The 288,358-nt window shown below is 40.2% G+C and overlaps 1 protein-coding gene and 1 long non-coding RNA gene across 11 annotated transcripts; one reads left to right on the top strand and one right to left on the bottom strand.

Annotated features, from left to right (window-relative positions):
- Positions 1-76,267: 76,267 nt before the first annotated feature.
- FAM110B (family with sequence similarity 110 member B) lies at positions 76,268-205,032 on the bottom strand. 10 transcript variants are annotated; one of them, XM_065053599.1, is made up of 5 exons: positions 190,207-190,353; positions 170,207-170,371; positions 159,002-159,128; positions 94,384-94,451; positions 76,268-80,036 (listed from the first exon to the last, which is right to left on the bottom strand). In XM_065053599.1, the coding sequence occupies exon 5, from the start codon at positions 79,732-79,734 to the stop codon at positions 78,622-78,624; it is 1,113 nt and encodes a 370-aa protein (XP_064909671.1). In that variant the 5' UTR covers positions 79,735-80,036; positions 94,384-94,451; positions 159,002-159,128; positions 170,207-170,371; positions 190,207-190,353; the 3' UTR covers positions 76,268-78,621. The 10 variants fall into 10 exon arrangements, with proteins under 10 accessions (XP_064909671.1, XP_064909672.1, XP_064909670.1 ...); XM_065053600.1 differs by lacking the exons at positions 170,207-170,371; positions 190,207-190,353 and adding an exon at positions 204,790-205,032; XM_065053598.1 differs by lacking the exons at positions 170,207-170,371; positions 190,207-190,353 and adding an exon at positions 197,692-198,113.
- A 35,417-nt stretch (positions 205,033-240,449) lies between these two features.
- On the top strand, positions 240,450-244,544 carry LOC135578637 (uncharacterized). Its single transcript, XR_010470573.1, has 2 exons — positions 240,450-240,586; positions 242,128-244,544. It is a non-coding gene; the product is annotated as an uncharacterized LOC135578637 (long non-coding RNA).
- Positions 244,545-288,358: the final 43,814 nt, after the last annotated feature.

The raw sequence follows: 288,358 nt of genomic DNA, 5'->3' as shown, positions 1-288,358 counted from the left end.
GGCTGGCTGCCTCCCATAAGAGTGAACAGGCTTAATTATCCCTACGTTGCCCTATTCTGATGCATTAATACGTTCTCTCTCCTTCACTTGGGCATCTATTCACTAGATTTGGACACCTAGCAAAAAAAAAGCAGACTTCAACTTCAATTTAGTAGAAACTAAATCTAAAACTATTGTATCATCTAATGATAGAAGTGGAACATCTAATGATAGAAGTGGAGTGGATTTGATGACCTTTGAAATGTCTCCCGATTTTGAGTTTCTGTATTCCTAATGTTTCTAACAGTAGTACAGTCTCATGAGTCTCCCTTGGCAGTCCCTTCAGGAAAATAACATGCAGCTATCAGTAATTTAGATATATAGGCCTTCTGTAGATAAAGCTGTTCTGTAGATACAGTTCATGCATCAGTCCCAAATGAACTTTGGCTTGCATCTGCACTCTCAGTTTGGCAGAGCATCTATTGCAATCAGAGAGCCCTCAGAAGAGTTGTTGATTCCTCTTTCACTGTATAATGGGATGGATGCCCTACGATACTTACTGATTTCATGCTGGGGGGAGCTGAGGTGCCTCAATCTCAGCATGACACATACTGTACTGTTGCAAGAATAGCAAGGGGCAGTTTCTGGGACAAGCTGTGGCAGTTGCATTTGCTCAGACCAACTCAGCTGATGGGGGACATACTCCTGGATGTGACTGTGGTAGGTGAAATCAATCTCCCCTTTGAAATGCCGATACTATTCACAGCCACAAACAGGTGAAACAAATTGTATTTACAAACCTTTTCAGAATCATTTGCTGTCCTGGTGAATCCAAAATTATTTCAGTTGCAAAAATATGGTGAACTAGATTACAAGTGAAAAAACTATGAAAATCAGAAGTCAACTCTCCAGATAATCTCCACTGTTTTCAGTGCAAGGTTTGCCTAACTCAGGATTTAAGAGATTTGGATAACCCTCTTATTCTATTCTCCATACAGCAAACAACATCAGCACAAGTTGTTCTGTATGGTCTCAAAAGAGTTTACGAAACTACAAACTTTCTTTCTAATGCCCCCCAAGTGTTTTTAGAGCTCAAATAAAATGTAAAAGGAGAAAACTTCCTGATGGAGTCATAAAGAAGACGGGTGTGAGGTACCAGTAGGTGGTGCTGGTACAACAGTGCGCTGGGGCTGCAGACCCGGTTTTAAGGCCAGCACTTCAAAACTTTTCCTCCCAGCCGATACCATTACTACATCACTTTCTAATTTTAAATATTATTGTCTTATTGCTGTGAGGCTAAGAGTTGTGGCTATGTACCAAGGTGACACAGTACTAAGTTCTATATAAATAGAGAACAAAAAGACAATATATGGCATTTTGTTCCTCCGCTGGTTCAAGCAAACAGGTTAGCAGCATGTTACACAGCAGTCATGGGAACTCTCAGAAGTTTTGGCAAAATGCTACCGATGAGCTAAAGGTCAAGTTGAGGTGATTTCTTGACTTTCAATATAGTTCACACCTGCGGGAATACCTGTGTACTACTGCAAACACAAAGACATGCTTGAAACTTCCAGTTGCATTTTATGGCAGGCACTTGAGAAAGAATCTGTAAAGAAATAATCTTTGCATAGAATAAGATCCCTACCACTTTGAATTGTTATCTGAAATGAAATACTGCACCCTGTAAATTATTCAAGGAAAAACATATTTCAGACAAAATGCTCTTAATATGAGGGTCTCTTGGTTACCTAGTTCTGGAAAGCATGTATTGTCCTGGAGTCTTTTTTTTCCTCCTGTTCATCAGTGCACAGTCCTACTATAAGTTAAGGTGAAGTGTTTGTTAGGGAATATCAGTTGAAGTACAGGCAACAGCTCATAAATAAATTAATCATAGGAAATACCAGTTTGTTGTTTCATTTGTTAATGGTAATTGCAATGAATGGGTTTGTTAAATTTCTGTATCTTATAAGTAGAATTATACACAGTTTTCATGCTTACTTTCACATTATTTGCACGGAGCATTGTAAAATTGTATTACATCTCCAGTTCTTTTGGAAACAACTAAAATTTTGTCTTTTAAAAATAAAGATTCTAGTTGTAGAGTAATGCTCAGAAAGATGCAACTAGGAAAAAAAAATAATATATTTCAGCTGTGTTCTGGACCCCAAGGGATGTTTATTCTTTTTTGTCTTTGTTTCTTTTATAATGTTATTAGTTCTTCCTTCTTGGAACACAGTCTGACCTGTGTGTTGTTTTTTTTTCTTAATTTTGGAGGGTGAAATTAGAGTATACCAGGGAACACAGGCAATAATTCATCCCCGTGCACTTAAACTTCTAACCTTTAACTCAGCACAAGCTCTAGAAAGTCATCTGCGGGCATCCTGTCCATGCAACCTTTCCTTTCATTTCTTCATTTTGCATTTCTCATCTTTGGCAGTTCTTTAATCTTCCCTCATTACTGAAACAGTGAATGAATGCAACAAGGAGGGAAAGAAGAATTAAAGGAGGTGAATAACAAGAGACAGCTGTCGACTGCTACTCAGCAGCCACAACAGTATCTTCTAGGCACTTACAGACAAACGATAGAAATCTGGATGCACAAATCACCCTCCCATTAATCTGCATTAGCAGGAACAGCCCTTGGTGGGGAGTCATAGAACCTGCCACACCTTGCAAGCTGAGAGATGACAAACATCACCTGTGCTATTGCAGTATATGTGAACTTTGGAAAAAGTCATCAGCTGAAAAGTGTCTATAAATAAAGAACGCTGGAAAAAGACTCCAGTGAGTCTTTGCAGTATGCTGTACAAGGCAAAAGCATAGAAATGCCAAGCAAAGTCACCTGGTATGACATAAGTTTGTAGACTGATGCTTGCAGGTTTCTGCAAACTAGAGCAGCTGAGAGTCAATTGCAACTTAATTTTGGAAGTAAAATGTTTTCTTCCACTCATTTCCTTTTTAATATCAGTTTTGGCCGTTGCTCAAATCAGGATGAAAAAATAAAATATTGAAAAATATTCATGAGCAAAATTAAATAGGTCATTTATTTTTAATGATTTTTTGGTTGTTCAGTTTAGATAGCTTGAAGTAGTTTGAATTTCAAAGTAAGTAACTTAGGAGAGTTAAAATCTCCCAATTAATAATGATGCTAATAGATATTTTGACAGATTTGAAATGTGTTGTTTTTTCCCCAAAATATTTTCAGGAACAAATATTTGTTGAAACTAAAGCCCTTTCCTAGCTAACATGTCAGTTCTGACAGTCTGGCATTTTGCAGTTGAAAAATCTCTTGAGTGAGAAATTTCTGCCCATCTGTATTTATGACAGGGGAGGGTTAGGCAGTTCCGCAGTTCTGCTTCATTGTTCTTCTTCCCAGCAGACGAATACGAAAATACTCCTGACGTTCTCCAAATTCACCTATTGATCTAGTAACTCACCTCTGAGTGAAGGCACACTCTTGTTACCTGCCTTGCTGTGGCACATCTCGAGTTGTCCAATGTGAAATCATATTCTTGTCAAATACGGCTGCTAACAAGCTGTAGTCTAGCTGGGGAAAGGGTCTAGTAAGAAGTCTCAGGATGGACAGTGAGGGAGATTTGTACATATCCTGATGATGGGTGAAGCTGGATGTCCTCTCATTCACTGCTTCTTAGTGAAGAGCTGCTGGTTGCCACAGCACTGCCAAGCAACATTAGCAGGAGTTGTGTCATCAAAAGAGTTGCTGAAGAGTTAACTCATGCTTTCGGACTGATTTGCCATTTAGGAGCTACAAGCTGTTCACAGGTAAGCCTGTCTTCAGAAAACAAGTTGTGAGTTTCCTTCAATGTGTACATGCAAACATCGATTCCTCTCTCTACCTTTTTCTGCATTTAAGTAAGAAGCCCTTTAAAAAAAAAGAGTCTTGAACACTCATAATTTTCCAGTGTACTATGTAATGCTATGCGATGAGACATTAGTATGGGCCAAATCTTTCCAAGATGGATATTCAGAGACAGTGCAGTTATAGTGGAGCCAAGCTCCTGGAAAGACTGTTCCTCCTGGAATATTTTGCATGGTCTAAATCTCACATGTGGCTGTACAAGTAGTCAGCGGCAACAGGGCATTTTTGGCCTTGTTTGAAATTACTTGGTATTACATGGTATCTGCTTCTTATTCTATTGGATTTTTATTCAATTTCCTGTCAATAGTTTGCAAGTTTGGACACTATCAGAAACTGTTGATTTGTTAAGGGCTGATTTTGTGTATCTCTACCCCCATGACTGTGAAATGACATTCGGTATTGCTAGCTTCACCAAGCAGCTGGCATTGGCCCAGGAATGAAAGGTATTAGCAAGCCAGAACACCTTCAGATTCTACCAGAGCCAGAGAAATGCTGTGGGTGATCTCTATCAGAATACCACTTCCAGGAGAGAAACAATAACAAGATAGGGATCTTTGATCAGCAGAGAGATTTCTTTTGTAGTGACACCACTGGCACAGTGTGCCTGTGAAGCGATTAGATGCTACATGTGTATTAGGAAACAAATGGACTGATTTTTATTGTGGAAGAAAAGGGAAAAACATGCTGAATTACCCAACAGAATATTGCTGCATTAAGTAATTCAAAATGAGCACATTTTTGGCCATTGAGGAACCTTTCTGCATTTCTCTTCTCAGTAATGACATTAAGCTCAATTTGCTTGTCTAAATACACCCTGAATTTTCAAAACTACTCTGCTTCTGTCCAAATGTGAGTGGAATACTGCCTTGCACAGTTGAATTTCTGGATCATTTCATTCATGAGAAGCTGCTTTCAATATTATACTCACCAAGGAGGCCACTAGGTGGAATTCATATTGGAGTGCATAGGCTTGATTGTGTGAAAAGTGTATGCTGGTTTGAGTTGAAGTATGGATTACAGGATTCAGGATTCTGATGTGTGACTTGATGAGCTGCTGCTCGTCAACCACACGTTGATAAATGTTCATGTGCTTTCTTAGTGTGTGACAAAAATAAAGTGTTATGACTTAGATTACCCATTTTTAAGTGAATATTGTAACCTTACTAAAAGTTCAAGTAAGAAAGTTGGGGATCTGGTTTGGGTTACGATGCCCTTGAAGAGGTTAAAAGTAGGAGTGTTGAAAGAGGCATAATGTAACAGGAGCAGTTCAGTCATCAGAATAGTTATGCTGGTAGCATAGTCCAAAACTTCTTCACTTGTAGACAAACTCTGAGAGCCTCCAGGCTGTAATGTGATCTGTAGAGGTTAGCTATTCTGACATAGTTAATTATTGTACCTTTTCTCACGACCAAAGGGGTGGTTTGCTAGAAATCAACAATCAAAGACTGTATAAAGCAAATTCAAAGTCTGAGCTCCGTGAATGTTGGAAAGTTGAGATTTACAAGCAAACTTTCTTTGTTTTTATTTTAATTTAGAAAAGTTATCAGTTACTCCAGTGTTTAACATGCTTTCCACCACATCTCTGAGCAAAGTTAACATGTCTATCCTCCCTGCAATGGAAATTAACTTTATGACAGGCTGAGTTATTAAAAGGCCCAGAAAGGAGTCTAATGGGATTTAGTGTCTAAATATTTCAAAAAATCTGGTCATAAGTGATTACAGTGCAAACCTGTGATGGAGATGTGAACTAAGGTTTTAATTATGTCCCTCTGAAAAAGTTCAGCTCCAGAAGTATACACTAATTTTACCAATTTTTGCAATGAATTTATTTCCATCAACTTCTGACATAGTATAGATTCTCTTTTGGTTTGCTTTTAACCTTGCTAAAACTGAAGATGAAACAGCTTCCTTCCTGTTACAACAAACTATCATCTCATTATATCCTGGAAACTTACTTCTAATAGAGTATTTCTAACTGTGTTCATTTTCTGAAGAAACATTTAACTCATTTGTTCTTTGACTTTGAGAAACCATGGCATGAGGTCAATACCAAGAAGTGGTCAGAATTTTAAGTATAGACTAGGGACTGGGTCCCTGTTGACATTTGAAAAATCTGAACTCTTCCATTAACTGTATGCAGTACAGGTCAATCAAAAATTAAGGCAGGATGGAAGTAAATTACTTCCTTCTTTATGGTTTGAGAAAAGGAAAATGAATCTGAAATTGAAGGGTTTTTTAACAAACCAGTCTAATAGGGCTGAATAAATTAAACTGTCAGGCTTTAGTCATTACACATCTTCCTGTGTGAAGCATGGAAATTGGAAGCACAGACTGTGCATATTATGTTAATACTGTTTACTCTGCTTGGTATCCATGACGTATCCTGGTGAGTCTAAGATACAACAGAATTATGCCTTACAGAAAAGAAAGAGAAATAAGGTTAATGAAACAGCATCTTGGCACTATAGCTAAGTAAAACACATCTCTGACTAGAGTGCTGAACAGTATTTGGGGTATTCATGAGCTATTCTGCAGATGCTATGGCTCACATTAGCATGTATAACACCGAATCATCCTGTCAAAGAACCCTTTTTCTGTTCAACAGCGTAACAAGGCATTGATTGTGATTGTTGGATTATAGAGTCTGTCTGCTGAGATTCGTGCAAGATGCTAAAATGACACAAAGGGCCATATTCTTCACTAGAATACAGAAGTGCAACTTTCACAAAATATGTTATCCTCAAAATATAAAGAAAGACTGTACATTTAGAACTGAATTTCTGTTTCTTTATGATTTAGTACTCTGGAGGGTCTTATTTGGTGTTTTGATTTCGCAGTAAACAAGTTTTCAGTTCCGCCAAAAGGATATTTTTCTTAAAATAATTTACAGAAAATTTATTGATTTTTCCCAGGATAGAGTCTCATTTTGCCTTATTAAGTGACATCCTATCCTATGTAATCTTAGGTAATCACCTATGTGATTATTTGAGAGTAAGCAACTTCTCTTTGGGTAAAGATGAGACAAAGTTAATGAGTATTTTTGTGTGCTGTATGTCACATTGACTTCAACAGAACAAACACTGAAGCCATATTGGATATTGAATCATTCTTTTATGCTATATAGTATAGAACTGACATAATACAGAGCTGATATTGCAGGAGTTAATGACTATCTCTGGGGCTATGTCTTGCCTCCCAACAAATGACTATCTCTGCTGTTATCAACTAGTTTTACCTTGGAAAAGCTTAACATTTATTAGAGTCACTAGAAGACTGATTTAGCATTAGGTCACTAATACAACACAAATGTAAGCTGTGGTATGGATTTACAAGTGATCACAGATGCATAGAATTGTTTTGGTTGGAAAAGACCTTTAAGAACATTGAGTCCAACTGTTAATCTAGCACTGCCAAGTCCACCACTAAACCATGTCCCTAAGAACTTCATCTACGCGTCTTTTAAACACCTCCAGGGATAGTGACTCAACCCCTTCCTTGTGAAGAAATTTTTCCTAATATCCAATCTAAACCTCGCCTGGTGCAGCCTGAGGCCATTTCCTCTCCTCCTGTCACTTGTTACTTGGGAAAAGAGACCAACACTCTCCATGCTACAGCCTCCTTTCAGGTAGTTGCAGAGAGTGATAAGGTCTCCCCGCAGCCTCCTTTTCTCCAGGCTAAACAGCCCCAGTTCCCTCAGCCGCTCCTCGTAATTCTTGTGTTGCTCATGCTCAGGTCTTAGCGCTGCAGTGCCCTGTGCGGTTATGTGATGACTCTGCTGCTGAAACAAGAATGACTTCTTTACATTTGCTTCAGGGTTAACTCCATGGGTCACAACCTTGCAGAGACAGCTGAGCCCATGGCACTGGGAACCACCAACTCTGCAATGCAGCTGTCAAGGTTGATTGCAGCTTTATGGGAGAATAACAGGCTGAAAAGGCTTTGATGTGCTTTAACACTAACCAATATGGAATCATTGAATAGTTTGGATTGACCATGCATTCACCTCATTGTGTAGAGTGTAGGTAGACCACCACAACTGCTTGTCCCTGACACCAGAACGGGGTGTTCATCAGAACGGACAAGACAGGATTGCTCCTTCCCACCAGCCACTAGCACTTGCTCCCGTCTTCCCAGGCCAGTGCTCACAGCTTCCAGAGCAAGACTGTGGCAGAGCTGCTCTGCAGGACAACTGGAAAGGGGCAGCAATGCCTTTTTCTGGCCATAGGAAGAGTCTTCTGACTCTCTGAAAATATGGACACTTACAGAGAAAGTTTGTTTTCTGACTCTGAACAAAATAGAGGAGTGTTCTGGCAAGAGTGGTGAAAAAATGGCATTTCAGAAAAATTGAACGCTTTTCATTGTATTTTTTTTGTCTCCAAAATAAAGCACAACAACAATTTTCCCCTCTTTTGGTCCCCAGATGCCTGGGCAGATGAGGTTGTTACCTATTAAACAGGAGAATCCTAAGCTGGTGTTGCAGATTGTGTTCCAGATAGGTCAATGGATTGGCCCACAACTGTGCAAAAATACAGAGAAAATATGTCTAGTAACAGTAAGTATGGTGAACAGAAGATAGGGAGAGGTAGGGAGATATTCTTGTGACTTTAAATAGGCCAATATGTCCCTAAGAGAGCCTTGAAACTCGATAATTTGATTTGAGAACAACTGAAGTCATGCTCATTTCTGCAAATAGCGTATTTGATGCTGAAGAAATTTCTGAAAGAAGTTATGAAGTTGAGTACATTAACAATTTTCTTGCCCTTGGTGTGTATCTTGAAGGTTGTATTATGATACAATTTGGAGGCAGATATTTCTGCTGAAAGAAAGTAGAATTTTCTAAACCATTGGTCACAGACACAAAATGACTAAAAATGAAAGTGGAATGATGGCTGTGTTGCAATGTAATACATAAGAAATTGATTTAAAGGGATATAGAACACTACTTTGAGAAAATTCTAAAATATATTTGTTTTAATTAGACACAAACTGGTTAATGAAATTATTTGCATTTAGCACTGTGGAATTCAGTGAATTGATTTATACAAGATACATTAATATTTCTGTTTAACCCGTCATACCCGTTCTTAATTTGCTTTGCTGATCAAAATATACAGCTGTAATAGATTTAGGGATGAGAGGAAATTACCAAATTCCAGAAGGCTATTTCAAAGCATGTTTTACCAAGTGAAAATTTGGGTAGAACATCTAGAGAATCTAAAATATAAATTATCTTTATTAGCAATAAAGCTAAGTGGGTTACTTCATTGGCTTTAGATTCCACTACAAGTAAGACAAACTTATAGCCGCATAAATGTAACATATGGAAGAAAGAAAAAACCAACTGTAATTAAAAATAATATAGTCCCCAGGAGACTACATTTCTTAAAAGACAGGGAACAATAAAGGAATTTAGGTGACTACCTCATGGGAAACGAGGAAGAGAGAGAGAGAGCACTAGAGACACCTCCGATACTTCTGTAGCACTATGACTTAGTGATGAATAAGCTTAATATACACTGTTGATTTTGGCATTTCATTTTACAATTTCATTTGAATGGGTAGCAGGGAGTCCCAAAATTCACTTGATAAGAAACATATTGCTGCAGAAGAAAAAAACTGAGAAAGAAATAAGATTATGCAATGTATGTGTCACTTAGGAGGCTATACTCTAATTAAAAGAATTAATCCTAGGCAAATTTACAAAAACAAGGAAGAAGTAATGGAAGCTCAGCATGGTTTTGTGCAATGCTAATTTTATTGAACTTTATGCTTTCCTCTGGACAACATACATGGGCTGCAGAATACAGAAGAAGTTTGGAAAAGTGCTGTGCTTTGTTCTGAGGAAGTGACAAATACGGTTTCCACCAGACTTCTAAAGACCAATCTAAGTGGTTTAAAGATATGAAACCCTGAAACTGTATAAATATACATGAAGTGTTAAAATAAAATATTTAAATCCAAATAACAGGACCTTTCTATAATCTACAAGTATTCTACTACATAAACAGACCTCCTGAAAGAGGCAGGGAATGTAAACTGAACAAGTCTCCCCTGAAGGAAGGATTTTGTAGAAAGCATTTGTGTTAAAATTCTCTTTAATTCAGACTGCACCAACCTGACAAGCCCCACGCCACTGTGTAAGATAAAGCAACTACTTATCAAGTGGGGAAAATGTCAAAACCCAACACAATTATTTGCCAGGAATACAGGAAAGGTACTCAACACTACAATGGACTTGACCTAAGGCCATTTAAATTTGACAAGAGAATTTTATAAGTCCAGGGCAACTACACCTTTAGGAAATCATGAGGAAGAACAAGCCATTTCATCAGCCTCTCCTGACTAGACTAGCGCATTGGTGTTGTTCTGCTCATTGTTTTCTCTCCAACCTCCATCTGCCGCTGGTAGTAGCCAAATGCTGATATTCTCATTTGCTTTTCTGATTGAACAAAATGGACAGTTTTACAGCCCCATATCCTCCTCTGCAACAGCACTAGCGGCAGCCGGGTTCTCTGGAAGTGTCAGGCAAAACCCTGCATCCACACACCACTGCAGTCAAAACGGGCCATCTGAAGCCATGGCACCCAGCTGTGCTCCAAAGATGAAGCTTTGGACAGAAGCTCCTTGGGAGGGGAAGGACTCAGCACATTGTCTAGGTATGTGGGGATTTTCTTTTGATAAAGTACCCATGCATTGAAAAGAAATACAGGAGCATTTTTTTTTTCTCCTTCATTAAATAAAAGGCACTGGCCTGTGACCCTAAGGCAGTGGGGTCTAGTGGAGCTGAAGCAAATAAGTGGATGACAGGGGAAATAAAAACTATTCCAAGTCTGTGGGTTTGGCCATGTTGTTGTCTGGGCTACACTCAATAAAAAGATATATCTGGAAGATGCACAATGGCTGGCATTTTCTAAGCATCTAGAGATTTTTGATCTAATGTCCTGCAAATCCTCAGCAGCAGTCCTGATTTCCCCAGCCGTGGAAATCCCAGCCACTGGAGATATATGTTATTTTTGGAGAAGAATGGAAATATCCTACCAACATTGATCCTATTTAAATGTAAATATTACAATTTTGAAGACAACACAATGAAACCTTTCAGGTGGCCCAGTCTTGTCTGCTATGGTGGTTGGATTGAGGTGGGGGGTCTACAGTTTGAGGCTCCCCACAATGTTTTGTGTTGATGTAGCAGTAAGTGTTGGGCCGTGCAAATGCCTACGAAGAAGAAATGCCTGTGGTCTCACTTTTCCCTAGGTACATATGGTACATAAATATTTCAGCTCTAAGTGCTTCATCTAGCGGTCTTCCCTGGGTTTCCTTTATGAAAAGTGGTAGGCCAGAGGGATTTGTCCCGTGAAGCACCAAACAAACGCTGCTGCTGTAAGTTGTCTTTTGTACATGTATTACTTGGATTTATTTTTTAAGCACTATGATTATTTATTCTATGAGGCAAATTTATCTTCCATTATGTCTGAGGCTGGAGTCAAAATAAGACTGAACCTTGTCATGCTAGCAGTATTTTATTTTATAAATTTAAGGCTAAGTTGGGTGATTTTTATTACATTAAAAAATATTACAAGGAAAATGGGTAACTTTTTTTGCCTCTTCTTCCCATAGATATTTATATTGATATTCACCAAAGGTGGAATAGCCTTAAAAGCCCATACAACAGCCTATTCTACTCTCTTCCAAGAATATGTCATGTGGTTACATACTGAACAGGGCTGTGTGCAATAGAGCAGACTTAGCTGAGATGAATGGAGAAAATGTTATCATTAGCTCTGTAGGCAAACAACATTAGGAGACAGAAAACCCTTGTGGAAGCCAATATGATTAAATCACTACTTGCTAGTCACGACCATGTTGCATGTCATGTCCAAAAATATCAATGTAGTTATTGATGATAGGAATAACATAGAATGAAAGAAGCACATCTTTGAGGGGGTAGAAAGTATCAGGCTTATCCCCTCCTTTTTTTCTGGACTAAGAATAAAAAGGTTTTGATTAAAGGAAAACGATATCATAGCAGTTTTCTAAGCGATATTCAATGCACAGGATAGAATGTTCAGCAGCAGAAATGAGTCAAAACGTAGATATTGTAGATATTGTTAGGAAGTCTGGCTTTTCCAAAAGGTTCCTCATGATTTCCATACTAATTAACTGATAGAAGATGTTCCTTATTCTCTGGCAAATTACAGCACTTTAAAAACAATCACTGTGGCCTACAAAGTACCAGGCAGGGACTTGTAATGTGTCACTTTAGGTCCAGATTCAGTCTCACTGTGCAGCGGCTCTGCCACCAAACACATCTGGGCTGCATCTGGCTGCAGCCAGAGTCTACACTGACCCATGGAGGGACTTGGGTTCTCACGACTCTTGCTATGCAAGAACCTCTATTTTGTGATGAAGAGTTGTGTGTGGACTGGTATATTAATGAGGTCAAGTGACACTGACCTGCCTCTATCCACAGTACTCAATGCTTGGCTCCTCTAGAGCAGATTTTTCCTGGAGAGACCTCATTGAAACAGCCCAAAACAGAGCAAGTTAACGATTAAGTAATGTGGGCACCTAGGGCTCTAGTGTCTAAATTCACTTCTATTCCCTCTTTTGTTTAACATTATAGTCCTGACTATATAGTACAGAGCAATTCAGTTGCTTTTTTCCAGTCCATATAAGCTGCTACTTTTAGCCCACTGTAGTGTCCTACTTGTCATGTTACACGCTGATATGTGTGGTGTTTCTTGAAAGAAAAAAAAAAAAAAAGGATACATTCCTCACTGCACTGAATGTATTATTTAAAAAATTTGTAAATGTTCCCAGGTACTGAACAGTATGTAAACAGATGTGTTAAAGATATCAACCTATGAACATTATCATCTGTCAGAAAAAAATATATACAGGTTATATAATGAAATTCAGACAAACTGAATCAGTTACCAGGCAGTGCTTTTAAATCTATCCATTACCAGTGATGAGACTTTCAATTGTTTCTACTACCACGCAATGAAATGAACTGTGCTGGAGCAAAGGTAATAGGCATTCAGAAATATAATAGGTGTTGTAACCTGTTGCAAAAGGAGGTGGTTTCCTTAGCAATAAGAATGATGCCTGAAGTGTACCTTTTATCTTCTGTTGCTTTCTTTTCAGTAAATTCTCATGTTTACTGGCTTGCTTGAGGAATCAAATATCTACTATCAAGCCTCAAGTGATGTGAACAGATGCAAAGTGAATAGATTTCATACTGATTAGTCAGTAGTAAATTTTATGAGCTCAGGCTCTGTTTGAAATTAGAAATAATGATTTTAATGTCAGTGTGCATTTCCTGATTAATGCTATGGGAAAACATTTACTTTATGTAACTGGCACAACATTTGGAATGGTGAACATTGGCATAACATTGACACTGATTTCAGTTCCCATAGTATTAGGTCTTATGAATGCATTTAGTGCTTAAACCAAATTCTTAGATTTTGTGCTTGGGAGAAATGGGTAAGAAATAATTCATGCTATCTCTATATCCTAGCAGATATTAGGAAATCAATACCTTTCAAGTACTAATTAATTTCTTTTTTCTTATGTGGAAGCTTTTTATGAACAACCATGCAGGATTTCTAAACAGGTGATTTTCATAGGACTTCATTCTCATTTACAGTGATACACAAACACATGAAAGAGTTTTAAACAGTATGCATTTTATTCTCAAGATATGAGAAAAACTTATTTGGTATTCCTCAACACAAATGAAGCATGTATGTTCTTCATAGACATAACATATAAATCTATAATATAGATTTTGAAAATAAATGAAATTCTGTGCTAACACAACAACATACAATTTTAAACATTCTGTATTTCTCTCCTTGAGAGAAGTAGACAAAACCAATCCTCTCCTTGCATGTCCCTTAGCTATAACTTGTTTGATTTAGTTATGAACCTTAGAGCATTGTGTTGCAGGATGTGCAGTGTTGTTTTTTTAATAATGATCACAAAACATTCCAAGCAAAGCTGAGGTGTGCACAGCATACATCCCTGCTGTAATGAAAATACATTCAAAATTGTATAGGTAACATGTTCTGAAAGAATATGTACCTTGTGAGGTGAATAGGGGAAGGGACTAAAAAGACGTAGGTAGCAGAGGACACTGCACAAAGCAGTAGGAAAGTCACACTGAATTGTAATGCCACAAGTGACCTGCAATGTTGATGGTCAGAAGTATTTTGCTTTCCCACTGAACAAATGACATGGAGGTCTGATGTATTAAAAGCACAGTGTGTGACTTAAGTATGACTTAAGAATATATGCAATGCTGCCCAGTGTTTTAACACCTCCAGTAAACACTTCACTATGAAACTGAAGATCCCCTAATTCCATAAACAAGAGAAAACATGATTCCAGATTTTCTGAATTGCTTGCTATGGCTGAAAATATACTGAATATTTAAGAGCTCTATATTATTATGTTCTCATTTCTGCCATAACATGTCTGTGTGTGGCTGAAAGACAGATCTTTAACACCTTGCTGGGCAATGGAATGAGTGGCAAACATGTAAAGTACATGGCCCCTCAGCCTTTGGGACACTTAGGAAACAGTCCTGTTTTTGTGGTATGAAGTATAGACAAGTTAACTTGAAAAGAAAGCTTTCCCATGAAAATCTGAGCCATGAAAATCCTAAGGGAAATGATCAGATGGATATTATCTCCATCAGTTTCCTCTTTTCTCATGTGCTCCGTCTTCCAAACCAGCTTGGAGCAGACTCCAAAATTTGATAAATTCACATGAAATCACCAGTCTCTCAGAGCCTCTCAGAAGAGCTTGATACAAGACAACAGGCTGTTGTTAGTACTGTGTTGCGTTTGAAAGGGTGAAGCTGACAACAGCTCAGGCATGTTTCAGGGCTTGTGAATGTCTCTCACACTCCATGGAGGTCATAGAAGGAAAGGATTTCCAATACAGACTTTTCACCAGGAGTCTCTGGCTGATAGATACTTTTTCCTGAAAGCGGACTTCAGCTTAGACTTCTCTGCCACCACATTTAAAAATCATAGCCCTTGACCCTTCCAGATTTCACCTTCTTTTTGCAGGCTCTTATTCCATATGTTGAAGGCAGCTCTCATTGCTTTTGAGTCACTTCATCAATCAGAGAGATATCCCAGGTTCCATCCACATGTGGTTATATCCTCCTTCATAGGGGGAAGAAATTGTTTCATTTTAATGGTTTCATTAGGTAGAAGACCAAAGCATTCTCCAGTTCTTTGCTCTCCACAGAACTTCATGTTCTCTTTAGCCATCTAAAATAACATTTTAACTCATTATTTGATCTGTGATGGGAAGTGTCTTGATGGAGGAGGTAGCTAAAACTGTATGTATGCTCTTAGTAATGATTTTCCTCCATTTATGGTATCTTTTTACTTCCTAGTACTCCCATGCTGTCAATTGTATTGTTGATAGTTGTTGATACTGTGATACATATTTTTGAGTCAATTAAATAATAAGCTTTTTTTTTTTTTTTTTTTTTCCTGAAGAACACAAACAATTCTACAGCTAGTGATTTTTCCTGTTCTAAACCATTTAACACCAGCTTTTGGTGCATTTCTTTTTCTTCTGTCCCTGTGTTGGAGTTGGCCAAGGATTGCAACGTCTTTGCTATATCTGCCAAATGTGAAAAGTGAATCACAAAAATTATTTCAGACCCTAAAAAGGAAGTCCCATTTTTTTTTTCACCTTTTCGTCCCCAATAATGAATTGTGGCATATTCTATGTGACCAGAGGGTGCCCTAAAAGCACCTTGGAAGCACCTGTCACACCGAGCAACAAGGTAGGTTCACACAGTGACACATTTTTGCCAGACAGTGTTACAGGAGCAAGGAGCCTATGCCTGGTGTGTCACCTCACAGTGGACCTAGAGACAGATAACCCAGCTTATCCCACAGGAAAGCTCCAAGCACAGCTCCCCAGACCTTCACATCGCCTCCTCCTCTGGACTGATGGTCGCCTGCTCTGCTTGGTCTGTAGGCAATTCTGAGAGGTAACTATCTCTTTCTGTCATTTCTCTCAATTTATTGCAGGCCTCACTGACTTAGTTATTCTCCTACCTTCATCTCCTGAGTTGAGCGCCCTGTCCCAGAGGGTGAGGAAGGAGGCCACCAGCCCCACCGTGGAGGATAGCGGCTTGGTGGAAGTGCTATGGCTCCAATGATCAGGGAAAGATTCAGTGGCCCATAGGGTGACTATACACAAAACATCGAGCCCAGGCATGTCTTCAAAAGCCTAGCAGCTTTCAAAGATTATGGGTAGACCAGTCCCCTGTCTTGAAGTTCCGTATCGAGGTCTTTGGAGTGGAAGGAAGTTGAGGAGAGATGATAGTGTGTCAAGGTACTGTTGAGGTTACTCTGGTGGCTGAGAAAGCACAGCATTGGTGAAATGTCATAACCTACAAATGGTGATGCATAAAATCCCCTTTTTGCCTTCCCAAACAGCTCATAACATGATGGGAGAGTGCTCAAAGGGAGTGTTAGGTATCACTTGCAGTGTTGATAGTGCTTAGATTGGGCAGTGGCATTTCCAGGTTTTCAGATTAAACTTTAAATATCACAGCTGGTAGCATTTCTAGCATCGGTTGCTAAAACTGCTGTGGTAAACTGAGTTTTCCCTTCTCCTTTCTGCACTGGATAAATTGAATTCCCTTCAGCTTTCTGCATGCTGAATATTCAAGACCAGACTTCAAAAGCTGTGTTTCTGTCTGAGCAGCACAGACATTAAAATCTCTTGATGTATATATGAAGTAGCTTCACCTTTATGTCCTTGGCCACAATTTCCCTGCCTCCAAATACTGCAGCTGGTACCACATTAGCTACCTGTCTTCTTTCACCATCAAAGTAGCTATATGTCAGTGCTGGAGGTTATATACCATTAAAATACACTTTGGCATTCTTTGGTTTGTGGGGACCTATGGATATGCATTATTCAAAAAAGAAAAAGTTCTTGCAAAACCTAGCTAGATTTAGTTAGCTAGGTCTAGCTAGCTGCTTGCCTGACCCTTCTGGAAAGCAGAGGGATCTCACACAACCACTGTGACTCAAAGAGAGTGTTCTCAGTGATGTTATCTGATGCATTGCAGTCAACAGCCAAAACTAATGCAAAACTCTGACTAGCACAAAGTCACTGAGCATTCCTGTCACACAGCTTCTGCAGTTTCTTTGTTGCCAACATCTGCAATACTTTTTCCATTGTGTAAATATTGTTTTTTTTGTATAAACTCTACTTTCTCCACTTTGGTTGTGTTTAAATCCACTGAAAGTGGATACTGCTGCAGCCAGGGCAATGGGAATGCATTTTGATATTATGTGAGGAATTTCAGTTTCAGGCCACACCAGTCTGATTGATCACAGTGCTGACTGTAATCTGTAATATTGCCTGCAGAGTTATTCCTGCTTGGCAGAAGGACTCCATTAGGATGTGATGCCATTACAAGCTTCTTTTTACCTTCACCATGATCTAAGAGGGACAGTCTTTTCTACTCTCTGAGACTTCCTTAGGAACTAATTTATCTTGTCCTGCTCTTTGGAAGGCAGATGCTCTCTTAATTATAAGTCTGGCTAGGACTTGTTCTGGGGAAAGATATATCCCTTCAGAAAGAGATATTTTTTAAAAGTATGAAGAATATGTTTTTTCTCCCTCTCTTTTTAAAAGCACTTATCCTGACAATTCATTAATACAACCTGGGAGCACAAGGCAGCTTTTTCTGAAGTCTCCTATTCCAGGCTGAGGTATGTGTTCTAATGAAGGAAGAAGGAACAAAACACCAAGAAGCTTCATTGGAGACAGATAAAGCTGTGCAGGTCGTCACAACCACGTGGCATAAAAACAGTCTGGGGGAAGGAAGCAGATGCTGGAAACAATGAAGAAGGTCCCTTCTGAGCAACTATGACAAGGGAGAAAAAAATTGCAAGGAAAGTGCTGAGTGGGGTTAGAGCAGTACTCAACTTCAGGACCTAAAAGTTCAGAGCTATATGTCACTGTAGGTACAAAACATTTATCTATCAGCACAGCACAGCTAGCTGTCTGTACATAAGCTGGGTACTTCATGTGGAGCTAGACATCCTGGAAGTGCCTGTGATTATTTCTTTCCACATGCAGGAACATTATTTTGACAATGGAACCTAGAAATTGAACCGTAAAATGTATTTGTTGAAATGCAGAAATGAGCTTTTCCCAAATCATATAAATTGCAAATGGGCATCAAGGGGAGCTGATTTTCTACATTACTGAATATCCAGTTTCAGGAAACGAAAGACAATGAGGCTTTTGCTGGGTAACAGGATCCTGACAGAAGCTGCTAGTCCATGAACACCGCAGTGAACCTTATGGTTCGTGTGGCCTTGTTTTCCATGAATCAGGATGCCACAATCTGCTAGGTGTTTGTTGGTTTTTGTTGGTTTATTTGTTTTCTTTTTTAAAACTCAGGGTAACAGTGACACATCAAGTTAACTTCTATATCTATCACAGTTTCCTAATGATAAGAGTGAAAAACTCTCCTCTACCAGGAGTTTGCACAGAGATGAGACATGCCGACAATGCAGATAAGCAGACGCTTTCATTGAAGTCACAAGGCTACAGAAGGACTATTTCTCTCTACGTAAGTCAAACACACTGCAGTGAAATAGGGGTCCTTTGTATAAATGCTGAAGTGTAAGCTAAAGGCTGCTCTCACCTTCAAAGCAGCCACTTAGCTCCATTCACTGTGGGCTGAGGTTCCTCCAGAGTGTATTACACTACTAAATTAAAGTTGCCTGAACTCATTCCATGGCAGCAGTGACAACCGGAACCAAATATCCCCTGTTATGCTCTATTACCTGGCAAAACAGGTGTGCTGCCTGTTGGGAATGGTCCTTGGCTTATACTGTTTCCCAAACTGTGCCTGAGAACTGTGAGAGAAAGCTCAAATCAGACAATGCCAAAAACATGTCAGACACCCTTCTGATGTTTAAGAGTATAGATTATTTCAGTTCCTGTGCCTGGGAACACTCCTCAGTGTTGCTTCACTTACTAGAAGAGAGGTCTGTGTATGAGTTTATTTTTTATGACCTATAAATGTATGTTTTTAAGAGAGACTGGGGTTACACACATCTACAGTGAAATGTGGAACAGCTTTTTCATTCCTGGGTGACTATTTAAATGGTTTACTACTGTCTCTGTTGCCTAGCTCTTAGGCTAAATTCTTCTGAAAGTGCAAACAGATGTAGGGGCTTTTGTTAGCAAAGAAACTATCACATCTTACTAATGCCATGCAGTTTTTGAAGGGAAGTTTATAGTGCTCATTACTGGGTGGATGGACATATATACTGGCATAGCTTGTTCTTTTTCCTAACAAAACTACTCTATGGAGCAGTTTCAGATGACTGCTGTTTGGGTTTTCGTTGTTGTTGTTGTTTGTTTGTTTTGTGTTTTATTTGTTTGTTTTTTCCCACACTGTGTTGGCTTCCATTACTTGTAAAATAGCTTGGATTAATATCTGCTTTAGAAAAGAGGCGAGATTAAGTACAATTAAGGAGTAACCTTAATTGTAAAACAAATAGACACATTATCCGTTAGATTCACAGCCTTTCTCCAGGAATATATATATGTTAAAGTACTCTCAGGAGGGCTGTGATATTATTCCTAGCTAGCATCAACATCATGCTGTGAATTACAAGTAAAAACATAATTAAAATGGAATATGAAACTATATGGTTCACATAGGGCTTTTGTACACATAATATTAAGCTTTTTCTGGACATGTGTAGAAAATGCCATGAAAGATAGAACTAAAAAAAGACACACTTTTATATCTAGAAGTTATTTCATAAGGATCACCTGCTTATGTATACAAATATATTTTGTGTTTACTTGTATGTCCTTAGCGTGTGCAGTTGTGGCTTATTCATTTTCTATCAGCTTCAATGCTCTGGACAAAAAAGGCACTCTCTAAAGTCACTACTGGAGGCAATAAACTATGCCAGTGCATTTCAAAGACAGATCAAAGTTATCTTTGCTATTACTCAGGACATGACATGGAGATGAAAAGCTTCTGTGTTGGTGTTTATAACCTGATCTTAGCTAAATCCATGGCAAAATTCCCATTAATTTCACTAAGGCAAATAAACCAACCAGGGTACGGTTTGGAAACAGTTACAAGACCAGAACTGAAATTACTAAATCTGCTTTGATTTACCTCAGCTGCTACCCAGCACCTTATCTTATGGTAGAACTTGATAGAGAAGATCAGAACTGTTCATTTTAATGAAAATAAATAGATCCATGTAGCTAGAGGAACTGTATAATTCATTATTCTGAATAGCCACCATTTCTGCTACACTGGATTCATAACTGTAGTGATCAGAAGTCCAAATAACATTAGGTGATCATGACACTAAAAAAACTTGGTTTGGGGATCCTGTATTGAAATCACACCAATATGGATTAGTTCAGTGAAGTCCAAATGCTCCAAGTCCAACATACACAGTCGGGTTCCAGTCTGGTAACAAAAGAATCACTTCAGCATGGTGCACACATGTACCCTGCCCATTTTACCATGAGATCCAACAAAAGAGTGATGCACAGATCCCTGAGGCCTGTGGCAAACCTCTAAATCATGCATGCAAGGACAAGTCTTCTGTTAGATGGCTTGAATTCATCAAGTGAGTCTGCTAGTTGAAAAACCTGAGTTAGCATTTCTGAGCAGTAATTGGGAGCTCCCTGTTCCTTCCACATTTCATTGGGTCCAGCAAGGGGCAACTATTGCGGTGGTGGAGTGTTTGATAGCCGTGCCTGTAGGTGTGTGTCACACAGCGATAGCTTCGGCCATAGAGAGTTAACAGGCGAGATCCAAATGCTTAAGTAGAATAAATCTCCATGGTAAATTGTGAACATGTGTGTAATTGTGGGCAGGACTGAAGCCAAAGTTAGGAAAAAGGCATGATTTCAGTGATCTCACTGTGGCTGCATACAGTGTAATGACAAAAGCAATTTAAACCACGGAAGTTAAGGGTTTTTATTGACTAGATAGATCATGTTGTACTGTTCCCACACCGACAGCCAGCTAACCCCGCTAGCAGCGAGTGTAACTCGGACTGGATTTAATGAAATATATTTAAAGTACATTCACAAGCAGCTCCAACACACAGGACTTTTTTGTTTTCCCCAGGCTTCTGACAAAGTCTGTGACCAGCTGTGAAAGTTAATTGTATGTTATGTCGTAACTGGCTGGGGCTGGCAGAGAACCTTTAGCCTATGGTATATTTTTGTCCCTTGGCAGCAACACAGAAGAAGGGAAGGCTGAATTTCATTTCCCCCCTGGTTTGATAAATCACTTGTATGGTAATGTGTTGGGACATGTTTTTATGTTGCAGAGAGTTGCAGATGTGCTCTTCAACATTTGGTGTTTTTGCTTCCATAAAGAAGAATACAGATTCTCACTGGCTCATTTTCATATGTATTTAGCCCAGGTAAATCCTGCAATTCTGCTTTCTGAGATTGTCACTGTTGTGAACACTGAAGATACTTTTTTGAAGGTACATTATTACTATTATTATCATTATTGAAGTGTCACATTAGCTATTCCTTAAAAATGGCTTGTTTTTCTCATCTAAGACATCACTTGTATCTTTTTCTGCTTTGGTGATTTCACTTGTAATTCCAGGTAATTTGCCTTTGGACACCTTATCATCTCTTTATTAATACCACTGTGATAATCATCTACTCCAGTTAAGCAGTTGGTGGTATTTGCATTCTAAACCATCCTATTTGGGGTTTATTGGCCGAGCTATTTGAAATCATCATGGACACTTTGAGTGATTCGTTTCAATAGCAATTATTGCAATAAAATTATTTATTACAATCAGATGATTTAGAGTGTAGTTTCTACTGCAGCTTCCTGGAGACTACTCAATCACATCAAATCCAGAAAAGCAGTTAACTTTTTTTTATGGAGTTTATGTTTAGATTGTCTTTAGACATTCCTTATCTCATGGTGGGTTCGGGGTTTGTTTCTTTGTTCCTACAAGCCCATAGATTGGTGTGTCTCCCTAGAACGGGTGAGAATAAATGGATCAGGTGAAAAGGGCACATTGCAGGCATTCATTTCCTTGTGTTTCAGAGGCATCTATTTTTTGTTTTGTTTCTTCTTTTTCTTTCTTTTGTCACATTGATTTTATTATCAAATGGCAGAAAGACATAGTCTTCTTTTTCCTTTTCCCAACACCCGTAATAGATCAAATTTTTGTGAATGGAAGTTAAATGTTTACAAAATAGTAATTATAATAGTGTGATATGAAAGCTACAAGCTAATTGAATTGAATGTCCTTAAGTGAAGAATTTTAAGGTATTTCACTGTGAGGGTTTCAATTTTAAACAAATTTAAACCTGTCCCTGACAGATTAGTAAGATATCAGCTGAGTGGCTTTACAAAGGGTATGTTCAAAGTTATTAAAGGCAGAATAAAATTAGGCTCCCAGAAACCTGATTTAAGTCTTAAAAAAAACCCAACAGTCTTTCTGGTTGCATTTTGAACCTAAGGTGTATAGTCATCAGCTGGATCTAAAGCGGATCCTGTTAGATTGACTTGGGGTTCATCTGTCTGACTTTGTCTACTTGGCCTCTGCAAACCTGCTTAGGCATCTCTCTCACAGGCCTGGGCTGAGTTGTTCTGGGCAGCGTTAGAGCTGAGCTCAGGGATTCCACACAGGGAACAGCACTCGTTGGTAGAATTTGGTTTCCAAAGCACATAATCTAATTAAATGTTTTAAAAAAGAAAAATAAAAAAGAATTAAAATAAAGAAGGCTAGGAGCAGCAAGAGTTCTGCCTGGAGGTGAAAGAAGATGATAGGGTGTGGGGACTTCAAGTCAAATTGGCCCCTTCAGCATGGAAATATGTGCCTTGGGCTGAGCTCACCAGCACTGCAGGTGCCTCCGTACTTCTCTGTAGTCCACGTCCTGCAGGTAGCTCTGCCCAAATACCAAACATAAACCCTCTGTGGCTGGTCAGTAGCCAGGGGATGATGTCTTTTGGGGATTTCAAAGGTACTTAAAAATTTGTCTTTGGTGGGACAAATCTAAAGCTCCTGAAGCACAATATATATTTGAGCAGATAAGTATGCAAACCTGCCAGACTGTCTGGAAGTCCTTTTCGTACACCCTGACATCTCCTAAGAATTCCTATAGCCTTTCAGCTGGTGGCACTGGCACTACATCTGTCTCAGACTGAAGTAGTCCCAAGAAGTATGGATCCCTTCTGCCATGAGAGCTGCTTGTTGAGCGAATGGCTGGCTGCTGATAAGGGGATGCTACGTGACCACCAGACCCTAGATTGGGAAGGCAATTTGTCTTCAGTTGCAGATGAGGTTAATAAAAATCAGGGCTCGTAAGGTGATAAATTACTCATTAAAAAGTTACACTAATAGTCTGGTCCTAATACAACTTTAGCAATTCTCATCCACCGTGATGCTGCTACTTTCCTATAGGAGTCTGATAGAATGATAACACTGTTCCTGGGGAACTATTCTCTTACAGTAATTCAAATGCAACACTTCACCACAGATACCCCTTACTGTTTTAGTATGAGAAATATTATTGAATTATGTATTTGCTGTGACTGATTTGACTTTTGGCAATCAGCAGACCCTTGTTTTTCCCTGAGCACATCCCCAGTTGCATCCTGACTTGTAGGCTACTTTGGGTATTTTCTCTTTGTCTGTTTATTTTTTGTTTTTTCCCCCTGTTCTAAAGATTTGCAGTTGATAATTTCCTAGATTCCCTCCCTCTTTGTGCCTGAGGTCTCTTTACCATTAGCTCCTCCTATTTAATCATGGCAATGGCTGATTCAGTCCACGTTCTGCCTCCTTCACGCCTGCTTCATGGAGGTGCAAATTCTTCTTTTCCATTGGTGAAGAAACATTCAAAGTGGCATTATATCCACTGGATAGGAAGGAAGCACTCTACAGAGCTGCCTATCCTTGATGTCCACCTAGAAGCGTTGATGAATATGGGACATGCTCAAATTCTTGTAGGTAAAGCGAGCTTTTGCACAATCGCATCTGCGCTGGCTGTGGACATGACCTCAATCTGGCTGTAATCTGCACATTCAATTGCCTTGGTTTCTTAGTTGTAAAGTAGAAATCCAACACTTACAGGTAGATTGGGGTAAATTTGTTTAAAAGTGTGAGCTGCCATAAAATGTTAAGTAATTTATTTGGTCATGGAGAATTAAATCTCTAAGGTAGTTTTAGAAACAACTCTGAGCTAAGTGAAAAACTGAAAATAAAGCAGCATATTGGGGGTTTATGCTGCTTAAAGCCTATGAAATATAAAAGCAAGTATAATATCAAGAAATATCAGCATTATTGTTTAGTAAAATAGCACTATGAGTATAGTTAACAATCATAGCATAGACTACAAATTATTGATAAAAACTGAATCATCAAGGAGAAAAAAATTCTGGATTATTTCCTAATGAGGTCTTCCAATAGAACGCTACATAACCTTTGCTCAGTAGGTACCTAACCTGCAAAAAGTATTCACACATTCAGTGATCACAATATTGTATAAATATTATATATGAGCAAAGGATATAGTATATGCCATAGAAAAATGCATTTCCTTTGATATCATTCCTATTCCTAGATCTTCACACAAAATTTCAAGTTCCAGAATGAAAAGTCAAATAATTTAAAATAAACATGTCATTAAATATTCCAAAAGATCTCTCTCTTGAGTTACAGCTTCAGAGTGGGTTTTTTGTAAATTCCATAAATGGAATGATTTTTATTTTAGTGCTCTGCTTCCTGTATTAAATGAGGGAAGAAGAGGAGTCACCATAACAACTGTTCTACCACCAAGAAAAGCAGCATTTTCTCAAAGCAATACGTCTGTTGGGCATGATAAGTATATATTTGGGACTTGTTGTCAAAGATTGGTGGCAATTACATCAGTGTTGCCGCAATAAAAGCAAATGAAGAAGCAGGCCAACGTCTTATGTCCCAGCACCCCCAGGCCTAAAATTTTTCCTTCTTTCTTTTTTTTCCTCACCTGATATGCACTTAGCCAGGTATTTTCAGCAATATTTCTACACAGCATCTCACAGTCCTTATGTTTCTATTTTTTCCTAGTGCAATACCTAAAAATATTACATGACACTGACAAAGTTTAGCAGAGAGTTAGAGCAGTATTTTTTGTTTCAGGTGGACCTGGATTTCTCGGGTTATTTGCCTGTGTGGAAGAACTCTTCTACATCCCCAGGCATTTTAGGCAGGTGAGAACTCATAGAGGATGTCAAGGCCTGGAGCTTTGATGTAATGTTAATGTTTAATGCTGAGTTTCCTGTGTTAAGGTCTACACAAACACCTCATTATCAACACCAGTTCCTTCTTCCTATTATGAGGAAACAACATTTGATATAAATAAGAAAGCAATCATCTCACAGTTGGAGTATTCCCTGGTTTATTCCTAAATTTAAGTGTAGCTGTATAAAATAATTACAACATGGCAGTGTTGGTAAACAAAACTAATTTACATATAATGTCTCACTCCATACATCCAGAGAGCTGTCTTAATCCCTTGGGGTATTTTCAGGCACAAGATTATGCATGTAATAACAATAGAAGTTTTTGTCCCTCAAGTCTTCCATTTAGCCTCCCGAGGCAGATAATATCTTGTAGCTTGTCAGCGTGACAAGGAAAATATTCTAATCAAACACTCCTGTGGGCCGTTATAGCACATAATAACAGGAGCTTTTGATGGCTTTATCAGATGTGCATCAGAAGGTTCACTTTCAAAATAGGAACAAATTATTTCGGTTTAATGCAAAGCTTTGGGATATACATATGTTAAGAAGTCTAGAATCTGGGAGGGATAAAACTGTTATGTCTCCAGTGACACATAATAATGTGGTTTATAATATATGCTGTTTAAATTGAAATGCTCTCATCACATATTAACAGGGTTTTCAGCATGATTTCAAGGGTCTGAGCTGGGAGCTTATAGTGTACAAGCATCTGCAAATTGTATTATAACCCTTGAAGTTTAAAAACTGCCCAGAGTTGCACCACTCCAGGGTGTGATTTTGTCAGGACTTGCAAGAGAAAACAAAGACTGGGTGGAGGAAGCCAGTGTGCCAGCTGTCTCCAAGGAAAGCCAAGAGACCACACAGTGCAGTGTAGGCTGCTCTTGAGCCATCCTATAGAAGAAATAGCTGTGCAGGGTGTTAGGCAGATCATCCAACTGTGCTACCACTAGCTGGAGGGGTGGTCTGGTGATTTCCTGAAAATCTGTCACACACACGAGTATGAGAAAACATATACTCATCATTCACATGTGTACATTTTTGTGTGCTCTAATTTTGCTTACAGATGAAAGAAAGAGAAGGCAGAGTATGCAGTACACACCGCAGCTATGTGAAAGAGCACAAATAATTTCACAAAGTAGTGAAATGATGTCAGGTTGAAGCATGAGCTAACAAACACAGTGCTGTTAAGCTTTTGGAAGAGTCTGTCATTACTATTGTAAAGGATTTCTTAAAATGTAGTTATCTTTTAAATCTCTCTACTCTTTCTTGGACAGTTTATATTTTCCTATACAAGGTAATAACACAATAGTTCTTTCACCTTGTGATACAATATATATTAGGAAGATCAATACACTCTTGTATTTTTAGTACCTGTTTGTTTTGTCACAGAATAGTTGAGGTTGGATTGGACCCCTGGAGACTGTCTAGTCCAAAATCCTTTGCTCAAAGCACAATAAGCTAGAGCAGGTGCACAATGCATTATTGATTTCAGGTTTGGATATTTTGGAGACTTCACAGCCTCTCCCTGGAAGAGATTGGTTATATAAATGAAATTAATTACAGCTTGTCTTCCTGCACAGAAGAGTAGTTTTTCCTATGTGTTAACACTCCCAAAAGTTAATTTTTTTAAATCCACACATAAAATTATTACAGGTAACAATTGTTTCTAGTTCAACAGTACACTGCTGGTTTATGAAGACTCTTGCCAGAGACACTGGGTAGTGGTATTCTTATTACAGCCCAGACTGCTAGGACATTTGCCAGCTGTATTCCCAGAGCATAACCACTAAACAAGCGTTTCTCTGAAGAAGCTAAGGACCAATACTGGGAAACTCTGGCATGTGTTACAATGTCTTATACTGGCCTGATATTTCAGCTTCAAAATACATCACAGGAGACAAGGTTGATGCTGCAGAAGGTGTGCACCTGCTTTGAATCTTACAGGCGAGGTGCAAATGGCACTTCATTTAAATGTTGCAAGCTTAACATGCAGATGGTTTTAATAAAGCCCTTGAAGGCAGCACGCATAACTTCCATGAAATTCATTTAACGGAGGTTCTCATAAATAATTTCCACACATTATACAGTATCTACACATGCTGTGTGCCATCTGAGCACATATCAAAATCCAGGGACTGAGCCAACCAGCTGGTGCAGCTGTGGGGGCGATGACAAGGTTGGTGTCACAGCAAAGATGCCAGCCACTATGTTTAGTTAGCATTCTCAGCAGGTGGATTAATTCACAATTAGGTGACCATCTTTTAATAATTTATCTTTTCCTCTGAGCTGAGGTGCAGCCATGATAACCCAGGAAAGAAAAGTGATGGCTTCAACAAGTACAAATGCAATCTTGAACAGCTTAATTAAATAGGGAAGGTGTTATTCATTCCAGTTATGAGGCAACATTCACACTGTAATGAAAACAGTAATAATAAGCCATTGTATTTGATAGGATGAGCTACTCAAGAAAATACTCTCTCTATATAACATTTTGACACTTTTGGAAACATAAATTGGTTATGATTAACTCTAGAAATGTTGTCTTTACTTTTGCAATACAGATGAGTGAATTTAGGAATTCATCCAGCAGCCAGACAGCCAAGGGTTTTGCTACTGCCAACAAATACTCCGCAAGATCCTCCACATCACTCTTACACATGACCTCACCTCTGACCTGAAACAAGGTCTTGTGCTTTTCTTCCTAGTAGCTGGTATAGTGCTGTGTTTTGGATTTAGTATGAGAATAATGTTGATAACACACTGTGTTAGTCATTGTTAAGCAGTGCTTACAGTAAGTCAAAGACTTTTCAGCTTCCCGCGCTCTGCCAGTGCGGAGATGCACAAGAAGCTGGGAGAGGACACAACCGGGACAGCTGACGCAAACTGGCCAAAGGAATATTCCATACCATATGACGTCCTGCTCAGTATATAAACTGGGAAGAACTGGCCAGGGGTCTGGGATTGTTGCTCAGAGACATTGGTCAGGGCATTGGTCAGTGGATGGAGAGCTATTGTGTATCACTCATGTTGCATATTCTGTTATTATTGTTATTATTATTATGTTCATTTGCTGTCCTATTAAACTGTCTATATCTCAAACCACAAGTTGCACTTTTTTCAATCCTCCTCCGCATCCCACTAGGCTGGGGGAAGCGTAATCGAGAGGCTGTGTGATGTTCAGTTGCCAGCTGGGGTTAAACGACAACACTTGCCAGGTACTCTCTAGGTTTGTTAGACTTTGGTTGCTTGTTTCTGGAATATTAATAAGAGTCAACCAGGGATGACATTAAAATGAGCAGATAGATCTTGGTTGTAGTGCAAAGCGGAGATGTGCCTCTCAGCACAGGAGGCAGGAGTGGGCTTGCAGAGGCAGACTGCGGTAAGACCTGAACACAGCCTCAGCCTGCAGCTCGGTGTTGTTGCCAGGATAAAACACACTGGCTGGGACTCCTGAAACCAAACAATGCCTCAAAGAAGCCCAGGGAACTGACTAACCAGTTGTTTTTTGTTTTTTGGGTTTTTTTTTGTGATGAAGTGTGAGTGGCTAATAACACAACTGAACCACCGAAACATAATACTCTGACTTCTTTAATCATGACTCTGGAAGAACACAAAGAAAAAAACCCTCAAGTTGGCTCACTGTCACATATTTATTTCCTAAAATCAAGTATCTTTTCTAAATCCTGTACCAGCTTTCAGAATACTTAGAGCTACTTTAGAAGGATCCCATCTCCAAGAAGACAGCATCTTGTTGCTGAGATATTTTACCACCTATGGTCTCCATCTTCACATTTTTCCTGTTCTTTTATTTGCCACTAGCACAACTAAATAAGCTTCAGCTTGGTTTTGTACCCTGATCATGAATTATTCTCATATAAAAAAAAACAGTTCCAAAGCTTAGTGTTTCCTGTCCTACATACTGCGTAAGAAGTGCAAGTTACCTTCACTTCTGATAATGTGACCTTTGCTGCGGGAATAAAGGCTCCAAATATTTGTGATTGCTACTCCCTCATTTTTTCCCCAGCTGTAATTGCACTGTTTCAGTCCTGTCAATAACATTTTCTTTTCCAAGCCAGTGCCTTTGATTTTTTTCCTGGCAACTTGTGATTTGTCATCTTTCTGCTCACGACAACATGGTCTCCAGGGCATTTTCATTATGAGTTTCTAACATCTTCTCAAGATGAGGGCTATTTTTAAAATAACAAAGTAATCGTTTAAATATTGCTGAGTTGTAGAAAAAAACTAAAATAATACATCTGACTGAAATGAACTTGTATTAGGCTGAAAAGAAAAATGGTATTGGTACTGTTTGCTTTTGCAGATTTTGTCAGCTTTCATATTTCCCAGGGAAGCACTACTGGTTTAAGTGCAGGAATTCATAATTTTCTGAAATCTCTGTGATAAATGACAACTGACGATTAAGGAATATCTATTACCCAACCCAAAGGAGCTATTTTTTTCCTGAAAGAGACCATACAACCAGTAAAGCTTTATGGCTTCTAATCATTAATTTCTTTTACACCTTGTCCTTGAGGGACAACAAATATGCCCATATTACCAAGAGGAGCAGCCTTTCCTTGGTGTGACAGATAAAGAATTTAATCATTTGCCTTGAGGCTCTCTCAAACATTCTTTATTGCCGTGTTGACAATGAAATGTCAAAAAGGTCCTCAGAGCACTAATTTTATTTTACTTATTTGTTTGGATTGGTAAGGAATGACAATAGAAATAGCTAGCTTTTAAACATAAACATCAAACAAGGAAATAAATTACCCGTATATCATTGGAAGAGGAACTATTTCCAGAAAACTTGTGTTTCAACAGAGAAGGGGATAGATCCGAAGGTAAGAGAGCCCACTAACTTTCCAATAGAAAGAGTCCCATTCTAGTGTCTTCACCCCAGAGTTTGTTTACAACAGAGAAACACTCTTACCCCTCAAAGTTGTAACAGGCACCCAGCTCTTTTTGTTGGTTCTTCATGCACAGCAGCGTGTACACTACATACACAGGGACTATGGTCTGTGAGGCTGGAATGTGCCGCAGCTCTCTCTCTCCATGTTTGCTATCCATTACTCATCTCAATTGTACTCCCCATCATCAATAAAAATAGATTAAAAGTTTGTAAAACACTTCTGGATTAATAACCTGCAAGTGACGCGTTTTGGTTCCCATGAGATGTGAGTGAACCGCCCCACTGACTTGCTGAGGTTTGCACCGAATCAGTGGTAGCCTCCAAGACCCTGTGTGGCCACGCATGCTCCTCCTAGCATTTTCCTCCTTTCCCTCTCCTCTTCCCATGCGTGGAGGTAAGGTGGAGTTTGCCAGCTTCTTGGGTGTTTGAATGTTTTACACCTATGTATTCTAAACTTTTGCAAAAAGCAGCTGAAATTCACAAATATTGAGCCCTGTGTTCAGTCTGAGTCGAGTTTCATGCTAGAAGGAACTGTTGCACATGACTGTTTCTGAGGGCATTTGGGATAAAAGCCTTCATTAGGAAGGAGAGCTGCTTCAAAAAGCACAAAGCTACTCCTTTGGGAGGACTGCTGTCTGAGGTAGTCTCAAAAGAGAAGAATAGATCCTATTCAAGCAGGCTCTAGGCTCAGGTTCAGACGCAAACCACAGCTTTAGACCAAACCAGAGCACTAAGTCGGAACATAGCCAGGTTCCTTCTGTATGGCCAGTCTTAAGTGCTGAAATGTGAAGATGTTATTTAAAGTAAAAATGCTTTGCAAAAAAGCATCACTGGTATAATGAAGGTGTACCAGGGCCAACTGTACAGACTCTGCAACACGCATTTGCACTATTTCTATGGGAATCTGGAGGATTCCGAGCCTTGAAGTTGTCCCTCTGCCAGTCATTCTCAGTGGCCTCCTTCCCATGAGAAGGGAGAGTGAGGTGCACTCTGGTTATCTGTAACTGCACCAGGGCCTGGTGGGAGCCCTGGCCAACCAGTCTAAGTCAGAAAAGGCTTGGCAGGCTCACCTCAGTACTGGCTCCTGCCCCCAGAATGATCTCACAGGGGAGCTGGGGAATACTGCTCCCAAAAAAAGACGGGATGCATTTTCACACATTCTGATTTTCCCAAGCAACCACAATCACAGCCTACTTGGCAGGGTGAATTATTGCTGGAAGAGGGCTTGTGCAGGTGGACGAACACTTCTGTCATTTAAAGTGCACTTGACATTCTGCAAAAGACAGTAATGGCTCTTTCTTTTTCATTTTAGAATGACAAGACACTATTTAGTAGCTGGTACGTCTTGGAACAGCAAACTGGATGGTGTATTCTTAACCACCTCACTTCAACCCCTTTGTAAGGGAAGAGACAGCTCTTCCATAGTCTCCCCAGCCCACACCCCAGTGCTACATATGCCACAAACAAAAGAAATTCTTGATGTACAAGAGCCATGAAAATAATAAATGTGATTACTATATCCATCCGGTCATTTGTAACTAACCTCTTAAGGCAGAAAAAGATTTTACGGAAAAAACAGGCATAGCTGAACAGTCATTATATGGCCACTGTCTGCACTGTAAATGCAATATAAACTATGGGACAAATACTGAACAATTTTATTTTCCTAATGAACTTTTTTTTTTTTTAATTTTAATAATATGGACTTAGAGATTGTGGCACATTTGAGCATAGTGACAGAAATATTTTTTTCAATGAAGATGGAAATGGAAATAGGAGATTAGCAGTCTTGAAGTTATCCTCTTTGTTCTTCCTGCTTGGTCAACCTGATCCAAATGAGGTGCCTGCTGACACCTGTGTCTTTAAGCTAAGCTAGTACTTATTTACCCCTGGTGGAAGATTTTAACTGAGGTGGAGGCCTCAATGTTAACCTCAACAGCCAGATCTAATCTGTGAAACAGTGACGTCTCCTTCCAAAGGCAGTTTGAGATCTACAGATGAATGGCGTTGGGAAAGAGGATGGTGCCACACAGTCACCATACTAATTACTACATACTCAAAGCTATCACTACCATTATGTGGAAGTCCCGGGAGCTGCCTCTGGGAATGAAGAATGAGACATCGCCTGTAGCACAGGAAAACTGAAAAACAAAGTTCCAGGAGAGTCATCCCTTACAAACCCTTTTCTGAGGTTACAGCTGAAATACCAACAACAATTGGTAAACAGGCATTAATCAAGCTAGCAGCTTTCTCTTAGTGAGGGTAATTAGCTACTCTGCCAGCTTCCAGTCTGCTCACGAGTGGTGATTGGCTGGTCGAAATTTTTCATGGCAGCCATAAGAATGTACACACCCGTACACAGATCCTGACCAGATTATAAATTAGCTTCACCATGAAAAGGCTGCTTTTGGAAACATAAGTGCTCTGTACAAAGCCACTCAGTGTGATGTCTTAGCTCCATAGATGGAAATGGGACATTTTCCATTTATTTTTATGAAGCTAGGGTTTTACCTTTAGTTTTACTCACATGTATTCTATCTCCACAAGCCTAATCTTCATGGGGTTTTGAACATCTGTCAGACATAAATGGCAGAAGGAGATGGGCTGCTTTTTTTTGTGCAAATAACATATTTTTAATGGATCCTGCTAAAGCCTGAATTAACCTGACAACAGATACATTTGGGTATCCACTGTTGAAACAAGGGGTAGCTCTGATTTTTGAGTCAGTCTGCAGCCCATCCATAATGTGGCAGAAAACTCATGGGATTATGCTTTCTCCATACATGAAGTTACTCACAGATACCTTTACTGGACTAATCTCTCTGTTACATCCTAAAATATACACTTATGCTAAATCACAACAGCAGAACCCATTTGATGCATTTGATTGGCAGCCTGGGACAAAACAGATATAGAATCATAAAAAGGAAGGGAAAACGGAATGAGAAGACAAATGTTTATCTTCTGTGGGGTACATTCACAAAGCCTACTACTTCTAAAAAGCAAGTAATAATTCTGAATGCCCACTTTAATGTTGATGAAAGAGACCAGATTTCCAGAGGTCTGATGCTGAGCACTGTCAGACTGCTTGGGAATTCTGCAGTTGGGACTGGAAAAGTGAGGAACTCAAAATCACTAGTCACCCAACAGAAATGTTGGCTGATATTCATGAATTTGGTCTCATCCTTAATTTTGAAACTTCCAGCTGTGTTTATTTTTAAAACTATTTCATTTCACTTCAGGTGTTCCTCTCCTAATTTCTTGATCCCCTGCTCTCTTGGCTTCCTTTCATTAAAGGAAAAGATGGATAAATAGCAAAGATGAGGGAATTTATTTTGCATGTAAGAAAAGGCTGTTGACAGTGTCTTCAGTGAATTCTATACGTTCCACTGTCACTTTTGCTACAGCTGTTGTTATAGTACTGGTGTGAGCAATCCATGTAGCTGGAGGAGGAGGTATCTAAAATGCAATCCACATCTGCAATAATTGTGTGAGATTACAGAGAACGCACATAACTGTGCGGAGGTACATCCTATTGTGGAATGTCTGTAATGTGCAAAATGCTGTCTCCCAACTGCACTTCTGATGTATCAAAGAGTTCACAATTAAATTACTCAAATCCAAGGCTGTATAGGTCTACCTCACTTGAAGCCAGCGGCTCATATGTGTACATAAATCAGACAGCAGAGCTAAAGTTGAAGGTGTGAGTCTTGCAAACCAAAGCTATTAAAGGATGTTAAATCTTCACAAGACTGAAGCCTGACTGGAAAACTCAATGCATAATGGAGACAGCGTCAACCAGTAATTTCTGCTGGAAGGATTTGCAACTCCTCAAAGCAGAGGAAATCATCTGTGTTAGGGCTTTATACGGACTATTTTGTGTGTCTGAGCTTTCAGTTAAGTAGACTAAAGGAAGAGTCAAGTTAAGTGCCAATTTCATTAAATTATTTCATTTTTTGTTTACCTTAAGTGTACACATAATTTATATAGAAACTAAAATAATAAAAGACCTTTGGCTATTTCCTTGTGAAAAGCAAATATTGTCTAGTGAGCCCTTCCTTCTTCAATGTTTGGAAAGTTTGGTAAGGCAGGGACTCATGTATGTGCCTAATGCTGCAGATATAATAAACTGTGAATGGAATTGAAATAAACCGAAATGAAACAACGTATGTATACCCTACGAACGCATGAAAATAAGAGAGGCTTTCTGGGGTAGATCAGGATCACTAGGAGGACCAATTGATCCAGAATTTTAGTGTTTGTAGCACAATGTTGTTCTGTGAGAGATACCTGATCTAGTCCTCCAGGAGCCTGTTGATGTACCAGCCTTGACTAGCTGTGTTAAAGGACATTGTACCAAATGCAAAGAAGCAACTATTCTGGTTCTCCAGGATGAACTTAATGGGATATTTGCTCATTTTTTAACCCTCCCTTTCCAGCTACATGAGTATTGTTCACTTTCTGTATAATAACACAACTTAAACAGAGGGACAGCAAGCATCTTGCTTTTTCTGTATCTCACCTCTCCTACAGCACCAAGATGGGGACATCTAGTGGGACTTTGTCAGTGTGAGCATGAACTGTCCCAGCCAAGGAAGAACCCCAAATTCTGGTTTCCTACTCCCCTTAGCTATTAGACTACTATCTAAAAGTACGAATCGCCATTATTGTCCTGTCTGACATATTTGCAAAAGAGTGACTTTGCCATAGAACAATGGTCAGCACCGCATTTGGAGATGGATGGTAATTTCAGATGTGTGATTTAGTAGTGCTGAGGCAACATTCATTTGGAGAGTCAATATCTTTTGTTTGATCAGCTGATGGAGTTGGAAAAAAACCTGATATAGTTGAAAATAAAAAGGTTACAAGCCTTTCTGCTCATCCTAGGCAGCATTTATATTACTCTGGGACCCTAGCTGATAAATAGTCTGTATGCTAACTGTAGGCTTTGGGTTCCTTTCTGGCTGCATCAGATAAGAGCTTAACTTGCTTGTGCATAAACTTGTCCGTATGGAATAAGACAATATTAAAATCAGAGAGGAAAAATCATGGGAACAGTGAATATGCTATCCTCTGAATTTCTTGTGTGAAAACAGATAGTACTTTATTTTATATTACTTTATTAGGAAGTAATAAAGGCAGGCTAAAACTCTAGGGCTTCACTAGTCACGCTAGTTGATATAACACTGCTGCTAACAAGCCACAGCTGCTGATTATGTTATTTTGAGTGCTCCCTCCCTTCACCTCTTGCTCCCCCCCACACTCCTATATTGGCATCTGTAATTAGCTGTGACCTTTGGCACTAACCACTGTCTCCCAAACCTACCTTCTTCCCAGGGTTTTCAGTAGCAGTACCCACTTAAGGGCCTCAGATGAAGTAATGAAGGAAATTTGTCCTGTCCATACAATAAGTAATAGATAATTACTAGGCACAGAGAAGGGAAGAGAGAAATCGGAGAAAATTAAAAGGCAAATACTCAACAATGAAAGAATAGTCAGATCCAGCATCTCCCTGAGAAGGGCTGGGAGCACAGAAAGGGGTTGTTGAGTCAATGAAATCCACATAGTACCAACACGGTTCCATCCAATAAGCCACAGCCTGTGCCTAATGCCTCATCTATCATTATGTAAGAAGTGCTGTTAATTTCCAAGGAGTGAGTAATAAGAACAACTTCTACATGTGCACACACCCCCACACAGGCACACTTGAGAGGCAGGAGCATCCCTTCCCCATAACTGCCCCGGAGGTGCTTCGTTTTAAAGAACCGTGCTGTGGGACACGTGGCAGTCTGAGCTGCTGCTGCTCATGCCCAGTGGCTTTATAGGATACAGCTCTTAAAAATATGGCTCATGGCCACATTAATTATTATGAATCCATAGAGAGAAAAGGAAATGAAAAGCAAGTGATAAAGCACAAAAAGTAACCTAAATGCATACATGGAGCTATGGTCTCTTGCTGCATTAGGATACCTCTGTGCAAATCCCACCTGACCCAAACTTTAGGAAGCCCAACAGAGGCTGAGGGAGCTGCTTTACTTCCACAAATCATCCCATGCTAAATGAGTGGGCAAGGGCCTTTGGTAGTTAACACTGAGCCCCATTGGCCAGCATGGCTGGCACAGGTTGTGCTGGGATGAGAGGCAGAACAGTAGGGCAGAAGAGACAGGGGCAGAGCTTTGACAAAGCCACCTGGCATGACATGCTGGCACATGGGATATCTGTGGCATCAAGGGACCTTCCAGCCCTACAGGGAAGTTAAACTCATCTGGCTTCTGGGAATGCACTAGTCTCAGAGCTTCCGGAAATGAAAAATTTGTGGGGTTTAGTGCAATAAACTTGACTGCTGCCAAACACTGATGGGAAAAATAATGAACTTCTGGTATTTAATGATGAACAGCCTTCATTCATTTTGATCAGGCAATGATCCCTTAGTAATTGTGGCAGGTAGGCAGAGACCTCAATTGAAGCTCTGGGCAGATGACTACAAGTGCAATGGGAAACACACTCTGCCCCACTTCTGCAGCAAAATCGGTCAGGTTGGGATGTAATCCTAAGACTAACTTCACTGTTTTGATCCAAAATCCCCAAATCAGTGCCATGCAGAGGAAAGTGATGACAGTCACAGGGAAGTGGGACCGTATTTCCTTTGAGGACTCAGTCTTCCCCCTATGACACATGTAAATTTGATGTTACCTTTAAGTCCTGTGACCATTACCTGTCAAAATGTTAGTGCTTACTGTGATCATCTTTCTATGTCTCTGCAGAAGGCTGCTTATAGAAGCAAGAGTGATTCCAGCTCCTCGTATGTGAGACAACCGTTTCTGTCTTACTAGAGGGGTTTGCATTTTCAAAAAGAAAAAAAAGAAATAAAGCAGACTGTGTATTAGAAGGGCATTAGTAGTGCTTTCCCAGTCAAGAATGGCAGAAAAGCTCTGAGAACACAAAAGACAACACCCGGCAAACATCTGTTCAAATAAAGGGAGTTAGAGAATTGCTTTTTGTTGCACTGAAGTAATATTCCACCTATAAAAATTAACCACTATGTTTCTCCCCACACTTTGTATCCTATTCAGTTCTCCTTAGGATTATGTTTACTGGAAAGTTTGCTTGTGTCATTTCTTTTCATAGCAAGCTAATTTGTGCTTCCATGTAGCTTAATCACATTTTCTTCAGCCTTCTATTGACAATACTAGCCTGGGACAAATAAAAAGCCATCATTCAAAGGAATAACATACCTTCTTAACACGAGCTGACATAGGAAAGCAGGCTAGTGCTCAGACAATCCTGAACCTGCTCCATTAAGAAATGACATTTTTAACAATACATCTGTCGGACCCCACTGGAAATAATGGGCCCTCATCACATTGGGAATTAGCGAGCGACAGGTGATTATGTTCTGGAAATGTTCCAGTGCCAGCTGTGTTGCTGCACGTTATTTGTAACCTCTGTAATTGTGGCTTTTCAAAACCATTTTTATTTGGAAAGCCAGTATAGAGTACAAAAAAAAAACCTACCATGATTTGTTCAAGGAAGAAAAAAATCAGCATATCAAAGCCTGAACAGTAGTGCCCTGTTTTCTGAATTGCTGGCTTAGACTGCCTTATTCTAATAAAACCACAAGCCCTAATGTAATCACTGTTATATGTTTTCCCCTTTCCTCATGGTCCAGTTACAGTTCCTGCTTACAAATGCATGGGCCAGCAAGCATCTGCTTAATGCCTGTGAAGGCAATTCCTCCTGAAACATCAAAAACGGTTGAAAAGCTGAGTCTGCTTCTGAGCTTCGCTTGAGCAGTAAGCAAGGAGACTTCTGGGGGGTAAACCAAGCAGGAGACAGAGAAATGAGACATCTAAAGTTGCTCCCAAATTGGCTTCATGTGTGTTTTCAATTGCTCACACTTTTAAATACAGTGGCACCATCAGGCTGTGCTTGGAGTGAGCTTGAGTAACTCCATGAGCCCATTGCTGCCAGCTCCTATCCCTGCTGCTCCTCTGGTTAGGTCATGGCTTTTGTCACACCTCATCACCACTCGATCAAAATCACCCATGGAGAGAGGACATTAATTTCTTTTGCTCCGTACAGAACAAAGAAAACTTTTGGTGGCTACCTGAATAATAATCCTTTCACACTACTCGTCTTGCTTGCCTTGGCATGTTAGGAAAATTCTAGTCTTTGAATTATTTTCCTTAGATCACATCCGAGTACAGATTTAGAAATTGGTGGGAGAGGGTTAATCTGCCCCCCAAAATGATAAAAATTGCCTGCCTGTTATGCAAGTGATGGATTACTAAGGCAGCAATGTGGGTAGTTATATTCCTGGTGAAATAGATAATCTAGGTGTGAATCACGTTTTCTCCATTGCTATATAAGAAGAACAAGTACTTTAATATCTGACATCCATGATTTCTGAAACTACCAGAGGGAATAAATAAATTTAAAAATATATCTATAAAAAGAAGTCACATGAGAAAGGAAGGAAGTTTTAAGAGCTTTTCTAGGATTTTTAGTTGCCAGGGTAACCATTTTACTCAGTAATCAATATGTTTGGCATGTTTCTATTGCTTTGTGACTGCTCCCACAGACAACATTGAAACGTGTTTGGGGAAAACACTGGAAGTGAAGACAACTACAGACTTTGAAAAAAATTGTTTCAGATATGAGGAAAGGAAATAACTTATCCCCCAAATAGTCTAACGCTGTATCAGATTTTCTTCAGAAGTAAAGGTCTAATTTTCTTTAATAGGCTTGCAGGATTTGAGAGGATCCTTTGGAGTATATGAGTTTCAGTACAATGCCTGCCAAGCTGAATAAAAACTACAATTTAGTTGTTTCCTGTGTTAAATATATTGCATTATGCTCATTGTTTTGTGGCAATCAGTGAAGCACTACGTTTAAGTGAGCAACTCATAAGGTTTAAAAAAAACACATAGTAAGTGCACCACCAAGCTATTTTAGCAAAATATCTGAGCAAAGTTACCTATTTTAATTGCTTTATAATAAGCCATTGCAAATATTAGACACTGATCCAATGTACGTTACTAAGAAATTTTGGAATACCCTAATGTTTTTTACCTGAGCCTTTCAGAGTGCTTTTGTAAATATAATACAGGTGAGCGTTATTCTTATTCCAAAGGCAGACATACACTGGCAAAAAGTCGTAAAACTACTTCCTCAAAGCTTCCACAGCAAAGGAGGACCTGACTTGTTACAGTTATGACTTATCCCTTTGTTGACATTTCCATTGCTTGTATGTCTGCTGTTACATGGAGCAGAAGCTTATGACCTGATCCCTCTTATTCATCTCCTCCTGCACCATTTCCTTTCTATCCCAGGCTGCTGCATCACAAGGACCACATCAGACTTGGGAGATGAAGCTGACCTAGGTTAAGGAGGTTCCGTGACCTAAAATCCTGAGTTTCAGCAGGAAAACCACAAGGGAGCTTTAATATGCTCATCATTTTTCAGAGCCTCATCCTACCTCTGCATTCTCAATAGCTCTTATACCCATGACACATCAAAATGTTAGAAGAACTATTTATTCAATTCAGCCTATTTTTTTTTGCAGCCTTTTTCAAACAGAGAATCTTTAAAAACTTCACAGCCCACGGTAAAATTAGAAACTGCTTGAAAGAGCTCGTTGCAGAGATGATGAGATTGCAAGAGAAAAGACATAAGGAGATATGTCAGAACAGAAGAAGAAGGCCTTTATATTAAAATGAAGGCCTGTACAAATGGCCATTTCCCATAGCTACAAGGCAAAGAGAAAGGGGGAAAATGCAAAAATACTGGCTGTTAATAAATGATACTTGTCTTCCTGCATCTTACATTATCTATAAGTAATAACTACTATTGTTTTTGTTTTCTTTTATAATTAATGACTCCTTTCATGGCCATGCTTGTAGGACCAAGAGCTCAGGTACCATTGTCTGAACAAGAAGCCTATGGAGCACAAGGCAGTCATGCCAGTATCTGTTATTTCCGATAAAGAAAAAGGAAACATTGTGTTTGCAAATCAAACTGCAAAGGTTTCCCACCTCTGCTCAGGAAAAAGGATGGACAACACATTCTCTGTGAAGCCACAGATGGTGGTCTCACTCAACTCCATCCAGTCAGGTCCACACTGCAGCTCCTGGAGCTGTCCTGCACCCAATGTGCATCCAGCTATGTTAGGTGATGGGTGATAGTGGGGCTTTTAGACAGTCTGCTGCAAAATAACCCACTCAGGACTGCACTGAGACACTTGGCAACTCATCTGTGTGACCCCTCTGCTGTGAGAACCAAAGCACCAGCAGTACAGCGCTGTTTCAGAGCTCATTGTGCTTACAGACACGAGCAGCGTTAGTGTTTGAGCCTTTACCAAAGTATTTCTTTTTTGTTCCTTAGAGCTGAAACTTATAAGGACATAAGATTTGAGAGAAGCTTGTCTTGCATAAAGAAAGGAAGGGAAACCCACTTTCTTATCTCACACTTTCAAACAGAAAAAACCCCAGCACTTTCCCACATAATGTTTTTGGGTTTGTTTTTTTTTCAGCCACATGATCAAACTCTTGATTTGGAAGCCTCATCTCATATTTTTTTACTTCTTTGGGTTGACAACACTGTGTTAAAATTTGTTCTGCCAGCAGGAAGGAGATGACAACTTGGCAGGGCCAGTTTTTTCAGGTTTAACCTCTCTTGGACACTCTTGAAGGGAGGATGGAAATGTAACAGGGGACATCTCTGCCTCTGAGACCATTCTGATGTCTGATTTCTCTGCCGCACCATACACTTGTCTATACTACATATTAATTATTTAAAAAAACGTATTAAACTAGAGTTAGGGTTGAGAATATATACCGGTACATTAAGGTAATAAAACCTTATGGGGATATTATAATTATCCCATAAAGAAACATGACAATCCCAGCGACTAGAAATGAAGCATAAATGAAATGAAATTAGGTTTGAGATAGGGAAAATGTCTCCATATAACCTTTATGAGCTTCTCTGCTGGGATGTTGAGAATTAAAAAGAGAAAAAAAATATCAGTTTAAACAAAAATATCTTCTTCATAACTGAGCAATCATTGCTTTATGTTCCTATATCACTGAAGTGTGGTATACTTAAGCCAGGCTAGCTGGTGGTGAGCTAAATTTAATTAGCATTGCTGATTGCAGAGGCTGGGTCAGCTCTGTCTTGGTTTACAGTGCTTTTCAGAGCCAGGTTGCAACACATTGGAAGCTCTAGTGAAGACATAAACATGGCTTTGTTTGGACAAAGCTTTCCCAGACTTGGTGAGAGTGTGCTCTGCTCGCTCTCTTCTCTTAGAAGAAATTTCATTGTTCACGCTTGACGGCGTTCTCTTGTCCACAGATGTTTCTTAATTGGTTTCAGTTTCAACGACACCCATATGAGACCTACAAAATGAAAAATAAAATGAAATTTGATTAAATATTGTGGGAAAAGAGGTAAGCAGGAAACTGAAAGATTTCATGAGTAAAGCAAGGAAAAAATAAATAAATCACAGCGGGATGTAAGATAACTTGATTATTATTTTGCACTTTCATTTCCATATTGCACTTAAATTCAGCAGTATTGTAATGCGCTGACTGTACAGCTGAGATAATAACAATATCAAACTCAGTCAGACTACGAGTTCTGACCTTTCCAAAGGCAGCTTGCAACTGTGACATCATCTAGTTATCCATGCAACTGCAAAGCAACCCGGATGTATGCAAAAGGTACATAAATGTCACCAAACACCTGTGGTGATTGCCATTAAGCTGGAATTACAGCCCAGGTGGGCTGCTAGCATCATGCAGAAGAACCACATGCAGGAAAATGAAAAAAAGTGTAGGTGACTAAATCAAAATAACTTGCTTCTGGGTGTGTGTTTATGTACCCATTTATATGTGCTTGTCATTTATATTGTGTTTGTCTGGAGAAGGAAGAATGGGCCAATGGCAACCTTGGTGCTGGTGAGGCCCTACCTTGAATACTGTGTTCAGTTTTGGGCCTCTTATTGAAAGAAGGACATTGAGGCACTAGAAGGAGTGCAGAGAAGGGCCACAAAGCTGGTGAAGGGCCTGGAGCACAAGTCTGATCAGGAGCAGCTGAGGGAATTGGGGATGTTTAGCCTGGAGAAAAGAAGGCCAAGGGGAGACCTTATCGCTGTCTACAGCTACCTGAAAGGAGGTTGTAGCATGGAGGGTTTTGGTCTCTTCTCCCAGGTAGTAAGTGATAGGACAAGAGGAAATGGCCTCAAGTTGTGCCTTGTTGAACCTCATGCAGTTGTACTTAGCCCAGTGATCGAGCTGGTCCAGATCCCTCTGTAGAGCCTTCCTACCCTCCAGCAGATCAACACTCTTATCCAACTTGGTGGCATCTGCAGACTTACTGAGGGTACACTCAGCCTTCTTGTCCCGATCATTGATAAAGAGATTAAACAGAGCTGGCCCCAACACTGAGCCCTGGGGAACATCACTTGTGATGGGCTGCCAACTGGATTTGATTCCATTCACCACAACACTTTTGGGCCTGGCCATCCAGCCAGTTTTATAACCAGCAAAGAGTACGTCCATCCAAGACATGAGAAGCCAGAATCTCCAGTAGGATTCTCTGGGAATGTGTATTAGTCTTTATTGTATTACAACATATGATGTAGTGCCTTAGAGCAGAAGGGGACTGATTACCCTTCTGATACTGAGTTTCTGTGTTGGTTTAAAATCATAAATCAATTGAAACGTGGCAAGGATTTTACTTGTGTGTTCCCCATTTATGCTGTAGGTACTACATATTTTGCTGTGAGACAACTTTGGACTGCTGCACTTGAGACAGGCAGAGCCCTGGTAGGGAGGAGAAGGTACCAGGGAAGGATGTTTGTGGAGCCTGAGCTGGGCTGCTCAGGGACAGATGCTACAGCAGCGACCCTGCTATGGCAGTGGGGCTGGAGGCTCCTCAGCAGGTCGGGGAGGGCAGAGATGCAGCCAGACCTCAGAGGTGATGTAAAGAAAGAGGTTCTCCCAGGGAGAGATACTGTGTAAAGTTTCTTGCAATTAGGAAGCCACTAAAAGTTGCTGGTCTGCAAGCAAGACTGAAGGAAAGGACCTACCCTGAAGAAGAGGGGGGTTGGGGATGTGAGGAGGAAAAGATTTGTTTACAAGACTTTTTGTTTTAATCTGTTTCAGATGCAGCTGATTTGGGTTTGCTTGGCCGCAACAGTGACTTTAATCTAGCTTGTCTTTTAGTGAAATGGATCTGCAGAGACTGAAACAGTTTTCACATACTCACCAGAAGGAAAAGGTGTAAGCAGATCTACCTCAAAGCTCTGCCTCAAGTCAGGTCCTGCAACATTAGTTTAGAAGAAGTCCTTTATCTCCTTTTCGCATCTAATTCAAAGCCCTCTCTATTATGCTCTGCTTGAAAAAAGCAGGTGAAATCCAGCCAGGTTTTCAGCACTAAAGCAGCCCACTGCTCCAGAAAACATCATCAGTCCTGGCACTGGTTTTCTCCTTTCTTGATGGTGTGTGTATGCATCTAAGTACTTAAATCACTCTCAGCTCCCTGCTGAGGACCTTCAAATAGAGAGAAAGTCACTGCAAAAAATCAGTCTCCCTTTGGTTATGTTATTTATTCTGATGTAGACACAGATGAAGATTCTCTGCATATCCAGACTTCCTAGTGCAATTAAGTGCTCTGTAGTGCTAGGGATGTCATGCATGCAGTTCACTTCAGTCTTAGTTCAAGCTAATTACTGGTAGGTAAATTTCATTTTCCTTAGCCTATAAGTAGCTGGTAGCTCATACACTACAGCTAGCTTCTAATTTTTCTTCTTTATCTTCACATCGAATCTCTGAACTTGTTTCTTTTCTGTAACTCATATAGTTAAAATGTTTCTTTCTCCCTTCTTGCCCCTGTCTGAGATCAGCTTCAGTCTGGCTAGCAAAATCCATACTGATCCTTTATGATTTTCGGTCACAAGTGCTAGTATTATAGATGTGGTATATTCTCTTGGACATTTAAATTATTATTATATATAGTAGTAGCCACATTTTTTATAGTACCTCTCCCACCTTCTCATCACATGTAAATGTCAGTGCTGCTTCAGGAATTTGGCTGTCTTCTTTTTTCTGCTCTTCCCTTGATTTGATTTTTTTACCTGTCTGAGCCTAATTCAGAATCTGTTTGCACTTACAACCGTGGCCTTTAGTCAGCTGTGGGCTGGTCCTCAGAGCTCTGATGAAAGCTACATTTTAGGTCATGACTGTTCTTTGTAAGCCTTCAAATGTGAGGTCATTAGAGCCATCAATCAAAATACATGGTAAATAAAACGTATGACTCTCCCTGGTGCTATATATAGCATTATTGTTTGCCACCATCTACTCTGTTCTCAGCCAGTCCCACGTACCTTTTAATCTCTGGCCTGCAAACTTCATTCTGTTCAGGTGGCAGGTCACAGCGACGTGCTCATGAGCTTGAGGCTCAAACAATGCAACATATGTCGCTAATATAAATGCTAAGCACACGCGTTTGCATGCAAAGTATGTTTTGAAAAATGGGCAGATTATCGTGAAGAGAATCAGGAATGGGCAGATGGTCTCTCCATCCCCATCCCGCCCTTGGCGAGGTGACCCCTGCTCTGTTTTGCCACGAGGGCCCATTATCCTGGCTAAGAAAATACAGCCAAAGTCCTTTCACACATATGCAGCATCACAGATTTTTTTTTTTGTATCAATATCCCTGGATCCTTGATTTCAGAGGTCACTGTGGCCCAGATAACAGGATTTTTATTTACAGAATATGAATGAAACTGGGCCAATGCTTACACAGCATTATAATTTAGTTGGATTTAATGTATTTCTTTGTGTGTTGTTTCACAGATTGACAAGATACTGGGCTTGGAATAAAGCTCTTGCATGTTCATAGGACATGGCACACTTGACATCAAATAGACTTTTCTCATTAATGTCATTATGCATTTCCAAGACATGCCAGCATATAATTCCTTCTCCAGTATAGCTGAAAAGCACAAGGGCTTGGAGCATCTAATCAAAATCTCAAGTAAGAAATGTGGGTTTCTTTTAACATCCCAGTTTTCCATCCCATTCTTCTGAAGGTATTTCACCTGCAGTACCCTTGCCTTTCTGGCTCATGTGCTGCCCTTCTGCCATAAGTGGGTAATATCACTGAAACACAAGCTCTCTCAGTCCCTCTGACTTAAGTATTGTGCTACCTATCACCAGTTGGATGTTTTTTCTCAAGCTTTTATGTTATTTAAGCCTTCTTTCCCATCACATTCCAGTTTTTCCATACGATTCTCACCTCTTGTGTCTGTGAGGATGGTGACTCTGCCTTCTTTCCCTCGCTACATATCATCTGCTTGAGATAGTACCTCAGCTTCCTCTGCCAAAACCCATTTTTCTTCTCATCTTGACAAATTTACGCTCTCAGGCTCTGAGCCCTCATTTTCTCCAAAGTCCAGCAGCTCAAGTCAGAGTTGGAAACAAGAGAAATGCACCTTCTGCCTCTGGTGTTGCCATCTCTCTCCAATCAATTGTAGGACTCAGAAAAGTGCCTCCATCACACACGAGCTGCACTGCCCTCCTTTAGCCTTCTGGTATCATCTTCACTTCTTGTAAAATTTGTTATTCACACTCTTTACTTCCTTTCATTATAACTATTTCCACTCCTTCTGTCTTCAGCATGAACAGAAAATTTTCTGCATTTCCTTCACCACTTAGTACCTGAGCACCTACGCATCTCCATATACTCCCTCTGCATATTCCCGTTGCACAGACGAGGCTGGGTCTGGCCATAGCTTGGGAGAGGTCTTGACACCAGCACAGCTTCTCCTGTCATGTGGAGTGGGGCAGATACTATGTAAGGGGACATTAACACTTCATACTGCTGGTGAACCTGTGATGGTGCAGACCCACCTCTCTGCTCACACGCATGTTGGATACACCTTTCTCTGCACTGCCTGTGCTGCTGGGCATGGCGAAAGAACCAGGAAAGCATGTCTATTTTCATTTAAATTTTGTGCATACTACCTATAATAATGAGATTGCAGGTACAGGCACTCTAACCATTATCTTATATGAAAATTCTATTTCCATATTTTCCCACATGAGATATCATTCAGATTCCATCTTTTTTTTTTCCCCTGGAAAGGTCTGGAGGAGAATCATTTTTATAATCTACTTTCAATTACTACAATTGCACAGCCATAAAAACCCCACTAAGATAAAAAAACACTGGAAACTACTATAGAGCTTCAGAAATGAACTCTTAAATTGCTGTGTTACATTCATTACCTAGCTCAGTAGGCTCTCAATGGTTTATTATCATTTTAAACTCAATAAAGAGTGTTTTCCTCAAAGGGCAGAAGAATCCTTGTACCATTTTTTTATTGTTTATCAAGTTAATGCAAAATCATTTAATAGTGAATACATCTTCAGTTTTCGGATTTTTTCTATTTTGAAAACAATAGTGTGAGAAAATAAATGATGGTGAAACTGAAAATCTCTAGTCTGGGACAGTTTAGTTTTATGCCTGTTGGTTGTTTTCTTCCATTTTGAGGTCCTGGTCTGTAGAAATACTACAGTCTTAAGCACAATTAATTTACATGTTCCTATTAGCATTTCTGTATACTCTGTTTTTAAGTCACTATTGGAAAGATGATGTGTGGTTTGCTGAATACTACATGCACTAAAAAAAAAAAAAAAGAACAGTTTAAATTGTTCCTCCACAATGAAATATTTTATTTAAAATAGAATGTTTCATTTGATCTGATATGAAAATTTATTTTGCTGAGCAACAAAGAAATAACTTATTCTGGTTTTACTTATATTGACTTGTCCCAACCCAGTTTCAGTTCAATTCTGTACCAGTGAATCAATCCTGTACAGTTTTACTCACAAGTGATACTCCAATATTGTTAGAGAAAACTTGTGGAGGCACAGTGGTCACATTCTCAAGTCAATAGCACAGATGCATTTCAGGGAGCCTAATGTACGTAGTTAATTTCCATGCATTGGACAGACATATAAACAAAATACAAATACCAAAACACCTCAGTAATGATCCCACTGATTAGAGTACAAGACAGTTTAGAGTCTGGTAACTGCAAAATTTCCTACCAAGTTCTTGAATCAAATTAATTTTATACTAACTGAGGTCATTGGTTTTTGAGAAGTATTGCTCAGTCTGTGGAAAACAGGTTGGTCTGGTTGTTAGTGGAAGACACACATGTCTAGATGGGTAGGTTTCACATTATGGATGGGTTCAGCAGAAGAGTCCTGGACTGACTGTATGGATGGAGTCAAATCCTCTTCCACCAGTAGAACATCCAGCTTTCCACCAGGACCCATCCTGACTTGGGAGGAAGGGCACGACAGAGAACCTTTCCACCAAAAGCATAGATTCACTGTAGAAAAAGAATCAGTACTCTATAAAAAAAATTGTGTGGGATGATAGCTAGAAATGTCATTTGAAAAAAGAAATAGCAACGACAAATGTCCAAATAACATACTCACTCTACTTTTGCCCACAACCAGTGCTGCGAGACTGGCAATCCCTCTCTTCAGGGAAATCTCCACTGTTCAGTCAGGAGCTTTTAATCCTTTGACGTTCATCACAGTGCAAATGACTGCAGTCTGATCTTTGAATGTAAAGCCAGTGAAAACCATCATCCCAAAACCTAAGATGTTCTGCAAGCCTGTGTGCTTATGTCTATATGATTTTTGTGGACACCTACAGGAGGCTGGCAGCATGGACATAGGGATGAGTTTACAGAAGCCTTGCTCCACAAACAGGATTGCTGGTGAGAACAGAATTGGCACTTGCAAAATAATCATGGCTGTTTCACTGTTGTCCTGCGCTTTGTGCTGTGTTTTATCCACTTGCTGTATCTTTTAAGTCTGCAGTCAGTCTTGGTACCGTATGTCCTGAGTGACTGTTGACAGGGGCCTGGAGCCTCATCACAGCCATGTGGTGCTGCTGTAGGGGTAACAAATAGCACTGAACCTCTGAGAGGTGTACGCTATGCATTTGGAGGTCTACAGTATAGAGACTCAGAGGGAGAGTGCAGAACGCTCCTGGAGGGAGGTCTTCAAAGAGAAATGAAAAGAAGAAACTTTGTTCAGTCAATCAGCATAAATGGGGATTAGCAAAAACTCACAGTACCTGCTACCTGTGAGTAGCTCTGAAAGCCTACATCACATGCCTTGCCTATACACTGAAAGGTTTGCCATTTAAAAAAACAAACAAAACCAACGAAACAACAACAAAACCAGCAAACCTCTTTTGTAGTGGAAGCTTGCTTTTCTTGTCTGTAAAAAGGAGACTGAGAGCATGTAGTGAGCAGGGGGAGAAGAAGCTGACAGTGCTTTCAAAGCAAAAATGGAGAAATAGCTAGGAAAATTGCAGAGAAGAATAAGACCTCCTCTCTTCCCTCTTCAGGATAGAAAAGTGTTAGGAGAAAATACACAGTGAAGGATGTTTACCCCAGAACAACTGACTTTACAAAGTAAATTGTTAAAGACTCACTACCCCATCGTACTAACGCTATGAGAACATCAGCCATTAAAGTTTCATAATTTAAACATATTTAATGATGGGGGAACCACACCCTGCTGTCTTTTTATCCCCAGGTAGGGTAAATCACTGGATTAATATTACATCTCAGACACCCTCTTTTGGCTCAGGAAGAGGGCACTAGCTTGATACCTTGAATCATAACTTCACTGCATTGTTCACTGTACACTAAGCAGCTTTCCCCATGGTTTCCTGCAGGGCAGTAGAAGAAGTGCTCAGGAGGTTGGTCTGGCTACCTGTAAGACTGACCAGGCTGGGTTCTGGTGCGGACGCTAAAGCTTTTTCCAATAGCTTAGCATAAAGGAATTGGATGAAGTGCATCCTATGATGGGCTGTCATCCTACGGCAAACATGTTGGTCTCATGGGAGTTTCTTAGCTGGGTCTCACAGCAAGCTGTGCGCTCCCTGATGGTGCTGCTGGAGGTGAGGCACCACCCTTATGCAGCAACGAGTCAGGCAGCAGGAGAAGTAAAATCTCCCCACCTGGTGCTGGGAAGTAGCTTCCCTAGTTGTGGGAAGCAAGTTTAAAATCTTAAAAAAGTTTTCGTGCTTTGGAATGAATTTCAGATCTCGGGCCTCAAAACTGGAGGTGACATGCTTGGTGTCCCACTCAGGTTAGGGGCATACTGGAGGTGAGAAGCAGGAGATCTTCTTGGGTGCATCTGTGTTTCCTGCCTGGGGAGGGTTTTTAATTTGTTTCTTTGTAGATAAATAATTTAAATGGAAGAGAATGTGATGAGTAACTGCAGGTGTGTTTTCGATTTACATATTTGCTATGTTAGCTGCACCAAAGAAAGATGATAAAGATAAAATAAACCTTTTCCTCAAAGGAAGATTTATTTATAAGGTGGGATGCCTGCACTCTTCCTGTCTTGCTGCATACATCTTTGCCTTATCCCAACTCTTTGACTTCTGCAGTTATCAGAGAGGAAATAAAGTTATTGTTGATTGACAGTAAGGAAAGCTGTACATATCCAGACACCTGAGAAGGGTTTGGGGATGTTTCTGCTTTAGTCTACCCCTTTTTATTCCATCAGGCTATTCTTTACCATTTACAGCTTCATTCTCAACAGCTGAGAAGTGTTGTATTTTGCAGACCACAGATTCAGCATTACCAAACAGGAAGCTGAACGGTTCTAGGGTATCTACATGTCATATAAGGCAAACAGCATGGTTTTTGTTCAAACCAAAAATGTTAAATGCAAAACGTCAGCTCAAGCCTAGTAAAACCAAAACTATTATGGCCTGCATCTGCATTTAGGATGAATTGCATATATTCCTCAGATCTTAGTAGCTAAACTGAGAAGTGAAAAGTGAAGAAAGACAGAGCAGTGGCCCCTGGACTGCTGTGATATCATTCCAGTGGCCTCTTGGAAGGAGCTTGAAGTTTAAGCTCACCATGGGGACAGCTATAATTCGTTACACTTCTTTAGACTGGGTATATCTAGCTTTCCTGCACGTGTGCGATTTCCTTCTGCAACACCAAAAGTTTTCAAAGGGGAGGTCATGACTGCTGCTGCAGCAATCACAGAGTTTAAAATGTCAGATAGCTCAAATGCCCTGTGGAATGCAACCAAGTTTCCATGGACCAGGTGCATGACTGAATAAAGAAGACATTGTCATAATTAGAAGAATTTTGTTATTACAATCACAAGACATTAGCAGATAAGAGATGAGTGTGTGCTGGAATGTGATGTCAAATGAAGAACATCTGCTTACTCGCAATGGAAAGTCTTATACTCCTGGATGGACCCTCTGCTTGTTCACAGATTAAAGTTAAAAAAGGGAAGAGGGGAAAACTCAGATGAGTGGGTGCTTTGATGCAAGATGGAAAAGAGAGGAATTGTGTATAGAAAGAGAGAGTTGGCTATGTTAATACAAATTTGTCTCTGGAATGAAGAAATTCAGAATGGCCAGCTAGTGTTATGCTTTAATATGTTAACCCTGGTGAAAAGTTCAGTGTATCTTACAAATGTTAGAGCTGCTAAGACAACAAATCACGGTGATATGCAAAGAGTTTCACAACACTGTCAAAGGAGGAGTAGCATGCCTGGCCAGGATTTATAGAATTTATAGAATCACAGAATCATGGAATGCTTTGGATCAAAAGGGACCTTCAGATGTCATCTAGTCCAACCCCCCTGCAATGAGCAGGGACATGTTCAACTAGATCAGGTTGCTCAGAGACCCATCCAGCCTGGCCTTGAATGTCTCCAGGGATGGGGCATCTACCACCTCTCTGGGCAACCTGGGCCAGTGTTTCACCACCCTCATTGTAAAAAATTTCTTCCTCATGTCTAGCCTGAATCTCCCCTCTTTAGTTTAAAACCATTACAAACCATTTTCAGGCAAGTGTCTTAGAAGAGACTTGTAGGATGGAGAACACATGCAAGCTTATATGTGTATGTGTGTAGGTATAAGACTGGGACAGGCTGTTTTCCCGAGTCTTGACTCCAGCTGCTGGCAATGCCGCAGTCTCTGCGTAGATGGGGAGAGTGCCCTACTTGCATGGGATCTGGCATTTTTTTATCCTTTCTCTAGAAGATAATAGAACCAAAATCTCCCAGAAATATCAGTATTTACAGAGTGACTTGCAAGGGGAAAGGGCATTAAGCTACCCTGTAGTACTCCTGCCTTCAGACCGCTTAGTGTTACAATTTAAGAAGAGCTCCTCTTTCACCTCTGTGGAGGATCTGTGTATTTATGCAGGCTGTTTTCAGAATCGAGGTGCAATACTGAGTGCAATAAACAGTTTTCGAAGGCTAAGTGATAGAGCTGAAAGCTAATATTTTACCCCTCTCGTTGTATCACCAATTTCACTTCCTTCCTACATTTCTTCACCTGTCACTTTCCCTCATAATGGAGGTTGCACCTCCATGTGTCTGGCAAATTAAACTCAAAGGCTTTTTTCAAGCGTTAATGAGGTGAGCTGCTTTTCCCGCTATGAACACTTGGTGTGTTTCTGTTTAAGAACCTTGAACAGCTTCAGCACTTTTACTAAGCTGCACAGTGTTATTGATTTCTCCAGCTTCTGCTGTGAGGGGTTTGTGGTAAAAAGCAGTGACTCAGCTGGTGTGCTCAGTGGAGCTGTTTTACATGCTCAGGCTGTGCTGGTGTTGCTGCTGAGTGGTTAAAAAAAAATCAAAGGCAAGCCTTTTAATTTGTTTGAAGTAAAGTGCAGGTAGTAGCAAGGTTTTCTGGTAACTTTGCAGAGATTATTGCAAATGCTCTTAATGGCAAGGCTGGTTCTAGGGTATAAACCTGTGTGCTTCTGCAGCAAGAAAAGGGGAAAGACAGGGCTCCAGCTTCCCTCTGGGTCAGGACACAGTACGCTGAGGGTAAAAACAGTCCTACCTGCAGTGTTTGGATGGGGAGACGACTGGAAATCGTAGAACAGTTTGGGTTAGAAAGGACCTACAAAGATCACCTAGTCCAACCTCCCTGCAATGACCAGGGACATCTTCAACTGGATCAGGTTGCTCAGAGCCCCGTCCAGCCTGACCTTGAATGTTTCTAGGGTTGAGGCATCCATCACCTCTCTGGGCAACCTGTGCCAGTGTTTTACCAACCTCAGTAATGCGGCCCTTCTGCTGAAACAGTGAACAAATTGTAGGGCAGGCTTGTGCTGGTGATCTCAGTTCTCTGCCTGTCTCTCTGTCCTGCCTGCCTATGACAGTGATTTAGAGACTAACCACTATTTTTAATGCTGTCCCACAAGAAATCTGCATATGTGAAATGCCTGCCATCACATGTCAGAACAAAGCTCAGACCTCACTGAAGTTCTCACACAGAGGAAATTCAGTAAGTGTGCAACTTGAGGAAAGGAGAAGAAAAATACAGCTGTCCTGAGAGGAGAAGAGGGGATGGTTTATCTTTTTTCTGAAGGACAAACAAGCTGTTCCTTCCTGTGATTCCATTTATCTGTAGAGCAGGTCTTCTAGCTTTCAGATCACCATGGATTCATAGAACTGCAGGTCAGAAGACACCATTTGGAGGTCTCTAGTTCAATCTCCTTCTAAAAGCATGTTTATCACCAACACTGCATGAAGCTATTCATGGCTTTGTCCAATATTTTTAAATATGGAAAAGCTCCAAGGGTGGGGATTCTCCAGCCTTGCTGCATAATGTGCTTTGGTGCTGCATAAAAACCTCAGTAAATATGTTGGGTTTTTTGTTTGTTAGTTTGTTTTTTTCTAATGTCCATCCTGAACCTGCCAGAGTTTGTGGAAATTGCTCCTTGTAATATGGTCTGCCATTACCAAGAATTTGATCCTGTCACCTTAATAACAGCCTTCTATGTGGTTGTTAGCTGCTACTGGATTCCCCTTAGCCTCCTCTTCACCTGACTAAACAAGCACAACCTTTTGTTACAAGACTCGTCCATCGTCCTCTAGGCCGCTGACTCTCCTGATAGACTTCCACTGGATCACTTTCAGCCGCTCCATGAACAAGCGACTTCAAAAGCCTGAGAGCCCCACCAGCAGAGCAAGACCAGGACTTCTGAGTGTCCCTGGATATGGAGCTGAAGCACTCAGGGTACTCAGGCTCCCCACCACAACGTTAGAAGGCTGTGCCATGAGACCACAGCGCTCATGTCCAAACGTCTGCCTGGGATTTAGGTGTCTGTAGCAGGTAGCGAGATGTGCCAACGGGCTCTGAGGCACTTACATGTAGGAGACAAGCTGGGTGCACTTAGACATAACTATTTTTTTCACCGAGGTTATATTTTTTAACATCTTCATGTTCTTCTATCCTAGTAAAACTCTTGAAATCATATGGGTTACTTCATAGGAAGGGTACTGGCTGCAGAAAGGACGGCTTTTGCAGTGCTTAACCCATGCATGCACCCTGAACTGCTCAATAGCACTGCCTTGCAAAGCAGAAATGGAAAACAAACAAACAAACAAACAAACAAACAACAAAAAAAACCCCAAATAGAACAGACTGACCTGAATTCAAAAAGCCTGACAACAAGCTCAGTTGTTGAAAGACTGCAGCACAGAAAGCTCACAGCGGGATTTCTGATGCAAGGAGACCCAGGATCTTGGGAAAGGAGCATGGACATACTGACTCATTCTCTGCAGCAATCTCAGGGGTATTGCTAGGCCCTTTATATGTTGGTAAGACCTCAAACTGCCAAATGTTAAGAAAAACATTTTCAGTTGTATTTAACAGTTTTGTAATGGCAAGAAAACTCTCTCACCCTTCTGTGTCCTATGAGAGCTACTGTGAGGACACAGCAGAGTTGCTCTCTTTCAAGGTCTGTACTCTCCCTGAGTTTATGCATTCAATGACCTTGGCAGCGGTACAGAAGAAACCCTTTACCATAGCAATGGATTGTTTTTCATTTCTTTCAAGACTGGGCACAAACATACTTTCTTTCATCAAACACACAGATTTTGAAATTCCATTTTTTCCTCCTCCTTCAGTAGAAAGATTTTCAAGTGCAGAGAAAAACCACATACCCCAGCTATTTGGTTTCTGCTGCCCTCCTACAGCATCCCAAGACAGTAGATAAAAAGCTGCTGTTTGAAATCCTCTTTTCTGAGGCTAGTATTCAGATCGCAATTGAAGTTACTATCTACACTGGCAATTTTAGCCCTCTGGTGATTGAAACCAATTATTCTTAGCTAGACATGTAAAGATGCAGTAAGTTTTCCTTCATCTGAGAATACGTAGGAATAGTATTGAGACACAGATGATGGGAATTTGGAGGATTCCCATCTTAAACAGGGGATTTGCTATCCTGGATCAAACAGGTTTCCTATCCTATTAGTCTGCCCTCCAATGAGGACTGCTGCATTTGGTAATGACTGTAATTCACGCGTCTGAGGGAAATGACAAAACTTACCCACAGCACTGGTCCACGCCAACAGTGCAATACTGTAGGTGGAGAGAAGGCAATTTTCTTCTGACCTTGGAAAAGAACAGCTTAAGAAATGAAATTGCCATTATGCAAGCCAACAGATGCTGTAGTTAATTTTGAAAATCCATCCCTTCTTATGGAACAAATACGCTAATATTGCATGGGAAGGCTATAGTACTCTCAAGAAACATTGAAAAGTACTAATATTGATAATCAGCCAGATTTTGCTTAATTAAATATCTGGAAAATTACATCTTGTAGAAGCTTGTGCTACAAAATGCAGATCTTTTTCAAAGTTGCTTGACCGTCATTCTCGCCCAATGCCTCTGCACATCTCTGACTAGAATTATTCCTGCTGGAAAGCTGCCTGTGGGATGTAGCATAATAAGAGACATATCTGGCTACAATATCCTTTCCTTAGTGACTTCTACCCCAGAGTTACTCTAAAAATCCTTGCAGGATCAGTCTGCAGTTATCCAGAAAGACAGACAACTGCACACATTTTCAAAGGAACAGTCACCTATCTCTTATCATGATATTAGTGAAAGCAAGCAGATTACAAAACCTCTCTTAATCTTGCACAGGCTATTATGGCGAATGGCCATATAAATGTATTCTAGATAACAGTGTTCATTCAACCCTTCAGCCCCATCACTTTTCTTTTTAGCTGGTGGAACAATTACAGTTACAATGTTCATGATGGAAATACCTGATGAAGCCTTTGGATTAGAAATTAGGTGGTTTTGCCAAGTTGTCTGGTCTGTATTCATTGCTCTAAAAAATGACTTCATTCTTTCTAGATAATCCTGAAAGTATAATTAGTACACTATACTGCATAAGCAGGTTCATCAGTTGTAAAACAAAATATTGACATTATCCATTTTATCAACATCAGTTTTCACTTCTCACTTGCATGCACAGCTTTTAATAAACAGTGGCATCAGCAACCACTCTAAGAAGGTTTGTTCACAGAAACACATGACTGAAGCCAAATATTTGCCCATTTCCAAAAGATTTCCTTATTTACCTTTTTGTTAAACTGTGTTAATGTGATTTTCATTAGTCCCTCTTGAAGGGCTAATCAGCACAATTTACCTGTGCACACACCACACTGAGGGACATATCAGCAGGTTGTTGACATAGAAGAGTCTGGGGAGAGAGGTTCCTGCTCATCCAGGCTGTCAGCAGAGCAGGGAGCTGTGGGCATTGGGTCTTGGAGCCATCTATAGAAAGAGGGAAGACTGACAATTATAAAGATTGCTAGCCTTAATGAGAGGAGCGGGACTCTTGGCTTCCACTGGCTTTCCCTGGGAAAGCAGCTCACAGACACTTGTGTATTTATTGTTTCCTCTCTTGATTTGGCCATAAAACAGGATACCAGATAGACAGACAGATAGAGGAACATATACTTTGTCTGGCAGGCTTTTACTTTGCAAGCCATGTATTAGTCTAAGGTAGCCACTATTAAATTTCAAGTCAAAATTCAATCATGACTGGTAAGAATGACAATAACTGACCTTTTAAAATGTTATCTTCTGCAGAGGCTTTTTTTCTTTTTTTGGGGGAAAAGTATTCTGTAATGCCTTTAAGCCATCCAGAGGCAGACAACAAGAAAGCCAGGGGAAGGTTTTCCTCCTGAGCTGACTGACAGTCCTACTTCAACCTTCCAGTGTGACACCTTTTCTTTTGATCTCAGAGAGACACACCATGGTCCATCTCCTTTGAAAACCCCAGTGCAACGTCTACCCAATGAATATCTCTAAGAAATTATACAGATGTGGATGGGACTCTGTAAGCACTGATCCTGTCCTGTCATCCTCTAAACATCTCAGCAAATTAATGCTACCATAGTCTCTCACAAGTGAAACATGGTTCTCCATGTTTCAAATGTAAAGCACAGAGATAATAAATGGCTTTATACACATTAAAAAAAAAAAAAAAGTCTGACACGCATGTAGACTTTGAACCCAAATTGATGATGTCCCAGATGAAAGCATCTCCCTGGGCCAACACACTGGCTGAGTGACAAAATGCCCAAGAGTTGCATCCCACACCTGCCACTGGGCAATGTGCCTTTAAGTACAGTACAGTAGCCGAGGCTCCTGATGGGGATGGCAAGAATTGCTTCAGCAAGTAAAAATAATTCTTTCCTGGAGCTCAGAACAGCTGGAGTAATACCTATTATTTGGTACACTGGAGTTGTTAAAGAGTAAAGGGCCCAGAGGCCAAACCCATTAAAAACTTGGAAAAAGGACAACAAAGACCAGCGACGTGCCATTTACATTCATACTAAATATCATCAAGGAGTCTTAAGTTGTCGGGGTTTACGCAAGCTGAAGAAACTGCAGATCTTGCTCTTCCTCTCCCTTAGCAGAAGCACAATTTAAAATATAATTGAGAGATTAAACAGATCTCACCTTGCATTTTTTTGTATATCTGTGTTAGTTGCTGAGTAACTTAAGCTCCCTCTTAACAAGTATCCTGTTTCTTCCAGCTGATCAGAGGCTTTCTGTGAGCACATTCGACTGGCAGAGCAATGATATTTCTTAAGAACTGAAGCTTTTCACAGCAGGGTGCTGGGTTTTGTGTGAAGCAGGTTCAGAGCTCTGCCATGGCACTTCTGCTTTGAGAGGTTTATCCTGCATAGCCTGGTCTTGTTTTACAGCAAGTTGGTAGGTTTGGTACCCATGCTCAAGGCTGACCTTTTTGGGTTTAAGCTGTGACCCATGACTGTTTCATCTGGCACTGTTGAGGGTCCATGGCCACTTGAGTATAGTTTGTCTGGGAAAAAGCCACTGTCTTCTGTGTCTGCCTCTCTCAAATAACCTTTTGGGAAAGAATGGCCCACCTACCCTGAGGTTCTTTGGGAATGCCGGGGAGCCACAGTGCTGATGCTGCTGTATTTCAGCAGCTGCGCTGTGTGAGCTGCAGTGACCTGAACGTACGCAGTTCCTAGGGTCAGACGGCAGAGTTTGTCACTGTATTTCTTTCTCTTCTAGCTTTTGTCCTTCCCAAGAGAGCGCAGAAATTTAGTTAGGGCCTGGTTAGGAACAAGAAGCAGGTAAGAGAATTGGAAGAAGACAGAGCTGTGTTGATCAGAGCTCAGCAGGGGCAGAAGAGCAGAACACCACAGTGTCTCAGTCCATCTCCTACCATCCTGTCTTCTCAACAGATTTGCAAAACTTCCCTGGAGGAGGTCAGAACATTTCTGCAGGAGAAAGAAATGAAAATATTTAGAAATTTTGCTTCAGACAGATGTACTTTCTCTTTCTCTCCCTCTCTTTTCTTAACCGAATTGGTTGCCTAAACATTCCCATGCTTTTGTCTCCAGTTCTATTCTGCTCGTACTTCAAGGCAGCAATTTTGCTCAAGAGATTTATAGCAATAGAAAATAGAAGACAAAAGTCTCATTGACGATTTCAGACAAGAAAGGAAAAAGTGAACAAGAAGGTAATTAAAGTAAAATCCTGAAAGCACTTCATTTTACAAGGTAAAAGAAGTGTCTCTAAATCCCAGTTTAATTTTTCTTGTCATGTTGACTATCCAGCTCCAATGAATAGACAAAATGTTCTAGTGTATCTCCCTTTGTGTACATATTTTAATTCTTTTTCTCGCACTTACATTACAAAAGGTTGAGAAGCTGGAAGCGGTTTTGTGCACAAAAGAAGGGTATTTTTTCTGCAGTCTGATGCTTATTAGATTTTAAACCTGTTTGAAATAACGACATACAATATATTTTAATTAAATATAAAACATTAATTGAGTATTATTAACAAAGCAAACCAAGAATAGTTTGTAAATTTTATATTCCCTTTTACAGAAATTTCCATACATATGAGAACAGTCTTCTAACCCTTAGTTAAAGACTCCAAAGCCAATCACAAAAGGCATTTTTCAGTTTCAGATATGAGAATTCCATTCCTATATGCAGTGCAATATTATGTTATTTGAAGTGTAGAATTATTGCATGAGGAGCTTATGCAACAAATCTACCGGTAAAAAACACATTTATCTCATCACAGATATTTTTCTACACATCAGCTCCAGCAGAAAGATGCATATGAGGAGGATAATTGAATTACCAGAATACACAGAATATACACCACTCGATAATCTGAGTCTCAAAAGCCACACCAGAGACTACCATCTCAAGCACTCTGGCATGATGAAGATTCTTTCTTACAGCATAATTTCCAGCCAGGAGGGAGTAAATTAATTTTTTAAATGTTTCTCAGATTTTACTTCTCAAGAATTACTTGATTCTATCCCACATGACACTTTAAAGGTCGGTTGATGAAATGTACTTTGGTGCTGAAGACACGTGTCTCTGGGAGATCTTAGTGCACCTAAAGGCTTCTTCAGCTTCGAGAGGCAAGCATTGGCTCGGATAGTTATGGTAGCAGATAATTACCAAGGCGACACAACATTTTTGGCTGCATGCTCTTTTACTACACCCCAGTTGTGTGGAACCTGCTGACCACAACACATCACTGAGCTACAGGAGGTGCCTGCCAGGATGCAGCACCCAGGGTTATAAACTCAGGTACAACCGCTCTTTTCTCTTGCATTTACACTAAGGGCAGCAGATCTCTAAGTGCCCCAAAGCAACTGCAATAATCCCCTAAAACTCAGTAACTGTTGGGCTTTTGAAAGGAAAGTTTTGTGAAGGAAAAGTGTTTGCTTCTAGGCTCTGAGGGGAGAGAAAACATACCGTGGCTCCGCTGTACAATGAGGATTTGCCTTGCAGCAGCATCCAAATGCCAGTATTTCTTTCACCAGCAATGCAAATATTTTCTGCACCTCGTGTCAAGCCAGAGATTGACTGTTAAAGTAGATATTTGTATTAGGACACATGAGAGCACACCCTGTAAATGTATGTAGATATCGTAGCCTCCACCTTGCTCAGAGAGCAGCATCAGTTGTAAGCTGTACTAAGCTGTACCCAGAATTATGTCATTTACTCCCTCCTAAGGAGAGTTTTTACACTTTCCACCCTATCTTAGTGCTAATTCTGCAACATGGATCAGGAATAAAGCTGAAGCTCACCACTCCCTTCGGCTCATTGCTTTCTAACTCCTCAAGACCAAGACCTACCATCAGTAAGAGATAAGTTCAGGTTTATGTCTTTAGTTCCCTCTCCTCCTAAGTGCAGGAGAGTGTTTGCAGGGGTTTTGCTTAGCAATCCTAAAGCAAACCTCAGTGTTCAACCAAGTTAATCCTCATAACTTCTCTGCGCACACATAATCCAAACAACCATCTTTCCCAATATTTTACTGTCATCTTTTCTGTTTGCATAACCCCTGTGAGGTTTGCAGGGTGCATCTAGTTCCCTCAAGGAGGTGGCAAAAGCACAGCAAATCAAGCTTTTTGCTCTATAATTTCCCAAAGATCAAAGTTTAGTTATCATTAGAATGCAAATGTCACAATATTATGAAACTGGTGCATCAGGACAGAACATATCTTACTCTTTGAAAATATTTCTATGTGATGTGACATTTCGGTAACATTTAAGGAAAGCCTTTTTTTTTCTCTTCAATGATCTTTCTCAGCTTTTTTGATGTAGTATAAGTATGCTACTCCCACCTGTAAAATATCATTTAAAATCAAGTATTTTACAAAGTATTTTTCAAACTGGGTCCAACATCCACTTCGTTATTTTTTTTAATCTGTTTTGCAAGGCAACAAAAAGAGGGGTTGAGATCATGAATATTAAGAAAGTATGGGTCCTAATCTGTAAGTATTCTCACATTGCCAATATACTATAGCAAGAATTGTGTTTCTAGAGTGTACGGAAACAGGTGGTCCACCTGAGAGAAACAAGAATATAAAATCCAATAAAATGATGTATCTTAACCTTACCCCTCTGAATCCATTATAACTACAGAAATGACAGTCCGTAATGTATCTCAGCTTGTCCAAGGAGAGAAACAGCCAGTCATCCTGAAACAGTAAAATTTATTGAGCTTTGCTCCTGAACTCAGCCCTAGATTGCATCAGAAGTTACCATTTTCTAAAGTCACTCTATAAACAAATTGCCACATACTGATACAAAATGCAGTGTCAGAGAGGAGCTCACAATTTGAACTATCATCAAGGAATTTTTACCACAGCTACAATCCCAAGCAAACATTCTCAATGTCAGATTTATTCTTATTTCTCCAAGCCCATCAGGACAACAGAGTTCAGCTGAGATGTTTCAGGAGACAACATAAGGTAGTTTTCACTAATGAAAATGTGGTTTAGTAAGAATTCTTTTGCAGAAATTGCCAGAGCAGAAATGGAGAAGTTTTGAAGTTATCTTCACTAGTCTGCTTCCCTCATGTTGGTATAATACATTGAGTGTTTCAAACTCTCTGCTAACTAAAATCCCATCTGAAGTACAGAATGAGGCACATGTGCAAATGTCGGTTGTCTTCAAAGTCCCACATGAGGGAAAAAGCTGAAGGAAATGAAATGGGACAATAGTAAACAGCCAAAAAGACAAAAAAAACAACCAACCAACCAAAAACAAACAAACAAACAAACAAACAAAAACCCACAACCAAATCCAAACCCCCAAAAAGAAAAACACAAAGCAGAGTACTCTGAAAAATGTCACAGACTATAAAGAGATGGAGGTGAGGGGAAAGAAAACTACTCTTTATATTTATTCTTTCTCCTTTTGAAAGAAAGAGCACTATTTTTGTGAGATGCTTGAATCCTGACCTGCATAGACCATGCCCAGTGTGAGACGTAACATGTTATCATCTCAGGTTTGTCTGTTTCTTCTCCAATAAGTCAGTTAAACCAACAAGACCAAGGTTTCCAAAGATGAGTTACATAAAGCACTGATGGCAGGATCCATGTAGTGATTATATCAGGTGACGCTGGTACATTTGACTTAAACCCAGTAGCCTAGAAACATTCATCTCCATACCAGCCCAGTTTAATAAATGATTAATGGAGCTACTCAGGTCAGCCTGAGGTTAAGCATTGATTCGGGGCCCCAAAGAGGTTGGGTAGCCAGTGCTGGGCAGAGGATGGCCTGTCGATCAGCATCCCACCTGCCAGCCCCTTCATGGTGTCATGGGTGAGCCCCCAAAGCACAACTACCTACCTCTCATTTCGGATGGCCTTCATGTGTCCAGGGGGAGGCAGGAGCAGCTCCCACTGCTTCCTACCATCCCCAGACAGACATGGCCCTCTGATATTTTAAAATGTATAGGTATACATTTAAGTAAGTGTGTGTGTGTGTGTGTGTAGCACTGGCAGTTTATACTTAAGTGGAGCACCTCATCCCAAGAGGACTGTAAAGGAAACATGTTAATAGTTCTGAAATTAAGTATTTAAAACTGTAAATGTTTCCTGTAATTGGGTCATGATCTTTGTTATCAGCCAGTAAAATGGCAACATGCAAAGTACTCATCTTATGACAATTGGGAAAAAAAAAAAAAATAAGAAAAAAAGAAATAGAAAAAAAACCAACACGAGCAAAAATTCCCCTCATCAGCAAGATTCACTAAATCCTTCCATGCTCACCAATTCCTCTTTTCCCAAGAAAGCAGAATCATTCTTGGAATTGAACACTATTCTGAATACCTTTGAAATTCATTACATTCACGTTGATCATTTTAAGCTAGGGCACTTCTCCAGCCATAATAAATATGAAGGTAACAATGGAGTGGGTCAGTGCAAGAAACATGTTTAGGTGGCAAAACCAGTCTTTTTCTATAACCATTTAAAAACACCTGTATTTTAAATGTTACTTTTTTGAAGATGGAAATCCACAAGATCCTTGAATCTTGACCTGGAGGTTTTGGTGAGGATATCCCTGCAGGGTCCTGATTCAGGACAAAACCCCTGAAGAGCAGCAGCATTTCTATTTAACATTACCACTTGGAGACTCCATCAATATTCTGTAGCTGTGAAAACAAAGCATCTGGAAGCTGGTAAAAATTAGCAGGGAATGAGGTACTAACTATGGGCCATCATCTTCACACATAGTGTCTGGCACTGCTTGCACAACGATCAGAGTATTGCTATAGCCATGTTAGTCTGGGCAGGCAGGAGAGACCGGGTTTGTAGACATTGGTAGTAACTTTTATTAGATCAACCTCAACATTTTAGCATCTTGTCAGACATCATATGGGGATAGTATGTTTTCAGGTTTTGTCCTGTCATGCCAACTGGCCTAGCACCTACATGCTAGAGAGAAGGTAAATAACATAATAAGTGTTATGATGTTGTGTGTCCACAAAGGGCAGAGTCTAAGGACAGTTGAGACAGACAGCCTAGGGCATGGACATAACTTACACAGCCTGCTACAAAAATCAACAAGATTAGCACAAAAGGCAATGAGCTGGCTGTAAGATTATTGAAAATTTAAAATTGACAGGGAAATCCCAGCTCCACTGAAACGAGCAGCAGAACTCCATTGACTTCAGAAAGACCAATATGTTCCTTGGGTTGAGTAGAAGGCACCTCACTGAACTCAGGCTGGTCAAACTGTATTTGAAAGACCCTGCATTACATTATATTTACTACCACTTAGAAAGAGGCAAGATATTGCTCTGTAGTGCAGGCTCCCTATAGCAAATGCAACAGGGTGTGAATTAGAGGGTCACTGAGGTAAATTTCAAGGCATTGCATGTTGGTAAGTTCTACCCTGTTTTAATACTCTGTTACTGGCCATTAAACAGAAACGTATTACAGAGCGGTTCTTGTAAGAAAGAAAGCAAGTCCAGACTTTATTTTTTTTCACATTTTAGCTTGGGCATCTTCAGGAATACTTGCAGCCTTAACTAGACAAGGGTTGTTTTTGTTTTGTTTTGCTTTGGGTTTTTTTGATTCATTATAATGCAGCCAGAGTTATACCCTGTAACAATTCTGATAAGATTTGGAAAGGAAACAAAGATTTAAACAGGGTTTTAGCTTGGCTTGCTTTTTTAAATATTGGGGTTTTTTTAATTTGAAAAAAAAAAAAATTACAGATTCTGCACACATTTCTGATTTTTTTGCTATGCAGATAAACACCATCAGCCTGCACCATCACATCACTGTTACTGTGCAGCAGGCAACTTAAATAAAGTCTGTTTTTCAGCCTCTGTTACTATAAACCAAATTCTGCTTTAACATGACTAAATCGGTATGGAAAGGTAGGAATATTGCCTGTTATTGCAACGCTGTAATACATTGCATATGGAAAATCTAAGTGACAAAGTGTTTGATTAACTATGATTTATATTGATCAATATAATAATAAAATCACCAGAGTCTGGAACAACTAAATTTGTTTTTAGTAAGTGTTGCCTGAAAGACTAGTAATTAGTCATAAACCAGTTACTGAATTAAAGCATAGTAATTTAACAACAAAAGCAGTCACAGCATATTTCACTAGGAAGCCCACTAAGTTCAAACAAAGCTTAATTTAAGTTTATTCAGCACTGAAACTGCAGTAGCACCTATGCCAGGTGAATTTTCAAGTCTTTTCCCACTCTAAACTAACATTCTTGAGGTTTCCAGAGACGTTTATGTTTTGGCTTAACAGTTGCAAGCATGGTCCCAAAGCTGGTTTGTTGATTTAAGTGGCCGATGTTAACAGTATTTCTGTGCTGTGTGAGGGTGAGAAATCCTGCGCTGGCCCAGAAGTTGGTAGGTTGTGGTGGGTGAGTCCACAGTTGGGGAACCCTGGAGAGCACATTTGTGGGTTAACAGAGCTTCTCTTGGCAAAGCCGAACGTTGTTAACTGATATACAAGCTAGACAGGTAAGAGGGCAAAAAAAAAAAAAAAATCACTCTTTTGACTCAAAATTCAACAGGAAAACACTAATATGCAGATGTCAGGCTGTCTGAGAGATGATGGGAGCCCCATCCACAGTAACTGGACACTTGTACATATATAGCAGTACATTTCATCTACCTTATGCTGAATATATATATATATATATATATATATATATAATTTTTTTCCTTAACATATTCCTAATTAACCTTGGAGGGAGTTAAAAACAGGATAATGGGATGCCAAAAAAGATAGCAAAGACATAACTGTGTTAACGTTTCCACTACAACACTTTCTGGTGTACTAGAGAAGACCTAACATCTCCTGAAAGCTTGTGCTCTGGGCACCATGACATCAGGGCTCCATTTCTGAGGGAAATGAAGAGAAAAGGGAGCTGTAAGAAGAAAGTATTCCACTTGGTGAAAGGAGACTCAACAACATGTAGCTTTCCTTATGAGATCTCTGAAGACTATGCTAAGGATTACAGATGTGACAGTTTCCACAGATGTACCGTGAGGGTTCCCTGCAAAAATTTGACAAGGATTTATAAAATAACTCATTGAAAGAAAAACTTGTAACAGGTTATTAGTAATAGATGGTCAAGTTTAAGGATGGTGATTGCTTAAGAGCTTAGAAGAACTATTCGCCTTTTTTAACAGATAAAAGAATTAACAAAAGCTGAAGGTGGAACAAAGTCATTTTTGCTCCTCCAAGGCAAGCAAAGAGTCTGATGAATGCTGCAGGTTCTAATGCAGCAAGGTGTGTGGGCAGGATGATGCCCAGTGAGGTTCACACTCAACTAATCCAAGACCACGTGTATCAGAGAGAGGCCATGAGTATCATGAAGTTGGGTACTAACTCAGGTGTATATAATTCAGGAAAAAGGAGTTCCTGCTAAGGACAGTTCAATGGTAAAATGCACTCAATGCTCAGACAAAGGAGAAAGAAGTTTCGGCTGATCTGGAACACTATGTCCTGACTGCAGCTGACCCAGTGGCGCTGCTCCCATCACTGCTCTCTAACCTGATTCTGTCACCATGATCTAGGTTGGCCTCACCCCTCCCAACAATGTGTTGCTGTTTTTCTGTTCTTTGTGGGTTGTTGCATTTTAACGTGGATCATTATGACTGAAGTCAGTTATGGAGAGATGGCACGTGGTGGTGTGCCGCCAGACCTGGTGACACTCTGCCTCGTGAATGGCAGGAAGGGGCAAGAAGCCGTGCTGGGGATGACTTGTTTCAGAGATGTCCTGCAAAGCTCAACCATTGCTCCAGCATGTGCAAAGGCTGCACAAGACAAGAAAATATCATTAGTGCTACATCAACAGTCTATGCATGGCTAATGGGACTGAGTCAGTTCTGCTAGGACTCCTTGGAGCAGGTAGGATGAAAAACTGTTCATCTGGGGGCTGTTTGCCCAAGAAAAAGTTAAGGGCAGACACAATCACGGTCTCTGCAACTACGCAGAGAGCAAAACTGTGGTAGTGGGCTCTTCAGCCTAGCAAACAAATTTACAGCAGTATCTTGGGGCTGCTGTTTGAAGGTGGACAAATTCAGACTGGAAAGGAGATTACAATTCATCCAAGCAACGGGTTATTAACCACTGAAATAATTTAGTAAACGTTGTTTTGGGTTCTCCATCACTGCCTTTGTTAAATCAAAATAGGATTTCTCAAGTGAAATATGGTCTGTAATTCAAAGAGGAATTAATTCATGCCTGCTTATAATTGGTGTTATAGAAAAAGTCAGACAAAACAATTACAGTGATCTCATCTGGCCTAAAAAATGATGAGCCTATTTAAAAGGAAAAAAAAAATACAAAACTGAAAAACAACATCACAAAACTCACTGAGGAGGAATTAATTTCTAGAGATTGCATTTCATAATGGCATATCACTTTCCACTAATGGAAATTTGTACCTGGGGTGATAGTGCTACATTCTTCAAAAGCACTGTTTAAGGAAGCAAACTACTTTTTAAAGACAGTACTTATTGTAATTCTTGGGTGAAATCAGAGCCTTGGTGGCAGAAATGACAGGAACTTCACTTCTACAGGGGGTCAGAACTTTGTCTGCTTTTTCCTCCTTTCACAGGTGTGTGTCTCATTCTGCAGGATTTTACAGAAGGATACAAGGGATTTTCTGCTCTGCAAGTTCTGGCATTTCTTTTGCAAATGGAAAAAACCCAGTCCGTACTGGCTGAGTGCTTGGCTTCGATCTGATGATATCTCGAAGTCAGGAATCAGCTGAACAGAGAATTATCACTGATACTTTTCAGCTACAGAGGGTTGCAGTTACATCAGTGTGGCCTTCTCAGTAATAAAGATTTGGTGGTTTTTATAGCCTATCACTGAGAAGAACTCAAAATCAAATTGAAAGTGCAGAGTAAATGCAAAGAATCACTGCTACCAGCCCAGAAATTTAGCTACAGCTGGAAAGGAATATGATCAGTTTTCAATATAATGAAAGAAAACAGATTAAGTGAAAGATACAATGGATCAGGTTTCTAAATCAAAAGAAAGATAACAATCTTCTTTATACCAAGGTTACATCATGCTTACTGTGCAGAAGTGGTCAGAAAAGTATCAGAACCTCAGCAACACAAACCCTGCTGCATTTTGGTACACTGATATTAATATGATATCTCAGTGCACATACTGAATTGTCAAAGACATTTCACTCAGTATTCTAGTATCCCAAAGAAGTTTTCTGTTCAAATCCCAGCCAGGGCTCACTGCCAAGCTGAAAAGCAGCATTTCAATGCTCATGTTCATGTTTCAAGGTGGCACTTTGTTTGAGAAGGCGGTCAGTTCAATCCCGTCCCTCAGTGGCTGCCAAGATGCAGGGAGCTGTTCTGCAATCCAAAACCTCACCTGTAAAATGAAAAATCAGTAGTCTCCCTTTATTTAGAGTTTTCAGGTGTTTACATGTGACAAACATGTACATATTTAACAATATATGGTATGAGCATGGATCCATTTTTGTAGTGTGAGCACTCCCACAGAGTCTAAGAAAAGAAGAGGGCAAATAGTTACCTTTCTTGATTATTTTACAGAGTATCTATTCCTACATCTCCACGCATTTCCAGCTTTCGCAGATTTTTTTGGAAAGAACTGAAAAAAATGAGGGATTGTAACTGCTGTAAATGCCTGCTCGAGTTTATAGCTTAGCCTGAAACAACAGCTGGCAGCTGTGCTGACAAAAGCAACCCTATCTCAGGAAAGAGTCCTCTCCAGAAAAGACTGAGACCTCAAAATCCAATTTCCAAAGCATTTTGAAAGCTCTCACAGAGTAGAAAACACTGGTGTTTGTGGCGCAGAAGAGCAGGGCTTCAGAGCACACCATTTCCCACCAAGGGGACTTGACCATGCGACAGGTTGATTTAGATTACTGTGAACTCTCCAGGCTCCAAAGATCCACCCAGTTTAGACACAGGACACTTTCTTCATGCCGGATGCAAACTGGTACATGAGAGAATAGCAGCTGCTTCACTGTTCATCACCGACTGTGACCATATAGTGAAAACACCTTCACGCTGTGCAAAGTGTATGTTCCTACAGACCACGTAAGCAATTTGTCACTAGTCGTTTGTCAATCAAATTCTTTGCTAGGAATAAGGTGCAAGTGTTTCAACTGAATTATTTGATTTGAAATTCCTCTAACTTGAAGATGGCTTTTTCTTAATTTCCCCTGTTCCACAGGAAATTTTCTCAACGTCAATTCTATCACAGACTTTTGAAAAATAAACAAGTTTCAAAATTAGTTATTTCTTACGGGAAAATGGTCTGTTGGGAACACATTACACATTCCATTTACTAATCAGAATATTCTGATAATTTTTACTGTGCATTGCAAATGCAGGCAACCCGTGTTGCATCTGCAGTGCTCAGATAGACTGAAACTGCTCCAAACTGCTTCTCCAAAATTTACTTCTGAAATTTCCCATACATTAACCATTCCTTCATCCTGGTCACTAATGCATATTTATCCAATGGACTAACTACATGCATATCAATAGTTTAGCAGAGTTACATGTGCCATAGTATTAATAAATCATAGCCTGTCTTTCAAAACGTGTAGAAACCATTGCCTAAAGAAATAAATGCTTCAACCTGAGGAAAATCAAAGACACAAAATGTTAAGGAAGAAAGGTAAATGGCCTCAGATTACAGTTCAAAAAGCAACAAGAAAACTCAGATTTTAGTGATATGCTTCATGAAACACTTTCATACACTTGGTTATAAAGTGGAGACCCAGGCTTTTGTCAGAAAAATTTAAAGTATGAGCCAAACTGTCAAACAGCTGCAGCTCTGATTTCTGGTTTCACCACTCAGTATCAGAATGACGACATCTAGGAGAAAGGATCTTCAGCTCCCGAGTAGCTGACATGAAAATATGGGTCTGGGAAAAAATAACAGTGGTGAAACACAGAGGAAACATGGAGGCAAACCACATTGCTCTGCAGAAGTGTACCGTCCTACAGCGCAGTGGGAAGGGACACATAAGGACATGGCCCAGCCAAGGAGCTCCTCAATGTGCCATTTGCCCCCACATCTACTATTAATGAATCACTGTAGAAACGCTGCCTATTTGCAGCTGCAAAAATGTTTGAGATGCCATGCAGGGCAGAACTGGAAAAGGCGTCAATGTGTTTTCAGCAGAAGCTCAGAGGGAGCCTGGGATTAGCATTTTGTTCAAAGAGGCCAGTAATTCCTTTCCAAAACATTTAAAGGAGGCAACTCCCATCTCCACTATTGCACATCAGTGCCATCCCCCCTAAAGGGGGTGGTTTCTGAAGGGAACCAACTGAGGGTAATTTCCTTGACTTCTGGACCTTTCATATCGCTCTCATCTCTGCTGTGTTTCTCTGCTGAGAGTACAAAGACCTCCAGTATTCTTATCTTGGCATTCCCCACTTAGGGAAATGAGAGAAACATTACAAATTAGGCTGTAGGGCTGCATTGTGAGAGAGGCAATAAAAAGCCGACACTGGGGGCCACAGCCACGCAGATCTTCTGGGAGAACTAAGCAGTGAAACCGTTCCACATCCCTGCTCTGAAAAGCTTGTTCACTTAAATATGGTGACTAGCTCCGCTCCTACAGACTGTTCCTCAGGAAGAACACACTGTCAAGCTGCCACAGATAATGTTATTTTCAGATCACATTCCCGCTCCCTCTCCTGTTCTCCTGCAGACCATGTGCTAAAGCAGCAATTGCTCACCTTGCTGTCCCCCTGCTCCAGACAGGACAGGAGCAGGACATGATAACATGAAGGCCACCCTAAAAAATTACATTCTCTCTCCTGCTTCCTTGTTTCATGGTTTTATAGATAACAAGTCTATCACATATTCTTGGATCCTAACAACTTACTTGTATAATAGGTGTTGGGAAAGACACACGAAATAGCATCAGAAAAGCTTCTGTATGCTTTGTTTTTAATAATTTCTTTTTCTGAAGAGCTGCTGCTACTTCTTCATAACCCAGCTAACAATCACACGTTATTATCTACGTGACCTGCTATTATCTGGCACAGAGAAAACAGTGAAGTGTGTCAATAGCTGTCAGGAGTCAATATTGAACTATTTCTGTAACTTAAATCAATATTAAAAAATTAAAACAAACCACCACTACTCACAGAGACATTAAGCCAGGCTTTCCTGTGTATAAATATGAGGCTATAAATTAATTGCCTAGGCCTGGCTGGTGGCGTGGCTTTATAGAGTTAGCCCCTCCTTCCAGGGCACAGCCCCACGCCTGGTACGTCAGGCTGTATCCCAACAGAGGCTGATGCAGCTGCAGGACTTTAATGCTTTTAAGTCACACGGACTCTCTGCTTCAGTCAGCCAGCCGGCTGCTGACTTTTGCCCAGTATTTATGCTGAGTGCTCTGTGCTGTGATTTCAACTACGTGAAATGTAATTATTTTTTTTTATTCAGCAAAACACATGGTCAGGAAATCCCTTTCCATACACTTTCAACACATTCTGCAATTTCATGACATCACACATCTGTTCACTCAGCAGCTCCCTGAAAACCCAGTGGTTCCCTGAGCACCAGCTCTGTGGGGCACTTGCATGGGAATAAGCCCACTAGAAAAATCTAATTCCACACCACAACTGCAATTGTGTATTAAATCCCACACATCCCCAGGTCCCAACAGTGCAGGACTGCCCTGCCCATGGTGGCAGATTTGTTAGGACAGGGCCCTGAAGTTGTCCCCTGGCTCCCTCTTCCATAGCAGAGCTGGGAGCCGGGCAACCACAGGAGAAGCGTACGTCTTTCAATGATGACCTCCAAGGAGCAGGGTCTGCCCTGAACATTTCAGAGCTCATGCCTTGAATAAATAACCTCCTACAAAGATTTTTGGTATCACAGTTGACTACTTTGCAGTTTATTACTTATATGAGGTTTGTGGTAGGGAAAGTTTGTTTTAAATTAGTGCCAGCTGTTCATTGCGTCTGAAAACACACCCCATTGGTGTGCAGAGATGAGCAAAAGGGACACCCATGAGGCTTGATATGAATTCTCACGATGGCTCCTTAGTTCCCAGTTTTTCCATAAACTGGTCCTTAGCAGTCCAGTAAAAATTCAGAGAACTTATTATAACACGTGTTACCTATGTCTAAATACCCCATGCCGGGCAGGTAGGTCCTGACCTCCTGATACTAGTATTTTGTGCTTCACGAAATGCCATCTTTGCCTCGTCTCACAGACCTGCATCCTGTAGAAAAAGTATTTTTCATTAAGATACGTCAGTGCAGAACATTATATGGATCATCTGGGATTAAACACAGCACAAGTAATTGAAAAATTAGTGATGGCCTAGGTGCAAGAGATGCAGTTGCATGTGTGGGCAGCATCTTCTAGGAGACTTGTCTGGAGGCCCAGATGGTCCTCATCAGGGGCCTGAACAGTGCCACTGCAGAGAAATACAGCACAGAGACTAATTTCTTGGCCCAGTTAGCAGAAGGAACTGTTGATGGGGAATTTCAACATACCTAGCTAGACCCAGGGTGGTTTCTCCTTCCGTGCCACAGGATGAGATGGTGATCTTGCAGTTGCATGCTTCTGTTTAGATCAGGGCTGTGTCCTCTAGCACCCATATCAGGTAGGTATAGGGTCCCTTAGTATAGGGTCCAAAACAGCCTCTTTGGGTGACTAAGTTTACCACACACCATTTTGGTAAGATCCACACACATCTCAAAATGTCAGGCTACCGTGGGACATATCTGCAAGCCAGGAAGACAAATAAGATCAGAGAATACGTTGGCTTTTACCCTCTGAAGCAAGCCAGGCTGACAGCCCAGGAAGATACTGCTGCAGGTACTCCAGCCATGCTGCTGTGGGTCTGAATGAAAGCAAGGAGGGGGGGGTCTCTGGACACCTGTGGGAGGTTTCACTGCTCCCAGGGCTCCTACCTGCAGCACCTGGAGGAATTTCCAACTTGTGCTGCTTGGGGAGACAGAAGAATAGGAGAGGAAACAGCAGAAAACTGATGCACAAGTTTTAAAATAGGGAGAAGAAATCTACTTGCAAATAAGGCAAAATACGAAGCCTAACAGTGGGTCAAATCCTGCTCACCCCACTTAAAAACAGTGGTAAAATGACCGCTGACTTCAAGGGGGCCAAAATTCAGGTATCACAGCCTTCCCAGATGAAGCACACAGCCATGTTTTGAACTTTCCTCATGCCACTGCAAGGCTTCATCAGGTTCTTTGGCTCTGTTTCACTGTATGGCATTTTTGGGGAAAAAAGCCTCAATGCTGCAATTTAATTAGGAAACAACAGCAAAAAAAAAAAAAAAAAAACAAACCCAAAACATTTTACAATATGATTTCCTGAATTCAATATGGGAGAGTATTCTGATATAAAGATCCTATTTTCACTTGGCCTGTAGGAGAGGATTTGAAAGGCCTTGTTTGTCGAATATGCTGGAAACAAAATCACGAGAAATTGCAAGCATTGAGACAGCTATTTGTTCAGCGTCCTTCAACACAAAAGAAAATTCAGCAGATGGACTCAAACCCTAAGTTCGTAGAAAGCGTTTTCAGATGGGATGAGTCAGTTTTGTGCCAGATACGTGTAAGTCGATATGCTCCAAGATACGCAAAACACAGATAAAGAAAATCGAGCCTTTGCCAAAATCTAATACTATAATTTTCATGCAGTCAGACACACTAACTGAACCTGCGCTTTGCAGCCTTACTTACAGGCCAACATTAATAAGTAAGACCAAGTTAATTTTCTGCTGCCTTCCATTTAAAATAAAGAACAAAACGACCATCCCTCAAAAAGTTAGTAAAATAAAGTTCACATTCAGCTAAGTGGCCTTTTATCTTATTCCTTAAGCCACTCCAGATCAGTCAGTATATTTCTAAATCCTCTGTGCTGAGAGTAGCAAAGCTTTTACAGTTCAGAAGCACAAGACTGACTTCACAAAAGATTAATATATTTGAAAAAACAGGTCATTTATTAAAAGATCTTTTAAAAGCTTCCGTTCTTAAAAAGCAAAAAACATTGACCCACCTCCTCATCTTGTCTGAAAGTATTTGCATACACAGCCGTTCTACACATTACAACCCTGTTATTTATTCCGCCCTTCCTCATTTTTTAGGATATGAATAGCAGGTATTCACTGAAATAGCGGCATGCTTCACTTAGTGCCTTCTGCTCCCATATGAAACATGGATACACTTTTCCTATACGCAGAGCTGGGGTGCCAGATCCTCAACCCACGGGCTGCACAGGATGGCAGCCTGGGGATTGCAGCTTCCAAACCTGCTCTTCTTTTAACCACAGCTGGAAGTCTCCTGCAATGGCCAGGTGAGAACAGATGTTGTCTCTCCTGGATCTTCCTCTTGTTTTACCATAGTGTTTTTAGGCAGCACTCTTTGGCCTGCAGTTGCAGGCCCTGCAAGTGGTCTGGGTGCCACAGGTTTAGGACACACAGGTACCATGATACCAAATGGCAGAAGACAAAATGGTAACTATTGCTTGGATAGCAGGTCTGTATCACTCTTTTTACTGCAAATTGTACCACCTTCGCACACCACGGTCCTCAAGCCAGCATTTTGTATAGAGCTACAGAAGTAGCAATGGTATGCACTACTTCTTCCTGAAGAACCACCTCTTGCTGTTTTGTCTTACCTGCTAATAGCATGGCACACTGGAAAATTAAAAAATAAACCATGAAACAGGCTCATCTGCAGCCAGGGACTTACTCTCTTGGAAACAGGCTGCTGTGAATACAGGGGTCGTAAAAGATGGGGCAATTTGTGGATACTTTGGGATTCAGGGGGGTTAACATAAATAAGGGATGAAGCTGCTTAAGAAAGGAGGCTGAGGAGAATTTGACAGTCTTGGTCATACATTTCAGAGAAAATGAAAAAGCCAGACAAAACAAGGAATGCACAGAAAGGAGGAATGGAAGCTGGTAAAACTCAGAAAAGGCAAGACACCAAGAAAGTGGAGAAGACTTGCAGTACCAAAAGCAGGAAACAATAATAGCACAGACACTAGCACTCTCTTACTCTTGTCATAAGACCATCACGAAGATTACTTCAAATTTAGAAGAATGACATTTAAGAGACTACAGTTTTTGTTACATAAATGATTGTTTTTCATGAAAACTTTTTTTTTTTTTAAAAAGCCATCACTTATTATTACTGAATTTTGATGGGCAAATTCTTAAGTGATCAAATACAAACTGTGCTTGAAGGCTGTTCATACCTACCAGGGCAAGACAGATGGCATGGTGTAGGTGTCTCCACTTCAGATTGCACCGCACCCCAAATGGACAACATCTGAGTATTTTAACAGCAACGTACTAACTGTAACAAGTGCCAGGACAAAGCTCTTGATCATCACTTGGGCTTCCAGGGAGAAAAATAAAAGTTGTTTATGGGTTAATACTTCTGACCAAAATTTGCTTATTTAGAGGTTCACCTAACAGATGCCACCATCAGGAGATAAAAGTCTTTACACTGAACAGACAATTTTAATGGCCTTTCCTATTAAGCTAGGGTGATACATTTCCAAGGGCAGATTATTGGAACCTTTCTGCTGACAGCAAAGAATGTCAGATGAATTCAGAGTATCAGTGAACATCTAAGCCTTGGTAACAAAGATTTTAATATCGAGTTAAGTTAGAATTCAGGACAAAACACCTTGACCAATTTATTCTCTTGTATAGCACAATGGGACCTTACACTATAACCGCATTTATATTCATTGCCAAAATATGCAATAGACCCTTACTGTTCATGGGAACAAAGCTCCAGATGCTCTTACATTCTAAGCCTAACGTGCTCAGCTACTGGCGTAGCACCATTAATCAGGCAAAACCTGAGTTTTATAGCCATGGAAAACTGGCACTTCCCAGATTCATTGGTTTGACTAATCTGCTGAATAAAGTTTTTAATGAACAAGTGAGCTCTGAATATAATGTACTAAACATTACCATCCCATAATCAATAGGTATCAAGAAGACTGTTTTAAAGGTTTAGCTCCTTTCCTGTTTCCCCGCAGACTGAAATTATTCAGCTCTGTTCTGCAGAGCTCCATTAAGCACTTTGTTTTTCATTGAATGACTGGAATCATATGCGTATGGCCTCCGTGGATGGATAAACTGCTGCAAAAAGAGATAAGTCAGCAATACCGATTGGCTCTGTTGTCTGAGCACATCTTTTGATTTTTGAATTTCTGCCAAAAGCATCATAATTCTGTGTTTACCCTCCAAAAGCCCTTGGTCACTCGCTGCAGATGCTCACAGTGCAGCGCTCTCCCCTGCAGAAAGAGAATTTCTAAAAAAGAAAATTTCAGTACTTGGAGTTGTTGAATGTAAATTTGTGGCACAGATCCTGTAGCTCTCATCTTCCACGGCATTGTTACTATATAATATGAAGCGATTAAAACACTAGTTTTACTTTGCTGCCCAGCTCTTTCGCTCAGAGAAATGGTTTATCCCTGCATGAAGCTGTACATACATTTCAATGTCTACCTTGTCACATCATTTTCATCTTCCCCTCCCTGGCAAATCAAAATAACAGAACCACTGTAAAATTCTGTGACAGCTCGTTTTGTGTGAGCGTGAGTTCACACTGACTACTGTGTTTTCCTTCACTTCTGGGGCCAGGACTGGCAGCGCTGGGCTCCATACTGGCTTTCACAGGGTGCCACAGACTTACATCTCCCTCCGGAGCTGTTGTTTCACCATGGACGATTGCTGCATGCTTTGCACCTGAGAAAATGGCTGTGGGAGGCAGCAGGAACAAGACCAGAACAGGTCCCTGATGGGGGACTGGTCTGAATTGGTTACAACTCTCTCCAAATTCAGCGTTTGGCACTCCGAAATCTCTTACAGCAGAGATGAACAATGGACCCTCTCAACGGGTCTGCAAAGGCAAAATGGTCATTCTCATTTGAAAACAGATCTGACAGCAACGATGTGGCTTTTATGCAAACATACAGACTATAGCAAGACTATAAATAATTAAACAAATCATATCTGCATAAACCGTAATAAAGTGACAAATGAAGGCAATTGTTATCTGCTTGTTCAAAGCCTTGTGGACATATTGTGATTTCTATTACTGCAACCTCACCAAAGCTGCAAGTTCAGTTGCCTGTGAAGGTCCAGGTCCTGCAAAATCATATTCTCATGCACATTGTGAGCAGCAGGGACAGTGGAGTCAGAGCTTGTGCCGTGTCAAAGGTGCTGCCTAAGACCTCGGGTGAGGAAATGCTCTCTTACAGATAGGTCGCCAGCCTAAACCCCTTGTGGCACTGAAAGGAAATGAATTTGATTTCTCAAGAGCCTCTGGCTTCCTAACAAACCTTGGGAAACAAATTCAGAATACTAGCATATGCTCTAATCAATTTTCTAGTCATAAAGGCTTCTTTATTACTGTTTTTGGCTGACAACATTTGAGATAGCACGTTTATCACCATTTTGAAAACATTTGAGAGAGAACAATGTGAGTGCATTTTTATTTCGGTTTTAACTTCTTTATTTCATTGCTGTACAGCTGCATTACACTTGGCTTTAATCCCTTAAGCATTATTTTCCTTGGCAAAATAGTCACTGAACTGAGTAGAACTTACTATTGGAAAAATATGCTTGAAAAACCAGCATGATGTCAATGCCAACTGAAACCCATGGAGCTTAAAATGTCACAAATGTGCCTGTAGCTGAAATACATAGCTCCTCATTTTTTTGACCGAACTAGGAATGCTGTAGTCTTAGGTTGTGAAGCCAACTGTAAAAACCAAAGAGTAGATTTCCTGAAACTGAATGTGTGCCTTTTTTTTCCCCCCATGAACAATCATTTGGAAAAGAATTGTATAAAACTTGATGTAGGATAAATCCATAGGCAACAAATGACTGCATGGCTTCGCTTCTAGTCTCGTCTGCATTAAATCTGGCTATCGGTAAGAAGTTGGGCTACAAGCTTCTTAGAGAAAAGATAGAACCCGACTCTGTAAAAAAATCTTTAATATTCAAATATATAAATAAGCACTACTGAAGAATAATTCAGAAGACTGCAGTGATTCATTATGAACAGATGCTATAAATGGGGACAGTAACATTGCTAGGTAAGGAAGAAGCAAGCTATTTTAGGAGTCTTGAAAATCTCTTCTAGTTCTTCAGACAGATCATGCTGCTATAGTTACTTTATAAAAAATTATATTCTGAAAAGCACTTTAGTAAAAGAAACCTTTTTACTGGAACTATTATTTAACCAAGACCTTCTACAGCACTAAAACACACTGCAATTGAGTTCCCAATATAGTTTTTGGAATGGGAGGAGTTAAAAAAATAATAATAATGATAATAAAAAAAAAAAGAACAAAAAACCTACCATACCTGCACCAGGAGCTATTTATTAGCATAACACTCTTCCTTTTAAAGATTTCATAACAACTGAAGTATATACAAAGTCTTACAGCATTTACACAATAAAAAAGTTTCCTATTAGCTGATGAAGTATAAGGTAGTGCTGCAATTTACTTCAAAGCATGTATACAATAATCATGAAGCAGACCACTGTACTTTCAACTTTTCTGTTATCACGCCACCGCTGTCAGTTGAAATGACAATTAATTAAATCACTGGGAAGACACAGATTGTCAAAAGATTTGTAACAGGTTGACCTGCAGCACTAACCATCATAAGGAGGGGTAGGGGGAAATGAAAAGAAAAAGAAAAGCTACATACTGTCATGTTTCTACAGTTTCCTAGAGCTGTATGTAACAAACTTTCACAGCCTTAGATATAACATATGCAAGACAACATAATCACAATTTTTCAGATATAGTTCAGCTATTGAGTGTATTTACTTCTGAATAGGAGGCATTATATTGATATGGCTGTGTGTTTCCATTTTTGTTCATTAAATGTTCAAATAGGTCTGCAAAAAACTTAAAAGACAGCATGGAGTTTGTAGTCATGACATGTTTGACTAATAAAGGCATTCAATATCAGCTATAGGATCTAATCATTCCTGTCAAAAGTTTAAGACCAGGAACCTTTGAATAAAAACAAACCCCACAAAATCCAGCACCTACGCCACTTTCATCTGTTGACTCCAACCTTCTTCAAACTTTTTCAACAGGGATAATACAAAATCATTAAAACGCCTACACAAACCCAAATGCAAGACTCAGTTTATAAGAGGTCAAGCAGATTCACTAGACTACTTCTGCTGTAAAACCGAGGGAGCTTACCTAGAAAAAAGAAACCTTTACTGAACAGTCCCTTACTGCAAGTAAGGATATATAGTTTAACAACAATATATAATTTAAGAACGTAGCATTCTTTGCCTTTTGGAAACAATTTTACATGTGCCAATAATGCACTTTCTACAAGATATAAGGCTGCTTTGCCTATCATCACATGCCTAAACCTCTTATTTTGGCCAATTTTGCTTTTCTTCCCCCCAAAGGGATTCTGTTTCAGCTAGCAATGTCAGTTGACAACATCTATATTAAGACAAAAAGTGACATATAAAATCCACAAGGAACCACATAAATACCAAAGAAGTCATAAAACCTTTCCATGTAAACACTTTGATTATACTGAAGCCCTAATTAGATTCTTGTCTTAAACTTTTGGCAGATTATGTGTATGCTCAGCCAGGCTCTGTAGTTGGTTATTGTTCAAGTGGAAGCCAGGTCAGCTCACATGTTGACAGGCATGCAACTTGGAAACATTGCACAACAAGCAACACAAAGAGATTTGAGAAGTGTACAAGACTTCAAGTAGACTTCACAACCCTTCACAACTGAATATTCACAGACAAAGATACAGTCCTTGCTTTTTCTGCGGTGGATTTTTCTCTCACACATGGGAAACTTTCTGTGACTCTCTAGCTTGCTTGATGCTATATAACCACTTGATGATTCTGGCATTCCTCTCAATGGCAGAAATGCCGTATGGCACGCGGTCATTGGCACTGTCATCATTTCTAAGGTCACTGTTGCTGTCCTGAGACTGTTCACAGTCTGAGCTAATCATGCTTGCACTGCGAAAGTTGAGGGATATAATATCAGAGTTAGCCCTTGCAAAGTTTTCCATGCCAAGGTTTTCAAGCTCTTCAGGATCAAGTCCACAGTAGTTAAAGAATCGTTCAACATCTGCGTCGACACGAAAGTATCTGTCGCTTAAGTCTGATTTTGATCGCTGGAGGGAGGGTCTTCTACTAACTCCGCATCCAGACTCGACTGCCTCAATCTCTGGGGATTTCAGGGTGGCGATGGCAGCAATTTTGGGCTTTGGAGGCAGAGGTGGGGCTGAACTACTGCAGGGTATTGCTTTTAAGGGCTTTGCACTAGTTACTTTCCTAATGTCTGAGGAGCTGTGAGAGACGTGCAAGAAAGTCTCTGCTGACTGATCCAAGAGCCTTCTGCTGACGTTGGAGCTGCTCTCCTGTGGGCTGCTACGGCCCTGCGTGGGGTAAACCTTCAAAGATTCGGCAAATGAGTGTCGGTTCAGCTCTGTCGAATCAGCTCTGTGGGGCGGCCAGTTTCGGGGACCGTGCTTATGCCCTGAACCCGAGCTGGAGCCTTCAGAGCTGTTGATGATGTTCTTCAAAATCTCGAGTTTCAGGTTTTCTCGCTGGACGCCGCTCTCGGTCTTGGCGTTGTTACTGAAGACCTTCAAGGTGGGGCTCCCCAGCGCTCGCTTGGCCGCAGGACAGACCGGTGGCTTTGCCAGCACTGCTGGCTTCACAGGCTCCTGCTTGGCATTGATGACCTCCTGGCTTTTGACATATTTTGCCTTGTCGGCTTCCAGCCTCTCCACCGCGCTCAGTCTTTTGGGATTCGGCTCCGCCTGCCTGCGAAAATAGTCGGGTCCTTTGTTCAGGATGCGGAGAGGGACAGCGGACGTGAAAGTGACGGCAGGGCTGACCGGCTTCACCATGCTACCTGTCGGTAGTGTTTCTGTAGGCATGTTTGGTGGTCTTTCCCCCGCAGCCGTTTTGGATTCTTCTCTGGGATCTCCTAAATGCACGGTGCAGAAACATGTACATTAAGCACAATGAATAGCCGATGAATCCTGGGATCTGAGCGTTAGCAGCAGCGCCTCATCTCACAGCTCATTAAATAATGCCGCGTTTCTCTTTCAAAGGCAGCCTTTGTAGGGCAAGGCCACCCGACACAAGTCCGGATTAGTCTGCTCCGCCGACTCCTTTCTTCTCGCTGAGAGATGCGGGAGTCTCGCCGTTCCCTTTGTGCTCCGCTACCGGCAGCGATCTGAAACGCAGAGAATAACCAACCACACGTTAGCGAGAGCTCCTGACATCAGAGCGATAGCAACAGCCGCCTCCCGGCCCTCCTCTCCCACCACCGGGCCCAGGGACGCAGCCGCCGGAGCTGCCGGTGCGGGGGAGGTGGCATTTGGGGCGCCCATGTCCCCCCGTTTTGCTCTGCACATCTGGGTGTCTTACGAGAAACGTGTTGCTCGTTGCTTACAGTCTAAGTTTGCATTTAACATAATTACACTGGAAAGGAGAAAAAAAAAAAATATCAAACCCCACCATGATACGGCCAGAGGAAGAAAAGGGAGCAAAATGGAACAAAATGTGTCAATTCATAGGATTAGATCTATCCATCTCCTGAAGATCAATGAAAGAGCACTTTCAAGCTAATATCTTTGGCTTTGCTTAGCTGATTTGCATACATATTTTATCTCTAAACCCCAAATCTTTTTCTCTTTATAGACAACACACACTGTAAATCTAAAAAATTAAGTGTATTTTCCTTTATTCTTAAATGCTCCAGAAAACTCTCTGGTCTAAAAAGCAGAGAACAAACGGAGACATGTAGTGTTTTAAGTGCAATGCACACATTTCATCATTAACCTAATATAAAATCAACAATTAAAAAGTAGGAGATCTTGCTAAAGCCACTGATTCCACTTTAAAGCCTGTTTGAACATTAGTCCCCAAAGCGCAGGTGCTCCAGCATTAAAATAAGGTTTTCCATGGTCTTGTGATCACCTTACTGGCTTAACAGAACAACAAAAAAAGGCTCTGTTTTTTGACGAAAGATTTTGAGAGCACACAAGAACATTCTGACTGGGTTTGAAAGAAAATAACTTGTCTTCACATTTGGACACAATAATGCAAGTTTTCTACCAAGCACTAAGTGCAGATGAAGTCTACCTTCATCTAAATTATTTTAAGAACCTATTGATTCAGATTGCCACAACAGGCTAAAATCCAACACCATGGATGATGTTACAAGTGCTGTAACAATTTTTCCCACACATGGAACTGAAGGGCACTTATCACAGAATCTACTTTTCAAGCACTGATTTAGCTAATGGGTCCAATTTGTTTTATTACTGCCCCATTAATCTATGCTGTCCTTTTTAATATCCTATTTCTGTTATCGTTGTGCTCTTCAGGGAAGGAAAGAAAAGCAGCTGCTACTTCTTCACCCATCCTAAGGAATGCCGAGCAGCATCCTTCCCAGGGATGATGAGCTTTCGTGTGTGCTGCCACGCTGTGTGTGCTCATCCATCGATACCCAAGTTACTGATACAGGTCACACCATCAAGATATTGTTTGGACCAAAAAAAACCCCACAAACCCCTTTAAATTTCAGCTACAGGTACATTAACAGTAAAAAGAAAATGACCTCAAGTACTGATTCCCAGAAATACATGATATTTACATTGAATATTCCCTCTAAATCATTCAAGGTCAAAGCAAGCAAATAAAATATATCCTTGCTATAGTAAGATTATAGGAAAAAGCTGAGCTTTCTCCTGAAGGCTCACTGTCACAAGCATTCTTCCAATATAAACTAACATATTTAGGAGGGCGATAAACCAGACATGCATTCAGTGCAATTGAAAGGGTAGTGAAATGTTAATTAAGCTTCCCTTTCAATGTTGTTTTATAAATCCTAGTGCTAACTCCTCAGCAGTTTGACTTCCTGAATTTTAACTAAGTCTTTCTGAAAGAGAAAAAGCTCACTTTCCTCATTTGAATCAACATATTTATTGGTACTGTTTTGAAATTAAGTATCACATTTCCAAGTGTGCTGAAGGCAATTCCATCACGTATCTGCACACACACATTTCTCTTCTGTACACACAAATCAAATCTTTCTACATCATCAGCTCAGAGCTTGATGGCTAAGTGCTTGTAAAAATATTCCCTTGGTGTGTATACTTGACACTTGTGTGCAGAAATCAAACCTATGCGAGAGCAGGGGTCATGTCAGGAGGAAGAAAAACCCCCAACCAACCAAAACCTCAATTCTTTGTACTAAACATTGTCAACCAACTGAGCTAACACCAATGGAATAAGCGAGACCACAACTTTCCATTTCCTTCTGGGCCCTTGTCACTAAAGGCCACCACAGTCCTGCCCTAGAGGACAGCTGCCAACTCCATTCTCCTCCCAGCAAGCGGCTCCACAGAACAGCACAGATCAGGGCTGTGGGAACCAAGGCACGGGACTCGAAGCTGGTTTTGGAAGTCTTTCCCCAGCACCTACCAACTTCCTCACTCAGGACTGCCCTGGTCAATGCCAACAAGCATCGCACAGGAGGCTGAGCATCCACGTTGGCTTCAACACAACACTCAAAAGGAAAATAAGAAGAAAAAAAATTCACTGTGGATGCATGTTCACCCAAGAGAACAAGACTGCTTGTTTGCAAGCACCTGTGGGGCCTGAGTGCCCTGAAGTCAAGCGAAATATGCTGTGGCTGGCAATGAGCTTGAAGCATGCCTAGAAAGAAAAGCAAAGACCTGGTGAGGAACCAGGCAGATATGTCCTGAACCAGGGTAGACACAGAGAGCTGGGGGAGTAACAGACACGTGGTTACGTGGCCCAACATGGAGACTTTGTACCTGTGGGGCTGCTGGTATAAATTAAGGTAAATGCAGCTATGAAAAGGGATTAACTATATTTTTGTGTGTTGTTAAAATTGCTCCATTTCACCGAGGTGCAGCATTTAAATATCACTGGAAAGTTTAGTCAGTACTCCTACCTGAGAGAGCTAAAATTCATTAACCAGATATTGTTAGGAAAAAACAGTGGCATGAAAGAGAGGCGGATGAATGTAAAGTGCTAATGAAACAACTTCTCCTGCCTGTGCTGGTGATGGCTGCAGCCTAATTCTGCTGCTAGCTGGGAAAGTGAACGCAATTCCTATCAGCCTCTGCTGTCCACGGGCACCTGAAACACAACAGCAGCACTGGAGAGCCCTGCAACTTATGAATTTCAATGGTAAAGAAAAAGGCTGAGCAGCAGCAGTACAGTCTAGTCTTGGGAAGACAAAACTGTGCCACTTAGTTTCCAGTTGTGAAAATCGTCATTGTAGCAACAGGGGTATAGAAATGGCTTTCTTCTGGCTTAAACTCCAGAGAAACTCACTGCTTAGGCATCTGAATTTCCTGTTGCAGAAAGCTCTGGTACCAATTTTGCACTGCAGAAATTCAGAGGCAAAGAGGTTTTCTTCATCCACTCCCAGAAGATGTAAGAAATATACTTAAGGACCTAAAAAGTGGTCCTTTTACTCTATTTACATCATTGTCTACTCTGTAGATGTAATTCTTCCATGGACTGAATTGGGTTTTTCAGGATTCACTCTGGATTTCTGGTATTGCTCTTCCTTATAACAACTACTAGATGAAAGAGATTATTTGAAGAAAACCAAAGATAAAAACTTACGCACACATTCAAATATACTATGCATACATTAATGAAACCTTTCTTAAAGATCTCACTAACCAAGCCCCTCTAACACGCAGCAACTGCAGCAGTATCCTACTGAGTAGGATACAAAATGGACAAAGGGGCAACGGGTTTTAGCTTTTTTAAAGCTGTATTTTCAGCCAGAAACTTTGATTCAAGATTCCTTTGCAACAGAGGCCGAGATTCAAAGCATTTATTCATTCAAGGCATCATGCTCTAATCACTCTTAGGCCTGCAACACGTTTGTCAGGTATTCACTTTTAAATAATGCACTATCTGCATGATTTAGGGGAACACAATATAGTCTACAGCAGCAATAGCTATACAACTAACATTAACTACAAATAAATTATCTATAAAATGTTCTTTCATTGATTTAAAGCCAAGACAGTAGGAGGAGATGAACTATGCAGAAACTTTGGAACGACAGTTTCATATATTATAAATATGCAGTTGTTTGATATTTTTTAAAAACATTATGAACTGGCCCCATTCTAACAAGTATTTATTTCTACCGCTATTAATACAATGCTATTGTTCAATACTCAAGTTCATTTCTTCTCTTGTACCTAAAGCATTATTCCAAACGCAGACTGAATGATGCCAACTGACAGCAAACAACATGCTTCCCTCCCCTGTTCTGTGTTGCCCTGTAGCTCCTATACCTTGGCCAAGTTTCAGCCAAGTATCCACAGAAGACTACTACATATTTTAACAGTATCCAAGCTGAAACAAAGCAGTAAAAATGGACAGTAAAAATCTGGCCCAAATGAGTGGAATTTCTGCTCTTGACTTGGGCAAGGACGCAGCTTCAGCTGACAAAGCTACGATAAAGCTCGTGCCCTCAATCCATCCCTCTGGGACAAGAGATGAAGGGATTGTACAGGAGGTAGGATGAAGCACAGTGCATAAATATAATGAAGGCCGACAGCCTTTACTCTGCTTCCCTTGATATTTGAAGTCCCATGTCAATATTACTTTCCAGATGGTAAAATATAACTACCACTACCTCCAGATGAACCATAAACATCACATAAATTCCACCCTACGTAATGTAATCAACAGGTGATCTCAATAGGCCTCAAAGATATCACAAAACAAAACCTGCACAGGAACATAGGATAAAGACGGAAAATGTCAGGTTCTGCTAACTGGGTGCACTTTAGAGCTGCTGGTCCCATTATGAAGATGCTGCTTTGTTAATAGTCCCTGCAAAGCCTATAAATGAAAGCTTCACTGAGAATAAATTGCCACGGGTCTATGCACTAACATATACTAATGTGCATGTCTAAACCTGATACATGTTCTTTTGTGGATAATTGTAATTGTAAACTTCACACTTTTATGTTCCTAGGTTTAAAAATATAGGCCAAGCCTAACTAAATTAGGCTTAAATTGACAAAAGATAATCCACATCCAGAATGGCAGCAATATTTCATTTTTGAAACCAATTTTAGATAAACGTGTATGGATGTAGACTTGGTCTCACATAATATTAGCTGTCAAGATAAAGCATAAGGATACGGAACAATCTTTCAGATCTGCCATGACTCAAAATACTAATGAAAGTGCTGATTTTCAGCTCTGCTCCCCCCCAAAATGTGAAACAGCAAACAGTAAGCGAAGAGCAACATCTGTTCAAGTAGACATCTAAGACTTCAAAAGGTCATAAAAGACGTGAACTACAGTGACCTAAAACCAAGAGCGACAGAATTACGTAGATGTGGGAAATTCTCCACCATGTGGGAAGGCAATGACTTTGGCAAAGGTGGCCACTTTTCACTGCTGATGTGTTACTTCAACCAAAAAAATAAAGCCAAAAAAACAAACCCAAAATCCTACAACTAGCATTAACTTTGTAATAATTTGCACAGACGAATATGCGATGGGCTGATATATTTAGGCTAATTCTGCTTTGCTCTTTCATCATGCTCAAAGACTTTTGAAGATAAAACTCTCCACAAACAAAACTGCCATCACTTGGCTCTCTTTGTATTTCACTATGCAGTTAAAACGATGAGGTTTAAAGCAGGATGATGCTGTAAGCAGAAATGTTAACACTGTTGGGAGGAAACAGCTTCTGGAAAATCCACAGAGGTACAAATGCCTAGAAAGCAGGAAAGTAATTTAGCCGCTCTGCTTACTTACATACTTCCCCTACAATGTATGCTTAGCTCTCACTGGGAGCTGGATAGATACCTCTTTGAAAAAAAGAAAAAAATCTTCAGAAAGTATTTTCCTTCTTTTTAGTTCTGAAATCCAGCACTGTTACACTTCCCATCCAGTAGCAAGAATCCGTTCTCAGCAACACTTGCTTCTGGGTAAGTACTGCCCTATAGATGGCTCCCAAACATGAAAACTGATTTCTTTCAAAATGCACAGACAGCTGCACAAAGAACAAGAAAGCTCAGATATGAGATTTCTCTCTCTTCCAACTAGATAATAAAAAAAACATAAGTTGTCTCACTATTTAGAGTAATATTGCATGCTGTGTTTGTAAAAGCTGTAATGGAAATCAGTTGTTTTCTTTGGACCCCTGTGTTGCCTACAACATACTGCACTCTTTGGAATAATTTCAGCCTCTCATTTAAACAAAAAAAATCAGGAAAGGGCCTAAAAAAGTACAGTAAGGAATGTAACTTGTTATTACCTTCGTAGCTCTAGCTTTATATTAAATCTTCTATTTCAGTGTGCATTTTATGAGAATGATTCTCTAAACACTTTGCAAAGCTTTAGAAAACACCTTCACTGCTCATGCATCAGCCAGTGGCAACGATCCCAAGTTCAAAACACTTCTATCCTTCTAATTCTGCAACTCTCCATAACCATCACATTTAAACTTATAGCCTCTTCCCTAAAAGATCTAATTCCCAATTTACCCTGGGGTCTCCTGGGCCCATGTAATTTCCCCGTGACCCCGTCTGCACTTTTAGACATCAATGCAATCCCCTTCTTCAAATGCAGGATACTTGGTCCTGGTGCTCTGTCACTTTATCAGAGGTTCATCAGACCCCATGACAGGCTCCTGCTGGAGCAGGTCCCAGCTGTTTGGTCCCTCTTCTCTGGGAAAAGGGAGATTTTTATTTCTCTGCTCCTCTGCCACCTCATCTTCAAACCATTTCCCCATCGCACCATCCCATTTTTGCAAGATGCAGTAACTCCTGCTCTGCTCTGGTTGAAAGAGCAGTGCTATCTGGACTACGCTTTTCCTTTCTTCTCCTCTACTGATAGGAAAAGCCAGCACATTGCCTCCTTGCTCCTGGCAGATGTCCTTCACAGACATGCTTGAATTCAGCATCCTGAAAATGACTTTTTTTCCTAGTGTTAATATTTTCAACATGTAAAAAAATATTACTTGGGGGGTTATTGCTGAGCACTGGCAAAAAACAGAGGGAGACAGAAAAACAAAACCGTTTTAATTGCGAATCTCAGCAAAAATGTTTTAAATGTAACACCATCCATTTTAGTTCACTTCTCAAATCTGTGGTAATTCTTAACAAGTCAATTTTAAGAGTGGGATGTATTTTAAGCCACTGAAACCTTTGCAGTGATAAGTTCAGCAGAAATCATATGCATTAGTGAAGAAGGAAATCAGAATTTTCTATCTGCGACAATGTGAAGTTATACCTGCAAAGCACTCTCCTTCTAGTATTACCCCATGGATACACCACCTCACTAGCAGGATTTGCAGACTCCACACATCAGTCACCCCTGTGGCCCCTGACCGCACAGCAAAGTCTGATCCCCTGCCCTGCACAGAACAACAGAAGCACAAGTGTAATCAGTAGGCAGCTGGGAAACAGTTCAGGAACAGTTCAGCATCGCTCACCAAAAAACTTACTATAATTAACTCAGCTATGGAAAATACATTTTGATAGCAGTATTTTCAAAATGCCAGTTCTGGGCCATTTGGCACACTGAGATAAATTAAACACAGTCCTAAATCCTTCAACAGTTTGGAAATTTGTACGAATGTTAAAGCATTCTACTGCAGCACACTTGTCATCGCCATTGCAACTATGGGATCAGACTTGGTTTAAACTTATGCTACTGAGTGACACCTAAAACATAAATCACCTTGGCTTGGAAGAACAACTGCATGTGAACTTGGAAATACTAAGAAATCAAGTCAGATTTAACTGATAAAGTGAAAATAAACATTTATATTACACATGCAGCGTGTCTCCCAATGTGGCCCTTGCAGTCAAAGATTTGAGGACCCACAATGAGGTGACTTCAGTATGTTCCTTCATAGCTACTGCAACAAGGCAATGTGGCTTCCCTTTGGGATTTGGCCCCTTTCTTCATGGAAACCTGTTAAAGCAACCTCAGGCTGAGCACTCAAAACTAATGAACGCTGAAACATACACATCTAGGGTGGCAGATTCTGTAGGGAAACGGAGTCTCGGTGTTCACCACTTAAGTGACAGCAGTGTTCATAAAAATCTTGGGTAGCTGATATTTAGGCTTATATCTCGCCTCAAAGCGCTAGTGCTTCTGCCAGTACTTTTTTTGCTTAAACTAATGAATTGAGAACCACTTCTGAGCTCGTCTGTCTGGATACTATACCCCAGCTATGTTCTGAACGCCAAACCAGATCAAAATCTGGACACTTTCCCCATCTCCCATATTTGACTTCCATGGTTCCCCATCTCCCACATTAAACCTCCATGGAGAGGAACTGTTAGACATCTAGAAGAAACATGAGAACATAAGACAGGAGGGATGTTCAGGGGAAGAGGCCCATGGGCATAGGTGCAGCCCTGATGTTTCTACCAACAGGCATGCACACAACTAAGCCTGATGGCTAATTCCCAAGCTGTACAGGAACCAGAGATTTCCGTACCCATCTTGCTCATTCACAATGTCTCATCAACAAGAGGGCCAACCATGTCCTGGGGTGCATCAAGCAGAGCATTGCCAGCCAGGCGAGGGAGGTGATTGTCCCGCTCTGCTCTGCACTGCTGCGGCATCACCTGGAGCACTGCGTACAGTTCTGGGTGCCATGGGATAAAAAAAGATATTAAACTGCTGAAGAGTGTCCAGAAGAGGGCTACAAAGTTGGTGAAGGGTTTGGAGAGGAAGCTGTATGAGGAGTGGCTAAAGTCACTTCAGTTTGGAGAAGAGGACACTAAGAGGAGACCTCATCGTGGTCTACAGCTTCCTCACAAGGGGAAGAGAAGAGGCAGGCGTTGAACTCTTTGGCAACCAATGACAGAACCCAAGGGAATGGCAGGAAGATGTGCCAGGGGAGGTTTAGGTTGGACATTAGGAAAAGGTTCTTCCCCCAGAGGGTGGTGGACACTGGAACAGGCTCCCCAGGGAAGTGACACGGCCCTAAGCCTGACAGCGTTGAAGAAGAGACTGGACAACACCCTCAGACACATGGTGTGAACTGTGGGATTGTCATATGCAGGGACAGGAGTTGTACTCAAACCTTGTGTGTCCCTTCTAACTCAGGACCTTCTATGATTCTATGATTATCCAGCAGGTACCCATTGGCCCTAAAAGTGCAGTCAGGGATGATGAGGATGACATCCTCTGCTTGACTTGGAGTGCAGACTGGAAGCAGGCCTTCCGGGTAGACACACAAAGTACAACACTATACTTTTCAAAGGTTTCCATTTTTGAAAAATAAATACTTGCAAGCTTTCCTTAAACTAAGGGAGAGTAAAAAAGCTCACATAGGGTACCTGGCAAGGAAAATGCGTTACGAACCCTGTTCTATCTAGTACAATTAAGTAATTTCTAGCAAGTAGGACATTCCAGCTGAAATCAGAAGATCCACTCAATATTCTGCCAGCTGGGTTCTTCCTCAGGAAACTTGTCCCAGTTTGTGGACTGGGGATTTGATCCATTTCCCATTTCTCAGAGTGCAGCACTCTCTGATCTCACGGACATAAATGGATACCTGCTGCTGCTGCCAGCTTGTTTTTGTGGGAAAAGAATTACCAGACTCTATCATAAGATGCCAAAAGCCCTGAAATCTCAAGTTGCCATGTTTAGACACTTAATTATTGAGAAAAGTTTTCTGAAACTGTTTACAATGAGAAATATGCTAAAGGAACATAGTATCATGGCTATAAACAGATTTTTTTTGAGAAATAACAAACCCACAAGGAAAATAGCTGCAGTTAGACATTCCCTTGCAATTACTGCAAAACTCCAGAAACTCCAGACTGAAAGTAAACAAATACAGAATCATAGAAAAGAGAAATAATCCCAACAGTTTATGCTATGAAAAAGCCAAAAACCATAAAGAGCTGTTAGAAGTGGAAAAAAAAACCCCATACTTAAAATTTCCTTTGCTTTAGTCAGAGATTTAATTACTAAGAGAGACTTTAAAAAAAATGTATTTTCAAAGTTTCAAAACAAAGCTTAATAGCATATTTCTCAAGTTTCTTACCCTTCGTGAAAATATATTTGAAAGAAATAGTGCACAAGTATATGGAATATTACTTATAATGCTTAGCAAATTTGTACAAGCAAGAAAACAAAGTCATATAGATTATACATATTTAACTGCTTTTTCTGTCAGGTTAACAGCTTACTCTTGTTATATGGAAAATTATTTTTAATAAACTCTATACACAAACACATCCCTTTCACCTCTCGAAATAAATATTAAAATATAGCCAAAGAATGCCTTTTACTGATATTAAGAACCTACAACACGACCTTTAACAGCCAGTACAGAAGACACAATTAAAAACCGAATATGCTAAAACTAATACCATTAGAAAAACGATAACGTTCAGCCAGTGAGGTACAATAGAGTGGCCTAATTCTGACAATTGAGGACTTTGAGCCACTCCTCTGATCAGCTGTGGTGCCCTGTTTGTCAGAACTCTTTGAATTAAACAGCCTTTTCTGTAACATGAGATCTTACTGCAGTAAGGTCAGCATGGCTACTTAAAAGTAATTTCTATACCGTGACTGTTCTGAGTTAACACCATTTCTAAGCATTGAAACTTTATATATGTAAAATATTGGCCAGTTATTTTTTCTTAATTAAACACACCATAAAGGTTTGGACTATGTAAAACCAAATCTGTTCTTTTTAAAATAATAACATCAACAAAAACAAACCACATGTGATTTGCAGCAATGTTCCAGGGCACTGCAGCCTTCAGAGCAACTCCATGAATGCTATCTTTTATTTTTGACTGGTACAGCTGTGTTTTTCTCTAGATAAGAGGACATTTTCCCATACCACAGGATAGTTCATTCCCCTTTTCTATGACCTTAAGTCTAAATGTAAGCGGTGTTAGAAGTCAAGAAAGAAAACGAAAGGAGTGCTTTAGGTGTTAGCTGTTAGAATACACTGAGTATATTTTCCTCTTAATTGCTGTATTGGAAATACACGCACACATAATCCATATGATAGAACTACAGATCTTCACAAACTGTCCACAACTTGTTTGGCTGAAGATGAATATCCAGTTAGCTACCTGTTAATCAGGATCCAAACTTTTATTTAATATCCAACTTGGATGCTCAAAGTGTGTTTTCATATTACTGACATTTAATTTAAAGGTTCTTCACTAAACAATGTTCTTAGGAAGACACTTTTAAGAAGTCAGACTGTCCAGACTCTGCACACTGAATGGTTTTCACACACCTGAGGGCCCTGATGAAGGTATGATGATGGTGAAAATTCTTCCTGGACTCAACTTTTAAGAAACTGTAAAAACCTCACTGTCTTAAAGAAAAAAAAAAGCTGAGCTTTATCGAGTCACAACCGATGCATTTAATCAAGTGGAGATGGCTGCAGTGCAGAGAGGGTTGAGGCATCCCAGCTCCAGGAAAAACAAAACAAAGCAATGCAAATCAAATCCAAACAAACACAAAATCAAACCAAACCAACCAACCAAAAAACCACACCAACCAACCAACAAAAACCTGGAATTTGGATTGTGGGGACAGACACAAGTGAGAAACGGCAAGACACAGGGAGGTAGAGGAGAAAGGAAATTACTAGGAAAAGAGAAGAGAGGAAAAGGTGTTCGGAATGGGGAAGGGGCACCGAACAGTGGGTTGTGAAGCTGAAATAGATGACAAGGGCAGAGAAGGATTAGAGGTAAAAGGAAGAGACACATCAAGTGCTCTTCCTCACCACCTCCCTCGCAGCTCCTACATCCTGCAGAGGAAACAAAACCAGCGTAAGGGTGCAGTGGAGAAGGGTATCACCCAGTGAAACTTCTCATGAAACAAAGCTCCCCTCAACCCAGGCCACTTTTGGGTTGCAGTCGAGAGATATGTCCTCTCTTCTCTCCTGCAGCCTCCCTGCCCAAGGCAGACTGTACACTGAGCCCCTAGCAGGCCAGCAGTGGAGGAGCTGGCACTGGGATGGTTGGCAGGAGGACATCGCAGAGAGATACCACCCTTTGAGTCCCACACATTTTCAAGAGGAAAACAAACAGTGAAGGGAATCCAGTCAACCAGGAACACCAGCCAGTCAATCGAACAAGCACTGAGGTTTGCTGTAGCCTCCTCAGTAGATACAGTTCTTCCTTTTGGCATCGCTTCAGCTCGCTTTCATGCGCTGTTTGTGTGCCGAGACATGCAATAGGTTTGCACCTGGGGATTCCTGAACTAGGGATGCTCCCGACCCTGTGTCCTGGCTTTGCTCCCTCCTGGCTTCTTGTGCACCTGGTGAAGCTGGAAAAGTCCTTGACTACCCAGCAACAATGAAAATATCAGTGTACTATTAACATTCTTCCCATACTAAATCCAAACCATAGCACTATGCCAGCTACTAGAAAGAAAATTAACTCTATCCCAGCTGAAACCAGGGCACCGTGTCCTCAAAAGTGCCTTAGACCATTGCTTAAAAGTTTGCTAAAATAATTTCTCTATTCCTATTCACCCTTATAGTATCACACTACCTCACCACCGTTATGTATCTGCTCTCCTCTCAGACCTGTGAGATGCAGCCACATTAATTGGTCCTCCATCTCCTCTAAACAAAGCAAAATCTCCAAAGAGGGCATTAAATAAAGGATTGAGTATGATCGACCAAAGTAACAAGCGAAATTTCTTCCAAATTCAGAACTTGGATACAAGTATCCCAAGCTTGTAGCTACTGCTTTGCCCCAATAAATCGTTACTTTAGAGATTATTATCAGCAAACTTTTAAAGTAGGTAGATCTAGAGAAACTGAACTTGAATGTCACAGTGCCAAGCTGCCTAAATCAGATAAAAAATGAGATACAGCAAACAAGGTGCGAAGCCTCAAGTGAGGACACATGGTGCCCGTTTATTCATCTCCCCGTGTCTGCTGCGTTCAGGTAACCTCTCCTCAGGGTCAGCTGCCTTGCCAGCCCTCTGTCCCCATCACTGCTGGGGAATCGAGTCCCTCCGGTGAAGATGTCCCTCACTCATCAGCACCAGCTCATCACTGATCTGGAGTGGTTTCAAGATACCCTCTAAAAGCTAATAAGAAGGGAGGGCTGGCTGTGTCACTGCAGCCAGGACCAAATGCTGCTTTCATCATAAATCAAGGATCCAGTCTTTGCGGTTTGTGAAATGAGCAATATATTTACCACAAAACTACAGACCTCCTGGAGCATCTGTACAAACACCAAACATTGAATTACCTTTTTAAGAAGGCAGAAATGAATCCCATATGGAGTGACATCAGGAAGGTAAAAATATGAAACATGAAGGTGAAATCAGTGTCAGTCAACTTGTGACCACAAAAACTAACACAGATCACTTGCACGGCTTTGAAAGCTCCTGGTGTTAGTCCTCGGCAAGGCCAACACAGTTTTGCTGCCTTTAATTTCATACTACAGCATATCTGGAATTTCAAGTTCCCAGTTTCCTCAGCTGACAGAAACGGCTTCTGAAACAATTCCTACATTCTGGGAATGGATTTTTACCCTTAAATTAGCCATGCATAGTCTCAGACTTAATATTTTTGTCCTGAAACAAAACAGCACCAGTAATTGTTAATTTAAGACCCCACACGATGCAAATGTACATTCTGGAGCCAAATACAGTGATTGGAAACAGAGGAACATTAAACACCTTCTGCTGAGCAGAATTAAACCCAAATATTAGTAAAGCATGTTGCTGATTTGATACATGACACATCAGACATTGATTACTGTGTTTTTTCTTCGCTACAGTGAAATACTAGAAGTACCCTACTAGTCTTTCATGAATTGCACAACCACTGGTACACACGTACAACTCCTGTCCCTTCCTGCCCTCTTGGGTTTTAGCTGTTTGCCTCGTACTCACCACAGACAAGACTACTTGATAGATGACATTCTTTCTATTCCTGGTACTAGATTTCCCCATTTTGTTTAGAAGTTTTAACAATGAATAAAAGACACTTAACTTTAATGCTCATTTCCTGCTCAGACCTTGACATCGGGCTCAGAGCATTGTTGATGGACTCAGAGATGTTTAATCTTTCTTCTGTTTTTGAGTGCATTAGTAATAACCAGATAAATAACAGAAAGCTCTGGAAGACTAAGGCTAGAAGCGCTCACTTGCACTGAAAGTCTCCGTTATAAAAAGTTGAATCAATCTACTGAATGAAAAGACTGTAACCGAAGCACAGGTTAGGAATAAAGTATGGGAAATATCCTGGAACTACAGGGCTGTTTGCAAACAGGACTTTACCATGTTGACACATACACCGTTGCGCAACTGAGGCCAGCAGAAGCAAGCCTTAATCTTTCTTAAACAGTACTGAAGTATTTATCTGCAACTAATGAAGCTACCAACCCAATTGACTAGTCAAGGAATAGAAATTCCTTACCAGAAAGTACATCCCAGGACAGCAGAAAAGGACATATTAAAGTCCTTCTAAAATTGCCCTGCTTTTATCAAACCCAGGAAAAAAAAAAGGAGGGCATTTTAATTCAAAAAGCTACCTGTAAAAAGCGCGATGCCAAACTGTTATCCACGCTCTGAACAGAGGAATGTAATGCTCCAGGGGATTCTGGAAAAAAAAAGAAGAAAACAAAACATGAAAGAATGCATTAAAAATCCCAACAGAGCAGTTGCAAGGCAGGTGCACACACACCAGTGCTGCTGTGATGCTGGAGGTCATGGAAACTGGACGTCCAAGGCTGGTCCACACCATGAGAAGGGAGGGAAAGAGCCACAAGGCAGCCACAAGAGCAACCAGGGCTATTTCACACGAAAGAGGAGATTAGTCAGGAAATCAGTGTGGCTGAGCACCGGAAAGGTATGGCCTGTGTAATAATAACAACTAATTAAAAAGTCATTTGGGAAGCCTCAGAACACAAGCTCACATATGCCGCAGTATCCAAGGTGTGAGACGAGACGCAGCCATGCTGTGGTGATCAACATAAAAATGCAAACAGGGCCAAATTTCAAAATGACATTTTTAATTCACTGAGGAAGCATAACATAAAATTGTGCATTTTAAGTTCTTGCTACAGATAAACAATCCTTTTTGTTCTGGTTTTGGATATTTCCAGAAGAAGAAGAGAGAAAATACTGTAAAAACAAACAGACAAAATCCACCCCAACACTCTATTTCCATGATACAGCTTTAACAGGGTGTGGAATCAGTGTCAGCTACTTTGCAAGTAACTGAGGAAAAATATCAACATGTAAATGTTAGTGTTACTTCAGAGCAGCTGCTATTAATAGTTGATTTTGACATGAAAACACAGAATTTACAGTGATGAGCTTTTTAACTGACCTCCCATACTCAGAGTTAAGGTCAAAGAGCAAAAAGTTCATTCACTTAAAAACCTCCCACACCTCCCTGCTGGGACCTAGAGAGAGCTGACAAGGTATTTTCCAAACTTACAACAACTGTGTCAAAAAACTAATAATGAATTTTTATACCTCTATCAGGAATTAGCTATTTACTTTTCAAGACCTATTTGAAGTGATTATTCATGGAAGAACCATAATGTTTAACTGGTGGCACAAGATTAGTAAAAAAATATGAATTTTGCTATTTTTTTTATTAGTCCCCTTGTCCCCTTTTCTAAAGGACTTATTTTAAACATCACTTTCTTAATCAATGGCAGTAGCGTATTTACAAAGCACTACTCCTGCCTAGCCAATTGATACATCTTTTGTTTCATACGCGTTATCTTCTCCTTGTTATTTTCAAAATAATTAGGAACGTTTTTTGAGTTTAAAGTAGTTACTAAAATCCATGCAGAAAAAAAATCCAATCCTCTGTATTTTATGTCACTTGCTAAACATATTTGTATATATCTTCACAACACAATAAGCTGACAGAAAACACATTATTTTAAAATTTTGAGATTACGTTCCTGTTATTAAGTACTTGTAAACACAATAGTTAAATGAAAAATAAATCATTGTATTAGTTTGGGAGGAAAATGTCTCTGCTGCAGGATGCAGCCTTCCTCAGCACATTTTTACGTGCAGGGGGGCACGGATGCAGTGGGAGAAGCAGTTTTTCTAACCCTGCGATGAGGCTGGTGACACCCAGCTGAAGGGTAGAAATACCAGGCTGAGGAAGACTTTCCAGCACAATGTTTTTTAGGAGAGCTCTAAAATACAGAAAGCATGTAAAGGCACACACCAAAAAGTTTCCTTCTTCCCGTATCAACATGCATAGACTTTTTTTTTTTAATTGATACAAGCCTCACATATATATATGGTTAATTCCAATACTAGCAACTCAAATGAACGTGAAAACTACTCATGAGGTACTAGCTAGACACAAAAATAAATACCTTCAAAATTTTAGCATGACTAGAAAAGATTCTATCATATCCTCAAGATATGTAACACTTATTTTAGATCATCATTCAACATCAATAGGGACCAACACATTTATGGTGTGACTGTTAGTGCGAACTATATAGTTGAATATGTTCTTGTTTAGTGAACAGCAGTGTATACTATTTAAAAAATGTGTCTATTGCATCTTTTAAGTGCTAGAAAGAGGTCATGGTAATAGAAAGTGCAAGTATTATTCCTGGAGTAGCTCTCATATTATAGGTTGCCATAATCCTCTGGCTCCACAATAAACACAGTGCTCCAAGTCACAAGGGTTTCTTGAGAGGGTTTACATTGAACTGTGAAATCACCAGGAAGGGACACACCACGTGGGCTTCACTGAGCTTGGACCTGGACCCACGACAGCAACATCTGAGGAAGATACACAAACAATTCTCAAGCAGATTAATGCTCTGTAGAGTTTTTAAGCGCCAGTGGTTTCAGCATTCATGCTACAAAACAAAACACCAACAACTCAAATTAGCATCCACAAAACGAGCACACAGTGACAAAACTGTTAATGAATGAGTCTGACAGAGTAATATGGGAGTCAGACCAAGTACTGTGTCAGGTCTTCAACATGATAGCACGATATTCTCCAGTCCACACATGTCATCCATAGGTGGGATCAACCAGGAAGCATCACTGCAGACAACCACCTGTGAGGGCTTGGGTGCCTCCACTAGAAAGAGAGCAAATTTTCAGGCAGGCAGCACTGGATTTTGTAGGTGCAGGAAGAAGAGCCCAAGGCAGAGCCATACATGAATTGCGCTGTTTTAAATGGGTGAACTGTTCTGGTAACTGACCTCCACCAGCACTTTATCAGTCTAAGATAGTGCCCTTCAGTGACACATTTCAAACTTCTTGATCAGCACAACACCCTTAACACAGCCGAGAGGGACCAGGTACACTACACTGAATATTTTTAAACATAAACATGCAACTGCAAGAAGAAGTGGAGAAAACATAGAATATAGCATAAATCTCAGAAAACACCTGAGTGAGGGCTTGTTGGGACAGCTAAAAGCATCAAATCCTCCTTTCCCGATTCATTATACTGTTTTAGTGTAAGAGGTGTCATAGGAATATTTCTCAAGTTCTAATTGCTCATGTGTGTTTGGAAAACCTCATTCCTTCTGCATTCACTATGCCAGATCTCTGTCACAAACTTTTGGTTCCCCCATCTATTATATCTACTTGTATGGCCCAGCCCCAATACAGAGCAACCCAGAAAGGTCACCACCAAATAACATGTGCTTGTCTTCTCCATGAGGCAGAAGGAAGGTGATAAGGGAACAGCTGCACTTGTCTCCCTGGAGAATTTGTAGTACAAGATGTCACCAGCCTTGGCTTGGAAGAGCCCACGTATTTGCAACTAAACCACTACCAAATGCCTGGCCTCCAAGGAGGCAACATAACTTATGGTTGGCAAGGAATATAGTTGATTCGCTGGTACTTTTAAATTATTTCTTGGATTTCTTCCTGGACCTGGAGGCTGAGGATTTAATTTCTCTTGCAGATGTATGGTTCAGATGAAAATACAGCTAGGCATGTTGCCATGAAGTGGTACACTGGACACTAGTAGAGTCTGAAAATGTTTGCTGGCGTGTGCAGCTGTCAAGAGCTCAGTGCTTCTTTCTGGTGATGTGCAGACCTGCTCCCTGCAGACAGGGTACAGCAGGGGATCCCCATCGGCAGGGCTGCCCCAGCCTGCACCATCAGCTGTGCAGTTACCACTCCATTTATTTTCCACTGCCACTCTTTCTTACATTATTTTTATCCCATTAAGGAACTTAACGAGGCAAGTGCTAACAGATTCGTATCACCTCAACAGGAAAGACTGGTCTCCGCAATCCTTTGATTCAGGAACAATAAGTGGTCCCACAGAACTCCTCCTAAAAAACAATAATAGATGTGCTGATGCAGTGTCAAAGACATGGCAGCTGAAATCTGTGCACAGAACTGATCAGTCACCGGCTCTTCAACTAGAAGGGTACGTGGGATGTAGTTCAACTCTGGCCTCAATGTGAATCCTTAAAGCAACTGTCCTTATTTTCCAACTATCTTGAAAAAACTCCCAAAATTAAAATAATAATAATAATTGTAAAAAAATTTAAAGAGAGCAAAGAAAGAGATACAAATAAGAAAAAAGACTTTAAAACATCTCAGGTCTTAAACAGCACAAGGAAAGCTTCTCTCAGACTTCTCAAAATCACAAAAATCCATGAAACAGAGCCATGTATACAAGGCAGCTTATGTCCTGAGCTTCAGCTGAAAGATTTAACCTACTCTGTAAGGGCAGAAGATGTCTAACATCTAGACAGGAAGCACCCAAACCAAGATAAGAAAATATGGACTAGAGTCTGACTATAAAAAATATTAATTTCTTCAATGTTTTTCAAATGAACCGATTATATGGGCGTGAACTATGACATTCTTCTCTGAACTGAGGTTTCTCTATAGCTTTTTTCGCTATAAAATCCCACAGCCTAATTCAAATTTCTCCCCAAAAAATCCTTCTGAAATGCCTTGAAAAAAACACTCCACAATGGCCGGGCAGCTGGCACGCTGCAATTGCTCATCACCCTAATTCCAACAGTCTCTCTCATCTGCTGGTGAAATCAAGGTCAAGTGAAAAACATTAACCACCACTATAAGGAGATCTGGGGCTCTCAGTTTTGTAGGTAAATAAATTCTACACATTTCTACCATTTTTCAGATTTTTTTTTAATTATTTGGCAAGCAAAAGGATATGCAAACTGTTCAGGAGGAGCAATGCTCCTTTTCAAGGATGACTGACTTAAGGAAATCCAAACCCAGGCTGGGTGCTGGCAGGACTGAAGCTCTCCTTCTATCTTTACCAGGACATTCTAGTAATGAGCCATGCTTAGAAGACATTAAATAATATTTATCTCCATAACAGGCTAGAGACCTTTACGACTAAGACTTACTGAAATGCAAAAGTAACTTACGAAAATAAAGATTTCCTTTTCTTTCTGGCTAGTATCCTTCTTTCTGTGGATCAGCCTCATCTCTAAAGGCACCTGATCCTTCTGAGGTTGCATACACTTCCAGTCAATGGGGCCATAAAACTCCACTTTGTCCCACCAGTGGTCCCTTCAGTTGGCTGCTTGTCAGTTCAGCATCCTTAAAATAGAAAGCACTATGCTATGAGCAAAATCACTGTGAGTCCCAGATCACCGAGTATGGTGATCAATATTGCATATTCAGAATTTCAGAATCTCCAAGGAAGGAATGACCAACATGTCTGCCATGCAAGCAAGATACTGCTGAGGATTTTAAAAGGGAGAAAGAGGCCAGCCCAACATCCAGATTTCTTATTTGAGATACATCTGAAGAATGAAAGAGACACCTGGCCCTGGATACTATCAGCAGAGGGACATAACTCATAATGAATTCTCAAATGCATTGCCAAGGACACATCTTCAGCATCTCTAAACTGAAAAGCACGGTGAGCCTCACGCCTGGGGTGAGCAGACAGGCACCATGGGGAGGATTCAGGGAGTGTATCCAATTCTCCACACTTTTACTTGCTGGAAACTGGGGAGTTTGCTTCTTGAGCCAGAATCCAGCTTTTCCTTAGATATCCACAATCTGAGAATTGCCAAAGCTTATCTCAGTTGAGACTCAGATATATAAATCTGAATGAATAACAATTAAAACAAAAACTGTTTCCCTGGCCTGATGGAAACTGAAATGAAAGAAAAATGAAACTAAATAATTATAAAACAAATTCCAAGTAGGCAACATCATGCCAACTGAAAGCATCTTGACTCTGCCCTCCTTATGAAAAGCTAAAATATTTATACCTAAATATACTCTCCATAGCTGTTCTGCTTTTTGCTTTCATGAGGTTCATTGAAGTCTTGACCCTGAACATTAAACCCATAGAAACACCACAATAAGAAAAGTGAAAACCACACACTCAACTTTATTTGAACTATCTGGATGACAACAAATCTTAATCAGGATACCACACACTAACAGGTGCAGACACAGGGAGAGGACCACAGCCCCTGCTCCACTGAGGAGCACACAGAGCATGTAATACAGCCCATGCCTGGAATGCACTTGCCTTTTCAAAAAAGAAATATCAACAAAACACACATAATAGGGAGAAGCAAAACACATACACACAAAACCCCCCAGAACAAACCCCAAACAAATAAACAAAAAGCCCAAACCAAACCAAAACCAAACAAATAAACCATGAGATAGTTCCAGAGCCACAAAAGCTAAACTTTTTAAGAGGATAAAATTCATCTTATCACTGGCCTTTGCCTGCAAGAATCATGGGGAACCTCTGCTGGCTTTGCTATTGCCACCAAAAAGTGACTTCAAAGGTTTGATGGTTTATGTGAAAATATATCTGGATGTGCCACATTCTTATCTCACCCAAAAAGCGTACACAGTGTTTTCCACAACGGAATTCTCCATTTCCCCACTTCCACAGCTGTGTTGGTTTTGTTTCTGTGTGTGTGTGTGTGTGTGTCTTTTTCTTTTAAAGCCTCACAATATTTATGATTGACAAAAGCCTGCAGGCAGCCTCTCACTCTGAGAGTTAATCTTGAATAGATGTTTCTGCACATCTAATTGTACTCAGTTTTGCCCAATCTACCACAAAAGAAAACCAATTTTTGAAATGAATAACTGTAGCTGGAGCACTGTAACTGGAGCACGTCTGAAGCATATTACCTTTCCCAACAGTTACTGTATATAATATAGATATAAACCTATTTTTATAAACAGACACATTTTTGCATAAATTTTACAAAAATGCAAATTCAGGTACTGAAAAGGTTAGGCCCAGGTTTTAATGGAAATGGTTAGTTAAGCCTAAATTCACAGACTTTGTTCATCCTTTCAAGAGGTACTTAGCATCATCAAGTCAAACTGTGATAATGAAGAAGTAGGTGCTTGGAATCTCTGAAAACCAAATGTAGCAATTCAAACGAGAATGTACAAAGGTTAAGGGCTACCTTTTGAAAAACTGGACCTCGCAGTCCTTTGCTGCATGAAGAAGATACCATGGAAGATGTAAGGAATATAGTCCATTCCTCCTAGTATCTGCGGTCCATCACCCTTGGCAGCAGATCATACATATCTGTTACTAACACCTCCTGGTGGAGAGGTGGAGATGAAAATAAGACTCAGATACATATGCGCTTTAGTACTGAAAGGGGATTCTTGCTTCCTCTCTACAAAAAACCCCCACCTTTGATTTTTATGCAGTTACCTAGTTAAATTTCACTGTGCATATTAAGTTTTCTGATGTCTAGCTGTTTTATGTTCAGTCCAAAATCAAAAGAAAACACACACACAAATAAATGCCCCTTTCATTAAAAGAAATCAAACTAAAAAATAAGACGAGGTTTGTCATATGTAAAGATATCCCCTGCTCTACTTTGCTTGTTTCCTAAGTTCAACCAAGGAAAAGAGATCATGCACATAACTCCTAACTAGGTCACAAAGTCTACCTTCTTAATGTTTTATTCATGCACCTTGTAAATGAATGCACATTATGTCAAGTTCCAAAAGGACAATCATGCTATGAGCACCAGCTCTTCAAGAATAGGTCAATATTGTGTTGGTTTTACTCTATTTCAAGGAGGGAGAGACAGATCTCATTTCTGCAGTCAGTGAGAAATAACTACAAAAAATAAAGTTGTCAATCTCTTGACATACTATTAGTTTTAACCTATAGTCAATAAATAGTCCCTCAATGAGTATGTGGATTATTCCAGAGTAACTGTCAAAAATATTTACAAGATGAAAATGTTTTGTCCAAAGTCTAAATTCGCCCTATAGAATTTACACATACATTACGTGACAATTAACAGCCTGCACATCAAAAAAAGTTGAAATCTACTGCTTCATATTACGTATTCTGAAAATCATAATGCTTTAACAATATACATAAAAAAGAACTACGTGCAAATTTTCAGCTGGAAGAGAATGGATATCTCTAAAAATTCCATTAGAATTCATAAAGTGCCTTAGCTCACAGGTCATTAACCTGGATGTTTACCATATGCTTGATCCAACTCCTTAGGATCTTTCCAAGCTGATACCTTATTTCAGGCTGGTACTCATAATACGCGATTCACTAAAGATTCTGAAATTCTATCTTGAATTTTATTTTTTCCCCCCTCTCCTGGCCAGAAAATGTTGGATATCGACACCACACTCAGCACTGCTGAGAAAGAGCCTTTACAGAGGTTAAAAGCAGACTCTGGGCACTGAGCCAGGCTCCAACTGTGCTTTGCCCCGCTAAACCATGTTTGGATTTGCTGTGAGAGTATACAGTATCTGTATAAAGGCTCTTGAAATGCCAGCGGCAACCTAATCTAGGGGGGAAAAAAAAAAAAGGAAGCAGCAAAAGACACTGTTTAAGAGACACTTTTCCACTTCAGTTACTAACAATGTGATTTACACCTGGATCCTGGATCTGGAGTAGCATCCACCTTTTTGCGTTGGATGTTTGCATTTGACTGCAGAATATTTAGTTTTATGCTAGGTAATGCATTTTAAGCTCTTCGAGAAAAAAAGTCAGGATCAAGGATTGTTGGATGAGGGTAGTTGTAAGAATGGACATTGCAATATACAAAAATAACTGTGCTAAGAAATAACAGTTACTTTTTCCTATTACCATACATAGAATTTGGTGTGACATCATAGTATATGAAGCCATCTGAAAATGTTACTTTTTTTGGAGATGTTACACAAAAAGATAGAAAAAAAGGGAGAGCTTAAGGTCAGTTGATATGAAAAAAACAAACAAACAAACCAAAAAATACCCATTCTCTGGATCAACATCTGGAATGTAGCACAGGAAAAAGCAGCCTCGTCCCCTAGACACGCTGCCGGATGCCAGACCCATACGGACCCACCAGTGTGAGGTATGGGACTGGGGCATTGGAAGTCTGCAACTGCCTGGTGGAAGGGGACACAGACACAAATGTGCTCAGAGAGGGAGGGGAGGCATCAGACAGAGCTGCAACATGTGAAATTCTGGCTTTATACAAGAAAAATTCTTTTTATTGTCAGGGAGGTGAAACACTGGAGCAGAAGACCAGAGGATCTGCTGGACCTCCATCTTTGGAGATACTAAAGACTGTCCCATGCATGGTCTTGAGCAACCTAGTCCAATGGGACTCGATTTGGGCAGCAGGATGGACCAGGTGATCTCCAGGGGCTCCCTCTGACCTACATGATTCTCTGATCTCACCTTGTTACCTCTGTTTCAGTAGTACCAAAAAATCGGTGCCTCTTTGCCTCACCCTGTCCACAGGAGAGACAGTAATAAATATCACAATATACGTATTAAAACTCATCACCATATATATCCATTCCTATCACTCCTTTTTTTCCATTCTTGAAAGACAGACATTTGCTTCTCAGTATGCACCAGGAATTTCATCTGCTCTTCTGCTTTTTGCAACTCTTGGTAATTTAGTTGTCAACAGCACACAGAATAGAATGACTTGAGGAAATCAAGAAAACACGAGGAGGCAGAACAAGGACCACCTAGGGAAAAAAAAAAGCATTCTCTCTCTCCTTTTTAGCTGCACATACCTGTAACATATTCAACAATGTAGTCAGTTAACAGATAGTGCTGTGCAGGACCTCTTTGTGTACAGCATTTAGGAATCAGTTCAGCAAAGGGCTGAGAAGGACGAGAAGCTGCTGATGCCAGTGTTTAACTGTCAGTAGAGGCTAAACAGGGGGGGTTAAGAGGCTGTGCCATTCTGTGCAAGTCTGGCTGGCATGTTGTAATATTCAATATGCTACCAGAACCCCAAATACACTGTACTGGTGATAACAGATATGCAGGAACATGCAGTGACACATAGAATTTGTTGGGACAGAACCAAGTGACGGGTATAACAAAAACTGCTATTCAGAAATGGTCTAATCAAATAATATTTGCTGATGCCACAAAACAGGTACTAGGCAGGGAAATCACTAAAAGCCCCATGCAAAGTTCTGTGGTACGTATCACCTCAACTGAACTAGCCAGTCTGATAATCATGATGTGATCTGCCCCCTGCAGCTCATGGAAGACCATGTTTAGGCAGAACCGTGCCACGATTTTGTCAAAAGAAAAAATGCAAAAAAATCTTTGCTCTCTCCAATGTTTCTACCAGCAGTACAGGCAAGAACATACAAATATTTCTAGTGATAGAACTCCGAAGCCCTATTCCTATCAAAGAGTGACAGAGATCATCAAACACATTTTTTTCTGTTTAGTGGAAATAAATAACAGTATAATTAGAAACTGGCAGAGAATAAACAAACCAAAGCACCTCAGCAAACCCACGCAGAAACTGGCTAATTAAATAAACTCCCATTTTTCACAGCAAGGATGCCTGGAATCTCAAGACTGTAAAACATGTGCCAGTCTTCCCCCATTTCATTTTGCTTAAAGCAGCTCTTTTTCTTCAGTATCCCAATCAAACACAAACTACATTTTACAAACATCCATCTTAACAGATGAGCAAAACTCCATAATGAAGCTACTGAAATCAAAGTACAACCCGCTGATGCTTTGTGACACGGCTCCTGGGAAACACTGTTGGGAGATGGGAGTCAGTAAAGAAGCAAGCAGCTGCGCAGCTTGAAGGTGTTCTGTGCAAGATCTCAGGGTCTGGATTCACATCTATCTTATCTACTAATTACTAATGCACATGAAGCAAACTTTGCAATGGTAATACCGATGTTCTCACTAATGAGCCTCCAGATGTTTTTATGCTGCAGATGTTGTCCATGATGTCTATAAGCCATGGCGCTACAGATGTGGTTTAAGGTGGGTAAGGTTTCCAACTAGTGTCTCTGCACTGCCAACAACCTCTTTTTCAGTTCATTTTCTCATCATGTTGTCTATGCTGTCCTTACTCAATGTGATTATTACAACAGTATAACAAGAACCCACTGAAAAGTAGTACTTATGCAGATGGATGTTTTACTTTTAACATTTCCTACAAAAGAACAAATGTATATGACTCCTGCCACTGCATCTTAGTCTTCAGGTTCCAGACATTATTTCCAGGTCTTAACAAGGAAGTTATTACTATGTTTACACAATAAGAGGTGATGTTAAGGATTAATAACATATATGTAACGTTTATTAATTTCATACTGACAACTTATTTGCATTTATAAGCTATATCTCAGTTACAAACACAACACAGCTGTCCTCCACTAGTCACTGCAACCATGCTGCTTTCATCCTACAATCCCTCCATCAAAGCTCATGGCAAAGAAAAGCATGACTAATGTAAAACGCTTCACTTCTGAATCGCTGTTTTATAAGTTATGGCAATACTACAGCATCCACAAGGTATTAATTGCAGAGCACTGACCTAACAACTGAGTTCTCCTTCAGCAAACTGCATACCTGGTAGGGCCAAGCACCACCAGAAGAGGGATGACCAGACGTGGCATGTGCCCTCCCAGCTATTTCGGCTGTCCGGGATGGGGAGGTAGATGTGTGACGCTGGTGGATGGCTCACCTGTTAGACAAAACCAGCTTAGGGTAGGACAGCTCTGGGAGGGGGCTTTGCTACCACAGCTCTTGGCACAGCCAAACGCTGGAGCACTTGTCAGGCAAAGCTGCTCACGGCTGTGACAAACCCTGGGTGCAGCTCCCGGAAAGAGGGAGCAGAGAAAGGCAGCTCAGCCCAGCCTAGCCCAGCTCATCCCAAGTGGAGGGTGCTGCCTGCACTGAAGGTCAGCTCCTGTTCCCTTGCCTGACAACAGCAAATCTCTTCATCGCTTTGCAGTTCTGGGAACAGAAAATTGTCTTGTGAAATGACGATGTCGTTTACCATTATTAGCATTGTCTTCAGACAACAAAACATTATGTCGCAGTTGCTGTGGGATGACAGCAGTGAATACACATTGAGTCACCCCACATCAATTTAAATAGCACAACTGTGTGAACACACATTCTTTAGGTAAATCCACACACACACTCAAAAGTAAAAATAAGCAGACCTCCAAGGAAGAACTCACTTTCTACAAAATGCAAAAGCAACCTTTGCTGCTGTGCTTTTACAGCTTCAACAAACATGTGGCAAAGGGCCCAGTAAGACCACTCCTATTTTCTGATGTGGTAGTAGACAAAGCCACAAAGTACACAAAGCCACCCCCAAAGGGTTATGTCATTAAAAACGTATGTGCCTAAGCCTGGCTTTATTTAGTGACCTCCACAGCCCAAGTGGAGACAGTACCTGCAAGCAGGCACTCAGCATCACAATATTGGCAAAGAAATTTTGGGTTCTCCTCCCCACTTCAAATCTGAACAGCACCTCCCAAGATGAAAAATCACTCCAATATTTTTTCATTATGTGTAATAATGTACCTCAGTTATGTTCAATCCCATTCAGAGCAAGAGATATCCAGAAGATTTCAAGTTAGAGCACAGGGAAGCTCTCACAGTTGCCCAGCTATTCACTCTTATCACAGGACTTGTTGTGCTGCCAATACACCACACACCGCTGATACCAATGCACATTCAAAACAAAGCAAACAACTGCTCTGTGTTCAAAACTGTCCCTGTTCCTGCCCCTTTACTGAACACTAGGATTAGAAACTGGAAAAAGTTCAGTTTCTATACTTTAAAATGAAACTACAGAGGGCATAGAAGCTTAAAATGAGGCATACATTTTTTCATATTACACCTCTGAAACCACCTCCGCAGTCTTCTTCACACCAAAGCTGCACAGCTGCCTGAGGGCACATTATTTTTACACTTCCTAAAACAAAACCTCCCACATCTAATGCTTCTGACATGCAACGAGATATACTCCAACCAGGCATCGTCATTATGAAAGGATTTTGCTATCATGCACACTCTCGATGTCGGGCACTTGAACAACTGCCCTGCCTGATGAAAGAATGACTTCAGTACAACATGGATGCAAGGCATGTAAACTGAAGTCAGCAGAGTATTCATACCACCAAGCTTCAGATACCTTAATTCTCTCTCTTTAGAAGGAGCCCTGGTATGCCCAACCTGAGCTCCTGTCCCTGCCGTGCTTGTTGGGGGAACTTTGCTTCCTCTCCAGTAATTCCTCATGGACAAGAGCAAGGGAAAGAAGTCCACAGCTGCCTGGCAGTTCTAAGGTCAAGTTAGACAACATGACTAAACAACACAGGATATAAAAGCATTCCTTTCAAGTGTAGATCTGGCTAGAGTAAAAATAACACTAATAAAAAGCCTTGTTTTTTTTTCCACTAAGTATATCTGAAGGGGACTAGATATCACAGGCAAGTCCCTCCCTCCCTTGAAACAACAGCACCTACTGGAAAGACAAGTGATTTTCTTGCCTAACTGGAAGGAAGACTGGGTGTCAAACTCATTTTCCCCGGAGGCCACGTCAGCCTCGCAGTCGCCTTCAAAGGGCCGAATGTCCTAAAATTACATTCGGCCCTTTGAAGGCGACTGTGAGGCTGACGTGGCCTCCGGGGAAAATTAGTTTGACACCTCTGCTGTAGATCACAGCTTCTTACAGATACAGAATGCAGGCAATAACTAGAAATCTGAAGGATCACATTCCCTGCCCGCCGCATTTGAATCCTTACCCAAGTTTCTGCAATTGCCTAAACATTAACATTAGACAAACAGTTAGTGCATCTTAAACCACACTTGAGGCCCTGTGGGAGCTGGTGAGAGGAGTGGGCAGTTGGCCACCTCACCAGGGACCAAGGTGACAGAACATGCTATTGTTACAAGTTGCTTTTATCCTATGCTAATTTCCCCTTCTTCCCCTAGCAAGACTCTTGTGCATCTGTGCAACACAAGCCCCGTTATCTCTGCTGGTCCAAACAAGCACAGCACAGTGTCCCTTCCAGTCTCTGTGTTATATACAAACTCAAAATAACAGTGTGTCACAGGTATCGTGACTGCTGGGGCTCCCTCGGGTCTGTGTCATGTGGGATGTGTGGTGGACAAAGACAAAAGCTTCTGCAGTTCTCCCTTCTTCACTCAACAGCAATCGAATGCCAGGCAACATCCTCTGGGCATGGGAATACCTGGGAACAGCGACACTGGATATGCTCAGGAAACCATGACCTGGTAAAGAAGGACAGCATGCTACCACCACCAACTCCTGGCCCTCTGAGAGCTTATTATATCTCACTAAGGAAATTAATGCAACTTCAAGCTCACTGAAACAGGGGAAGGACTATGGCAGAAAGAAATTTGTAGGTCTTTCCTGCAGAGTCGCTCCCACCCTTATGTTGATCATTCTCCAACCTGGTTCCTCCCGCTGGAGACCACTGCAAGCCCCACGGGCAGGTCACAGGCAGGCTGGCTGTCACCCTTGCAAGTGGCATCCCGCTCTTTTCAGATTAGACAATCGAGACAGAAATCACTAGCAGTGAAGAAAACTAGTCTAAGTTACAAAGTAGCACAGGGATCACAGGCAATTTTAATACGGTATTCCTGAGCCAAACTATTAACTGGTCTCACATCACTACCACAAAGTGAAGGGAGCAAAGTTTCTGCACAGGTTGTTCCAGCAGTCCAGCACAAACTTGCACCAAGATCACTTAAACAACACGGCAGTTCTATTTTACGTCGCTAAGCAGGTGAATCCTTCAAATGATACCATGGAAAATCTAAATAAAACCTAAAAATTTCAGTTCAGACTATTCCCTCTCCTGCTTGACCCCAGGCTCTTTAAACAAGGAGAGGTGCAGAGCTCTTCCAGAAAAGCCAGCTTTCTGCGACTTACAACTTATCCTTTGGAGCTCATGAGGAGGCTTGTGCTCTAACCATGTGAAAGCATTATCAGTTGTTATTACACTGTTTCATGCAGATGCAAATCTTCTATTTCTGGATTGTCTTCCCTCTGCCCCCATCTTTTATTTCCTTCCCCCCCCCCCCCAGATATGAACATAAACGTTCAGATTTATTCCACAGTTCAAGAACAATGAAATTTTGGTGAAAAAAACATCTAAGATGACAAAATGCCCGGTGCATTAAAAAATATTAAAAACACCAATTGTTTTATTTCACACATTAAAACCTAGAGTGAGTGTTAGTAGCCTACAGAAAATTAAAGCTTTGTAAAGCCATATTTGCAACAGAACTTGAAACAGCCCCATCTATAGCCTACGAAGTGCTGTTATAATACAAATCTTAAAAGCGTTGAACTTCAGTGAATTACGAAACTCAGCACTTCCCCTCTTTTTTAGCTGTAATCTCATATGGAAAGTGGTTACCAACAAAGCTGCCTGCCCTTATGTTGTAAAGATGTTATTAGTTTATTTATTTATCTTACAGCTGTTATGAAATTTAAAGTGACAAACCATGCACTAAATCACTCATTTAGTGAACTTTTTTAAAGCTTGAATATCATTATGAGTTCTGGATTAAAATATGTGGCTGAAAGCAAAAGGAATAAGAAAAACAGGAGCTAGTAGGTACATGAAAAAAAAAACAGGTTTATAAGTTTCATATTTTAAAATGTATGGGAGGCAAAAGACAACAAGAAACAAAAAATCTGTTTAAGCCACAAATTTGGGCAGTAATGATATGAAACTTAAACTGAACAACTGTCTATGGTTTATTATTGCTTTTTTTTTCTAGTTTCTCTTAGATTTCTGTATTTCCTGCAGGACTTCAGTAAAAACACATAGTATGCTGTTCTTAGGACAAATCTGGTCATGTTCTTATCAGTAGATCAAAATAAAATTTAACAAGTATTAATTTATACCTATTTTTCACAATGCACAAAGGTGAACAACTACTGGTATTTCTGAAGAAATCCATGTTAGTATACGTTCAAGACCTAACTACATACGTGCATTTCTCTTAAGCATATGGAAGTACAATTCCTTGGGAAAGGGGAAGAACCCACAAAACTGCTAAATAAATTGATATGTGCTACATTTTTACAGTGAAGCATCAAATCATATCTATGTGACAGACTCCACCTTTTTCAAGTGATATCATGCATGCACTGGAGGATTAATATCCACCAGCCTATTATTGAAAATTTCTGTAATAATTTGTGATTTTTTTTAATAGTATGTTACTAATCCGTGTAAAACAGGTTTGTCTGGTTTTTGTGTGTGTTTTTTTTATATTCATTTATCTTCTTTCTTTCATCATCAGTAGCTAGAGTAGAAAATGAATAACTGAAAAGCCATATGTGGCCATTAATTTCAGTATTACATGAAAAAACTTAGAACTTGAAAAGAGATCATTAGAAATACCACCTTTTTTCATTACATATACGTATATGTGTCAAATGCGTGCTTATCATTTTCTGTTTGGTTTTTTTTCTAATATTTTACCCTGAACTCCATAAAAATCACTGCTTTTCTCCCCAGCATACTGTCCAATTCCTACATGGAAAGATGAAGATCTTAAGTACTATGTCATTGTTTATAATACAAAATATTTGATAAAGAGTAAACGGAATTTACCTCATAGCAGGGGGAGATAAATGACAAATATCAGAAATACTGCCAGAGATAGAGAGCAAAGACATTCATCAAATAAGGTATTTAGTTCCTAGATTAAGATATGAAAGAATGAAAATAACAGAGGATCAGCACTTCCACAGATGATTTGGAGAGAGCAGAACAAAACATTTCTATACCAATTAAAACTAAAGTATATTAAAACATTTCTAAACCAATTAAAACACACCTAGCCATCAAATTATGTGCAACTTGTCAGTTTTTCCTCTGTGATGCAAATTGAATCTCCTTTCCCCCAAAAAACTCTTCTTTTTTAAGACCTTTTCTGGATCAGTTCCAGGGGAACAGTGAAGCGCAGATGAGCTAAAACAAGTAACCCAACTTATTAAACACACTGCAAGACTAGATGCATATGGAAATGAAATCTCCTACTCCCAAGCAGATAGACTAGATATGTCAGTATGTTTTTGCCATCTCTGATATAAAAATAAGTGTCAGCAAAACCCCGTTTAAATTCCTGCAAGCCCCTGCAGGAATGCTGCTGTTTTCCTTTGGACTGTTCAACCAGCACAACCACCCAGAAACTTCTCACAGTTGAGGGAAAAAAGTGTGTGTGGGGGACCCATCCCAAACACTTCTATTGTGTTCAAAACCCCCACCAAAACAACCAAAACAATTTTTCTTATTGTTTAGATGGACCTTGCAAAAAATATTCCTGGGTCATCGCCACTAAGCCACGGTTTGTCCCTTGTCCAAGAAGGGATGACAGGATCCCTTCCCTGGGGTGCTGGTGCCATCACTGGCAGAAAGGAAACAAGTCAGGAGCACTCTGCGGCCTGGAATTAAATCAAAACATATCTGCTTTTAACACAGCAAAGGCAAAACGAGGCGTGCTTCTACAAGCTGCATCTTACTATTCCTGAAGAAAACCTCCTTGGCTTTTTCTGCTCTGTATTTTTCTGTGAGCAGGCATCAGGATCGGCATGTGCGGGGGCTGTTGCCAAGTGCTCCTAAAACTCGCACTCCTACACCTCGTACGTGTGTGCCTGTGCTCACGCACGCAGAAAAAAACAGCGGCAAACTGTGGCAGCCGTGACCCAGAGGAAGCACCAAGCATAGTCGGCCACCCGCTGAATCCATTTGTGCAGACTGCAAAGATGCTCTCCAGCAATCACTGTGGGCAACAGCAAAAAACACAATAAAAAAAAGGAGCTTTTTCAAAAATAATGAAAAAAAAAAATAATTGGAAATGTTTTGCCTTCAGGCAGCTCTCTATTTCTCCTCCCACCCAAAAAAGCTAATGTTTTGCTTCTGTAACTGACTATTATCTTTCATATACACAAATATAATGATCCCATGCCTGTTCTAGAAAGTGAATAAATTGAACTGCTGAAACACATCCCAGTCTAGGACCAAAATGCAAGCTCTTGTGCATCAATCAAGCTCCTCAAGTAAAACTCCTCTGTTGTTTTTTTTTTTATTTCTTTGTCTTGCTTTCTCTAGTTGCCTCCATTTCATTCCACATTTCTGATATCCAATTTTCAGCAGATTAAACTGGCAGAGACCTTGCTCCTCAATAAAAGCACTTGTCGGCCTGCAACTGCAGCAGACAGACAGGCCGCAGCCCGAGGACGCTGGATCAGCCACAGAGTACGGAGCATTTCAAATTTAGGTCACTCGTGCTGCTCCAATCCCAGGGAATAGTGACGGTGTTTTTCCACTTGTGGCTGTTTTCCTGCTGACCTATCCCTCAAATGAGGCAACAATCCCAATGCAATTTAAAGAACAAAGTGAGCACATAAGATATTTAATGCTGAAGATATCGGGAAAGGGTCAAAGTGATAGTGGAAAAAGAATTAACTTTCCCAAAGTCTGCCCCTGGAGGCTGAAGGTGCAAACACTAGCACTGCATGAATGTTCATCCTACAGCCGGGTTCATTGCCTGCATGACCAGGACACATCGGGGGGACCGACGGCAGGCAGAAATTGTCGCCACGTGAGGAAAAGCAGAGCTGAGCCAGCAGCACACGCGATAAGAGTTATCTGTGCTGGAGGCTTCCCGCTGTGGCGCCGGCACCTCGGCTCAGCGCTGACAAACGCCAGGGGGGAACCAATGCAGAGGCCGCATCTCAGGAATGATAAATGTGACGCTTCGGGCACTGGGGCTGTCAAACTGGCAGCATTTCTGCAAATGAGTCACAGTATCACAGTATGTTTGGGATTGGAAGGGACCTCAAAAGATCATCTAGTCCAATCCCCCTGCTGGAGCAGGAACGCCTAAGTGAGGTTGCACAGGAACATGTACAGGTGGGTTTTGAATGTCTCCAAAGAAGGAGACCCCACAACCTCCCTGGGCAGCCTGTTTCAGTGCTCTGTCACCCTTACTGAGAAGAAGTTTTTTTCTCAAGTTTAAGTGGAACCTCTTGTGTTCCAGCTTGATCCCATTACCCCTTGTCCTATCATTGTTTGACACCGAGAAGAGCCTGGCTCCATCCTCATGGCACTCACCCTTTATATATTTATAAACATTAATAAGATCACCTCTTAGTCTCCTCTTCTCCAAACTAAAGAGACCCAGCTCCCTCAGCCTTTCTTCATAAGGGAGGTGCTCCACTCCCTTCATCATCTTGGTTGCCCTACGCTGGATCCTCTCTAGCAGTTCCCTGTCCTTCTTGAACTGAGGGGCCCCGAAATGGACACAATATTCCAGATGGGGTCTCACCAGGAGGGGAAGGAGGACCTCTCTCGATCTACTAACCACCCCCCTTGTAATACACCCCAGGATGCCATTGGCATTCCTGGCCACAAGGGCACAGTGCTGGCTCATGGTCATCCTGTTGTCCACCAGGACCCCCAGGTCCCTTTCCCCTACACTGCTCTCTAATGTGTAATTTCCCAAACCATACTGGAACCCGGGGTTGTTCCTGCCCAGATGCAGGACTCTACACTTTCCCTTGTTAAATTTCATTAGGTTATTCCCCGCCCAACTCTCCAGCCTGTCCAGGTCCCACTGGATGGCAGCACAGCCTTCTGGCGTGTCAGCCACTCCTCCCAGCTTAGTGTCATCAGCAAACTTGCTGATAGTACACTCTATTCCCTCGTCCAAATTGTTAATGAATATATTGAATAATATTGGCCCCAGTACTGACCCCTGAGGCACTCCACTAGATACTGGCCTCCCAGAGGTATTCAAGAGAGTAAAACTCCTTGAGTTTTACCGCTTGATCTGCAAGAAGGTGAGAAATGGCACCAGGTCCTGTACTAGTGGAAGGTGAAATGGGGGAAAACCCCGACCCTCTGCCACTGGGGCTCTGGTGTTCCCCAGAGGGCCTGGGAGGGAGGGAGCGGGGGGGCAATCTCCAGCACCATGTCTCCCGAGGTGACTGAAGCCATCCCAGAGCAGCAGGACAAGGCAAGCTCTGATGGCGCCTCCGCACTGTGCCTTCTCAGACTGCTTTCTAGTCACTGGATTCCATGTTTGGTGGTTTTCCCCTGTAGTTCATTACAATTTAAAAAAAAAAAAAAAAAAAAAGGATTACATGCTCAGTACCACATAGCAACTATAATGTTGTTACAGAAGAATGGCTCCTACATGACTGAGGTGTTCAGCTACACATTAATCCAGAGGGGAAAAGCTTAAAAGATAGTAATATGAAGTATTTTAGCTTGCCCTGTAATTCCTACCATAGAATCATTTTAGGTGGAAGAGACCCCCAAGATGATAAGAGTCCAACCATTAACCTAACACTGGCACTAAACCGTGTCCCTCAGAACCTCATCTACACACCTTTTAAACACCTCCAGGGATGGTGAATCAACCACTTCCCTGGGCAGCCTATTCTAATGTCTGACAACCCTTTTCATTATTAAATTTTTCCTAATATCCCATCTAAACCTCCCCTGCACAACTTGAGGCCATTTCTCCTTGTCCCATCAGTTGTTACTTGGGAGAAGAGACCAACACCCTCCATGCTACAACCTCCTTTCAGGTAGTTGTAGACAGCAGTAAGGTTTCCCTTCAGCCTCCTTTTCTCCAGGCTAAACAGATGCAGTTCCCTCAGCTGCTCCTCATCAGACTTGTGCTCTAGACCCTTTACCAGCTTTGTTGTCCTTCTCTGATCTTTCTCCACCAGCTCAATGTCTTTCTTGTGGTGAGTCTTGATCCTACTGATTCAAAGCTGTGTCGTTCCTTCATAGGCATCCCCAAGCACGGGTAGCATGTGCAATCCAAGGGAAGAAGACTTGCAAGGATTTTTGCCCACTGGCTGTAGGCTTAGCCAAAGATTAACAGAGGGATCACTGGAGAAGCTACACCTACTGAATATTCACTAGCAACTAAAGCAGCTGAGCTTGTCATCAGGCATTGCAAATGATTCACAAAGGAGAAAAACAATTTGGATGGGTCACAGTATGAGAAAAAAATTTATTTTAATGAGTTTGAATATATCCACAGATTGGTAGATGTTTTACCTGGAGGATGATTTTCGGTTTTAGAAAGGACAGTAAGGATATATAAAGATCCAACTTGGGGGGAAAAAAACGCTTTATGTAAACGGAGATAGGTTACATGAAAGAGCTGAGAATGAAATTATAGATGGAAGAAAACCCAGTGTCATCTCTGTATCATGACAACAGAAACCAGACCTGTCATAATAAGTAGAGTTCACGTTGTCTAATTTAGTTAATCCATTTTCAGACAAACAGGAAAGTTCATTCATGGGATACTTTTTTTTCTCTCTGATGAAAGATTTGCAAGAGCAGCAGTGCAACAGGCAATCTTATTATAACTTTCACACATATAAATGGCTAATAAGGAATTAGGAATTATAGATGTTAGGGAAAGAGCTGATCCCCTCTCCAGCCCATTACCCTGCCAACTCAAGATTATTCTCTACCATCTCTTTGCTAATGAATGGCCAGATCTAGTACTAGAGGCCACAAGTACTAGAGCCTCTTCCCAGTTTCCACAGGAGATCATTCCCTGGGTTTATGCATCTACAAAATGAATATTAAAGGAATTTTGTTTATATTTTTCTCTGCTAATCCCTGATTCTCTTTACAGTCACCTACGCTGAAAATTCTTTTGCACTTCAATTTTACTTCTTGTATTTGTGCTTTTCTTTCCTGATACCCTTCCAATGTCATTGATCTCCTCCAAGGAATAAAGTATCTACTGCTGACTGCTCATTCGAGGTGTCCCCAGGAGAGAAGCATAGAACTTGCTGCAAAGCCAATCAACGTAAATAGGAAACCTCCGCCAACTTCAGTGGCATCAAGATCCGGCCTTCAGAGCTGCTACACTCAGTTGGGCATCTTTATATGGCTAATAAGTGCAATATCCTCCCCATTATATTTCATACCCATACGGGTATTATTCCCAAGTTTTTTCCAGCATTACCCTTTTTGAAGTCTCTCTGCTACTTGCAATAGCTCTATTTGGGATTATTGTTTGCAAAGTTAATTACAGTTTTGCATTTTGTTTTATGTTCCTGACCTCTTTAGATTCTTTTGAACTTTAAATATTTGCCCAGACTTGTATTTTCAGATCTTCCTAATTTGAATGTGGTGTGTACAGCATCTGAATTCCCTTCATTTAATCAGTTTAGTTTTGCAAGGGCAAAACTAGTCTTTTGTAGCAGCAAAGCAGGACTAAGCTTTTGAAGAAAGATGCGACAGTTAAATCCTGTTTTATCACGCTACCCATCAGATTACTTTTGCTGAAGCAATTTTGACTTAAAGTCCTAAAATACTGTCAAAAAGGAAATATAACCTATTTTGAAGAAAAAAGCCCCAACAACCCAGAATTAAAGTTACATAAGCTTAGACTGACTTCTTTAGTAGAGAAATGAGAAGAAGCAAACTGAGGAGAAACAAGAGAAAACATCAGTAATGGATCTCTGGATCAGAGATTATATTGCCATATTTGAGAAAAACAGACGCTTCAAGAGATGCCAGCCTATTGGGAATACTAAACAACATTGCCGCTTAATATGCAAGAAGTAGTTATTTTTTATTTGCTAGTTATTTTTTTATTTGCTAGCCTAAGAACAACGTGGCCTCTGCACACAACATGCAGGAACTTGGGAAAGAGAGAAAAACAATTTGACATGAAGACTTGAGTTTGGAAATAAAAGACGGTTTCCAATAATTTTTCTGCAATAGACAAGACAAAGGTGATGTAGGCACCATATGGTATGTTAATTCTTGTCCTGACAACAGCTCTGTTCTCCATCCATTCCTTTGCTAGACTGTGAGAAAACATGCAACTTGTGTCACTAACACCAACAGCAAAACCCAGCCTCACCAGTCACGGCAAACATTAATGTGTAGGTGAATAAAAGCACGGGGCACTGGGAACACAAATTATGAATGAGCAGCCCCGCAAGCTCGCTCTCTCCAGGTAAGGAGCATTTCTGGGTGGATAAGGTACCACAGTAACTGCTTCTTAGGTGTTGAGGGAAGCTGGGATAAACCAGACATAAATACTTCCTGGAGCAAGGAGGATGGATGCTGCCTTTGCAGAACAACATACAACAAAAAAAATGATCCAAATAACATGCTTGGAAAAGAAGCCTGAGTAAGAGCACCCCACCTTTGTGGGAAGGGGCAGCCCCAATGCACCAGTGGTGATGCACCCAAATCTTCCTTCCAGGTGAAGGGATGGTGAGGGGACAGGGTCAAACTGCCCACACTGTCAGTTTACAAACTGGCCCACAGACACCCCGAGGCAAAAGGCTGTGCACAGACATTCGGATTTCAGGTGTGGAAAGAAACAAAACCATCTCTGCTTTCACATTCGGCGTGATAGCGGGTGGTTGCTTCTGGCAGAGGTAGGCCTTGACTTTTCCTATATGCATTATTCTCCTCAGCTGGTGGGCAGGGACATACTACACTTAGAGAAAGGAAAAAAAAGGGGGGGTGGGGGGAAGAACAACAAAAGAACAAAAGAGAAAAGAACACCACCCCACCCACCCCCAAACCCTCTGAAATTAATTATGCTGGGGTAACTGCTTCCAGCATCACCCTAATGATACTGCAAGCTTAGAAAACCTTGGGATACCAGTCCTCTAGCAACACAGATGAGACAAGCCGCTCAGACGTCCAAAAAAATACAATTAGTAGCAAACCAGGGTGAAACTGGGAAAACTGAACAGGGTGCTAGGGCAGAACATGAGTACTCCAACTAAATCACTACCACCAGCATACATTTTAGGTAGATAAATCCAGACAGACTTACAATTTGTATATATAAATATATATACAAATTGCTAGATAATTCCCAAATGCCATTGCTACTGTTACTGAGTTACAAGGAACATGGCATGCAAAAAAATGGAATTGCTCCTGCTAGGCAATGTAATCCAAGCTCTAAATATTTGTTTATTTTTGCAGGGGGAAGGGAGCAGTGGGCAGCCGATGGCACACTGCAGGGTGCGCCACTGCTGCTGTCCCAGGGGCTGGGGCTCCCTCCAGCCACCAAACACAGAAACTCAGCTGAACCCTGAGCAGTGTTTCACCCATGCTGTTCCTCTCCCCTGCCTTGCTGCTGTTAAAGGGGAGATGAAGCTGGGCTTCTACCCACTCCCTCCCTGTCCTCACCAGTGCTCCCTGCTGCACCAGCCCCAGCACCAAAGTGCCCCACAACGAGATCTGCTCTGGAGCCCATCACAGCCTGAGACCAGCTTCCTGAGGTATCATCCCAGTCATGATTGTTACCTCTCTGACCTAAAATTAGGCCATTTTGGCCCAGAAGCATATCACTACGACACTGTGGATCAAGTGGCTGGGCAGGGTCAGGCTGTGGAGGGAGAAAGTACAGTGACAAGGACAGGTCGCTGCAGGCACCATCTGCACTTAAATAAGGCTGCAGGGAGTGTACTCTGGCAAGAACATGGCCCTGCCTGCCTCCCATGTGGCAGTGAGACCTTTCTCTCTCCTCCAAAACATCCCTTAGGTTACGGAGCTGCAGCAAAATCAGGACAGAGAATTGACTCTGCTTAAAAATAATGTCCTCCCACCAAATGTAGAAGAGGAGGACAAGAAAGAGAAGCATAATTTATAACCTAGCTCAATTCTGTGTGCATTTAATTGTGCAAAACACTGATGTTTTCCTGCAAGTTTGTTCAGGTTTTCTTTAAAAATATCAATGTTAACTGCATTATTTTATGTAAGTATCTGCATCCGACATGCCCTGCTCACATTGCTGGCTGCTCCTTATCAGTGCAAACCTACACAACATTAACTGGTGTGGGAAAGCTTGAAATCCTGGCAAGAATGCCTCATTGCATGGTTTTGGTTTGGGGTTTTTCCCTCTCCACCCACAGAGGAGCACAGCACACGGGCACACTCGCTGTGTGTTCGGTGAGAAGTCATATAGCAGCCTTCAGACATAGGCTACAGTTGTTCTGCTTCAGAGCTAACACTTTCTAAGCGCCACTATGGTAAATCAAATGTATCCGAGCTCTGGGCTTGTTTTTCTTTTTAGTAAAAGTTCAGAATCTAGAACAGTCTTAATCTAATCCTAGCTGTTATTTCAAGATCTATCAATTTAGTACCAATTACAAAAAATAAGATTAAAACAAATAAAACCTACCTCCTTGCCCAAAAAAGGATCTAAGAAATTATCATGAAACAAGAAGCATATCAATTCACTACGAAGCAGATTTGGTTAAAAATACTTCTGCAAAGGAGGTTACTGCTTAGTGAACTTTGTTTCAATGCATTTCTTGAGATTCCAATCTTCTTGTCACTTCTTTTCTGGCAAAAATCTTCTTTAGTTAGACTGCAAAACCAATTCAACTGAGATCTAATAAATACTGCTTATTTCCTCTTATAAGATTGGCTTTGCTTAACATAACTGAGTTAGGTAAAGAAGCGGCAAATCCAGTTGTGCACGTATATAGTGACAGGAAACAGAAAAACACGTGGCATTTTCTACTGTGACTGAAGAAACATTGCAGAAAACCCCCACAACAAACAGAACCAAAAACCCAAAATAAACAAACAACAATGTGAGGAGATGTGGCGGAAAGGCCGTACCTTACCAGCACCCGGGGCATGCACATGCTTTGCTAGTCCCACACAACCAACAGTTCTCACCAGCCTCAGCAAGAAATAAGGGCTCATGGCAGCCTTAGAGGGCATTAGGAGAACAGGTTCAAGTAGTTTAGCCTACAGATTACTCTATCCATACGAAGTTACCCATGACAGGGAGTACAACAGTAAGAAAATAAAAATGATAGATGCACTAAAAACCAGACATACCTGATGGAAACAGGCATTTCTATTTGATGCCAAGATTAGCATTCCTTCCTCTCTACTGCTGTCAGTTTTCACTGGTTTTCTTTCTTTATTAATTGAGAATTAAGTACATTACTAGTTACATAGCATTTCATTAGTGTATTTGAATCACTAGCTTTTTTTTAACATATGTGGGGGAAAAATGGTAGTAAAACTCCCCAATATAAGCATAGCTGACATAAATCACTATTGTTGGAAGGAATCTGTGATCACAGACAAATAAGATGAGGCACAACTTGCTAATACCCAGGACTTGCAGTGTGATATACTGCTGGAGAGAACCAAAATACATAACACAAAACTGCACTTGGGAGGGTACTGCAGGAATCAAGGACCCAAATAACAGCTCCTGTAGCCGAAGGGATAAGTAATTGCACCTACCATGGCTTTCACAATGGGACCATAAAGGTTCAACTCCAAGAAGGAAATAAAACAGATTAACAAGAAAAACAGGACGACCATTAAGATAAATAAATATTACTTGGTTTCTGGTCACAGATATTTTTTAAAACATAAACATTGTGAATCCTAATAGAAATTGAGGGGGGAAAAGTCCACATGTACCTGTGGGGCACATCCTAAACATTTAGCAGTTACTTTGACAGTAAGTCTTTCCATGTTTTGGTATACTAGTGCAATGTTAGTGTTCTAAACACTAGCCTGAAGGGTTTCTAAATTAGCAAGTCAATGTTACCATGGTAACATAATGTACTACCAAAATGGACCACTTTTTATACATCCACTGTAATCAAGTTAGTGACCAAGCAAGTTACAAAAATTCTCGCTTCTTCTGTTTTGGGGGCTTAGGGTTTTGTTAGGTTTGTTTAACCGTTCCTACATACTTCTAAAAATTATTATAAAAACGCACACAGAATGTACTTTGTTTATCATGCAGGAATAGATCCTGTGCAAGCAGAGAAAGTCACCACCACCAACAACAAAAATGTAGCGCTTAGGACTTGCCAAAAGTCTCTGTAGTTTCGGTTCCCAGGCACACAAAGTTTCAACACCCCATCTCTAGTTTTGCTTTTGCAGAGTGCTCGCAAGCAGAAGACACTCTTTTCTTGTGACAATACTATTTAAAACAAAGTGACACCTCACACTCTGACCTTCTTACACACCAGGATCCTGCCCATGATGCTATCTCAGATACCCTGGGGCACACTAAATGGCACTAGATGCCCTAAAAGTCAACCTGCCATCCTTGATCAGACAATCTTCAAACTGAGACTATCCAAGTTAAAAACATTCTCTTACAAAGTTCAATGTTCAAAAGAGATCATCTTCACGGTCATCACATCCACACCAACCAGGGTATCTGTCCTACATTCACACAAATTTGATAAAGTTCTCATGCAATGGTCTTTATTCAAATGGTATCAAGTATTTGAATTAAAATCTAGAAGACCTATATTTGAATATTTTCTATTAAAAGCTAGCATCTCATTGTATATAAATATTTTTTTGTCGCAAGCCTGCAGTAACAACATTCTTGGGGTATTCCTGTTGTCTAACCATTCACAAAAATATTTGGAAAAATCCTGAGATTGTGTAAACTTTTTGTGACTCTTGCTATGTTGGAATAAATGAGAAAAGAGTCACTGGTTTGTGGTTGTGTCAATAAGAGCTAGAAGTATCGGTTTATATTGCTTGCCAATAGCACTGACATTCTAAATTGATCGCCGAGTTCCATGACTTATGAAATTAAAGGGGTTTTATATTATGAAAATTAATAGGAATTTTTACTTGCTTTTATTAGTGGGAGAATATGTCAAATATTCAACTGCTCTATGTTTGACCTCGCTGACTAGTTTTTATTCTTTTAGATGATGTTGTCATTTATGGTTGAGAGGTAATAGCAAAGCATTTCTGATTAATTTGCTGAAACAACTGGCTATAATTTATATTCCTTTCAGAAAGCTGGAGGGAAAGGAGGAAACAGTGCCCAAAGACATTATGCAAATCCCTCCCAAAAGACACACGAGCACAGGATTGTCCTCGCCTTCCTTTGCCACATGAAGCAGCTGTAAGTGAGCAAGCAACTCAGGGCTCCTGTTCCCCTCCACCCCCAGCTTTCCAAAAATCACATCCAGAAGATATAAAGGAGAAGCTGCTCTCTGTTCAAAGGATCTTTCACTAGAGAAAAGACGTCAGTCAAAATAGAACATATATATATACACACACATATAATATATATATATGTAGCGGCATATATGCGTACACACATACACTATATAGAGGTATATATGGCACTCCAGTTTAACTTGGGTGATCTCCAATGTGGATGGCACTGATTTAGTTATCAGAGACTTTCTGCTGTATGGGTGGAGTTTGGGGGAAGAGTACAAAATATTCTTTTCAAAAAACACATATGCATGAATGGGCCACCAAAGTGAAATTAGACATAAAGCTCAAATCTAGCATTGACCATCCTCAGACTGCTTGACTTCCTAACTTTAAATGGCTGGTTCAGCATGGTTGTACAATCTGCAATACATTGCAGTGATTTGTGTGTCTGGCTTTCTCTCCTGCTGAATGCCATTTATAGGCTATAACTAAAAAAGTGTGGCTCAAGGATTTTTCACATACAGCACTGAACACATACCTGAGAAAAAAGTTAAAAACCCCACAGGCTTATCTGTTCACTGAAAAGTGAAAAAAGCCCTGTATCTGCAAGACCTCCAAATGTCACAGGAAAACTGTAAGCTCAGAGGCATTAGCAAATGTTCATTCCTCTATTATGTTATAAAAGATGCAGTGTGAAAAATCCTTTAGGATAATCTTCTCCGAATAATTAATTCTCTTCCATTTACATGAGAAAAGAAACACCAGATCTTTTTACATAGACTGTCACAAAAATCACAGTCTGGGGGTATTTGTCACCAAACTTTGAGGTCACACAACCTGATGTTTTTCTGGCTATTTTGAAGGACAGATCTTTACTTTAGGATTATACCACGTACATCATTAGGTAAAATAATCCTCCCACACTCCAGAAGTCCCAACAGCTGCATCTTAATTGGAAAGAAAAACTGAGAAGCACGCGAACCAACAGTTGTTACTGCAAACTAATGACTCTGGATCATCAAACCCCATGCAGCTGCCTTTCTGCCAAACAACAACGCATGAGTTGTAAAACTAAGGTGCTTTAAAATAAATCAAACACCAAAACTAAATTACTGCCAACGAGGACATTGTATTTTAATAATAAAAAGGCACAAAGCACTAACCAATTTCAAGCTGCACTAATTTGACCATAATCCTTACATGTAAGTCATAATTTATGGGAAATAATAACATGAAATACTGACAGTAGAATTTATATCTTAATAGCTGGCATGCCAATGGCTAAGATAGTTCACACACCTGGTTGTTTTTACACTATGTGAACTGCTGGGGCAGTGCAAAAAATCAAGTTATTTTCATTGACGCCTACACTGAGAGCGCATCCATCCTCTGAGGGTGAAGGGCACCGGTGGGTCAGGGGCAGCAGAGCTCTCAGTTCACATCCCTTTGCTGCACGTCTGATCGCCTGCCTCAAAATACTGAAGCTTTGCTGGAGAATTTCACTCCTTGACAGAAGAGCATTTAAAATACAGCATCTTCTCCTCTTGTCAACAGTAATATTTATGCACAATACATTAAAAAAAAAAAAAAAAAAGAAAAGAAAAGAAGAAATTGCTGTGACAGTGTAAAAGAGTCATGAATGTGTGAGGGGAGCACAGTGCGAGTCCAGGTGCTTCTCCATCACCTTGGCAGTAATGTATGGAAGGAAGGATGACATGGAATGAAGGACAGCAGCTGCTGGGCAGCCACCCCACCGTGCTCCTCAGTCCCCCTCTCCTCTCCCTCCTGCAAGGACAGTCCCAGGGTAAGGGAGAAAAACACCGTTTTGAAGTGCTTTGCAGTTGCTTAGCAACTGCTACAAAACCCCAAGAGATTTCGGTCAATGAACCGGCACATACACCTCTAAACATGTCGACAGTGACAGGAGGAATGCCACCATGTTGTCAGACATCTCTGCTCTGGATGCCCCCAGCACCAACACCACCATGGGCCCCCTCACCTTCCAAAGCTGCTTCCAGCCTCCACTCACCCATCCCGAAACTCCCTGAACCACAGAGAGGCAGAGCAAAGCACCTGTGTGCTGGTAATGAGATTATTTTTAATTGTGAAGAGGCCAGCTACACCCTTCTCTTGGTTACCACATACCTACAAACTACGTCTGCATTAAAAAGCAATCAAGATCGAAAAGCTGCCCCTGAACTATCTCTCCTGTGGTACAGACTGGTTTTCTTCCCAAGCAGTATAATGTGCAAGCAGTGACCATTACCAGCAATTCCCAGGCCTGTTACTAGTTTCAGTGGGAAGCAACAGTCAAACTGCATAAACCTTTTGGCCTCTGTGATCATACACCATCATAATGCAAAGCGTTTTTAGATTTTCAAACCTGATATATATATGTGTATGCACAGATTATGCCATAGAACGAAGATTCTTCCACTGCTCTTCCATGAACTGCTACTAGGTCCATATAATTTATATGAACTTCAAGAGGTGACACAAGGATGCTATGCTTGAAAAAAATACTTTCTGTTTCACAGATGCTTCACTCCACAGAAGAGTACATATGGTGGGGGAACCACACCACACTGCAGTGTAATAAGTTTAGGACTTTCCATACCAAATAGGACTATAACAAGTTGTACTTCATTTCATTATTCTTTAAGCTGTCCTTTATCTTGTATTAATGTTATTCTTTATCTTCTTCCCAGGACAATTTGCGTTTCTAACTGATGATAATTCTCATCGCATACAAATCCACTGATCTAGAAATGCCACAGGACTAGACTGGTTCTCTGTAATCAGTGAAGACGCCTCAGCAAGTTTCTGTTGTGTTACCAATTTTTGCCTATCATCTGCACAGAAAAGTCTTCCCAGCAGATAAGATTCTCCAGATGCAACGTTGCAAGTACAAATGCAGGTCCTTCTGAAAAGACCTTTTTCTAGGTCTTAATTGAAAAGAGATTATTATTAATTTTGCAAGATTGCCTGTATCACAAGGTAAATTAAAAGAAGACCGTAACACAGTGGAGTGCACTAAATTGATTTAACAGTATTAGCTCTTCCTAGGTGGAAAGTATGTAAAACAAAGTGAAAAGATAACTATTTGAAAGCATAACAACAAAGTGACTTAGGATGGCATTAGAGAGACAAGAAACCAACATTTTGATAATAAATGAGAGATGACAGATAATACTAGGATGTTTTACCAAGAGTTTCAGTACTAGGTGCAAGAGAGAAGAAGGAACCAACAAAAAGATGTAAAGAGAGATGATATGATCAAAGCCACAGGCTTGGGAAATGCTCTTTCAAGCAATATTCCAAATTGATATAAGTGGGACAAGGCTGCTTTCATCCAGGCTAGAAAAGTGACAGTGCAGTACTTCAGCAATACAATGAAAAACACAGATGGAAGATTTCACAGTGCAGGCAGATAGGGAAGGCTGCAGCTTAGATGGGCTACACTGGGAAAAACTTCAAGATACAGCCTCACCCTTGTTGTGAAGACCTTGGGAGAAATAAAGCAGGGATATGAAGGACTGGTCAGGTTTTATTCCACTGATACCATATTCGATGACTGCTTTTTTAATGCATCCATTCCTCATTATTCTTTTAACAGATTAACAGGTTTAAGGCAGGAAGAGATTCAAGTGGACTGCAGAAGTTTTACCCTAAGAGAAATTATGCAACTAGTGTAATTACTACTTTGTCTGCAGAGATCATGAAGGCTCCTTAAGACATGAGGCTCTCCGTAGGCTAACTTAATAGCAACTGCACTAGCTACACCAGACAGTGACCTTTATTGATAAGAAATACTGGGACCCTGAAAGCAAATTCAAGATTCCAGCTGAGCAGAGGACAACTTAGAAGAGAGACTAATGTTAACCCTATTTTTATGTACTTAAAAATTATATAGACAAAAAAAAAAAAAAAAAAAAATCACCTATGCAGAAATGAAGTTGTATTCTAACTGTATCAGAGGCAACTCAAGCATTCATACCTTATGCAGGCTATTTAAGAACTTACTTTCCAGGGAGAGCATATTTAAAGAAGTACAAATCACCTCAGGTGACAGCTCATGTGAACAGGGATGTTAAGGAAATCCCCCTGGACTCCAGAACTATGCTAAAATCATACTAGATATAACAAGGACTGAAACAGAATTACACCAAGTATGGTTTTGCCCATTGGGAGGGGAAAATTTTTTTTTGAGGCTGTATCAGTTCTGCATTCATAACTGGGCCATCAGATTTTTCCCACAAGCGCAAAAAAATGGAAATGAACTAGTAGTAAAAATTAACCTCATCAGCCTGTTTTTCAATATTAGCAACTTATGTTCTAAACACGATAAACAACTCCATTTTGAAGATTAAATGCAAACAGGGTCCCCATAAACATCACTGTATCTGGGTTTCTGTCCTCTTTACAGAAAGACACAGAGCTTCCAAATTTCTCCGTAACAGCACAATAGTGCTGATGCAGTGACACAGGGTACAGGGTTGTGCTTTGTTTGGTACTTCTGGCTGAAAGAAACCAAATACTGTCCTATCTCAAGCTATTATAACGATCTCAAAAAGTCACACCTCTGTCCTGGTGTTCCTCTCAAAAGCATCTGGTACGGATCTGCCTTTGAGCAACTTGCATTTGTTCCACTTTACTGGGCTTGGTGTTACATCCAACTGGCAGGTTTTGGGAAGAAAATATCCTAGAAAAGAAGCTCATCCAACACCTTGACACTTAAAGCTCCTTTCCAGCCATGAGGAAAAGCAGGAAACTCACATCCTGGTACACGTTGCTTTCAGAGGCAGCACACTGCTAAAACCATTTTGAAGATGTGAGATCAAGTCCCTAACATAGTAAACTCTTCCTTGGGGAATGCCATGCAAATATCCCAAGTACCTGAATGGGAACTCCTCCTGCCAACTCTGTCACCTCATCCTTGTGCAGTTTGGAAGGGAAAGTGGCGGTCACATCGGTGACACCCTGCTGCTCACTGCTGGCAGCACCGAGCTCATCTCAGACTTGCAAGGCAGCTTGATTTACAGGCAAGTCTCACTTTTATTGAAGAATTTCACATCAAACGTTTGCAATGTTTCCAGATATATCATGAAAAAGGAAATTAAAAGCAAGTTTTACACTTTAAAATAAGGAACAGACTTTTTCTTCTTGCTTCAGGTGGTCAAAGAGTCCTTGAAATTGAGCATTAGAGACCTGGGAAGAAGAGGTGCTGGAGGACAGAAGGAGGTATGGTTTTGAAGTACACATGCAGGAAGGGAAAGAAGAGCAGGGAAGGGAGACTCAAGTTGTCAGTATGAACTCAGCCCTTCTTTATGTGTATTTGTGATGCCCAACAATACTTCTCCTCCACTACTACAGGTTACTTCTAAAGGATTTTCAAAAGACAACCGCACAGACCAAAGAAAGTAATCTATTCAAGTGTAGAAGGCCTAAACTGAGACAAACTGGGAAAACAATGGTACAGTTCATAAGAATTAAAGGATTTATCTTATTAATTTTTGAAAACACAACAACAACAAAAAGTTCAAAACTTCCTAGAGACTGTGACTGAAGTTGATGTGTTAAGCATGGAACTAAGCAAGCTCTCATAAATAGAGATTGATTTCCTTCATCTTCAAAACAGATTTTATTATTATTTTTGCAAGTGCTTCACTGAGTTAGAGATGTCTAAGTAGCATCTCTAGGATGTTACGTCAAGACCTGTGAACAAGCAGGAAAAAGTAAATCCCACACCATATTTGACCACAGAGCATCAGAAGAGAACATAAGGCATTGACATGTAATTTAAACACTAAAAGTCCAAATGTTTTTGGGAACAAAGATAACAGTTTCTGTAACTTCATATATAAAGACCCAGGTCTGCACACACTGTCAACTTATCTTGGCCAAGATGTTAACAAAGGCAGCATCTTCAACCCCAAATTATTTAATAGTAATAATGGTGATCCTTTAAACAGGGGGAACACTGATTTTAACGGGGGCTGAACAGGAGAAAGAAACCATGCTAATGCTGTAAGGCAAGATTCATGGCTTTGAAGGGACGCAAGGAAAAACTTTGAAAGTATCTCTTTTTCCCCCACAAAGTTACTCAATTCATGCTACAAAGGATGCTCATAAACAGCTTCCTCCAATACCACCCCTGAAGTCACCTCGTGCTTCGTGTACTCCAAAAAGATGAAATGTAATTTTAACAGCCAGCCTTGTCCAGCTTTCTAGCTTTCAGCAACACTGTCAGACCTACACAGCTACCGTGGGCTGCAGAATCAGGGCTTAGCATCACAACAGCAATTACGCGTATGTAGGACTCCAAAAAGTATTTGCATAAATACAAAGTGCCTGTAGAGAGTTCTCAACCCAGGCTAGTTTTCCCATATTTACTACTTAATTTGGAGAAATGTTTATGAGACGGGGAATCGAGCTGAGGGTACACCCCCCTCTTCTGACCCAGAGCCTTTTGGTCTCTTTTTCGCATGCAAATCTCCTTCTGGGCGTGCTTTGTGCCCACTTAACACATAATGCGTACCATAACAAAGATGTAATTATGTATAAGTAGAGCCCACCAGAAATAATCTAGGAAAAAATAAAGCTTTCCTTAGAGAAATTTTATCTATAGCATTTTTTACTATACAGATACATATACCTATTATAGTGGAAAGGAAAAATATCGCAATGACTGCATAAAACACAGAAAAACAGTGTGGCCTATGTGAAATGGCATTTGTGTATTCAAGAAAAATATAAAAACATTCTCTTCCTCCCTTTTCCATCTGATATTCTCCAGTTTGGCCTAGACTTCAGACAGATTTACACAGCAGCCAGAAATAGGTAGGTGTATACGCACATTCAGACCTAACGATAGGTATAAAATGTGAAGTGATTTTGGATAGGCACCTCTGGAGCTTGTCTGCTCCAACCCCTTGCAGAAAGCAGGGCCACCTAAAGCAGGTTGCCCAAGACCATGTCCCATTCAGGTTTTGAATATCTCCACGGACAAAGACTTCACAACCTCTCTGGGCAACCTGGGTCAGCGTTTGGCCATCCTCGAAGTAAAAAAAAAGGGGTTTATGACGTTTGAAAGGAATTTCCTGTATTTCAATTTGTGCCTGTTGCCTCTTGTCCTGCCACAGGATACCACTGAGAAGAGCCTGGCTCCATCTTCTTTACTCTTCCCTGTCAGGTATTTATATACACTGATAATTCCACAGTTAATTTCAGTGAGAAGCTCAGAAAAAAAAGCTCTGTGTAGGATTCTAATTCTTCCAGTACTATGTTCCCCAAAAGCCAGAAGTAAGAGTCACTATAAATACCAGACATACATATCTCTTGGAGATGAGGGAAGCATCAACCCAGTTTCAGCAAGCTTGCAAAAAAAAAAAAAAAAAAAAAAAAAAAAAAAATTAAGAAAAGCAATGATAATTCAACACCAGATGGATTTAGTATTTGTAGATGTCTTCTAAGAATGGATGTTTTAAGAGTTACTTGCAGACATGTTTTTTGATGCAGATTTAGGCTTCAGAGTCATGCTGAAGTAAAATAAGAAAGTATAAGTTGCTTTGTAGCATAAGGAAAGAGAAAATACTTGCAAAAAACCTGGCTCTTTGGAGAGCTAAAAAATCACAGTAAAGCAGCATTCCAGTTCTTCTATACATACCATGGGAAAAACTCCTTACCAAGCCACACTAGAGATGAAGAACCCAAATCCTGTATACCTTAGCATGGGATGGGGGCATGATCTGCTTGGCTGTTGCTGTGTGAGGATTTAATGAAGGTTCTCAGAAAAACCTCCTCCCGGTGCAGAGCCTCTGGCTCTAGCAGGGTCCTTTAGGCGCCCAGTGCAGCAAACATGCCAAGTAGCCAGCACAAAAAAGAGCAAAATAAATGTGACTTTAAGGCAATAAGCACCTATGTGGCTCAGAGCCCTGAAGGCAGCAGAGAAGCTGTCAAGATTCAGGTCAGTAATGTGTCACCTCTGCCTGAGACACCTACCAAGCGCAGGACAGGCAGAAGCAGCTCCTGGGGTCAAGCACTCCCAGAAGTATGGCTGGTGTGAGGTACCTGCATGGAGGCAGGACGAAAAGGAGCCCTGCTTGAAGAATGATCAGCAAAGCTAATTAATCACTTTGGAGAGATCTGATCTACAGATGACAAGAGGATGACAGGAAGATGAACAGAGATGCTCGCTTTCAGTAAAGAGGTAACAGGCTGAGAGAAAAAAAAAAAAAAAAAAAAAAAAAGCTGATATGTCAGACTTGCAAATGTCAGGGGTAAGATTTGTATTTGTCAGAATGAACTTTCCAAGCAGGAGCCAAGGACATCTAGCTCCAACAAATAAATATTTTAAAACAAACAAACAAAAGCAAACACAAAACACCCCCCCACACACACAGACACACAAAAAAAACCCCAAACAAAACCAAACAAAAACTTAAGAGAATTTAAGAGAATTAAATTCTTCACCTGCTGCTGTCCTTGGGCACCTTTGCCTAAAAGGTATTTTTGAATACCCATCCCCTGCCGAAAGGAGCAGCGGCTGTGAAGATGTCAAAGAGCACATGGTTGAATGGCAGATAGAGGCTGAAAGGCAGAGAGAGATAGATTGGAGGGAAAAAAAAAAAAAAGTAGATTTGAACAGCAAAATGGGGCAGACAAATTTAGCAAGGAGGTGGCAGCAAGCCAAGAAGAGAAAAACCATGAGGAAGAGAGAAACAAGAGGCATCAAAACGCTGAAGGACAATGACACCATCTATTTTGAGGTCCTGTTCTGTTGCACCCACCATGGTATCTGCCTTCCATATAAGATTAACAGCAATCTTACTGCTTCTGCTGGGCTTCACCCAGTCCCTGGGGAGGCAGGGGCCAAACCAACAAACCCTGCACTCCACAACGTGCTCAAGGACAACAGGGAGGAACGGATGGGATAGGAGCTGGGATTGTAATAGGGTTCATGTAACAGTAGTGGAAAGGAAGGGATGTAATTTATCAAGTCCTTCATGTATCTTCTGATGAGACTGCTGTTGTAATATCACAGAAGAAATACGAAGCTGCACACTCATTTCCAGATAACTGCAATGCCCAAAATACCCAACATCAGTTATGACACTGAGACAGAAGGAAATAGTCCTTATCCTGGGAAGTTTATACTGTAAGTGCTTATACAGACAGGAATAGTTCTACCAATCTTATAATACTTTTAACTCTTTCTAAAGACATTTGCAGTGATGGTTTATGATCTTAAAGCACATACTGTTCATCCTACTTTACAAGCACACAGGCTGTGGTCACATACAAGATGCTTCATCTTTATTGTTTCTGTTTCTCCTTCTCCTCTGCCCTTTTTCTACCTATATAACACAGGCAGGAAACACTTTGGAACAGGGACTGTATCATATAATGAATTTGCATTATCACAAAAATCACAGAATTACAGAATGGTTGGCGTTGGAAGGGACCCCTGGAGATCATCTAGTCCAACCCACCTACTAAAGCTGGTTTACCTAGAGCAGATCACACAGGAATGTGTCCAGGTGGGTTCTAAATGTCTCCAGAGAAGGAGACTCCACAACCTCTCTGGGCAGCCTGTTCCAGTGTTCTGTCACCCTCAAAGTAAGGACGTTTCTCCTCATATTCAGATGGAACCTGCCATGCTTCAGTCTGTGCCTGTTGCCCCTCATCCTATCATTGGGCACCACTGAAAGGAGTCTGGTCCCATCCTCTTGACAGTATCATTACCTACAAACCCAATACCCAGACCTGAAAAGAATCAGTTATAACCATGGACCCTAAACAAACACAAAAGCCAAATATTTCCAAACTTGTGAAAATGTGCATGCCTATGCAAACCTGGATATTCACATTTCTCTCCAGTTAAATGGCACAATTAACCCATTAAAGTTGTATTATACATGGCATAACTTTGCTACAGAATGTGTTTCTACAGACTTCCTACTCAGAGAGCAGAACAGTCTAATCTTTGGGCTAGCCTACCAACTTCCAAAATGCTAAGCTCCCTTAAGAGAAATAAGAATTTAATATCCCTCTTCGCCATTAATTGGGATTTTGTGGTACAAGCATTCATATTAGAAAGGTATAAATGGATGCAGTAAAAACTCTACCAGACCAAACAGATAAAAATCAAAATAGATGGCCATATAATCGTCAGTTGTATAAATGATATACTGTTTCAATTAATAAACCAATATAGCACAGAAGTATGAGGCAACTATGACAGGACATAAAATCAAATAATGGCTGTTGTGGAATGGAATGGACAACTCATGTTTAAAAATGACATATTTAAAAAGTGAGGAACCAGGCTGGAAACTTCAGCTGCTTCACAGATAGGCTGTAGCAAGTAGTTGTGCCTACAGGTGACTGAAGCATATCCACAAAAGACAACGCAAAATTAAGACAGAAATCTTGTTACTAGGATTATGCAGACAATAGCATTCAGGATTACTATTTGCCAGTTGAATTCTACATTAAATCTATCAAGCCGCATTTAATACTTCAGGTAATACATTTACAAACAATTATAATTAATCATAACAGGAGATTAAGTGTAAAAAAAAAAAAAAAAAGAAATTAATATTATCCATTTTGTTTTCAATTCACCATACCACTGCATCTGTGAGAACTGCAAGAAAAAGACATTGCTGCTTCTATTCCCTGGTCTATAAAACATGACCTTCCTCTAAACATTGCAAATGTTTGACAGACAGATGCCAAAAGCTAGGCACATTTCTTTAATCCGCTGTTTAAGTTTCTGACTCCATACAGTCCCCAGAATAACTTGTGGTAGGTGAGGAAGACCCCCAATGAAGGGACAGCGCAGGGTAGACCTTCCCCACCATAAGGCCTGGTCTTGGCCAGTCCTTGGGCACAGGAGCACCCGTGTCCCCAAACTGGGGCAGCCGCTGTCTGCATACAGACAACATGGTCACATTTCCAGCCCCATTAATTACTGCTGCTGCATCCATGTGGGCAGAGCGCCATGACGATAAGGCCTTCCCAAATCACTGTACCCCTTACCGAGCCTGCAGAGGGAATCGGCACCAAGAGACTTCATCCTGCGCCTCCCCAGCACCCAGTCCGACAGTTTTCAGGTTTAAAAGAATAAAAAGACCATCACCCAACAAAACACAGAAAACAGGCTACTGATTTCCCATGAAGTCTCAAATTGTTCTAATAAGCATTTATAGATGGGCTATTGCATGTCTCACCCATCTAAACAGACAGACGTTTCGTCAAAGTAGCAACTGGAATTGGTTCCAAAAACAGAGGAAAATGCAAGAGGAGCTTTGGGGCACAATGTCGCTTTCCTCATTTTGATGTAAACCTTTACACATATATCACTTACTGCTACTCAACTTCAAAACTATAAAGCGTAAAAGTGCAAATCCTGCAAAATAAACACTGTGGTAATACTTTAAATCCCCAGGACTTTTTCTCAGGAGTATCTCTTTCATTGCTATCAGACTAGAAAAAAAAAATGCATTAACCTTAAGCATCACCTTTCTGCTTCAGATTTTATATGGTTTTAAGTAATGCAAAATTCACTTACACACATAGCACTAAAATACCTTAATAAACCAGAGCCACTGTAGCACTGTTTATTATAGGCATCCAGTTTACTGCATATATCCATCTCAAGCTAGCAGCCAAGGCTGGTGTTTCTGAAAGCATTACTCTTGAAGGAATATTTATATTTCTACTGGATTATAATGAGACTACTGGTATGACATTGAAAGTGTAAACAACATATGAATTTCTACACAAACATGTATCAGTGTTAGATCATACAAGCGATTCTTCTCCAGCTATATATGGATACATATGAAAAACCTGAGACCTTTGTTTTTGTAACACACTTTTGTGCCCTTAACATACAAAAGCAAAAACACACACACACACACACACAACATTTCCGGTTGGAAAGAAGTTTCCCTTCTACTTAACAGAGGACTTGGAGATTTATCTACAGGGCAAGATATCAGAAATAAGAACAGTTCTCAGAGGTGCGCAGCACACATGCAATGCATGCCTCTCCTAACAAAGAATAATCAAAAACTTCTACACCAAGAAACTCACTGGCAACATTTGTACATAAAATCTCATTGAGAATAATCTGAAGTGTGCAACATTTCCTGTAGCAATATGCTGACTATATTTAAAATATGTTTACAGCAACAAAGACAACAACTTTTTTAGAGAGTAATCCACATGAACTGTTGCTTCAATTAGTTTTCTTTGTTTACTCGGAAGAAAAATGAGGTTATAACAAAAAGAAATGCAATAACAAAGTATTACAGCTTATTTCTTCCTGTTAAGGTATTGCAAGTTTAAATTACACTTTCACCAGTTCTAGTTTCACGACTGTCATTCTTATCTGGTGATGCTTGTATAGATCATCACAGCTCTTTTTGGAGGCAGAGATGTCCACACCTAAATAACTGCTGGTGCAGTATTTCAGTTCCAGTGGGTGGTGGTATTCCCTGTACCAAGCACTAAAAATATGCTAACTTCTACAGCATTTTTCCAGCTGTGCCTTATGTTACTTACAAATAACGATAGCTTAATAGATGGAATAGAAAATAACAGCCTCTTGTCTCTTAAAAATACACACAGTCTTGAAAATACACACATTACTAACATAACTGTTCTTTGCAACAGCATCCCGTACATGAATAAAGGTCATAAAAATGTATATAAATTACTTCAGGTAAGGCATAGTTTAACTTAAAACCTCTTAAAGACACTTTTGGTTGTTGATTTGGAGAAATGAGGGAATATGAAACAGCCTGAGAACAACACACCTTCGTATCCAGGTTTAACTGTTAACATGCAAAATTGCCATTTTCCAAGCCTACATAGAAGACAACTTTGGAAATAAAACCGAGGTGAATGTAGACACCAAGATACCTATTTTAGTCAAGACCAAAAATTCAAAGAAACTGGTATGTACTAGCTGTGATTAAACCTCCCAAATATTTTGCCTTTTGAATATGCTATCACAAATAACAAAGCATGCGTATCTGTTGTCCCCACAGTCATACAAAGTTAGCAACCAAATAAGTGCTCACTCTAAAGGTTATCTACTCAGAGGGTAACACCATTTCATACCACAGAGTTTAAGAGTGAACAACTCAAATTTTATTTTAGTTCAAACAGTAGGAAAAACCTCTTAATGGATAGGTGCAAAAAGAAGAGTGAAGACTAATACCGAAATAGCTCCCGTTCCTAACACCTTTCTGATCCTGGCTGAGACAATCCACTCATACCTCAGACGCATGGTGGCAGCCAGCCAGCCAGATGACTAGTGACTTAATATACAAGTTCATGTGGGCTCTGGAGTCTGACAGAGACAAGGGCATTAACTTTGAAGTCTCAGCAGTCAGCCTCAATATTCAAAAGTCATCAAATGAGGCATGACTACATTAAGGGACTTTTTTTTTTCTATACTTCATGCTTGCTTCCTTCTGTTCTGAACAGCTTTCACTGTAGGATGTGCTCATTAAATATGTATGCTTTTTATAGGAAAAGTTGTGATCAATTGATGTGTAGGTCAAGTATGAAAAGAACTTAAATGGGTATGACGCTATGATAAATACTGTAATAGCTTCAGAATCATAGAGTAAAAGATCGGCGTATATACGCATATATATCTTGTTTCATTCTACTGATGAGGACAGTTCTGACAATAAACACGGCTTTGGGCCAAAATTCAGCCTTTGAGAACAATACAAATATATACAGATATTACAAATGTGTGTGCAAGCAAAGGATATACTGCAATCTACCAGACAGGGTGGCTTTAGTTTCATTTTGAAAACCACTTAAAATAAAACCCAGTGGATGAAACAAAGAATCCACCCAAACATGAAGGCTCCAGCATCTTTGTTGAAAGAACAATAGCATATTACTCCTCATCCCTCTATCTTGTTGCAAGAGAACCAACAAGATAGTTATTGCTGTTATCAAATTAAAGAACACTTCACAGAATTATTCTTTAAACTAATCACTATTTATAGAGATTTATTTTCATGTGCCAATCGTTATAAATGCTCTAATTCAATTGCTCTGCAGAAAACACCCCAATAAAAGAAATATTTCAATTAGCATAACAAAAGGCAGCCAGTAAAATCACTCACATGCACAGGCTCAAAATTTCAAATGAAAGCAATATTCCCATAGAAATACACTCTATTTTTGAACTAAATCCATTCTAATGATATGTTTTCTAATCTGACGGTTCTCCTGCCGGAGTACACATGATATTAATAAAAGCAAGATCAAATTAAACAGATGACATGATTAACAGTATTCATTTCATGCATGACTGTTTTACCGGAGAGATAAAGACCTGAAAGTAATTACCACCGAGTCAAACCCCTTCACTGACCTCCCGCCTTGCGACTAGCAGTCCTTAAGCACTGATGTTTTGCAACAAAGACCAGTGCCTTTCATCTGGGGGGGTTTCTTTTACGCTACGAGCCCAGCACCTCTCCCGTGGCACGCAGGCAGTACCTCTGTATCTATGTCTGTAATGCAGCATAAAGATGACTGGGGAAACCTATCAAACCGGCAGGCAGCAACCTCGCCCGCCAATAAGCGCCGGGCACATGCAGAATCCAGCACATGCTCGCTGGGGCTCGCAGCCCGTCACCGTCACCGCTGCCGAGCCGGCTGCTCAGCTAATTATAGCCCTTCGCTGGAGCACGGGGCTGCCGAGGCACCGCACGCTGGGAAATGAGAGCTGGACCGATCACACCTTTTAGCCGAAAGCATCAACATTTGGGATTTTGTCTGGGTGCATAAAGATGAAATTCCTGTTTGGGTTTGTTGGGGTTTTTTGAATTATTTGCCTATAAGAGGGTTTGTTTCGGTGTCCAATATATTTAGGAGTGCTCTTTCAGAAGATGAGCACTTGTAGTTTGCTAGGTCTATTAGAAGGAGATAATAAAACGTAGCAATTTATTCTGCCAGTATTCTTGTTTTGAAGGCACACATAACCAGCATCATATACAATGCAGATTTCCGATTGGTTTATGTCCAGTACTTCAAAATCTACACCATAGCCCTCAGATTGGTGAGGCACCACACATGGTCTTAGTGCACAGTAGCCCTACAGAAGTCAACAGGACCCCTCTGTCCTTTACATTGACACGTGGGCAGATACTCCAATGACCCGAGCGCTTCTGTGTGCGTTGGCACATAAAGTCCTAACTAAGCTTTCATGAGGCTACGATGGAAATGCCAAGGAAATTTTTGCCATTATGCAAAACAGCTGAATTCATTTGGAAAATACTTAACCATGAGCCCTTCTAAGTATGGAGAACTGACTCAAATAAGGCTTACACGCATCTTTTAAATATGTAAGTCCACGAAACTAAGGAATGTTAAGATCTAAGAGACAACTGTATATTTGAAAGATGCTGAGAGCTCCTACAATATCAGGTAAATAATTATGAGAAAAAAAAACAGGCACCTGTAATTTATTCTTCCTTGACAGCATATTTCATATTGATCTCTCTGATTAGCACAAATCGGGGCGGTGGGGGGGGGGGGGGGGGGCGGAATAAATCTGAAGTTTCCTGTCCCTACATGGTTCATATAATCAACTAATCTCTACACTGACCAAAAGGTTTTCAAATGTCAGTGGCAAGATGAAAGTACACAGCCTGTTTCTCAGAAGTTCCAGGGCCGGTTGTCTCTCCTGAGGTACAGTATATTTTTCATGACTCATATTGCCAAAACATCATAATGCTACAGCATTATGTGTATACAAACTTTACAACACTTTAAGATGTTCCACTAAGCTACACATAAGCCACAGCCACAAACATTATGCTTAGAATAGTCTGAACCCCACTGCAATAATGAGCTCCTATATGCCCACACTAGCATTCTTCCTAATTCTTTACTCTTATCACTAGTGCCATACAGTATCAGGCACAGCCCAAGTGCATGATATTAAGGGCTGTTTATAGATATTTTAATCTATCATACTTAGCTTGAGAACAAAAATTATATTCGCTACTACATAAAACATTACTAACGGAACAAGACTTTCATGTTGCAACACAGTGCAAGACCATATTTATTGACAATATGTAAATAGCTGTGCTACAGCTTTTTTAATCTGCCAGTGAAAATTGCTCATAACGAGTGCTGTGTGCTAGAAACAGACTTCATCTCTGTAAGAAAAATATTCTCAAAGCTATATATGGCTAGAAATAAAAATGAAACACAGGAAGAGTGACATTTTGCTCCTTGATTCAACTTTCAGTCAACATTAAGCTGTGTGTTGCAATAAATGAAGGAGGCTGTTTTATTAAGTCTTACTTTTCAGATTACACCATTTAAGGAGCACATAAATTTTTATAAACTGTGCTTCTTTAAAATACTGTAGAATATTCCAGCTTTCTCAGCAGTACTGCTTGAAGCCAGAAAACTATGTATTTCATTAATAAAGGCAGGAGGAGCAGTTATACAAAGGTTAAAAACTTAATTTAAAAAGCATTTAAGAGACATGGGAAGAAGAGGTGCTCAATTATTTGATTATCAGATAAGCAATGATTTTTCTAGCAATGTTTTGCCGAAGGTAGCAACAGGAGAACATGATCAGTAGTCTTGGCCCCAGACCTCTAATCAAGCTTTTGGGAATGCTCATATTTGCCAAGCAAAGGAAAATACACACATATACCCACTAAATTTAAAAAAAAAAAAAAAAAAAAGGACTTAAATAATAATTCTAATCTAATCCCCCCTTCACAGACCACCAAGCTACCTATGACAGGTAAGAAAACAACCAAGAACCCTTAAACAGAAATTAAACTTCAGCTGCCACAAGCAGTTGTGGCTCCCTCCCACGCAAGCGGCTGAGCTCATGTCTCCCCCACCTCTCCCCAGCAGCTCCCCAAGCCCTCGCTGCTCCCTCCTGCGTGTGTCACTTCCTTTTTTTAAAACCTCATGGCAGCAGCAGTTGGGGGACACCCTACCAAATCTAACATCATGTCAGGTCCTCTATTAGGATGTTTCCCTATCAACAGCTGCAAACTGCAAAGTTGAATTTCAAGAGGCACCTACTTGTCTCTGCAACACAACCAACACTCACTAAATTTCCATGCTTAGCTAGCAGACAAGTCAGAAGTGTCTCCATATCCAACTCAGTTTGAACAGTCACTTCTAACCATCACAACAATGTGCTGGTCAATAAAGGTGTAGGGAACAGCATGGCATGTCTGATGTCTGGAGGCAGAGGTGGTTTGCAAGGGTCCACATCCAGCAGAGGCAGGTGGCTAAAACTCCATCTGAGAACACCACAGAGCTCCATCAGCCTGCCCCACCACCTGTGGTGACCACACACAAGTGCCTGGACCATGTACAAGACCTGGGACAGGACACAGGCCAGCAAGAGGACAAGAGAAGTTTCAGGAGGACACAGTCACAAGAGACTCCTCAGCTCCAGCAAGACTCTGTTGGAGGTCAACAACTTGTAAAAGGTACGTGAGTTGGCCGATATTCAGCAGACTTGGTAGAACTGGAAGTCTGCAGACTGGTGGCAAACTCACCACAATATCTATCATCATTTGTGGAGGAAAAAACATGGGCCTAGCATCTGCCATATAAACATTTCTCAGAAAGTCACAAGTGCCAAGCTTCAAGGTCAGCTCTCAGCATGGAAAAAAACTATGTCCATTTCATGGAGCACAGGGACACTTCTCACACGGATCCTGATTTCAATCTGGTAAGACAGCAGTTACCTGTACATGTGTGCATATACATCTGCATATATGTCAGTGCAATTGATCATGTTTTGAAGTTGGTCAGCTAACCTGCAACTTTAGGGCTTTTTTCCAAATAGGCTAATTATAAATCCAAGTGCCCCAGACAGCACTTCCTCTGGATGCTTAATAACAGGCAGAGACATCTCAGTATTAAAGCCAGAGATTCTCTACAGGACAGTATTAAGACTGATTCCTACAGAGTATTTTTAATAGCATTCATATTCACTTTTTCCTCAGAATCACATAAAAAGAAAAAAAAAAAACCCACATCCACATTGCAAAGGACATGACCATCCCTCACCTCCACAGACCTACAAGTTGGCAGTGATTCACTGGAGACTGAACTGACTAAAATGAAGACACCGGTCCACCATCGCCACCTCAGAGAAGCAGGGGAAGAATTGTTAAGCAGTCAGTGAGGTGTGTTTCATCCTATGGCTAATGGATGCAGTAAAGAAGGATCTGAAGTGAAGCTTGAAGCAGATTTACTACACTGAGCACTTGCACTTTTCCCACACAACCAGACGTGGAAGAACACAGTATCAGAATTCTGTGAACACAGAAATCACAAATGTGAATGATAAGACATTTTGAAGACTTCACATCAACCTAAAATGTGCTTCCTATCACATACCACTCTGACACTTCTCCAACCCAATGTCAACCTTCTCCAACCCAATGTCAACCTTCTAACGTCCCAGTGTTCAAATTCCTCAGGTTCCTTCCATTTCTCCTTCACTACAATGTATTTTTCCACCCTCTATGCTATTTCAGCAATCACCTCAAACCACACAAATATCTTTCGTGTCCTCTTGTCTTTCCACTCTACTTATTTTTCTTCCACTGCCTTTCCTCACAGTCGGCAGCAGAGGTGCAGTATGAACTGTCGATTTCAGAAAACAACACAGCTGTCAGCACAACCGAGACCTTAACAAGACTGAAACATGTGTGTCTCCTAGCCAACACTTCATGACCTCTGGCTGACCAGCCAGATGGCCGTGAAGTTGGTGAACCACAGAAAGGGACCACGCTGCTTATTAGTAACACAGTAAGCATAAGAAATAGCCTTAGGTAGTGCATAGAAGTCATGGACCCCATATAGTGCATACCTGGCTTGCATAAAATGAATGCTGATGACCCTAGTGAGCCAAAGATTGTAAAATATAGTATAGAAAAAGCAGCCTCTGCTTCCAAGTGGACAACTGAGAGAGACATGTTATCAGACCATAAAAAACACGTTTGAAAAGGAAACAATTAAAAAAAGGACACAAAAACAAACCTCAAACAAAAAAAAGAAACAACAAACATGACTGACTGTAAGATGCTAAAGTCCTTACACAAGGCATAATGGTAGCAAAAGTCAGCTGCTTACAAGGACATGGGAGGTGTGCTTGTCTACACTGGAACAAGACACTAGAGGGTTTTGTAGATGAAGATACATTTTTTGTATTCCATGTGGTGGAAAACAGGGAACCTGAGAGCGTCACTTAAGTCAGAAAGCTGACACAAATACAGATTTTCCTCAGTGGAAGAGCAGAAAAAAAGAGCTTGCAATATAATAAGTATACTTCCCATACCTCTACATTATTAATCTTCATCACCAAGGCTGGCACTTTCTTCTCCTCTATTTACTATCATTTTCACTATGACCACATTAAAGCAATGGGTGACACAATCTGATGCTGAGTATATCTAACTGAGATATCTATAGATTGGCCTGGGAAAACTTTAAATTATATTCTTCCATTAGAAGACAGGTGCAATTTTTCAAAAATGCTATACTGCAAAAGCTGAAAGGATGAGGTGCAGCGCTCCTCTCTTTGAAGAAAAAACTCCCTCAGACTTGCTCACTTCTGTAATTAAGAACATTATTTCCAATTCTGAGTAGAAAGTGAAGCTCTGAGGCTTTCTTTGATCTTATGTGATGACAATGAAGACCCATCAAGCTCTCTAAAGCCCATTGTGTTTTTATTCTTCAAAGACTGTTTTCCGCTCTCTTACATCTCTCTATGCAAGAAGGTGTTTATGTTGAGCTGCAAAATGCAACTAGAAAGCAAGTCAAGGTGTGACTGTTGGAACATGAAGTGGTTCCTCACAGATGCTACCGCATATAGGCATTCACTCAACTTCTGGCCTGCTGCCAGCCAGCTGGCTGGGAGCTCAGACACTGCAAACCTTTCAGACTTCAAGTCTCCAGTCCACACCCATAATTCAGAGTTTCAGAGCAACTCTCAGATCTTATTACTTTACACAAGAGTTGAAGATATTCAGCACAATCAATCCCAGAAGAGAACTAGCTTCAAATGCAATGGGCTTTGGTTATCATTTCAAGGCTCACAAGTTTGAAGACAGCCTACTAAACTTTGAGCCTTTTTAGCCAAATGTAAAATAAATTTAGATTTTAATCTTTGAAAGACTGTTAATTTAATGACTAGAAATTGTGTCCATCTAAAACCAGCAGCTGTGACTTGCTATACGAGAATCCAGTCTTGCAGTCTTCTTACAAGAAACCAGAAGCACTTTGCTGGCACAGATGAAGAGCCTTTCTTGGAAGAGAGGCTTAATTATTTAATGGAGCAAGCCAAAAGCCCTTTCATAAAAGAGTTTTCAGGACTCTCATTCCATATAATGTTCCTGAAGAAGAGCATACTTGCACCTCGGGCAGCTTGTAGACCTAGCAGTTGAAGTTTGCAGGGCTGATAAGATCCCAGCCCCTGCTTGCAGGACTGCTTGTAGTTTTTATCCTACCCTCTGATGCAAAATGCATGCATGGGTCACATAACTACAGCTATGAAAAATTAGTATAAATGGGGACAGATAAGTGCCCACCTCTCAAGTCTAGAGACTCCCACTCCTTGTTTTCCACCCCTTTCTGACCATTTGAACACACTCCCCTCCCTGCATACTGCTCTGACTAAGGTGAGGGGGAGAGTGATGTCCTACCAAAACTGGCACAGGAGCTGAGGAGTGCTCTGAAGAAGATGGGAAACATGCACCACAGGAACTCAGTCACATCGCGGGAATAAATTACTTACTGGTCTGCCTTCTCAAACTTTTCTTGGGCAAAACAGCAGGCATTTTCTTTACCTTCCCTTCCTAGGCCCGGCAGCAAAAAATGTTGCCTAGTTTCTCTACAGCACATGTCTGGATGGCAATGTAGCCTCACACAAGTCACCACTTGTAACACTGCTGCTGTCAATAACCAGAATTACTTCAGGTGGCCATCCTCATGAAGTGCTGACTGCTCAGAGGATCAATCCCAAATCAGATAGAGCCTTTTATACCCCTTTGTCCCAGCTGCAAATCAACAGGGCTTCCAGAATAGGGTTCTAAAAGCACAGGCATCAGGATCTTCAGTTTTACATTAAACAAAATGCAAGTACAGAACAACCTTTGTCTCACTAGCACTGTCATTTAACACCACTGAATAGACACAGAATTTTAGTAGGCATTTATTTATTTTGGCAAGAATTTCTATCAACATGAGATCAGGAATAAAGCAGGCTAATGGTTATAGGTCTGAACCTAGTCTTCACTGCAAACTCAAACGCATTTTGTGAGCATAAATATGCAGCAAGTATGCCTTATCTTTTCTAATACTGTACCCTGCAAAGAACAGCACATTTTTGAGATCATTGGTTTCCCAATGCCTCATGCAGGTCATCTATCAGTGGTGAGTCTAAAAGTCACAAACATATCAGAGGGGGAAGGGGAAATCAGTAATCCTACAACAACATAACATTAATAGCATAACAATAATCCTTTCTTGTCCCTATAAGAATTAGGTACAAACAAACACGGGAAAATAAGGTTAAAAGGTGATCTCTCAAAATTAAATGAAGTCAGAACTGGAGCTTTCAATCTGTCTCAAACATGTTATCTCCTGCATGCTCTATGATAATGTAGTCCTCAGTGATCTGAACAAGAAAGTCTCTCCTTGCTCCCCAAACTTTTGCCTTAATCAGGGTCTAAAGAAGGAGCTGCTCCAAAGCTAATCAGCAAATAAAACAGATATTGATATTTTCAAAGCAAATTCCAGCAGCCTGTAGTCAAAACATAAGCAGCATAACCACAGTAAAAGCGTTGTTAGAAAGGGAAACATGAGCAAGTTTCAAAGTTGCATAAGTGCTTAACACTGACTTCACTGTACGTGTTATTCATATTTTTTAACAGAAACCACATAATTATGAAAAACACTGCATAACCTAAAAGCCATCATAATTTCTATACTCAGTTGGATTGCTGCATGCAATCCCACCATATCCCACCCACTAGCATAAATATTCATATTTGGAAGGACCAAGGAGAAGCAATGTAAATAACCCTGCGCATAGTGCTGAGATTCATACTGATCAGTTCAGCACACAGGCTACAGTGTGTGCATGGCTAACCTGCAATATCTAACCATTTATCTCACTTAAAGTATTCAAGCTATTCTGGGTATTTAGAACTGCCCCATTTATATAATTCCATATGTGTTTCATTAAAACCAAATTGAAATAGCTTTGAAATACTGATGTTGAGAAGGATTTAGAAGGCTCATTTTCTCTCTTTTGGTACTTAGAATATAATAATCTCTTGTGGTAAATTAGTATACCATGTCAGGAAATGGTAGCTTCTACTATTGCTCTGCATCTCATCAATACAATGAGACAAAACCCAAACAAATTTATCTATGAATACTGTTTTTAACACTAATTTAGAAGTTAGGGTAATGATTTAACTATGTTTAGAAGCATCTGCTCATTCAGAACATGGGATTTAAACTGACGTTTTCAGATCTGAGACTGAATAAAGGAAAAGTCTGAAAATTACCTTTCACCTTTTGCGGTAATCACATTATTTTAGGACTCTCTAAACATGTTTCTTCAACTCCCAGTGAAAGCAGAGATTTGGAGTAAAACCAAAAACTCCTTCAAGCCTTCCCCATCATATTTTACACTAGAATATCTGATGTCTTCCATCCCATGGCATCCCTCCAGCCTTCCTGCAGCTGAAGTCTGAGTTAATGTTTGGTAGAACTTATAGACAACTTCTTCAAGTAAATAAAAATACAAGAGGAAAAAGTACCAAGCCAAACTAATTGGGGATATATGAGATGGGCTGGAGGTAGAGGGGAAAAAAAAAAAAAAAGGCTAAAATTTGTAGAAGCTGATGGTGATGAAAGAGATGCAGGCCTCCTCTTCACAAGTTCACTAAGTCAAAAAAACCTCAAAAGAATAAAATCAAAACAGGGAAAAAAAAGGCCCAAAAGAAAGGGGCAACAAAACCCACACCTAACAGATATGAACAGGCAGAGAAGTCCAGAAAACAAAGTATGCCTTCTAGCTGGCAGTACATCTTTGCTCACCTCATCAGCTTTGAAAGCCTGCTGGCAGCAGGCTTTACAAAACTCGTGAGGAAAGAAGTAAAATTGTCATTGTTGTGTACGTTATTTGCATCTCACTCGTAGAAATCTCGGGGGAACCTACCCGTAACTACTTTAAAAACAGAATTATCCAGGCAAAGATCCTTCCCAGCAGCAACACAAGCAGCAGTTCATATTAACTGTATTTCATGCAGTGTGGACATAACTTTTTTTACAGGTAAACAGATTTAATTTACGTAGTCTTCAAGGCAGTCAGATGGAAAAACACTATTGATTTCACATCTGACCCCCCTGCAACTCAGCACTACAATCTAGTGAGCTAAAAAGGCAGACACCCTGACCTGTGGTTAAATACTGCAGTCTGTGGCACACAGCATTTCCTCAATGGAGGAGGAAAGTAGTGAAGGCCAACCACCAGAATGAAGGCATTGCTGGAGCTGGTTGCTCCAGGGACACCATCAACAGGCCAGAACCCTCAGCAAGCAGCAGAGAGAAAACATTTCTTCTTAAAAATGGTATTTCCCTCCAACTTAAAGTGAAGCCTGTTGGTAGGCGGGGTTAAATATTTTGTATTTGAAAGTACAGTGAAAGAAGACAGAGGACTTACCCTCAACATGCCCTGACCATCAGAAGAAAGAGCCTGTGAAGAGCCTGCAGAGGCTGTACTCGTGAGAACGCTTGGGAACACTTCATACCTTGTTTTGGGGTTTTGTTTTTCTAAACATTCATGAAACTCACTGTAGCTTACAACTGAGAAAATGAAGATAGAAACAAGGATAAGAAGATAGAACAAAGCTAAATATAGGTATAGTTACCTGATGCTTTAGATAACTGGTGAGTCATTTCAGTACTTGCACTAGAATTAAAGCATTCAAAAATTAAAGGCTGCTGGTGCACAATTTATAAAAGAAGACTATATGCATATCCACACTACATCTCATAAATCCTTTTTTCCTCCCCTCCTCTCCAAAATTACCTGTCTTTTATATTACAAGATGAAACCTTTAACACAAGGAGTACCATTAATATGAAGACTCAGTGTATTAAGCTAACAAGATCTGAAGTTACCTATAAACACCTTCTTCTTCCTTTAACACTGAAATTTATAACATAGACTGTGATTAAAACAGATGAGTGCAGTAACTTGGTATAATCATAAGCAATCGTTCCAGAAAAATATGATCTAATACTTGTAATTTAAAAATTATCTTGCAATCTGACTTACAAAGTAAAGAAAGCAGGTATCATTCAGGTGAGTCAACATTTTCATTACAGGCTGCCTATCCCACTGAGAATTCAAGTGACTGAACATTGCAAAAGAACATGTTCTTGTAGAAATAAGTTATCAAGATATAACTCAAAACAGCCACAAAGTAAGCATGGTGTATATAGGTTTATTCATTTCTGTGAAGCTATTCTCATTAGTAGAACACAGACAGATGACAAATAGAAAGCTCTATAGAAGACAAAACCCCACTGGAATAATCCACAGGTAACAGAAGACTTCATTTAGAATTGATGCAAATACATCAAGCTTGGATATCAGAATTATTACATTTTAATGCCAAGCAATTCTGGCTAGAGATAATTTAAATCACACTAAAATGACTGACTAATTTTTGGCTGAGGTCATGTATCTTAGTCTTGCTTTGCTCAAGCAATTTACCATGGAACGCTTCTGATCAAACACTGTTTGTTTATATGACACATGAGAAAATCCTTCACTTCTCTGAAAGTTTACAGCATCCTAACCTAATATAAATTATAAATTGTGGATGCAACAGGCAGTAGCAATGAAAGAGAAAGTGAATACTTTTTTTAACAATATTAAGCAGATCTATGCATAAGCCATGTACCTTTCTAGAAAATACCTTATAGATTAAAAAACTATATTACAGATGTTGGCACGTATAAATAAGTGAAAGTTGATTTAGGTGGCAGATAGTGCATTTATCTAGCATAAGAATTTAGGCTTATCAAGTCAATTAAGAACCCTGTCATTTGGAAGCTTGTTATTTTGGGGGGAGGAGGGATAAGGAGAGGGTAACAAGCTCTTCTCATGCCCCAGTGCCATAGCAGGAGGACTCAGCAACAATGGTGAAAAAGTAAAATCAGCTCTGAATGAGTTCACTGAAAAATTATTTTCTATTACTTGTACTCTTCAGACTTCAATAAAGAATAGCGCCTAGTACTAGTTCTTCAGGAAAAATTAAATAGGGATTATTTTAATTCAACACATACTCTAAGAGACAGACTTGAGTGAAAACATTAAATTTTATTGCATAGCAGGCAATTCTGGATGACCTGCCATGACAACCACCATGATATCAGCTACCCCTATAGAATCATTTAGGTTGGAAGCACCGTCAAGATCATCAAGTCCAACCACAACGTAACTCTGGCACTAAAGCATGTCCCTGAGAACCTTGTCTAAATGCCTTTTAAACACCTCCAGGGATGGTGAGTCAACCACTTCCCAGGGCAGCCTCTTCCAGTGCTTTACAATCCTCTCCCTGAAGAAATTGTTCCTAATATATAAACTGAACCCTCCCTGGTGTAAGTTGAGGCCATTTCCTCTTGTCCTATCATTTGCTACTTGGGAGAAGAGACCAATACCCACCTTGCTACAACCTCCTTTCAGGTAGCTGTAGACAGCAATAAGGTCTCACATGAACCTCCTTTTCTCCAGACTGAACGGCCCTGGTTCCCTCAGCTGCTCCTCAGATTTGTGCTCAAAACACTTCAGCATATTTGTTGCCCTTCTCTGAGCTCTCTCCAGCACTTTAATGTCTTTCTTGTAGTGAGGGGCCCAAAACTGAACACAGGATTCGAGGTGGGGCCTCACCAGTGCTGAGTATGGGGAGAGATGGAAGGATAAGAACTATCTAGAACAGCCACACTGGGTAGAATGATGCAACTTCTGGTAAGCTGGGAGACAGCTCCAGAACCAGCAACCACAGAGGTAAAACTTCAGCAGGACTGGACTGTAGTCCTCCACTGTAAGCCCACTTAAGCCTCATCATGTTGCATATAAAGAGAGCTGCTTCCTTCCATGAAGAGCTCTTTTCAGTGCAGATAACACACAGCCTCTGCCTTCTGAACAGCTCAATGCTCCATTATCACTACTGGTCAGCACAAACCAGGGCTAAGTGAAAAATCCACAGTAGGCATTTAATGCTCAAGATAAGCAGTCAATTCATTAATGTGACCTACTGGCCCATTTTGTATGTCAAGTCTCTTCTGCAACCATGCCTGGTAGATGCAACAGGAGAATTATGCCACCTAATGCTTTAATTTTGAAAACCTTTCCACTCAGAGAGGGCCTCAAAAATCTTTGTGTTAAACAAAAATTAGATTCACCACAGGAGTTAAATTCCTTTACAATAGAGAGAAGATTCAACATGATCAAAACAAACAATCTCTGTCCTACATTACATATTTTTGGAATATCCTTCATAAATTTAAGTTAGTCTTAGTTTAAAAAAAAAATTACAAAGTCTAGAATTTGGATGTTGGTGGGTTTGATGGCTCTTTCAGGGAAGTGATAAAATCACATACCTAGTATTTTGACAGTGTACTTCTGGAAATTAATGTAGCTGAAAACTTCATCATCTCTGAAAATGTATCCACTAGAGAAACAGCAGGAACATCTAGTTTGTTTAATTATTTGTGGCTGGGAGTAGAAGATCTGTCCATCTCCAAGGTGAATAAACTTTACAGTTGTCATAGCTGAAAGAAAAGCTTTTGAATGACCAAAGCTTGTAATTCCTCATCAACACTGAGTAGTAGCTGAGAGCTTATCAAATTCTTGGTTATGGGGGTTTATTTATTTATTGTTGGTTTGTTTGTTTGGGGTTTTTTTTGTGTTTTTTCTCGTTGTTGGGATATTTCTGTTTATTTGTTTGAGGTTTTTTAAAAAGTTTAACTATTAAAAAAAAATCAGGAGAAAAAGTAGAGGCAGCCCATACACTTCTGCCCCTCAAGTCACCTCCTCTAGAGAAACTGACTGCAGAAATTCAGGTCAACATGAGCCAAAGAAAAAGCCACAGAACTCCTTCATGTTATCTGAGTGGCTTCCAGCAGTGGAAGGGGCAGCTGGGAGACAAGGCACAGCTCCAGGCAGGGACCACAAGGGTCAGGACAGCAAGTGCTTCACCAGACTTCAGTGTGAATGCAGCTCTCCAGCTGGCAGCCACACAAAACATTGACTTTGATCCACAGACACTCACATATGTGCTCAAAGATTTTCCTTCCCATCACCATTTTCTCTACCACCTCACTTTGGAGAGGGCTAGTGAAGAGCGAGACCTGACTACTTTTTTATCCCACTGACTGCTCCTGCCTTTTACTAGGTCAGAACTTTAACATGACATGATAAAAAAGGTTAAGACTACAGGGTGATCCTCCTAGCACTGCAGGGCACCTGAGGGTTTGAAAGCCACACACAATGCAGGGAAAACAACACTGGAAAAGACGTTTTATTTGTGTTTCTGCAGTTGATGACCTTCACAAGACTACTCCTCTGAGAAAACACAAAGCACTGAATATGGAAACACCAACAAGGACCTAACTAAATCCCATAAAGAAGCAAGAGAAGAGGAGAAGAGAGAAGAAGCAAGAAATGATGAATTCATGTTTACAGACGTTTGTGTAAACCAAATAGAAGTCTGAGACTTAAGATGACCATAGTTTACCATGTATGAATTCATGGCAGAGCTTTCTCATAGTTTTAGAAGCACAACTGTATACAGCTATACACAGATATGATCACCTTCACACTACTCACTGACCTGTCTCAGTGTCACAGCAAGCTTTGCAGTACTCTTTTTCTCCATCATCACTTTCAGATACAGTTCACCAATATTAAAATAATACAGCTGGGTCTGGTCTGAAATACTCTGAGAAGTGCAAAATGAGTAGACACCAAACAGAAAAATTGAAGGAGATTGCTCTAGCAGTGAAAGAAAACTTCATCTTACAAGATCTTCTCCCTTCTCCTCTCTACTTTTTGCAACTTCACATTTCTTCACACACTGGCCCACCCATTCCTAGGAAGGGCTGCTTGATTACGGCTCATTCTTTACCTGTCAGAAATGCCCTACAAGACTCCCTTATCTCACCACTTCTCTCACAAGCGCTCCACAGACCTGTACCACCTCTTCTTTTCTGGCCTTTCTACAACACTAACCATACTGCAAAGATAGCTCAGAGAGCCTCATCTCCCTCAGCAGCTTTACTTTCACATGCTGTCCAAGCCTGGTCCTCTCTAGTTTTGCCTTTTCACCAGTCTTACTGCAATGCTCTCTCCTGAGCAAGCTTTGGCATCCCCCCGTCCTTCCTGTGACACCACTCACCCTTACAGGGATCTGCTCCCTCCAACCCCAGGCCTGTTCCTCCTTCCCCAAAACCTCCTGTGTCCTGAGACACCAACTGACCCACCTGCCTCAGCTTCCCACTAACTCAAATCCCTTCATTAAGCTGTTTTGAGCACAGCAAATTCAGTCTCACCACCAGTGACTTTTTACTACAACTCTTCCAGAGCAACATCTTTCATCTGCTGGCCTCCTGTCAACATCTCCTTCCCCATCATGCATGACTGCTTTGCTCCTGCTTGGGGGCCACTGAATAAGGATGTTGGATAGTTTTGTGTTGGGTATACTAATGTGTGCCTAAGGAACAGTAAGCCTCATACTCTCACCTCAGGTATAAGGTTCTAGAACCATTTTGAAGACAAGAATAATGAAGGACACATCAAAAACTGGAAAGTAGGATGAACTGCAACATACATTTGCCAGAAGTATATTGTGCAAGACTAGTCCAGCACCTTTCCTTAGCACTGATTTTTCTAAACAATGACAGTGTGTATACTTAATTTCTAGACTCTGCTACTCTAAGACTTACTAGAGTAGCAGAAATTGAAGTAATAGTAGCTGCACAAAGCACAAGTTTGGTAATCAAAAACTCTGATAAAAACGGCACTCATCAGCTGGAAATAAGAAAAATAATTAAGACCATGTGCATGCCAGTCTCGACTATGAGCTGCTGTTATGAAGCAATCTGTTATTGGATCTTGGGCAAAGCCTTTCCCAGGAGGAGAAAAACATTATGAATGACTGACTGAAACATTGCTTGAGATGTGCAACCTTTTCCTCTGATAAACAGAATTAGAAAGACCAGTACTACATTTAAACCAGTTGAAGAAAGAAAATGACCAAAAATTTTAAGCCACATTTTCAACCATTCCTATACCTTCAGACATATTTCAGCAGATGATCAAGATAAGAGCTTGCACCTTTCAGAGGTGCACACTTGGTGAAAACCACAGTGTCAAGAAAATGTAGATTATTCACCAACATTTCTCCTTTGAATCAGGAGAGACACAACAGTTCAAAATACAGATTGGAGGAAACAACTGTTTATTTTGAGGAACAAAATTTCTACAAGCTCATAGAAAACAGACATCAAGCCTATCACATTTAACACATAATGTAGCGTGTGCTACCTGCAGCATAAGCAGTAAGATGAGTACATACCAGTGAATTCATGCATCGGTATTCTTTTGCATACAAAAACGGTCATACTTTTATATCCCCTAGCAGAGCTGCAGAGCACAGTGTAAGGAAAGCTGGTGCCAGTAGAGGGAGGCAGTTGCTCTCCATGACATGCATCTTCACATTCCCCCATGCACAGTAGGAAGCCAAAGGGTTTGTTTTTGTGGAAGTGAACTCACCCCTCAGCCATTGTGTAAATGTGGCTTTAAATCAAGCTGTAATTAGATTTTTCTGTATTTAACAAAATCCCTCTTGTTGCTCTTCTTTTCCAGCTCTACACAGGAAATAAATGTATTCATGAAAGAAAAAAAAAAAAGTTTATGCCTCTTCCTAGAGCATGTCCTGGCACACATGCAAAAGTAAGTATAAAACATAAAACAATACGCTTACAGGACACTCAATCTTCACATTACACAGGAACACAAAGTTCTCTCAGCTAGTCTACTGTTAAATGTCAGCTCACTATTATCAATATTCTGCTTCACCACATTAACCTTGTTAAAAGTTACTAACAGCCCAACACTTCCAGTCTAGTTTTAATTTGTAAATTGAATTTACCTGTCAGAAAACAAAAGTAGAAATCCTCAGCTAAAGACTCAAGCAAACTAAGACTGCCACGTGTTCATTTTAAGACAGATCTTTTCTTTCCCTCTTATTTCAACTATTTTGGCCATAGCGTTCCTATTTTTAACCAAATATCTTTGTCCTTCTCTCAGTCTTTATACAGACTGGTACCCATAAAATAAAACTGCATGTTTTCTTCACATCCACTGTACTGTAATACTTGTTGCCCAGCGTGGTTTTATTTGTTGGTCTAAGCTCTTTATGAACTAAACTGCATATTTTCACAGCACTTTGCATTTCATTACTAGAAACTGCATAGCAAATGAAGTTGAGCCCACTCAGAGCAATAAACAGTTTTGATTGTATTTTGACTCCAAATTGTACAAAGAACTTTACGATGGTGGCAAAAAAATGTGGACACAATGGTAAACTGCTGCAAGGAAGTCAAGAGGACATGCCCAAGGTGACACAGCAAATCAGCTGCTGACCTAAAACCAAAAGTTTCTGCTCTTAGCCTAGACCTTCTTCCCAGGGAGTCAAAACCTACTGATAACTATCTGGTCTTATAGAAGTTTCATATTCTTTATAAGAAAGGAAAATAGACAACCACCAATTACTTACTTGCATGCATCCATTGCTTAGGATTCATTAAGTTACATTGACATGCTACTTATTTTTAGGAGACTCTGAAAAGGAACATCCTCTTCAATACTCTAATTCCCTACAAATCTTCTATTATGCTACAAGTTTTAAGAAACCAAAGGGTCATTAAAGTAAAAAACAAATATTGGGAGTAGATATTACCCTACACTTGTAGGAGAATTTATTTTGTTTTTAAATAGCCAATATTAGACCTTTCTAAAGGCAGGATAATGATGTTTCATTCAGTACCGATCCAAAATGACAACTCACAAAGTCTTATTATGTGCTTCTGAAACTGTAAATCACCTGAGCAAAAGCTCACAAGTATTCAGCATCCTAACTCTTACCATATCTCTACTGATACCAAAACCAAACAAACAAAAACCTACATTTAAAACAACACAAAAACACAAAAAAAAACCCAAAACAAACAAACAAACAAACCCCCACTAAATTTGCCATAAGCAAAGAGACTATAGGTACACTTATTTTCATTCATCTTCTTTGACCACAGAAAACAAGAGGGGTTTTTTTGTCGTTTTTTCTGTTTGGTTGGCTTTTACTTTATTTGGTTGATTTTTTTGTTTATTTTTCTGGAGGTTGGCACAGTGTGGTGCCATGATCCACAAATGTGTGAAACATTGTGAATATTAATGTCTAACCAAGCCAACAACTCAGAAAAACACTAGAGGAGAAACCCCCAAAGGCCTGTAGCCAGGGACATGGTGCCATAGCTAGAAAAGGGAAGTTTCTACACAAACTCCTGAAGTGGAAGCATACAATAGGATTAGCCTTATCTTATTTAAGTTTCTTAACAACAAAACTGCATCCTTCTGACAACAGTCTGTTTCCAGCAGGACTTCAAGTCACAAGCAGTCTTAAAATAAAGTAGCAGTAGCTATGTCTGGCAGAGCTGGAACCATGAAGACAACACAAACAGCCAAAATAGTTTATTCAGGTGTGACTCAAGAGAAGAAACTAAATTTCAGACTAGATAAAAATAAGACACCACATACGCAGAGAAGCTTCAAGACTACTATTTTTAGGTCATGCCCTGTACTTTTTCCTGCTTTTCAATTCATACATAGGAAGGTCAGACCATAAAGTGGCTTCAACTGTGGCATTTCAATTCACATTGCTCTCTACATAATAATTAGTGTCTTTCTTCTCACCACTTATGTACTGTTTTGCTAGTCTGAGAATGCTATTTGTATTTTATTTATTTCTGAGAAGCTTTTTTTAATCCCTTCAAAGTAGCAGCATCCCAGGCGTAGCTATCTCATGCTCCGTGAACTTTAGTGTAAATACTGTAAGCATTTTTTTCGTCCTAACAACTTCATTACAGTGTTTATATGGGAAAACAGTGCTAGTACTGTAACCATGCAAAGCAAATATGCTGTAGTAAACGTAAGCTTTATTCAAAGTGTAGCTTTAAAAGCGTTTATGGCATACTCCAGCCTGGACTGCCAGTGCTTGCGTAGGGAAAAAGGCAAAAGGAAAAGTACATGACAGATCTTCCACGCTAACAAGAACTTTGGAGCAGTCAAACTCAAAACCTATGGACTAAATATATTGCCAAAATATGTCAACCTGTTTGTTGAAGTCAGCTGCATTTCAGCTCTAGAGGGCTAGTCTAAATAGAAATGTTGGAATATCAGGAAAATCTGATAAAAAAAAAAAAAGTAAGAGTGGTGGTGTGGCAATACGTCTCTTTCTTCTTCTAAAGATTTATGTGTTTTTTCCTTATAAAATCCTTCCTTGAAAGACTATTGGAGGGCAGTACCTCCAGTAATTTTATATTCAGCAACACAGGACTAAATTTGCAAAGTAGCAGCCAGGGAGAAATGTGTGACTGCACAAACACTGAAGATCCAGATTTGTCACTGTGATTAGGTGATGCTAATGCTGAAGCATTTTGTCCATCTTCAGGAAGCACTTCAGAAAGAAAATTTAAGCTATTCAAACTTTCTTGGCAAGATCTCATATCTGACATCTCTATTATGTCTAAGTTAGCAGCTACTGCATATTGGCTGCCCTTATGTTTATAGGAAACATAATCACACTGTCACTGCATACTCTCCCCCACTACTATAAAAAAGATTTTGTAGCAGGATATACATTCAATACATCTTAAAAATTCAGTATTTATGCTATGAGTAAAAATATTCATTAGTTTGAAAATTAAAGGGTTTTTTAAGAATGTTTGAAACTGTACTGAAATTCAGGCTTGTAAATCTGAAGTCTTTATCATTTTCCTCCTGATAAGCAACATTGTTAATATTTGTAATTTGGATTCACATACTTCTTTACTAAGTCTCACATGGTAGCCTTTTCAAATAAAAAAATGCAGCTATCAGCAACATCGCTCACCATCTCAAATCCCCATCTTGTTCTTTGCTAACTCACCACATCCCAAGCTACCCCAACAAAAATGACCTCAGTTCCTCTACATTTTTTCAGGCTATTCATTCACCATGAGGTTGGTAAGTATATGGGAAAGAATAGTTAGAAAATTAAGAAACCTGGATAAAAGTTACTTGAGAAATGGAAGCAGAAATTGTGGGGGGTTTTTTTGATTGTTTTTTTGTTTTTTTTGGGGGGGGGGGTTGGTGGGTTTTTTTTTTTAAAGATTAAATGTACTACTGGCAAGTTATCGGGCAAGTGTCAAGCCATCATTTTCCTTCTGGCAGAGTTAGCACAACCAGCAAACAGACAATCAAGAGACTTCCCAAGGAAATACAACCCTTGGGGAGGTGGGAGAGGGGGGGAAATAAGCTGCATCAGGGACCCCATCCTAAAGGCTCCTTTAGATAATAATTTCTGCCAGAAGTGAAGTGCTTAAGCAAGACTGAATCCCATTAAGGAAGACAATAAGGAGAGAAACAGCAACAGTCTCTTAGAGAGCTTAAATAAAATCGAAGCTATTAGTAGGGGCAAAAGGGAATAAGAAAGGAAACAAGGGCATAAAAGTTGGTGTACTATGAAAATCTGCACAGTTGGTTTCACATCTTAAAAAAAAAAAATAGTACTCTTTTTCAGAACTTTTTTGGACTGAACCAAAATGACATTCCCCTAGCAGAAGGAAAATCAAAGACAACTCAATGTTCAGAGCTTCTTCTGTACAAAGTAGAAAATTATTATGCTAGCCCTTAACACTCATGTTGAATGAAAGCTTATTTTTTGGCTTTGCCCCCTTCTTTTTTTTTTTGCCTCAAAAGAAAAAAAGACTCCATTGAAAGGCACACATGGCATGTACATAAGAGCTGCTTTTGCTAATATCATTCCCACAGAACTAAGTACTTTAATTCAGGATATGCAGCAAATAACTACATGATTTGAGAAAAAGAAAAAATCATAAACGGACTGAACTTGCTATTTTGAAATTCCAGTCTACAGAGTGTTTCAAAAAGATGGACCCAATTTGAAATCACTACTGCTTTGAAATTGGGTCCGTCTTTTTTAAATACCCTGTAGTATTAATGGCAATAAAGCAGAGAAAAGCCATGAATAAAATCCAACACCATAATATCTCAGAGATACAGCAGTGCCTGAATAAATCAAAATCATCAGTTTTGGTTTGCGGTACAGAAGTTTACATTTGAACACAGCTGGATTGCAGTCAACCAGCCAGCTCCCATAGCAGCAACCTCAAGCTGTATTGATTTCTATAGAAGAAAAAGCACCGTAAATCTGCTTGAGCAGCATTGCGTCATTCTTTTGGTTGGCTTGAAGAAGCAAATTAAATGTTTTCCATTAGTATGGTAAGGAAGCCATACAATTTTGTTTTCATTTCAAATACAGTCTCAAGTTACGGAACACTTTAGCTAACTCTGTGGCAGGGACTACATGTTTCGTGTTTGTAAAGCCAGCAATTCATGCTTATGTGAAACCAGATGTGTACACTGCACAGTTCCCAGGCCCATGGAGGTTTTTTTAAATGTGTTGTTGTCGATTAAAAAAGACCCTTCTCAGTTAAATCACGGAATACACTGAAGCAGAAACAACACGCTCTAGAGGGGAAAGAGGAGGAGGAGAGCAAAGGGGATGGGAACAGAAAAAAAACTTTAAGGGAATAAACTCCCCACACACAGAGCAGCGTATGAGCAGTGCTGTAGTACAATAAAGAGCAGCACAGTTCTGAGAAGCAATAAGCATAACATTACTTGAGGTAACAAGAGCTCCTTGATCAATTATTCATACAATTTACAATAACACTTACAGCTGCATCAATGAAAAAAAAATAAAAGAAAGAATCTAGGACAAATATAAAATCTTCACAGCTACGAAGTGCCCTTGATTTTCACCAGAACATTTGGCTGTGTTGTATCATGTGTTTCTGGTTAGCAACACACTAGTCCAAACAAAGGGAAAAAAAGAGACAGAAAGGCACAGAACAAACTGCCTCGCTGGAAGTAGTGACAGAGTTCAAGGCTGCAGTTCAATCGTGGACACTGTGCATCACCAAAAACTGACAGAACCCTACAGCTGTACAAGAATCCCAGCCCCCACCTACCCCCCACTTACACACATCCATGCACCCTATGGGACTATGCAGACACCTTCTATGAAGTCTTTACCCTCTCAGTGTGTAAACTGTGCTTTTTTAAACAACATCCAGAGAAATATTCTATTTCTTTTTTTAGTGCATGGTTATCTCAACTTGTATTGTTTCATGTACTCCACTCCTAAGGCAAACGTAACAAAGGAAAACATTAATGAAATAAATATTTCTGGATTTTTTTTTCTCCAGTTTGAAATCACTGCATAATCATCATCATCATCATCAGTTTTTCTGCTCTGCCAAGGTTTCAATACACTATCCCCAGTTGTTCAAGATGACCTTGCTAGTGGGCTGGAGAAACAAAGTGGAAACTGAATTCAAAGAAGTAGGAAGCAGAGAGAAAGGGAATGGTGTAAGAAACGGATGAGTGTGCTTGACTGTCCTTGGTGGTCCTGCTCCCAGACACATACAGCAGATCATGACGGCAGGTTATGGAGTGAAATGCTGACTGTGCTAACGGGAAAACTCATGCCGATGTTAATTTTACTCCATGGATGGTAGGACAATGAACTTTGGCCTAGTTCAGAGCTCTAAATCCAGTCCAAATTAGAAAAATCAATAAATCATTAACCAGAAAAATCTACAATTCTTCTCAGATGAATCAAGGAACCTTCCAACAATGAAGTTAACACTTTGCAACAGCTATTTTTTAAAAAAAATGCAGAAGCTGGCAGACCTTTAGAAGGACCTACATTTAATCTTGAAGAAATCTGTAGAAAGCATTTCCACTGCTACTCACTTTTTTCAGCCAACTCTCTACACAAAGTTCAATTAATCTTGTCAGTATGAAGGAAAGATATTGCATATATCACCGCTACATTCAAAATCCTGGCTATCCAACAAAACCATAGTATAGTCAATTCTCCCAAAGTGCCTGGGTCTGTAGTGCTGATAGGTTCAACAAAGTACTTGGGGTCACATTTCTTTTTTGTCCATCAGCATTTGTACTTTACAAGCAAGAATGAGTTCTGGATGACCATACTAAGAAATAAGTACAGTGCTGGTAAACAGAAGTTCATCATATGCAAACCTTATTCTCCTCCCATTGCTGAAGACATTCAAGAGTGTTTCCGTATTTTTGTGGCCACTCAAAGCGAGCTCTGAATGTGGCAATTATATTGGGATATGTTTCTAAAAACAGAGCATGCTGCAGAGCTCCGAAACAGCCTGTTCCCTCGTCAACAAAGAACTGCGGATATATCTTTCTACTGTTATTATAAAGAATTACTTCTGGCTCTAGCATACAATACACTATGTTGTTTTTTTTGCCCTCCCCCAGCATTTGCTAGGACAACATTTGTACCAGGTAGCAAGCAGCAATACACACCAAAAAATGAAGAAAGCTCAGAGATGCATTTGTGTGTTTATTTAGTAAGAAAACAAGTCCTTATTTTGAAAATTGTATCAGACACTTCAACTTGCTTTAAAAATGAATCTCTTTACCTTGATGTAGGATTTCTGAGCTCCCGCTACGGCTGCCTGGCCTGTTAGGAGGTCTTCATCTTTAGCAGCGGTCTCCAGAGGCAGGTCTCTTCACCCTGGAACTCCCAAAGGCTCCTTGCAGCAGTGCCTGGAGACACAGCAACAGGGAAAGCATTCAGCTTCATCATCATGAGTCATCAAAGCCACAGTTTTAGGATGGGCAACAAGCATCTTTTTACATTGAATCTTTTCGCCTAAACAACTGAAATTTCAGATATCAGAAATGTGTGTTTTCTTTTAGAGACTGAAAGGCTGCAAAGAGGTGGTTGGTAATACTGCACAAGCACTCAGTCAGCTGTAGATACGTTCTCCAGCGTTTACACTGCTATTCCTAACATCATAATCTCCAAGCTCTGAAATTGATATATATTGATATATATTGATATATATTGATATATATTGATTATATATATTGATATATAAGCTATCAATTCTGAGTTTCATGTCATTATTTTCTCCATACTGAAACTGCTCGGAGACATGCTTTGGGAATGCCTCAAAGCACAAGTGGGGTGACAACATCTTCTTGGGGGAGTCACAGAGTGCTGTGTCACTGCAGGCAAGAAACCCAGCCTGCAGACCCCCTCACCTCCCGGCCCATGACCTCCACACCCAGCTCACAAAGCAGCCTTGGAAAAGGCTTGGAAAATCTGCACTTGAAAATCTGCACTCCAGAACATTGCCTTTTGTTCAAAAAAATTCAGAATAAAACCCCTTACACTCCACCATCAGAAGAGAAGTATAAGGACAAGACTGCCTTCCTGAAATGAACGTGATTCACAGAGGCTTCTTACATGCGAAACAGACACAGAGAATTTAGTAGGTTACAAGATGTGACCTAAATCCCTGTTTAGGTTTGTGTTCTTACCCAAGGTAACATCAGCCCTTGTCATAACACTCTAAAAAGAAAAGTACTTGGGTACCTGAGATTTCTGGGGTTTGGCTTTATTTGACAGTATGTGCTCAAGCATCCTTACTGGCACAAGCAGATGGTGCAGAAGCTTCTTCTAAACAAGCATTTCTGAGCAGTTTCAAACTATTTTAATTTTCTAATCAGTTACTCACTCTAGAAACAGGGCTGAAATTGGGTTACAGACCATGTGACAAAACATGGGGTTCCTCTAACAAAAAAACTCAAAAATATTTGCAGAAACTGCTTAAGCACAAATTCAAGAAAACAGTTGTGTCACACAGTTAACACACCAAATTGGCAGCAATATTTGTCAGATACCAATTACTCTGGCTTTCCACACTCCCAATCTCTGAGGAAATTGCCTGAATTTGGGTCTTGACATTAGTACACCTAAGATGAGGGTTCATTCGTGTTGGGTGGGTGGGTGTATGGAACTTTGTCCTGAAGACTGGCCGCCTTTGCCACAGCAGCACAACAGAAACGAGCAACGGTGGAGGGATTTCAAAGACAGATGGGCACCTTCAGGTAAATGCTTATAAATTAGAAAAAATAACAAGAAAAAGACGAAGGCATAAGCATATTCAGAGTGACGTAGCATTACAGCTACCAAGTTATTATGGGACTGCTGTAGTATTGTTATTCTAGTATTTGGTAAAAGAAGAAGAACAACTGAATAGCATTTTAAAAACATGGGGAGGAAAAAGGATGTTTTCCAGCCTTGCCTTGTTTAGTACAACAAAGAAGCCCAGCAACATATTACCAATCAAAAATAAACTCTTGTATTATTACAAATTATTCTGATATTCCAAATTACTGTGTTTTAAGCAGTTATTCCAAACTGACACTTGTTTCAATTGCAAAACTAAAGCAATTTAGCGAGCAAAAGGATGGCAGCAACTCATAGTTTAAGATCCCTGTAAGCTCATATTTGAACAGTAAGAAGGAAAAAAGGGAACATGGCCATTAATTGCAGCTAGTAAATCTGTTCCAGCCATGTTTCTTAGCCAACAGCTTGAGCAAGTTCAAGTACAAGCACTTGCCCCTCCAAGTTGAGTGACAATTTTTACAGCTATCAACTGGTCAGGACAGAAGACATTCCCACAATCCCTAGAAGGCTGCTAGATGTATCACTTAATAAGATAAACTTTTGACAAAATACTGAGGGGAAAAAAACAAAACAAAACTGTCTTTTTGTGCAGGGAAATATTAAGCTTCAAGAATTCCTCCCCTTGTGCCCTGTTGTAGTCCCTTGCTTTCTGCTTCTCCACTACGCTGCTAGTTTAGAGTCTGCAAAAAATACAGGTTGTAGCTCCCAAATTTACATCTGGTGTTGCTAATGTTACCAGTCTCCTCCAGGAAGTACATATCACCAAAATGAATATATTCATATTTAAAGAAGAAAGTATGGTATAAGTGTATGTGTGTGTATGAATGTGCACAAATATATATACATACTGACACAGCTGCACATTCAGTCAGCTTCTCTGAGGCACTCAGAACTGCACTTGAAAAATATTTTTATGAGACTGTTTTGTATTTATAGACTACATCCTGAGTTTCAGCCTTCATCCAACAAGCTGGAGCCTTTATGACACACATCGTTTCCTGCTTCGCTGTCCAGTATCAACAAGTCTTTGGGCTTTCTTTCTAAAAAGAGTTTTCATTCTCTCTTGCTATTTTCTTCCTCTCTTCCATTCTCTTGCTGAGTATGAAATCAAAGTTTTAGAGCTTACAAAAATACACATCTCAAGGAAGCGAAGCCAGATCCAATTCATAAGTATCTGTGAATGAATGGGCTTCTTATTCTAACAATCCTAAAGGCACCGATTTAAACCTTCAAACCTCTCTCGAGTCTAACCTGAGATTTCTGTAATCCAAACGCAAGTCTTCAAAAATGCAGGATTTTTTGACAAAGAAATAAACTGATGTGGAAACTGAGTAGCAGACGATTAAGCATTTGATAACTTGGTGCTTTGATAAGGTGTTACCTTAATCGCTGTCACTGGGGAGAAACTGAAGTCAGGAAACTGAAACTAGGCACTTGGAAGAATCTAGCTACTCAAATAAATAAGATATACTTTCTGTGCCAAAAGAGATATGAATGCTTTCTCCAGCCAAAACAGAGCACAGATCCTGAGATTGAATAAAGTTATTTAACAAAGCAGAAGAGGTATAGGAAATCTCAGCTGTACACGTAACCAGAAACAAGGAAAAATTTACTAACAGATATCGTGCCAAAAAAAAAAACCCTCAGTCTGTTTAATGCAGACCCTAGATTTTCACATGCAGGAGGTGCTAAGTCACTACTCTCATATCTCTATAGTTTACAGGTTAAAAGGTCAAATCAAACATAAATTAGAAGGTGTAGTCAATTTAGAGAATATGATTTTCAGAAACATTAATTAGTGGAGTTTTGTTAGGAGGGGGCCATATCCACTAATTCCAGCAGTTTCTACTCATGTAGACAGACATGTTTACAAAAAAACAAAACAAAACCCCACCAATAAAACTAAACTGTAATCTGTTCACTTATTCAGCATTAAAGCACTGAAAAGATGAAGGAATCAAGTTAAATTCAGAAAAAATAAGAAGTCAGGCTTCCTACAACTAATGTTAAAGTCTTCATAATTCACACAGTGCTATGATAAGTATTACATTACTCTATGCTACCTTTGTTGGCAAATAAATGCAGAAGTATTAATATCTTAAATACCAGAGGTTTTACTTCTGAGCTGCAAATCCAGTCTCTCCCATTTTCTGACTTCATACACGGCTGTTAAAAAATTCACCCCAACTTAGACCAGGAATAATACATTTAATCACAAAGACACCTTAAGTAACTAGGAGCTGTGTTATTGACCACAGAGTCTGATGAAAATACTGCTGATTTTCCCAAACAACAGTTACACCAACAGGACAACTGTAAGGCAGCAATATCTTCAAAAGTATCACAGTTTCACTCCCACTTTTCTTGCAGCCCTGAGCATCTCACTAGAAGACTCTGGGTCAGCACAGCTATCCAGCCACTATATGCTATCAGGGAAAGTTACAGTACATTTACAGAAGCAGAAGATATATTATCTCCCAAAAGTTAATTATACTGACAGAAAGTTTCAATTAGAAGCAGATTACCAATCCCAGCACACTAATTTTTCTTGTTTGCTGGTGTGCATGTATACATGTTTGAAAAACATATTTAAGAGAAGAGACAGAAAGCAGAGTTTCATTTCACCCTCATTAGCTTTCTGTCCACATTCTCAGTTATTCTCTTTATTACTCTCTAAAACTGAAAGTTTCATTTAAGGTTTGTATCAGTTATGGATTAAACACTGTGTCTGTGGAAATACACACATCAGGTATAGATAAGATGTAATTTTATGATCCACATGCACTGCTGCACGACTTATCAGGAAAACAAAACACAGTCCTTATTGCAATCATAATGATTATTTACAAAAACAGAGCTTCTGTCCTTCCAGTATTCTTCACTGTATCTCTTACAAGTTTATAAAGGTAAATAATAAAATATGCATTTATTCTAGGAACTTTTTAATGCAAGTCTAGCACTTTACTGGAATGAATCAGAGTCATGAAAGTGTAATAGGAAAGACAAAAAAAAAAAGGAACACAGAAAAACAGGTTTTCTGACAAGTGTGCTACCAGGTTCTGCAGGATGGCTTTTCTTTTTCTAGAGTTAAAAAAAGAATGAAACCAAATATAAACATTATGTTGGAAATAATTAGGGTTCTTAAGCGCCAGTGGGCAGCCCAGTAAAGCCAGAATCCAGAATCCAAAGACGAGTAAAAAGAGATGGTGTGTCTCTTGAGGAAGAAATTGTCTTCAAGGGTAATGGAAGGCAGGGAAACAACAGCACTCGGAACAACGTAGCAGTACGGATGGACCTGATGGGTTTCCATCCTGCCACTCTCTTTGTGCACCCAGGGAAAAACAGTCAGATGCCAAACCAATTACTGACAACAAAAACCAGTCAGATTTAGGTCTGCTAAGACAAACAGCCGAGATAGGTAGTTATCAAAAAGGATGGACACAAGTGTCATGAGGAACCATTCCTTCAAGAACCTCCACTGAGAAAAGCAGCAGATGTTTGAAAGTACTCCCCAGCTGAAAGCACCAACACAATTCAAGTACCCACGAAAAACTGCAACTGGGAATTTATCAACTGAGTTTCTATGCTACTGTACAACCTCCTGCCATCTTCTGTCTCTGTGAACACACACCTCTTGCCAAGGGACATGAAAGATGAAAGCCTGTATAATTGTGAATGTTCCTGGGTTCGGTGATGATGGCCGAGCTAAGAGTTGAAAGAAAAGCTGTGAAACAGTAAGGAAAAATGACGAAAAGCAAGTATAATGACTCAACTGACAGTAGAAGATAGGCTTAAGAAGGGGCTAGTACCATGATTTATTTTAAGTAGACGTGACTAGGAAATTCAATCAGAACAAAGAAGTTTCTAAAATTTTCCCTATAGAAGGGAACAGATAAATACCACCCTGCCTTATTACCGTAAACATCACCGAGAAACATGAAAGAGAGAACGGAAGTTGAAATTAAGGCAAAAAAAGAGACCCTCTCTAAGAGTTTCTGGTGACTTTTCAAGCTGTTAAAGTCAATTAAGCTCCTTAAAAGGACATAATTAAAGTAATTAAGAATCATTCATTCAGGGATACCAATATATGTATGCCAATGAGATTCGCACCTTGGAGCTCTTGAAAATGGTTTGACTTGGGACACAGCCCTGGATATTTCTATTTATAAAAACCAGTGCACTCTTTGAGTGTTTACTGATGATCCAAGGAACTTGTCAGCATACACTACCTTAAAGAATTATGGCCAAAATATAAAGGTTTCTGAATGACAGCCTAGATATAACACTTGAAGTAAATAAAATTCTGAACCATCCTTTTTTAGAGTTTGCGATTTAACTTTATTAATTTTTCGTAGTCCCCATGGAAGCATAATCACTTCATAGTTCAGGAGATGCAAGCTAAGTAATTGGTTTGATTTCAGGGCAGACATTAGAAGCAACCATATGCTATCACCATCTTTGCCTGCTATTTGGAAGAAATCTTAAGACACTCAGGAAAATATATATGAGAGTAATTATATGCAGCTGAAGAGGGACTCACATATGTTACACTCCCCTATGTTCTCACAACAAACTTTTCAAAAATTAGCAGCACTTAATGGGTAGAGCTGGCACTCCATTAAGCATAAGAAAAGCATGGAACTAAAAGCAAGAGCTATGCATGAGACATTTTAGAACTGACAAGGGTGACACCTCTCTCTGGCTCGTAATAGTGACACCATTATCATTTTAAGAAAGACACTCTGGAAAGCCTAGACACTTTCAAAAGTCTTTTCAACATCAAAGTTAGACAAATGTTATTTAATGCTTTCAACAGATTTGTGCTCATGATTGCTTTTGTTGCAAACGCAGCCACAGTTGAAGAAGTAGAATTTTTATACAAATTATAAACCAAATTTGCTGTAGCCTCTCATCTTCTCCTCATCTTGCCATACCTGCATAAGACAAGCTAAGCAAGAGACACAGGAGTCCTAAGCCTTCTACCCTGGTACTGAACTATGACATGAGACGTGGTAAGTTCTCCCTTGGGTATGACCAAGTTACAATGACTCACATTCAAAACAATACAAGTGACACCCAATCCCATTAAATGGTCAGATCAAGACAGCTCTCAGGTTCTCAGGACACAGTTTGATGCAGAGGTAAAACTTGCCCAAGGCATTATGCCAAGGAATGGCAAGAGTGTCTTTCCAAAGTACCTGTATGACTCGAGGCAGTATGGCACTTTCATCAGATGTCTGGGAAGACCGGGAAGTATGAAAGTGCCAGATGGTTACTAAATACCAAGCATGCGTTTTGGAGGAGTTTCAGGTGACATTCATTTGCTCACCAGCCAACACAACAAGAACTGAATTTACAATTTAAGCTTGAGAACTAGAATAAGTACAAATTATTAATAATAAAACATTTGCAAACACGGGGCCAGGGCGGGGGGAGAGAAGGAAAAATAAAAAACAACAAAACAATTATGCACTTCAGAAGAAATCAGAAACAACTGGCAGGAGGAGTCAGCTGAGGGAAGTAGTCATTGATTTATCATTTCAATGGGCATGACTGAAACACAGACAGACATTACCGCCTGTAAAGGCAAATTTGCCTCCAGCCTGACAGACTCTCCAGCCCACACTTCTACAGCAAATTATTAAAACCCTGTCCTGGTTTTGTTAAAAACAAGTTTCTCTTTCAGTGAATTTTGCCTGTCAGCTAAAGCCTTCATATTAACTGCATTTTCCTGGAGAACCAGACACATGTTTTGGTAAACATAGCAATGGAATGCAAACTTATTGATAAGCATGGATGGACATCTCGTGAGAGGGACAACCAGAAACCAGTGACCAAGAAACTGACCAACTGTGTATAACATTCCATTCAAGTGAATACTTTATATAAAAGTGGGAGATCACTAGGATCTCATCCCTTTTGCCTTTGCTTTTTCCCTTCTGGTTGTGGCCGACATTAGGAGAGGACCTTGCTAGTCGTCCCTGCGAACTGAGGCCTAGTGACAGACTGAATCCAGCTCTGATTGGCTGCAGAGTCCAATCCAGGACTTTGGTTGCCGGCTCTGCAGTTGCTGAGACTTTCAAGATTGGTTTTGTATGTTTTGTATTATTTTCTCTATTCTTATTAGTAGCATTAGTAAAACATTGTTAATTTTTCCAACTCTCTTCTCTCTGTCCTTCTTTCCCTCCCGATTGCCTGTCCTGAGTGGGAAGGGGGGAGAGGGAGGGGCAAAAAGGGGGAAGTGGGGGGGGAAGAGGGGGGTTAACAATACATCTGCTAGGGTTTTATTGTCACCCCGCAATCTTAACCCTCGACAAACCCCAAGGTAGCAATAATTTAGTTTAATCTGGTTTAAGCCACTTGCTTACCCTGCATGACACTCAGGCTGCAACTTTCCCTCCACATCTCAGTATAACCAGGAAGACTAACTTGGTTCCTGGTTATTCAACTGTAATTGTTTCTCTTCAGGTGTCTTACAGCTGGAGGAGGAAAGGATTCATACAGACAAGTAGTGAACTCAGGTTCAGATTTTAAATCAGTCAACAGATAAAATGTTAGTAATAAGAGATATGAAACAAATATACTGCCCATGATAAGAAATGCTACTACTATGGCCTCAAAAAAAAAAAAAAAAAAAAAAAGAACCCACCATAGAGTTCACTAGAGTTCACTTTGCTTGCATATCTTCTGATTCCCAGCAAAGTTTTGACTTGTGGTCAGGCCACAGGGTCAAATGTACAAAGAGGACATAAATTAGAGATTATTTCTAAAACTTAACTTGCCAAGAACAAGAGAGTGAGCTCCAACATATTTATAAATAATAACACTGAAAAAAAGCCAGGTATGAATGCAATATATAGTAGTGTACAGACCTCAGCCAGGCACAGAGGTGCTGTCTGCTGCAGCAGTCAGTCCTGCTCCATCACCAGCCAAGCTTAGCGACCCAGCTTGACTCTTTTGGCCCTCACACCCAGGATTCATCCTCACCAGCCCTAAGGAGCTCTGTTCCCCTGAACAGTATGTCACTGGGGAGTACCCCAGGACCCCACACTACTGACCAAGCAGTTTATTGCCTCCCTTTTGACCTGTTTCAATACTTCATTATCACCATTGATAGGAACAGTAAAATTATATCATACTTAAAGGAAAAAGAAGTGCTGAGTATAGGTTATCAATGATCCAAATTTAACGAGGCTGCCAAAGGAGAACTTGCATGACTCTCAGTGACGCATGGAGATGGGACATCTAACCAAAACCTTTCCTCCCTGGATCACAAGAAGTGGAGCGCACTCCTAGGCCATGGGCTCAGTACTTAGGACAACCCAGGAGATGTTTACAAAAGCAGGAATTAAGCACAACACACCAGCTCTGTGAAGTGTACCTTCACCAGAAACACTTAACAGCAACATTCTTGTGCTGCACATCACAATTCTGTGAAGCAGAGAAGACAGCTTCATATACTGATGCAACTCTAGCTTAGAAGTGTGCCATTTCAGGAAATTCTGTACAGAAGTAAAAATGAAATATATAAGATGACATCATTGTTTACTTTTGTTTGTTTAAAACTAGTTAGCAAACTATGGTCACAAGATTTTAAGGAAAATACACGTTATTACTACCCAGAATTTCAGTGCAGTGCTACAGCACTTGCATAGCCCAGGGTAAGTGAATCCAGGCAACTGCTCCACTCCAAGTAGCGGGAAGCTGGCAAACACAGGCAAGGGGCAAGCGGCCAAACCAACTACTAACGCTAAGAGCAGTATAAATCAACGGTTTGAATCGGAAGGTTTTACACTTCCTTTCTGAGGACTCAACCACTTACTGTTTCTTTTACAAACATTTATCAACCTTGTATCAGGTCCCTATGGTAAGGCATGAATGTGGCAACAGTTACAGAATTTGGGCTACTTTTTTTGTCAATTGTCAAACCAGGAGGGAAGCTTAAGACACTATTTCTCACACTGTTGAGACAACTCAAACTATTGACGCTTTTCTTATACTTTCTAAATAAAAATATCAAGTAGTCACATCATATCACTGGATGCAGAATGAAAAGCCACAGACAACTGATATGGCTTTTCCATGGGCTGCCACATGCATAGCCTTCCTTTGGTAATTCTTATCCTCATTTAACAACACTGAGGTCAGGGAATAAAGAAAGTGCACACAATATTAAAAAAAAAAAAAAAAAAAAAAAAAGCTTTCAAAATAGAAATGGAATTCATAAGTAGTTATTTCACAGCCACAGTCCGAAAGGAAGAGAAAGGACACATGAGGGGTTGCAACTTGCCAGTTGCACATCATCAGTCCATAAAACAAAGTCTCTTTTCTTCCTGAAGCCAAAGGGCAATTAAGAGCTCATCCCATCCTGTCACTCATTCTGCAACTACCTAGCAATTCTTTTTTTAAATAATAGAGATGGATCCTTAACACTTGCACTGGTTAATCTTTGGTACATCAAATGATCCCACAGCTAAGAAAATTATGTCTGTCATTTGTGTTACAAAAATACCTCCCAAAATACATGCAAGATTTTTGTATATCAAAATGTGTGTATTTCAGTGGAAGCACTCACATATGATGCATATTTTGATGATCCCACCAGACTAACAAAATGTCAATATGGCATTCTCCCTTGTAGAAGTTTCTAACATTTTCTATATCAGATACGATGATATTCCTGCAGGAAATTCTGTGTATGTTATCTACAGAGATAGGCACCCAAACAACTATCAAACCCCAAACTCTGAATCTGAACATTGTGAACTGTAAACTCAAATACACGAGGCATCTAAGAAGGTGCTTCTGTAACATACAAAAATTAAGTATCAAACACACTAAAGACAAAAGGAAGCAAATTCAAAATGAAGTCCAACATCTAAAGAGATTTCTACCTTGATCTTTGTTGCAGTGCTATAATTTTTATTGCTACGTTTTCATATTCTACAAACAATGCATTTAAGTTTCCAGTTATTATGTTTGCATGCTAATAAAAAGGAGATAAATTTTCAAAGGCATGCCTCCTCAGAACCTTCTGCAGGTTTTCATATGATGCAATTCAAACAGAACACAAGGCATTTCAGAAAGATTGACCCCATTTTAAAGTAATTTCAATTTGAAATTGGGTCCCTCTTTTTGAAATACCCTGTATGTCCAGTTTCCTTGCAACAGAATAGGGACTCATTATTCTATTACACTTTAAAGAAAAAGTAGTATACCAAAAGTCACCATTTGGTCACTAACTATGAAAGTTAAAATAGGTGGGATGTGAACAGAATTTGACAGTTACACTTAAAATACATTTGACATTTTTCTCTCCTGTGTTTTATGTTTTTAACGATCTTGATAAACTTTGCTTATTTTACATGCAATTAACATAACTACGCAAATTAACTTTTTAATCCAGTAAATTTCAAGTTATTTTCAATATACGAAGAATTTTTGGGAACAAACTTTCTTTGTATTGACACTACTTTAGCACTTACACTGCACAGCAATTTATTCAGGATGTCATAATTTAGTCCTGTGTGGGTGTCAACTGACTTGCTTCAAAGTCTGCTTCACATCTAAAGTAGTTATTGAAGAAGATGCAATTATATTAGCCACATAGGCTGACTACAATGTCTAAGGTTTTTGCACATCTTACTTTGGGAAGTTAGGACCTGCAGCTCCACACATTTCAAGACCTCCCCTGAATGCGATAAATATAACACATCTTGTCTTCTGTTGGTACAAAACCAAGCTTTGCAGAGCAAAGGTCCTGCAGCAGCAGACAGGCAGGCTTGCTGCCCTCTCCCCACATCCACGAGACCTTGGGCAAGAACAGGAGAAAAGTGTCCATTCAGGAGTCTCAAACACAGAGTTTTAACTTAAATGACCTTTCCTCCCTCAAGTTCCTCCTTGATTTGGTGTTAGACATAGAAATACAGACTAATTCTCTAAACCTTCAAGTCTGAAGGAACCACTCCAGAAACAACTTCAAGATGCCAACACAGGTGGCATCTAACTTACTTAACCTAACTCTTCTGTCAAGTACATCAGCCCTATCTTATAAACACCACATTTTAGAGAAACCTCTTATCTTGATTTACAGAACTTGCAAATTGATGGAACATTCATTACATTCCCTCTATAAGCTGTTCCATGATTAATTATCCTAATTTAACTACCTTTGCTTTTGGTTCTAGGGTGACACGGAAGCTTAAGGGAAAATTAAAGGCTTCATAACAACTGTTTTTCCCAAGTTTGTTTAAACTCCTAATTCAGATTACTGTAGCTGATAGAGCCAAGAATTTCCCTGTTCTTCCAGTTTAACATATTTAACTCACTGGTGCTGTGGAGCTAAACACAGAGGGCAATGACTGCCGAGGAAGAGGAAAGCCCCACAAGGCCAAGGGAGAGATTTCATGGTTTAGTATCTCCCAACAAATTAAAACAAGAACTGGCAAGCTTTCAAACTTATTTATTTTGAAAACTTGGATGTTTTCACAAAATTAAAAAAAAAAAATAATTTGGTCCTATGACCAGAGGTTGTTTTAGCAACACAAGGTCTGGTTTGGGTTGAGCACAATCACCCACGGTCAGGAGGCCAAGGCAGGGCTGGAAGGCCGAAGCCATGGCTGGACAGCAGGCACACGTGGAAGAAAACATCACAGGTCCCCTGCCCAAAACAGAGAAACACACAAAGACTGTGCCTCTGAGAGCTTTTATGGTGGTGATCAAAAACACATGGGAGAAGGTGAGCGTTTTAATGCCCTGATGGAAAAGGAAATGCTCCCACTAATCTATGAGGGCAGTGAGTTGCTTCCTCAGTCAGAAAGCTTTCTAGCCATGGAGGATAATTTTTGTTGAATAAAGCCTTAAGTTATTAATAAGAATGAATCTCCTGACCCAGATTTTCTCCAGCTTACCAAAAAAAAAAAAAAATCTCTACACACACACAATACAGCCTGCCTCTACAAACACTAACATCATACTCACCATACAACAGAGCACTTCAAAACAGATACTCCACAATGGAAAGAAAAAAGGGCTTTTCATGCCCCTTCCTTACCCAGCTTTGTGTAAGAACATGAATACAGATGATGTCTGATTAAAACAGAAACCTGAATCCCAGGTTGAATGTATTTACTTTTCAAAAGCATTTTACAATTTTGTGTTCTTCTTGCCTGCTGTGATAATTGATGAAAACTACACAGGGATTAAAATGAGCACAGGTGCGTGCCTACAGAGTTCAAAGAAATCTGATCCCAAACAAAAATAATTAAAAAAAAAGCTTGAGCATTTTTAGGAATAGATTTAACACAGCCTAACCAAGTAAGCCTAGATTAAGAGTAGGACTTTACAGTCCAGACTTCATGTTACTGAAATTTAAAACTCATGTTTCATAATGTAACAGAAGCCTTTGTGAGTGATACCTGATTAAACTGGCACTTAGAGCCCTCCATACTGTAAGTGTCACAGTGGACCCAGAGGAAAAAAAAATAAAGGCTCTAAGACAGTAAATAGCACTAAAATACAAACAGACAAGTGTAACAACAGACCCTTGGCATGAAATCAACATTAAATTTGTGAGAGGTAAAAGGAAAGCCCAAGAGCTAAGAATATTTAATGCCAATACACAAATCTGCACAAAACCCATGCTTATTTTCTTTGTCAAATTTATACTGCTACAGCTGGATCACAACTTCCTTCTACCCATGAGGTCAGGAACTGTTTGAAAAGAAATACATGATAGAGCTAATATTTGTGCCAACTAATAACTAATGCAAAAAATGTCAATTTCCCCATTTTTCTGTCCCAGCCTCCTTCAGCAAATCTAACTAGCATGTCGCTAATCCCAAATTTGTTGCACTACTTTGTTAAATGGATTTAAAAGACAAATACACACAAATCACACAGGATAAAGAATTTATTCTGTGCTCAAGGCTTATTGCTGAGTTTCTATGAGAATAAAAAAAAAAAGCACTCAATTGTATATAAAATAAATTAATTTGTCTCAAAGGCACGCCAATGGAAGACTCCACATTTATGTAGACAATTCTATAAAACAGCTATTTTCTTGCCTAAACTACCTAAAACACTATTCCTACAGTAACATATATTCAATCTTCTTTTTGGAGCAGAATCCAGTATATTTTAGGCGTCTCAGTAATAACAGTAGATTACAAATACATGGATCAGAGATGGAAGTACTCCCCTTCTTGCCCTCCTCATAATGGGGGGGCAGCTCAAGGCTCCCTCAATGTGGGACACAAGAGCTAATTAGCGGTACCCCCAAACAGAATTAATTTTTGTTCAAGAGTCTTTTTTATTAGTGGGAATGAGGTAATGCTAGCAATCATTTTGCAGAAACACATCATTGAAATAGCCAACATCTGAAATTTTCCAAGCAGCCCTGTAACTACCCTTACCTCTACCCATGCTGGTTTATGTCTTACCACATATTTATATTTTTGTAGCATCTACTACAGTGAGTGCTATTAGAAATCTAAACTAACTGCATCTCCATGTCAAAAACCTAATTGACTTAGAGCTTTGGAAACCTCTGAAGCTTTCACTTGAGATTTTCTAGATTTCCACATCAACCCTCAGATGTTTCACGAGGGCACCAAGCCCAGTCTTTCAATAGACTGGTAAAGAAACTGAATTTAAGACATGAAATCCTAGGGAAAAAAAAAGGGCCACAAACCTATGTTTCTAGCATTTTTTTTTCTTTAAGCAAAAAGCCATAATTGGCCATTACTATACAGCTCAAAAACATTTCCTTTAAATTCCTCAAAACATCAAGAAAGTAATTTTCCTATTGCTTATATGAGCTTGTATGCTAGACACTTTTTTAATTAATGACACCAAATTATTTAAATAGCTCACTAAATACAAAAATTTTGAGGATAAACAAAAGGAACTGTGTAAGGATAAAACAGTCTTTTACCAACTTCTTGATCAATTAAACATACTGGTGAACAAATTTAGTTGCATGTTTTTGTCCTGGCTAACATTAACATTTTAGATTAATTTGTGCACAACCACATTCAAAACCGCAGGGATCATAAAAAGTACAAAAAGCAAGGCCAGTAAAAAAAAAAAGTGATCAAATGATTTTTTGCATTTCAAAAAATTCTGAAGGTCAGTTCAAGCCTCGAGGAAGATAAGTGCAGTGTTTTTTTTATTATAGGATATCACTCTGTACATAAGAAACCATATATATATTTACTGTAGAGTCAAAAATTAACAAAAAGTAGACTAAGGCATTCTTGGGAAAAAAAATACCTCAGACCCTAAATAATTTAGATACTTTGAAATAAACAAAATCTAAAATTGCTATAATTTAGTTTTAATTAGTGGATAACTAATTCCTATTACTGCATGAATTTGCATAGCACATGGCTAATTACTACCCTGTGAAGAGTCTGGGGGCGGGGGGCTGGGGAAAAAGGGCTTAAAACTTAACATAGTTCATCAACACAATAAAAATCAAAATACATTTGTTAGTGGGTTTTTTCCTTGAGAACTGAGAACAAGTATAAATAAAAACATGCTCTTTAACACACAGGCAACTAAACAGGAGTAAAACTCTAAAGTGAATCTGCACAGGAAACCCAGGATTAGGGCTGAGACTCCATTCTAATCCTTCTGTCCACAGAGGGAGCAGTCACCAGGCAGCACATGGTCTGGGCAGGCACCTACAATCCACAGGCAGGATTTAAAATACTTACAGAAAGATCAAGCTTTGCCCAAGAAAGGTTTCTTTTTGACTTGGGAAGTGGAATATCTGCCTTACTCAAAAATAAACAGTAACCCTACACACCAGCTTGTGAGTGATTTTCCCAGAATGGCACCTGGATGCAATGCATGTGCACTCAACCCATCATTCCTCAGAATGGACCTGACAGGGAAGAAAAAAACTCAACAGGAAAAAACTCTCTTCTAGCAAACTTACTGAACAATTCAAGTTGACAAAGCCATACCACACCACTACTCTGTGAACTTTGCATTACCCTTCTGTAAATTCCTGGATTAACTGATGAAGTCTAAGCATTTGGTAAAGGGATTCCCCTAACAATGAAATCATCTTAAAAGACAACATCCTTTAACTGGTGCTGCAAAATGACTAGCGAAAGAACAAGTTACATCTTTAAATACCATTTCCTTTTGCCACGCAATCTTTTCTGATACTTTAATACTACAATGTGAAGCAAAGTCACATAGAGGTGCTACAGCAGGAAACCTCCAGCTGTGCCCAGGACCTCAGGCATTCCTGTTGTGTGTAAACGGGAGCTCTTCTGGTACACCCAGGAGCTAAATGAACATGAGCCATTCAAAAGTCCATAGACCCATTTTGTTTCATGGAAGGATTGGTCCATCGCTATAAAGTACATGGGGAGGGGTTTCTAAAGCCTGTGAATTCTAGCTTTGGCACAGAGTGCAATAAAAAAGAAGAACCACAAAGAACAACATCTTCCAGTGCAGCAGCTTTGAGAAGTCTTTATTTTCCACTGAGACTGAAACTACTGCTTTCAGTCCTAGCCCTTTTTGTCATAAAAGTTTAAATACCAAAGCAGCAAGAGACATTTTGCTTAGATTGGGTGATGCTTCCCTTAAAGTGGAGTAGAATTTATTTTGGTAAGATTTATCTGTAAACTGAGTTCAATTCCTAGCCTACTGGTAGCCAGCACCGCCAATAAAACCACAGTTTAACACTGGAAAGTGGAAACATTTTCAGGCTACTTTCTGACCCTTCCCTCTCAAGTATACGTGACAAGCTGATTCGCATCAGGGCAGGTTTAACACTATTTCACATTTCATGATCAGATATTCTTCTTGCCCGAAGAGTCAGATGCAGTCTACCAGTAGATATCATAAAGCAAGGAAGAACAAACTTACTTGTCTCCATACACCACAGGCATGCTTGTTTGTTTGAAATGAAGCTACAGGATCACATTACTAAGTATATTAAGATTTTTATCGTGTTAATTCTTATTTTAAAGCAGTCAGAACATCAGCTGCCATATTTGAAGAAACTATCACAGGCAAGTTAACACACTCCTAAAAAATTGGCATTCACTGAGCTGATACTAAAAAGATACTTGGAGAAATAAAATAGCACTTCAGCTTCCAAGCTGAATACTTTTACATATTTAAGATATGCAAATAGAGGGAAACTAAAAAAAGAAAAAAGTCTTTAAGTGATCTGACCATATCTGCAACCATTTGCCTACTTGTAAAGTTACATCCTTGATTTTCAGGTTAGCAAGAGGAAAGGCTCAGATAGTTACTTTGTATCTGCTAATTTCTGAATATTATTACAGTGTGCTGTTACTATCAAGTACTAATATTAATGGTTATTTAAAAATCCTTTATAATTATATAACTTATCCTTTTTAAACAGTTTACTGTATTACATGCTAAACAGCTTTATCCTGCATAAAACTGAGCCTAAAATGCAACAGAGCATCTTTACTGCAATTCTCAGTTTTTCCTTTGAACAGCAAACTCATTATGTTCTATAAGGAGAATAAAGTCTCCAAAAGAAGACAAAATTCTTTCTTTCTCAAAGGCGGGATCTGAAGAGATTACATTAAAAAAGGTTTTATTCTTGGCTCAAATACGAACATTTGGGAATCACTACTTTTGAGCAAGGACTCACCCACTTAAAGGCAGAATTTATTTTGAAAATCGGTGTGAAATTTCAAGGGAAAAAACCCACACACATACTTTGCACTTCCCAGCTTTTGGTAGTTCTCCAGCTAAGACAAAAATCTCAAAATAACCTCTTCCCCATATAACTATTTTCTCATTGATGTTGCCAAGTTATCTTATACCACCAGCAAGAACTTCTACAAGTAACTAGACAAAGTAAATCAGAACACAGACATTAAGTGAAAATTAAAAGCATTTGAGGTATTTTAGAAGAGATACCTGAGAGCAGGGCGTGGGGAATACATTTCACCAGGTGCCCACCACAGGCTGCCTTGCCAAGCATCTGTTTAGCACCCTTCAGATGCCCATCAGGGAGCAGCACTGTAGTCAGGGATCATGGGCCACCTCATCAAGACACAGGGGAAGACATGAGTTTGAGTCCAGCCCCATCAGTACATTCCTATCATAGCTAACGGTCCTCAGAGGAGCAACATTTCTCCTTTGGATTCAAAGCACGTACTGTAACTGTTTCCCCGGACCGGGTCCAAACCAGCTGCAGAAAGGGAAAGCCCATCTAGAAAACATACCAGGTCCCTACAGAAACATTTAAACAAAGAATATCATTTGTGCGTGCACACATGTGGACACCATTCTGTTACAGCAAAAAATACCAGGGGATAGGGAGGAGAATTCAGTCTTTTGTCTCCAAGATGACTCAAGATTACCTGGAGACATCCGGATAATGTTTCTTGAATGTTGAGGAATGCTGCAGGTCCTACGGTCAGTGGTGCAAGTCATAAACCAGAGCTCTCCAACCAACTCCCTTTCCCTGCCTCAAGCACGCACATTTTCCTGGGAACATTGTTTTATGTATTCTCCCACTGTTTTATGTGAAGGGATTGCTACTTTCTCTCTACCTATGATGCAAAACCTTGACTGTGACCTGTGAGTGCTCTGTGTGGTCAGGCTCCTGGCACAGCAGCCCTTGAAGTGGCTCTCCTGCAGAGCACCCCTCTCAGAACCGGAGGTAGAGGACACCAAAGGATCCAGGAGGAATCCAACCCGGAGGCCAGCCAAGCCCCGATCCCAGGGGGATGGCAGACAAGGCCACGTACCATGGCCTACCTCTTCTCAAGAGCATCACAGAACAGGACCATGAGGCACACCCCACCACAACGACACATCCACCACATGTGACTTGCCATCAAGACTGATGGGAGAACTGCAAGAAGACTCTGCCCCGAGCAGGCACTGGGCCTCTGCTTCGCTGCAGATGTGTCTCTACAAGCTGCCTTTACAGGAGGGTCAGAAAAAAAAGGCATCACACAGCAGCTATTTTGACAAACGCACTCCCTTCCCAAGTGCCAGTCTCCAGCTACAATTACTGCACCAGGCACCAGCTCATCTTCTTTTCCCCTTTTTATTTAAATACCTACACCCTGGAATGTGCACAGGAGTAAATTAGGGTACTTTTATTATATGGGTCAAGTCCTGGCCTGTACATCTACATACATTAGCATAAAGGTAAAAGTACTACAGACATCAAAAATGAAGCATTAATGTTAGCTTAAATACACATCCTAGAGATTGTTACAAGGAAAAAAAATTCTAACTGAAAAAAATTTAAGACAACAGAAAAGTAATAACTGAGAAAGTGAGGCAGTATTAAATTTGAACCTTCTCCCCAATAATTTCCCCTTCTGAGTAGTTAGTTGCATTTTACAAGCAGACAACACAAAAAAAATCAGACATCTTCAGTTTACAACACTGTACATTTCATGGATACTCATGCTGAAGACCAACTATATAATTCTAGATAATTCGGATCAGTTTTGAAACACACTTTTAAAAGAGCTGTACACAGGTTCCCAAGTAAAACACATCCTTTTTCTTCCCAAGTCAGAAAAGAATTGGTTAAAACAAAAACCATCATGTAACTGAGAGCAATTAAGCAGGTACATTTTGTAATTTCTCAGCAGGGGAAAGAAGTTCTCCTACACTTCAAGCTGCCAAAGGCTGTGAAGCTGTGATCAAAGACATGATAATACTGAAAAAAAAAAACAAAGAGACGCTGGACAGCAACCCAATGGCACTCTGCCTTCTTTCTCAGGAGCCTTCAGAGGTACAAAGCCCAGCAGCCAAGACTAACCCAGACATACTCTCAGCACTCTAATTCCCTCCTCCACGTCCTTAACAACCTGTGCCTCTTCCTTATCCTTGGAGAATACTCAATAGAGGTGCCAACAAAGTTTGTAGGGTGGTGACCACAGAGCTTCTCACATTTTCATTTATACTTTTATTAATTGTCATGCCAATGAGCTAGCTGATCATGGATAATAATTTTAAGAGCTGTTTGACTTGATGAACAAGATAAACAGTACTCAAGTGAAGTATATCTCATTGTCTGAGACCGCAATCTTTGCAAGTACGAAAAGTAAATTCTGACACTGACATTAGAAAAAACCCAGCCGAGGAAGATTTGCACAACTCTGTAAAACAGTTTCAAAAAAAGAAAAGAGTTGTATCCATGTCACTGCTCTATGTAAGAATAAGAGGATATTTTCTTCACTCCAACATATCAGTTATTAGAATAACACTTAAAGTGGATTTTAAAAGGCTCGTGTTCTATATATTGCCTAATAAGAAGAGGAAGGTATTAAGGAAACAATGGTAAAACCACTGTTGCAACTCCAAAATTGTCAAGTAAAAAGAACTCAGTGCAAAACTATGTTATTGTTTCTTTCAGTTCAGAATATTATGGTACAAACACACTTCATGAGGGTTGCTGGTACTCTCAATCTGGTTCGACATCAAAAACAGCTGACTTTCAAATCCTAGATGGCTTTCACAATTTGCACTATATTAAATGAAGCATTCCATAAAAGCAAATCACGCTGATTAAAGAACAGGTTTTGTTTCTCATTAGAAATTCAACTTCAAATTAGTGAAAGTTCTAGGCATGGGAAAGACACAGTAGAAAGACTGGAACCTCACAGCAGCCAGCTTTGCATCAGAGAGTATCTGTATCACAACTGCCATAACACAAACTGCCTCCTTGCCTCCCTGTCCAACTCACACTACAACTCCTTTATGCTTAAACTGCAGCAATGGCTGACATGCCACCAGCCCGCACCAATGCAATGCTAACCATGTCCACTCCTAAGCACAATGATTAGGTACAAATACTACCAGGGCTTTTCCAATACCGGTTTTGGTCCCTCCTGTCTCCATCTCAGCTGCCAACACCCAGCGGAAGCGGAGTTTGAGGGGTAAACGTTTTGGCCCTGCAGCATAATGGGAATGAAGGGTACTGCGAGAGTAAGCGTGTGTCTGCAGGGTGGGCAGCTCTTTCACTCTACAAAGTTCTCCTCCAACCAATTTATATAATAATATTCTGCTATTCAGCAATAAAGCAAGCCTGCTGTCATTAGTAGCTTTTGATTAGTATTGACCATACTGATAGTGCAGGAGGCAAATATCCCTCTCTACTCTCTGGCTGAGCAGTGCAGCCCACACAACACAGGAAAATTTAGGTAGGAAGTGGAGTGTGAGGATCAGATTTCATATTGGGGCAGGACACCCTATAAAAAGTCTTTTCAGTAACAGTCAACCAGAAGTAATATGGAAATCAAACTGGTTGACTGCAACAATCTGAACAGCATCATTTGATACCTTCACAGCAGTTACTGGATAATGACAGTTTAGAGAAAAGAATCCTGTCTTTATTAAAACGAAGACAGCTGGAGGAAAAAGCCTCATCCTCCAGCTTCCATTTTAGGCCAAGTTATGAAACAATTACTGCTACTTAGCCAGCAAACCACAAGTTAATACAGCTATTAGCAAAGCCTACAATTCTTTAGGTCTAGTCTTCATGAAGACCACTTTAAAATGTTTAAAATACAAGGTGAACTTCCATATAACCATCTCTGTACACTTCTCTTCAGGAGTGGTAAGGATGCTAATCCAGAAGGCACCACACAGTACACAGTTCCCTCCCAGGCACTGGGAGGACAAGCAGTTGTACCTAGGAGGTTAGGGTACAAAAATAAGTCCAGAAAGTGACATGCATGTTCACCATCACACTATGGACAAGCCACTTGTGAGGACACGGCTGTTTCTTCAGTGCACAGTATCAAAATCACAGCGATTATGCAGGTTGTGAAGACACCAAAGCCCAGCACGTGCTGTAAACGTTCACATAGAGTGGGCTTCAGGGACAGAAGGGGGACAGCATCACCACAGAGTGAAAACAAAGGGAAGAAACATCAAGCAAAGTCCAAGAGCTGCCCAAGATGTGAGGAGATGCTATTTGAGGCCACTGGATCCTTGGGAGGCCACCATACTCCAAATTGACCGTATAATGCTTACAAAGGTGTCCTCTAGGATGGTCCTATACCAGTTTTAGTCCAGTATCTGATCCCCAGCTCTACAGAAAATCAGCCCTTACCTCCTGGCATTAAGTGAGGCCTTCTTATCTTTTCATTCACATTCAGCATCTATTTGGACAATTTTCCTTTGCCCTTGAGCCCTCCAGCCCACATAATAAGACAGGTGATTGAGAATAGTAGGCCATTTACTTGATTTTACATTTTTATTACACTGAGGTGAAGGTATGCTGCAATCATCTTGTTTTATCTCATCAGCACTCCTGTTCTTTGATATATTTTTTTTGGTAACAACCATGTAGACAAATTAGCACGTTGATATTTCACATAGTTTTTGGTCTTTATGGTTCATTCTCTCACTTAACTATGTTCGCTGTCAGTTGCCAGGTTCCTAAATCAGGAAAAGGTAATTCACACATCTGCCTACATTAATAAAAAAAAAAAAATAAGTGAAATAAAATTTTAAAAAGGCAACACACCACACCACCGAAAGGCCAGAAGGGAGTAGATGATTTGAGTCCCGCAGAGCTTTGAATACCCCATTTAAAGTTCCGCTCCCAACACTGACAGCCCAAAGAAGCTCCAAGAAAGGTACACAAGAAAATTCTGTTCTGAATGCTACTAATTTTATACTTGCTGAGTGAAAACCATATGTCTATTTGTGCGCATTTCTGCAATTTCACTTTTTCATTAAGACGAGAAATTGCTTCTTTTATGCAATCTGCTACTTTTCAGATAGCAAAACATTGTGATGTCTGGTAGAAGCCTAGCTGGTTTTGGCTTTAGGAGGCTTTTTTCCCCCCCTCTTCCTGTGAGAGGAAAGCTTTTCCCAAAGGATTTAAGTGATTTCATAAAACAAATGTAAAAACAAAGACACTTTTGTTTAAGGACTGAAGGTTTTGTTTTGTTTTAAGGGGGATGGAGAGGGAAGGAAATGAAAAATGACACTGATCATCTTTCAATTAAACAGGAAAAAAAGATATCTCATTCCTAAAATAGAAACTTTGTGATAGCACAAACTTGCTATAATAAACAGGTCACCAAAAAAAAGAAAAGCAAGTTAACATTTTTTTCTAAATAAACTCATTTTGTTTATTACAGTCACAAGTGAACACCTCAAACCACTACAGCAAAGATCAGACTAAAACATTTTTCTCTCTGAATTCAAGAGCTTACATTGTGCATTCCTATATGCTATGCTTCATTAGAATCAGTTTCTCCTTTTCCTCACTCTATCAAACAGGAAGAAAGAGGAAACAAAGATCCGAACAGCGTGGCTTTAGATACATGAAGATTTGGGGAATTCACTTCGGCTGAAGTTCTAGCTCAATTTCTCAATAGGCATCAGTTCATTTACTATAATAGGACCCAATACTACAACAGGAGTAACCCCTTGAACTTGTGCAGCAAAAAAGGCAGATGAGCACAACACAGTAACAATAAATAAAAGAAAAACTAATTAAAACATCTGAAATCCTTCCGCAAAGCATGTTTGGAGGTCTTGCAAGAAATCTGAGCAGACCTTCACATCTGCACATGTCCCCCAAGCATTTACACAAACACACTGCAGAAAATACATGTGTTGCATTCGGATTCTAGCTTCCAATTAGCAGATATTAATTCATGGAATTAACTGATTTATCAGTAAATCCCTACATATTGTATCAAGTTTTATTACGTACAGAGAAATTTAACAACCTCAAACAAACTTCAGTGAGAAAACAACCTGTCCAAAAGGAGTAAAAGCGATCCATGAAGTCTCATTCACACTGCCTACCATTTACATTCATTCAGAATTGCCATTCACTGAAATTATCATTCAACATCCAAAACTAACACACCAGGAGAACTCAACAGCAATAGACTTCAGTAATATCACAGCTCAGAAAGGTAAAAAAAAAAAAGATAATAAGAATTTTGCAATTAAATGAAATATGCAAGTGAAATCTATCACATTTTAACTACTTGTACTTACATTACTAATTTACAAATGTTAGCACTAAATGTGACTTTTTCTAAATGTAGTATTGAAGTAAATGCATGCATGGGAAGCAACAAGACATTTTAATTAACATATTAAAAAACAGGTCTAAAACCATTTAGGGTAGACAGAAGGATAAATAACAGTCTGTCAAGTAGACCACAGCATTACTTTTTATACATATAAAGTACAAATAAAATATATACTATCATCATCTTTAAAGTGTTCTACCCAGTCATTACTTAATTTTCTTCCTTCCTAGTTTAAGCTGCATATATATATGCACATACACACACACGCAGCAGTTTCATTTCCAGTGGCCCCCTGACCTCCCACAAGGTAACACGCACAGATTAACTTGCCAAATAGAGAAAGACAACATACAAAGGTCTTTACATATCCAAAGGTCTGAGTCCACTCATGAATTTGGGTTGTTATTTAAAACAGACTTGTATAATACTGTGTATAGGTACTGGACAAAGAGGAAGACACTCTTACCAATGGTTCTTTCACTTCAGCTCCTATTCGCACAAAAAAACCACCATGTGGAAATCTGAAAGTTAAACCACTGGAAGGCTGCAGAACAACTTTTATTCCCCCATTCTTCTGCCCACAATTCTTCTCTTTTCCTTTGCCTTGTTTATGAACTATGTGAAACACAGTGTAATTTACAGATGTCTAAAAGGTTCTTCTGCAGTTTGCTCTAAGGTTCTTCTTTGTTCCTTCCCCACTGTAACCTCTTTTCATTCAAAATGTGCTTTTCTAAACTGTGCAACCCCAACCAGCTAATAGATACCCCACAGATAAATGATAGCAATAAATAAAACATGAGCTTTCCAATTTAATTTGGACACAAGTTAATGTGCATGCTGAGTTCAGGTGTAATATATAAGCATTTCTCCTTCATCCCCCTGTCCACCAGTTTGTTAATTCAGTCTTCCTATAATTCTCATTCTCTTGCACTTTTTCATGTGTGCATCTTCAAGGTTTTAAGTCTGTCTCTTGTACCACTTACTCCTTGTTCCAATCCATTTCTCTCTGTTTCCCAGTCTGACCATGCTCACCATAAACACACAGTTCATTTACTTATTAGCAAGAAGGATATTCCTTTCCACTTGCTTGAGCTGCAGACGATACTGGATGTTGCTGTTATCTTCCCTGTCCAATAAAGTCTTAAAACATTTCCTCCCATTTCGTAGGGTAGACTTTTCCAAGACCTCAAATTGTAACAGGAAATTGAGTGATTTTGTTTTTTAAAGAACAAAGCAAAGAATCAGGAGACAAGTGTTCTGCTCTCTGATTTCCTACAGACTGTTTGAATTTAGGTTGAATCTCTCCTTTGTAAATCTGAAGTAACTTTTCTACCTCATGCAATAATATTTGGAATTTGAAGGCTGTCAAGTGAAAGATGCTATACAAATGCAAAGCATAGCCCTAGTCTCATCTTTTTAAATACACCCAGCACTCATATAAAACAGCAATAGGAACAAATGAAAAATCACAATAAGTGAATAGCCTAATAACACATGCTAAAAACTACCAAGACAACAAATTCAATTTTCCCTGAAATTAACTCTTTTGATGGCTCAACACAATCTCTTCATGTTTATTTCCTATGGGGGATGCTGACACATTAAGCTCATTACACAGCTCCTCTTTAAAGACAAAAACATACAAGCATTTAAAACAAACATCTAAGATACAATAGATCAGATTTTTAATAAACTATGCTGGAAAGGAGCGTGCAACTGCATTACTTCTAAGGTAGTTAGACACCTGCCTTATAAATTCAAAACAAACAGGCATAAAGCAATATCAAGAGACTGATCTTACTTTGATGTACAAACACACTCAAAGCATCTTGCTTTTTTAATGATTCTTCAAGATGCATCCACACAGATCGCATTCATTCTTGTTCCTTTTTGAAGGGCCATCTTGAAACTTCCAGAAGTTTGACTGCACAAAAAACCCAGCTACAAGAGAGCTTACAAACCTAAAGGCCCTTATGCTATAGCAAAGATCAAACTAAGACAATGCGGTGAAGCCTTCAAACCACATACACCCTCATTATGCTTTCTGTGAGGCACATGCCTCTTTGGTGGGTACCAGAAAAATCTTCAGAGGTACTAGATAAAGTGTCTGAACTGGCATGATCTCATACCTCAATTTGGTCCAGTGGACAGGTTGTTTTGGCCTTTGTACAGCTCAGCACCAGTACCCAGGTCACTTGGAAAACAAAGCCACAGACGAGCACACGTGCTCCTGCTTGGGAGCCCTCACCCCGAGTCTTCAGTGGTCCTGCACTTCACCTCCTGCCCAAGGCACTACCCAAGTCCCTCCCCAGGCAATATCTCCCTACTCCTGCTCCCACGAGCATAGTCCTCAAACAAGAAGATGCAGCTGGTGCCACAGAGCACCCCTAACCCCAGAGAGCACATCAGGCAGATGATAGATATGGGCACTCACTCAAGAGGAAAGCATATGTTTTTTATTTATTTCTGGGTTCAAGACGGCAATCATGACCTCCAGCCTACACATCCATTTATGCATTTTCTGTCCCACACATATTAATTTGTGATTATCTTTAATATTTTATGAGTTATACTTGATCCCACCCCATTATACACCAGAAAGAGAAGAAAAAGCAGCAGCTACTAACGTCATAGATGGGGGTTTTTACTTGTTATAAGTTCAATTCACCATCAAGTGACTGGATAATACACACTCCCCAAAAATAAATAGTTCTGCTCATCACACCTTCTCCACTGAAGTGTCTTATGTTTAGGTTGACTAGCAGTGAAGATTGAAGCACAGAAGTTATAGTAGCTCGAGTTACTTGAACTGTCCATTTCCTTAACAGTCATGTACAAACCTTAACACAAACTGGGAATTAAGAAGTACAGCTGGGAGGGCATCCAAAATCTGACAGTTCGGAAACTCATTTTGATTTCCCATGCACAATATTCTAACACTCCTTCAACAAGTCATCAAATCATCTTCCTGTATGTCAAGTTTTTAATCTAAAATTACAGATGAACCTTTGGTTTACGACCCTTCTTCTTCTCCAAGAATTTGCCCAAGGGAGTTTATTAGCAGCTGCTATTTCCCCTCTCTATCATTACAAACCTACAAAAGCCAGCACCGTTAAAGTTTTGGTCTCCTGTCTAACTCCAAACTGTTCACACCCCATCACCCTTGTAGCCTGGATATCCCTGTACATATTCTGTTAGAATGGAATATTTTCTGTATACAGGTGACTGGAACTATGTACAGTATTTGACATGAAGTCTCCCTAATGCCTTGCATGATAACTTGCCTATCTCCACTGAAGAGCTCTCACTGAGGATGACATTTGCTTTCATGTTATGCTCACCACCAAATACAGTCACGCCTGTTTGACTATAGCATTGAGGCTTTTCCTCCAGGCTTGTTTTAAGGGACAACCTGCCAGCTGGTAGCAGATGTGTTGTTGATAATCACTCAATAGATAACTTCACTTTTAGAGCTATTTAACTTCCTCTCATTCCTATTGCTTCAGTCATCACAGACATTCAGTTCTTCCTGTGCAATAATCCAGCCCCACTCGGTGCTGACTGTGTTTCCTAACTTTGCCTCATCAGCAGTCGTCCTTTGCATAGAGTTACCTCGGTCAGAACGGTGAAGCAAAATACCAACCCCACACTAATACCAATCCAGAGCAATAATTCCTTTATTCATACAGTCACAGTTTCACCTTCAGGTTGCTCTCCCAAGCCGCCTCACCATTCTTTAGCCAAGCCTCATACTTCCAGTTTAGTCATTTTCAGTGTCGGCCATGGTTTACACACATTGAACTGAAGCCTTCTGCTCCTTTTGTCTAGGATATTCAGTATTTAACCATAATAATGAGACTTTGGTCTTCCATGACCTAATTCTGGCAAATTCATGATGCATTTTATCCTGTTTTCCACTTATCTTTGTATACTTCATTACCTTTTCCATTCCAAATTTGTTCTAAATCCTTGAATACTATTAGGACCAGAGCAAAATGTGAACAGATTTCATTCTTCTCTCCTCCTTTTAAAATAAATACAAGTACACCTCTTCTACTATATGGCTACCACGACTGCTGCATTGAACTTGACAGATAACAACCAAACCTTTTTTTTCAACCTGGCTCCAGTGTTCTGCAGCAACACTTTCAGACCCCTAAAGTTGAGACCCTTTGCTTCCTTAGTTTGACTGTGTTAAATCTGGAAGCAGGAATAAGACATTTAGTCTGGTCATTTCTGTTTGACACCCCATTTTTTTCCCCCATATTCAAATCCTCATCCCTATCTAAAACTGGTTACAACTGCTAATTTTGGAGGCATTAGACATATTTTTCAACTACAGTATAGTCCTCAGAACATCAGAGCCAAGTTCTCTTCCTTTTTTTTTTTTCCCCCCTTTCTTCATCTTAATTGTCTTCATGCTCTAGCTTTTGGCAATACATGTGCTATCCTTGCAGTTTTTGCTCTCTGATGATCAATCCCCTCCTTCGCTTCATTCCTTACAGGTTTTCCAGTAACTCGCGGCTTCTTTTTCTTGCAGCAAGGTCCGCACAGCCCCATTTGGCAAGCTTTTCATCCTCCTCAAAACGCATTTTCCAAGCAGCTGTTGTACCTTCCACTTGAGAAAGCCCAAGCCTTTATTTTTTTATTATTACTTAAACCTGTAACTCCTACAGGTCTTCAGCCCTGCAGACTTTCACAAACTAGTTCCTCTAACTTCTCAGAACTTGCCCTGCTAAAATAAAACTTCCTTGAAACAAACACACTCTGTAGCTGACATATAGTCATCCTTCAGTTTAATTTAAAATTATTAACTTGTGGCTAATCAACACATATACTTAAGGCCTTGTGGAATGGAGCTGTAACCTAGCAGCGGAAAGCAAGTCCCAGTGTCAGCCATGGAGAGACCAGGGACACTCACTCCTTACTCAGAGTTCAAAGATACGACCTCTAGTTCTGGTCAGGCTGTAAATATGAGCCTTCATTTACTCTGCATTCCACTACAATTAATGACCCAAATCTACCCTATGATAGTTCAGTGTACTGATCTCCAACCTAACTATGTCACCACTGGGAAACATACTTACAAAAGCACATTTGAGAAACATATTCCTTTTATACACCAGCACGGTACCTCAAGTGCACTCTGTAGCTCTGAGCAGCCAGAACACATTTGCAAGGCTAAGTTCTATAATTTGACTCAGCTTTGCCTCACAAAATCAATGTTAGCCCTCCAGATTTTGGAGCATAACATGAACCTTTAACAGAAAACCATCTCACATCCACTGGAAGACCCTACCAATACTAAGTGCCCCCAGCAACAATTTGAGATCCCAAGTCTCCAGCATGCACACCATAAAGTGTAGAGGAGAGCACTGATGGCCAAGTGCTATGGCAGGACATGGAACTAACTGCTCTGGCAAAGCAACAGCAAATTATCTCCATATGAATCTAGAAAAATACTATTTCCCTCTTTACCTTGTGATACAATTTTCTTAACAAGGATAAACTGACATAAGGGCAGTTTAGGCCCTGTATGCAGTAGAATGAAGTTGTTGGCATAGGCTATCAGTTCCATCAAGGCCATAAATCACACTAACCACCACATTCCTGGTATATCTGCATCTACTCTGCGGCACACAGGCACCTCCTGCCCACCGAGGCGAAACTCACTACTGCAGCATGAAATACCAACTGATAAGTCACCAACCCACATAAAATGGGGGCCCCGGCAGGGCATTCAACTATGTCAACTTCAACAGCCCCACACCATGGCAAGGACCACCCACTGCCTCTGAAGGACTGCTGGTGGCCTCTGCATCCACCTCCTTTGGCCATCATCACCAACAGGGACATCTCCCCAGGGAGCACATTCACACTGCTGGTGCCTTCTGCTCTCCTGACCAGTCTCATAAGCTCAAGCCAAGCCTCCACAGAAGTGGGGTGTTCAGCTGCCCACTGATTGAGGAGCAGGGATGGCACTAGACACTTCCAAAAAGCAATTAATTGTATTAGTTGCACACGAGGTAATAATGTACCACCTCTTACTCCAGAAGTGCTTAAAAGTGTTTTATCTTGTTAATTCTAGGTCAGCTGAGCGCATGTGTGGTATGGATTACACTGACCCTTTTAGAGTTCTCAACGTTTTTAAATAAGTAGGACAGTTAACATTAGACACAAGCCAAGCTGTGCACCTCCTATACACCATGCAGAAAGATCAACCAGCAGGCTTTACGGGCAGACACAAGGACAAGCTGCTTTATAAAACATGGCTCTTATGGCAAATGAGTACAAATGTGAAATAAATTATAAATCTGACCCAGTATCGTATTAAATCAATTACAGGCATTGTACAAGAAAAGGAAGTTGAAGTGACCTTTGCAAATTCACCCAACACATCAGTGGCAGATTTACAAACAAAGCAAGTAGTTACAGCTAAGTGATAAAAAGGTCTGCAAGAAAGATAAAAGTTGTCTTGCTGCTTGCAAAAAACAATAGCATTGTCATTTTAAGAACAAAGAAGTTTCACCCTTAAATATCTGAACACAGTAACTGCAGACTTTAAATACAAGCAAGGATCAACACACAAATGACCATAAAATTCCAGTTTAGAAAAGTTAATACTATGGTTCACTGGAGATGTTAATTCGCCAGTGCCAGGTCTTTTAAAGTTTTAACGTTCTTGTATGCCCTGTGAGCTGTCATATATATTAGACCCTAGGACACAAATAATTCCATTGCTTTCCCTTCTTTTCACATATGCTTTGTCTGACTGAGGGAAAAGGGAAGAAAAAACTAGACATTTACGTAAATTACCTTCTGAATAAGCCTCCTCCCTTCTCCCAGCTAAAGTTTTCTTAAGGTCAGATTAACACTTTGAAACGAAACCAGGCACCGGCAGGCCCGGTTTCAGGCGATGATGTTGTGACAGATGCGGTGCAGACCCCGAGCAGGGCGAGCGCCGACCCGGGGGAGACGGCCATGTGCTCAGCCCCGCATCCCCCGACACGGCATCCCGGGGAGGAAGTTCACACTTCGCACCGACCCGGGGAATTAACTCGGAGCAGTTCAACAGCCATCACTTCCAGCGGCTTTCTCTTGGGCCATATGTTTTCTCCTGACATTAGCGAGGAATTTCAGCGGAGCCAAACCGCTCTGTCCGCCCCGCCGCGGACCCGCTGGCAGGCTGGGGGCCGGAACGGCCGCCCCCAGGGCATAGGACGAAGCCGCTCGGCTCCGCTTCCGCACGGGGCACCTACCGCCGGGGGCTGCTCTCTGTTACCGGAGGGAGCCGCCCACCCCACCGACCCCCGGCAGCAGGGCAGGGCGTCTCCTGCCACAGCGCCCGGCGGGGCCGAGCCCCCTGCCCGTCCCCTGGGCAGCGCGCCGCCGCCAGCCCCGCACCCCACCCGCGCTGCCGGCCCCCTCCCCAGCCGCCCGCCGGGACTGGTGTTGGGGGCTCCCGCCCGCCGCCGTTCCCCAGAGCCGCCCCCAGCAAGCAAGGAACCGCTGCGGGACGGCGCTGCACTCAGCCCCGGGCCCCGCCGTGCCTGCCGAGCCCCGAGCAGCAGCCCGGCCCGGCGCTGCGCCTCGCCGCCGCCCTTACCGTCCTCGCCAGCGCGGCGCAGGAGCCTCCCGGAGAGGAGAGAGGCGAAGCCGCGGGGAAGAGCAGGGAGCCGGGGCCGAGAGAGCTGCCGCCGCGAGGAGGAGGAGGAGGAGGGGGCGGAGGATCGGCAGCCGAGGGGAGGAGACGGGGGGCGGGGGAGCCGAGCGGCTGCAGCCGCCCGCCCGCCGCGCAGCCGGCGCTTCCTCCCGACACGCCGCCGAGCCGGGCCGGGCCGGGCCGAGCCGAGCGCGGGGGCCGGAGTGCGGGGCCCGCCCAGCGCCGCCGGGCACGGCTGTCGGGGCGGGGAGCCCCGGGCGGGCGGGGATCGCCCCTTCGCCTGCCCGCGCTGTACAAAGGGGACCCGCCGCTGCCGCCTTTGTTCGGCTGAGCGGCGCCCGGGAAGGGCGGGCAGCGGGGTGGCAAGCTGGGCGCTTCTCCCACGCGGAGGTTGTTCCTCCAGCCCTGGCAAACACAGAGTAACTTCGCTAAAGTTAATTTGGGTTTGTGATGAAAACCCCCTCCACCTGTGCCAACTGCTGCTCGGCATCCAGCATTGAAGTCAGCCTACACACGGTGCTTCACCTGCCTGTTTACGCCTCAGGAGCTGACTGGTGACTCCGGTTAAATTAAATTTTGGGTTTTTTTTCATTGCAAAGGGTAGATGGGATCTTGAAGACTGGTTTCTTAGCATTCTGCACTTGGCAGCCACCAAGAACTATTAAAAAATGAATTTCAGTTACACCTTTATCCCATTGTCTGTGGTAGTTCACAGATTTTCCTTCAAACCTGGGTGCTCATTTGTTTATTGATGTACATAGCCTGTGTAGATCTGACTGATCATTTAGGTACCTTTTGAAAGCATGTATTTTGCCACAGTACACCATCGCTCATCATATAAACCTCCTCTAACCTCCTCCTCTTCCTGATTTCAGTCCTTCAGGTACTAGAGTTCATGCAGCCCTGTCATGTGAGTTAAAATAGTAGAAAGGGGAATATTTTCCCTCATTTGTGTCTTACTTAGAAGAGACTAACAGACTTAAAAATGCCCTTTTACAAAACCTTCTCTGAAGGGCAGTTAGACTTCAGTCATTTGTAAAGCGGTGGAATAAGCAAAACGATTCAACCTCCAAGGACTATCTACAAATGACCTTTTAAGAAACCAAAACTAGACTATCCTAGGGTTGTTAAGAGCAGGCATAAACTGAAAAGCTCCTTGTCCAAACAGCCTCCCTTAAAAGCTCTTTTCCCTAATGTTCATTAAGCCCCAGCAGTTAAAAGATCCCACCTGGGGGTCTTCACTGTTTGCCCAGAGCTCTGTTTCCCAGGCTGCAAGGAGTAGAATAGCCCAAGGCTTTTGGTGCTAAGCTGGCTCATTGGGTTTAGTACTGGACTGAGTACTTAGGTGTGCTCTTAAGAAACAGATACTTTATCATTTCTTGTAGCTATTGCCTAGAAATTACCTGTAAGGCCCATGAGGTGCCTGTTGCAAGGCACAGGTGTGTGAGGAAGGAGGGGAACATGCAGCTTTTGTGCTCTTCCACATTATTAACAAGGGTCTGCTGCTTCCTGCATGCAGTACCACAGCCACATTAGAGAATGGGAAAGAAAAGTACCTCGTTTGAACCTTGACTTCTGTAGCTGTGTTGTTTTAAAATTCTAAAAAAAAAGGAAGAGGAATTGATACAATTTTGACTGTTGGGAGGAAAAAAAGTCTGAAAATATAAAACCATTTAATAGATGTGGAGAATCCTGTGTAAGCCATCAGGCAGCCTTAAGTAAAGCCAATATGCTAGAGGTGTGAGCATCATCTGTCATAGGTACTGCCTAGTCCTGCTCACAGCATTATTCACTAGGGACAGAAGCCAACCATCAGCCCCATGCCCTGTGCTGAAGAGAGCCCTGGCCACACAATGGGCTGCTCGTTTGTCACGTAAGTGTTCAATACAGCGACACCCTTGTAAAAGGTGTGACCAGCCCTTTGTTCTTTAGGCTGGATATCTGTAGTAGTGCGAGAAGCAGGCAAATGCACCTCATCTCTGTTTACAGGAAAAATTAGATGACCTGTTATGGCCAGATTTCCCTGTTCCTGGTCAAAACAGAGGCTTACTGATATTTTAATTCCAGATCAATATGCAAACATTTGTTAAAGGCTAGGCATGTGTATCGTGCATCTATTGTGCCCTTACTGATGAAATAAGAGCTATGGAGTTGTTTCTTACACTACTAACTGTTAAGTTTTTTCACACCCAGGTGTCACATGATGGATAGCTTCAATAAATTATGCCACACTGTGCAGCTGCTGCCTCTGGAAGGAAGTATAGAACAATACAATTAATGTCTTACCTTTATATTTTAATATAGCTACTAAAATATCTTCATTCTCACCATCAAGATCAGTGACAGCCTGGCCTCTGCCTCAGCCAGATGACTAACCCATTGAAGCAGTGGCTGGAGATCTCCCAGCTGCAAGGCAAGTCGCAGATCTGACCTGATCTTGAACACCCATGGACTTCATCACATTTCAAATCAAAACAAGCATCCTGGCCCCAGGATTACATTGAAGGGCACCTTAAATGATTATCCTTATACACAGATCTTTGCACTTTGAGATGCCATAACCTCTGATTTATAAATAACATTTAAGGCAAGAAACTAATTCTATAAATGTGCATATACCTGGTTAAGCTCATCTAATTCAATAAGACTACTCATTAGGAGTAAAGTAAAATGTGCATAAGAAAATGTGTTGTCTGGGACTAAGCTAAGAACCTCTGGAGATAACTATAAAATTACCCAGTTACAGGCTTAGTTTTACCTTACCCCTTCCTAAGAACAGATTATAAAATGTATTAATCTTGTCAATCTATTAAAATATTTTACAATTTTCAAAAGGTTTTGAGATACAAAAATTTTAAAACTCAGCTATTAATCATAACTGTCTTCCTAAATCCACATTCTTACAAGACAGAGAATAAAGCATTTGTTGCTCTAATCAGTAGGTTTACTCAGAAACAGCTGACACTACTTGAAATTATGTTAATTAACACAGGTCCTCCAGGTCCTGTTCTAATGCAGCACAACACACTGGTGAAGACAAGCTCTGTCCACCTTAAACAATGTGTTGTTATTGTTCTTGCTGCTTGAATCTGCCATTAACAGTAAGTCTCCATCTCACAGCTGCTTCTAAACTTCAGGCCTGCTTGCATTCAAAGAGAATTTCAGTTGTGTTTTGGCATTGCATATGCTATTCACAAAGTCACCTGCAACTGTGTGTAAGAACAACTGAGAACAGAGCAGCCTGTTTCCCTCTGTCTAGCTCTAGAGGCCTGGCTGTGGGATGTTTGGATTTTGGATATGTCCTGCTTGTGTAAACTTACATGTAATGATCAAAATACATTTCAAAATCTGGACTGCTGCCTGAATTACCACAGCAACTCAAATACTGAATGGTGCAGCTTTCTTCCCTGTCCCTACATCTGTAGGTTGTATTTACTCTCAAGTCCTTCCACTCTACTGCCCAGCAGGTGTGAATGGAGCTCAGCAACCACCTGTGTTAACGGGCCAGGATGTGACCTGCAGCAGCTACACCACCACCAAGTATTTTAGTGTACTCAGCCTTGGTTAAATTCATGAGTGGGACACGTGCATGTCCCACCTAGCTCAGCCCATCCAGCCATCACCTCAGCTATGCCTTCTGAGATGGGGGTGAGATAGACAGAGGAAAGCACTGCTTTAGCTGTCACAGCCAGATCAGACCATGCCTGCACATCACTGAGCTGCATGTGCATGTTCAACAAAGCTCACTGAGCAGTATTGCACAAAAAAAGACTGAGTTCTCCATTCCCACCCCTCATGCACAGCCAGCTGCTTGCACAACCAAGCTGGTGCAGGATAACCTAGTCCTGTCTTTGTGCACTGGGCAGGTTTGTTTTTTTTTTTTTACTTTAATAATAAGCTCTGTAGAAAATGTGTGAGCAACCTGTTAGTGGGGGTAGTGGGGGCTGTAAATGATGCAAGCATTTAGGAGTGCTGGGAAAAGTGTTTTCCCACTGTTGTTTGAAGCAGAGGGCTGATGACAACGGATATGGGTGAGAGTCATGCTGATCCATTCTTGTGGTGCTCAAATGCCATCACGGTCCAAAAAGAAACAAGCCAGAAACCCCCTTCTGAGCCCGCTGCAGCTCTCAGCTCTACATATGAGGACTTGCTGTTATCTCCCCTCAGTCACTGTATTCTCCCCATCAGTTTCAGTTTGGCTTTGTTTAAGATCCAGCACAAAGCATTAGTTTTGTTCCTGTTTTTTCTTTACTATCACGCTGGGCTTTACTTACAAGGGTGTTACGGTATTATTTACTTTCCAATTTTGGAAGGTGTGCAGAGGTAACCCCAGCCAAAATGGAGGAACTGAAAGGTGTGAGGCCACAAGTACATCACTTGACATCCTGTCTCAACCCACACAAGCAGAGAAATAAAGACAAGTCTGCTCCTTTTCCCCACATACATCTACTTTGAGAACACAGACCCATTAAATCTGAGCCAGACAGATACCAGTTCTTTAATTAAGCTTGTCCTTTTAAATGCCTCAGGAAAATTATTATAAGAAATACTATACGGTTGCCCAAGGATAAACAAGATATGCTTTTAAACACCCTTTATTACTAACATTGCACAAGCATTCCAACAATCAAAACTAACAGTTTGTTATCATAGTTGCAATCCCTTTGGCTTAGTAGCAGCAAGATGAATAGCATGTCATATCTGTTCTCAGCAAATAGCTGCCTGCCTTTGTAAACAAAACTGTCAAGACCAATTCTCCATACACATTTGCAAATTATATCCATTAGTTATGTGTCTTTCAGCATATTTAGTATGCTGCCAGAGGAATGGTACCCTCACACTACTTTTTTAAATTATCAACATTACATTGTCAAGGAAGAAGTACCTTGGTAACTATGGCTTTAATTCACTAATATCTCCTACAGACCCCTAATGAAAAACATCCATATCGTCTAGTTTACAAACATGCAAACCAATCACTCCAAGAGTAATTCCATGATTACTCCAATAAACAAGAATCATGCAAGCTTACCATAAGTGATTATACACTTATTTTAGTCCTAAACCTAGGACTAGGTGGTAAGAAACTTTTCATTACATCTCTGAACACGCTATTTGCTTTCTAAGTGTGTACCTGTCATTGCAAAACACCTTTCCACTAACAACAGGTAGTTTACTGTCCTTGTCCTCAGTTAAATCCATGAGTGAGAAGTGTATATGGTATCCTGATATTCCACCTGATCCAAAGTACAAAGCCTTTTGTCCTCATCCCAGCACCAGCTTCTTACTTACTGGCTGCTCAGGAAGAATTCACTTCCAATGCCTTGTCTCAGTTTAACTGCATGCAATATGATAATATGAATTACTTCACAGAGAAGAAGGTAAAATTAGTTGCTGTGTGCCCTGTGCTCTAAGATCATAGAGTGAAATATGAGCTTAATACTGTAATTTCAGGCCCCCCCTTTGGCATTTCATGGTATTTTGAATTTTATTGAATCTGCATAATACATGCAGAGGACAAAATCGTGAGTCACTGGCTTTTTTAAAAGTAAGAATTCCATTTTTATGATTTATATATGGCAAAGCCTGTGTCTATAACTCTTTATAAATTATATTAAATATCTTAAAATACTGATATATAAAGTGCAGTGATTTTGTTGATTACACTTACAAAAGTAGGCCCATTTCTTGTATACAAACATCTATCATGCTGATTTTGACATTTTGCATTAATGATATGTAGTAAAGTAATGTCATTTCACCAGAGAGTTCTAATTAGTTGCCAGTAACACAATATAGTCTTGTATAATTACAATTTTTGTGTGTGAGGAGAACTGCCTTGTTCTCATTACTGGGACTAAAACCACAGAGCATCACATTTCTCGTCATTGTACCAGAGGAATGTAGGAACACACTCATGACCACATTAGGGAATGGCACATAATAACAGAATCAGTAACAGGTAGAAAATGTGATGACACTAAACTGTGATGCAAAATTTATCCATGGAAAAGCCCCCACCCTACTGATGCATTCCCATCGCCCTGCAGCTCTCTGGCTGTTATTCAGCTCTCGAACACCAGGGCAGGCGTTTCTTCAGCTAATCAAGCCAGCATGGGAGTGATGCTGTCGGGGAAGGCTGGATCAGAAAAGCAGATGAGAAATACCTAGCAGTTCCTATAAAACACAGTAAATGCTAGAGGAGAGTCAGTACGGGAGTCATTTATTGCCCATTGCATGGATTTCTCCTTTGATTGCCAAGAGTTAGAAAATTCAAGTTCAAGAGAGATGGGTCCATGGTGCCAAGTGTGACTGAGTACAGCTCAAGCCAGCTGAGCTGTGGTGTGGATGTCAGTGTGTGAATACAACCAGAAGCTGTGAGCTCTGGTTTCAGGGTCTCACTGTTATTTAAGCAGATCTATTTTTATTTCAGGTGTTGTGTGAGGTGCAGAACTAGCTCACAAACACATGTAGAGAGACAAAAAAAAAAAACACCAAACGACAGAGCAACACACTTAGTTCTCAAGAACTAAAAATGGTTTGGATTGGTAAAGCATTAATCCAGATAGTGGTGTTTGTTTTTCTGAAAGCAACCTTGCTATAGCCCTTTCTAAAGATGCATTTACTCATTTTTTCTCAGAAAAGAGGGTCAGCTTTACAAAGATTTTGTGAATAGTTAAGGAAAAGGAAGGAATATTAAAAGATGAGTGGGAAGTGAGTAGAAATTAATAATTTGTTATTTAAACAACTATGATATATCAAAATAAAGATAAATTAATCACAATGTTTATTTCATAGTATCTATTGTATTTGTACAATTTTCTGAGTATGAGGACAGACCGGTTATACTGAAGCACTTAGCAATTGAAGTAACACACTTGATGTGACAAGCAAAAATCTTAATGAAAGGCTGAGATATAAGATTAACACATGAAACCTTGTATTGCCTTTATAGCTATGTGCTTTTTTTTTTCCCTTTTCATTAAAGCACTCTGCTGAAGGAACAGGTGCCACTTTCTCAATAACTTAATCTGTGAGAATTGCGGCCCTGAACCAGCTCTTTCCCACTTGTTTTTTTTCCAGTCTACATGAAGAGGGGTCCGGAAGGCTGATGGTTTTAAGTTGCATGAGAGGTTTCACTTCCCCTTGGCTTTCAGCTGGCAGCAACACGCTCACACCCTCTCTGAGTCCCAGCTGGCGCACAATCCTACCAGGCTGCAGGGTGAGTCACATTAATGTCCCTCTATGATGAGGCTATCAGAGAGGGGTTATTTACAGCAGTTTTGCAGAATATGAAGCTACCCCACCTTCCATAGCTTGCTTTTTCTTCATCACTTGGTTTCTCCACCAGGAACAGCACAATAAACAGCACAACACGGCCTTATTCATTGTCTAACACCAAATCTGCAATGCCACCCTCGTACTCACCTGTGACCTTCCTCCACTGGAGCTACAGCTGCATTCCAGGCACTGCTTCCCCCCAAACCCTGCTTTCAAGAGTGCATCAAATACCTTGGCAAGGACAGATTAAAAATAAATATATATCTATATCTATATCTCAACCCATGTTACTGCATTGGAGCTCCTCAAAAGGGGCTCACCACCCTCCCAGAGTTATCAGCTCTTGCTGCTTATAGTTACGTGGCTCATACTTATATAGTGCGTGTGGGTAGTGACTGTGTCCCTTTCCCTGCTGGCTAATCCGAGAGCTTCATTTGACAGCTCATACATGAAAAGATCTTGTTATTTTTTGAAATGTAGTGGCAGAGATTTTATACTTTGGGCCAGAGTGTGGCGGAGGCTCTTTGGGGGCGAGTGCATTGGAAGTGACAAGCAATGAATAACTGACATCAGGCATAAGTAATATTTGTAGTCTGACTTTGGTATGTTATTCTTAAAAAAAATGCAGTCTGTAAATACAGTCTACATTTGTTAGCTTGAAAGGAAGGAAAGGGGATGAGGGCAAATACAGAAGAGAGAAATGAATAACAAAAAAAAAAAAAAACAAAACCAAAAAAGACAAAGAAGTAAGCTAATAAAGAGAAAAGGGGAGTAGGAGTATTAAAATAGAGACAATACACATACAAATGGATCAAAACTGATATAAAATTGCAAAAAAGGCAGCAGAAAAATTGAAGATGAAAGGATTCACAACATAAAATATGAGGAAAAAAAAACTAAGAAGAAAGTGTTTGTAAACTTACAACCAATAATACTCCAGCACCTTATGAAATAAGGACTTGCTTTTCTAAAACAATGTGTGTTGAAGTCCCATTTATGGTGGGACAATCTAGTTTGCAAGTTAAAAAGAAATCTGTGAAGGTACTTAAAATATACAGCAGGAGTGGGTGGGGCAGTGGGGATGTGTAGTTTAGAAGCAATTTGGATGGTGACAAAGTCATGCTGTAATACAAATATTATGTTTAACCCCCTGAGGAACAATGCAGTTATTTCAGCAAGAGGAGAGTTATGCAAGGGAAGCCATTTGAATGAACTTGTGAGGCTCTTTCAGCAACTCCAGTGAAGCTGATGACTGTATGTTCATTCAGACTTTTTGCTTTTCTTCATTATCTGTTGACTAAAATGGTGATGAGAGCAACAAGCTGAAAGGTGGTATGCGCTTACATTGTATTCTTCATTCACACATTGACCATTGTTTTCTTTGAAAGCAGAGACAGGTATAGTCCAGCAGGGAACAAATCAAGTAATTGAAATACTGTCTGAAAGGAAATATTTTACATCAGAAAACCAGAAGAAAAAGAGACGAAGGGCTTCCAGGATAGATGAAGCAGAGTATCAGCTACCACGTGGTGGTCTCATTATCACCCTCAAACCTCATTTTTACATAGAAGAGTTATCACATGAAACTTCATGTCAGCACACTTTGTCAACATACTGAACATAATAACAGGAAAAGTGTGGAAGTCAGCATGTTTAAATATAATAAATCATGGAAGAGACACATTGTCTATCCACGAGGGAAAAAAAAAATACAGGATTTTAATATTCTATTACAGAAGTGGAGCATCAACTGCCTCCTTTCTGTACTTGGCTGTTCTGAGGACTTAATTGCAACAGAAAAACCATACATTAAGTTTTTAGGAAGGGATGGAGCCAACGCTGGGTACGGTGGTGTAGGGACCACACTCAGCACCATTTCCAGAGCAGCTGCAAGTGCTGAACAGCATCTGAATGCTCATGTTTCCACAGCTGTGAATGGAGATGCTGCCTTTGAAAACAAGCTTTCTGCACTTCTGTTCCCGGAATTGAATAAATATTTGTTCTTTCCTCGTTTCACAAGGCCTCTATAAAATGATATCATAAAGTGTGTAAATAGGAAGGAGCTCTTGGCTACGAGGCACTACACACAGCTAGACACTTACTACCTTTATTATATAACAGATTAACTAGGGAAGTAACACATTGCTTAGTTAATTACTTTCTCTATATAGAAACTATTTATTCTCTAAATAAATTTATTTAAATTTTTAATTTTTATTTATTCTTTCTTTTCCAGAATTCCTGGGATTCCTCCTAAAGTAACTGCCAGTTTTTTAAGTGGGAGATATTTTATTAAAGGTACCATACACTGGAATACATCCTACTTTACTCATCAACCATTTTTAACTAGCAACAAGGAATTTTTTTGTGTACAAAATGATGGGAACTGTTGGAGCATGTGAGGAAAGACTGGCTTCTTGTGTTTTACACCCTGTTACAAAAGCCCAAATACAATTCACAGCTGCTCCAAAACCTCTATGCAATATTTAGTTGCATATCGTTACAGATAATACATGGAACTTTGCTTACAATCACAATTCCCAATATTACAGTATTTATTACACATACAAAGCACAACCTGAGTGCAGAACAACATCCCTTTTCAGGGATTCCTCAGCATTAATTTATCTTTAGTTCTTGCTTTCATCAATAGACTTAAACTACTGCCCAAGCATTTCCCTGAATTTTGCCCAGGTATATGTAATATTCATAATCTATTTAAAAATATGGACAGAACACTGTTAGCCTTTTGGGAATTAGTTGTTTGCTGTTAATGTTTCAGATTTAAATTTAATCATATATTCAAGAGGTACATTCACCTTGAAATAGGTTCAGTGCTACACTACGGAAAATTTCCTCAGAGATATGTCAAATAGTTAAGAAGGCTGCATGCGGCTGATTTCAAGGAAAGAGATAAACAAATATTCTTGCCTATTAAAGTTTCTGTCTTTTATTTATTATATGTCCTAGTATGTTACGATCTACCTTACTTAGCATTACAAAGCTGTTATTAGTATGTTTTATTCATAAAACATACGTTGCTAATCCTCTTGACTCCATAATAAATTATTACTTGTGTGCTGTACTATAATATGTATATTCAATAATTCAGAAGCAAACTTGGGTCCTTAGGTAGTAAAAGTCTCCACATAAAACAACTGTTCTTTGGCGAAAAGGGATCTTAAATCTTTCTAAAATCCCTAGGGGTATTTCACATGTGAGCTTTGCAGGGACCAAGCTGTTCCCTTCCAACTCCATGCATTGCTGTGCTACTGGGTCATCACACCAGGAAGGGATAGCTTGGTTTTGTACCCACAAAATGAAGAATGTGAGGAATATCAAGTTCTGTCCTTTACCTTTTCATTAAATTTGAAGTTGATTTGTAGCAACATCTACTTTGTTTCACCGAAAATAATTTCAATATACCAGGCAGGAAACATTGGTACAACTGTCGAGTGTATTGCATGTAATCCTCGGTGGAGTGTTGAGAAGTATGAAGCATATAATATTAGTTGGATAATAAGCAGGTCCCAAACATTTGTTGATATTTTAATAATTCCTTTCCCTGAGCAAAAAGGAATTAACATTCCAATACTACAGTGTTTTGTGTCTTTATGTGGCTGCCTTGACACCCTCTTAAAACAAAACAAAGCAAAACAAAACAAAACTACCATCAAGATAAGGGTTTTAGTTACAAAGTGCAGACCCAGACTTCATTGTGAACCAGATGTGGCTCCTGGTTATAATCTCGGGTCTCTTGCCAGTCAGAAAACAGAGAAGAAGCTAGAAGTCATAAAATTTTTGGAAAAAGAAAAAAAAAAAATCCAAAAACGTTTTGTTTCTATAACATTACTATAAGACTAAGTAGATTTATTTTCAAAGAAGAGACAAAGATCCCATTTATTTATATTTTATGGTATTGACAATTTTTTTTTAAAATTTGTTTTAATTTATCTCTTGTAACTACTGGCAGCCGTATATTTTCAGCCTTTTACCATGCTCAGGCAGCCCAGAGCAGTGCGCTGGATGCAGGACTGTGTCTCCCAGCCAGACAGACACCTGGCCAGGAGGAAACAAACAAGTATTAAAGAATCAGAGAGCTCGTACTGTACTTACTCTTTGTTCTGGAGACACTGGATTTTAGTTGCTTTAGTCAAACGAGAGGCAGACATCCCAATAATGAAAGGATTTACAAGTGTCAAATGTGTTTCTGCTTCAGTGCTGTGAGGGAGCCCAGTCCTCGAGGGATTTCTTGCCGCCTTGTGTCTCTGTTATGGGTACCGTGCAGGGGCAGCCTGCTCGACAGGGACAGGGGACAGGGTTTAATTGGTCCTGCAGCTGTGGCACCAGTTGAGAAGAATAAAAATATTGAAAGCAGCCATAGACTTCAGCACTATAGCTAACACCTTTCCTTCTGTTCCATTACACCTTTTAGGCTGTCCCATTATTTTGAGTATATTCACTGGAAAAAAAATGCCTTAATATATATTTTTAAAAATTAGGACTTATTTGTTATTTTATTCTTTTTCTTCTTATTGTATTTTAAACATGCAGTATATTAAACTTGAAGTATGCTTTTGCTAATGATACCAAATGTTCAAAACATAGTCCAAAGTCAGAACCACTCATCTTCAAATCACTGTCCCACATTATGCCACAGATTGCTACTATTAATAAGAAAACTTATATTACTATCCCCCTAGGCCTCAGGTGACTTTATATGAAAGCATCTATTCCCTCTGTGTATTCTCTCAACCTTCTTGCCAGATGGTAATCTTGATATTTTGAAGGGCTTCTTCTTGAAAACTTCAAAGTATTTTGCACGATTGGGTCTATAAGGTTTTCTGACTTTAAATAATCCATGTTCCTAATATTAAGTCTTTGCCATTACATGTAACACTAGGTGGAAGAGTGATGGAAACTGTCTCTACCTTAATTAAATCATAAAAAGGTGCTAAATGCAAAACTGATTGAAACAAAATGTTTTAAATTGAAAAGAAATCTCATTTAATTTTTAGACAAGTTAGTACTATTTCTGTGTTATTTTTTACTCTCCAGTCTCACTTTACAAAAATGAGCTATAAAGTATATTTGCCTGCACAGTGAATCCAGGGCTACCTTGGGCTATCACCCGAGGAAGGAAGGAAGGAAGGAAGGAAGGAAGGAAGGAAGGAAGGAAGGGAGGGAGGAAGGAAAAGAACAACAATCTCTAGGAACACAGTTAATCAGATATAAACCAACTCTGCCTTCGAGGGAGTCACATTCTGAAATTACCAGCAAGATTTCTAATGCTACAAAGATTTGCAGGCCAAACTTTAGGCATTCTGTATTTAACCCAATGCAGCATTTGGGTGTTGCACTATGGGTATAACAGTTTCGACCTCTTTACTCTGGTCCTCTAGAAACACTATAGATACTGTCATAGAATCAAAGAATCATAGAATAGTTTGGGTTGGAAGGGACCTTCACAATCCAACCCCCCTGCAATGAGCAGGGACATCTTCGTGCAGATCAGGTTGCTCAGAGCCCCTTTCAGCCTGACCTTGAATGTCTCCAGGGATGGGGCATCTACCACCTCTGTGGGCAACATGGGCCAGGGTTTCACCACCCTCATAGTAAAAAATTTCTTCCTCATGTCTAGCCTGAATCTCCTCTCTTTTAGTTAAAACCTTTACCCCTTGTCCTATTGTAACAGACTCTGATGAAAAGTCTGTCCCCATCTTTCTCATAGGCTACTTTTAAGTAAACTTTGATTTCCTCTTTTGTTTTCTTAAGAGAATCTCCTGTTAGGACAATCTGTAAGGGGCTTCCTGCATTCCCCCAGTAGCAAAGCACTTCTGTGCTGGCAGGTGTGTGTCCTCCAGCATCAGCTTGCACTCATCCTTTGCAATTCCTGCCATGGTCAAACAAAGTGACACTGCGAAGCCAGCTGCTGGCCCTGTCTGAGACCTTATCACCATGGCAGCCCACAACAATGGAAAATAGTGAAAGGAAAATGACAAAAGTTTTCAGCCTTCATTCCTCTGTGAAGCAATTGGGAATGTTATACCTATGGTTAAAGCATAAGACAGCATCAAAACAGCCCCCTCTCCATCCTGAAAGATTGTAGTTGTACCATGAAAAATCAGGGAATGAAGAAAGCACTCCTTTCTGGATCTTTTCTTCATGAAATTGTAAATAAAGATCTGTATAACAGCAGTAACTACAGTCATCTTTTATTATCTTTCAGAGCTTGAAGAAATATTTTTTCAGGATTTGCCACGTGAACCCAAGTCTCACTGACTTGTTGGTGCTTAAGCTATTTTTGAAAATGAGACAGCATAATAGATTCTCTATTTGGGGAGGGAATGAGCCTAAGTAACTTGACAACTTCTGAAAATTTTACCATGAAATAAAAAATACATATTTATGAGATTAATCCATTTCTCATAACATGCCATAATTCTCCTGGGAAATTATAAGAAATCTGAATTCCAGAATGTTGCAATCAGTAGAAACTGCAATTATTGTAGAGCTAAATAAATTCTTCATATATATGTCTGCTTCTGGCATAATATGTAGTACAGCTGGTTTGTAGGTAAACAAAAGTGATGCATGTATTTATGATGATTCATATCTACAGCTAGATTAAAAGACAATGCCATAAATGAAATATGCTAATAACACAGAAAAATATTTGCTAACAGGAATTATTTTTTTCTCATTTATGGAGTGAGTGTATTGTATATTGATTATCGTTAACTATTCACTGTTAGATAATGTAAAAAAAGAAAACAAGAATAATCAGCTAATCAAAACAAAACCATACTTGCACATTTCATTGGAAGTTTCTGTTTCAAGAGACCAGCTCTGGGAGTTAATGAATATGCTCTCTTGTTATCTGAAACATTAATCTGATACTTGTTTTAGAAGTATTTGGGGGTAAATAACTCCATAATAATAAAGCTGTTACTAGGAGGCCTGGAGAAACCTAAACCAATTTGGCTTGGAGAAACAGATAATCAGTATCTTAGCACATTCTTTCTAACGTGCCCCTCGTGCTTTTCCCTGAGAGCAGGAAATCAGTGAGTGGAGAATAAATCTCCATTCTGATTGTTTACAGAGCATAATGAGGGCCTCAAGCAAAGAAATGCATCATTTGCTTTATACCTGCGGCTGAACTGAAACGCATCCCATTAAATACCCACCAAATGCCATTTGAGATGTGTAACAAAAAGCCGTCATTTTACATGAACACAGCCTTACCTTTCAGAGGGTATAATTCTTTGGAGGAAAGTTTAAAACAGTCCATCCTGAAGACAGTTTCTGGTTGTTTCCGATTTTACAGCAATGGCCTCTCATTTCAGTTCTCTCATTTTCTTCCTCATTCTTCTGTGTTACTCATTCTAAGTAACACCTGATCCAGAAGTAATTTGCTGCCTTTGTTTCTCTGAGCTCCACCTTTTCCCCAATCCTGCTTCTTCTCTTCCTTTTTCTCCACTATGGGCCTCATTCTGGAGAGTGAGAACAGTGATTTTGACAGCATCCTGCTCACTCCCACCCCATCAAAAATGTGCTTCCTTTGCTTTCAGTTGTGATCATTCAATAACTATATTTTCCAAGAGGAAACCTCTCTGGCGGCTTCAGTGGCTCCCTGGGCATCTCCAGATTCCCACCCTATATTGCTCACCACTACTTGCCTGTATCCTGGCTTATTCTCATTCTCTTTGTCACCTGAGTGCTTCTGACCTCCAAATCCAAAACCTCTTTTTTTCCCTCTGCCCATGTTGCCTCTGCATCTACTTGTCGTGTCCACTCCTTTCTGTTGGATCTCCCATTGCTTCTCAAAATCCAGCAGCTCTACAAAAGAGCTTCTTGTACTTCTTCCCACCCCTGTTGCTCTGTCACCAGTTTTCTCTGCAACTCTGAAGTTTGGTATTAGCTTTCTTCTTTTTCGCTTCATTTTCCTCTACGCGTTGAGACTTCCACTAAAGCTTTTTGCTTATACTGGAACACACAACCCTTTTTGATAGATACGTGATAAAAAAAATCTGACAGTGATTGTCTCATAACTGGCATTAACCACTTGCTATTACTTTCCTTAACTGGCCTTTCTTTAACCTATACAATGTATGCGGTTTCAAATAAACTTTGTTCAACACTCACATTCACTCACCAGAACCCCCATATATCTCCCTCATAAAATTCATGCTTCCTTACTCTCATTTTTAAGACTCTTTGAAGCTTTTTTCCTGACAATATCTCATCTGCAGTTTCTCTCTACTCTCCACATCTCTCTCTAGATATTGCGAAGAGTTCCCTTCATCCCTCTTTTCTCTCATAATCTTATTCTCTCTCCAAGCAAGTTTATTTTTCCTTCTTTTTTTGTTAACTTACTCTTTTGACCTCAATCCTGTGAAAATATTTTTAAAAATTATATTGGAATCAACTATTAAGAACAACATCAGAACACAAAAACAGTCAGATGTATGCCTTTGACTTCTCTCTGATATTTACAGCTAAAAAGGAGGGGAAGAAAGTTATTCCTTACATTTCAAACAAGAAGAAAATACATTTCTGTTTGTCTGTTGTTGTACGAGGTACCACAAAGGATTTCTGTGAGTGGTATTACCTATGTTAAATTCACTACAGTTGAGCCCCATCAGTGAGACGTTAATTTCCCTGTTGCAACAATAATTTTCTTAAAGTCTTGATCCAGCAAAAGTACTTAAGCACATGCTTTTGCTCAGACTTGTGAGTGACCTCACTGTAGATACCAGAACTGCACACCTCATATACTTGCAATTAAGCACACGAATAATTATTCCACTGAATTTGTGCTCTAAGCTAGCTTTGTGGTTTATTACATTCATTTTGCATTCAGGACATAAAAGAAATCATTTGAAGAAACCTATATTTTGCAAGATGCTGAATTTAAGCAGATTTTTCAGTTTTTTCCAGATCAAGGCATTAGTTTGCTGACTTTCATGGAAGCTCTCAGAAAAAATAGAGTTTGTTAAAAAAATATGCAATCCCTTTATACTAACACCTGAGGATGAAAATGACGGCAATTCATCCTCTACCTCATATAAAGAATGCTTTACCATAATGACACATTTTAAAGTTTATTCCTGTTAATGAATACTGACTTCCTCAGAAATAAATCTATGGATAAATTTATATGGAAATGTGAAAACATGCCATAAAGTATTTATTGTTGAAAAAAAGACTCGGCGTTCTTTCCCAGGTACTACTCAAAGTTATTATAGCATTAGTAATGGTGCAAATACTGAAAAGTCTAATTGCTTTGTGTCTGGAGCCAAACTGAAAAAGCCCAAATGCATGTAGAAAAAGAGACAAAAAGACATAATATTTATCTGGTACTAAAAAATGGATATATCCTTAAAATATCAGGCAGCATAGGAGGAGTACTTGAAATATTGAGTAGAATTTATATACTCATATAAAATTTTAAGCTTACAAAGGAGAATTTTTTTTCTTTATAGATAAAAACAACTTTTCACTCTTTTAAATATTTACAAGTTAGGATATCCAATATTAATGAATAAAGCTTCACAATTTGGCTGTGATGAGAAATACTTACCACTTTCTCAGGGAAGGGAAGTTTCATGACTTGATCATACAGTAACTGTTCAACAAACTCACAGAGGAGCCATGAATGCAGCTTAAACAGCTTGGCTCAGACTCTTGGGTTTTAACCAGTTTTTTCTTCCCAGAAATTCCCCCTTTTTGGGTATCTGCCTTCAACAAATGCCACCTTTACATATCTTTGCTATTCCTCCCAGATATCCTTTTCCAGAAATTGCTTCATTAAAACCTCAGAAGCTCTCACTGTTTCAAAATATATGTGACACCAAGACGATAGCTCTCAAGGTCACTTCCCAGAAACTTTTCTATCGATCAGCATTAAAACCAAGTTCCCATAAGATGTCTGGCTGGGTGGATGCCTGATAGATTATTGCTAGCAGCTCCTGAGGGTTTAATCTGTTTTATGGAACAGCACTGTATAAATGTAGATCTTTTTCCTCCAGGTATCCCATTCCTGCATTTAAATGTTACATAACATACAGGCTGGGAGCAAAACAGGGGATTTTCTCATGCGGTGCCCTGTGGAAGAGTAGCACAAAAAGCTGAGCTCTGCAGCGCCCTAAGCATGCTGGCTGGGAGTCAGCACAGCTCAGCGCAGCCAAGATGGTCCCTTTGATCAACAGGATCAGAGGTTCAGCCTCTTCACCCATCAGGCCACTGCTAGGCTTTCAGCAGGGAATTTTGGATTGAGGTTCTCGTTTTTAATCTGTGCTTGCTGCCAGGTCAGGAGTAGCTTGAATCTAGTGTTAAGGTGTTCACTTCTCACACATGTGGGGAGAGGTGCTGGTGTGTGTCTTCTGCCCTGCACAGGGGCAGGTGTTGCAGGATGGTGCTCTAAGATCAGCCTCCTGTGAGTGGGGTCCTTGGCCAAATCCCATCTGCCTAGAGATGTGCTTCTCCCAGACCAATTATTAAACCATTTTCCATCTTGCTGTAGTGATGGATGATGTGCTTCTTGGAATTTCAGAAGTTTAGTTGTGAGCAGGCAGTTCTGTGGTGCCACTGTAGTCAGGCTTTGGGGAGGCTGATGTTTCTGAAGAGGAGCCTCTGTGCTGTTTTTGGCTGGGATATAGTTAATTTTCTTCATAGTAGTTAGTGCGGACTATGTTTTGGATTTTTGATGAAAACAATGTTCATAACAGAGGGATGTTTTCATTACTGTGGAGCAGTGCCTACACGGGCCTTTTCTGCTTCTCACCCCACCCCACCAGTGAGTGGGCTGGGGGTGCACAGGAACCTGGGAGGAGACACAGGTGGAACAGCTGACCCCAACTGATCAAAGCAATATTCCACACCATATGACATCATGCAGAGCATATAAAGCTGAGGGAAGAAGAAGAAAAGGGGAGGCGTTCGGAGCGATGGTGTTTGCCTTCCCAAGTAACCACTACACGTGATGGAGCCCAGCTTTCCTGGAGATGGCTGAACACCCGCCTGCCCATGGGAAGTGGTGAATTAATTCCTTGTTTTCACAGAATCACAAAATCGACTGGGTTGGAAAAGACCTCAGAGATCATCAAGTCCAACCCTTGGTCCAACTCTAGTCCGTTTACTAGATCATGGCACTAAGTGCCATGTCCAATCTCAGTTTAAAAACCTCCAGGGACAGCAAGTCCACCACCTCCCTGGGCAGGCCATTCCAATGCCTGACCACTCTCTCTGTAAAGAATTTCTTTCTAATATCCAGCCTAAATTTCCCCTGGCAGAGCTTAAGCCCGTGCCCCCTTGTCCTATTGCTAACTGCCTGGGAGAAGAGACCAATCCCCACCTGGCTATAACTTCCCTTCAGGTAGTTATAGAGAGTGATGAGGTCACCTCTAAGTCTCCTCTTCTCCAGACTAAACAATCCCAGCTCCCTCAGCCTCTCCCCATAGGTCTTATGTTCAAGTCCCTTCACCAGTCGTGTTGCTCTTCTCTGGACCCGCTCTAGCACTTCAATGTCTTTCCTGAACTGAGGGGCCCAGAACTGAACACAATACTCCAGGTGTGGCCTCACCAATGCAGAGTACAGGGGAAGGATCACTTCCCTTGTCCTGCTGACCACGCTTGTGCGTGGCTTTTTCTTTGCCTATTTGTCTTAACCCATGAGTTTTCTCACTTTTACTCTTCTGATTCTCTCCCTGTCCCACTTGGGGTAAGTGAGTGGTTGTGTGGTGCTTAGTTGCCAGCTGTGGTGAAACCATGACAGCCGTGTAGACTTTCAAAGATCTTATCTGTTTCTATCACACAGGGAAAAATCTGCCATGTGGTTCACTTTCCAGCACAAGGGTTAAAGGCTGTCAACCCCATTTTCCGGGCTGGGGCCCTGGTTCCATCCTATATGCGTGCAAACAACACTCATGCTCACACATCTCACTTAATTAAGGACTGAGTCATTCCCTCCTACATTTAAACCCATGTTCCCAATAGCTGCTACACAATGTCTTCTGTAGCTTTTCATTTTGTTTTTCAAATTTTCTTGTCTATGCTATGGATTTAGTATTAAATACTGGTCACTGTCCTCCAAAATCCTGACATTCCCAGTTTCTACTGTCAGGGCATCAATACCTGTTCTTCCTGTTGTCAGTTCTGTGGCTGTTGTTCTTATAAAGATGTTTCTGAGAGTATTGAGATATTTGATTCCTTTAGGCAAAGACACCAGCATCAGCCTGGTTCCCATGGCTACCAGCTCCTCAATCTCTTCTCAATCCAGAGTATTCAGCTGCTCTCATTCAAAAAAAAAAAAAAGAAAAAGAAAAAGAAGGAAAAAAAAAAAAATCGTTCCCTTATCTTTGGACACTGCAAGTTGAATTTCAGCTTCCTTCTGTTATTCACAGTGGCAGCGAGAAATCCTAAAGAGAAATTAAACAAATAAGGGCACATGAAGACCCCCTTTGACCGTTCTATGCAAGACCAGTGCTGTCACAAGCACATCATACAATGCCACCTGTAAATCTATTAAGCTCCATTGTAAAATAGCTTTTAATATTTTTTTCTTTCATTTTTTTTCCAGTTAGGGGATTGAGTGGATAATTATTTTTTCTGGTTTCCTTGACTAAATTTGCACTTTGAACCAAAATGAGGGCATTTTGTTCCCTGTTTTCATAATGAAGAACAAGCCATGCCAAACTGATAATATTTTATTTCCAATCAGGGCAACTTTCACAAATGCAAGTAAAAGAAAATACACAGGTAGCTGTGAGCACCATTCACAGAACTAAGTGGGAAATTTAGTTTCTGTTCCCTCTTCTTCAGGCAAGCCAAAGCCCGTTTCCTTGAGTGAACACGAGTGTTTTGCCTTATTTCAGTAAGTCTTTAAGGACTTTGCACAAAACCTAAGATAGCTTTAACAGTTTTTCTTCATACACCACACCATATTCTCTAGTAGAGCAGTTAAAGCAGTCTCCTGAAATACTCTTATACCAGGAAAAAACATTGAATTAGGGCTTTTCAGGTCCAGAAAGAGTGTCCCAAACCATCACCTAGTCAGCAAGGATTCCTTTACCTCTCATTTCTAAATCTAGTCATGTACATGGGCAAAATTCACTTAACTACGCAACTGGCTTTAGGATGAACAACTCGCATTGCTTGAATTCAATATACTGTTTTTAAGGCTCTAGTCTCCTGATGATTGACCAAAACAGCATGTAGAATTTCAGAGGAGATCCTATTAATTTCTGACAGTCATGTGAGCATGCCATACATTAGCATGCCATGTAACACTTTATGGCCCAAAATACCTGATTTGGGTGTATTTTAAACAAGAACAAATCTATAGGGTCAGGGAGCCTCATGCTGGTTTACCGCTGTATACATCGCCCAAACTACACGAAACTTTAGAAATCAGAAAATTTTCTGGTGGAATAATAGCAGTGGCAGCTGGTCAAAGGATGAAGAGGAGGTGTTACTTTGAAAAAAATTAGTCCTTCTTTTGAACTATGAAGTTAAAATAGTAGTGGTGCATATAAAATATAGTGTCTTGATTTTTTCTCGTAACTGACACAAAATATTGTCTGAGGGAAAGCAGCCAGATTTAGACAACAAAAATTGATTAGCTAACAGAAAAGATATTTAAATTCAGTGATAATGGAAGAACTTTGTACAGATATGATTCTTTCAGGACAAATACGAGATGAAATTTCAGTCTTGTGTAGGATTCCTGTATGACTTTGCAGCTTGGTCTTTGTTAGGAGCCTGGATTAAATCAACCCTCCAAGTATTTTTCCTGCAATGACACAGCCGTCTGCAGCTCTACTACACCAAGTGTCTGCCGTCATGGTAGTTTAGCTCACTGATCCCTCTGAGGGGTTGCTCTCCTACTGACAGTCACGGTAGGGCTATCTAGTGTCTTGCATTTCCCCACATACATCCTGTTTGCTTTCTGGAAGAGCTGCATGGTAGCGTATGAGGAATGTGTAGATTTGCCTGGGATTTACGGATAACAAAGAACCAAGCTGGAATAGTTTCTTCATCACAGGTTTTCTGCTATGTGAGGATCAACTTTTCACCATGTGTGCGATAAGTCTGATGTTTCTGGAAGGCTTCAAATCTCCTGCATATGTGCGGTACAAGTGGTCTTTCTGTGCACAGTGAATACAATTGGGGTTACTGTGGACCATCTGTGCAGCTCACACAGGGAATCTGACACTTTCTGTCATCATTAAACATATTAGTGCACTACTCTGCACAGGCTTAAATAATGGTCAGAGCAACTAAAACAAATCCATTCAACCCGCAGCCATCTGTACTCATCCGCACTGGGCTTCTCTTCAGAAATCTCTTCTTCCCAAAGCTGAGAGGAAAGGTAGGTTTCATGTGACCATTTGACAAATTAATCTGACCAGAAATATCCACTTTCTGGACAACTGACCCCCTCCTCAGCAATACAATAAAATAGGTAAGATGAACTGCTGCCTAAGACTGCCTGTTTCTCTCTTGTTTTAACAGAGGCCCTAAAATGAAAAGCTCAGCAGTGAACAGATAGGACAAGAGGAAATGTCCTCAAGTTGTGCCAAGGGAGGTTTAGATTAGGAAAATTTTTTTCACGGGAGGGTAGTCAGGCATTGGAACAGGCTGCCCAGGAAAGTGGTGGAGTCACCATCTCTGGAGGTGTTTAAAAGACTTGTAAATGAGGTTCTTAGGGACACAATGTAGTGCCAGTGTGAGGGTAATGGTTGGATTCGATGATCTTGAGGGTCTCTTCCAACCAAAATGTTTCTATGATTCTATTATATATACCTGACAAAGGCCATTATAGCTATGTGAGAAGTGCTTGTGTCTTTCAAAAAGCTTTTAGATAAATTTATGTCCTTCTAAGATGTTTTGTGCCTTCCCAGGGCTGCCTGCCATTGCATCCATCCTGTCTTCAATCTGCTCCCTGCTTGCAGCAGGGCCTCTGGGTGAGCCAGAGGCCAACAGCAGGAGATAACTCCACTTCTACGGCTTTCCTACACATAGGATGCCTGTCTCTTGGACTTCTGTGGATATACACCCAGACCTTGTATACCTCCTCAGGGTCTCATCAACAAGTCTTCTCACAACATACTTAATTGCTTAATTAACAGTTCATTTCCAACCCCAGCTACCAGCACTGTGAAATGACTGACCGGGCACATGTGTTCCTGGGTAGAGCTGAAGGAGAACAAATGCATTGAGAAGCTCAAAGAGATGATGAGGCTGGTTTGTGCTCTTGAAACAGGGAAACTAAAGTTTATACCTGCTAATGATCAAATATATCCTACATTAATTTATAAACTTAAGGGTGGACCCTAACTGTTGGTGATGCTACTATACTGCCTAAAATTAAAAGGAGTCTATCTTGTGGGGGATGTTTTGGGCTACTGCCAAGCCCATGGATCTGGACCTTTGTTTGAATGTGAAAATTCTGTCAGGGGCTCTTACGCCAGCATTTAAACTGGGTGAACTGGAACTGAAATTTTTCTCATAAGCCAAGCATGCATTAATATTCAACTAAATACTTAATTGCTTTCTTGAACATTTATACTTTTCAAATCATTAACATCCACTTGGATACCAATTGCACTAAACATTTAAAATATGACAGTTTTTCTCAGAATTTTAATTACTGCAACATGTAACTCAGAGTGAAACTACCTATAATTTTAGGCAGATTCATGAACTCCACTTTATGCCATTGTATTCAAGAAGGTACTCATTGAGTGTAACCGGAAAAATAAACGTTTCTTTCTCCAGAAATAAGTTTCCCCTATTTTCTGGGAGCTGCAAGTTGAATTTTGTTACTGCTGAAGAACAGACCTGCTCCCTGCTATATTTGTGAAATTCTGCCCGAGATTTGCATGTTGCAAGTGTGTAACTGAAGTTTCATTTAAAACTATTATGTACAGGCTAGTCACTGTGCAACACAACAGGAACTTTTCAGTGATCTCCATGGCAGAAGTACTAAGAAATCAGCAGAGGAACTACTCACTATATTTTTCAACTATGTTTTACTGTCAAAGGTATGTTAAACATAATCTATTAAATTTGGTAACAACTTACCTCCCCTTTAACTGCTCCCTCAGGAGTCATTGTTCTCTCGTGTGGTCTCTTAATAAAAATAATATATCAATAAAGTTATTAATGTGCATAACATTTATTTATAAGATGTTATCTCTTTAGTAAGCCTTTCTGACACCCTCCCCCCTCTGAAGATCTCAAGAATTAGTAATTAATGAGGCCTTATTTTCAGAATACCTTCTGCACTGATAATTTCCCCACATTTCATGAACTTAACTGTGATTAAACTGTGCCCTATATGTAAACAGACAGGAGGAACTAAGCCCAAGAAGCAGTCAACTCCAAGGGGGGAAATCTCTCCTTTCAGTACTTCTGGGATCACTGAGATGTGGGGTGCCAAAGTTGTTCCCCGCCATGGCCAGCCAAGCTGTACACATGTGCATGAAGAGCAAAGAGCACAGTCCAAGAGAGGTGCTAGTTCTCCACATTCTTCAGTAGTTCTGAATGCTCTAGAAGGCATTTTGTGTCTTCCAGCAGCTCATCTCTTCCCCGAGGATGAGCAGTCCTTGTTCATTCATGAAATCTTGTTCAGCCCCAGAATGTCATGTCACTTTGGCTGAGGTGGACACTCTTCTTCTGTGAAGGCCTTGGGTGGAAGTGGCATGTATCATAAAGTCCTGGTTGATACTCCAATACTTTTCTAGTCCTGATCTATTCCTCTGTACAACATCAGGACAACTCATAAATATTCAGAAATCATTTATCTGGTGAAAAGCTTTAGTCTTCTGCAACCAACTGAGCTTTATCATTGAGTTTAATATGCTGACTTTGGGGAAAGCACTTTTTTCCACAAAATTTTTCTTTATAAAGCTGGCATATATCAGACTCATCTTGATTACCCTACAGATCCATGGTATTTTGTACATTTACTGTACCATATGTTAATTGAAGACCAGCATTATACCTTGGTGTTTTTCCTTAGAAGAGGACTGACACAAGAACAATGAATCTCCCCAAAACCTGTGTTGCAAATACCATAATTTATGGGGCTCATATGGTATAGTGGCCTCCTCTCTCTTTCCCTATAAATATGCACATTTATGCTTTGATTAACACCCTAATCTTTGGTGTGAGGTTGGAAAAAAGAGAGACTGTTCAAGAGATATGTAAATGGCATGTAACTTTTTCAAAATTGAGCTGACAGTGCTTACCACTACCACTGTACAGCCATATCATTGCTCTGCAGGCATCCACATATTTCTTTTCCTTTTGTCTGTCTGCCAGGCTTCCATTCTGGCCTATTGGCTTATTTATTCAATGAAAAACAAGATATGTTTCAAAACTGAAAACTTCTGGTTAAGGTGGTAGTGTGAAAGGATTTTGCATCTCTCACGGTTTGAAGATTTGGATGACAGTTACTTTTAAGTAGAATGTAAGTGTTACAAAAATGTTTGTTGAACAAGCTATTTTTGCTTTTATCTTGTTGCTCCGATGGTGCTTTGCACTATATAAAGTTGTTTTATATCCAGTGAAAGACAGAAATGGAGCATAAACTAATAAAGCAATGACTAAAAAGCCAGTCTGTGGTTGCCTGAGAGATCCCATCACATATGCCCTTCTTGATTCACTGACACAATTACAGGCAGACAAGATGCTGATGTTTGACCTCCATTTCACAGAACAGACTCAGTTGCTGACAGATGTTGACCTTACAGGCTTGTGAGTCTGTACCCTGCCCTTTGCCCAGAATAGCTTTGATTAGCTCATTTTCAGATTGTGCTTCAGTGCCCATTTGTTTTGCCTGATTCTTGATAAAACACAGTACAATTTGGAAAACAAAAATCAAAAAACAAAACACACAAAAAAACACAACAGTTTTCTGTTAAGTACTTGGCAAACAACTGGATTTTGCACAATTTCAATGTAGTGTATCAGAATAAGAAAAAGCAGCACTTCTTATTAAAAACCCAATAATAATAATAATAATTATAATTATGATAATAATTATAATAATAATTTTATATATATCTATAAAACAAGTGATTCACAATGCAATTCTCATCATCTATCTGCCAATACCCAGCCAGTTCCTGAGCAGTAATCCCCTGGCTGACTTTTCCCTAGTTTATATACTGAGCATGACATCATATGGTATGGAATACCTCTTTGGCCTGTTGGGATCAGCTGTCCTAGCAGTGCCCCCTCCCAACTTCTTTTGCATCTCCAGCCTCCTGCTAAAAAGTCCTTGACTTGGTATGAACATTGCTTGGCAATAACCAAAACACCGGGGTATTATCAACATTCTTCTCATACTAAATCAAAAACACAGCACTATACCAGCTAGTAAGAAGAAAATTTTATCCCACCCTAAACCAGGACAGGCTCCCACTTTTATTCTGTGATTTCAATAAGCTGAATTTTTTTACTCCTTGTAATGAATGAAAATGGTGTGTAAATTCTATTCCCAGACCAGCCAGATTAACAACTGTAAAACCCTTCAACCCTCCAGTTGGCAAATGATTTATTGACATGACATTCAAATGTGTTTTCCTTCAGCATTAATGACAGGAGTTCCAGAACTTCTGTCACTGAGGTGATAAATGGATCCTTATACATACAGCCTTGAAAAACTGGGAACAGTGCCATTTTCCCCTTCACTTTATTGAAAATCACATCTCTTTACATTTACAGGAAGTAGCAACTTCTTTTTCTTTTTGTGGTTATAATACATCACCATTTTGTTTATGAATGGTTAATCACTTTATTTGACCTAGTGTTATTGGGAGGGCATAGATTAGTATACAGGAAAAGTACTCTGAAAACAGCTGTTGCAGAACTGATTGTTTTGACCTTGAAGAAGATAACTGAAACGAATAAAACAGCCTAATTAAATGCAATAGTACTAAAACTGCTATGGTTGTGAAATGCATTGGTGGCACATTTCCTACTGTTTCTGGTTTAAGCATATCTATATGAACTTATCAAATGAGGAAAAGAGATTCCAAAGGATGAGTTGTTCCTATTCTGAGATAAAAACATTGACACTGAAGTCAATAGCAATTGCTGAAATATTTATGCAAATGAAAAATAACAGATTTGATCATGTTATAAAAGTTGGAGCTCTCTGATATTTGCAAAAGAAAGATGTGAGAAACATGGAATTTCACTCTTATCCAAAGAACAAAGATAAATTGGATTTATTTGTTATCAAAAGCTTTTACTCTGAAGACTCAAGCGTTTTGTGAAGAAGGACAGATTTGAATGAATTTCTTATTTGGGATTTTGTTTTGAAAAAATGCTGTGAATTCATCAAAATGAATTCTATTTTCAAACAGAAAAAATCAGACTATTCATGTTGTGATGGCTGTTACTTAAACAAATTGATTTAACATGTAGGAAAGAAAAAAGAATTATACAATATTCAAACAAAAACGAAACACTTTTGCGCTGAAACTTTTCAACACTTTCCATTCTTTCTTATTATTAATGGTGACCAAATTGAGGAAATTTTCTGTATTGACTGTTTGACCTGGTTTGGGAGTGAAAATTAATTTTTAAAAACTCAGCAGTTTCCCAGAATGAGAAGACCATTCTCCATTCTTTTGTCTTAAGAAAATATTCTAATAAACTCAATCTGTTAGCATGGGTCACTTGGTATTTTGAAAAGATTCTGTGTTCAGATGTCCCCAATAGGTTCAAACCCTTTGCTAGCATTGCCAGACAGTATTACACCAATTAAGCATTTCACAGCTCAGTCACTGCGTAGTTATCCCTGCACACTGAAAGGACCCAGGTGTCAGACTGCATAGACATGAGAAGGCAGGAGTGAGAATTAGTGTTGGCTGCCTCAGATTCACTCCTTACAGCAGCGGTGAGGCCAGCCTCCTCCACTCACTGTTTTAAGGTGACTAAACTGAAGGGTTGTTATTCAGATTAAAATTTAGACTGCTTTGCCAAAGAAAGCAGGAATAAGCTCAGTGTGAGTCAGTCACTTGCTCTGATCTAAAGCTCAGTACAAAACACTGCCCAGACCAGCAACAGCTTCTGTGTCTCTAGCACAGATGATCCATTAAAAACCCAAACAATCCAGTTGTTAGAATTAATATAGTGCCAATATTTTTTAAATGTGTCTGGAGTTTGTCACAGCTCTAATGTGAAAAACTGGATTGGAACTCCTGGGAGAACCAACTTCCCTTCCTCTAGTGAATCTGCAGTTCTTGTGCATTGCTCTTCTCTAATATTCACAAAGCTAGAAAAAAATTGGAATGAAAGCAGAAAGTGCCCTTGTGTGTGAAAACCTTAAAAGTAAGAAGGAGTTAACTGAACTTTGATATACCCTGAATATGTTGAATAAGTGTTTGATTATTGGGTGGAATCTATTGGAGCATTTTTTGGTTAAACTTTTTTTCCAGTCGTTCATAACAGTAGCACAGCCATAGCTTTATTAGTGACTTTTCTATAAAGACACATCTTTAGCTAGGATAAACTTGATCAAATTCATAACTGGCCTATTTCTGAATGCCTGTTTGTTCTAGAAAGTGAGGCAATTAGATTTCCATGTAAAACTATCTGCTATGATTCCCAGGAGTTTCATTCCCTGTGGAAGATTAAATGTAGATTTCCCAACTTCATGTAGGTTTCCTGAGTCTTATAGGAAACACTCCTACTGTTGAATAGTGCAGAATGGAGTTTAAGGTCAGCATTAGGTAAGAGGGAAATATGAGCTCTTTTGTACTTGGACAGAAATCACAGGCCTTACAAAACACCAGTAAAGTTTCAGTGCTGTGAGAAAAATGATGATGCTTTTTTTATTGTTATGAAATGTCTGATAAAGACTGAAATAGAGTCATGGCAGAGATTTAAATAAAGTTTCTATTACATTGCTTCCTGGCATTTTATCAAATCAGATGGATGCAGACAGCATATAATATTGTCAACCTCAGTCCCACATTCAAACCCTCTAAAGCATCTGAAGGGAGTAGGAGTGCGTGGATTTGTTTTACTAATTTGTGAATACCTATGGGGTAAACTGGAGACATGAAGATGCTGCAAAGTAGTGTATTTTAGCAATAGTTAGCACCTTACCTTGCTTGCAGCCTGTATTGCTCATCGTTGGCTCCCTTCAGACTGCCATGCTTTGACGTGGCTGGTGACTCGGCACAGTCCTCAGCAAAGCTGGCTGTAGTCTTCTGTAGCCTCCTGTGAGGCTGTTTTCAAGAAGAAAAGCAGCTGGAGAGGCAGTGATAAAGAGTGATTAAGATTAGAATATGATACATCATCTTGTTTAAGTATAGAGTGTTCATTATATATACATATATATGACTTGGAGGAAGGAGTGATCTCTGGGGAAAAGATGAGTCAAGATGACTTAGAAGCACCAAAAGAGGAATACAAACCTCAGCTGTCCAGATGAATGATGGCAAGTGAATTTCAGTGTTAAGCAATGTAAAATCATGCCTGTTGAAGAGAAGAATATGAACTACCTAGACATTAGAGTATTCTCAATTAACCTTATCAGCCCAGCAAAGAGGCCAGGTTCTCCCCATAGCGCCATTAAGGCTCTGCTGAATGCAGTCAATAAAAGACAGGATATGCCGCAGAGATAAGAATGGGGTGATAAACTCTGCAGAAGTTATAATGCTGTAACCAACTGTGCAGCTCCGTCTGAAATACAACTAACTGTACTGGGGAAAGGAAAAGAGCAAGTTCAGGAAAGAGTGGTGAAGCAACTGACCTGCGAAGTGGAACTGACCACAACAGAAAGACAATGAAACCGGGAATCTAAAAAAGGTTTCAAAGGGTTTATAAAGAATGACAACATTTTTTGTGAAGTAGCTTGAAAATCTCATGCATAGGCTAATCTTTACTGGATCAGGAGGAGACATAATGATGAGGGACAACTACCCACCTGCACTTACTGAGAAGTTCTTAAATTTTACATTGAAACGTCTGCTGGGTGTTGAGAGTACTGGACTTCATTTCCAGTGTAACAATTCCTACACTCCTATATTGGTTGAAAGTTAAAGAGGAAACTATGAGACAGAGTCACTAATATAGTTGCTCATAACTTTACCCCCTAAAACTCCTAAAAACTATTTTTCAGCCCTCCCTTGAATTTCTATGGAAAGTTACTGTGCACATGCTTTCTTTGTGCTTGCTCAACCATAAATCAAAAAAGAATCTCTCCGTCAAAAGATCACCATGAGACCAACCTCTGAACGCTAACCTCAGAAAAGTAGTTTTGCGGTGCTGCAAAATTAGACACTTCTTTGCCTCTTTTCTGAAAAAGCTGTTAACGCTCACCCTTTTTTCAGCACTGGCAGAAATAATTATTTCTATTTACCATTGTTACTCGGTCCTTTCAAACTACATGGTTATTTGGTGTCCCGCCTTGAGAAGATTTTGCAAAAATTACATAAGCACAATTAAAACTAAAGAGATACAAATACGTTGTAGTTAATAAGCCACAAAGATCCATTTGAAATAGGACTTCAAAGATGTGATTTGAACACAGTGACAGAGAGCATCTGATGTGTGAAAAGTCCTAAATTCAAGAAAAAACATAATAAAAATAATGATGGCCCGTTAGGAAGGAAAGTGCTGGTGTGTTTCCTCAATATATGTACTTTAAAAGCTAAATTATCTATCTAGTTCTACTTCCATCATAATCAAAAGCCAAACTTCACCTGTTTCCAATTTATTTTCCTTTCCATGGTCCAGTAAGACTTTTGACACCATATATTCAGTGCAAGGTTTGGAAAGTGCTTGCATTCCCAGTGTTATCTATTATCTAAGAGGGGCTGGGTTTGAACCCGTGTTCCAGGGTCTGAGGAAGACCTGTGTTTGGCCACATGCCCTTTGATGAGCAATTGCTGCTGATGGGCAGAATTGTCATCTCCTTCGTTTTAAAAGGCCAGGGTGAGCCTATCTCATTTTTGAAACCAACACCTTGCTGTCTAATTTAAGAGTGGGTTTTGAGCTGTGAGCCCAGAGGTACCACTGGTTACTCCTTCGCATGTCAGAATCAGACCAAACAGAGGGAGAAATAAACATCTGTCTCTCAGTGTTTCTTGAGGGCTGGTTTAGGTATGTGCCCTCAGTGTGCTGTCTGTCCTGAATCCCACTTGAGGCACCCGACACTCCTCACCCACAGCAGGGTGAGCTGCGATGCCAACCCCCTGGCAGCAGATTCCTCCTAGGGAGGCTGGGGACACTAGGAATTGCAACACCCTCTTGGAGGCACAGCTGTGTTTCATCTCCTAACTCTACTGGGGAGCACTGGAGGGGAGCCTCACAATTAATCAGGCTCTTGATAACCCTCTTTGTAAATAACAACAAAAGTAGAAGGAAAAGTCAACATAACATCGCTTGCATTTTTTTTTTACCAACCTGGTGTATGAAGACCATGTGGTCCATAAATAGTCTCATAGCCCAGAAGGAAATATAAACATCATGTGGTTCAACATTCAACACAATGCTTGTCAGAAAAACCCTCAGTGATTTCTGCATAAAGATCAAAACTCCTGTTTGGATAGAGCAGAACAGATCCAACCTTGAAATCTTGATGTAAAGACTGAATGTTTTCACCACATACAGTGTCAAACTATTCCAGTGCCTAATTCTCCCCCCCCTGCTGTTGTGAATATGCTATTTCTGGTCTAATTTTGTTCAGCTCCTGCTCTTATTTCATCTGCTTTTTATGTGTGTGTGTGTGTGTGTGTTTGTTGTTTAATTCTTTTTTTTTTGTTTTTTTTTTGCCTCTCTTTGCAAAATTAAAGAGCAAATGACAGTCAGTAATCTTTTTCCTCATGTTGGCAGTATTAGACTGTGACTGAATTATTGCTTAGCCAAACTAAGGTTGTTATTGCTGAGCCAAATTAAGGCCGAGCACCTTAGATTTCAGTATCTAAATCAGACTTTACAGAGCACAAATTACTTTTGTTGCTCTTTTTGACCCCCCTTTTATTTGTGATTTTCTTTGTGACACCAAAGTGTGTGATAGTTCCAGTGGTGGACTTTATTGTCTCATACAGAGAGATAATACCTCTATCTCTGCTGTAAATAACCGTTGACCCAAAGAACCCACTTGGCAGGATGAGCAGTTTCTCTTCAGCCTATGCTGGGTTTGGTGGAGTGGTGCCACCTCAGAAAGGGAGGGAGGGGTGGAAGTGTGCTCAGGACGGTACAGGGAAAAGACCTTCTGTTCCCTTTGGAAGAGGGTTGGGGATAGTGTCCTATATGCATGGGGCGAGGAGATTTATTGCCAGTGCAGTCTGGGCACTGACTACAACTGTGCCATGGGCTCTGCTGCCTCTGAAAGCCTGGGGAAGCAGATCGGGACAGCACAGCAAGTTTTGGCTGCGTGAACCATGAGAACACATCATATGTAACGGTTGGTTTTCAAAATGTCTTTAGCTAGCCTGGGCCACTGGCATCTCCTCAGGGATCAGAGTGCTCCCGGAGTGGAAAGGGAGCTTCCTCCTCAGAAACACTTCATACTAGTCATCCTCTGTCACCTCTCTTGCTTCCACCTTTTCTCCATTTCTCATTTCCCTTGTCCTTTCCTACCTAAATATGTCTGTGTGACAGACAATTCCCATCCTTCTGACCACTGCAGATATCCTCTCTTTGGATGTGCAAGCTGCACTGGCTGTGCAGCTGCTGGAGACAGCCAGCATCTTTTCACTGGATGAGTGTCTGTGAACTTCAATAATTCTGTCGAATTGTGAGTGTCAGCGTTGCAAAATTCCTGTCTGATGTGCAGTTGCGAGGTATGTGAACTCCTCACAGATTTTAAGAAAAAAATGGAAATGTAATAATGTTTTAAGTAAGTGCCTATCAGTTGCTACCCAAACCCACTCTCTGTCAGAATTGAGAGATGCTTTATGAATATAGACCCTTCCCTTCCTGAACATTATCTATGCTCTTTTAAAACTAGATTATTCAAAATTGTTCAACAGATGTTTTCTTCACACATATTTTAACCTACTGCTTATCTAAAAGAGAATTAAAAAAATGAGACGTACTATCACTTATCTTCAGGTGTGAGGGTAGTCGGTTACTTAAGGCACCTGCTAAGGCACTCTTCCAAGACTGGATGAATCACATTTTCATAAACAGAAAAAACTATATCCAAGAGATTTCCAGATAGCCTCTGAGGTCATTAGAACTAAGTACCTGGTTGCATTAGTAATTTCACTGTGTGTTGTCTGCATCTTTAGGCTTTGAATCATCTCTCAGTTTGTCTGTATGTGCCTAAGCCAATTTTGAAAAAGGAAATTAGGCTCCTAATTTTGAAAGCTGAATGACCTCAGAGTGAATTAGGCTCTAAAATCTGGCTTGATTCTGTTCACTAACTGTGCCATGACAGCAAGGCAGTACAAGGTGGCCATGCTGCTGCATTTGTTGCTTCTTATTTTACACTGAAAAAGTTCTCCTAAATACACAGTATATTCAGACATGAAATTTACTAATGTATTTATACACTGTTATGATTAACATAGGCATTCTTAATTAATAAGTCATAATTTCTTATTAGGTCCCTACTTGCTAAGTGGCATGCAACTCAGTTAAAAGGAAATTATCAGGCAAAGCTCTGGCGAGTGCTTTAGAAATACTGTAATGGCTGCACTGCAATTAATGAAGTGTTAGAGATAATCCATTGCCATCTGTCTTTGTTTTGCTAAGCCACTCAAGTAGAGACCATATTTGAGGGGAGAAAAGAAAATCCAGAGCTAGAAGAATACTGCAAATGAGTATTCGCCGACATTTGTTCCAGTTCTGAGCAGCTGTTCAGTGTGATCGTGTTCATACCTCCTTTTATTCGCTATTCATGTTCATTCTCACAAATGAGGTTATTCTTCATACAAATAACCTAATTGTGAGGGAGTGCACATTCCTGTTCCTCTATTCATAGCGCTTTTGCCCCCAAGTCAGGACCCAGATCTGGCCACCTGACTCCACCAGGGGCCAGCCTGCTGGTGACAGCGACCTGCCCGCAGTGAGAAGGTGAGACTGGCACAAAGGGCTTTGGTGCTCCAAGTCTGCAGGACTCCCCATGTCTGAGCCTTGAGTGAAAGGGACAATAAACGCAGAGAGGGCTGACACTGGCAGGCACGTGGCTCACTAAACCTTTCAGCCAGCTGTAGAGTTTCCTAAGTGCTAAGACAGGTTGCAGCCTGGGGGCTTGTAAAGGCTGGTCTGAAGGTGGGAAGCTCTTTCCTTTGTCTTCTTTTTATCAGCAAAATGCAATGAGGGCAATGATCTTTTCAAATGGCCATAATACACATATATGTATATTTATATGTACATATGCTCTGGCAGTGCTGTGTGGGGATACGGATGGAGTTCCCCTGCATCTGTGCATCTCATATGTCTTAAATGATTTTTTTTTCCTGGTTCTGCTTTCTCCCCTTTATAAAGGGGAATCACCTCTCTGCTCTACTACCCACCCTGTGTTAATCAAATACAGATACAATTCAAGAATCGGTATCCTTGCACCAGTCTGAAATGCCCAAGCATTTTTTTTTTAAGATTCCTTAGTCTTTTGTCTGGGACACTGACCCAGGACTGCTCAGTCTTATTAATCCAAATAGAAGATACATGTTAATATTTATAAGTCTGCAGCTTTCTCAAGGCAATGATTTTTATGACAAAGAAGCTGAAAACTCTGCTAAAAACAGAAAATGGTCAGTGAGCATCTAAAAAATAGTGTGAAAAACACTGACCTTTACAAATATTTATTCCACTCAGTAAAATTGTCCAAATGTAACACCGACAGTTTTATTACCTAATGGATCGTAATAAACCAAAATTCAATATTCTTGTTTCACTGCTACTGTTATTTTGGAGGATCTTGAAAGATGATGTTCTTCACGTCCAGAAACATAAAATGCAGGACTTGAAGATACACCGTGCAGTTTGCCAAATAGATGTTGACAAAGGTGCTTCATCAATATTTTACTGAGAATGAAAAATGTACATCTCCGTTTTATTTATTCTTTCAGGAGCCTAGCAACTTCTCACTATACTCCAAGGGAAAATTCAGTGCTTCAGGAATGGTAAAGTCTTTCATGGAACCCTTTGAGAAGGCTTCAGTGCCACATGCCTATTATTTTTCATTTATTGTTTTAATGGGAGTTGTTCCACAGACTCGTATCTGGCATATTCTTGAGTACTAACCATAGCAAAGCAGCACCTTGGCTGCATAGGTATTTGTTCCTGCAGTGATCTGCAGTTTGATTTTACCTGTATGCATAATGAATTCTGGCAGCTCATCCTGTCAGTAAAATGAAGGCTGCTTTTAAATAATAGGTCTGCTTTTGTACTCCCCAGCTAAACATGCTACAAAAGTCTAAGTTTCATCTGGGAGAGGAAGCCTCTCTGTCCCCACTTCTTAACTTTGCTTTATTACAACATTTTGTAGGGTGTAGTGCTTCAAAGTGCTGAACAAGCTGCAAGGAATTAAGTCCTCTCTTTACTTGTTGATAGCCAAATGTTCCTGCCTTTACCATTCATAAGCTTTTTCTCCATGGTCAGGGGAAATATGTGCATGCGGTGGAGGGACAGACGTTACCTATTGCAGGCAGTTGCAGAATTGTAACCTAAGTGCTCTGAATGGTCCCTGGAGGCTCCTGTCCCTTCTCACTGACAAGCTGGGGGAGAAGACACATCTCTGTTTTCTTGGAATTGCAGATGCTTGAAGGAGACAGGGTGGAAACTATCCTTGTGACCATGAAATGGACTTTTCATCAGAAATCTGCCACATTTGAAAATCTGGTACCATGGTCACATTTCTGTGAGTTATGTGAATTATAATGATACCTCTGTTATTTTGCATAGGAAAAGGTGCAGTACACGGTAAAACTCTGGAAGGAGTGAACAAAACCATAGCTCAGTAGTGGTCAAAAATAGGTTTTTGTGTATCATTCTGGAATGGACCTCTGCCTGCACCCTCTTTTTCTGTATTATTTACCTTTAAACATTTTCTCAGTGTCAGTGTGTTGCTCATTCCAGCCTAGAAAAGAATCCTTATCTGTAATGTGATATAAAAGCTGCAAGCATACATAAAACATCTTAGAACAGAGATATTTTCTCAGAAGTGACTGAAATCAGGGAGATGAACAGACAGGGAGAGAGTCAAGGTGGAAGTGAGGCCATGACATAAATCTTTCAGAGAAAAGGGAACAGTTGGTTACCCAAAATGAAAGAGAATGTCAGATATTCTACAAGTTCGATAAAAGTCTAGTTTACAGTGCACTTGCACATCCAAAATATCTGCTCCTGGAGGACAGTACAAGTAAGTCAGAGCATCTACTTTCCCAGCATTCATGTTTCAGTATTGTTTTGGTGTATGTTCCTGGTTTGATGAGGTCAGCAGTTCATTGCATCTGAATACATGTTTGTCTCCTCAAATGATCTTTAAGATCATGATTACTTGTTTACTTCAGTACTCAGATGTGGATGCATCTCTGTGTAGCCAGTGAAAACTGGCTGCTGTGCATTTTGATGTTACAAGATGCATAGTGCTGCACATCCCTGTATCTGGGGGCACAGTTAAGCCCTCAGAACAGCTGAATTGTGTCTTTATACAACAGGGGATTTGATAATTGGACAGATGAAGCATGAAGGAATGAAGCTAGAGAGCTGGTGGCACAAATTCCAGTCTGAATAAAACAAATCACATCGTAAGAATGATTTTTGTTCTTTAAAACATCCGTGCAGCAGGGCTGTAATGGAGATAAAGCAAATGTTATTCACTGCTATAGTATCATTCGAGTGTCATTCTTTTAGCATCATGCAATATCACTCGTAAGCAGGCACAGGGCAGCAGCTGAAGGAGTCTCTGTGCTGCCTGCATTTAGAATTATTCCTGCTGAGCAAAAACCTAAGGCCACTCAGTGTCTGCACGACATGTGGCAGGGGTTTGTAAAAACCAGGTCCTGTTATAGTTGGGGTGCTGTTAGAGTCAATGATTGGTTGGTTTATTGTTTTAATCAACAATGATTAAGTGCATCTCTGCCAGATATGTAGAAAAAACATCTGTAACCTTCATGCCAGTGTTGCATCCAGATTCCTTTGTCAGTCATACATGGGAAAAGACTGGGGAAGTATTTTGAAACTGTGCCAGCACACGGATATTAGCTTATTACTTTAATTGACTACATCAGCAAATGCACAGAAGTATCACTTACCAGACAAGTTTTTCTTGGTTAGTCTCTGATAGTGGATTTTAGTTCACATAAATGGAGTTTCTTGAGCTTCCTAAGGAAAGAAATATGAGGAACAGACAACCAATTTATCATCCTTAGGCCAGTGGGACACTGAATATTTTAACTAAGTTTTGACAAATTGTGTGCAAGTCAGTGATCTAGGAACGAAGTTCTGGAAACCATTGGCTATACATTTGTAAAAACAAGTAGGAAATTTAATATGTTAGGAGCCAGATGGAAGGAGTACACCAGCGTCATGCAGAGAGAAACTTACACTAGAGAGAGGGAATAAACTGTAGTTATAATTACAGAAAGAAATTTTGGCTGCACTGAAGGATGTTTTGCCATTGATTTCAGAGAGAGTAGAATTTCATCCAGAGTATGTAGGAGCGAACAGCATTTGTCAGGATCATATCTCTAGGACAGATGCAGGTATAAGTTAAAGGACAGATGCCCCAGAGTGAGCAGTAACAGTTAGGAACAATAATAGTTTCCCTGAACAGTGAACTTTCTGTATGTTTTTGTAAAGGCATTTTTAGGCTCCACAGTGCAGTTTGTGAAAATCTGTTTTTAAGAAGTGTTTTGTTTGTTTGTTTTTTTCTTCATTGCTTTAAATTTGATGATTTCAAGCTGATTTACATGAAAGAAAGGAAGAATCCAATACTTAAGTAAGCATTTGCTTGCTGCAGAAGAAAGGATTTTGGCATTTGCCTCGTGCATGAATGCAGTAGCACTGAGTGCCAATCCCTGGAAAAGAAGTTTCATATCAGCACAAAAACTGACAGCAGTGTGTGTGTCAATGCTAACTTTGTCCAGGGCTGTGATATATCACTGACTCTGTAGAAGGAGAGCCACACCACCTCTTCCTTCCAGACATGTCAGCAGGTCCTGAGTATACACTTCTGTTCGTCGAGCATTCCCATGGCACACCACTAAAAAAAGCCATTACGACTTCCTGGCCTGAGATCTCAATACAATACAAGATGCTTTTTCACAATACCTGTTTAAAAGCTTGTAGGAAGCATTCTCATTTTACTTGTTGTGCAGAGCTATTCTGCAGAAAGCAAGGGTGCAAGAGGAACTATGTGAATACAGAACATATTCTGCCAGTGGCAAAACTGATGTTATGAACTTCACTGGCACATAAACCTAAGTTTGTTTTTAACAGTTTGGAAAGTATTAAGGGTACATTCTGCTCATTCCAGATCCACCTGTGGCCCCAGAGCTTCACAGAGATGAAATGACAATGGTTCTGTGATTCCAATGTTGGAGGTACTTTCTTTGTCCAGGGTGGCACCTCATGAAGAGGATATTGTCTTAAAAGGACAATATCAGCTCCTGTGTAAATTCAAGGCTTGAAAACTTCCTTCTTCTAAGTGCATCATTAGAAACTGAGGAAATCTGGCATCTCCTGAGACACTTTTTGCAAGGCTGCAAAGTTTTTATCTGTCCTGCTTCCATTCCCATCTTGTAAAATCAAAAGATCGGGGGAAAAATATGTTTTTTACTCGATATTATGATGTTTTGAATCCAGAAATTCAAGGAACATGGAAAATAAATATGCAATGAATGAACTGATAGGACTCTGCCAGAACCTCAGCCAAGATTCAGGGCAGCTGTGGCTCGGCAAGGGGAGAAGGGTCAGAAAGTCTCTGTATCATCCATCTCAGTCTGGCTGTTCAGAATATCAATTCTGCTCATTGCTGTCAGATTATACACTGAGGAGAAGAGGAAAATTAACTTGCTCTCTGGAATGCAAGAATAGGAATAGTTTTGCTGCCCAGCCTTACATTTTTGAACCACAATTCTGCTGATATCAGCAGTAGCCTGCTGAATCATCTTTCTCTTTTGCTGTTGCCTTGGTCCTCTTAAAGAAAAACAAAACAAAACAAAAAACATACACATTAAACCAAGATGGAGTAAAATACAGCTTAACTCTAAAAGAACTATCGTTTTTGTACCCGAGACTGAAGATGCACTAAAAGACACAGTAAAGTAACACACTAATGTAATGTTCCTATAACAAGGAATGGTGATGATTTTAACTGTGGATTGGGAGAGGAATGGTCCCATGCACTGGAGTGAGAATTATTCAGATAGAAAAGCCCAAGAAGGTGGATTTTTGTACATTTTTGTTTCCACTCAAATTTTCAGGTGATATGTGGCTGTATTAAAATCAGTAGCAGCATTACCACTGAACATAGTGGAGTCAGAAATTGAATCTGAATAATGACATGCCACACTTCAGTCTCTGGAAGAGTCCTCTGTATGCAATGAACATGTACAGATTCTGTTGCTCTGAAATGTGAGTTTCAATTGTTTTGATAGAAGTATTCCAACCAAAGATAGAAATGGAAGCTCCAGAATGACACAGAACAAACAAGACACATGCACACACAAATACTTCCAAACTTTCTGTTACAGTGTCAAATCTTAGTAGTGGGAGATTTTTAGGTCAATTTTTCAGACTTTTTGGTCTAATTTTTATTTATTATCTAACAGAATAGTTCCTTTAATTTCAAGATCCTCACTTACTCAAGGATGGTATCACATTTAGGCCTGAAAAGTTCACATAACTTAAACAGGCAAATTAGGTGTTTAGCCCTGCCTGTCTAAACATAACAGTGAAGATTTGCTTGCCTTCACAAATGAATAATATTCTAGGTTATTAGTTGTGGGTTTTGGTTGCTATTTCTGAAATGCATATTTTTTTTTATCTTTAGTTTTCTATTTCTCAATAAATAGCAACATACAATACATATTACTGACAGTGTTTATTAAAGTTCGCAAAAAAGTTGAATCCGTATCATAGTTTTAAGGCAAATTTTCCATTTAGCATTAGTGAGGTAGGCCTGAAAATTGATAACAAAGTATAATTTCTAGAGCTGCTATTTATTTATCACATTTAAAGTGACACATTTTCATATTATCACTTCAATGAATAAACACTTCTAATGGGAAATTAAATTAAAAAATGCATCTTCTCTCGTGGGATTTTTTCTTTTTTGGAAGTTATTTTAGATAAAATATCTATAATTTAGGATTTTGAGTCCAAACATCTTCCCCCATGATATGTCTGAGGTGGCAAGAGGAGTGCTCATAACTAACCTTAGCCTAGTACTGCTAGAGAGTACTTAGCCTAGTATTCTTTGTGCTTCCATGGGGCATATATTTCTCCAAAAGCTGATTAAGGAAGGCAAAGTTGAACTTCTGCTCTGAACTTTTCTCCAAAAAGCCCTTCCTTCCCTGTTGACACAAAGGTAAAGACAGCTGTACCTTCCAGAGGAAAATTATCAAATGGATAAGCAAATGGAGCAGCTGATTGATCTTCAATCTGTTTTATGGTGGTCAACTTCTGGCATGTAATAAAGTAGTGAACAGAAACTGTAGAAGGCCCTGACCCACAAGAGAATGGGTGAGAGGAGCAAGTCTGACTGGATGGCCGCAGGGTGATCCAGTGCAGCTCACTGAGCCAGCAAACCCCTCTTCTGCTTTTTCCCTTTGTTTTCTGCTCATTTAATGAGTTGAATCAGCTCCCTGAGAGGCCAGAGCAGGAGGAAGAGGGAGAAGGGCTGTCCAGTCTCTCCAACTGGGCTTAGCCCAGCCCAGCTAATCAATTTTATTTGATTCACATGAAATTTGGATAAATGTCAGAATTTTTCAGAAATTTGGGTAAATTTCAGAAAAACTGTTTGACTCTCAGGACCTACTCATTCACCACCTTCATGCATCAGTGAAGAGCAGTTCCTGCATGCACAATGTCCATTCACTTCATATGTATTTCAACACTAACATTAAAATGTCTGCGTCTTGGTTTTAGTAGTGTTCAGCAAGAAACTGATTTTTGGTCACAATCAGGTATGTATTTTTCCTGTGTGTGTGCCTTTTTCAGTGTGGTCCATTCAGCAGGAACTAGTTAATTTACTTGGGACTTAATCCAGAAAAACTCTGTGGTAGCCTGAAACAAAGAAGGATTGATCAAAAAACAGACACAGCAGTCATTTATGTGGTCATGTGGTCTGAATAAGAGATGAGCAGTAATGGGTTATTTAAACAAGCGTGCTTTATTGTCTTTGTGCTAACAAGATTCTGTGACTTTACAGAAGGAGATCATCAAAAGGTCCAGTAAAGTTCCCTGCCCTTTAGTGTAAGATTTCACCAGTTCGCTCCAGGCAAAACCATTTTGCTGACTAGTGGCATCTGCCCTGTGCTGCACAGGCTCTTTTACTTTGAATGAGATTGTCCTTCCTTCCACATTTAACAAAGGGAGGTGAAGGAAGAATTGCTCACTGGATATATGTGCTTAAATATAACACTATGTATACATGCATATACATATACTGGGACATGTATGCGGTCATATATATAATATCTACACACACACTTATAAGTAAATATATGCATAAAAATGCCTATAAATGTTAAACTAGACATACAAAATAAAGCTTAGAGTTGACTAAAGCTGTAAGGCTGTAAGTAAGCTTGTACCTTTCTGCTACTGTAATCTATGGTGGCAGTAGAAAAAACATTGCCTTGTCATCCTGTAGCTGCAAAAAGCAAACAGATTCTACTCAGTGCCATCTACCCCAGTACTGTGGCTTAGTCATGCAGGATGGGTAACACCAGGATATTTTAGCAGGGCAGTCCCAAGGCAAGTGAAGTTATTCAATATTTGATATGTGAAACAGCTGGAGACAGTGCAGAGGAGACCAACAGGAATGATAAGAGATCTAGAAAACGTGAACTATCAGCAAGGATTTAAAGTCTTGGACTTGTTTATCCTAGAAAATAAAAGATTAGGAGAAGACTAAATAATAGCTTTCAAGTAAAGATGAGAAAAGGAAAGGAATAAATTGTGTTTATAACCACTATGAATCAGATAAGAGGGAATAAAACAAGATTGTATCAAAGAAGATTTAGGTCAAACAGTATGAAAAGCTTCTGCTGGGAGCAAGTCCCTGTGTTCTGACATACACAAGGAGGAGAGGCGATTGCCAGAACTGAGCTGTCCAAGAATAAAGCAGAGGACGAACTATCAGGAGGGGCCTGGATTGTCCTTTTCTGCAGAGGCTTCTGCCAGGTTCATTTTTTGACTTTATGGTAATTTTAGAGCTATTTTATCTGGTCCAGTGCTTCCTGACTAGAAAACTGAAACAGCGTGTATCAGAGACTCTTAGGATACACCAGGGAAAGCCTAAGACATCTGAAGCTCATGCATTTGCTACACATCTGATGAGCCCAGACAAGAAGAACACATTTCAGGAGCAAATCTTTTCAGTGTATTATATATGATAGTTGGAGACACTGAAGTTGGTTTTATGTGCACATGCAATGGAGACAAATGCTCCTTTATTTCCCAAGACACAGAGAAATGCATTAGAACAAATGTTCTGGGTTAGGATTAAGCTTGTCAAATCCAGGAAACTGAGAGTTAAACTTCTCACTCTTTCCCACAACTGAAGGCTGTTGTGTTTGTTCCTTGATGCATAGCTTGAATTTTTGCATTCTTTAGGTAATTTAGAGGATTTAGGAAGGCTTGCTATAAATATTACATAACAGAAACATTCTGTTGTATTAAGAATGAATACCGGGGACTTTATCAGTGACAGGAGGTGAAGTTTGAATCATGGTAAGTGACATCTAGAAAATTACATTCAAAGGGATGAGGAATCAGTTCAAGCATACCAAATTTTGCTAATTTTTTATCTCAATCTTAGCCTGCTCGCTGCAGACCCCCATTTCCAAAAGACCAGACTATGTTGCAAAACCAGAAAATCAAGTACTGCGAAATACTTCTTGAACCTTCTTGGATGTGTTAACTCAAAGACGGCTGATGATCTCAGTGGATTTGAATCTTATGAATGCCTGATTATCATGTGTGGTGATAATGTAACCAGCAACATGATTTATGTTCATACTTTTGAAGTGGGGGGAGGAACCATAGGGTAGAATATGAGTCTTTGGACAGTAGTGCATAATTTTATCATAGCATTTTACCTTTTCAGCATCACTGTCTGACATGTTTTGAACAATGAAGATAATATAGAGTAGGGGAGGAGGATGATACACACAAATGACAAGTCCTGTCAACTGTTTTCGCCCATCATGGCCACAGATTTCTCATGAGGTTGAACTGCTATCCCTGGAGCTTTCCAGAGAGGTTTTGCAGAAAAAAATAGTCATCAGAAAAAAAAATCTAGTAAAGACCCTGGAAACAGGGCCCACCTACAACCCCCTGCCAAACAAGTGATAAACCACACCAAGAATCCATCCAGGGAGGCCAGTTGTGAGCAGCAGGAGAAACATACAAAGACAGGACTGGACACAAGGCTGCAACACAGATCCAAGGTCTGACCAGGAGACTGGGCCAGACGCAAAATGAAACTTGACCTGAAACGGGGCTCCTGGACCCTGAGACAGAAGTGGGGATGTAGGTCTCTAGTGAGGTCATTAAGGTCTGTTGGTGCACACACAGTCCTGGCAGACATATAAGTACCATTAAGGACATAAGTTTGTGGTCATTACGTGGTACTGTGAGACAGTGACCAAAATTTGGAGAGTTTTATGCAGCACTGTTCTGCACAGCCAGGAGAATTTATAATCCATTCTTGAGGAGGTTGAGAAAATGAAGATTGGCTTGTTGTGGATAATAAGATTTCCAGGTGTACTTTATTAGTTCTTTGATTATCTATCCTTTCAAAACACTCATTTTCCTAAGGAGGACTCTTTCAACAGTCATATTAGATGTTGTAACTTATTAGATGCTCACCATCCTTCTAGAACTCAAATTTTGCCCAATTACCAAAACTGACAGTTTGCATCAGCAGAAGCCCGTTACTGTGCATTGTAAAACGGGAGGGCATGAGGTGCTGGAAAGGCTAACATGTAAGTAAGAAGTAGTCCCTGCTGCTTCTAATTGCATGCCCCAGTTCTGACCTGAGAGAATGGCAGAGAAAGGAAAATATCATTAAAAAACTACAGGTAGTGGATTTTGAGTTACAGATGGACTAAATATATTCAGACAGTGTTTTCTTAGCTCTTTCCGTTTGTTTGAACCAAGCTGTGCTCCTGTGAACATTTTTGAACATCAAATGTCAAGCCAAAGCCAAGATTATGAATTGATATGCATATCCCTTAACCTGACAGAGCAAAATTAGGTTTGAATTGGCTACTTAACACTGAGGATCAAGCTGAAACAAGCATTGCTTTGTTTCCTAGCCACATAGGTCAGAAGGTAGAACATGCTCTTGCACAGAAAGTCAGAGAAGGGCTATGCACCAGTCCTGTCTTTGGGTTTATGGTGCTAGCTGATGCCATGCAGACACCAGCCCCTACCCTTGCAAAATTCAAGTATCACTAAAAAACCACAAGGCAGTTTAAGAACCATACTTCTGTGGTTATAAGAATCACAAAAGTTCACCAAACATGGGGTAAGTTGATAGAAGATCAGTGACCTGGATTGTAAGAAACAGAAACTGAGCTGTGTTTGTGGCAAATCCTATGCAATAAATAATTACCTGGTTCATTCATTTTTTCAGCCAGGAAGTTGAATGCTGTGGCCCAAGTTGTGGATTTTTTACGGTAGCAAAACACCAGCAGAGTGGGTTAGATGACAACTGTGGCCACTGCAGAGACTCCAGCAGTCTGCTGAGCGTGTCACTGGGGCTGTGGATTCAGAAGTTGGACAATTTAAAGGCTGTTATATATTTTAGCACTGGCTGGTTTAAACCTTCCGTCTCACGTGAACTGTGTCTAACAGTATAAAACTAGATGGGAAACCTTGTGTTGTCTGCATCCCATGGAAAAGGCTTAGCAGGGCTGTAGCTCCTGGCTCTGCAATCTGCTCAGGTCTCTGATATTGTAGCAGAAACTTTCTACTACCACATTACAGAATCTACCTGTGGTCACCACAGCCTTGAGGACCAGTGAAGAGACACGTGTGGGAGCTGTAGGAAAGTTTGCACCCTCAGAGATTCCCTTCTCGTGGAAATCTCTAGGGGGACAAATGGGAGCAGCATCTCACCTGGTCACTCTCTCTCCAGGTCCACACTTTCTGCTGTGCAAGTCAGGAGCAGGAACAGTATGAGTCTGGTTGTAGTACAGAAACAAAAGTGCAGGAATAGCAGATTCTTTTTTATTCAAAAGGAACATCTGTATGGATGAAAGTTTATTTCGACAGATAAGATGGGATGTTGCATTTCTGCTGTTCTCCATATGGACACATCTTTCCGATTCAGCTAAATGTGTCTGGTACATATTTAATCGGAATTGTGTCTTAAATAAATCACAGGAATAAAACCCTCTGCAAAACAAGCAGAAACTGTCAGCAGCTATTTTCTCTGACGGTGAGACACTACTACATGTCCCACACTTTCCTGCCCATAGTAGACAGTGAAGGTATAAGGAGAGAGCATTTGGAGTGAGTTCAGAAGCATGCCTTACAAAAACCAGTGACCGTGAGACCACAGGGCTCTTGTTTGTTTACGTTGAAGGAAATGGAAGCAATGCTTCTATCTAAGGAGGCAAGAAATCTGTTTGACACCAGTGGCAAAAGCTGTCATCTCCCCAAGTAGCTGAGAGCACCTAGAGATGTTGCAGGACAACAGCCTGTTCACACCTCTGGGGCTGTAGCTCTGTGTTGGTGGCAGAGGGCTCACCGGAAAATTCGGCTGCTCCCACAGTCTGTTTTCATGCTGTTTTTCCTCACTGCTTCTTTCTTCGACTTTTAGGCAGGCTCCGTGGGCATTGGAGCATGTGCTTGCCTGGCACTCACCCACGGTGTGTGCAAACAGGGTGCTGACTTACAGTGAAGCTGGGTGGTTGCATGCTGACTCTGGGGCTCTGTAGCCACCTACATTGGTCTCCAAGCTTCCTAGCCCCTTGATAGTCCTCACCTAAATTATGCAGAGTGTTCACACATTGCTCTCTGTGGGTTGAAACTCTAGCTCTTCTGACGGCAGTTGAGAAAGCTACTGACACCAGGAGGCCACCAGTCTGTGCTCGCACAAGGGACAGGGAGAACTGATGTTTATTTCCAGTATCCCAGGCCATTCCCCTCTTTCTTTCATGACTCCATGCTCAGTATACATATTGTGGCCAAAGGAGTCAGTTCTGTATTATCCTTTTTTTATTTCAGGTTGTGCTAGGGCTGAGGATCATCTTCTCCCCAACCGTTTCCTAGCCCTGGCTTTCTGCAGTGGCTCTGATTGTGGTACCTATTGCTATTATCACCATCAGAAATCCTGGAAAAGACTTTCAAGTCCTAGAAGTCCTGGGGCGAGCATTATTACTTTATAATAAGAGAGTAAGTGGTGCAACCTAGAGAATAAAAGTATTGACAGAGACTGTGACTCAAGGCTTAAAGTTGAAGCTCACTTTGATGACCTGGAGCAAGTCTCTGGCCCCATTTTTTCACCTCTTATGATAAGACTGTAAGCTTAATAATCTCTCACAGTGTGTTTGCCGAGACAGTCTCTACCAGTGGACTGTTTTTTCTCTTTGGGAAGGCATCTAAGTATCATTGTAATGCAAAGCCAAATAATTTTATAAAACCAGAAGAGAACATAGCAATTGGCAGATTTGGGATCTTGCCATACACTGTAATAAAGAAAATAATCAATATTTGAAGAAGGTAAAAAAAAGCTAAGTTTAACTGGCCCCTATTTGTACTTCTCCCTTTGAACTCTGTGATATGAGACCCTTGATCCTCATATATAACGGTAGAATATTTTAGGGAGTTTGAATGCTGACTTACTGGTACCACAAGTCAAACTTCACCTCAGAATTTGACCCTGGGCACTCACAAGTAGTTACAGCTGGAATACTTCACAGCACAGCTGTCATAAAGTTATTGCTTAACATTTGGAAGCTGGGTGAATGAAAACATTTGAAACTATTAGTATGCCTCTGCTTACTGTGAATCCCTCTCTCCTACGGCTGAAGGCAAGATAAGAACAAGTGAAAATGTATGTTGATATTTCTCCTTTGAATTTAATTTTATCCATGTCCAGTAAAATGTCTGGTGATTTCCATGAAGGTCTTAAATGGAAAACAGGACAGAAATGAAAATTACTTTGACATTTTAGAAATATCCTTTTTAAATATCCATTTTTATGATGTTTTTATTGCTGTTTTCACAGTCCTTTATAGGTCTTATGATACGTTGCTGACCTCTCCATCAATGGATAAATAGAAGGCCATCAAGTTCTCCGTGGCAATGACTGTCAGATGTCCTTTCAAACACAGGGTTTCTGGGTAACGAGACCTCGTGCTGCATTCCTTCCTTGAAATATTTGTCCTATTTTTATATAATCTTGCCAGTAAGTATGTCAGCATTCAGACAATGTGCTGGAGGGCAAAATGCTAGCTGGAGCTTTTTTGATATCATGTGGTACTTCTCAAAAGGAAAAATAATCAGAATAACCAAAGAGCTCACATGCATTGTGCTGCAAAGGGCTGTATCAACTTGACTTCCACTTTCATATCAGATTTCCCTGGCTGAATTGGTCTTTTAATAGAAATGCATAAGGACTTTTATTTCCATTTAGTAGTTCTTGCTCTTGAAAAGCCACTGAAATCTAAAGTGCAATTGGGTATACAAGAATGTGGCCTGACATGTCTGGATGACCTTTTGAATCATAATAAAGGATTTTTAAAAGTTCCAGTTCTTTATGATGGTGACCAATGTATTTTGGGGGAAAAACAAACAAACAAGCAAACAAACAACAACAAAAAACAAAACAAAACAAAAAGCCAAAACCTGAAATCAAATAACAATCATGTGGAGTTTAGCAAGGATTCTGCAAGGCTCCGTTTGAAGCCTCTTGGGCATACTCTAAAAGCCCTTGAAACACCTCCCTCATTCCAACAGCCTGCTATAGTGCTTTTTGTGTGCATATCTTATGATAGTCTCTATTTGGCTGACTTTTAAGGAAACTTTGGTCCACTTACCTAAAAAAAACCCAACCAAACAAGCACAGAGAAAACTGAGAAAATCCAAAGAGTGAGAGGCATTTGGGACCAGATTCTGAACTTGCTAAAACAAATGAGAATTACGGAAAAAAAAAAAAAAAAAGAGGTAGAGCTTTGTCATGAGATGCTGCACTTACAAGGATTAAGGAGCTGACTGCACGTCTGCCTACCGGTAAAAAGAAAGAAATAGAGTATCTGTTCCAGTAATTCCCCCAGGACTTTTTTTTTTTTAAAGATGTTTTCCTTTCAAGGATTGTTTTTCTGCTTTTTTTGCTCAACTCCCCCCTCAGCCTCTAACTGAACTAGTGAGAACAAAATAAGCAGTGCACAAAGGCTGAATACCAAATCTGTTAAATTATCCAGCAGATAACTGGATGGGGTAGGGATCCTGTGTCAACTGCATCATAATGAAAAGCATAAAGATACAAATCAAACTGGTAGCTTATTCCTGGCATTTTCTGTTTCAGAGGAGCTCAGCTTGGTAACTTTGACGCTAACAGTCTATTTGATTTAAATCATAATATGCAATTAATCATCATATGAGAGGGAGAATGGGTAAGAGAGCAAATGTATTTGCATACAAAGAGTATAGAGTACTCATCATAATTTAATATATGCTATGAGCTAAATTCTCCTCTCAGATACAATGGTATAAATCCAGATCAATGTTATTGGCTTTGACAGAATTAATCTGGAGTCACCATAACAAATGAGAAGGAGTGAAAATTTTTCTATAAAACAGCTTCTTATGAATATTACCTGTAAGTTTTTGATGTTTAATCAAGATCTTATGTGAATTAATACATTCCGAGCTACTTCTACCAAAAGCCTTTACAAGACATGTTGATTATTTGCTTACAGTCCAATAATTCCACAGGAAACCAGAGGACAATGAGAAAACCTACAGCAGGAGGAAAAAAAAAGCTTAACAGCACTAATGAGTAGCTTTGGGCAATATATTACTGATGACTGCTTCCCTGCTCCTGCTCTAAAGAAGAACACTTGCCATAGCCCTTGGGGGCAGCTGCTCTAGGCCTGAGTATGGTGTAGCACTTGGAAGGACACATTCTTCTTCCATATCTAAGGTATTTTTATGTTCTCCCTCCCCATGGCACTGGTCTCAGATACCATTCAAGATGCTTCAGGTGTTACAAACACAGCTCAGGCCTTTCTCTGGCCTTCCGGAGAGGGCTTCTCCAGCATATGGCAATAATTTGAGCTCTCCAGATGTCAGCATGTCCAGAGGAACCTGCGGGCACCTCTCGCCTGGTACCAGCTGATAGCTGCTGCTGGCAGAGCAGCTGCCTGGATCATTGATAGCAGATAACAGCCTTGACAGATGCTTTGCAGATCCAGGACAAGGAAAGTGAGGTATGAACAAAGAAGATGAGATGGGGGCTGGGGGGAGAGCTGAAACCAGCCTCTCTGCTCTGATCTTGATGGTGATATATTGCAATCTGAATTCAAACACTGACTCTCTATTGACATGTCTGCACCTCTTGGTCACTAGGGGAAAGTTTGTGCAGTTTATGCCTGAAACTACAAAGTGTACTAGAATTTGCAATGGACATGAGATTACTAAAGGAATTCTGGATGTGTTTATTTAATTAATCTCATGATCATGAACTAAAAGATTATGTTTAGAAAACAGTAATTAGGAAGAGGGTTGTGGGTGTGTGGGTAAATGATGTAATTACTTCCAGATGAAGTTTTCCCAGCTAAAAATTCGGTATTTGTGAATTCACCCTCTGTTTCCCCATGTAGCTTTAGCTAGGGAAAGACTGGGTGAGGGAGAAGCTATAGTTAGCAAGGCCGTGCTGATTTTACCATCTGCTGACCCAGGGTGTGCAAGACCCAATTCAAATGCTTTCTCAGCTTTAATGGAAGTGAGCTCATATCTCTTATGAAAGTGATCTATTCCCAGCATTACTGGTGTTTTGCTGAGCAATTCCTTGGACTGCCACCCTTTCTGGTGCTGAGGCTGCCCAACAAACCTGAGGATTCTCCTGCTGATGTAACGCTGCAATACTAGAAGCAGAATGAGAGGTAAGGTTGTAGAGTAGAATTAGATTATGGCCCATTCCTGGACCAATGGGTTTTTTGACAGATCTTTTCCAAAAACAGGTAGCAGTCTTCAATGAACTAGACAATTTCTTCAGATTAAAAAAAAGACAAACTTCAATTTCTTTCTCTGAACAACCAAGATGGAGGTTGTAATGTTCCCTGTTTATATATTCAGGCTTTGGTAAGAGTCAAAGGCTGGCTGTTTTAACCTGAAGAAATGCTGACTGTTTCACAAGTTTGGGCTCCACAATTTATTTTTTCACTATGAGAAATGTCCCTTCTAAGAAAAAGAATTTCACTTCTGTTGTGCCTGGATTTACTTTGCCAATTAACTGAACAAAAGATTCTAAAATCACCAGGATACATAGCCAAAATCTCCCCTTTAGTAACTCTTTGTGTCCCTTCTGCTGGCAATGGAGACGAGCCTATTTTTCCTTTTTTCTTTCAGTCTTGTCCTTACTTGCCCTTTTTTTCCTCTGACATGTGGTTCTAGTTCCTCACTTCAGTTCTGTTATTTGAGGGTTATTCACCCCCTAATTTCCCTGCTCAGTAAGAGTCTTCATGCTTCTTGGGCTGCCAATAGTAAAGAGGTTGTAGGAGCTCAGCAGAGCCTTGGGAGAGCAGAACAAAGACATTAGGACTGCAAGGATGCTGCATGCAACAATCTTTGGCTAGCATTAAGCATGGTTACAGGAATGAAAAGAAGGCCAGCTATTTCCCAGGGGGCCACCCAGGGTTGAGCTTGCACCTGAGTAAGTACACAAATATTCCAATGATAAAAGGTTTTGGATTTATACAATTTCCACCTTTTTTTGCTTTCTTTCTGGTTCATCCCCTTACAGATTATTTTCTAATTACTGCTTTTGAAGCTTTTATCATGTTCTACTTCTACAGTCAGTGAAAAACATGATAGTAAACACATCTGTTGGTTTTACTTAATCGTGTTTACTAAATGATATGACTCAAAATGATGCAATCCTGTGAGGTGGACTTTAATTTGTACATGTCTCTCCAGAAAAGTTACTGATTTCATTTTCTGTCCTTCCTGTGGAAAAGTGGGGACTACTTCCATGGGAAATGAAGTATGAATTATTTCCCAAATTATGGTGTGTGACAGAAGAATTTCTCGGGGACAATAGCTTCTACTCTGCACTGGGAATAATGAGACCCTTTTCTGGGTGGGTCTTTAAGTTTTGCCATGAAGATGATGGAAGATCTGTAGAAATATAGACCATCCATATGAAAAGCTTCAAAAGGAGACAGCAGGGACCCCACAAATCCCCGTGTCCCTCTCTTCCCATGTTACAGTGGTTGTGGGTGGTCTGTGGGAGGAAAAACAAGCTGGGTCTGCATCATGTCTTGCATATGCATAATGTCAAAAGGCCCACAAGAGCAAAAGGAGTTCCTGCTTTCTCCCCAACCCCTCCAGTTGCCTCACCAGGTTCCACTTCTCCTAGGTGCATCTCTGGGCATATGCAAAGACCTCAGTGGGAGCAGGAGAAGGAAATAAAGTGCCATGTATCACCTTCTGCTTATTGGGGGTCATAGGAAGGATTTCTGTATAGAAGCTCTCTCCAAGAGAGGGAATGGAAGGTGGGATCACAGTCAGCAAAACCAAAGGAGAGCTGTGTTTTAAATAACTGCTTATTTGGTCATCTTCCAGCATGAATCCTGAGGATAAGCTGGGGTAGATTATAAAATGTTTGGAATAAACAGCATTGAAAATTATTGTTTCTGCAGGGAAAATGAGATCAAATATTTATTCCTTTTAAAATTTATAGAAAAGAAAGCACTTTCAAAGATATAGTGAACTCTACAAAATTAAGGAGCCTTTATGCAATTACAATATTCTTTCAGTGCATGCTCTTCTTTTGCAGTTTCCTTGCTCCTATTTGACCCAGAAAGCCTAAGAGCTACATAATTTAGTGGGTGTTCCCTGTGGTGTTCTAGATGCAAACACGATGAAGAACTGTGGCAATGAAAGAGGCTGTAGGCTTTAAGAGAAGCTAAGAGATTCATATAAGTTGACAGGGACACAAGTAACCCAGATTCGATCTGGCCTGCATACAAATTCAGCCCCTCAGAAGATAAGATATCTACATTTGTTCAGATACTAATCACTAAAAAATAAGTTAGTGTCTGTATTCCTAAATCTTCCTTGAAAAAATATTGTGAAATCTGATAATAGATCAGAGACTACAAAACATGAAGTATGTACAGAAATCATGGCGAAACAGCCAAGAAAACATGGCAAATTCAAATTTCTAATTACCCGGTATTAATATTTTATTAGATATACAGAAGTGTGTCCAGTTCTGAGCACCCTAGTACAAGAGAGACAGCAAGCTACTGGAAAGAGTCCAACAAAGGACCACTAAGGGACTGGAGCATCTCTCCTGTGAGGAAAGGCTGAGAAAGCTGGGACTGTTCAGCCTGGAGAAGAGAAGGCTCAGGAGGATCTCATCAGCGTATGTAAATACCTGAAGCAAAGATGAAAAAAGGACAGAGCCAGGCTTCTTTCTCTAGTGCCCATTGACAGTGCCAGAGACAATGGACACAAACTGAAACACAGGAGACTCCCTGTGAACATCAGGGAATGTTTTTTTACTGTGAGGGTGACTGAGAACTGACACAAGTTGCTGAGGAAGGTTGTGGAGTTTACGTTCTTGGAGACAGTCAAAAGCTGTCTGGACATGGCCCTAGCCAACTTTCTCTGGGTGACCTTACTTGATCAAGGAGATTGGAACAGGTGCCCTCCAGAGATCCCATCCAGCCTAAATCATTCTGTGATTCTGTGAAGTGAATTATAGCCCTACAACTCATTGGAGTGGACAAAGTGGTGGTTCAGTGAATGAGTAGAATGCTATAAAAAACATAAGGCTTATTTTCCAGTGAAACCAACCACATCTTTTCCACTGTCTTCTTCAGTGGAACCAGACTTGTTTAGTAAAGAAGACTGATCTGTAGAGTATTTTTTCCCCACGAAGTTGGAGAATAATGTGGCAGGTGAGGATGATGTTACTTGTAGAAGGAACATAGTACTTCATACAGATGGCCAACTTTCCACCCTGGAACATCAGATTTTATCTTGTTAGTAATTTCTACTGTTGCTGCTTTCATAGTGAAAGATTTGGAATAGAAATGCTGAAGCTGGACACTTCACATTTTGCAATGCATCCTGAAAAGAGAGTCCCAGCTGTTAGGCAACAGTTCCCGGCTCTGCCTTCCACAGGCACATCTCTTCCACCATTCCTCCTGCTCTCAAAGGTGTCATTTGCAAAGGCATTGGCTTCACCACATTGAATTAGTATTGCAATCTGCAGATGATAAAAGTCTGTAAGGGGAGATGGAAACCCCAGAGATAAGTGAAAATGATGGGATTTCCTTTACAAGCATTGATTCTTTTGGAAGAGGCAGGCTGGAAAGGAGACACTGAGGCCATGTACACACTCTGTGAGCTGCTTGAGCAAAGTCATAGTCCAGTCTTATCTGCACCTCCCCTGGGAAGGCATGATCCAAACAATCCATAATCAGTCCTGAGATTTCCTCCTCTTATTTTTGGAGACTTGCTTCATTGGGCAGAAAATCACTTTGAAGTTTTCCTCACTCTCCATGTGCTGTATTCCTGCAGCAGTAAAAAGATAATTATTCCAAACCCAGGGTGGGGCAGGGGCCTGGGTAAAGGGGCCTGGGTAAAGGTTGGAGATGCACTCTCTACAGGAGAAGGAAGGATATAAACTTCTGGTCACTCTGATCCTTTGTTTCCACTATGTGGGTTTCACAGGCATTCAAGAGTATTCAGGAAAATTATATTTGTTGAGTACTGTATAATCACAGCAAGAAGGAAGATTGAGTGAAGCCTTTAAACAGGAGATTTCCAAGTTCTTTAAAAGTCAAATTTTTATTTTCATCCAGCTGTCTGCTGGATTTTGTCTTTATTTGAATTGGAAGCATCAGAAGTGTGATTCCCTATACTATTGGGCTGCAATTGCAGGATTCTGTGGAATGAAACCCTGTGGCCAAGAACAGACTGTGCTGCATGAAGAACTGAGCATGTTGACAGTTCTCACAAATGAAAAAATTGTGATTGAATTCCAGTCAGGTGGTGCATGGCTTAGGTAACATTTTCAAAGCATGCTTTGATCAGAAACTTACAGGCTTTCAGCAGGAGTGAACTTAAGATTTATACAGTTAAAAACCAAATCATTAGTCCTCTCCCAAGATAAATGGCAAAAAGGAAAAATATCAACCTCCTGACATTTTGGGCAATATTTTGCCCTTGAGTTACTGTCCAAGCGTGTTCCTCCTGCATCTCTGAGAGCACCAACTGGCACATCAGAAAGTGCACATTATGGATTTTCCCTTCACATAAGCCTCTTTTCCACTTGATCACAAAGGGAGGTTTAAGAATTATAATGCCACACAAGAGAAAAGGGCATCCTGTCATCAGCACCTGGAAACTGAATGTAGGCAAGGGAGAGCATGCACACAAGGAAATTGAGGGGGGTATATAATACATGGTCATTTACAGCCTAAAGGTTCAATATAGCCCCCTATGTTTTCAACAGAAGCTGTTTCGAATTATGTGAATTAAAATGACATAAATAATCCAAAACAGATGCTAAAAAAACTAAAAAAGCCTTAATTTAATAATGGACAGATAACAGATTGTATTGTCAATGTGATTAAATAAAATGCTGCTTGCTTGCATTTCCTCTGTCTGGTTTCCACCCAAACTACCACCACATTTGTCACAGAAGCACCGATAGCAGAAGTTGGTCTTGTTTGACTTCTTGGCTTGGAATACAGGAGACTTCGAATGAGTTCCTGGCTCAGTCTTAGATTTCCATAGTCAGTGCATGCCTGCGTTCTCCAAAGGATACATAGAAGTGATAGTAGCAATAACATTGCCTTTGCCTGACCTGTCTTCACAGCACAGTATTGGGCACTGTACAGTGTCTCACACACTCCAATCTTGTGAATAAAGATATCAGACGACAATTTGATCATGTCCCTAATTATAATGAGAAAAATTTCCAAGGTGCCATTGTAACTGAAGATAAATTACGATCATTATAAGAAAGTGGGGCACAATTTCCCATCCCCCAAATTGCATCTTTGTTTCACAAAACTAGCTTTCAGTGGATCACAATATAGAGTCCCTTCAGTCTTGAATGACTGTTTGCTGCAAATCCTCTAAAACCCCAGTGTGACATTTGCCCTGCAGGCATAGAGTGGGGACAACAGAGACAGTGCAGGCCCTGTAATGGCATTCGTGAGAATAATAGACGATCCATCAGACAGTAATTTTCCTCACTCCAGGGTCCAAAGCTGAGAAAAGGTTAGTCCTACAGGCCTAAGGGAAACTGCACAGTACAATAGAGTTCACACCACTGCATGATTGTTACAATTCCTTGAGTTGATAATCACTGGTGTTGTTGATAACCATCTCAGTTTCTGAGGAAATATAAAGAGAGCTCAAGGCTTGGCACTGAAGAAGTTATTTATTTTTGCAGAGATAGCGTGTAGCTTTATCTGTTTTTTCCGTCGCAAGTGCTAAATTAAACATGAAAAAGGCAGAATCTTGAACCCTCAGGCATCAATGACAAAATGCAAATTTCCCACTGCTTAGCTACAGCACCACAAAGCTCTTTGTTGGGAACTCCTCACTCTGTAGAGAATGCACAATATTTGATCCTCTTTCTATTGATGTCAATAGGTCTTTAACTTCATAGACAGCAGAGACAGGCCCATAATAACCTTGTTTGATCAAGTTTTTCCTACTAAATTTTGGCACAGTGTGGTGGGATTTCTCTGGCCCTGGAATACCCTGAACATTCAGAGGTGTACTAAGGAGCCCTCTCCAAGCCCAAGGCAGTTTTTATGGACAGAACTGCAATGCTGGTCAATGACATGCAAAACAAACAGCTCTAACTCCTGGGATAGCACACTAAACTGCTCTCACATTCCAAGTGCCTCATAATCACTGTTACTTGCCTCTTTACTCCATCTAACTGTTTTTTCCCTGTTCTCAGGAGAGAACAGAGGGTAAAAGGAGTGAGTTTGGAAATGAAGTCACAGCTTTTAGATCCAGAATGCTGAGAGTAATTTCCTTCTTTCCTATCAAAACTGGATATAGATGTTCAGGTCATGTCCCTCCTTGTGGTCAAGCTGCACTACAGGATCTGGAGCCCATGGGTTTTGTTTTTTCCAAACATGATTCAAAGTCTATGTAAATGTTTCAATCATTAGTCTTTCTTATAGGACTGTGTGAATACTGGGTATCTTGATTGATTACTCATGTACTGAAATGTTTGGGATGGAAGCATTTTGTTTCACTTTGGGTTTAAAAATTACATTTGGGCAATATTCCAAGCAAAGAATTCAGAAATAGAAACCATAATGTTTTGAGTTTTAACACAGTTTAGCTATCACTCTTTGCTAGGTTGACATAATCTCACAAAAAAACAGAACTCCAGCAAAACAGGCTCTTGTCTTGTTTGGAGTGACTGTGGTTTGTACATTAGCTCTGGGCACCTCTATTTCCTGAAGGTTTTTTCCTGGTAAATTTAAATTAATCTATTTAGCAGAGCTGGTGAAATTTAAAAACTGTATTTTTTCTTTGAGGTATTTCTTTCCAGTTTCTTGCTTCTTTTATAATACCTGTTATGTTAGTTAAAAGCTCATCAGTATCATACGGCAATAAATGTCTTCAGCTAATCCAGATCTTCTGTGTTTCATGATTGCTGAGCTGTGGCAGATGTTTATGCAAAGCACATACTGAGAACATAAAGAAGACATATCACAAACAAGAACTTATTTGTGCCACAGAATGTGTCATTTTTATTTTATTCTGGCACACTAGAGGAGATACAGATACAGTAAACCAGGATGTACGCGGTCAGCAAAGGTGATCAAAGCTTCTGTTGTCCATTCCTGTTTAGCTCCAAGTGCATTAAAGAACATTTCATTTTTCAGTGTACATTGAACGTCCGTGATCCTATTCGGTTTCCAATAATAACACAGACTAAAGGGTCTTTTTGTTTATTAATACCTTGACTAAAATACATTTTGGATGAACATTTGTTTGGATCAGTCTTGTTGCAGAAAGCAGTGAATCATATATCTGCTTTTGGCTTCACCTTTGCAAATCCTGGCTTAAAAATATACACAAATGTACTTGGAAAAAGATGTGTGGAAAGAGTTAATAAGACTTTATTCTCCAACTTTAGCAGGTACTTTTCAGGTGTGTGTATCCAGGATAAGTACTCTTTCTGTATCACAAGAAACAACACAAAATGTAGCCATGAAAAGCAAGAAAGTTTATGTAGACCTTGAAGGTGAGCTTTTGCCACATATGCTGTTACAGCATGGGGCTGTGGCTTTAGAGTTGTCTGGGTGGGAGCAAGCACAGTGGGGGTTCAGTTTAATTGTTTTTCTTAAGCACTGCTGTAATATTTGTACATAGTACCAATGAAAAGAAAGTTGTTGCTTTCTTTAACTTCTGACAGCTCTGGCAGAGTAGATTTAAGTAATGCAGATGTCCTTCTGGTCTCTGATAACAAACATATTCCAAATCAATTGTAGTTGTGTGATTATATTAAAAGCAATGAGGTTTCACAGGTATCACAGAGAAAATCAGTGTCTGAATTTTTTAGTATTTGTGATGGTAATGTTCTTTCCCCATGATGTTTTTACAATTTGAGAGAACTCTTTATTTCTATTAAGACATCTGTTTTGCCACAAAGGACTGGTTTCTTTTTTCCCTTTCCATGAAGAAGTCCTATGAATTAATCATTGACACCACAAGAAGTAATAGCAAATATGGAACAGAAGTACATGCCCTTTCTGAAGCTGGAAAGGTCCCACAGCCTTCCTGGTTCTTGGGAACTCAGTGGGATTCAGTAGCTCTGCAGGTGGTTTTGCAAACCTGCTTCCCTGAATGTTCCTGTAGGAAATGTTCAGCACTGCTGTGGCTGCTCTGCACATGACAAGCAGCATCCTACGATAATCACTCTTCATGCCTGGTCTTCTTCTGGTTCTCCACTGAGACTGCCAGTAAGACTGACAGTGCTTTTCATTATGTAGACCATCTGCCCCCTGAAGTTTCAATTGCTGTGAGGTTCCACTTAAACTTGAGAAGAAACTTCTCAGTAAGGGTGACAGAGCACTGGAACAGGCTGCCCAGGGAGGTTTTGGAGTCTCCCTCTCTAGAGACATTCAAAACCTGCCTGGATGCATTCCTGTGTAACCTCATCTAGGTGTTCCTGCTCCGACAGGGGGATTGGACTAGATGATCTTTCGCGGTCTCTTTCAATCCCTAACATTCTGTGATTCTGTTATCCAACCCATTTTGAGTGGGCTGCAGATCCCTCACTGCAAGAAGCCCCTTGAGAGCAACAGTCAGAGGCAGAGCAGGTAACATGCTCATGGAGCGGATTCGGGAAGATCAGAATTATGTTTCCCCACAGGTGCTCACTCCTCAGGCGTCTCTCAGCGAGACAAGCTGGCCACCCTGAAGCGCCTTAATCAAATCTGCTTCCTGGCCTGTTCCTCCTATATAGTCTACCAAACCCAGAAGGCTTGAAGCAATTCTTGCCTTTCTTCTTTAAGCTTTTAGTTTTTAAAGAGTCATCCAGTGTTACCTTTTTTAAAGGGAGCCAGAAGGATGAGAAGGCAGATGCAAGAGACACCAGCAATGCAGGCAGAGGAGCCAGCAATAATCAAGGGAAATGATCTTGTAAAGAGATTCTCTGCTGTTATCGCTGGCTCTGAGGAAGAAAAAGCAGAACTAAGAGGAAACGACCTGCTAGATTGTTTCTGCTTCTAGATCAATAAATAAAGGTTCTGCAGTTTCCCTGGAAGGTATTCTGCTGTCGCTGCAGACTGACACTAACACATTCAAGTCAAAGTGAGATTACTTTCTAACAGCAGCCACTTAATCATGAGCAACGACGGAGTCACCCTGGCGACTTTCGGATCAGATTTTAAAATCACAGAGCAGACAGAGCTGCTGAGATCCTCACTTAGAATGTAAATTTAAGGTAATTTATCAACATGGAGTCAGATCTAGAAAAGCAAGGAGTTACCTGAAATATTTCCTTTGTAATTTAAAAGATTTCTGCTTTACAGCCAGTTATCAACAGCTCAAGGTAAGGAAAGGCTATTGTACAATGCCCTGAACACAGAACTAAATGCTGTAAAATATGAAACTAAAAGAAACCCCTGGTGTCCTGAGTTTCAGCCTAAAACTGTTCACACAGCTGGTGATTCCTATCAACATTGGTTGCTTGCTGCCTTCAAGAACTTCCTGTGCAGCAAAACTCTGGGAAAAAAATGGAAACAAGAAAAAAGAAAGAGAGAGAGGAAACAAACATTTAATCATTCAAATCTGCAGGCAGTCAGGATTCGCTGTGGTTGCATATGTGGCAACAACAACGGTTTAAGAATCTCCTGGCTGTTGACTTTTGTTTCTTTGTTTAAGGTTTGAATAAATAACTCAGAGAAGTTTTCTTTGGTATCTCAGCTCTTATTAATTCAAAACTTACAGGAAAGTTAGTCTGACAGTTCTGGAAGATTATATAAATAAAAAAGCTGAGAGGCTGTCTTTTTAAGATTGTGAAGAGATCTATATCTTTCACTGGTTAAGTTGTTCAATGCCAAATGAACACAGTCTAGGCCCCACAAGCAGAATTTAAATCTCTCTGGGGAGTATGAATATTTGGCACCTAATTTGGTCAAGATATCTATTTCTGATTGCTCCTAAAAGGCATTTAAAGCTGCAGTCATAAGTTTACTCTGACGTACTCTATGAGCCCCCTCTCTTTCCACGGCTTTGGAAGGTCATCAACAGGGAATAGCGTCCAAGATTTCATGTTCCAGTCATGCACTCAACTGACAAGAGTCTGATGATGCGTATTTTTTTCTCTTACTCAATTTCCTTTTTATTTTTTTTTCCTTCAGTCCTGTGTAGTGGCTGGGTAATTTCATATTCACTTTTTCAATCAGATGATGGGTGGCCTATTCAAACTCATTCTGTTGCTTAGAGATCTAACTCTAGTTTCAGTGGAAAAATGATAGTTTGAACACATTGAAGGTCTGACCCATCATTGTATCAAGTAGAGACACCTGTGAAAGGCTGCAGAATAATTTACATAGTAAGTTATTACTAAGGATAATGCCTTTTTTTCTGAGTAATATAAAAGAACAAAAACTGATCCAGAAGCTTTTTTTTTTTTTTTAATCTTAACTTAGCTCTTAAGACATAGTTGTTTTGATGTATTTACACAGCAATGGTCTTTTTAGCATATTCTTTCATATCTTATTCTGGTTTTGCAGTTCTTTGGCAAGTGATTAAGCCTGTTTTTTTTGGCATGCAAAGCAAGCTTCAGTTGCCACCTGCCACAAAGGTTGGGTTTGTGGAAATGAAGGCTGGAGAATTTGGCAGGATACTCCCAGGCTGTAAAAAAGCCTTACATCAAACTGGAAGTTAAGCACTACGTTAAAGAGTGAAAGGTGCTTCCATAGACCGAAGAGAATTAAAAACCAAAGAGAAAGAAGTAGTTAGAGAGCAAATTGTAGTCAGAAAGTTCTAAGACTTATGTCAGCATTAAAATTCACTATGGGATGAACTCAAATTTGAAACTGATCCCAGGCAGAGTAAGATGATTTGTAACTGTCTCATAAGATGGAGTACTCTCTGAATTTGGACAGATTCCATACATTGTTGCAAGCCCAGAAATCCAAGAAATAAAAGATGCACCATGTTTAATTGCAGCTGGCAGTTAAACAAAACATCGCAATGCTGTCATATTTAAATTGATGCCATTTTAAATGATTACATGGTAAAAGATTTCCTGCTGTTTATCTGCAGATATTCTGCAAAAATAAAGAAAAATAATGGCTCCCATGACCATGAGACATAGATTGCTATTTTTTCCTTATGTTTACAGCGCAGACCATAGGAGGGAAATTATGCAAGGAAAGCAGCCCATCAGTTTTCAAGCCAGAGGTTTCAATCACAAATGCAGTGTGACAGCAGACATTTTCCTCTGTCAAAAAGCAACAAAAGAAAGAAAATGGGGCCTGCAGACAAATTGGTGATTCAGGGAAAAAAAAAGGCAGAAGAAAGAGTCAGTGATCAGGAAGCCTGAGACATTGCTATATGTGATGCATGCATACAAAACAGGAGTGCTTGGTCACTGCCATGTTTTTGGTTTTAATTTGTTGACCAAATGGGTGTTCAGGGAGCACAGCTGCACTCATCTCTAATGGTCTGCATCCATCCAGTTCTTGTCCCTTTTAAATGGCTAGGGTATAGATGTGCCTGCATATTTGGCAGTGCCAGCTTTAATTGCTTGTAAAGGTCACATAGGCTTTTAGAGACACAAGAGCTTCAAACTCTCCAGGTGTCAGATGGGAAGAGCATCTTCTGATCTACAGTGACATGCTGGGATTAAGTATATAGTACCTGCCTGGCAGTAGGACTGTCTGGGAATAATATTCTGGAATTCAATAATGTATCTCAAATGACTCCTCAAGGGCTTCTTCAAATGTTTTCATGAAGTTCTAGTATCTCCTCAGTAATGTCTGCGATCTCTCCAGTTACTTCCATATTTGTAAATAATACATGGCTCACAATGGGTATAAGTAATGATCCAGGAATATGAGATACCTGTTTCTATTCAGAAGGCCTGTTAGTTTCACTGTTTCTTTCTGTTAGCATCCTGAAATGGTTGTACACAGGCAGAAAAATTCTAGGATGGAATTAATTGTCACCAGGTAAAGCAAACTCATGCTGCAGACAGCCACAGGAAAAAAAGAAATTATCTTCCCTATATTATTAGTCCATTTTTAGCAAGTGATAGCATTATAATACCTCTTCACTGAAGATAATTAATGTTCTAAGTTCTCATCCAGCAACCTACAGCCAAAATGGCCCCACTGAAACGTAATTCTCATCAAGGTCAGAAAGGTTGAACACAACTTTGTCAGGGAGTAACTAGATTTCTGTCCAAGTAAACACTGGCACTTCTAGAATTTGATACCTGCTGCCTGATTGATTTGTACTTCAAAGCATTTGCACTGCATAGTACCACACTGGCAAAGCCAAACTTCTGATCAGCTTCATGGTTTCTTTTAGTCAGAGAAATTAAAAAAAAAAAAGACGCATCAAAGAGCTGCTTCTTCTTGCAAATGGACAAAATATTCAGTTATCAATTTTTTTAAAAGATCTGGTTATTTTCAAAGATCTGAGGGAAAAAGTTGTCAAAGAAGAGGTCACAGTTTTGTCCTTTTCTATTGAGACTGATGTGGCTGGGTAAGTAAGCACACTGCCTTGCTCTGTTGCCTTGCCTATCTGGTACAGGGCAGCATTTGAAAGACTTGTTTTGTAATGCCACAGTCTAATATTCCAGCTGGCCTTTTAACAAGTTACAGGGGAAGAAGATAAACATCAAGCCCTTCTCATGTCTGTGACAAAATTAGAAGCGCTCTGTAATGATTTACAAAAACTATGTGTTGACCTAGTTCTCGCCGTGCTCACTATACTGCATTGGCTTAGTTTACCTGGAAATGTGAAGAGAGAAAAAAAAACAAACAGAAATGGAAGAATAGGCTGAGATAAGCCACCTCTCAGCAAACACTTAACAATTGTTAAAAGACAATGCCAGGACAGGAAAATGCCTGGGAATTCAAAGATCCAAAAAAAAAAAAAATCAAAAATCTGGCAGACTTCAAAGGGAAGATTTTCTCAAGATAAATATTCTTTGGTTTTAAGAAAGCTTTTTAGTTATTGAATACTTTTTTCCTCCAACTTCCAAAAGAAGAACTGCCAGGGCAAACATGGTCCCATGTGCTGTGTAAACACAACTGATAAACAGGCCACTGAAGCAGGAGCGGAGGAATTGTGGGATTTCAGCTCTGCTTTAAATGTAAATGTGAGGTCAGAGACTAATAGGAAACCAGGGAAGGTACACCTGAATAAAAATGGCCTGCAAATAACCCCTTGATTTGTTGGTAAACAAGTTAGCGCTTTTCAAAGGAAGGCTCAGTGCTCTGCACTAGTCAATAATGTGAAAAGAGGTGATCTTTTGCTTCATGATTAACAGCTTGAAAAACATATATGGAGAGATTAAGTAATACAAATATTTTAATGTCATAAAAAAGAAATCTTTCTTCCATCTAGCTTCTTCATTCTCTTAACACAATTAATTTGTTCACTTATTTTTGTTCTAGTATACTGTAAAACAAGAGTACGTAGCTCTTGCAACAACTTGAAAACACCACCCAGCTAAGGCACAGACAATAACAAGCCAATTGCTTTTCTTTCACAAGAGGAGCCATCCCTCAAGGAACAATCATCACAACCTTTCATCTCCCACCCAAGCAACCCCAAGGATGACTCAGTCCAGCTCAAGCCTCTCCCTCTTCCCCATTGTCTGCAGTGGGCGGTCATAAGAGCCTGTACTCTCCTTGTACTCGATCTTGAAATGAAGTCATGGCCCTGTGTTTGTGACATCCCATTCATTTCCATGGAAACAGATTGCCAGTTCGCAGGCAGGGGTTTGTGGCTTCACTGGTACATAAAGAGAAAGAACTGATCTCTGGGAAAGGAAACTCTCACTGGAAACAGCAGCAATACACGTGGTTTCTGATAGAAACAGACATATTATCACCCTTCCTATTTCTCTTTAACTTCCAATTGACATGCCTGGCTGCACTTACATCTTTGTAATCAGTGATGCATCATTCATAGTGATCCACACCTGCTCTGAAAGACATTTTTCAAGGCTCCATTTTACCTTACTTCCTCTTCTCCATTTTAATTTTTTCCTTTTGACGTTCACAAGGGATTCAAGTCACAAAGCAAACATCCTTCCCCACCTTCCATCTTAATTTCTTTCTCATCATCCGTCTCACCTATCAGAGTCATCTCCAGCATTATTCATCCCTTGTGTCTTTCAAGAACCCTTTACAGGTATCTGCTTTGATCTTATGTCTTATGTCTTTTATCCTAGTTTACCAAAAGCACTAAGATATGCAGAAGTAGGCAGAGGACTGTCGTGCCAACCAAAATGAACTAGATTCTGCCCAGTTTGGTAGTTTGGAGTTTGACCCAGATCTTTCAGTCCCAGGAATTATCATCAGCACTTTCTTTGGATTTCTCTTTCCACCTTGCTATCACTTGGCTGGATTGTTGTAAATTAGGACTGCCTTCAGGCTATTCTGGTTTGCATTCAAGCTGCCACTAGCCCATGGAGCTATTTGGAAATGTTGATGCTGGCTGCAGCATAGGTTCACTCCAACTGTTCTTCCAAATCTTTTCATCTAGAAGTCACAGAACACTGATTGGGACACAAATGTGAGGTCATTTGTCTTCCTACATATTTATAAAGGACCTTGGTGGTCCTGTGCAAATGTCTCAAACTATTCCCCCTTTCCTGAGTGACTCTGAACCAAATGATCTGGTGTGAGCTACACCTGTCCTCTCCCTGTGTGCTCCTTGGCTGTAGGAAGTTCTTCCGATTTCCTTGCTGCAGCTGTTCATGCTTCTAATGAGAAAAAGGAGAAGTTGAGCAGGGCAGGACCTCCTGTTATTTAAAATGAGGCCCTAAGTGACATACCCTCACCATCAGCTTGTAGACAGGACTGACGTTTTCTCTGAGATCTAACAGAGACTGCAGAAACAAGAAACCATTGATTTAATGAGTCTTTGATCTGAGGAAAGCTGCCCAGTGGGGAGATGGTGTGGGATGACACAGAATCAAACAAGCATCCATGCTCCAGTCAAAGGCTAGGAAAAGGGGATGTTTATAAACCAGGAGCAGCTGCATAGCACTTGCTGTGTCCTGGAGCCAAACACACCTGCCCCTGAGACAGTCACCAGGATGCAAAGCCATACACTTTGAGATATTAAGTTCAAGGTAAGAATAAGATCTGGCTATTGTGCTACCTCCCTTATAGATGACAACAGCTCTTTGGCACATTAAATGGTCCAAAGAAGGGCAACAATGCTGGTGAAGGGTCTGGAGAATATGTCCTGTGAGGAGCGGCTGAGGGAAATGGGACTGTTTGGCCTGGAGAAAAGGAGGATGAGGGGAGACCTTATTGCTGTCCACAACTACCTGAAAGGAGGTGGTACAGAGGGTGTTGTTCTGTCCTCCCAAGTAACAATGATAGGACAAGAGGAAATTGCCTCAAGTTGCATCAGGAGAGGTTTAGATTGGATATCAGGAAAAATTTCTTCACTTTTCATTTAGAAAAGTTTATTCACTGAAAGGGTTATCAAGCACTGGAACAGGCTGCCCAGGGAAGTGTTTGAGTCACCATCCCTGGAGGTATATAAAAGATGTGTAGATGCGATGCTTAGGGACATGGTTTATTGATGGACTCGGGCACTGTTAGGCTTACAGTTGGACTCAATGATATTAAACATCTTTTCCAACCTAAATGATTCCATGATTCTATGAAATAGACTCAGGAGGACAGAGATAAGAACAGAAAAGGTGGCAGAGCAAAGAAAGTCGCAAGCTGTGGATGATCCATGGGTCTCCCTTTGTTTCTCTCAGGAATATGTATTTTAATGCACTCAGTATCAAAGATACGAAGATCTGCTGTAAGGCAGAACACATTAAAATATTAAAATCCATAATTTTTGGAAAACAACTTTAAACAGAAGATGAAATGTATACTAAATTAATACTCAGAAAATGTGGTAGTCAAAGTAAGGGATCATTCTGATGGCATAATAGCAGTATGCTTTTGAGTTGTCTTCTGTGTAAAAGAGTGGCCCCTGGTCATATAAGTTTGTCCCATGGAAGGCAGTGGGACTACCTGTCTGTGCAATGATTGCAGGTTTGTGCTGTCCTTCAGTAGCTGACTATCAGAAATACTAGTTTGTTTTATCAACTAAATAATTCATGGATGTAATGTGAAAAGCTCATTTTCAATTTTGCTGGACATTGTGGAAGCTTCTCACGACAGCTTTCACCTTATTTTCTTTTGGTAGAAGTTTCCATCTGCTGTTTTCACAGATGGCTTAAATAGCATCTCTGGCTTTGGTTTATCACACAGCTCTGGTGTGAGGCTGCATGTCCATGCTGTGTCCTAAATACCTGTAGTTTCCTTTCCTGAATCCAGCTGTCCATCTGGTAACATGCTGGCTTGCAGAATGGCTCCCCCTGGCCCACAGACACCCGTGAGAAAGACACCCATTTTCATGAGGGAGCTCTGAGTGGCCAGCTTTCCTTCATACAGGTTCAGGACCCAGCCAGGGTGTACTTCAGTGTGCCACAGCGTGGCCCTACCCCAGAAGCTTCTCACACTGCAAGCATGCTTAAAGTTTTATGTTAAATGGACTCGGTGTTTCCATAGGACACTGCGCTGCTCTGTGTGGACATGCAGGCCTGTTTGGGCTTTGTGTTTTCTAAAGCAGCAGCAGCAAATCCGAGTGGTTAGATGAATATGGTAGAGCTCACACAACACCTAACAGTGCGAGACATCTAGCTTATTAGTTGTTCAGACCATGAGTGAAAGTAGCCTATCACGAATAGCTACCTGTGCTACATCATTCCTGAGAAAAGATCCAGAGCTGTTCATGCTGTTAAGCAATTGCAATTGCTTTACTGCATTTGCCTGGGGCAAATGTTAACAGTGACACTGCATTATATGTTGACAGAGACACAAAGACATGAACTTCAAAGTAAATAATTGTCTAGACTAATTCTTCCCCTTAACAGCACTCTACAGTAGCGTCAGAAAGCAGTACAGACCTGAGAGTGAATTAACACTTGGCTCACCTGTACAAAGGAACTGGGCATTATGATGCTCTTTTCAAAGCCAGGAGAACTAGAGCAAAGAGATCAAGACCAATGTTCTCCGTCTGTCCTAGCTCAGGTACTTGTGTTAGGAAGGATTAAACTGTTACATTCTCCAGATCTTTATTACAATACCTACAATACATTTCCAGAAACATGCTCCTGAGAATTTCTTGCTGCTCAAAAATGCCTTGGCTATTCATCATTAAGTATGGAAGCTATCTATTGCCACTCAAAGCACCTTGTAAAAATGGTGATATAAGCAGGAGGGCCCAATTTGCTCTCTTGTCTGTATCATTCATCTAAGTGAGCTTCCATGACACCCTTAACCCAGATTTTTTATTTGGGTCTCTACAGTTGACTCCCTTGAATAAAAGCACCTACATAAATGATCTGCTTTAGGAAAGCATTGAATGTCTATGGCATTTAGTCTACCTTGGGACTGTATAATCTGCTCATGCTTTTTGGTCATTGGTGTCCCTGTTGAGGAACTTTAAGAATAAAGAGACACAAAAGAGTAGATGGGACATGTGACCAGGCCCAGCAGCGGATCCCTGGATGGAAACCCTGCTGAAACAGGGATCTTTAGATAAACAGCAAAGTCTGCTTTCTGCAACCTACAGCAGTTTTATTCTCCAAATCACATTGTCAATTCAAACTGTGGGAAATAAATGTAACCAGCAAAATTTGGGACCATGACTTCTCCCTCTATGGGAAGCATTACATTTAATAGAGTACTTTTTTCATCCACATAAACACCTAGTGTACCAATAACAAAGACCCTTATGTGGTAGGAATTAAGCAATTATAACTGCAATGTCTGCCACTCTGTTGCTGTGGAGCTAATCCTAGCACAGGAGAAAAGATCTTGCCTTTTTGCTTTATCCCCTGGACAACCATCCTACATAAACAAACTGCTACCTCATTCCTATTGATGGAAAGAGGTCCTCACCAGTGGTGCCAGAAGGGCTCAACTGAGCCTGTGCCAAAAGAACAAATGGTGTCAGCACATTTCTTAAGAATCCGGATGACAACATCACAACAACACATTAGCCTTGATATGAAAACACAAAAACTTCATTATAATTGTCTGACAGAAATGTGCACAGAGGCTGATTGGGTTTCTGGGTCATGATGGACACAATACAATATGTTCATAGCACAGACTGTGCTTTTTCTCTTCTTGTCGACTGCCAATGGCTTTCATTCTCTTTGACTTAGAGTAATTGTCTTCTTCTTTTTTTATTCTTTCCCTTCTGAGCTCTTCTCCTCCCGTGCAATTACCTCCAGCTTCACTAGGTCTTCAGTTCTTCCCATCCTCGCCTCCCCTTCCTTCCATTTTGATAAATCTACTTGCCAGATCAGCACCATCTTTCTGCTTCCTTTCATATTTAGGGTGACACTTTTCCTAATCCCTGTCTTTTTTTGCCAACTTTGATTTGTTTCTCAAAACTACGTTTTTTCTTTTCATGAAGGATCCCAACATCTTCAAGAGAAAAAGTAATAATACATGATCTTACTCATCTTACTTCCATTCTCTCCCACAACACTTTCCTCCCTCCCATCCCAACTTTCTCTCCTTTTCTCCTCACACCTGCACTGCCATAGGAGCTCTGTTCCATGACATGTCCCAGTCTCCCTTCTTTTTTTCTTTTTTTATCATGGTATTTTCACTTTCCTACTGTTTTTTTCCACTCCTATCACAAAGTTTATTGTCTTTCCTGTATTAAAAACACTCTTGAACTTCTCTTTGCTCCTCCAGCCACTGCTGTATCTTCTTTCTTTCTTTAATCTCTAAGCTCACTGAATAATTTCAACTCCATCCAAGCTATCTTCTTCCCCTTACATTCATCAGCAGCCGCACTTAATGAGGTCTTTAACGATATCTTCTAATAAAAATTTTAGAGAAAAATACTCCATCCTTAGATATGCCAGTCATTTTTTCAGAGGCAACCTGAGTCTTTTTCTTGAAATCGTACTTCCTCTCACCACCTCACACCACTATGGTGTCCCATGGTCTTCTTTCTCTCTTCAGCGTATTTGTTAGAAGCATGTCCATGTCCTCTCTTAGAAGCACGTCCTCTTGTCCCCTCTCGGGGATCCCAAATGTGTCTGTCCTTGCTTCCATTCTCACTCATCTTTATATCTTACCTCTGGTTAATCTCATCAATAGAGCTCAAATTCAATTATCCTCTCAATACAGATGACCTACAAATCTCTTTCTCTGCCCACAACCTCTCCTTTAAAATCTTAGCTGAATACCATCGTAGCACCAAATTCTCACTAACTGCAACTCTGTTAACCTGTTTGTGAGTTCTGCTCTGCCTCAAATATTAACTTTGTCTGTTCCCTGCAGTCTCATCATGAGGAGTCACTTCCCCATTTTTCTCTGTCATTGCAATGACTCTTAGTTTCCACTTCCAGCTGGTTCCTGGTATCACTTTGCAGCATTCATTTATTATTATATTATTGTGTTAATTACACATATCTCATTTAATTTTGCTGGGAGTTAAAAATCTGAGTATTTTTAGAACCATATTTAAACTTGCACATACTTGTAAGTTTAATTCCCATCTGAGCTGCAAACTCTCTGGCATTTCAGAATAAATATGTTATTTTTATTATAAGATTTATATTAAAAATGTACATCATCTATGATTTCAGATATTCTCTCTTGTCCAACACAAATACTTATCATCATATCTCCATCAGTTCAATTACACTTTCTTAAGCAAATGCCAATCATCATCCAGCTGGACCAGATGATCATTTTCCTGGTGCAGAGTTCTTCCTGTGCCAAGCCCTACCTTGCAGCCATCTCTGTCTCCTTCTGCAGATGTCTTAAGTATTCTTACAGGTTACTGTCATCCTACCTGTTTGGTTTTGCTTCTAATCAGCCCTCAGCACTGGCCCTTTCATCATCTGCTTGTTCAATTTTGAAATAAACACTTCCACGCTGTCTGCAAGGCAGCGCAGTACACTTAACAGCGTCAATCTGTAAGTATGTGCAAAGGAAATTAATTTTCCTCTAAAAGCCACCTGAAAACATTCCTTTGACAGGTAGTCTTGGGGGGAAAAAAAGTAAAACAGTGCTTCTTGTATGGTAGGGCTACTGGCATGGACCAATATTGCTTCATTGTTTGTCAGTTTGTTGATGTATTTATTGTATCATGACCTATACTAGACTGAAAATTTTTTGGATCAGGGATCATCTGTTCTGTCCTAGTATGGTGACTACTAGGTGTTACAAAACAGCATAGACAACTACCACTTATCATGTGCAGGAACAGTAATTTTAGCATGTTTTCCTGAAAGAAACTGTCAACTTCTGCTAATATTATACTTCTTATATGGGAAAAGAGAAAAGCAGGTTTTGCAGCCAGTTTGTTTGCAGTCTTTAGTAAAGGAAAAAATGTCAAAGTGATTTTACTGTTGTTCTCAGCAATCCTTCCCCAAGGCAGCAATCCTTGATGTGCAGACACTGTTGATTAGAGGCTAGCGGTGCGCTCCAGCCACTGCCTCCTGACTCACCCAGAGGTGAGGAAGGCAGGTCTCTGCTTATTTACATTGCAAACAGAGGTGATAATTTAATCCCCAAATCCAGTGACTTTCACTTCTGAAATAATAAATAGATATTTAGAGAGAGAAATGCTGTTTGTAGAAATGAAATAGCTGGATATTAGCAGCAACGTGGGTGTTTTTCCACAAGGGCAGCCAAGTGTAACAGAGTCACCCAGAAATCTTCAACCTCAGTGCTTTTCGTCACACTCAGTTGGTGGTCCCCCTGACATTTATTTATTTGGCTCCATTCCAATAATTTGGATGATAAATAGCGTTTTATCAAGTGTGTGTACCACTATCATCTGGCAGTATGCACAGCAGATTGCACCAAGTATAAGCTGCAGAACAGAAAAGATGGACCTGCATCTGTATTACATTTTCAGATAGCAAGAACCATGATTCCTGTGATTAATTTTAAAGCATATAAAATTGTTTGTTTGTTTGTTTGTTTGTTTTTCATTTAAACTAACTGAGAAGAAAATAGGCTATTAACTTGGGTTTTAAACACTTTCCCACAGAGGCAGAAGCCTAGGGAATACAAGCTTCCTCCCTCTCCTATATAAACCCCTAAACTAGTACAAAGAAATATTAATACCAAAGATGTACTATGTCAAGCAAATAGGCACAGCACATATTTCTTTGAACTACTGATAATTCAACACTGGTCAAGAAGAGGGCAGAGCTGTGATGCCGTCTCTGACACACACTGTTGAGCATCTCCTCTACTGATAAGAAGTGTTTGTATTTCTCATATTAAAAAAAAAAAAAAAGTGTGAGAGAAAGTCTGTACATGTAACCTTGTATGAGATTAGATCTATAGGGTGAGACTACTTCATTTGTTTCACATTCAGGCCAAGTTACTGGCAGCTCTAGCAGAGTGGAGTTCCAGCTCAGTGCACACAGACACTCAGATAATTGGTCTACAGGAAGAAGGACCACAATAATAACCTGATTTTTCATCATATTAGTTGTTCAAATCATGCCTAAGTCCATCTTTTACATTACCTTCCAACATAACATATTTATAAATAATTCTTGTTTATAAAATACATTTTATAGCAGCTAGGATGCTTTTTAATTTGGTTGAAGAACTAGTGTTCATTTTGGTGTTTCTCTGTGGCAATTTCAGTATTAAATGCTTTCAGCTTGGGATATCATTTGAGTTCATGCTAAGAAAGACAATAATTTGATGTAGCAGCTGGTTGTTAGAAGCTTATATATTTCATATTCAGCACACACATACCTCTTAATCCTAAATAAATTATATTAATCACAATTTAATTATGTGGCTGCGCTATTAAATTAGTATTAGGGACTAGAGTCAACAATGAAACTAAGCTGAGTTTCACCATCTGTATATCAGGCTTTGTATGTCCTCCTGGGTATTTTTACAATATTTAAATTTTAAAAGTAATAATCACCTATGGATATTAAACCACCTCTGACAGTTGGCACTTATCCACTATTAATGGACAACCAGGGGTCTCCTTCACTTACATGTGTAATTTAGTCATCATTTCGTGATTAATTACAGAAAAAATATTTTCTTGGTAGAGTAAAAATGAATGGAGTTAGTTTCTTGTATGGAAAGGTGCTGAAGACTCATCTTCCATTAGAAGCCTGGGATCTGCAAACATGCAGCAGTTCACAGGAGCCATCTCTAAACAATGACCAAACGCTGAAGGTTGCAGTGTTAGAAGTGGGTTTATGTTCTACACATACAGAAGGTCTGACCCTGACATCAAACAAAATTCCCATTTATTTAACTGACATTTTCCTCAAGTGAAATCTGAAGGTCCAGGTCATCCCCCTGCATGCAGATAACCACATGAACCTCTGTTGCCTATGGGGCATCTTTGTGGGAAGTATGTGTTTTTAGCTCTCTGGAGTTAGCCAGATAAAGATTACTTTGGATAACTGAATCTCACCAACATCTTTCATACTGTATTCAAACATATATTTTGAATGTGTAAAAATATATAAAATAGGTGACCTCAGCCATTTTTCTTGAAAACTGCGTCTTAAAAACTGGATAAATTGTTCTGCACAACTTCATGTGCTCAGCTCTCTGTTTCATGCAGTCTTGCGTAACTTCACCCAAAATTTATTCCAACTTCAGTGTGGAAACAGAGTTGAAACTCCAGAAAAAATGAGCTATGTGTGAAATGTTTTGCAGAATTTCCTGGTATGAAATGAAGCTCTCAGATCAGGAAAAGAGTTCTGTTTCCCTTCTCTGTACATCATTATTTCGACTACCACTCCCTGCTGAGTTACACATTTCCTTCTGAAGGGTTAACTGAACCTTGCCCTTGCTTTAAATCATCTCTGTCTGTAATGAGGGGATACTGTTACATTTTTGTATGGAGGGGAATATTCTAATTTCTCACAGACTGTACCTATAATGAAGGGGGAATGAAACATACACAAGGAGGGAAGTGGTACAGATGTGATTACTCCAGCTCTCTTTTTCCACGAATTACCCTCAGAATCTCCCTGAGGCACAGCAACTTTCAGACTACCAAGTGACTGGAACAGGGAGGGAGAACATCAGTCTGAAGCAGCTGAAAACCTGGAAACTAGGTACTTGGGAGCATCTTAATATAAAATAAAGTGCGTGGGCACACAGCATTAAATTGTATGGCTGGGGATCTATAAACCTTGCAGCCTTAGGGGCACAAAATAAATGGAGGCTGTAAGCAAGGCCATAGCATCATTCAGCAAACGCTTGGCAGACATTTCCAGTCGAGAGCCAGGATGCGACAATCGAGGAGTGCTCCAGCTGAACATGACTGATTTTATTTGTATGGCTTTGGCAGTGTAGCTTCGGCAGTCTGCCTCCCTCATTCCTCAGTTTGGTTGCTACTACTTTGGCGGGTTTGTTAAGGAATCTTGTTTACTGTGTCCAAGCACCAGATGATCTGTCTTCAGCAAATGTCGTCCCTCTCCTGTTGTCACCTCAGGTTTTGTCCCTTATATAAGTGACCACATAGTTGCATAGGGCTGCTCACACTGATTTGTGCTATTGTGTTTTGAACCAAGGGAACACATTAGAGCACATCTAACTTGCAATATTGTTTACAGGGATTTTAATTCTAAATGGTCAAGTCTTCTTGTAGGAAAATCTCCCTGTTTTTTGCTACTTGGCAAATTTACTTGCTAGCTTGCATCTAGTCAATGGGCAGATCAAAAGGAAAAATGCAACCACGCAATTGTATAGACTAATGAGAAATTTAGGATAACAGTACACTGAGGAAGTATATGATTCACATGAAGAATATGACACTGCTTCTCAGAAAAGAGATGAGCTGCAGAATGCATTTAAACCCTTGCATGATCTTGAAACTAAGATACTAATATAATTGCCATCTCCTTTTTATGTGATATAGGGTATTTCCGTGACTTTTCATCTTTCATTTTAGTTTGATGGACAGTCTTGGGGAGGTATTTTGGGGAACACAGGAGAGGAGATGTGGTACATATAGAAAAGGATCCCTGTGGGCTAAATGGCTATTACCAGTTGGCCAAGGTTGAAGAACTCAGTTCTTTTCAGTTTTGTGTTGTTAAGTGCTTTTACTGAGTTTGGTGATCATGAATTGAAACAACAACAGTTTACAATGAATGAAGAGAAAAACTTTTTCAGCGAGAGGAGAAACCTGCATTGGAACATCTTCACAGCAAGGTTATGCCATCTTCATTTTTGGAAACCTACGTGAACAAAGCCCTGAGAGACCTGTCCTGCCCTTACAGCTGACCCTGCATGCAACAGGAGGATGGACTCTGAGTCCTTCCCACCACGAATTATCATGTGATCCTCTGAGTCTGTGAATCACTTCTTTAAGGTAACGTTTTAGAAGTAAGTCTTTAGAAGGTCTTGCACAAGGTACCTGTAAGGACTTGAAGGAAAAACACAGACAAAACACACTTGGCTGGAACCGAGGAGTTGTTACAGGTGAGAAAACTCTCTGTTTGTGTGAGGCAAGAACCTTTTCTCCCTTTTCATGGTTACCCTTGCTTACCATTCAAATTACAAAGGATATTTCCCTGTAGAAAAGGTAGAAAATGTCCAAAATCCACAATTTAAAGATGCTGCTCAAGAAAAAAAAGTACATTTGCTTCATGTAAGTGTTCAAACACAGCAAAAGCATTTGAGCAAGCAAAAAACCTGTGGTAACATCTTTCTTTCAGTGGTATTCTCGAAGAGTGTCCTATTAGTGATTTACAACTAGTTATGGTGACAAATTTTATTTGTATGTGTAAAAGAATGTCCATGAAATTTAGCTACAGCTTCTGTCATCTTATGGGACAGGAACTCCTATTTGGCTTTCCAGTCTGTTTGTTGAGATGAGCTTGGGGGTATTGGTGGATGAAAAACTGAATAGAACCCAGCCATGTACACTCTCAGCCCAGAAAGACAATTGTATCCTGGGCTGCATCAAAGGAAGCATAGCCAGAAGGTCGAGGAAGGTGATTCTGCCCCTCTGTTCTGGTGAGACCCTACCTGCAGTACTGCATTCAGCGCCAAGTTCCCCAGCATAAGAAAGGCATGGACCTACTTGAGGAGGTCCGGAGGAGGCCCATAAAGATGATGAGGGGCTGGAGCACCTTGCCTATGATGACAGGCTGAGAGAGTTGGGGTTGTTCAGTCCTGGGGAGACCTTACTGAGGCATTTCAGTACTTTAAGGGGTGGCACAGGAAAGATGAGGAGGGACTCTTTATCAGAGTGTATGGACACGACAATGGCTAATGGTTTTAAACTGAAAGAGGGTAGAGTGAGTGTCACGAGGACGGAGCCAGGCTCTTCTCGGTGACAACCAATGGTAGGACAAGGGGTAGTGGGTTCAAACTGGAACACAAGAGGTTCCACTTAAATTTGAGAAGAAACTTCTTCTCAGTGAGGGTAATAGAACACTGGAACAGTCTGCCCAGGAGGGTTGTGGAGTCTCTTTCTCTGGAGATATTCAAATCCTGCCTGGACATCTTCCTGTGTAACCTCATCTAGGTGCTCCTGCTGTAGCAGGGGGATTGGACTAGATGATCTTTTGAGGTCCTTTCCAATCCCTGACATTCTGTTATTCTGTGATTCTGTGAGATCGAGATTAAATATTAGGAAGGTTTTTTGGTTTTGTTTTTTTTTTACTGTGAGGGTGGTGAGGCACTGGAACAGGCTACCCAGAGAAATGGTGGATATCCCCTCCCTGGAAGTTTCAAGGCCAGGCTGGATGAGGCTTTGAGCCACCTGGTCTAGGGGAGGGTGTCATTGCCCATGGTAGAGGGAGATGGAACTAGATGATATTTAAGGACCATACCAACCCAAACCGTGCTATGGTTCTATGATTCTATGAGTCTATGATTCTATGAGTTTATGTGTGTATGAGTTTGTGAGTCTATGGTTCTATGAGTCTCTGATTCTATGAAAGTGCATGCACCGTGGAGAAAGGGATATTTGTATTCTTTATGAAAATGTGGAATTGTGTGATAAAGTCTAGTTAAAAAAGCTTCTATAATGCATCCGTCAATACAATTTGAATATCCAGTAACACAAATGGTTAAGAGATGGCTTCCTCAGTATGATAACACTACAGACTGAACCATTTTGGCTTGCGGTGGGTACAAGCTCTTCTGCAATCTCTTCATCTTATTTCCCTCTGATCCTGCGAACTGCAGAGGATTTTCCACAGGTTTCAATGCTGGAGATTATTGCTTTCCTGCTCCTCTAGTGTAAATGTATCATCATCTGAAGTGTAAGTTTTATATACCATCTTCTGTATTCACAGAGAAAAAAGGAATTTATTTTCCCTAAACCACTTTTTTAGTCAATCCCTCAGGGATGGTGCTGCTGAGTGGTGCCAAACGTGTTCTGTGTCTAATTCTGTCTCTAATACCTAACGTGAAGATTTCCAATCCATAGACTGTGAGCACAGAGGGACTGACAGTAGGAAAAAGGAAGCTTTCTCGTTGTTCCTCCTGGATTCAAACTACGAAACCCTCCAAATCTGCAAACCAATAGAATCACAGAATTACAGAATGTCTTGAGTTGGAAAGGACCCACAAGGATCATCAAGTCCAACTCCTGCATGACAGTCCCCCATGTTTCTGAGGGCATTGTCCAGTCTCTTCTTGAACACTGTCAGGCTTGGGGCTGTGACACCTCCCTGGGGAGCCTGTTCCAGTGCTCCACCACCCTCTGGGTGAAGAAACTTTTCCTAATGTCCAACCTAAACCTCCCCTGGCACATCTTCCTGCCATTCCCTGGGTTCTGCTGTTGGTCACCAGAGAGGAGTTCAATGCCTGCCCCTCCTCCTCCCCTTGTGAGGAAGCTGTAGCCATGCTGAGTCTTCTTCAGGCAGAACAAACCCTGTGATTTTAGCCTCTCCTCCTACAGCTTCCCTCCAAACCCTTTACTAACTTTGTAGCCCTAAATAAAGATGGGAGTTACAGTTAGCAGGACTACTTATGGACCTAGAGTTCAGTATCTAACACACATTAGAAAGAATGGGCACATATCAATAAATTAGTATCTGCAGAAAGAAATCTGTGCATGCACAAGTTGTTTGAAGTCTCTGAACTTCCCTTCCTTCCTTTAATTCAAGTGGAAACCTAAAAAGAGCTGGCTCTTAGAATCAAATCCTGAGAATCCAGGAATTTGTAGTTGCAAAAACTGTTTTTCTACTTTAAGCTTAAACATATTCACATCACTAACAAAGAATCATTGTTTTGCTTCCAGAAATATGTTGGTGATCAACTTATTAGTGAAGCTGGTCATGCAAAAGATACACTTCCCTGAGACTGTTGCACAGTAACCGTACATAATGTCGCTGAGCAAGTTGCTATGTGAGGAGAAATCATTTGAAACCTGGAACTGTGAATTTCTGGTGTGATATAACTCAGACAAATTACTTTTGAGAGTCTTACAAATAAAGGATCAAAATTAATGATGCAAATAATGAAACTCCTGGCAGTTGCTTAGTTGATTTTTAGAGAACATGTTTTACTAAACCAGGGCTATGTTAATGCAAAATCTTTATATAGAAGTTGACTTTTAATTAATTAATGCATTGATATATGTGTCCATTAATAAAGTCATGTATATACGTATTCCATCTGTATGTAGTAGTACTAAAATTATTTTAAAGTGGTAGGATTGTGACAACATATTACACTTGATGCTAAAATTATCAGTTTCACATTCAAACTAAAAACAAATTCTTTATATCTAGTATTTGCTGTACTTAAGTGACAATAAATATTTATCAAAATATAACACTAAACAATGCTATTGATTTAGGTTTAACAATGTTCTTAGGCAGCCCATAAGGGCTGGAGCATCATTGCAGCCCAGAAGGCCAATCATATCTTGGGCTGCATCAAAAGAAATGTGGCCAGCAGGGCGAGGGAGGTGATTCTGCCCCTCTACTTTGCTCTGACAAGACCCCACCTGGAGTCTTGCATCCAGTTCTGAAGCCATCAGCACAGGAAAGACTGTGGGAGAGGGTCCAGAGGAGGCCACCAAGATGATAAGAGGGCTGGAACACCTCTCCTACAAGGACAGGTTGAGAGAGTTGGGCTTGTTCAGCCGGGAGAAGAGAAGGGTCTGGGGGCTCCTTATTGTGGCCTTTCAGTACTTAAAAGGAGCCTATAAAGATGGCTACAGACTGTTTAGAAGGGTGTGTTGCAACAGGATGAGAGGTAATGGTTTTAAACTTTAGTTTGGAGAAGAGGATACTGAGAGGTGACCTTATTAGTGTTTATAAATATATAAAGGGTGAGTGCCATGAGGATAGAGCCAGGCTCTTCCCGGTGGCAAACAATGATAGGACAAGGGGTAATGGGATCAAGCTGGAACACAAGAGGTTCCACTTAAATTTGAGAAGAAACTTCTTCTCCGTGAGGGTGACAGAGCACTGGAACGGGCTGCCCAGGGAGGTTGTGGAGTCTCCTTCTCTGGAGACATTCAAAACCCACCTGGACATGTTCCTGTGCGACCTCACCTAGGCGTTCCTGCTCAGGCAGGGGGATTGGACCAGATGATCTTTTGAGGTCCCTTCCAATCCCAAACATACTGTGATACTGTAAACTAACAGAGAGGAGATTCAGGCTAGATATGAGGAAGAATTTATTTATAATGAGGGTGCTGAAACACTGGCCCAGATTGCCCAGAGAGGTGTTAGATGCCCCATCCCTGGAGACATTCAAGGCCAGGCTGGACAGGGCTCTGAGCAACCTCATCTAGTTGAAGATGTCCCTGCTCATTGTAGAGGGGTTAGACTAGATGACCTTTGAAGGTTTCTTCCAACCAAAACTATTCTATGACTCTATGATCATTTTCATAGCTTTTTGTAACAGGAAAAATTCAATACAATTGAGAAAGTGTGGTGGTTTTTTTTTGGTGTACGTGTGATTTTTTTGTTTTGTTTATTTTTTATTTCCAAGCAGAATTTTCTGGAAAAATAGAGTTTAATTACTTGAAATTACTGTTTAGTTTTACCTCTGGTCTCTACATTTATTAAGCTACACATTCAGATGTGAGAAATTAGGAAGTGATAATATGTTTGAAATGTCGTGAGCTTTCATGTGGTCTTTCCAGCAAAGCCTAGGAACTGTAGTTAGATCAAAATCTGTTGTGGAAAATAAAAATAATAAACATCCCCTGCATTGAGAGCTATGATGAGACCTTGCTTCCAATGGAGTTTATGTACTGTATAGATAAACTAAACTTTCAGATAGCCCAGTGAGATCAGGATTTCACTCTTGAACGATCCTTTGTCAAAGCAACATATTTTACAATAGTATTTTCAGACATAGAAATTTATTAAGAATTTTCAAACAAAGTGTCTTCTGGAGGCTAACAGATGTTTTTTCCTCTCTCTCTGTCATTCTGTCTCTCTGTCTTTCTGCTGCATTGTTTACCTCTTTTTTTTTTTTTTTTTTTCTTTTGAATGGCTCTAAATACATATGAGTGAACATTTCTTACTAATACCCTGGCAGAAAGCTTTAGATAGCAAATCAGAGAACAGAAATAACTGTATCTACTTGAAACAACTTAAGAACATGCCTTGTTTGCAATGCCACCGCCACAAAACACAACACTTGACCACAACCCCAAACTTCTGATTTTATAATTAGGAGCCAGTAAGTTGAATAAAATGAGTATTTTCTAAATGGAAATTCTTTAGATAGAGGGTATTTTAGTACATTTGTTGTAAATCTGGAGTCCTGGATAACACTGAACCCTGAAATGATTTTTTTTTTTTTAGTTCAGAAGTTAAATTCATCTCTATTAACATCTACCCTCTGGAATAAAGTAGTCAGATTGCAGCTACACCCATTTGAAACTTTTTCAGCAAAACGTAGAATCAGACAAAACTCAAGTATCAGCTCATGTTTTCATACTTACCCAATACTTAAGCCAGATTCCCCACAGTTTACAGAATTTATAGTTAACTTGGACAAAGTTTTGAGCAAACCTGGGGTTAATTATGACTTCATGTAGAAACCATGGTAAACACTGTGGTTTTGTAGAATTTTGATTCAAAACTAGGCAAGACTTGTGGGTTTTGGCTGAGGATCACTGAGTTTCAGTGGTGTGTTAACCCAAAATTGAAAACAAAAATTGCCTCCAGTAATATTTTTTAAAAATATAGGGCATTGAAACTCCACACAACTGAGCTTAATACACTTCTATTTGCAGCTTGCCAAGCTGTCTCATGACTTTCTGTGAACACCTGGCGAAAACATTTATGAACTGTTGCGATGTTACAAAGTTTTTTTTACCTTGTGTCTTGAATTTTACAAAGGATCACATCGAGTTTTGGGATTGTCCTGTTAATGTCTGGACCTGTGACACACCAGAATGACACAGGTGTTTTTGTGCTTGATGTACATACGTTTTGAAAAGAATACTAGGTCCTTCAAGTGTCAGGGTCAAAGCTTCTTTCTTTGTTCTATGACAACTGTTAATATTGTGTCCAAGTTCTGTAAAAAAGAGGAGAGGAGAGGAGAGGAGAGGAGAGGAGAGGAGAGGAGAGGAGAGGAGAGGAGAGGAGAGGAGAGGAGAGGAGAGGAGAGGAGAGGAGAGGAGAGGAGAGGAGAGGAGAGGAGAGGAGAGGAGAGGAGAGGAGAGGAGAGGAGAGGAGAGGAGAGGAGAGGAGAGGAGAGGAGAGGAGAGGAGAAGAGAAGAGAAGAGAAGAGAAGAGAAGAGAAGAGAAGAGAAGAGAAGAGAAGAGAAGAGAAGAGAAGAGAAGAGAAGAGAAGAGAAGAGAAGAGAAGAGAAGAGAAGAGAAGAGAAGAGAAGAGAAGAGAAGAGAAGAGAAGAGAAGAGAAGAGAAGAGAAGAGAAGAGAAGAGATCCCATCATTCTCAGAGCAGTTCCTAATATCTTGTTTCACCACAACTGTCTCTGGAATAATTTGCTTCAATAAAGCTCCAAGCAGGAGCTGTAATCAAATCCATCTTTTAGAAACAGACTGACTGACAAACTAACAAATAACAAACATTGCTGTCAGTGAGATTGGTGATCGCCAAAAGAATTACCCTGTGCAAATGGAAAACCAAGGGATTACTTGTGTATATCAATTGTCTAAGGGAATTTAGAAATACAACAGTCACCAAGAAACCATCTCTTGTGCGTAGATTCAACTAGAAAAAAATCCCATTTGGGATAATATACCTGAGTTACATAAACTAGGTCTGTATCTCAATATCTATTTAGCACCTCAAAGCTCATTTGATAAGCATTTTTACTCCAATGAAAAGACTGTGTCATGCTTGTCTTGCTTAATAGCCTTCGTAATATTAGAATTTATTAAAAGTTTACTTAGTAGTTTCATATCACAGTAGCAACATCTGTTTAAATTGAGGATTTTTTTTATATGCAATATAATTGCTTGTATGTTCTCACGTTGTTCTTGCATAATGTCAAAAGTTAAATATTTTTGCTTTGCTCTTCTCTTTTCACATATCTAAAAAGCATCAATAAAGTTTTCCAGCAGCAAAATGTAGCTGACAGACTTTTGGGAGGTATTGTTCAAGTCTCTGTGACTATGGCTTCATATTATATTTATATAGCATATTCTCACCTGTGACACCTATGAGGCATCTTGCTGTGTTCACATGACTCAATATAATACCACACTAGATCCTAAAATAATTGTGCTTACAATACATTAGTGAGGTGCAGAGATACAGTTGGCACACCCTGGATTTTCTACAGAAATTATTCATCAGGACCATCCCATGCTCTCAGTCTGTCCCCAGTCCAGCTGGGTATCCCTATACAGCTTTACATTGCACTGCAATCTCTTTCCAGCACAGTTACAAACATTAATTACCTCTTGTAATAACTTGTTTCACATCATTGCCATTACTGTAACTCAGTATATCCTAAGACTGCAGCAGAAAGAGAGACCCATTGACTGGATCAGTATTTTTATCAATTTAAGAAGTGCATTCATCAATACTGGCTTTGGCTAGTACAAAATTGAACCAGTGAATGACTAAATTGTAGGAAGCCAGAAACACATTTCTAATACACTGATGTTGTATGGTAATGTATGATTGTCATTAGTGGGGGACTTTTGTCTATGCTGTGCTGTCTTCATCTTGAACTAGAAAAATAAATATGTAATATTGGCAAAATGTGAGCTGATGTACCCAAAGGAGATGTATTTTAAAAGGTTTCCAAGGCTGATTGCTTTGTGAAGTGCTGGCATGATAATCTTCTACCATTTGATGTTATTGCAAAGCCCCTTTCTGTTCCACTTACAACTTCATGCACAATAATGCATGATCAGTGTATTAGAAATGCACTTCTGGCTGCCTGGATTAGGACCAGATCCCATTTCCCCTTCTTGATATTCATGTGTTTGAACACTGACTGGCTTTGATAGTTCGGCTGAGATTGCACACTGCTGGGTGGCTGTTTATGAAAAGTGGTCAAAAAGAAGAGAAGATAAATAAAGGGGCAAGAAAACAGATAAACTGGTAAAAACATTTGCAAACATTTCATCCAGCTGAATAAGAGGCAAAAGGTGTGGGTATCTGAATGTAGGAGCTCTGCAAGGCCTTGTGTCTGTAGGAGAGGCAAATTAATTTATTCATAAAAGGATGTATAAAATGTAAGGAACTGGAACAATCAGCTAATATTTTTCCCATTGCAAAGCACACTAACATGTTATTTTCCAACTCCTATTTGCACGTGGATCTTAACTTTTTCAGTTTTCCCATTTGTAACAGCTTTGATGAGTTTTGTAAACAACAAAAGTTAAAAAAACCCAACAAACAGGATTGAAAATGTTCCTTCTTCTGTACCCTCTATTTTCAGTAGAGAAACCGTTTTGCCTAAAATTAAAAATATCCTGTAAAACTACCTAATAATATTCATGAGATGTAAAAAATGGGTTGGATTCAGACAGTGGTGTCCTCTCAAGAAGCATTATCAAAGGAGAGAAACAAAAATCAAAGGCATTTTGATCACCCACAACTTCAGACTCTGATCCCAGAGTCACTCTTCTCCTCCTAAACCACAAGGAGAGTAGGCAAGGGGACAAAAGAGGACACACAGTAGCTTTGTTCTAATTAACTTAACAGAAGTAGATGGGTGGTGCACCCTCAGCCTTCAGCCTCAGATTTGCATTGATCAAGGTCAAAACTCTTCAGTTTTCAAGTCTTTGACTCAGTACAGTTTAACAACTTAAAATCCTAAGAAATCCCTACAGAGTCAGCTCAGCGTTGGCTGTAGCAAGTCCCTGCCAGCAGCAGTGGAAGGGAAATTCAGTGAGGGTACCAAGCCCAGCTGCTTTCCATGACTCATTCCCCTAGTACTCATCCAGTACCCATGGTAGTAGGCGTGTTAGAGGATGTATCCTTGTCTAGTCCCTCACTATCTGTTTATGTCAACCTGCCCCTTGCTGAACTTGTTGAAGATTGCACCTCTGTCATATACTCTCACAAGAATTAGAAAACTAGGCTTTATTTCAGAGCGACATGCCTCTCTTCTAAGAAAAACAAACACAAGATCCACATAAAAATTGCCAAGCAGGCACCTAAAAATAAAGGGCTGCAAATTGTTTCTGGCAACTTAACAGGGAAAGAGAGTAAAATATACACTGGAAATAAAGGGTCCCAAGGCTGGGGCCAGTCCTTTTAAATGCATTTGTGTACTGCTTAACATAATGCTCAGCCCCACAAATCTAAGTCTTTCTCCCTCCAATATAAACACCAAGGCAGTTTTCTGGGCCCATATCTCAAGCTTGTCAAATAAATTCTCCTGAGAACTGACAGACCAACAAAAAACATCTTGCCTTTCCATCTGTTTTTTCTTCATTTTGCCTTTTAACATACATACAGCAGCAATATATCATTTGTATTCACGCACTAATCCAAAAGGTACAATAAAATGCAAAAATTCACTACACACCCTGCTCCCTTCTGGGAGAGGACAAGCAGATGAAACATGCTTAATGCAGTAATTCTCAAAGCTTTGTCTTCTGACCCTCCTTCTTTCTGGAGAGTTTCCTCTTCTTGAGTGCCCCCCATCTCATTAAATATGCATACACCCCACTCCCTGCTCTACTCCAGACCTTGACTGCCACAATCTGTTGCAGCCTCCTCACAGAAATCCTTTGCAACTGAAGCTCCAGCAAAGCCAGCTTTGGGCCCATCCAGCTTAAATCTGCCAATTCCTACATCCCAGCTTAGCCTCTCCCTGGCTGCTACACCAGCCCTGAACTCCCTCTGCAGCCACTGTCAGTCTTCCTCAAAATATTCAAGGGAAAACCCTCTTTCTCTTTCACCCCACCCCAGCTCCTCATTTCTTGGTTCCTGACTTGCTGTGGCTCCATCTGGAAGGAAAACGCAGTAACATTTTCCTCATGCCCAAGCTTGATGTGGCTCACCATTTTTCTGGGATTAGAAAAGATTTGAGCCTGCAGGAAGGCAGCCACTGCCTTGTACACCCAGAGTGGTCCAACCCAAGGCAGCATCTTTAATCCTTCCCAATTCCCACCACCATCATGCTTACTAGAATAAATACTATAGCCCCTGTAAGGATCTCAGATAGGAGGGAACTACTGCATAGGAGGAAAGGAGAAAATGTGAACAGACAGAATCAAGGAAGGAGGGAGACAAAAGACAGATGGACTTTTCTTGGGTTGTCTTGTCCTTCAGCTGAGAATACCTTGTAGGCTCCCCCCAGGGGTTTGTTTCACCAGTGAGAAAACAACTGGCTTGAAATACGCTTAGAAGGTGATTATCAATCAAAATGATGATACAATAAAGAAGAACAAATCTTTAAGGAACAAAAACAACAAAAAGTTGAAAAACCTTAAACAGAAATACTTAAAAAGCAGTCCAGATTAGATTTGGATTTAAAGACAACAAAAATCACTCTGTGGCTAAAGCATGAATGGAAGTATATAAACAGTTTTGGTGGGAGATTTTTCATACGTTCTGTTGTAAGCAATTTATGTTTCCTTTGATACATGAAGGAGATGTCTTATTTTACCATAATAGCAACCTTGTTTTAATGTAATGATCCTCAAAATCCTGCAGAGTAGAAGGCAAGAGGATGGTCAGCACTCTGCAGCTGTGTGTCTACTGCCATTTTGGCTTGTGGCTGACAAAGCAGGAAGAAAGGGGGATTTGTGTAATCTCTAAGACACTTCATGCTCAGCAGAAAGAGAGCATCACAGGTTGAAGTCCAGCTGCTGTTTCAGACATCCTATGACATCAGGTGTAACACCAATCCTTTCATTAAGATGGCCATGCTTTTTGAAGTAACTTCCCCCATGCCAGTACTGCTGGGGCAAGGCAAAAGTCTGTCAAAGCTATAATAGCTGGTGGTACTCAGCAGCAGCCAAGGAGCAGATTATGAGAGAAAGGAAGTGGAAACAGGAGAAGTACATGTGATAGCAGTCCCAGGTTCCTCTCACATCTACTGGCATGCTCTTCCTTGGAAACATCTGAGCTGTAGGATGCAGCTGAACCTCAGTCTGCAAATAGCCCTTTTGTGTATAAGGATAACAGTGAACAAATGTTATTTTTCTGTGCATTTATCAAACATCATGGACACTATTCTGTGAAGGAGATGAGGTGAGTTTTCCTTATCCATAGCCAGAGGAAATTCATCATAGCACTTCTTATCTTCTGCTAAAGTTTTAGCTGCTGTTGCAACACCATTGTCAGGGTTTAGGCCATTTGGCCTTTTGTAACACATGCTTTTCAGGGGAATTTTCTGTACATAAAAATGGTTGTTCTGGGTGAGACCAAACCAGGCATACGGGGAGCTGTGTGAATGCAAAGAGTTCCTGTGATGCTACATGCCCAGAAAACTCCCTCAGCGTTTGGTGATCAATAGCTGAGGCACTTCTGGAGTTGTGGATCTTAGTATTTAACAATGTCCAGAGGAGTTTTCTTACAAGAATTTTCCTAATTCCTTTTGGAAATCATGCAAACTTTTGAAGTCCTCATCATACTAAGGACTTTCATAGTTTAACTGCTCATTGCATGAAAAATATTCATCTTGACTGTTTTGAGATTAACTCCTACCAGCTTTGTAAAATGACCACCAGTCTTAACAGAGAAAGAAACTGTGAGCCACTACTGTTGTCTTCTTCAGCAGTTTTCATAGATTTTGGTCGTCTTTTCCCCAGGCTGAAGAGAGGGATCATACCATATCCAGAAACTTTTGAACATCCTTGTCCATCTCTCTGCCCCTCCTCTAATCCTGTTATTTTCTTTCTTGAAGGAAGGGGTTAGTGGAGGGGATCACACAATGTCCAAAACATGAGTGCACCATGGAGTTATTCAGTAACATACTAATGTTCCCCAATTGTGCCCTATTCCACCCATTCCCATAATTCTCTTTGGTTTGGTTTGTTTGCAGTTGTTGGTGTTTTTAACACAATTATCTGTTTGTAACTCAAAATCTTCTTTATACATGAAAACGGTCAGGTCAGAGCCTATCGCTGGGTGGGCAGTGCTGGGATTCTTCATTTCCCACATGTACCACTTAAATGTTTGTTTATTCAGACAGCACAGGCCCCCATTTCTCAGAGAGACAGTAATTTCTTTTTTAGGCAAAGTAAATTATCTGGAGTAAAAAGAAGTACACTGTGCAAATGAGTGCAAAGGGGAGCATTTAGCACTGCACTCAGTCACTTCTTTTTGTGCCTCTCTAGGGAAACTAGCCTTCGTGATCAAATTCTGATGTGTAATTCCTATAAAACTGTAGCCCCAGCCAGAAGCTGGTTTCCACCCAGACTCTAAAAGGGCATTGCCTATAGCTATCCCACATTATAAAATAGGATAATAATAGAATAAGTTGAGATGTTATTCTGTTCATTAATGTCAATGTAAATATAAGACAAGTTTTTTAACATGCCATTAGGAATCTCTCCAAAATTCCTCCTATATCGAAGAACATTATCAGCAGTTCAGTATAGCAAATCTTAACTGTTCAAGAAGCCTCAAATCAAAGAAATAGTCATTCTTGGTTGAAAGTTGGATGTGGTCTACCTTGACTTCAGTAAAGCATTTGACATGGTCTCCCACAGCATCCTCACAGCTAAGTTGAGGAGGTGTGGTCTAAACAATAGAGTAGTGAGGTGGGTTGCAAACTGGCTTAAGGAGAGAAGCCAGAGAGTGGTAGTCAATGGTGCGGAGTCTAGTTGGAGGCCAGTATCTAGTGGAGTGCCTCAGGGGTCAGTACTGGGGCCAATATTATTCAATATATTCATTCATGATTTAGACGAGGGAATAGAGTGTACTATCAGCAAGTTTGCTGATGACACTAAGCTGGGAGGAGTGGCTCACACACCAGAAGGCTGTGCTGCCATCCAGCGGGACCTGGACAGGCTAGAGAGTTGGGCAGGGAATAACCTAATGAAATTTAACAAGGACAAGTGTAGAGTCCTGCATCTGGGCAGGAACAACCCCAGGTTCCAGTATAGGTTGGGAAATTACATATTAGAGAGCAGTGTAGGGGAAAGGGACCTGGGGGTCCTGGTGGACAACAGGATGACCATGAGCCAGCACTGTGCCCTTGTGGCCAGGAAGGCCAATGGCATCATGGGGTGTATTACAAGGGGGGTGGTTAGTAGATCGAGAGAGCTCCTCCTTCCCCTCTACTCCGCCCTGGTGAGACCACATCTGGAATATTGTGTCCAGTTCTGGGCCCCTCAGTTCAAGAAGGACAGGGAACTGCTGGAGAGGGTCCAGCGTAGGGCAACGAAGATGATTAAGGGAGTGGAGCATCTCCGTTATGAAGAAAGGCTGAGGGAGCTGGGTCTCTTTAGTTTGGAGAAGAGGAGACTGAGGGGTGACCTTATTAATGTTTATAAATATATAAAGGGTGAGTGCCATGAGGATGGAGCCAGGCTCTTCTCGGTGGCAAACAATGATAGGACAAGGGGTAATGGGATCAAGCTGGAACACAAGAGGTTCCACTTAAATTTGAGAAGAAACTTCTTCTCAGTAAGGGTGACAGAGCACTGGAACAGGCTGCCCAGGGAGGTTGTGGAGTCTCCTTCTCTGGAGACATTCAAAACCCGCCTGGACATGTTCCTGTGCAACCTCACCTAGGCATTCCTGCTCAGGCAGGGGGATTGGCCTAGATGATCTTTTGAGGTCCCTTCCAATCCCAAACATACTGTGATACTGTGATACTGTGAAAGTTGTGTATCAATATTACAGCACTACAAATAAGCATGAAACTTGGAATATCTGGGGATGGTATTCTGTGATTGCAGGACTGGAAGCTGAGGTAAAATGAATCTCATACACAAAAGCACAAAATACACCAGTGAATGACCAAGTAACAAGAAGTGATTTAGCATATTCAGTTGTTAACAGAAGTTGAGCAAAATATCATTATTTTAAGAGAGGTATTTCAAAACGTAGCTTTGAAAATAAACCCCAGGACAGCAAGCAAAAACCAGGCAATACTGTGCTTTGTATATTATCAAGGTAGCCTGACTAGATTCATAGCAGTTTTCCTCACTTTTTTTTTTTTTTGGGGGGTGGAGGGTTTCTGATGCATTGCTCGGCTGAGTTAAATGAGTTAAAATATAAACCAAGCTGAATATGGCAACCAACAAAAGAATCAAGTGAGACCCATGTCATAATTTCTGTCCAAAAACTTCCTTTTCACTTTTCCACCATCTAAAAAGCTAAAGGAACACCTGAGAGATCCTCTGATCTTTATATGAAAAAGTCTCAGAAAGATTACGGAGAACAGAGACAGGGGCCAAGTGAAAACCTGTGCATCTGCCATTCATCACAAACACATGTGTTCCAGGTGGCTTTAATATATGGTTATGCATACATCTAGAGAAATAATCTTGCCTCATAAACCCCCAAACTGAAAGACTGCCTAAGATATAGAATAATTTGATACTGGTATATGCATTTTTTACTGTCCAGAACTCATTGTAAATCTTCTTGCAGCGTGCACTGAGAAATGAATGGTGTTCAAGGTGAGAACTCTGAGACATTAATTTGATACTGTATCTAAAATATTGCACCCTCATTGCCATTAAGTGATCTATAAAGAATTTAATGGTTCAGGCAAATAACCTTGGTTAACTATCACAAATTATCATCCATTCTCTCATTTAGGGCTGAAGAATAAAGCTGAGTACCTTGCTGAAGACCTTTACGCTCCAAGCACTGTGCAGACCCTGTGCAAAAGGCCATTCAGTGGAATTCAGCAAACAACTGCTATGTTTATGAAAAAAACGCAAGATCATTCATACCAATGTGTGGGAGGACATTTTTCAGGTTTAAACTGAAAAACAGTGGGAAGACATGGTGATAGTCATCAGCTCATCACTCTACACGAAAGGAAGTTTACAGTCTGTTAGTCCATTACCAGCCATAAAAAACACCTGCTTGGCTAGACATGCCAGGGGAGGGGGACACGGAGGGGACACAGTACTGCTGACTCTACATTTCATCCCCCTCTGTCACTCATGTTCTCCCCAGCTGGCAAACAAAATGAACACCCTATCCCCAGGCCAGCAATCCCAACATCTAGAAGGCTTTGGGGGTAGGGGAACACTCCATCTCCTCTCTTTTCATTTCCATGGGAGGGAGTAAAAACTGCATATGTATTGGTAAATTGAGTTTGAATGGCAGTGCTTATTTACTATAAATAGGCAATTCTTGGTGTGCATCAAGAATTTCAAATGCCAAGTTATAAGGCTATGATTAAATAAGCACATAATTGGGGAAAAAAAAAAAGAAAAAAAAAAAGAAAAATTAAAGAAATGCTGGAGAACATACAACAAGTAACACACAAATCATGACAGAAGGGAGAGAGAGGGAGGGTGGGAAAAAGGAAGGAGGAAAGGGAGGAAGAGAGGAAGAGAGGAAGAGAGGAAGAGAGGAAGGAAGGAAGAGAGGAAGGAAGAGAGGAAGGAAGAAAGGAAGGAAGGAAGGAAGGAAGGAAGGAAGGAAGGAAGGAAGGAAGGAAGGAAGGAAGGAAGGAAGGAAGGAAGGAAGGAAGGAAGGAAGGAAGGAAGGAAGGAATTTTTTGATCTGCTGTTTGAAAAAATCTGAACAAATGTGCAAAAATAAACACCAAATTGGCACTGAGCTGGTGCTGCATGGGGACAGGAGTGGTAACAGCTGCTAATAGCTCAGGTCATTCTTGTATTGTTAGCGCTGTGTAATCATAACATCTTGTGAGAAATTTAATTTCCTTATCTCAGAAATGGACACAAACCTCTGGAACTTTTTTTTTTTATTATTATTATTTATTATTTATGAATGCTGGGGTGAAGAGAGTATTAGAAGAATGGTAACATCTCTGAGACCTCGATCAAGACCTGTAGGAATAGGAAAATAAATGTTTAAAAGGACTTTTACAATTGCATCAAACAGTAGACTGAGCAGAAACAGTTAAAGCTACAAAAGAGCAAGATGATTTATATTCTGTAGCTCAAGAGAAGGCAGTGAAACTAATAGCAAGTTCTTGGCAAATGTTTTTGATATTCAGTAAGGAAAAAGATAGTGGTGTTAGAGGACAAATAGCTCATGTTGCTATGAGTTCCAGCAAATAACCACTGGAGTGTGAGCCCAGTTCACTGTGGCAAATAGTGATAAAGGATATGTTAAAGGCCTTATACAGAATATCTAATATTAGTAAGCAATATTTAACGTGGCCTCAAGGAAGGATATCCATTTCAGAAAAATGTGACCAGCTGCCTTAACAAAATACGTCTAACTTTCAGCTAAACATGCAATGCAACATATAGATCAAGTTCAAGCCAAGGCACAGAAGAATTAACTCTTTCTTGGAGGCAGATGCTGAAATGAGGCTGGAAGGGACCTCTGACAGTCATCCCACCCCTCATCAAAGCACAGCCAACTTTGGAGATATAAAAAGGTTTCTTAGGGTTTTATCCAGTTGAGCTTTGAATGTTTTTGTGAACAGAGATCTCTCAGCCTCTATGTGCACCTGTTCCACTGGCTGACCTCCTTCTCTGTGAAATGCCAGTAAGCAGGAGAAAAGACAATTAATCGAGGCTGGTTTCAAAGCCATTTGACTGGGAGGAAATTAGGAAGAATTTAGGTCTGAAGGATACACACAGCAGGGCTTGTCCAGTACAACGGCGCTGTCTTTTGTTTACCAGTTTCCTGCCATGACATAGGAGACATTTGCAATCTTTTAGAAATAATTGTTGGCATGGATTAAAAGTGTGTCTTTCTCTGGAGTTTACTGAAATAGCTTGCTTTTCCTAATTGCATTTACCTTTTGGTCTACTTATCCTCCCAGTAGAAAATTGCACCCTCACACAAAATGAGATGTTTTCTCACTGGCTTCCAGCACTGACATACCTGGAAAATGGATTGCCACACAAGCAAAAATCCTAATGAAAAGACAGGGCCAGATTCAGTAACAGATTCCATGGGAAGCAGAACTATATGAAAGCTCTTACTTGGCTCCATTTTACAATCGACATTAAGTTATCCACTTTGGCATAACTGAACTCATGAGAAAGCCAGACCATGCATGGGAAAGAACATTTCATGGCAATAAAAAAAAGACCTCCCTGGTCAGAAAGCAATTTTGGACTGGAGACTGGCTGATTCAAAATTGCAAACCTGAGCAAATTTGTGGAATACACTTTTAATTTGTTTAAAGTGGAAAGCAGAAAGAAAAACACAAAAAGAAGAAAGAAAATGCACAAAAATCTGCTGCATCCTACGTCAGTGATTTTTGTGAGCTAGATTGATGCTAATTGCATCTGCTACATGCCTCCATTAAAACTGATGCACAGGGTGAGCAAACGTGCTGCATCCCTGCCTGAGGCTGCTCAACACTTTTGCAGAAGCAACAGCTGCCCAAACCAGCAGCCCAGTTGCTGTGTAGTTCTACCAATGGGGATTTACAAATAATGGCAAAAAAAACCCAGAACAAAACAGCATGCACTGTAGACTTCTTTGTGAAGAGACTGCTTATGGGACAAGGTGCAAGACCATGAAATATGGGACCTCATCCTTACTGCTTGTGAAGTCACACAGTGGATCCCATCACAATTGGCAAAAAATATGCACTTCTCTTTCCCTCCCTATTCCTTGGTACCACACAGCTCTTCCATTTGTCTAGTGTTAAGCAAAACAAGACCCCCAGATCACATGAGACACTCAGTGCTTACTGTGATAGGAATGATAATGTCCTGGGTATAAAATCTGCCAAATTAACAAAAGACAAAGCAGATACTTTTGTCTCAGTGAAAAATACCAATTATTCTCATGTTTCTTAACCACGCATCTTTCTCCCTCTTTTTTTTTTTTTTCCTTTTTTTTTTTGATAAAGTGAATTGCCATGCTAGTGGTTATTGCTTTGCCAATAATGTCTGGTTCTGCCTGATAACATCACACTATGTAAAACAATGTAGTATTTTCTACAGTCCCTGCTATTATAGGAAGTTAACAGTTACTGTAAACAAAAGGGTTCTTGGTAAAGAAGATGAACCAAAGATATATTTTGAATTAACCACAAGGCAAACGCTTAACGTATGAGAATAAATCTCTTCCAGCTGGCAAACATTGCAGGAATAGTTCATTCTTTCAAAAAGATTGCATTGGGTTTGCACTGCCAACAGTACACACAGAGACATTGTTTCAGTCTCAGCAAGAGAGTTATTTATACACTTTGAATGAGCTCTGCTTTCTCTAGAGCTTCTCTATAACTTCACAACAATCATCCATCAAAAATTATAACAAAAACATGTTTTTTTTTCCTAATGTTAGAGATTTATTTTATCTGGTGTGGGACACTAAAGCTTATTTTGAATAGATCTTAAGGACAGAAAGGGAATATTAGGTCACACAGTCAGATCTCTTTAGTATCATAGGCCATAAAATTTCTGCCAGCTACTTCTGTATGGACCCCAAAGGCTGACATTTGGCTAAAGTGTGTGCCTGGAAGGTTTACAGTCTTGAATCTACCACTTTCTTCTGTAGCTGGTTCCAGCAGAAATCAACCTCACTATTAAACATTTGTGTTGTACTTCTATTTGATTTTTCTTGGCTTTGATTTCCATGCTTAGGTTCCCATTGTGCTTTTCTCTGATCCCTTCAAAAGCCCTTCAAGAACTATTATTTCTTTACCATCCAAGAACTCTGAACCAACTGAATACTATGTGGTTTTGGTTCATTGGCAGTTCTGAATAAAGGCAGGAGAGGGAATGCGAGAATTAATCCAATTAAATAGTATTTGCATTGTTTAAAACAACAACAACAACAACAGCAGCAGCAAAAAAGTTTCATCTTAAATGAAAATATTTTGCTTTTCATTTTTGTTGTTTCAATTTGAAACAACTTTCAGCAACTTTCAATTTTTGCAAAATGTGTGCTTCAAAAAAAATCGCCCCCAAAACCCAGAAGGAAGTCCAGTGAGATTTGTGTTGTTTGTTTTCATTATCCAGTCTACTTTTTTTGCTAGAAATGTTCCAGATCAAATAAACTTATCTTAGCACTTGCATATGATAAGCACTTCAGTTTTTAGTATTATGGTAACTTCCCCAAAGTTTGTCTGTTACAAAGCCTCTGCCATTATTCTTAACTTAATATATTTGATGTAATACATAAAATGATCATTACTAAGAGAAATATTAGCTGTCTTTACTGTTGCACCAGAATGAGAAGTTTTTTCAATGGAGCAGGAAGGGTTTCATGAGGATGTTATCCTGTATTTCTTGAATGAGGATTTTTAAAAGTTACTTAACATCTTCAATCGAAAAAAGTTGACTTAGTGGAACTTACGAGTAAAAAATACATGTGTAAGAGTGTTTGCCCTCTCTGTATAGTCCTCTCACATTGTATAGTATCTATACAATAATAACCTGTCAGAAAAAGATCAGACAAAATTTGGCTATTAACTCTAAAAAATAGCTCCCTGTGATTTGCAGGCAAGAAGACCATTAAGTAAATGTTTATATTCCAAAAGATCTCAGTTTCCCAGGCTTCTGATGTGTTTTTCATACATGTTGCACAAACCTCTACGAATGTTCATCTTAGGCTTCCCTTTCTTGCTTACATTTAGGAGGATAAATCTAACTTGCATCATGGGAATATTAATGAGCAAAATAGCCACTAAAATGCTGTCAATGGCATCTGTGTCATTTTAATAGAAATATAAAGAGCAATTGCCATCTTTTCTGTACTTATTACACAAATTATGATATTTTCAGCTCCACTAATCTGCTACTATGCCATGTCAAGGTGTTATATCCAGCATTAGCATCCCTTTATTTATGACGGTGATGGTGATATATGCCTAGTGAAGCTTTTATTTTAACCAACATCAGCACACTGCAACCAATATGGTCTTATTCCTTCAGCAATCCAAATAATTTTACTACTGAACTTAATCGGCAATGAGCAAAAGTAGCATGATCATTATTCAGTAGGGATCATCACACACTCTACAAGTATTTGTTTTAGGATCAGTGAAAAAGTAGAAAAGCTGCCAAGGGTTTCCTGGTTGGCAAGTCTTTGGGGGCTTATGAAACTTTCCAGACTTCTCATTTTTCAAGGAAAAAGGCAGTTTTGAAAAGTTTAAAGGGACCTGCAGGCTTTATGGAGCTTTGTGATAACTTTTAGAGGGATCTATTTCCCATTGGGGAAAGAAAATTATGGAAATAACTTTCCAGGTAACCTTCCTAGGCCAGGCAAAAACCTTCACTGTACCCATCTCAGCTTTGCCATCCTCTGACCTACAAGTGGCCAAGTCCCATGTGCTTCATTAGAAATGGACCCACCCGACCTACCTGCCTGTGTTTCCAAGGGGAGACTAGCTTCCCCACCTGATGGTGGCACTAAGCAAGTCTAGCTTTTTACCAGATCTGAGATGATTTTCAGTTGTGAAGAAAAAGTCTAATAACAATGTGACATGGCATTCCTTAATTATGGTCTTTTGTATATCATCTGGTTTCTATATGGAAATAAAATTGCTGTCCAATGGAAAATACTGCGGCAAGAAGTGGAATAGGTATATCTATGAAAACAAACAGATGAATTCCAAAAGTAGGAAAAGGACTATTGCAAGCCTCTTGCTAATGCTGTGTGGTACATTTGCACAGTTAATGAGCTTAATCTGATTAATAATATAAAAAGATACCAGTGAAACAGAATTCCCAAAATTCAGATCTCCATTTTGGCTTTGTTTAGTGGGTTATATGTAACGTCAGCTGTTTGCTTTTTTCAATGGGATGAAACATCTGAATACACTCTAACTTCTACCAGCCCTTGAATTGTTAAATGCTTTTCTCATAGTCTCACGAACTGGATGCGGGAATCTCCAAATCTCAAAAATTCCAAGGCTTCACAGCTGCCAAGAAGAGCTTGAAAAGATGAAACACCTGAATTGAAAGATTTCAACAATAGGAAGAGAAATAAGAACAAATTTATTTCCCTCCCATCCCAAATAACCTTATTGAGAGAGCCATAATAGTTTCTCTGGGTTTTCTGAATTCTGAATGGCAGCAATACAATGTGGGTCTAGGAAATGCCTCTCTGCCATTGTGTCTGTGTAAAGTAAGCAGGTGAGCAGGCAAGCTAACATTTCTTCCATCTGTCACTTTGGCTGAAACAGGAATCTGGCATGGCAAATAAAAGTCCAATTGAAACAGAGCCACTATGAAAAAATAGAGGAAATTCACTCTCAGATTAGTTCTGTCAATGCAAATCTTTCACTCTTTACATAAGATTTTATATTAAGTGTTTTTACCTTACAAATAGACAGGAAGAGACACAAAGGAGACAGAACAATTTAGTTATTCCTAGATATTTTCTCTTCCTCTTCTTTGTTTTCCTGATCTGCTCCCACCACACCAGGTTATCACTAACACTCAAGCTTTGCTCTGCAGTCAGATACTATGCTGTTCAGCACTGTAGTGCATGAAGGCATCTCAATTAGTGCCTGAGTTGGGAGATGACCCAAGAGTAAGTTGTTCAAGTCTAATCTCCCTTCCTTGCAAGGTGCTAGTCCTTCTGGAGAAATTGCTTTCACAGTCCAAAAGCAATTTCTCCAATTAAGAGCTAATTTCCCCTCTGTTATACCTATTTTAGACTATCACACATGGTATATTATGTCCTGCTAAGTATGACGGCAAAACTAGAAAAATCATTATCCACGCAGTGGTGGAAGCAGAGTGCTTGGGCATTGCAGGGAAGTCTCCAGTGACCATGTATGCCAACCCACACTAGTTCCAGTGGGAGGGGGGCAATGGCCCCTGGGAACAGGTCACAAGTCTGTGTACCTTCCAGATCTGATAAATTACAATTTTTTTTTCCCCCTTTGTTAACCAGTAAGAAATTATTTTACTGCAGATAAATGCATCCACTGAAGCTATTTAGATAGCAGCAGTGGATAATTTACTAGAACAGATTCTTTAAAAAAGGTGGAAAAAATCAATAGGAATATCTCCAGTGTATTGATTAGCAGATGAGTATTCATATTACCAGAGATACAAAGTAATTTAAGCAAAGGACTGAGAATTGAAATGGATTGATATCATTAGTTAAGCTTCATAACATGATGCAAGAAACAAATGTATTCTGAGATCTTTAAAGGAAGTAGCTAGGGAAGTTCTGGTTTTGAAGTAGAAAGAAATAGGGATTTAAACCCCCAAAAGTTTAAGTAAGCCTGTTTAAGTTTGTTTCAGGTTCCTGACACAGCATCACCCACAGTGGCAAGAGGACACAGGGTGGTGGCCTCAGGGCAAAATTGTCTTATGCTGACTGCAACCAATGTTGAAGGGCCCCATATACACTGGGGCTGTCTGCCCTGAAGTGCATGTAGCCCCAGCTGGGATCCCCTGAGCAGATGATGGGCTGACAGTTCAGTGAAGATGAGGCTGGGAAGTGCAAGCACCAGGTAGCTAGCCCTGACCTGAGTGGGGTCTGTGCTGAAGATGCTGGGTGCTGTGTTCCCACTGTGACAAACTTCACTTCCCCTGGTGAAAGAATCCAGAAACCTCCATTTCAAAAGAGAAAAACTCTGAAACCTCCCCTCTGGGGGTTTCCCTGTAGAAATATGACAACATAACAAACAGAGCTCTGATGAAATGTGGTCCACATCTGTAGTCATTTTACAGCTGACCAAATGTGCAGCCTGAGGTTTGTATTTGCTAGAGCTAAGATAATAACAGGCCTGAGAACTCCCAGCAGTTGTTTGCTTTGATTTGCAGAATATTTGTTACACCACATTATAATAAAAAATTGGGTATATCCGCTAGTAAAAATCTCATGAGTTACAAAAACAAGGCTTCTGCCAATGTTGCTTTATATTTAAAAAAAGGGGAAAAAGTCAGATTTTTAATGAGGTAGTGAGGAGGCTTTTTTGGCTGAAGTACCCTATGGCCTGTGCTAGGGCTCAGTTCAAAAAATATTTTTTAGGTAAAAAGTACAATACCTTGCTATCTATGATTCAGATCACCAGACTTTACAATTTTAGGTAGGTGTTTTGTAATAGAGTAACTGCCTTTAAATTAATATATTCCGTGTTTCCCAACTGAATATGATTGAAACTCATCATGAAGAATCCCTCTTTGTGAAATGATATTTCAAGGACAACATCTCATATCTGCAGAGCTTGTACTAAAGCAAACAGCTATTATTCGATCACAGATGAATCATCTCATTTAGATGTGGCTACATATGCCTAACCAGAAACAATATAGGCATTTTCAGTTTAATGGGTATGACTGCAAGTGTGCTTGTACACATTATCCTCTAGTGGTTAAATAATTTAATGCCAGATTAAAAAGACCTAGTAACAGAAGGTTACAGGTCATGGCAAAAATAAGAGAGAATCAAATGAAAGATATTGGATGGCAAATTCCCAAAAAAAAAGGATAATGCAGCAATATGCTGAGTGTCTGAGATGTTTATATGCATGGACATGCAAATAGGAGGGTGGAAGTCAGAGTTAAACCTAAGTATCAGCTGGCACCTGAAATTTGGTGGGATGGGTGACAACAGAAGCGGTATCAGCTTCTTTTTCAGACAAGGCATGGGACATCTTAAACAACTTATCAAGAATGTATATGCTGCTCCTAGAAGTTATATAAAAGTAAGACACAGATTCGTTGGATAAGAGGGAAAGAGTCAGTTCCACCATATAGGCTGATGAAAGGAGGCAGGTAGGACACCAGGCAATTGCAGCACCTGGGAGAGGCAGTGTTGCAGAACTGGGCAACGGGAGACATAATTTCCTAAATATTCATTTGTCCAAAAAGTAACACTGACCCATCTGGCAATGTGTTCACCCCAGTTTGTTTTAGAGAGGGTTTGGAAGTTGTTAGCGGTGTAGGCAAATTTTAAATTTGATCCTAATAAAGAGGAGCTGTCTGGAAATCTGATGGTCAAATTTAGGTAGAAGTGGCCACAACAGAAGTTAATTAGTATGAGAAATAAATGCATGTAAAGAGCCAAATGAGGAGCTGGGAGTCCAACAAAGTAGTCACAGCATCTGAAATACCACTAGTTGGTCATCCTTGTTCTATGTGATTAAAAGGAGCAAAACAAACAAATAATAAATAAGCTCAATAATATACACTGCTACACTTAATTATGAGGATAAGCTGTCCCCTGAGGGAAAAAAAACAAACATGGTAAATGTCAACAGCAGGGGGGAAA

The sequence above is a fragment of the Columba livia genome, chromosome 2 (assembly GCF_036013475.1).
Source record: "Columba livia isolate bColLiv1 breed racing homer chromosome 2, bColLiv1.pat.W.v2, whole genome shotgun sequence".
NCBI lineage: Eukaryota > Metazoa > Chordata > Aves > Columbiformes > Columbidae > Columba > Columba livia.
Note: the sequence above shows the minus strand (reverse complement) of the source record. Positions and strands in the feature narration are given on the sequence as shown.

Excerpts from the sequence above, each read along its gene's own strand:
- FAM110B (XM_065053600.1), bottom strand. The coding sequence starts at position 79,734 with ATGCCTACAGAAACACTACCGACAGGTAGCATGGTGAAGCCGGTCAGC.